This window comes from Arctopsyche grandis, chromosome 6 (assembly GCF_051622035.1).
Source record: "Arctopsyche grandis isolate Sample6627 chromosome 6, ASM5162203v2, whole genome shotgun sequence".
Classification (NCBI taxonomy): domain Eukaryota; kingdom Metazoa; phylum Arthropoda; class Insecta; order Trichoptera; family Hydropsychidae; genus Arctopsyche; species Arctopsyche grandis.
In genome coordinates this window covers 26,793,304-27,081,661 of record NC_135360.1, presented here as the reverse complement: position 1 = coordinate 27,081,661, position 288,358 = coordinate 26,793,304, and the positions used below count along the sequence as shown (strand labels likewise).

The window sequence follows — 288,358 nt, the reverse complement described above, 5'->3', positions numbered from 1 at the left end:
TATTATTTAATTAATCAATTTAATGTCTATTTAAGGCGGTCGGTCGGTGGAGTAGTCCCATCCATCGAACATACAGTGAAGATACATATGAACATGTTTATATATAAAAAGGTCCGTTTATATTATCCAGCACTGCACGTCAATAGCTCGACACAACACTGCACGAAAAAATCTACTTCTTTTCATACTATAATATACAAGTGTTGTGCCCGTTGATTTCAACGGGTGGCTTCGGAAAGGAATTGGTACACGAATTTAAATAATGTTATATGTTATATATAAATATAATTTAAGGTAATTTATGTGAATGATGAATGAATGTGTGTGTCTTCGCGGATGTGTGTATGTGTGTACGCTCCCGCGCAGCGCATCTAACGCTGACGTAACCCGTTTCAAGTCAGGAGCTTAATATCAGGAACACATGTCAGACCACGTCTCCCCACGTCATCCCCACGTCTCTTCGACACGATCGGTCATCACGCCACATCCCTATGCATAACGTATACTCATGGTATTCCAAAAAATTGTTTTCTTTTTTAAATCTCCATACGTGTCGACGGGTTTGCCACATATTTTTTTATATATGTACATATATTATATACAGAACCGTTAGTTTTCGGCACATTCATGCTTTTTTGAACGAATGTAAGGCAAAATAGGCTTACATATACACTACAGGGCGCGACGATACGATATGACGTTTCTGAAAATATTCATGTATACACATGGCAACACTTTTGTTAGTACGTGTGCACTCCCCCCTGTTCGTGGCATAAGAAATCCGGTTCTGCTAGATATGTTACGATGACATGTATTATTGTATAATATGAATAAATCGCGTCAGTTGCTGCTGTTTAGTTAGATCACATACACATTACGAAACATATGAATGTGTCCATATATAATGTCCTGCAGTTGCCAGCTTAAGCTGTGCTGATATAAACGAACCGTAATCCCTTTAAACATGCTGGAGGTACATATATCAGAAATATTATAACTTTAAAAAATTAAAATTAAAAAAATAAATATATATATATATATATATATATATATATATATATATATATATATATATTGAATATTGAATTATATAAAGAAATCTTATTAGCAAACTGCAGCTTCTTAGCATAAATAAAAGCATTTAGAATTTTCTTTATTCGTTAGATACATATATTTCCATGACCCACTTTCATCTTTAAATTGCATCTCCTAGTACCTTTAACACTTCTGAGAATCAGTTTTTCTTCTTATTATTTTTTTCAGCATTCAAATTCACAACTCAATAGACACGTATTCCTACTGTTAATAAAAATTTTCCTTACTTATGTAAATGAATTCTTGGGAACGGAAAACATTATTTATATAAATAATGAGCTGATTTAAATTTTATATTTTTTTTTTCATTAATGATATTTCTCTTCATACAAAAAGGAATTAAACAATTTATACGACATTTCAAGATTTAAAAATAAAAGCATAAGTGATCTGAAAAGAGCTGAGAATGTATCAAAATTTCATTCAAAAATTCTCTAAGGGTTACAATTTTTAAATATTTTAAAATATAATATACGATAATATCTTATATATTCTACTTTTCAAGTTATTTTTATGGCTTTCGATAAAATATCCGATTTGTCAGTCCCTCTCGGCACATTTCGAAAGATCGTCGACAATACAAAAAAAAAACCACCACCAAAGTCAAACAAATACCTCTTGAATGGGAACGATAAATCCAGCTCTGAGGAACATTGCCATATCAGTTTCTATCGTGGGAATTTCCATCCATCCCGTGTCGCTTTTGATTATTTCATCTCCACCCCATAATTCGAACCACGTCTCGTTCTTCGGAAAATATACATTCACGCTAGTCTGCGAGCCGGAAAACTCCGGAGCGATCATCACAGCCTCGCCTACCATAAACTGGTCGGCAGCATTCAAAGCATCCTCGTCCAGAAATTCGTAATACATCCCACGCAGAAGTGGCTCATTGTAGCTCAAAGTAGTGTAATAGTACGGTAATAATCTATACCGAGTCTCTAGGGCTTTCATCATGGCCTTTTTTGCGAAGCCTGAGAATGCGAAAGGGTGTCTTTCGATGAAATTAGAATGCACGTGGAACATCGGCAGTGATATTGATGCCAAGTACCATTTCAAACACATGGCTTCGAAATCTTTTTCAGATGTACTGTTCGAATCGCCACAAACTGGTATACTTTGAATGTACGAGCCGGCCATTGAATTCGCCACGGCTCTTTGGAAAGCATTCTTCATCGAAATCCAGGACGATTCGACGTTTTGAGCGTGAAATCCACCACTACTATTTCCTGGATACAGAGTAGACGATATTATGAAAGCACTTTCTTTGGATGCTGCGGAATTTTTCGCTGCGGTTTGCTCTATGACTTTTGCGTAGTTTGTGCCGTAGAAGTTGTGATTTTTCATGTGGGTGTCGTTAGTATTTGGAACTCGAACGTTCCACGGTATCGATTCGCACAATCTGCTGTACATGTCCTGGAATCATAAATTGAAATATACATAGATCGAGTTTTATAGTAGATTGTTTATTCATGTTATATAAGTAAGCAAGGGTTCTTAAGCGGTATAGTGTGCTTATAATCTATTTCCTCAATAATATTTTGTAAGTTAAATCGATATAATGTTTACTTGAAAACTAACAAGTTAGCTTTATATTTATTTATTTATTTATTTAACATATTAACCACAGTGACATTACAGAGATCTCCAACACGTCGCTGTGGCCGGTCATTCAGTAATAATAACATGATAACAGTAATAATAACTTATAATAATAACAATATTAACACAACATCATTAAAATCATAAAATCATAAAAAAAAAAGAAAAAACATAGATAAAGTAATAACAATCATTAATATTTATAATAGGCAAAATCAACCACTGGCATTCCTTAACAACCACTCAACCAGATTAGTATATTTTATATTGAAGAGGTCAATTTCACCAGAAATCCTGTTAAGCAGATATATCGCCCTAGATATAGGAGCCGTTGACAAAATATTTGTGCGAGCCACAGGAGGAACAAACAAATCACGATTTCTCAAGTCCCTGAATTTACAAGGTGCATTAAACCTAAATTCATTTAGAACCTGAGGATTGTGTATTATCCCATTCAACAGCTTAAAAAAGTGCCTTCCCAGTAACATATTCCGACGAGACTCCAATGAGTTGAAACCTAACGCCCCTAATAGGAATGCACTAGGATATAGCCAAAGATAATAACCATACTGTTTCAAATAAAGATATCTGAGAAACCGTTTTTGGATTCTCTCAATCTTCAATGAATGAGTTATTTGGGTAGGATTCCATATAATAGAAGAAAATTCTAGAATACTACGTACTAAAGATTCATAAAGAATTATAAGCACCAACGTACTCTGGAAAGGTTTGCTAACTCTTAGTAAGAATCCCAGCATTTTTATTGCACGCAAACAAATATTGTCTATGTGTCGTTTAAATTGAAAATTATTCGAGAACAAGACCCCCAAATCACAATATCCATCTACAAACTTAAATTCAACACCACTTAGGCGATATGGATAAATCAAGCGATTTGAAGATCTTGTCACATTGAGATTTTTGAATGCTAAAAAATAATTTATCATCGACAGACCAACTTGACAGCGCATCTAAGTCCAATTGGAGAAGGGCTGCGTCACTATGAGACTTAACTGTCATAAAAAGCTTAAGGTCATCGGCGAATAAAAGATAGTCTGAATACTTAATTATTTTTGAGATGTCATTAATGTAAATTAAAAAGAATAATGTCCCTAAGTTGGACCCCTGAGGTACCCCAGAATATGAAATAAACTCATCTGAGGAATTAGGGTAAAAATATACAAATTGCCTCCGATTTTCAAAGTAATTTTGTATAAGTTGCATCAAGCCATTTGATAACCCAACATTTCTTAACTTCACAAACAAAACATTATGGTCAAAACATATATGTATAAACACTTCGTAAGCTTTGGATATTACTAAGAATATTATATTGATCGTCATATACATATGTATTTCTTATTAGCTGCAACCGGATATTAAAGACAAACAAATCGCCACCGATCAAATTTTGAGATTTTGATACATTTTCTTTAAATTTTTAACAAAAAAACAACTTTAGACATCGCCTATAATTTTTAAACTTAAAGATTAGATTGATTTAAAAATTATTCAGTAGTGTACATACATACATACATATTTGTTTAGCACTATCGAAATCTATCGGCAGAAAACTTTAGCTTGAATACATTTTCTAAATAAATAAAAATGTGTAATGTACAAGTGGCATGACGAAATTTACTAAATTATTAAAGTAGTACTAAATTATTTATAGTGAAAAAAACAAACAAAAATATTATTTTCTAGGTACCTTTATAAACACATATATTAAAATTATAAAAAAAATGGATGATTTTATTCCGAAAAAATGAATGTACATACATATTTATTTATTTCGATACATTCATTTGTATGTAAATATGTATATATGTATACATAAATAAATGTTAATAAACAGTCAAGTTAGTGCTACATATACATAATTATTGTGTTCCTATCTAAACTACAATATATATATATATATATATATATGTACATACATATGTGATTTATTTATGTTTTTTGTTTATGCTTTTGATTTATATAATTGATAGTCCTTATTCATTAAGTAAGACCCTTCAATGTTCCCATCCAATGTCCAATCAGATCCCTCCGTAATTCTTCATTATTTCACATTAATCCGTGTTTTACCAACTATTCCTGTAATTCCTTTTATATATATATATATATATATATATATATATATATATATATATATATATATATATATATATATATATATATATATATATATATATATATATATATATATATATATATATATATATATATATAATATATATTTATATATATATATATATATATATATATATATATATATATATATATAATATATATATATATATATATATATATATATATATATATATATATATATATATATATGTATATATATATATATATATATATATATATATATATATATATATATACACATATATACATCTATTATTTGATAATTTTGCTTAGTAATACATATGTATGTACATACATATGAACATATATCCCATATTTAACATTATTTAATGCTTTGCTTTGTTTTAATTTTATTTTTTACATTGTTGTTATTAATCTTTAGATACTTTTTTGGTGTCAATGTTATGTACGTGTTAATACTGTTTTTTTAATAAATAAATAAATATACACACCATATGTACATATGTATGTACATAAATAGAGTAATTATATTGTAGATACTTTATATACTATACGTACATAAGTATATACAATAGGTAAAGAAAAAAAAAAGTATTGTATTTCAATTTCGCTTTCTTGCGTTGATTTCTCAAAGGGAAAAAAACATTCGTCTTTTAACTTTTGTAGTAGCGAGCTCTGAGTTTTCTCAACTTTTCTAATTGAAACCTTTCACTTTACCGCTCTTGTCGTATTTATTCGATTGAATTAAAACTACTTCGGCACAAAAACATTTTTCCACACCGAGAACAATAGTTATGTATACGTCGATATTCGCAAACCGACTGTTTTGCCGTGAAAATCTCCAGTTTTTTCATTTTCCTCGTTCAGATCACATCCCCACCAGACTCCCGAGAATTATTCTATTTTTGCAAGCTTTAAACAAACGCAAAAAGTCACTGTCTTTTTATTTCGATTGGAATTTTTCGAAACTTTTGATTCGCTAGAAACCACTCCAAAAGGTTTTCAATTATAATATATACATATATGTACTATGTATGTATGTAAAAATCGAAGCTTAAAAATTGATATCCAAAACTATAATTTATACACCTTTTTAAATAATAATATAAATAATTTTATACCTATTTTTATGGCACGTATTATTCTCTAAAAACGAATGTTTTTGGAGTATGTGCTGTGTAACAGGGTTGTTTCGTAGAAAAAACGGGTATAAAAATTTTCCAACAGGAAAAGAGCATTAAGCGAGAAATAATTCCACTTAAAACATACAAAATATATGTACATATGTGTACGTATAATGTTTCACTACCATACGCTTAATGGGATGCTGCTTGGTTAATTTTAATGCTTTTTTAATTAGCTACTTGTTGTTTGTTTGTTTGCTATGACACAGCAGCGAGTTACGTTTTTTAACCGAGGCAAAGCTCTCTTTAGGTGGAAAATTGCTACTCTAAACTTTCTTGCTACTCTTTAAAATATTTCATAAAATTGTACTATAAACGCGTGTATGTAGTATTTAATGATACACATACATATACATACATATAATATTATATTTACCTATTTACAATAATTTTTCGCCAGAGTAGATTCAATTTTTTCGTTAATTAAAATTTGTGTACTTATTACTTATTGACTTATTATTACATACATATGTATGTATACATACAAGCATTTAGAAGTCAACGAAAATTTGTAAATGGATTCAAACTTTACATATGTACATACATATGTTGGTACATTCATACAAAAATATCATATATAAAACAACGAATTATCAATATTATGTGGGTAGATGTAATACCGAATACATATATGTAGATATATGTACATATATATGTAAATAACTGTCGAACCTACATACAATGAATGTTCCAAAATAATATTCCTGGAAACAAGATTAATTTAGTTTTGCTTTGATGGTACATACATAGTTGCAAATTCATGTTTATTTTGAACGTACAGAGTTCTATTTTAATATGTATCTATGTACATATGTACATATGTATGTATGTAATGTACACTGCTATAACATAATATAACGACGGTGTATTTTTTCTCAATATTTTTATTTAATTTTATCTTAGACACAACAATAATTAATTTCAAATAACCGACATATGTTTTATTGATTTATTTTCATGTGGATTTACTCAATGAAAGGTGCCAGTTTTATTCTATTTTTTTACGAATTCATCGTAATGAGAGTCTAATGTGTGTGTGTTTTGGTTTTTTTTTTTAATCTTTGATGATACGATCTTATTTCATATTAAATACTTGAGTATAATCCCAAAAACTATTTGAAGGGCAACCTATAGTCCCAGACAGGGCTATTGTCTATCAAATTGGAACATACCTATTATATACATAAACTGTCACAAGTAAAATCTAATATTGACTGATTGTATTTAATTACTATATTATATATCTAATTTCACAATGAAATTGAAAACAAATGTAACAAGAAATGATACAAAGTTTATATTATCAATTTCATTCACAATGGTAATGTTAAGTCGAAATTAATGGATATTAAATTCCACTCTAAGAGATTGATAGTGTTTGAAATGTTCGCATTATCGAGTTTATTTTAAATTGATGATATCATTTCTTTTGCAGTACACTTCTTTTTACTTATTAACTATTTCTTTTAATATACAAATAAAAATCGACGTTTTTAAATTATAATAATATTACAAGACCTCTCGTATGTATCAAGATCCAAAAAAAATGTACAATTGTACATACAGATATTCAATCAATGTACTTCTGCACAAAAATTATGTTTGACATCGGATATTTTCAATTGCGCTCGATTCGTGGATATACCACATTTTTTGTATGTATTATATTACATACCTTATGACATGATCGGTTCGATCCCAGAAACATATCGTATTTATATTAACGTTAATAAATTTGATACAGAATATTTCAGTATAATGCAGCTTCCGTCTCTTCGTGTTATATAAGACCAAACTGCGACCAAGAAAAGACGTTAAAATATACAAAACCATAACAAATAATAAAAAAAATCCCCTTTGAGCTCTACATCCTAACGGAAAAGTAATAAAAGAAGCTTATTGTAACAGATGGTACTTATATTTCTGCAATATTAGAATTGGAATGATACTGTTTCCATTGCAACAGCTCTTACAAAAATACGCATAGGAGTGTCAATTTCTACTGTTTCTTTATCTCTATACAAATTAATAATAATTTAAATATTGTAATTGTAAAAAAAATCAAAACCGAATTTTGTATGAGGGTCTAACTCAAGGTAACATGAGTTGAACAACGGAACGAAAAAATACGTTACATGTTTAAGTTATTAAATTTCATGGTTCCAATTAAAAAAAAACTGTAGATTCACATGGTATCAAATAAAAACATTTTAATACATAAAATTTGTAAATGAATTTAAATGATGGACTCACATCTCTTATGTACGGCAAATCGACGGTGCAATTACTCTCATTCTTGCGATTTTCCGGCCAATTGTCCTTCAATATGAATGAGTTCGCGTATCCTGTAAATGGCCATGTTCGATTTAAAAACCATTCGATGGTTTCCTGGATCGAATAGTCGGGAAAAACGACTACTTCGCCGCTTAAAACTCCTTGATATGGTTTCTCGGAGAGCGTTGCATTTCCAATCGGCTCCAACAATAGAATTCCAGCGTCCACTGCAGAATTGTATACGCCATTTGTGTCGTTGAATTTCATCTGAAAGCAATATGTGCATTATTGTCATTTCATTAAACTAATATTGTGTGCATTCATTGAAAGTTAAACAATGTTTTACAAAAGTTAAACATTTCATACGAGAATTCCAACGCATATGATTCATAATTCCATACTATTAAAATATGACTCAACTTTTCCAATACGTATTATAAATTTTATCCATTTGCATAGTTTGTAGAAGTTTGATTTATTAACTGAATATTTTATACGAATACGTCCGTAACTAAAGTGGCTTACTTTGTTCTTATCGTTTGAGGATCACTACTAATATATACCCGGCTTTCATTTTTGTTTATTATTATTATATATGTAGGTTTAGTTTAGGTTTGGGTTCAATAATAAACTTTGTTAAACCTGAAATACCATTGTATTTACTACTATACGTGTCGTGTAGTAATAAAAGAAGGTTTCTCTCTTATCGTGATGAAATATTATATATAGGATAAATATTACAATTATATTTTAATTACATAAAAGTAAGTTCATATTAAAATTCAAGCATCATACATACATTGTATGAGGTTTTTCGTGGATTCTTTCAAAACTTTCAATTTGTTATATTAATTTCAAAATTATTTAGACAAGCCAATTAATAATCTTCTCAAGTAAAATTATGAACGCAATATATTCCCATTCAAACAATATACATGTATACATATGTATTTGAAGGCCCATTGATTATACATAATTTATGGATACCAAAGTCACATTATTTCAAACTTTAATAAGACAAATAATGAAATTAGTTATACTGCGATGTAATTATTTGAATAAAAAATCTAAAATACCACATTTAATAGGATTATTAGGGTTGTTAATCTGATAGCAAAGTTTTATAACGGGATCTCTCAATCATAATTAGAACACTCTACTGCGTATTCAATTTATTTTAAATAAATCACAAAAATAAAACTTTGCATTAAATAAAAAAAATATTATAATAAATTATCATAAAAAGCATTTTTTATTTATAACTCGAGAGTGAGAGTTGATTTCATTCCGTTATCTGAAAAGTCATAACCTTGAGGATCCACAAACGAAGCGATTTGTCGCCAGGTTTGTCTGTCGAATCTTTAAATCGGAGTCTACGACATTTGGATTGTAGCTAGCGATTCGTCTACGCCAAAGTGCTAAACATAGATCACTCTTTTCAGAAAAATTTTGTCGAACATTGGATTTTATTACGCTAACTTTTATTTCTTAACTTCAGTTGAAAATGTTGAGAACAATCAATTGGTGAGTTAAAAAAATCCCTTTGTCCGCGGTTGACGGCTATTATATTGTTATATCATTACATACGTACATTATATCATTACGCCTTTATTTCATTAAATACGTTCTTACGCGGCCCAAGCCTCTTAGTAATATATTTAATTACATTAGTTTAAGCCGGGATCATAGTTTTGATTGAAATCCCATTCATTAAAATCTTTTTGATTGAAATCCCACACATTTTATATACATATTTATATTTTATACTGTCGTACATTTATTATTGAAATATTGTTTAAATTGCGTTTTTATTATATAATATTTTTTTTATATTTTAGTACATTAGGTTTTTTTATATACATTTATTTTTCATATATTGTCTTCTTTTTATAAATAAAATATAGAAGAGGCTAGTTTTTAAAAAACATTGTTTTCACTATTTTATTTTATACATTTTAGTTTTAGAGAATTTTATTTTCAAATACAATATTATGTAATTATTATTTACAAATTATTTTAATTTGTTTATTGATTGGGTTAATACGAAGAGTTCTCTTAATTAAGAAATCACCAATTCTCTCCGTCAACTTTGATCTTAAGTATGGAAAAGTACTCAATCTGCCATAGCGAGAGGGGGGCGAAAAGGGAAAACAACGATCAGAACAGTGTGGACGATAGACGTCACCGTGAACGAAGATGCTGTATTTTCAAACCAAATGGGTCGAGTAAGATTTTTTAATCAAAATACAGCTTTTCTCAATACAAATGGGTTCAATATATATTTTTAACTCATTTTATACATCAACATAAAAAGTTTTAGTCCTATAGCATGTTTTTGACTATTTTTGTATTAAAAAATAACGATAAGCATCAACACGCAAATGCACATAGATAAGGCCAACAGGCGACTGCATGACTCAATAGCCACGTGCCAAAAGCGACGAAAACAATAGCTTACGAAAATATAACTGTATTTTTCTCTCGCATTGATTCATCGATCAACGAGAATATTTTTTTATTTGTTTTTTATTTGTAATATAAAAAAATGGGTTACATAGTACATAATATTTTACAGGATATAATCTTTATTTCATAGTTGGACATGTATTCCTTATCAGATAAGAGTAGCTCTTGTGCCTGATAAGGGAGCAGTCAAAAACATGACTTTACCGCCTTTATATCATACTTTGGAACGTAGAAATGTATTTTTTTATGATGTACCCTTTTCTAAATCATACAAAATCTATTAAAATAAATGTCTTGTAGTTCATTCTAAGAATACAAAAAATATAGGGTGTAAAGCTTTGAAAACCACATATGTAGCTATTACAAAAAACGTAAAAAAATGAGGCACTTGCATACCCCACTTCGGTGAGGGAGGGTTAAAAACTTATGATTATTTCATCAACTTATGAATTCTTCCCACTTTCGATCCTCACCATTAATAATATTCATTCGATTATTGAACACGAGTCCAAAATTGTTTTGTGATTGATGCCATCCACTCCCAAACGAACTTCCAAACCCACCCCCGCATAAACCTGCTCCGATGAAATATCCCCATAATGGAAGACCGGGATAAAAAAAAAGGTTCAACGCCTCGTTCAGAGAACGAGACCTCTCGAAAGATTTATCGAACTCAACGCCAGAAGAGCATTCGAGTCACGCGGTCGTCATTATCCGAGCGTTACCCGTTTGACGCACGTCACACCGCATTCCGAATCCAACCCTGGAAAACCCAAAGGGGACGAGGAGCAAAAGGAGACTGGGAACTTCGGTGGGTGCGATGAGAGCCTCTAATGATTTTTCCAGCGGCGTGCGCGATAATAAAGCGAACTGAACAGTGTGTCACCGCGGCCAGACAACGCGAAATGGCTCGGATAATCCATTGTCGCTAATGGAATGCGTACGTGTTGGGACTCTGTGAAGTGTTTGTATATTGCGCACGAGGCGAAACATCCCACATATCCATTACACGTACCCGTCCAATGAAGAAAAATAATCGAAAAAAATTCCCTTCTGCGGAATGCCCGGAAAATCGAGGCATTGGCACACGCTTTCAAGATTGCCGATTTTTTACCAATACATATTATACAAGGTGTGGCAAAAGTCCCAATACTATTAATCATTTTTGATTTTATATTGCTTTTAACTATAAACCCTTTGAATGCTGACCAACGCTTGAGATGATTCGAATAATGGATATCGAATAAAATGATGTGTAACAACTTAGTAATTATTAGAACATTATCTGATTTTATATGCACTGTACGGGCTTGTATCAGGATTGTGTTCGGGATCCAGAATGATGAAATGAAATGCTTGCTCCTCTCTTTTTCTTACATTTATTTGTAATTTAAAAGTACACTTTCCTCTGTTGCTCCATAAGGTGCGTGCCGACGACCGTTGTGTGTATGAGTGGGTCTCGAGTGGCAACTTTCACGTGTCTTTGCTTCCGAACTGTTCAGTGATGTGAACAGTTTGCCTAATGGTGCTTACGGACTAAATCAACGAAGATTTTGGGCCAACTTTTTAACCAGCAGGATAAAACCAGTAGCGTACAAAATATTGAAATAAAAATTAAATTAAAAAATTGAAATTAAATATCAAAATTAAGCTAAAGAGCAAGATTGAGCTAAAATCAGATCATCGTTGATGTTTTGAATTACAACAATGTTTTGAATTACGACGATACGCATTTAAAACCAGAGAAATATTATAATTTCATCTTGTTATTATTTCTTAAAAGTCGTCACGATATGTTACTGTATTTCGACCGTCGATGATCGATAAAAAAAACAATTCATAAAAAAACGCGGTGTCGGATGTCGGTGATTTGTCAAAGGGTTTTTTTTCTTTCGTCGAAATAAAATTAATAATCACACATTATCCGATAAATTTTACCTCTGAAATGATTTAATTACTTGATTTATTTCGACGAGAGAAACAATTGAATAATAAAAAAATCCGTTTGACGTGACCGACAACACCCCGGGTTAGCAAAAATCGTTGGATCACCCATACTAATACATGATATATTCTCAGTAACTGTGCTTTACGGGGAAGTAAAAATAATAATTCTTTGATTTTTTTTCGATCTTAGTGCGTATCTTCGTAAGTCAAAACATCTTAAGTCGAGGATTACCTGTATGTGATTGTTGATGATCTAATTTTAGGTCAATCTCGAAAATTTATTTAAATTGTGCATGTTCTGTTTTAACTTTCAATATTTTATTTTAATTTTAATATAATGATTATAATTTTATTTTGATACTTGAATTTAATTTTAATATAATAATAATAGTTTTAATTTTGATATTAAATTTCAATTTTTAAATTTAATTTTTATTTCAATATTTTGAACGCTACTGGTTTTAAAAGTTGGCCTGTAGGCCGTTCGTTGGCTTGGTGCGTACGCACCATAAGAGGAATGTCTCGGTTGACCACCTCTACGTGTCTGTCTGACTGTGCGTGAGCATTGCACCTTATAGAGCATTACACTGAATGGAGGGGGAAATAGGTCGTAACAGCCATTAATGCAAGTCTGTCAGCCATGAATGCAAAACAAACTTCTAAAAATTTTTAGTCTTGAATCGTCCAAATATTTATTAATATTATATTTATTAAATATTTATTATTATTAATACTAGCTGAACCCGGCATGCGTTGCAATGCCACAATAACGCATTCAATTTCCGTTCCCGTTCCCATATGTCGGAAAAACGCAGGCAGCGAGTACATTTGAAATTATTGCATTGCAACGACATTCATTCCCGTTTTTCCCGTTTCCGTTCCCGTTTTTTTTTTCAACGTAATCTTTCCGGACATGCATACAACAAAATCTTGAATGTGTTATCGTAATCGGTTGAGTTTTTTAGGAGCCTATAATAATTAAATGTATGAAATGGTAGTTTCCTACTTTACCTATCAATAAAAACAATAAAGTTGCTCGCCTGTTTTGTCCGCGACTTAATACGAATTTTTTTCTTCAGTTGGCAAACGTCGCGTTTGTTAACATAATAGAGTGCGAGGTAGGCGTGGCGCGATTATTGTCACACTCGCGGCATGATGCGTTGAAGGCGGGAAGGTAGCTTTACTTTCGCGTCATGCTTTGAAATGCCAAATGCGTTGCAATCCGGCATGCGTTACAATACCACAATAACACATACAATTCCCGTTCCCGTTCTCATTCCCGTTCCCATTTGTCGAAACAACGCAGGCAGCGAACACCTTGGTCGCGACGCGAAAAAAATTGAAATTATAGCGAATGACACTCATTGCCGTTTTTCCCGTTTCCGTTCCCGTTTTTTCCCATTTGTTTTTTCACAGAAATCTTTCCGGACATGCATACAACGAATCCTGAAAGTTTTATCGTAATCGGTTCGGTGGTTTAGGAGCATATTCGAGACACACACAGGCATTCATTTTTATATATGTATATAGATTTCGTATATATTAGCTGAGGGTGAGAAGTTTGACAAGGGTAGTTGGTATAATGCAGAGTGTAAAGAGACTGAAATGGCAATGGGCGGACCACATAGCTAGAAGAACGGACGATATATGGACGAAAGAAGTGCTCGAACGGTACCCGAGAGATTGTAAAAAGAGGCAAAAAGGGCCACTTGGGAGGTGGGTGGATGAAATTATAAAAATGTGTGGGATGAGATGGACGAAAGTAGCCCAAAACATGGATGCACGTTAACCCTTTGAATGCTGACCAAAACCGATCGGCGTTTTGCCAACGAGTCTATGAGCCTGAAATACCCCGATAGGCGTTGTATTTTGAGTATGTAAAAAATAAACAAGAATACTAGCCGCTAAGCCTTTCCAGGTAGCATTGAAATGCATTGAACATGGGTCGTATAATCCGTGGCAACGTTTGTAAAGATTTGTTTACACCGGAATTTCTGAATTTATAAGCATAGCAGAATTTCTCGATGGAAATCCGTAACTGAGTATTTTAGATTTTGGCCTTCCATTTAGATTGTGAGCATTACATTTTAACAACAACGAATAAGATGGGACTAATTTTGCAAAAATACATTCATTAATAGAAATAAAATCTCCCAACATCGTTTACATATGTTTTACAAACTTTTTTTTTTCGGTTTTTACAATGTCGACAAATCGTTTCGTGAGTGAGCTCCTTAAGGATCAGTTGATGAATGGAACCATTCAAAAAAAAAGAACGGAAAAAACACTACGAAACACTACGTGATAAAAGCGTACTCTCGCGTAAAATTAATTATAATTATCAAATACCTACACACCTGCCTTTTTCGAAGATAACGTAAAAAATAATCACAATAAACTCGTATTTCCAAATTAAATTTTTCTTTAAATAAATTTCATTCATAAATGATATCAAAGGACTTTTGCCGCACCTTGAATGAATTTACATATAGCACAGATGAAAATAACCATTTTCTCTGTATTATTTGTAGTACGTACGATCAATTGAGCAATACAAATTACATGTACAATATTTGTTTTGATGAGGCAAATTTTTCCTTTTGTTTTTCCTACAATATTCACCAATTATTTTAGGATAGGTTTCAACAACCATTATTATTAATTTTCTTCTTCATAAAGAAATCTTCATACATATGTATGTAAATAAATATATTATACACTGATATTTATATTTATGACATGTTTTTAAATTTTGTACAGTATTATTTAAAAAATGTATTTTAATTAACTACAATTGAAAATGTGAAAATCTGGTATGGTCAATACTTTCACGATGAAGAATATTTACCTTTCACTATATTTTTTCGAAAGGAATTTGAAACTCATATGAAAATAAATATATCATACTTACCGACAATTGACTGTAAATTGGAATCACCCCATCGTATATAATAATTGCCTAATGCGTGCCCACGTGCTGCGTGTGCATGTTTGACATATGTATGTATACGCGGCATATAATAATAATGTTTAAAATTTAATTAACTTTTTTGAAGAAAAAAATTCGTATTTTTTTAATTTGTTCTGTTTTTTATGTCGGCTGATCAAATAGTGTTACATAAAATATTACACAATTTATGCTTAGGAAATGATTCATTCTACTTAAAAATTCGATACTCGATCGATAAAATAGTAGCAAACTATACGTACGGAATTTTGCTTAAATTTTTTTAGAGAAATCAATACGGGATAATATTTTTGGCACGGCTGTAAAATAAATTACACGACATTTAATGTCAAATTAACATCTCTAAAATAGCTTGCACAACAGAATCGGGGTCCGCACAGCAAATGAAACGTCAAACGGGCTGCCAATAACAAAAATAAAGTTTTAGGTTATGATGCATTTGAAATTTCGCATTGGTTTTTTATGGAAATTATATTATTATTAGGAAAAATACTTAATTGTGACATGCATATGTCACAGTGAAATTATAACAGCAGTGAAAATATATTTTCACTGACATTCCAGAAATTAAATCATAACCAGTTAAAATTTCAGGGTTAGTTTTATTATTTTAAGATTAAATTGTTGGGGTTGGTATTATTTAATGGTTAGGTTTGGTTAGGTTAAGTTAGGGTTGGCCCCATTTATTTAAGACTAGTTGTTTTACCCGGCTTCGCTCAGTATTTGTAATGTAAACAGCTTAAACGTGGCGAATCTAATAGTAAATTTTCTTTTTTTTTTATTAAATTTAATTGAATCGAAAAAAATATAATATTCGTCATAGAAAATAATATAATATTCGTAATTGTCGTCAAAGAAACTTTGTTTTGTTTACGAAGTTCCCAACCAAAGATACTTACATACATACTTAAATACAAAGTCTCTTTCGAAATGTTATATTAGGTTAGGTTGTTAGGGTTGGTAGCACGTTGTAAATTCATTGTTTGATACATTTTAAATTCACTATCGTCACATAGCCCTATATGCAGATGATACAGCTTGTTTCACAAGTAGCAAAAAACCAGACACTATTCTTAAAAATCTTGAATTTGCAATTAAAACAATGACTGAACACTTCACTAAGTGGAAAATTCAAATTAATCAAACCAAAACAGACGCCATATTCTTTAGTGTTAGAAAGCATAAGCCAAGTTCAGATCTGAAAATCCGCTCTGGAGAAAGTCTGAAATGGCAGTCAGTAATAAAATATTTAGGAGTAACGTTTGATAAAAGAATGAGATGGGCACCTCACATTGAGGCAGCGAAATGCAAGGCGATGCGGGGTATATCCTCAATATATCCAATATTTAATCGCCATAGTTCTTTATCAACGCTAAATAAAATAAAATTATATCGCGCGCTCATATTACCATTATTAACCTATGCTTCACCTTTATGGAATAACGCCTTGAATACTAACCTTTCCAAGCTCCAAGTAATACAAAATAAGTCCCTAAAAATAATTTATAATACACCCATATATACTAACCTGAAAAAACTGCATGCCATATATAATATTCCGTTTGTTACAGACATTACTAACAAACTAACCAGTAGATTCTATGACAGAATCACTAATAACCATACTAACACACTTGTGAAGAGTCTCGGTGATTACAACAAAATGTCTATACCCTTCAGGTATAAACACAGATTACCTAAACACAATCTGCTTTAGGTCATCGACTTTAGAGAGTCTTTAATTAATATTATGTATTAGATGTATTATGAACATTTAAAAGGATTGTAATTAGGTTTTTGAGCTCTTTTTCCTATTATGCTTTAGATTAACATTAGAATAATATAATACTGTGATTACTAACCAAATTAAATTAAAATTGTAAAATAGAAAATGATCAGTAGATCAGTAGCTATTAAAATAGATATAATATGTATTGTGAACATAATTTCGTAATAATAAAAAGCATTTAAAAATCAAAAAAAAAAAATTCACTATCAAAATTTATTTTTGTTACTGGCAACTAGTGCTTCCAATCCCGGAAGGTTACTTCAGGGATTGGAAGCACTAGTTGCAAGGTGAAATGTTTTTACTCTTTTTATTTACAGGGCGAACTGTTTTAGAGATGGTCATTTGCATATTATGTCGTGATAAATACCAAATTTGTCTGGAAATAGGGCTATTTTACCAGGCCGATAAAATATGGTACTCAATCAATACGATGTAAGTAAATAACAAAATTTCAAAAATTATTTTAAAAATTGTGAATGTACATGTACATGTAGTTTGTATATATGTATGTACATATGTACTTATTTTTTTTTAACTTTGCGTTTTTCGAATCGACAGAACATGTACATACAATATGGAGTTCAATTCTACGAAAAGGGAAATTTCGGGTGAATTGAATTACACGTCAATACACATTTGTACTTTCTGTAAATATTCGTCAAAATATGTAGGTTACAGTATATAGAGCACTCTTTTATATTGTTGTTCCCAAAAGTAAATATTGAAAGGTTGGTGAATTTATTTGCACATATATATGTACATAAATGAACTCAAATCATATTCGACTCTTACCCGAAGTTTGTGTTCAATTAAACATTTCAGTGCATACTAAATAAACATGTTTGTTTGAATAAGAACTGTACTACTATGAATGATATTATATATATACATACATATGTACATATGTACTATATTATAAATATTTGAGCACGTTTGCGGGAAACAATGTGCCTTTATTGTCTTTATAGTCTCTTGCACTCTGGAAATCCTTTCAGCACAGACTTGTTTTGATGATTCATTTAATTATATTCATAACATTACAGACACACTTCATGCGATTCTGTATAACGGCGCTTATGTACATGTAACATTATATTACATATATAAAAGAATTGTGAAGTTTTCTGTTTAATTAATTTATGCTATCCATCTCAAATTTCAGCTGTCTTTCATTCATCTCATTCTTCAATTCTAGCCTGACGTTTAATTCAAATGCCTGGCCTGACGTTAAATTTTTAATTATATTCACGTCAAAATCACATATCTGACTTTCATCTCATATTTGTATTATACCTATATAACACCAGCTTTTATTTTGAGAATGTGCATTTTCGCCGTGTTATTATTTGTGTAGGTACTTCGACAAGGGAATACCATAGATGCTTTCATTGAAACTTTTGATTACATTACGAGAGTGTTAATACGAGTTTTAATCGAAAGTTCCCGATGGAAATCTCTCCCGTGAAGTCTTATTTATTCAACGGCCTGAAACTCAAATTTTGTTAAGATGGGACACTTACGTGAGGTCTGATTGATGGCAGGAAATGTCTATTTTCATTGTAGAGGAGTTCGGCAGCCGTCGTGATGTTTTCCATCACATTTTCGTCGAAGTTGACGTATCGGAAAAACTCGTCTCCTATACAGTCTGAATCATAAGTCACATTTTCTTGCATAGCTTTGTAGGTGAAATTTTTGAAACTTTCAATGCCTACATTGATGTCCTTTGATGACGTTTCATTCCTGTAAATTTATTATGGTATATAGTATTTGCGATTTATTTCAAGAATAAATGGCTTTGTTAGAATTGTCTGTTTTCAAAGAGTGGGTGTTTCACTCGTGGCAGGCTTTTTAGCTAATGGAATTTCCCACTCGAGTGAAATTGCACGTAGTGAAATCTTTCCACACGTCTCCTTAAATTAATTTGAATCTTCTTTAGAATGCAATTTTTTTTCGGTGTTGTGATACTCAACGCGTTTGTCGTGTGTAAATTTATCGGTAAAAATACTCTAGAGAGCTGTGAAAAATGTATGCTCTGAAAAGGCTATTTGGACGTGTTCATCTTAATATCATAGAGGAAAAGGCAAAGTTCACTTAATGATCCGAAATTCACTCAAAATGAAAGCTCTCATACCTTTTTTGCCACTGTATCACATAAATTTTCAATGTAGCGGAATTAATTGATACAATTCACTCGGCAGTATAATAAAATCAACTGTTCTATTCCGAATATTTTTGTATAACAATTTGAGTAATTTATTATACACAACGAAATCATTGTGATATTTACGAAATTTAATACAGCGCAAATTCAAAAATCTTTTGTTTTAAATTTCAAACAATTAATCATACGATTCAAATATCTTTTTTCAATAATCAATATTTATTTCAAATGTTTTCCTTTATACTGAATATACAGTACTAAGCCACTTGTAATAAATGATATTTACCGAAAATTCTCGGGTATTTGAAGCAGCCACAAACTACATGGCATCTTACTAGGAATTCCTCTATTGTTTAACCATATTGTTTCTTCATTGGATTGCTTATTATTAAAAAAAAAAAACAAAATTGTCCATTTTACGCAAATCAATGTTTTTCGAGAGAAGTGGTTTCTTTGTTTCGTTTTTATCATTACCGCTTCTGTTTCTTTTTTGTGTTTTTTAAGGGCAACAAATTAAATGGCCGGTATTTCAATCAATTTCGGTAAGTATAAAAATCAGTTTTCGGCCAGTATTTTATTTTCAAAATGGTCAGTATTATATGATTAAATCTTAGTATTAATAATGGATAGTAAAAAACAAATTGATAATCTGACGTATATTCGTTGGAACAAATAGCAATGGACTTGTCTATCAAGATCTTACCAACCTTGTATTGATACCAATCAAAAAGGAATACGGACAATTCTTCAAAGCATAACTTACTATTTAGCATTAATACTGACCATTTAATATAAATACTGGTAATTTAATATAAAGACTAACCTTTTATATTTAAATACTGACAAAAATAGACTAAAATACTTACCAGTAAAGTACATAGCCTTTCTAAATGAAGCGCGTTTTCTTAAATATACATAATAATTGCAAAAATATTGGAATCGAGTGAAGCGACAGGGCTCAGATTATTTTAATACATTTTCAAGGGTCGGGATTAGGGTTTCTGACCCGTGTCGACCCGGGACAGACATTCCCGGGAATTCACGGAGTTTGTGTTTTCCCGTATCCCGGGAATTCGGAATTCGGGTATATAACATTTTCACTGCACGAAGGGAAATAATAAATCAAATACACAAAGAATCGTAAAATATTCTCAAAGGTTTGTTGTTTAGCAATAAGTACAGCGCATTCCCCGAACGTGAAAGTTCTATGAGCATAATGGTTCTGTGCGTTTGGCCAAAATCGTTTCTTGTAATTCTATTTTTGGAAAAGGACTTGGCCTTACCGATGAATTATTCCGAAAATTGAAAATTAAAACCGAAGAAAGCAGAAGCGTAAGACTGCTTCTTTTAACACAAATTTTAAATAATTCTGATTTTATACCGAACAAAACATTCTTTAAATGTTGTAATAAAAGCCAATTTATATCCTATGGCGAAATAATTATGAAGCGAGTATACATATATCCTTGTTGTATTGACGATTCCACAATAGTAGAAACTCTTTTAGATTCTGATGAAGATGAAACAATTGTGTGTTTGACGATGAATGAAGAATTAAATAAGGAGTTATCAAAGACAAATATACAAAATAACGTAAATAAAAATAGCCTCGACTTTAAAAAAGAAATTAAAATATACATGCTGACAGAAGAAAATAACGATAATTTAAAAAAAATGTTTATCGTCCCTTTTAACAATAAAACCAACTTCGACCGAAACTGAACTGACTTTTGAATTTCCATTGCCGGAAATTTTTGTACCAAATCTAGAAATACATAAGCTTTTGGATTACCTTTTAAATATTTTAGTATTCTTAAGAAGCTACTTTAAGTAAGTTTACTTTTATAATTACATTTTTTCGAGTTAATAGATATATTATGTATTGTTTATATTTTTATATATTTCGTAAATAAATAAATATTTTTTTACTAATGAAAAAAAAATAAATTGAAAATAAAAGTTTTTTTTACATGTGTCCCGGGATCCCGGGAATCCCGGGAACGATCCCTAGCTCCGTCCCGTGTCCCGGGAATTGAAAAAGTCCGGGAATACAGAAACCCTAGTCGGGATAGAAAAAAATTCAAGCAACTTAAATTATGGGGTCCAAACGTTATTAAAAGGATACAGAGAGATTGGCTTTATAAAAAATCGATCGAAAACGGGATTAATAAAGAAGAGAGAGAACACCGTGTCAAGATCTCTCAAGATATTAAAATAATCTGACCCGCATCCCCTTCACTTGATTCCCATATTTTTGGAATTATTATGCATATTCATGCAGCTCATTTAAAAAATTAAAAAACAAATAAAAATAAACCAGAAACGGAAGCGATAAAATCGACGTGACGAAACCATTTCTCTCGAAACACTGATTTGCGTAAAATGGTCATTTTTTAATACATTTTTTTTAAATAATGGAAAAGAAATGGAGAAAACACACTGGATCGTTATGGCGAAAGCACACTGAATCGTATTGGCGAAAACACGCTGAATCGTTATGGCGAAAGCACACTGAATCGAACGGGCACGTTTTTAGCCTCTTGTGGTGAAAAATCTACTGGGGTTGTTTTTTTTTTCGAAAACTTTCGATAAGTTTCTCTTACGTTTCTTCAAATATGAGATTCACCGCTATCCATCACTGTCAAACCTATGTCAATACAAGGATTTTATGCCTGGATGCCGTAGCATAGATTAAGCGTGCTATGAGTTTTTTTTTTAAACACGTACCACGTGCTTCTTTGTGTGTCTGCGCCCTTAAACGATAGAGAAACTCATAGTAAAATGCGATACAGGTAATGGCCATTTCAAATAGAATACCCGAGTATTTTCGGTTGAAACCATTCTTTACGAGTGGCCTAATACATACATATGTAACTTTGCGTGACCGTTAATTACTTTTTTCACTTAAATGCAAATAAATGTATTTGTTTTTTACTTTTATTTAAAATTATTGCAAATGTCAATGCTGCAGCTTTCATACTTTATTTCTAAACCAGCTACAATAAATTACATAGTAATTAGTGGGAGTAATCAGTATTATGTATATTTAAAGTTTGGAAAATCAATTTTCATTTCCTTTCATGGCTCAAAACTTATTGCAATGTATTTTTAAATGAATCCCAGGAGTTAAACATTTGATATTTAAATTTTAATGAAAATAACTAAGTAGAATTTTGTCATAGCCGTGGATGGTACAATATCTAAATTCATTACATTAGCCATTATATTTGAAAGTGGTGAAAGTCCAATTTTCAATTTCGAAAATACTATTTCTGTTTGATTACTTTGTCACTTCGATATGTCCAGAATCTCGGAAAAGCAGAATAAACGTATTACAGGCCATCAGTATTTTTGAATATTGTAAAATACAAAACATTGTATTAAATGTTTTGCGAGATATTTCTCGAAATTATGTAAGAAAAGTGTACTTTCGCTAATTTTAAATATAACGACTCATATATGAGAAATTATAATCTTGCAAATGTCCGCTTTCTGTACCATAAGCTCACAGCAATGGCAACGTTTTTTTTTTTTGACAATCCATTAATAAATCAAAGTCGATTTTATCCCTATACTAAACATTAGGAACCGCAATATTGCTCTCTTTTGTGCTCATCCGACCACGAATGCGGATTGTTCGTTTAATATTACATTTCTAGTCTTTGTCGTACGATTTATATGTACGATAAAAAAAGTTATACGATTCGTGCACATCTTTACGCGCCACTACTATATGTACATATAAACTGGAATGGAAATCGTTTACGATGGGGAAAATTTTTCCAATCTACACAAAACACTCACCTGCAAAAGTGAACACCCAAAGCCCAATAGGGTGGAATTTGGGGCCTTCCGATGAACTTGGAAAACTGATCCAATACATCCCTGGGTCTTTCTCCGTAGAAGAAATGTATACTCAAACTTTCCCCGGAAAAGCTTCGGACGCTGATCAATTTGGTCTCGGAAACTTGAAACTCCATAGGTCCTACAGTCTCGATATAAATTCCATGGAACGATCCATTTCTGTGACCCATAGCAAAGGGCATAATCGATGTCCTATTTCTTACGTTGTACAACATCTCTGGAGGTCTCGCATTTAAAATAACCTCACCCATTCCGTACAAGTGATCATCACTCAGGTGAAAAGACCACTCCCAAATGTTTTCGGAAGCTATTAAAGGTCCTCTAACCGTCGACAGCAACGGTCTACTTATGTTTTTCACCATGGAAAATACTTCAATATTAAACTCCGGATAGTATATGGTGTAATTGAAAAGTTTTTCTTCAATTTTTCGTCCATCTTTCAAATCCTTTCTTTTGTCCGGATCGTACAGTATGAAATTTGCGTGGGTGGTGGAGATATCGTCGACGAATAGTTTTAAACGTGGAATATTTTTCACATCCGAGTATGGTGTATCCGAAAATCGAGGCTTCATTGTATCGGCCTCATTAGCTTTAATGAAAGAGTATCTCGATAATAATCTGTGGTAGCAGAAAGATTTTTCCAGATCGTAGCAGCAGTTTTTCTCGCATTCCTCGAACGTGATGTTCTCTGAACCGCACTGTAGTCTTGCTTCATTCATATGACCACAAGTTCCTATAGAATAACCGTCTTTGACATACATCTCCTCGGATACTCCATCGAAAAGGTAGAAATATACAAGAGTCGGTACTACGATGGCGATTATAACCAGAGCCAGTCCTACTTTCACCGGTCGATTCAATAGCACTTTATGGTACCATTTTACGCCTGAAAATGTTAAATTCAAAATTAATTTTCATATTGAATCCAATAAAGCAGTGTTTTCCAAGCAAACTAACCTTGGTAATACGTCAATTATTCGGGGTATTTAATTTGAAACGAGCACTCAAAATTAAATTTAAAATTTTGATTATTTTCAAGAAAAATATTCATTGTCAAGTATATTGAAATTCTAATTATTTTTTTGACTTAATTTTATATGTATATACAATATGTATATTTATATGTATATTTCCAATACATGCATATATACAATATGTATGTATATAGGTGTAGGTTTTCAATTTCACTAAGCAATTATAAGTTTTATTAAAAAATTATAATATATGTTATATTATAGAAACAAATTTACTTTTTTATTTAATTATAAAACAGTGAATGAAATAAAAGCTTGAAACTTGTTTGGCGAATTAATTCATCTCACAAAATGAAAAGAATGAAAAGTGCTGCTGTCAAATTTAACAGAGTTATAGTCGAATAAATTGTTCAAAAAATTATTCCGTTTAGTAACAAATATAATAATGATGTTTTAAAAAAAAATGATCTCTTTTTATGATTGAAAAATTTACCTTACCCCAGTTCATAATAAATATAATAGTTAAACAATGTTTCCTTATATATGACTAGTGGCTTGTGTGCACATAATTGTGCACTCGATAAAATATCGGAATTCGGATCAACGTAATTAATAATTTAAAATTTAATAAATTTTGTTTAAAAAAAGTTCTTTTGTTTTGGTCGGCCGAACATATGAACGAAGTGATATGCCGCATCTCTTTCAACAATATACGATTCCAAAGGGAGCAAGAGAGACGGAGCATGTTAACGACATTCAAACGCAGCACACGCGGAGCACGTCGGCACGCATTAGGCTATTATTATATACGATTATTAATAGAAAAAAATCTTCATATTTGTTTCTTAAAAAAACATACATATTGACCAGTTAATTGTACAAAAGGTGAACCGATTATTCCACAAAAAGCGATCTCGCGCAAGTCACTAAAATCTCGATCACGGAACATCTGGCACTCGAGTTCTCGTTAGTACAATATTTCACGTGTTGAACTTTCGATTGATGGAGTTTTTGGGTGCCAGATGTTCCGTGATCGAGATTTTAGTGACTTGCGTGAGATCGCTTTTTGCGGAATAATCACCGAACCGTTCAAAAGATACAACGTTCATACAGATTTTTTTTGTTTTGTTTTAATATACTTACTCTTTCCCAACTTATCGTAATATTCTGGAGACTCCATTATCTCGTTATCCTTTTGATCCGTTTCATCCCTACCGTCGGTGTACTTCATATCTAAAAATAATAATTACACGCACAATAATAAATTTTGTAAGTTTTCAAAAAACGATTCGAACGTGGAAGTGGAAGCACTCCCGACTGAGTAAGCCCTTAAAATAAACGGATTTCCTGAACTTTTCCCCGACATTCCTAATCCTACGGGAAAATCCAGCGTTTCCTGTAATCGATCGGTCCTTTATAACATCCTACGCTGAACAACAATTTAAGTATTCAATCCTCGTTTATTCGAAATAATCCTATTCGATGCGTGTAATGCTTATAGTATTTTATTTAATACTCATAGCTTTATTTTAATAAATTAATTTATTTTATAATATTAATATTAATGTTAAAAGCGTTGCTTTTTGCGTAGAATGAAAATTCCACTTTATTTGTCATCAAATAGAATTTGCCGAATTTCATTCAAATTATCGCTTGCGATTATTAGCCATATCATAATAATTATCTGCAACAATGCTCGGTTATCATTTAATGCAATTCAATTAATTTTCCTACTTCCTTTAGATTTTGAAGAATCGTGATTTCGAAATCATTTATTATATATTTATTAAATTATAATTCATATACCACACAATTCAGTTATAGAGCTATTTAATTAATTTTCAATGCCCTTATATTAACTTATTCATTATACTCTGTATAGCATTTTTTATAGTATTGTTTTATTAAAAAAAAAACGGAAACAAACAGCAATACAATGTTTGCATATAACATTGACACCAAAAACGTTTCAAAAGAGTAATAAAATAAAATAAAAACAAAGAAGCATTGAATATTGGTAAATATGGGATAAATGTTTTATGTTTTATGTAAGAAAAATGGTCAATATTATTTTCATATCTAGAATGAAATAGAAGATCGAATGATATTTTCTAAAAAAAGTGATCAAACAATATAAATTTAAAGCACGAAAAGGGACAACAAAACAGATCAATATGAGGGGGAATAAAAAATTAAAAGTAGAGTAAAATCTATATAAAAATGAATTATAGAAATAGTTGGTAGAACCGGGATTAATTTGAAACAATAGTTATGGAATAATCAAAGGTTTATAAACTGTTAAATTCAACCCTGTTGACCTAATACTTATTTGATTCACTCGTTTTAATACCGTTTTAGCGATTGAAAAATGGGATATTTATAAAGATTTATTCAAAATTGGATGGCCTCTATTAATTCTGAAAATATATTATACACTCTACTATATACAATTGTGATTAAAAAATAATCAAATGAAAAAATATAAAAGATTTTCAAGTCAAATGAAGATTTATAGCCGGGCGTATTTTAATGAAATTTATTTCGACCGGATTGTCGTACGTTTCCAAATATACTACATCTGTATTTAACAAAGTCTTATTAATGACAACAATCACTCACTTTATCCGCTTTTGTACCTCATTGATTAATTAAAATTCACGTTAATATTAGATTTCACTACGCGCACCAATTTTTATAAACTCTTCACACCACTAAATTGAAGTAAAATACATGAATAATGCGTCAAACACAATACTAAGGAAATCGTCGTATTTTATCTTTGAAGATAAAAGATATTAGAAATCTAGGTATTTTATCAATTTGATAGCATAATTGTCATCGAACATTTTTAGACAATATAAAACTCATTCTATACACGACCGCCATACATGTTCATCACTCGATTCTTACAATTGTCTCAAGAAACAGATTCGAAGAAGAAATATCATATCATCATGTTGAAATTCACTATCCATTTTCAATCATTTTCATTGAAATAAAACAAAGATTTAAATTTTTATTTTGTATTTTGAAGTTACTAGAAAGCATTTCACAGAAAATATAATTTTTTATTATAAATCATTTCAATGTTTTAAAATGTTTTGTTACATTTTTATTTTGTCAAAATCCAGCCTTGTTTATTAAATCTTTCGTACAACTTGTGAACTCACCATACATAGTTTAATAAAAACATAATTATTGTGTATATGTGTATGTGTGTTTGTGTGTGTGTGTGTGTGTGTGTGTGTGTGTGTGTGTGTGCGTGCGTGTGTGTGTGTGTGTGTGTGTGTGTGTGTGTGTGTGTGTGTGTGTGTGTGTGTGTGTGTGTGTGTGTGTGTGTGTGTATTAGTGTTGAAATGTGTTTAGCGAAAATAAAATATCATTTAATACTATTAATAATATTGCCTATAATATACATTAGATATGTATATCCAAAAAATAATGATCGATGAATACATTTAAAACTTAATTTGTTACAGGCAGTTACCATCTATTGCTCGCTATCCTACAATACCTTACTTTATCTACTTATAACGTTAAATGGACAGATTTTAATATGTTTTATTTCTCTGATAATTTATTGGATATGTGAAACATAGCAACATCCTTAAATATCTTGCTGTAAATTATCAAAATCAATCAAAACTTTTTTCTTTATTTTTATATACATTTATTACTAAAATAGAACTTTTAAAAAATTTGTTACAAATTTTTTATTCCAAATAGATAAATGTATATAATAAGTACATAGATATGTTTTTCCAACCAACAAAACAGTTTTTAAATGTAACAATTTTATTTATTAACTGCAACTTCATAATATCAACTGCGGAATTGATAATTGCATAATGTGTATGCATATTCATTTTTTTCTGAAAATATCAATAAATTGGTAATAATATATTGCATTTGTGAAAATATTTATATAAATATAAGTAAAAAAAGTCTGACATTTCTATTAAATAACATTGTCATCCAAACCGACACAAATTATTATAGAAACAAAATAAACATATTTTTTTAATAATTCCAAGGGTAATTCTTACATACATATTCAATGAACTAATATATTTTCAATAATTTAAGTCTATTAAGCTATTTTTACTTTGGTATAAATTTAATGGATCATCAATAATACATATGTATTTGTTTAATCAAACATTTCATTAAATAAGGTTCGGGACTTTTATAAGAAACTGATCTAATGCTTATCACATTAGATAACTTTATAGATATCCTTATTTCATATCAATTAAAATTAAATTTAAGTCTTACAATCACTATTAATCATATGTAAATGCTTTCAAAACATGACCACGATTTTAAAACCATCTTAATTTAAAAGGTACCGTATTAATATGTATAATGTATTTATTGCCTTGCATAAAAAAGCCAATAGCTTACGATAGAAAACAACTGTTAAATGTATACTTTTCATTAAAGACTTCTTTTTCATGACATTACCAAATTTTTAAATAGCGTGTGCCGACTAATAAGCTCAAATATATTAAATATTGAAAATACTTTACTTCACTCGTATCTTTATTCACTTTTAGATTTCATAATATTTTAAAAATATTATAAAATTGATTTATGAATTTCCATAATTGAAAAATAAATTATATGCATTATTAATTTCTGCAGATTTCTATCCCTTTACCTTTTCTCAATGTCGACTTTGTGAAATGCAACGACAAGGACATTATGTTTCATCATAATTTATATACTATCATAATAAAACATTCACAAAGACCACATTTAACAATGAAAACATATTTTATAATACAGTATTATTAAATCTATGCCAGGAAAACGTTTCAAATTACACAACACATTAACAAAAAATAAACATGTCTTATTCAGTTATTGATTTAACTATGTATGTATATTTAATTAGACACATCACGTATGACACACTTCTTCAACAATGGATATGTGTAAGCATAAATTTATTTTTCCAAAAAAATATTCTCAATAATACTAGAAGGCCGCACACTAAATATCATTAATTGATTTATTTATAACACATTTATATAACTAGTTATTTTATTATTTCAGATATGCGCTGACAGGTAAACTTTACAATTAAAATATGTTACAATATTTAACAACATAGATTTTTATTTTTTCAATCTTTTTTAATTAAAAATACATAATCCACTGAACGACGACACACAAATCATACTTTATATTTACAATTTAATACTAAAAATTTATATTGAAATTAATAATAACATTAGCGTATGCACACCATAATATAAATGTAAATAAAGCAATGTAAAAATGAGTTTTTGCTTTTTGATGCAATCTGATAATACATATTTTCATTCAATTTATGCCACTTCTGATTATATACATAATTATCTCGAATCGTATAATTGATATCATATGTATCTGGCTAGTAAGAAATGACACTATGCTATTTTTATATCAGATTGCTTGTTCTTTTAAACATAAATATACCATATTATTATACATCCTTGTATAAGATCCTAAATGATAGGCTTTCAAATTTTTATTTCAACATATTAGTTTTAATAATAAAGCACAATAGATCTAATCTTATCTAAATTTGATAAACAAAACACTTCAGAATGTAGTCTGTGACAATTGATTTCGAAATTTTAAGGTTTTCATCGTTATGTGTAGATTTTTCATTTATTATCTATCCAATATATATATTTTTTAATTGCATTTAAGATATCTTTTTTTGTTCAACTATTTTAGATAAGCATCCGACAACTTTCATATCACAGAATTATTTTTAATCGTACATCATTCAAAAATCTTTCATCTTCTGCATATTATAATTCGATACATTGAATAAATAAAGAATTAGATAAATTGTTCTAAACTTTTCAATGAATTGAATTAAATGTCATCCCATCAACAAAGTAATACATAGCATGATTGAGTCTAAGAATGCAATAGTTAAATGTACCTATTTGTATTACATAATAACATACTGAAAATGAAAATGTTGAACGATTTTGAAAGTGTATTGTTGTCCTATTCATATCACATTAATGCCTAAAGAAGTGGACAAAATTACACATTTTCATTCACATAATTTAAATTTATTCTTACATTTCAAATATAATTTTATTGACAACATAACCCGTCAAATATATATTTTGAAGATCTCACTGAATTCATATAATGTATTATTATGGTGTTTCACTAGGCGTTACTTAAATATAAAAGTAAAATTTTCATATGTTTTCCCTATTAAAGCCAGAAGCTTCATCTATGCAATTATGGACAGTGTCGCTAGAATTCTTCCTAATACATATTTCACCGTTATTTAATAATAAAACGTGTACATATATGCCTCATTTTCCATAAACGTAACAGATACAAACACAATATGAACACATTAGAATGTCAAAATTTACAATTTGACTACAGCTTCAAACTATCTAGTAATAACAATTCGAATTTTAAAATAAAAACAACAAAATACAGCGCATTAAGGCATACGAAAACAGGAGTTTTATTTTTTTAATTTTATGTAATATATAAATATATTGCTTTAATTTGTAAAAATAATTCATAAACTCCAATCGGTGATATGTGAAGCTGTAGTATAACGAGCCACGCCAATGGTGACGAGGATGCCTGCTGCTGTCATGATACGATTTGGCAATTGATAAAATCCATTATTGCAGAGGTCTGATGTACAGGAACAATACCAAGCGAATACGTCGTGCGTTCCGGACCTTCGGACACACGCTTTGTTGTCATGTTCTTTGTCGGTTATATATCCACATTCCCGGATAACTCGAAACTTTCCATAAACTGCAATTCATATGAAACAAAACAATTTTATACAATTTCTATATGTCATATATTGAATATTATTTAATAAAAACATTCACTATTAAGAGAAATACATTTATCATTGTGCTATACTTAAATAATACCATTGCAATTTAAATGAATTTATAAATATTTTGATTAAAATTAAAATTTATAACGGTCTTCATTAGTTATCATATACTGAATAAATTAGCAATTGTAATTTACTAACAATTTAACCAATAATATTCAAAAAAGCATAGTAAAACCCATATTTTGAACCCACATTTTATAAAGAAGTCCCAAATTCTCACAACATACTACATATTAAAAATGTATAATTTTATAACAACCTATTTTAACTATTTTTAATAAGATATTAATTCATAAATGAAATAATTTCATATTTTAAATGTTATTACAAAAATTATCACTTGAAAACATAGGTTTTTCAATCCAAATTGACCCTTTTTCGTTTCAAATTGACCCTTTTTCATTTCAAGTTGACGCCTTTTCAATGTCAATTTAAAATGAATTTGAAATGGAAAAGGTTGAATTTGAAATGAAAAAGGGTCAATTTTGAATGAAAAACCTGTATACATAATATTTACAAATGTTACTATAGGAAGTAGAATTCAATAAAAATTCGTTAAATATTTCATTTGAATGAATAATGCTTTTTGAAAATATATAAGACAGTGCAATATAAAAAAAAAATTACTATTGCATGATCCTTTTTAGTTTTGAAACAATTTATTTTATAATTAATATATTATTCAGATATAAAAAGTTTTGATCTACATACACATATGCATTCTAATAAGGTCTTAGAGATTTAAAAGCCTATTGCATAATATTTTCAATATTGGTTTCTAATATTTTGTTACTTTTCTTTGTAGTAATTTTGATTCTTGTTATTATTTACAAATAATACTAATTATATATTTATAATATACCTTTTTGTATCGTCTTCCTACACAGCACTGCAGTATCTTCAGATAAATGATCCAGTGGTTGTTTCAAAGAACAATTTATAGTGGCTAATGAATATGGATCGAATGGATCACCGCACCTCGGATCATAGCCGCTATTGCACTGGTAGCATGTTATTCCTGAAACTGTAAATGAGATTGATTTTAAAGTTATGCACTTGTTATGAAACATGTCAATAATACCAAAGAAGATTTGCTGAAATTGCTTATATTATTTGGACGAATGCATTCACATTGCAGTATATTACATAAGGATGAAAGCAATATTGACCGGCTTTCAACTCGGCAGCATAGTTCTGAAACCAAATAATCCACCTTGTTGGACCAGTGCCAGCTAACAAAAGTAGCATATTATGTATGTATATACCTTGCTATTTCTTTATACTCAAGACTGTTTCTAATTGAAATGTAGTACGAATGCTAATTGTATGATCTGAAAATTAATATTAGTAGCTCACTTTTAAGATGGTTAAAAATAATCACATCTTCTATATCATTATATGCACCAGGTACACATACTTACAGTGAAGCCAGAGAATAGTTTGACATGTGGTTAGAAGATTGAACAAAATATATTTAGACAAGGTGAGTGCTTGAATTGTGTCCACAAAAGTGTAAAAGAGTGTATTGAAAACTCCAAGTATGATCAGTTAACAAAGTAACGAGGTAAGTTGAATGAGTTATGGTCAAAACAAAGATGAAAAAAGTGAGGAAGGAATTAGAATCCATTTGACATCCAGTTTTATATATTAAACTATTAAAAATATTAATTATATAAAAATAACAAAAACATTTGAAAGATCAAAACTTTCTTACTTACAGTTCTGATACCAAAAAAATTGCAAGACTGTCTTAATGTGATACTATTATGTCATCGTTAATAAAGAATGATTATCAGGGGCGGCTCGTGACTTTAAAACAGTTAGGGCACGAGGAAGATAAAGCATCCCCTTAATATTTATTTTTTTCCAAAACAATGCGCCTTCCTGGCCAATTACAAACAATTTTTATTACATAAGTCGCTGAATTACGAGACACTGAAAACTAGAAATTAACGAGACATCTATGAATTTTAACTTGTACATAAATTTTATTGTACATTAATCAGTTACAATAAAAGTTTATGTAAAAATTTATGTATAAGTTTTTAGCCAATTTAATCGAGAAACCGTTTCAACAATGAAATCAGAAAAATTGTCAAATTCTGATAGGAAACAACCGACCGGGAGTCAAAAATATCCTAGTCTGACCAGCAGCTTTACAGATCTACTCAGAATAAATTCTTTTCAATCGAGGTCAACTCACGGGATCGAACCCGGCGCCTCTCGGTGCTAGGTAAAAACCCAACCACCGAGCCATGCTGCTGGCCAAATGATAAAATTGTCCTATTGTGATTGAAAATTTAAGCATATTTTGCAAAATGTAGTTGAAATATCGAAAAATGTTGACAGTGTTGAATATTTTTCGAATCGTATAGAGAATATAGACGATCGGGGCTGGCGTATTCTGCCCCAAAGAAACTTTTATGCAGCCAATTAAGAGCGACCCTCTGTATTTACATATATGGTAATACGGATCTTTTTTCTTTGCTTCGATTGACTGTCTATACTCTACACACGGTACCACTTGCAAGTGCCAGAGTAGCAGGTAAGCTAAAGCTGGTACCCACGGGACCACGGCAAATAAACGATTGCCACGAACTGAATTACGAACCGGTTTTTCTCACCGCATGGTGATCAGAATAAACAAACATTTGTTGACTATTAACCTGAGAAATGTTATAATAATAGAAGTGGCTTTAGGCGTCATATTGTTTGCAAGTGAGGAATGTTCACAGACCTTTTCAAATAATTTTAGCACCAGTCGTATTTGATCCTTGGTGCTTGACGGGCAAGTGCATCGTTAAAAATTGCACAATGCATTCAAAAGCATACAATCAACAACATGGGATACATTTTAATAAGTAAATTGATCATTTAAGTAACATATTATTCAATTAAAATCGTAGTTTGACAGTTTTTAAAAGTGTCAAAAAATGGCGATCGCCCGCATTCTACATAAAATTTCAGGGGTGGCACCAGAGAAACGTAAAAATTATTTTTAAATAAACGTAAGAACATTTCTCTTGGTGGCGCCGAATACTCAATTATATTACTAACCAATTATTTAAGTTTAATTAATATAAAAATCGTTCATTTTATATTATACATATTTTTGTTGAAACTATACATTACACATTTATTTAAGAGTTCTCAAAGACAGACAAATACAAAAAAGTGGATAAAATTAATCCGCCAAACGAGAAAAGAAACGGATTGGCCACCAACGTCCATCACCACCATATACTCAAATTGTAAATAAATCTACATCAAAATAAAACTTTAATTTCTGTAGTGAACGTGTGATGACCCTGATTATATTCCGTGCGTTGTAGCGTAGTTATAGAGACGTACCGCGTATTATTGACACAAGAAAAGCATTAGTAAAGGCACTTCTATTATTATAACATTTCTCTGTTATTAACGAGCCACCAATAATATACAAAATTTATTTTATTTTTTGGCTAGGAGAAATGTATGTATGTGACTATATATTAATCGAAAAATGTACTAATAATAAGTTTTTTTTTAAATATCGAACTACTTCAAGTGCTGAACTGACCCAAATAGACCTAAAATGCAAAACATCACATTCGACTACTATTATGTATTTATGTATCTCGATCTTTATCGCCAATTATTTTACTATTATTTAAGTTTTCTTAAGCTATGTATATTAAAGTATGTCAAGGTTTTTCCCGATATTGTCACGTTGTAATAGTGATATTTATAAGGGAAGAAAAATGTCTTCGACCAAATGAGTACTGGAGAGAGCGAATCGCGTGACATTTCAACTGTGTGTTTTTTTATTTTACTGTACCTACATACATATGTATGTACATTAGTATAGCCAAAATGCCAAACAAAACGATATCATGGTACCTAAAAACAAAAATAGCCAGCGTGGGCAAAAAATCATAATTGTTTGATAAAACTATCGGTCGGAAGCGTCAAGTGGAAATGGCGATTGAATAGCAAAAATACTAAACGCATTTTCAGGTCAACGATCACAACGTTGCATACTAAAGACATAAGCCTATTAAGGGCTTTTCGTTCTAACGGCACAGAAGGAAAAGGGAGGATACAAAGACAAAAGTTCTTTCGACAGAATAATCGTGTGATGTTCATAATATATTAGGTACTATCAACTCTTTTGGGCTCTACTAATTTCGAATTATCCTCCAAGTTAATGAAGATATTTTAAGATTATAAAACCAAAAAACGAGTAACTTAAGCCTAATTAAATTCAGAACTTTATTTAAAAAAATACTATTCTGTATTATAAAAAGATACAACGATATAAATATATAAAAAGATCGACTTCTGTATTATAAAAAGATATACATAAATATATTAGATTTAATTGTTTTAAAATAAAATGCTTTTTTCAGATTTGAGTAGTGTTTCAAGGCAAGAATATTCTCGGAGAACGAGAATGTTCTCCAAAAGATTATTCACCGAGAATTTTCTTTTTTCTTGGTTATAAAACATCTCTAGATAGTTAATTAGCTTTTTAGATGATTCTAGGATATTTTCAGAACCTAATAGGAGTAATAGGACTTTCTAGAATGTCTGAGAGCATTTTAAATGACATTTTTTCATTCTGACGACACTGAGACACTACCACCATGAACGTTTTCCGCGAAATTCTTACAGGAATGCAATGCTTATTAACTCTGGAAGCAATAATTATACATATTTTTATTGCTTTGGTGAATATATTCCAATGAAATCGTTCCAACTTACTGATTTAATCATTCTTTTAAACTAAACACACAAGATCGTAAAAAATATTTTATTCATTTCCTCCCTCATCTTCAACGTTCACATGAATTTATCAATTTACTTTTAAAGTTTTCGACGAAATTTTTTAACACAGATTTTTTGAGTTTGGGTATTTTAATTGTTATTTCACAAAACACATTACATAATATGAAATCGTAAATTTATTAAGTTTAGAAACGATAAAAATTGGTAAATAACCAATGCGAGTTACCATTAACACTATAATGTCAGTTGGTTTTTTTTTTTGCTTCCAGATCTATAAATAAGTTGCTTTGAGTATTTCTCTGATATCGTTAAATCTTTTAATACAAACTACATAATAGGCGTAACATTTCTGTTGTGTTTCGCCAACTGCTCAAAAGTCACATTTGCTTACCCTCTCTCTGTACATATTAATTAGGTTTTTGCATTAGTTAATTAATTTTATTCGTGTCTTCCAACATCTTACCGTTCACATGAATTTATCCATTTTTGAAATGCAACGGAATAGTATAAAAGCCCTCCAGATGCTCTAAAAATAAATATTCTCGAAAATTCTCGGTTTGGAAAATATTCTCGAGAATATTCCCGAGAATATTCTCCAAACGATTATTACCGAGAATTTTACAACACTAGATTTGAGTACGTAATATTACATACATATTTTTATTTTTTCAATTTTATTTTTTTAATTTATACCAGGAACAGGTAACCCCTGGACAGACTCGTATTTGTATCTGTTACGACGTATTTCCCCCACCACTCTTTGTAATGCTCAATGAGGTGAATCGCTCACGAGCATTCAGACAGACACGTAAATGTATGCATTAGTAACACACGTACACACCAAAGGTGCTCTTCATACACCTACATATATGGAGACACGTGAAGGTGGTCACACGATACACACCTCTTGACGAACAGCTCACATCACTGAGCAGAAAGCAGACCATTGAGTTCGTCGGCAGTTCACCTCATTGAGCAAGCAGGAAAGTTATAAACTTACTTAACAATAATACAAGGAAAGAAGAAAGCGTCTTTATTATCTCCACACACTCCCGAACAAACCCAATGCGCCTTCCTGACCAGAAACATTGTACACTTGATACAAGTATTATTATACAAAGTAAATACATATCAATTAACATCCACACAGAGACATTTATGGTCAAATTTGTAAATTTGCAGCATTTAATACAATTCAGTGAAATTCGAGATTGCTGTAACCTTGAGATTTGTGAGAAAATGGGTAAGGTTGCCAATTTTTGGCTCCGTTTCAATGAAAATCCGTTAACTTGGCAAACTCCGATAGGAAACGATCGACCTGGAGTCATAAATCCAAGGTCCGACCAGCAGAAACCAGTGGGATTTGAACCCGTGACCACTTTGTTCAAAGTATTACATATATGCTAAGCACTATTCTATTCTGATGGTTGTATGTACATATGTACATTATATTTTTTTAGGGAAACTAATGAAACGAGATTAAATGAAATATTCATATGTATACATGCATATGCAGAGCCTCTCAGAAAAAAATATGAGGCTCAGGGCGACTGATATTTTTAACCCCCATCCCCTTATTTTATAAAAAAATTCTAAACAAGTCATGGGGAAAATCACTAAAATACAATATGTAATAGACAAACTTCATAATAAGTCTGCAAGAAATATGTACTTCAATGATATGATTTTAGCATATCTGTATTATACGCTATCGAATTAATAACTAATTCGGCCTAATCCTCTTTGGAAATATCTTCAATATTATTATATTATAATATCAGAACATAAGATATTCATAAATTCGAATTATTTCATTACAATGTTCTCTAACTTATGCAGATACGTTCACGACATAATATATAGCACCATTCTAGCTATCAAAATTTTCAATCAAAATTTATTCAAACCCATACTTTCCCCCAAAAGCTCAGTGTGGAAAATTCTCAGGATTTATTATACTCGCTTTATGTATAATACATTCGTATACCGAAGCGAAAATATTGATTGTTTGAGGAAACTACGATAGCCTGGTACCGCTCAATGTATCATACATATGTACATGTATATGTAATGAAAGAGTTGTAAATCTGACATTTGCATACGCGTATACATATATCTCTTTTACATCCCGTTTAATTTACGAGTGTATAAATGTCACTTTCTGTAAAATTTGTTATCAACATCTCGAGCACTTAGGGGACCAAAAAATATACGTGACTCGTCTGAGCCCAGGCCCCATCCCTCACTTAAATTAAAAGATATGTACATATATCACTTTTCGCGGTGAAAAGGTCACGAACTGCTGAAAAATACTCGTATATACCTACATACATATACATATATAATATGTATATAAAAAAACTAGAGCAATGTTTCTCAGCAGTATCTTATCCGACGGTCGCTGCAAAACTGTGACCTCAATTTATCCAACGTATAATCCAGTTATTATTTTAGGTTAGTGGAATTTATATCGAATGTGGCATGCTCACGAGAAATTTATATTTGATACATTTGTAAGTGAGGAATATAGGAATATTTTTGTATAGCATAGATTGCATACTGAAAAGGGTTATTGTATAATATATTATATATGAATCCATTGTGGCAATAAAATTTTAATTCATTTTCTTTATTCAAAACTCTGACAAGTTTATGAATAATAATTTTTCATTTTAGCTTATACAAACGAAACATTTACTTGCTAATTATTAATGTGTTCTAATGTATAAATGTATGTATGTGACCTTGAGTATATGTATATATTTGACTACAGGTCGATTGTTTCCTATCAGAGTTTGCCAATTTATCTAATTCATTGTAGAAACAATTTTTCACAAAATTTGCGACCATATCATATGTACAACTTTGGCCATAGGTGTCGCCTTGGAGAAACTTAGGTAGGTGAAAAATATTTTTAAAAAGCTGTAAGTGGAACATTTTCAGAAAACATTGTAGTCTAATATCTAAATACATACATACATATGTCCAAATACATATGTACAAGTATATATCTACATCTGAATATATTTGTTGACGTGGGCCATCCGCTGTGTGTTTTTGGTACAGCCCTGAATGGTCAGTACTAAAGCCCGGACCCTGAGGGGGCTGTATATTGTTCAAATGTTGTAAATGCATTGTTAAAGGTTTGCCGAACCTTTTTTACAAAGGATTTACAACAATTAATCAATAAACGGCACGCTTCCGGTCCTACCTCTAGTCAGTACATTCGAGTGCGAGGTAGGCGTGGCGCGATTATTGTCATACTCGCGGCGTGATGCGTTGAAGGCGGGATAGCTTTACTTTCGCGTCAGTAAAATCGTAATTACGAATATTATTATTAAGAGGTTTTTTTTCACAGTAATCTTCCCGGTCATGCATACAGCAAATCCTGTAAGTTCTTTCGTAATCGTTTCAGTGGTTTAGAAGCCTATTCGAGACACACACACACACAGACATTCAATTTTATATACATATATATATATATATATATATATAGAAGATGTCTAATATGACGGCAAATAATTTCAGGAACATTTTATTGTGAATTAATGAAAGAATTTCACACACGGGCGGCCAGATTCTAGGGGCGGTCGTCAGCGAACGTAGTGTTTGACTTAATCCACAATAAACCTCGATTGTCTTAAAATTTTACCTGGTGTGAAACATAACATTGTTGAGCCTATTATTGACCTGTTTGACGTTATTCAATTATAGTGCTTAACTAAATATTATTGAGGAACCATTTTAGAATGCGGATACGTACCTACTATAATTATATAATTATATTTTGAGTCTAATATATATAATTATATATTAGACTCAAAAATCATACTTTATAAGAAAATTCCACAAATGAACAATATATTAAATGTCATTCAAAACTTCTTCAACCATTTAATAATTACATATGATATAATCAGTGGTATCATTGGTTTCTGCAAACCTGTTCAAATTCAAAAGTTTCCGAAAACCCTTTGCTTGAAATAAAAAATTCATGTAATTTTTGTTAAAAATTATACAAATGTTCAAACAACTTCGAAAATACTGTTTTATTCGTAGACGAATACATAGCAAGTATGAGGAAAGACCGTCTTTTCCGTTATACATTAACAAAATTAACTGTTAGCCATTCATTGTGAACCGGTCAGCTGCACTCGATATCTTTCCGAGTAAAAAGTCATGAACTTTATTGTCTAGAATTAGAAATACCCAAAAGAAGCCGAAAACTCAATATTTTTCTCAAACTTGCAAACTTTCTGCATCTCTCAGTTTGGCATATTCTTCAATTGAAAACGTACGTAATTTTATTTCGGTTTTACTCGATTGAATTGTTAAACTTTATTTTAATTCAAATATATTAAAATGTATAGATGCAGACTTATATTTAAATTTTAAATAAAATTTAAATATTAATATAATATATGTATGTATGTACCTATATCGGAAACCCGTTGTTTCGAAATTGGGATGACACCACTAGATATAATGATTAATACTGTAATTTTTTGAATATAAATACATAACAAACCAATCTCATTTAAACATAAGCCAGCAGCGTGGCTCGGTGGTTGAGCTTTTGCCTAGCGACGAGAGGTCGAGTTCACTGTAATGCTGCTAGTCATACTTGGATATTTAACGATCATAACTTCCCAAAGCTACCGACCATTAAAACTCCTTCACCAAATATCCCAAATATCCCTAAAAAACCCCACCAACCAACCAATCCCAACATTCAACCAACAACAGACCTAACTTCCATGGCGTCTATGACGAAGATGTTGAAGATCCTCCAGGAGATTCGTGCCAAGGCCAGCGGTTGCACCGACAAACTAGAGCTGGCACTCATGCTTGTTGAATATCTCGATGTCTTTGATTAACGGGAGGCGCCTGAACATTCTAGCTTGGAATGCTCGTGGACTTAAGAATAAGATTGACGAACTAGAGTCGGCGATCGGTGAGTACTGTGTTGACATAGTTTTAATCTCCGAGACCTTCTTAAAACCTCATATCCGTATTAACCTACCTAACTTTAACTGCTATCGCGAAGACCGAGAACAGCATGGAGGGGGAGTTGCCATTTTTATAAAATCCTCAATTAAACATTGTCGCGTAATAACTCCGCCACTAAAAATTTTTGAACTAACCGCCATCGAACTAACAATTAACAACACCCGTCACATAGTAGCATCCGCTTACAATCCTCCCCAAAAACGATTATTGGCATCCGATCTTAACAAAATATTTAACATTGGTAGTTCGGTAGTGGTAGCTGGTGACTTTAATGCCAAACATCCGTTATGGAGTTGCGTAAACACTGACCAACAAGGCACAACTCTTTTTAAATACATTCAACTAACAGATACAATCTTACTTCATCCGGATACATACACACACTATCCCACAAATAACTCACAACCATCCACACTAGATCTTGTCCTCGTCAAGAACTGCCCAAAAATATCAACACCAAATGCCCTTCAAACCCTGTCGTCTGATCATCTCCCGATAATCTTCTCAATCGACGGGAAACCCGAGGAAATCATCAAGCATAGTTGGGATTACGGGAGAGCTAACTGGCGAGAGTTCAAGTCGTACATAAATGACCAAACCATTCTAACTTCTACCACACTCACAAACAAAACCGAAATCGACAGCTCCATAATACACCTAACGGAATCAATAACTCGATCCAAACACCTTCATATACCTAAGACACAATACATTCAACACAAATTAGAGATAACTGACTTTGTTGCAAATCTAATTAAAAGTAAAAATAAACTCCGTAAAATTTGGCAAACATCAAAAAATCCAGCATTGAAAACATTAATTAATAAGCTCACATATCAAATTAAAATTAGAATCAAAGAAATCAAAAATGAAGCTTGGTCTAAAAAATTAGAAAAATTGAGCTCAGTTGATGGCTCTGTATGGAAATTAGCTAAAGCGATTCGCAGGACAAAAAACTCGATTCCTCCATTAGATGATGCAGGAATCTCAGTGACGCGTGATTGCGACAAAGCAGAACTATTATCAAAATCCTTCCAAAAACATCACACACTCACACAACATTACAATCACATACCAACGCATAATAAAGTCAACCGGTCCATTAAAATCATCACAAAAACTCCCACTAACAGTACTAAAAATATAAAATTGGTGCATCCGTGTGGAATCCAAAATATAATACGTAATTTAAAAAATAAAAAGGCACCTGGGCGAGATTCAATAGATAACATCATAATCAAACAACTTCCATTTAAAGCTTTAGTCTCACTATCTAAAATATTCAACGCATGTTTACTCACCGGGTATTTCCCAGAATACTGGAAAACAGCCAACGTAATTCCCATACTTAAGCCCGATAAAAGCTCAAAAAACCCGGCCAATTATCGACCCATTAGCTTACTTTGCACGCTTTCAAAAATTCTGGAAAAAATAATCTACACACGTTTACTTAAAGTCGTAAATAATAAATTAATAAATGAACAATTTGGATTTCGCACTGGACATTCCACGACCCAACAATTAATAAGACTAACTGAACACGTGACGAAGAACTTAAATATGAAGAGAAGTACCGGAATGGTATGTCTCGACATAGAAAAGGCCTTCGACACGGTTTGGCACGATGGACTCATTCATAAGCTCCTTATTAACAAAATACCAAACTACCTAATTCTCATCATCAAATCGTACCTAACTCGTAGAAAGCTAGTGGTTAGCGTAAATAATGAATTATCGTCTCCAAAAATAATCGCAGCTGGCGTTCCGCAGGGGAGCTTGCTTGGCCCACTCTTGTTCTCCATATATATAAATGACATACCTATTCCAAAAAACTGTCACATAGCCCTATATGCAGATGATACAGCTTGCTTCACAAGTAGCAAAAAACCAGACACTATTCTTAAAAATCTTGAATTTGCAATTAAAGCAATGACTGAACACTTCACTAAGTGGAAAATTCAAATTAATCAAACCAAAACAGACGCCATATTCTTTAGTGTTAGAAAGCATAAGCCAAGTTCAGATCTGAAAATCCCCTCTGGAGAAAGTCTGAAATGGCAGTCAGTAATAAAATATTTAGGAGTAACGTTTGATAAAAGAATGAGATGGGCACCTCACATTGAGGCAGCGAAATGCAAGGCGATGCGGGGTATATCCTCAATATATCCAATATTTAATCGCCATAGTTCTTTATCAACGCTAAATAAAATAAAATTATATCGCGCGCTCATATTACCATTATTAACCTATGCTTCACCTGTATGGAATAACGCCTCGAATACTAACCTTTCCAAGCTCCAAGTAATACAAAATAAATCCCTTAAAATAATTTATAATACACCCATATATACTAACCTGAAAAAACTGCATGCCATATATAATATTCCGTTTGTTACAGACATTACTAACAAACTAACCAGTAGATTCTATGACAGAATCACTAATAACCATACTAACACACTTGTGAAGAGTCTCGGTGATTACAACAAAATGTCTATACCCTTCAGGTATAAACACAGATTACCTAAACACAATCTGCTTTAGGTCATCGACTTTAGAGAGTCTTTAATTAATATTATGTATTAGATGTATTATGAACATTTATAAGGATTGTAAATAGGTTTTTGAGCTCTTTTTCCTATTATGCTTTAGATTAACATTAGAATAATATAATACTGTGATTACTAACCAAATTAAATTAAAATTGTAAAATAGAAAATGATCAGTAGATCAGTAGCTATTAAGTAATAGATATAAGATGTATTGTGAATTTTGTAATAATAAAAAGCATTTAAAAATCAAAATACTTGGATATTTGTGACTCCAAGTTGATCGTTTCCTATCAGAGTTTGCCATTTTTTCTGATTTCATTGTTGAAACGGTTCCTCCATTAAATTGGCTAAAAAACCATCCTACCCATTATGTCATCACTATTTGAGTATGATTTATGTACAAAAATTCATAGATCTCTCGGTAATTACGAGTTTTTCAGTGTCTCGTAATTCAGCGACTTATTTATTTATTTTACATAAAGCTTGACAGGAAGACCCTAATGCGCCTTCCTGGACAATTAATTACAAAATATGCAGCATTTTATTATTACATAAATCACTGTATTACCAGAAGCTGAAGAACACGAAATAACAATTAATTAATTAACTAATTACACAATTAATACATTGAGACATCTATGAATTTAGATTTTTGTACATAATTTTTACAAATTATACACACAATAAATACAGAAGATTTGTGACAACAAGAAAGATGATTTTTTGCCAATTTTGAGGAACCGTTTCAACAATGATTAGATTAAATTGGCAAACTCTGATAAGAAACGATCGATTTGGAGTCACAAATACCTCCAAATCTAACCAGCAGTATAGCGGATCGAACCCACTGATCACTTGGTGCTAAACATACACGCTAACATTAAGGCTTATGTAATAAAAATGCTGCATTGTTTGTAATTGGCCAAAAAGGCACATTGGGATTTACCTTTTAGGCCTTCCTGGTATACATATACTATATATGTAAAAATAAATAAATAAATAAGTAAACCGACAATTGTATAAATTTACAATCAATAAGACTAAGCTAAGTCATTTTATATTATATATTTCTTATCTAAACTTAGACCCAATATCAGAACTGCAAAATCGATAGGAACCAATTCGATAAGTAGACCAAGCAAGCAACCCACTCAGATAAAAAGAGAAACGTTCGCTTTCAATAACAATAATAATCTGTCAATATTTTATCTACATCCGATCGTCGACCGCGTTTTAAATCTAAAACCCTTTTCTTACGATCAATACGCACAGGCCGACCCTAAATTTCGCCAAATCATGCAAATCCATCGTCGAAATCTATCAGCTGGAGATGTAATCTCGTCGCTAATTACCCTAGTATTTTTCAATGGGTCGAATCGACACAAATTGAACTTTTGCTCTTTTTACAGCGAGCTTTTGTTCCGCATAGCTTTGGCACGTAAGCTTTGGCGAAGCTCAAATGGCAAGGTCACTACCTCGCCCTAGGATCAATGTACACTTCGCGTGAGTATTTTCGCAAATATGTGTACTAATTTCGTTACGACGACCCTACAGGCAAATGGGGTCAATAATTAAGGACAGGATGTATCGTATCATATATGTATACATGCACATAGTATTATTGAGGTATTCAAATTAGACCGACGTTAGTCTGTAATTTGTTCGGTTGCTTGGTTGTTGAGTATTTTTTTGTAATAGGTTAATGGTTGAACGATGTAAATACGCACTTTGTAAATTAAACTTTTTCATATTCACTGATGGTGATCTCTTGGGGATGTTTCTATGTTATCCATATATTGTATAATATAATAGTTGTTTTACCCGGCTTCGCTCAGTATTTGTAATATAAATAGCTTAAACACGGCGAATCTAATAGTAAATATTCATATAGCCAGCAGCATAGCTCGGTCGTTAAGCTTCTGCTTAGCGTCGAGAGGCGCCTGGTTCGATCCCATGAGCACACCTCGATTGAAAAGAATTTTTCTGATTATATCTGTAGTGCTGATGGTCGGACCTGGATATATGTGACTTCAGGTCGATCGTTTCCTTTCAGAGTTTGCCAATTTTCTCTGATTTCATTGTTGAAACGGTTTCCGGTAAAATTGACTAAATATCGTTCCTACCTACTATGTCACCACTATTTGAGATTGATTAATGTACTATAAAAATTATGTTCAATTCATAGATATCTTGTTAGTTTTTCGGTGTCTCGTAATTCAGCGACTTGTATAATAAAAAATAAAAAATGCAATGTTTGCAATTGGCCAGGAAGGCGCGTTGGCGTTACCTGTAAGGCCTTCCTGGTATATATGTATGTAAAAAATAAATAAATTTGTTTTTTTGTTGAATTTATTTGAATCGAAAAAAAAATATTCAACCAATCGAATCGTCATAGAAACTGACTTGTTTTCGATTTCCAACCAACTATAGTTACAAACTTACAAAGTCTCTTTCGAAATTATATATTATACCAGAATCAGACGGCTCCCGTCCCCATTTCGTCATGGAAATTTTGACTTGTTTTCGAAGTTCCCAACCATTATCCAACCAACAATATTTACTTACAAACAAAGTGTCTTTCGAAATTATATATTAGATTGAGCAAAAATGTTGATGATATATTTTCACCTGAAAGTAAGCTGTTTTTATAGACTTCCCATTTTTTTTTTATTTCAAACCAACAAAATAAATTTATACTAATTTTTATACTATAGTCGAACCGATCTAGCTTGAGACTTGCGTAAAATGTACACGCTATCTCATTCACCCCCCACTCTACCCGCAATGGCCAATTACATTTCGTTTCAGTTTCGCATTTTTCGTGCGTGTAGTGGGCGGTAGACTTTGACTTATTTTTTGTTATTTTGGGTTCGCTTTTTTATTTTAAAATATTCACATTTATAAAATTTTAATATAAAATACGTCAGTTGTTGATATTATTCATTTATTTATGTAATACGTATATATGTACCTATATTATATACTAATGGAAATTTATATTTTTTAGACGATAAAAGTAATTATCAACGTCGCGTCCTGTTATTGACAGCAAAACATACAGTAATATTATTAAAGACCTTGCATTGAATTATATTATAATAATATTATATAGTTAAATAATAAATAATTAAAAAAAATAATAAAGATATTATTTTACGTCCTTACAATGTTACAACACATTGCACGAATGCGACAGCATGCTCGGTCCTCGTGAGTCTCGCGCTGCATTGGATCGGCTATAATTCCATATCCCCAAAGGATAGAAATTTATTTCTGCATATTGGAATACCACTCCTACAAATTGGGAGTCACTTTTGATACAAAGTTTTTTGTTACGTATACTATTTATGTAATCACTAGACACCGGATAGTCACAGTGCTATTCATTGTTCCATTGTTGTAAATCCTTTGTAAAAAAGGTTCGGCAAACCTTTAACAATGCATTTACAACCTTTGAACAATACGCGGCACCTTCTGGGTCCGCTGACTCGTAATCACAACTGCTTTTATTTTTTACATTATCCACACACGTGATGCCGTGTAAAAATTTGACCTACAAATTTTACTTAAATAGATCATACAAAGTTTCCTAAATGCAACTTAATAGTTTGTAAAAAAATATATATTTATATTTGATTCTATGTATTATATATGTACATATGTACATAAATATACTCCGCGCAAAGCGAGGCGCACCACTAACAGCACATATAAATTATGTATGATATATTTAAAAAACAAACATTAAAACAGCTTTTATTACTTTCTACAACTCTTCTTCTGTGAGATACAGTAAAAAAAATGCGCTTTCATCCATAGATAAATTGAAATGAGGGGTGTCCTTGTAAATTTTGGGTGCCTTTTTTCTATACCTGGGGCTATACATCAAAAAATTGTGTACATATGAGATATTAGCGTATTTCTAACATCGTTAATTCTATAATGCTGAAATTTAATAATAATTGCACCTCCCCATCGTTTTTTTAGCATAGAATTTGATAATTAAGATATGAAAAAGTATGTAATTATTATTTGGTTAGCATATTATGCTTTCGAGCGCAGTGGTCACGGTTCAACTCCCACTAGTAGCTGTTGGCCAAACCTTGGTTTTTGTCTCCAGGTCGATCGTTTCTTATCAGAGTTTGCCAATTTTTCTGATTTTCATTGAAACGGTTCCTATAAATTGGCATATCCTTTCCAATTTCTCTTACAAATCTCAAGTTATTCGGCGTCTTGAAGTTCGCCAATTTCTATAATACAAATCTATACAATTTCTCGATAGATGTCTCTGCGGATGATGTTTGTATGAATTCACATTGTATAAAATGTTTGTATTAATTGTATTATTGTATTGTATCTGTATTAGTAAACTCGTCGCTTTGGAGCTATCTATAGAGGCGAGTGAACATGTTCGATTGAAATGAATAAAAAATGTATACGCGTATCTAAGTGTTATGAATATTTAATCAAAAGGACTCAATCGGCTTGTTCAAATTCATAACGGGCATTGTTACGTAGGAAACGATTGTTAATGTTTGGTTACGAAATCACCGATCCTGTACAATTTTTCAGCATAGTACCTCTTGGCATATGTATGTTGAGCAAAACACGCCTTTTTCACGTTTAATAGACCATTTTAACTTCACAATTTATGGAATATATGTATGTATGTATGTACTTAATTATTTAGCTTTGGTTTTATCGATGCTATGGATTTTTAATGCTTTTAAAACTTTAATATATGTATGTTCTAGTTTAATTTAGTGCTTATTTCCAACTATTATCTTATAAAATTTGAAACTACCCTTAACCCAACAATCATATTAAGCAATAGTAACGGCTTTTTCACCCATCAATTAATCTCATATCGTAAATCCCAAATTCCTTGAATTTTATACCCAAATGTTGACAATGCAATAAATTAAAACCAAAAACACTTTAATTTCCCTAATCTTCTATACTATACTGATATTTGATGAGCGTATGATTTTCTTAATGCAAATAATTGAAATACGTATAACTGAGCGTATGATTTTATTAATGCCAATAACAGAGTTGAAAAATAAGGACAAGGATGGCATATACAAATTTCATAAACTTTAAAAGTTCTAAAAGGTAAAATCAGGTACGGATCTCTGAAATAGTTCTAAAATGTACAAAAAGACTTGATTAATACGAAAAAGACTATTATTTGTCGTTATTGGAAAGAATATATTATATAACTACTTTAAAGCAGCCAATAGCTGTTCCAGTTTCCACTTTATATTCATATAACCAAAAGGTTTTAAGTTTAAAATATACCATTTGAAAAGAACAACAGTTGTTTCAAAAACTTAAGTTATGACGCAACAGCAGTATTACATATATAAATTTCGATAATATTTATTAAACAATTATGCGAAAATTGTATTTACTGTCACCATAATAAACTCGCATTACCAAAAGGGCATAACTTTTGATTAGATAATTTAAAGAAAACCGTAAATGTTAATTTTTTTAAATCTTTTTCTTAAAGGTCGATGGGACGTGCACGGCGATTAAATTTATAAACCACAAAAACTTTATTATTTTATTATACACACAGACAAACAGTATTCTAAGCCACATTAGCTACGATTAATTTGGTTCATACTATTATTGCTTAGCTATAAAACGAGCTCGCTATCAAATTTTGGTAGACAAACATGCAAATATTCAAAAATTCGAATACAATATTCCAATTAATTATTAAAAGGATTGTCTTCAATACTAACAAAAAAGCAATTCTGGATCATTAATTGTATTATTATTTTTCGTGATTGTATGTATTTGAAATATATATTATACATACATACATACGTACTTTTAATGTAATAAAATTACTGATTTTCATTTCATTTCAATTTTTACATAAAAGCTTTTTATTTGTCATAAGTTACATACTCGTATATTTGAAATATCGTACATCTTATGTACATAAATTCCAATAGTTACTATTCCGATAATCGTTATCTATTACATATTACTAGTATTATGAATATGTAAGTTAAACTGTACATATTATATTATTAGCTTTTGAAACAATATTCGTTTAAATTTTATCATTCACTTTTTTATGTTGCTGTTACATATTTTTAATAAAAAAAAATTGATTTAACCTTAATAATATATATCGTAAAATAAATAACACTTACAAATTGATATCTACAAATAATACTTGGTGGCGAAATATTCCATGTTTGTTTATTATTTTACAGTATCCAAAATTTTAATTATGTAAGATATTGAACATATATGCCAATGTCACTGTATACTATTTTGTAGTATGTATGTAAATACATAAAATAAAATAAAAACATTTTCAATTTTATGTTTTATATACATATGTATGTAGGTTAGGGCATACCTTGGTACGTTTCGAAGATCAGCATCAGAAGACAGGAGACCAGCACACCTCCGACAATCCCCCGACTTTTCGTCATGTTTATCCTAAATATATTCAATATACAAAAAAGTGAGTTTTTGCGAACCGAGCCGAGCTGGTCGACAAGAGATATGCACACAGTCAAGGCTATTAATCCAATTACGACGGGCGTAACACTGGCGCACTAGGCACTAGCGTACGATTGTCGATATCGAAGTGTAAAGGGGTGGCCAATCACTCGCGTCAAACCGGTCCGGTTGAGGGATCCGGATGTGGATCCGGAAAAGCGTCCTTTTAGGTTAGGTCGTCGGATCAATCAAATTATGTAACCGGGGTGAGGGGGTGGCGGCGGTGCGGCCGTGTTATGTCACCCCAAAGTCCGTCCGTACGTCCGTCTGTCTTTGCCACCGACCGGTTGTATCGACCGGTTGGTTGTTCTCGACCGGTTTGGTTATTCGCGACCGGTGCACATCGCCGTTCGCCGCCACTGGATGACGACGACGTACCGAAGCGTCCTTAGCGCACCCCCTCCCCCGCTTGGAGTTTTCCAACCCTCTACCGAGCTCTAGGGGTGCTACTACGGTAGATAGAGGCGGAAAACCTTTTACGGATTGACTGTTTAAAACAGTACCAAAAATGACGCAAAATACATATATAGCAACACCGTGGCATTTATTTATATAATTTTAGCTCTCTAGTTCATTTATAAAATATATTTGTAACGGGTCTACCTCACGGCATCGAAAGGTCGAAAGATCGAAAAAGCAAATATCGAAAAGCAAAGATCTCAAGTCGAAAGATCAAAAAAAAAAGAGTGCATGGTAAACGGTACTATGTATATATTGTTACGTACGCCGCGGATTAAGCGAATAGAATCCCAGAGACTATGTGACCGTTCAAGGGTTATCTGTTAACGGATTAACTAAGTCCTGGAACTTATTTCCAGGATTATATCTGGACTCTAAGTGCATTTAGGCTAAACAATTACCGTTATTAGTCCTTTCTCATAATCGGTACGGGGAGACCTAATGTCGTGGGAATACATATCCGAATACGTGACTATACAATAGGTAAACAGATTAGACTTCCTGAGAGATCTACCCTTTATAAGGCGGTACGTAGGCGATATCAGGTCATTTTGGACTGAGCACTGCCAGTGCTTGTATCTCCTTAATCATCAATAAATGCTGTGAAACGACTAAGGCCTTTTACTTGGATCCTCCACCCACCCCTACGTAACAATATAATATATATATATATATATATATATATATATATATATATATATATATGTATATCAGTGGCATGCGGTGAAATTATCTCTCTTTTTGTCATACGGCCTTGTTTAATGTGCGCGTGCAGGATACAGGAGGAAAAACCTGTTCCTCTTGTTCCTGATGTATCCTGCTCGCGCAAATTAAATTAGGATATACGACGGGGGGAGAGAGGGTTTTACCGCACGCCACTGATATACATATATATACTAACCGTTTTTTATATGTATGCATGGTAAACGAAGATTTTCGACTTTTTTACGGTCACCCACTTGTAACGTAGAGATTAGATGGCGCTCGTGGACCGATGGTTTACGAGCGCTAATCACCTGATCTCTCGTTCGCGCCATAATGGCCCCACCGTATAAATGAGCCGTATTTAACGGCCAATAAGATCGCTCGACTCATCGACCGATAAGATCACGCATATATCTGTATGCGCTGAGCGTCCGATATGTATAAATATATGGGGCGCTCTCTAACTGAAAGGCATTCCTAGCTGAAAATCCGATGGGTGTGGACCAATAAACCACTCCTACAACCTACTGCGTCTTTCTCTCCGATCCTGGAAGCCCCCTCTTCACGTCCACGTTACACATTCGTAATTAGTTAACAGTCCATAAGTTCTTGCGCATTTTCAACGTGCACGGGATTCGTGATAACTCATTGCTAAACCAAAAAGATTTCGAACCTGTCGAAATTTGTCATCGCTTGACTAATGTATTAGTCAGTCTGTCGCCAATTTTCGTAAACTTCGGACGCATATTAGTACCCATAAAAATGAATATCGATAATCAATACAAACGTGCTGTTTTATACTTTTTATTTTCCTGTGGCGAATCTGCCAAATCTGTAGCGATAAAAATTAATAGTGTACATGGTGAAAATACTATCAGTGTAAGGACTGCCCAGAAATGGTAAAATATTGTAACGTAGTAATATGAGAGAGTATCCACTGTCAAGTGCATTCGTGGGTGAACAATAAAGACCCCGGATTAAGCTAACGGGACTCAATAAGTGCCCGAACAAAGGATACGCTGGAGGTCTCACAGATCTGGACGAGTGCGTGCGTAAACAAGACTCGCCAGGGTAGAGCTTTAAGTGGCTAGACAATAGATACATTAATGGATCGGGGAAGCTGTGCTGGGCAACTTGTCCTTTATAATGAGTTACACACAGTAGATCATATTATTCTGGGGTGGATGGTGGTGAAATCGAGCGACTCTAGTTTTTCATTAATAAATTAACATTTTAGTTAATGCCTAGATGAGTCTCAAAAACATGTAAGGCTACCAAATGTATGGAAAAAATCAATTTTAAATTTTAAAATTCCACAGCCCTGCTTAAAGTAAATACAGATGTACATATGTGATCACCAATACTACATAGGATCTAGGTTTTTTAGTGTTCTTCCTTGCTTATCTTTTTCATCATCAGCCGACACCTCTGTTCGTTTAGTCAACATGACACAGAAGACATAAAATTGACACGGGTTTATCAATTATTTTTTTCAAATATGTTGATATTGAGGTAAATAGTTGACAATATGTGCATTGTTATCATGTTCACTCATTTTTAAATAATTTAACTACTCTTTAAATGCATCATGATTCAACTCAACACACAGGATATGAGTATTTGATAAAAATATGTATTCAGATTTGTCCATTTTATTCATATGCAAATTACATTAGCTAATTTTAAAACAGAGTTATTTTCCAAAATTTTATTGAAAATATTTTTTGTAGATTATGAATGGATAGTTAATTGATTTTACAAAATTCACAAGTAAATTTAAAAAAAAATCAGAATGGAAATGGATGTTGAGTAGAACTGAAGAAAATGTTTGAACGTATCAGTTGAAAGTTTTCCAAATAGTACATATAATGATATGATCTTTTTCTACATATTACGCACGAATCCTAAAAGTTAAAGTATATCATTATTAAATTATGTACATTATTATTGACGTACATATTATAGATCGGCTACTTTTGATACACTGGATATTCACAGATTATGTTCCAGTTCGTATGATCAGATCTAATCAATACATATTGACGTCCAACAATCGATTAAAAGTTCACAGAGTTTACACTCAGTAAATTAAAAGATTATTTATATTTATTTTAGGTTAATTTCTTTAGCTATTAAGCACTTAATCAGATAAAAGTTAAATTAAAGTGAAGCTAAACCACACTAGATAAGATCAAATGGACGATAATAAAAGTAACAGTTACGCAAATACGCAGGTATACTTGAGTTCTTGAAATAAAACGAAAGATAAATAATAGATACACATACCTATTAGTGCAGATTTTATGACTGTATGGAAGTATCAACTTGAGTAAACTAATTCAAGTTTACAATTCATTGAGAATTTCGATGCAATACTTAAATTTTACCTTACATTGTTACCTTGCCTTTAAAAATTCAATATCCTTAGTCTACGATAAGAAAAGTATACATTTATATATTCTTGCTTATATATATGCTATATTTCTATTCCAACTATTACTGTAGAAATATTCTTTAGACACATTTTAAGCTCAATGATCGAATGTTTACAACGTCTGTTACAGGGGTGTACATCAGAGATAGTTAACCTTGATTCTAGCAAACAAAATTTTAGGCATACATATTGATCAGCAACATTCTATAAATGATTTTCCACGGCTGTTAAAATTAGCCTATCACTGCTTTTCAATTAATTAATGACCATGATGGTTTTTGGAAACCCTTAAATTAAAAACATTTCCAAAATGGGTACAATCAATATTGTATTTACGTATGTTCAAACATAGCGAAATATACAACTAATTTACTTTTACGTAAAGGTCTGAGCGGCGTTTTAATGCAATCGATGACCTCTTATGTAATGTTTGGCTTTCCTGAGGTGTCGACTTTTCCGAGAGTTTTCCCCATGCAACGATTATGTTATGATCACATTTCCCATAATGAGGCACGCGTGCCACTCATTGGCACCGCATACACATATAACCATCGATATTCAACCCAGAATAGGGGATGAAAAAGTGGAATGGAAATGAGTTGGATAAGGAAAAGTCTGACACAAACACATACAGCCAAACAATTCAATATTATATATGTGGAAGAGTACATATAGCAGATGTGCGCATGACACGGAAAACACAGTCTAATACGAAAGTACTGCAACGGATAAAGTGAGCATCTGATGATAAAGATTTGAATTTTAAAAAAATATAACACTATGTATTCCAAAAATTATATAAGATTCTAAAATTGTAATCATAATATAGCGGGTTGTTTAATCAAAACTTATAAAGCGACTGCTGTAAAATTTCTTATTAAATTTTCCAGCTTAATTTCCGCTCTTCAAAGAATACTTTATATAAAAGTCGCTTCATGTAATATTTTAGCACATTACTTAGATAATGGGGTTGTGCAGCGCGCGTCATAACTCCTACCCCTGGCTTGTACTCGGATGTGACGTCATAGACAAGCAGGAAACGTGACGTCATTTCCTCCTCTCCCTCGTTGGCGCCCAGCTGAGCTTTTCAATTTATCTCGAGGTTGTCTGTAAATTGGAAAAAATGAAATTTTCTTATTAAAATTGCGGTACAATCTCATGACAGGTAATTTAACTTGTGTTTTACAGTATAATTTTTGATGAAGTTTAACGTGTAAATTTTAATACATTGGATGAAAATTTCATAATACGAAAAAATTATATTAAAAATTCTATATATTTAGAATTATATTTATTTTCAAATCAATGTTTTTCTATCTCCGTCTTACTTTCATGTTCTATATGCATTTTCTTTTATTTTTCCACTTTTTTGTTATTATATTGAGACATCTATATATTATTATTTTAATTTCTTAATATTGAAACCAACAATGCATTACAAAAATATTTATGAAATTGAGACATCTATGTATAAATTGTAAAAGTATTATTTAAATATATTTTTTTTCATAAGATGTCATTATTATAGTTCAAGTCTTCTCTGAAAGAAATACAATTTAAATAATATATTAATTTTTTTTTATTTAAATCAAAAATGATTTTTAAAACATTTGAAATTTTCCAACATGCAATACACCGAACAGAACGATTACAAACATTTCTAAAAAAAATAAATGACATCGTTCCCATAATGATAATGGTACGACCAATTAACCGCATTCAGATCAATCGATCTTCGAACTCGTTAAGGTTTTTCTCAGAATTCAGATAGGACGTTACACGTCGACATAAAAAAAAGACACTACTCTGATCGATGGATATTCCTCCACCGAAACAGAAATAAAAGCCTTGTAAAAAAAATAGCGACACTTGACCTCAGTTCGTTCTAGGAGGAGTCCATGGAGGTTTTGTGATACCGCTGCTTATCTCGTCCGCAATATCTACATCCTGGTACAGATCAACACAACTAAGATTGCTCGAGGCACAACAAATTCAACGTGAAGATCTGAATATTTCATAATAAAAATGTACAGCCGTGTGACAACCCTGAAGAAGTCATTTGCATCCGCCTGAGTCAAATCTTAACACCTTGTTTGCTTATCCCAAATGCTGCATTTCGATGGTACGCTCGAATCGCACCTCACAGTAGCAAATGTCGGTTAGAATGTGAACGAGCACAGGTACCCAGAACACCGAGCTACGACCGGTCTACAGTAACACTCCAATCGACTTTTCCCTCTTGTTGGTCAATAAGAGTGGTTGTCTTGTTGGGTCGTTCGATGGCGTTACGTACCCTTGTTTACGACCCGCGCCGACCTGTTCTTTTTTTTCCTCTTCTTCTTCTCCAATACATATTGAAATGGGCATAAGAAAACCAGTTTCGGGCACTCCGGCTCCAGCGGTCAAAATATTGTTGTCATAACACTAACTAGCCGTGCAGCCAGGCCGCTCCTCGCATTATCCAATATTTATAATAACATTCTGTTAGACACTCTCGAAAAAAACCCACCAATTCCAACGCAGATTTCATGGTTTCGAAAAAAAGTCCGAGAAAAAAACCGCTGACATTCCGATTTCAATCAACGAAGATGGATACGTCATGCAAAATTCATATTATGCAAAGGGTGGTTCAATGTTAAGCCCACTCCTTGTCAAGGTATCTCTATTGTATGAATATCGTTTCGTCAAGACGAAATAGCTCAAGTTCAAGTGTCGTTCGTCTTCGAAGCTGAATATATAAAAATAAGGAAACTTTTTGCTGGTTAACAAGGCCAAGGCTCGGTGGTAGTAGTGCAATTGATCCAAGGCTTCCAAGTCACGAGTGCATCACTCGACTGAATAATCACCGTATTCCAATTTGATTATCGGAAAAGTGATTGAATTGTGGAAAATAAATCCAATTTGTATCGGAAAAGCCAACCACAATCCAAGTGGAATAGAAAATTTCTCAGAAAAACAAAGCTAATTCTTATTGGATCTATGAAAATATGCTTGCATATCTTAGAAAATTAAATTCAACACAGTTTCTCCATTTCACTTTACTTGCTTCATATTCTTACATTGTTGTCATTCAAGCACTTCCGTTAGCCATTCATATACATATACTATTGCTACAACTCTTTCAATCTCTCCTCTCGGGTGTCTATTAATCTATTAATCCATCAATTAATTTATCTAACAAAATATACATAATATCTTTCATATTTGTTTTGTTCATGCTTCTAGAACACCGTAGGTTTATCTTCTGATTCCAAACATACATTTTTCGACGCTTCGTATGTTCAACACCGAGGTTTTTTGCCTTCTTATTCACATATAATAAATTGTAAAATTGCTTCTATTCTTCTACATATAATATGTATGTATATTCCAGTTCAACATTTTTTATAAATATTGTTTTCTGTTTTGATATTATGCTTCTACAATCCAAATGTTTTCATACCACTTTGGTAACGCGAAGTTTTCATCTGCTAGACTGCTACTATATGTACATAATTCACTATATGTACACACCCTAATATGTACATCTGAAGCTACATACATATATTTCCATTGCAAAATATTCAGAGAATAATGTCTGAAAAGGGCAAAAGCTTTATGCTACTGAGGAGATTAGCATATTTATAACTTTGAACATCTATAAACTGAACCAATTTGAAAGGCAAGTTCAACATTCCGCGACTCGAATCCCATTTTATTACAATGCCCCACAACGTCTCCTCCATAAAACCCGAATTAACGCACCATCTACTATATTTCACGTCTCTATCTCGCGGATTATTCCCATCCATACTTCCTTAGAAGTCAGTGATAAAAAAAATATTATATATATATATATATATATATATATATATATATATATATATATATATATATATATATATATATATATATATATATATACATACATATAATATGTAGGGATTGTATAGCGTGCGCGTCTTCTTATTAATTTCTCCCGAGAGCACTTCAACACCTCCTTTGAGTGTTTTTTCGGACGCGTTCGAGAGATATGAACGCGATCAGCAAGCAGTGCAAACCGAAAGGGATCGAATTAAGCTTGTATTTAAAAAAGGCTGAGGTAAAAATAAGAAAAAAGGAAAGAACGGAATAGTCTGGGGCGTTTGGGGCGGCGAAGTATCTCCGTGATCCGAACGTGCGGCGTGCAAAATTATTAATAACCCTGGCCTTTTGTGGGTTGCGAAAGACCCAAATTCGGGGACGGCAAAACAAACACAATTAACCCGATACGCCCCACGGCATGAAAAACCTCAATGACTCGTCTCGTCAACCCTCTAATTCGACCTCGTCGTTTATCTCCGACTAAAGTGTGCTCGTGTGTACCGCAACACACCCACGCACATCTCAGTCATACCAGTTTCTGGACAGAGACAGACCGAGTGAGAGAGATGCCTTCCAACGGACACGAAAAGAGGTGTTCGATTTGGAACTTGCTACGACATGAAGTGCAAATCGAATCAACTACGAGCTACAATGCCTGTATTGCACCTGGCCATGCTAAAAAGAGCTAACGAATTTGAAAAGCTTTCGAGAGCTAAAGGACTCACATTACATATCAAAATAATGGCCACTAAATATAATTCGTAACAAAAAAAGCATGGAGTACCACCAACCAGGAAGGACCTAAAATGGTTTGTATGGAAAAAATATACAAATCCATGATCTATATTTATGTAAAATTGAATGTTTCTTCGACCTGTGAAATTAATAGAAGACTAAGTTGAACATCTTCAATTCGAAACGATAATGAAATAGAGACGGAAGAGGAGAAGAAGACAAAGATTAGGCGTATTTGGAATAAGAAGATCCTATGTTTAAATATTCAGGGATGAATTCACATCAATGAACACGATAAATCAACATTATAATACAACAACTGCTACCGTACTCTTTTCGGGCTACTAAGGAGTTGCAGGGCATCTCAGATGATTGTAGAAGGGCACGTGCCCCACTTTGAGGCCATTCTCAGGATGACAGTTGCCTCCCTATGTCGTCATGTACATATTTATATCGTCAAAATATTTTCTTGATGCCTCGTCTTCTCATTTTCGCCCTTCACTGTATGTTCGGTGGATTGACTTAAACTTAAAATTACTTTTGATTGATTAATTAATTACTATTATACATATGTACATATATTTTTATTATCATTATTATTATATCGATAATTAACGCTGTATGCTCGGCATAACGAGGAAAGACAGGAAGCGGAACACGTGGGTGAGAAGTATGACAAGGGTAGTGGACATAGTGAAGAGTAAAGAGATTGAAATGGCAATGGGCGGGCCATGTGGCTAGAGGAATGGACGAAGGGCGGACAAAAGAAGTGCTTGAATAGTATCCGAGAGAATGCAAAAGGGTAAAAGGAAGACCGCGGGGAAAATGGGTAGACGAAATTAGGAAAATGTGTGGGGTGAGATGGATGAGAGTTGCACAAAACAGAGACGAGTGGAAGCGCGTTGGAGAGGCCTTCATCCAGCAGTGGATGGTGAATGACTGTAGATGATGATGATATTATAATTATTTATTTTATCAATCATTTGTATTATTTATATGGACAATGGGTATTCCACTGTTCCCACTATCATTTGGAATAAAAGTTATTATTATTATTATTATTATTATAAGAAGTATAAAAAGAACGACATTAAATACATGAAGAGGAGCATCTCATCGAAAATACGGTAGGAATGTGTTAGTTCAACAATATTCTTTTCAAGATTTTGAGCAAGTACTTAAGTGGAAACAAAATAAAATGCAGCTGTAAGATTTAGATAAAAAAAGAAGTCGAGTAGACCCGTATCTAGACATTGAAATTCGAAACCTAGAAGCTCGAGTCTATCAACTAATTGTGTGGGTAAGAAGCAAACTTTAACCACAAACCCAAAAAAGAGACTTTTACAATCCATATTCCAAAAAAATGAAACTAACAAGCTCAAGTATGAAATACATATCAATCAGAATAATAATACAATATACGCATGGTAAATGAATTCTTGTTTCTAAAGTAATACTGCAATAACAAACAATACTCAATTTCTTATGATTCTATTGAATGAGATTTGTACTTCATAATTCACACAGCTATTATACCTATAAAAGAAGAGAAGAGTCACGGCATCCTCCATCATCATTCCAATCACCTTCATTGTCCTGCATTCTTCACCCAAGTTCTCGATCGTGTTTGAGCTTGTCCGAATACCTGTAATTTGTAATTTTCAGTAGCAGCATCGGTGTGCGAAAACGTTCCCCGCTGCAATGGTGGTTCTATTATAAACTCCATGGGAGCTTACAGCACATTTTTTCCGGTCATTAGTTACATAGGTGGTATAGTATCGCAGATGGAGACGCTGCGCATTATCATTTCACACTCTGTGCAACTCCTCTCCTATCACCGGCCATAAATAATCCGTCCTAAGATTTTTGGCCACGCTGCACATAACCGAGAAGTCAATCTTCAACCAGAGGAGTGGAACCAGTGTGAAATTGTAACCGATCTCGATTGATATTCCACGCGAGTGTCTTGTGTAGGTATTATGCGTCAGGTATCGAGTGCCCGAGCTCCGATTTAAATTATCGTCTTGGAAATGTTCCAGTGCAGAGCAAGAGTTAAAGTGCACCCAGAGACGCGTGGAACAAAGTGCGATTAGCATGACAAAAAGATACCGCAAGCTGGAGAAGAATTCGTAGGTGCGGAAGATGACGAAACGTCAATTCACAGTGAACAAAAAACTTTTGGAGAATCTATCGATCACAGCGACTTTGCAAAAAAATTTTCTGCCTATAAAAAGTCATTAACATATACGAATACAAATATTACCAATATATTGTTATCACCTATTCTACCAATAAACTTCGCTTACAATATTCATGCATTGTTCATGAATCTCACCACGGCGTATTTCATCACACAATTTGCGTTAGAATGGCCGGTATTTTAATCAATTTCGGTAAGTATGTATATAAATCAGTTTTCGGACAGTATTTTATTACAAAATGATCAGCATTATATTATTGAATGTAAATATAAATAACACATGGACAGTATAAACATCTGACCTACATTCGCCAGAACAAATAGCAATGCCTGTTGGATGCAATTATCTTGTCTTGGAATTTTGTGTTGAAACCAATCAAAAAGTAATACTGGCCATTCGTCAAAATAAAACTTACCATTTAACATTAATACTTATTTATTACATTTATTATTTACTCTGACCACTTATGTTATACTGAACGATGGATACTGGCCATTCAATATAAATACTGACCTTGCATATTTAAATATTGACAAATATACTAATATTAAAATAAACTAAAATACTTGCGTGTTTTCTACCCTTGAAAACAGCTTCAATTTTTTACAATTTTTGCAATGATACAAGTTCAATACGCATTTATTTTTTAAGAATTAATAAAATATGCCCCCGTGAGATAGAAACATTGATTTTGTTCTTTTCTTTGTTTATTTAAACATTTCAGTAAGATTTTAATAATTTAGCCAACAGCATAGCTTGGTAGTTGCATTTATTCTGACCACGGAGAAGTTGCCGGGATCGATCCCTGAGTTAACCTCAATTGAATATAATTTATTCCGAGTTTTTCTGTAGCATTACTGGTCAAATTTAGATATTTGTGACTCCAAGTCGATCGTTTTCTATCGGAATTTGCCAAGCTATCTGCTTCATTGCTAAAATGGTTACTGATAAAATTGGCAAAACCATCCTACCTTCTATTTCTCACCACTATTTGAATATGATTTCAAAAATATTATCGGCTTGTATTTAACTGGTACATATATTTTAGTTTATTTTTGTAAGTATTTAAATATGAAAGATCTGTATTTGCATATATTAAATGGCAAGTATTTAAAGATAAATGGTCAGTATTTAAAAATAAATGGTCAGTTTTAATATTAAATGGTAAGTTTTATTTTTACGAATGCCCAATATTACCTTTTATTTGAATTTCAAAAATTCCAACCTTTATAAAAATTTCATGTAAAGTCTAACCGTGTGTACACATTTCATAAAACAAATAAAAACACCACTCGAGAATATTGGCGAAAAATGTTCGCAACACCTGCAACAAGTGAAGGCTTAAAAAGATAATTTATGTGATGCCCAATTTACATTTAAAGTTTGTTTTATTTTTCGTGACGCCCAATTTTTTTCACACCGATACGTATATAAATATGTCAGGTGTGAACGAACCGCGGACCCGAGAGCTTTTCATTAAATAATATTTGCGGCACTCGTCATCTTCGCACAATGACTTTGCAAAAAAAGTTAAGCTATCGATCCTGATCTATCGCTTCTTGAGCAGTTCCTGTAATATAATAATATAAACATAAATTCACCACGGACTTGCCCAAATCTCCATACAATCAGAAGCTTCGAACTTGACAGCACCTGGCGTGTGCGTTCTGGGCGATCTGATCTAATCGCATGACAGGTATTTCTCAGACTTTCGATAATTGCATACGGCCGAGCGATAATTATGCATCGGAATCCAAACAAATCTTCATCTCGGATTTCGGCGCAAAAACAGGCACTTCCTTTCCGAATGGTCGAGGAGTGAGGAAAACGTGATGATACGTTGTTCTACCTTTCGTATGTATGTAGGTACGTATTATTATTTATTTTTTCCCCGTAAGTGTAATACAAACCGCACTAGAGGGGCCTAAAATTGAAACGTGATCGCATTATGTATCGGCTGTATTATATTATAAGGATAATATAAATCATCATCATTATTAAATCGTAAATTGTTCTTTCGAAGGAGAAAAGTTGCGACTTGAATTTGAATGAACGACTGTCGCCACGCAGAAGAATGCCTCATATTTATATATTATATTATTGATCGAAGCTCGAGAACGAAATGACAGTCATCTTGTATAATTGCTGAGGACAAATTGTGGAATCGACAAACGAGAGACTTTTCACTTTTATACATACGTCATGCTTTGCAGTGAGTGAGCGTATTTTGATTTGATTTTTAAAAGCTTTTTATTGTTCATATACATCTCAAGTTTATTTTAATAGCTTAATACTGATTCAGTGATCATTCTCTATTTTACACTTTTTTTAGTATTCATGATATTATCTCATTTTTATGTTAGTATTTATGGCATAATAGGAAAAAAAATTCAGAAAAATATGTATTTACATTTCATTTAAATGTTCACCAGACATTTACATCTATGATCTAAATTTTAAAGAGTATTTAGCAGTGTCTGGATATTTACATGTATACATAAATACATATGTATGCTTTCGCCTTTTGGCATACATATATTTAATATGTAGACAAAAATATATCCAATGAAAATGTTATTTGTTATGTTAAAGGTTATTTTTCGCGTGCTTCTGGAGAAGGCAGAAGAAAAAGAAAAAGAAGAATTATTTGATTAGACGTCCTTCACTTTCTTAAGTGACATCTTTCATTTTTAAATTTAATCATTTAATTAATATAATTATGTATGTAATTTTGAAAAGGTATATGTATGTTACAGTTGAAGTGTATCTTCAAGGAGTAATATATTTTATCTAGATGGAATATATTCCATCTAACCTGGTACTAACTACCGTTATAGTTGAAGTGTATTTTCACTTGTAATATACATATGTACATATTTTGACTAGTTGGAAAATATTCCGTCTAACCCACGTAAATTGATTCATATAGCGAATTACATTCCAACTGGTCAAAATATTTAACAACAGAAAATACAGTTCAAATATAAGTAATATGGAGAGGTTAGGTTTTCGTGAAAACATCACTCGATTAGCAAATTGAGTTGGAAAGTCACATTTTTGTTTTGAACATATTCTTAGAGTTATCGTAATACAATACTTTACAATTACGTAATACCTAACATATATTAATACATTATTGAATTCTAAAGCATTCTCAAAAACATCTATCAATAATCAACTGTCAAATATAATAATATATTATAACTGGCGCACATCGTTGAAAGTGTAATTGCGCTTGTAGTGATATAATCTTCTAGTTGAATTGCATTCGAATATGACGAATATCATCATTAATATACTTAACATACTTTGATATACTTTGTAATATATATTGTATACTTTGATACTTTGTTGTCATGACAAACATTACTACGTACATATTTTCACTAAAATGACACTTTGATGATTTCTTACCGTTTTCTAAGAGGGATAAAAAGAAGTATAACATATAGAAGAGCCTTATAAAAATATTTGGATTTTAGTTGAATGTTTTTATGAAACTTTGTACGTAAATATGTGCACTATATTACAGTCCAAATGTGCACTTCGTTCGTTCTTAAACCTACTAGTTTGTTCATACACGAACCAATCTGGAAAATCATATTATACACAAAAGGAGAAATTGACTAACGAACTAGTTTGTTCATGTATAAATTTAAGTATTATCGTTTGTCCTATTTTCTTTGTACATGCATATAGGTATATGTATACTTATACTGGGTTGCAATAATTATAATAAAGCTAAAATGGAAATTCTAGCCACGTTGTATGTAGTTTCCATAAGATTTCCCTTTGAAATACTTGGTGTTTTGACATATCAAAGGTTTGAACAGCTCAAAAGTTTCATACGACACCTGGTGAGTCTATTTGAAAAAGGCTTTTGACTGTTAGTACTTAAACTAAAACTTATATTTCGTGTATGAACAAAGTAGTATAAACATATGTGAACACAAATTGTAACATACATATATACATGTACACATTTAAAAACATAATATGCTTATGTTGCAAAGATTTCGTTGCTTTTTAGAAGGGTCAAAACTTATAATTGATTAAATAACAAATACATATAATGTTTTGGAATAAATCATGCATGTGGATTGATCATATTTTAACTGAAAAATTTAGGCTTACAATTACAATATACATACATATGTATGTACATAAGTGGAATGATCCAACAAAAATTTTTGATTGTATCGGGGTTCGAATACCACCAGGCGACAATTAATGGACAAGTACATATTCGACCAATTTAGCTATATTGTGGCTATTATCGTCATTATAGATGGTTGTTGAAGTTTTATCGCTTTGTTTTGTGGATATGAGTTTTGAAATTTGATAACCACAAAGCAAATGCTTAATTTTCACCCACCAGAAAGATGAGATACGGTGCATGATGACTGTAATCGTAAGTCATTGATTTACAAATTGCACACAAAGCTCGCCCAGACAAAACAATAATAACGGACACCCGAGCCTCAGAAATTTCGTCTCAGTACTGAACTTACGACATAAACTATAAATAAAATGGCGTTTTACGACCGCCAAGAAGTCATAAATTTTTTATTGCGAATATTAGTGCGCTTGCAACCCCAGACAACTTTTCGTCACTCGATTTCACTTCGGACGTGAACTTTTAAAAATAACCAAGTCTGTCAAAATGAAAATTCGTATATATTTTTCCATTACTGGACAAGAATCGTTTGGAAAAACAGTCCTTCAAAGTCATACATACATATATGTACATATGTAGATAGACGTAATTCATAAATCTACCCAGAATTTGTATTCGAAATTAGTTTACGAACAATGTTACTCCACTATTGTGTATGAATGTATATATGTACAATTTATAAAATAAAATTTTCTGATAACAGAAATCTTTTGAGGTGAATAAAATATGAAGAAAGTAGTAGTAACCCCTCTACACGTCCATGTTAAAATATAAAAATAGTTCTTTCATATTTTATCGTGTTAGTGAATATATGTTAAAAAGTGAGTGAATATAATATATGTATGTTAAAGCCTCTTTAACCCTTTAAGTGCTGACGTCTTTTCTGTTGAAAGCCCGCCACGCTGAAAATTTCGCCAACATTTCCAACTAGAATTATTTAGAAATCCAATAGAAAGCTGGTATAAAAATTGTAGGTAATCCAAACAAACCCTAGATAACTACCCTAGATAACTACCGCCGAGGATTTCGAGTTTTGTAAAGGTGTATTTAGACTGTCTAATATATCTTACAACAATATAAAATAAACAACAGAAGTCTATTAATTAATGAATGTATTTTTCCAAAACTAGTTCCATCTTCTTCATTGTAGTTAAAATTTAATGCCCACAATCTAAATTCTAAGCCACAATCTAAAATACTCAACAGTTAGGGATTTACATCGTGAAATTCTGCTAGAGTTATTTATTCAGAAATTCCAGTGTAGACTTGTCTTTATAAACGTTGACAAATGAATGATATGGATTACACGACCCATGTTCAATGCATTTTTTTTCAATGCTACCTGGAAAGGCTTAGCGGGTAGTATTCTTGTTTAATTTTTTACATGCTCAAAATACAACGCCTATCGGCGTTTTTCATGCCCATGGACTTGGCAAAACGCCGATCGGCGTTGGTCCCCTTCAAAAGATTAACGCGCATCCATGTTTTGGGCAACTTTCGTCCATCTCATCCCACACATTTTTATAATTTCAGCCACCCACCTCCCCTGCGGCCTTTTTTGCCTCCTTATACATTCTCTCGGGTACCATTCGAGCACTTCTTTCGTCCGTCTATCGTCCGTTCTTCTAGCTAGGTGGCCCGCCCATTGCCATTTCAGTCTCTTTACTCTCTCAACTACCCTTGTCAAACTTCGCACCCACAATTAATACATACACAGTACTTAATAAATATTTGGACGATTCAAGAGTATAAAATTTGTGTAGTTTGTTTTGATAATATACATATGGGTATATAAAATCAGATAATTTTCTAATAATTACTAATTAGTTACACATCATTTCACTTGATATCCATTCATCTCATGCTTTTTTTTCTTTTCAGTGAAAAATCGTTTTAGGAAAAGAGACAGAGCTCATCGTAAATAATCGAACAACAATGTGGAGTGTCTCCATGACCAATTCCAATATCGACAGCAGGAAAGGACCAAAAATAAAAATAATGAAACCAAAGACAAAAAGTGAACACTCGCGCCCGTCTGGATTCCTCACCGGCTCGAATTCAAATGATTCTCCGACTCTTTCACACCAATTGAACAAACTCATCAAACGTGCAGTTGTCTCCCTCTAGCACAGAAAATCCCTGAACATGTTTGGATATTTATACAACATACTTCATAAAACACGGCTTTTACTGGAAAATGATCAACTCAAATACATATATACCACGCGTAAAAATGTAATTTAATATAAAAAAATTGATACTTTGAATCATACTTGTATAAAAACTAAAAAGCTTGCCGCAAAAAGAAGATAAAACTTGCTTATTTTCCCTACAATAACATCGCCAAGCCGAAATTGGACCTGGGCAATTTTCCACCACCACAAAAATCAATGTTTACTTTTATAAGAACGCGGCGCAATAAAATGTTCTGGTTGTAATTTCAAAAATCATTTCATAATCAACAAAAGCAACAAAATTGACACTGAATCGTCAACGTTTATCGCAAAAAAATCCTCGTAATGTACATAAATAATCATTCCGCCGCCGTGCAAAAAATTATTCAAACATACAACACGTGAAAAAACTCGGTTTATTCATTTACAACTCGACATTTACATTCAATTTGTAACCTCTTTTTGTTCCTCGGCGACAAAACAACGCTTCAGTTAATTTGCAGGTGGAGATGATGACACCCTAACCATTAATCATACACGTATAATATCGGGTTTAAGTATTACAAATAATAGCACAAAAAATATAACAAAGAGGTACAAATGTTTAACATGAATAAATTACAAGTTTTATTGATACAATGTTTAAAAAAAATCATCGAGTAAAAGTTACGTGACTACGTGTGGTAAATTTGAAACTTATTCTATCCGATATAACGGAGAATTATTGGGCGCTTTTGTCGACTTATTTTGTGAGTTTAATTAGATGCCGTATTTTTTGAAAAGGAAATTTTAACGCTTGTCATCCACAATGTCAAAAACGAGCTGTGGTAAAACGGATGAATACATTACATTAACATTTCATAACAGTTTAAGATTGAACACGCTGTAATGCCGATAAGCGTAAGGCGAGTGTTGAAAATTTTCGTGTATAATCACCTCACAGAATTTTCAGTTATGTCAAAAATTCTTAAAAAACATTAATAAAAAAACATTTTTCATATTCATACATGCTAATCGAACAAATTTCCCCTTCAAGGAATAAAATTCAGAAAAAAATTTTGAAATTGCCAGATTGATACAAGGAAGAGGAATTTGGACGATGAATGAACAAAACTTTTAAATCAATGTTCTTGAAAATATATCGGAAAGAGTAGTGTGAATGAAAAATGGCTAGATCAATTTCAGGCTCGATGCTTAAATTGTCTGCAAAAGAACATGGAAGGAGTTAAAGATGGATGTAATTTAAGATTCCCAAAAGAGGTAGCGTACGCTAAAATTTAGAGTCAAATTGCCTAACTGTGTATAATACATAATCACAAATGAAACTCCTGGATAAGAAGCAAGACCAGATGATGGATGTACAGTGGAGTGGTATCTACATAAGAGACCGTAGGAGAAAACAAAATAAGTTAAATGAATTTTAGCAAAAAAACTAAGGAAAATATATGAAATAAAATAAATGAATATAAAAATACATATATATGTAAATAAGAAATTAATACGAAGCCGTTTTTTGTGTAATTTTGTATAATGAATTAACTCCTTCGTGGGGTAGTTTGCTCTAATTACGGAAAAATCATAAAAGCTATCCAAATCCATATAGAAAAAGAGTTGCTCTACCGATTCGATATCCGTCTTAATAGTATCTGAAGTTAAATAGAACAGCTACAAAAATGCTATTAAACGATTTACTTTTAATACATCATCAAACGAACTCGGAATGCCTTATAAAATCCAGTTCTCAATTGTTTTATTCCGTGCATTCAATGGAACCAGGAAATGAATGACCGTAATAAATAATTATACGGTTAACAAGAAAGCCATCTTCGTAAATCTATCGCGAAAGACACTAGTCTTCGAAGAGCCAATAAATTCCACAGAATTAAGATTTATACCATTTTGGTTATATGATACTATTGCCAGTGCTTTGTACAATATAACGTGGTAATTGGATACCAATTTAATTAGAACATACTTTTATATTGATATCGATTATGTATCCGTATAGATCACGTTTAATTCCAGTATAAACTCGTTAAAAAGTTTCTAAAATTAAATATAGGTATTTTATGTGATACAAAAACCGGAAGGAATATGTATGTTTCATAATATGATTTGAAACATTTAGTATGAGGTTTGAATATTTGTAGAAGACACTTTAAATGAAAACAAAATTGTAATGCTTAAGAGGGCTGTACACCCGAAACCTTAATTTTGTTACCGTTCCTTTCTTCGATATATATATTGAGTGTATGTATATATTGAGTGAATGCGACAATATATATCAATATATATATATTGAGTGAATGCGACAGTTGCGCTTCGACCAGATAAAACGTATTTTAAATTGACAAAATCGAGGTTTCGTATTCTCCTCCAAAACTGGACCAATTTAAAAAAAAATTTCATCATCGGTATGAGAAAGATACTTTATGTGCATCTATCGGCGTATTTTTTTTTAAATCGACCGTTAAATAACCACGCTGGACTCGTTTCGTGGGTGTAAAATAGAGGCGATTTTATAGATGTTTGGCGGCTCCTAGCTCCTATAAAAAATAATTAATCAAAAAAATAAAACGATAGATGCACCAAAATGTTGGATATCCATAGCATATTAAAAAATAATTTCTCTAGTGCCATAATTGAGGAAGGGAGAAGTATAGTACGTTTGTATGGACAAGGCGCTGCTGTCCAGCTCTCTTAACCCTTTGACTGCTACAACAACGATAAATCGTTGTTTTGAAATCGGCGAAGATTGCTACGACGATCGTTGTTTTCGTCATTAATTGTCGTATTTCAATACTTTCTTTGAGCCACCAGCGCATCAGTGGCACGAAACATTTTTTTTGTATACGTATTTATATTTATTTTACAATCAAGCTTTATAAACATTTATCAATTTTTTAAATAAAAGCTCTTCAATTTCGGGTTCATCATCAAAGTAAATTTCGGGTTCGTTGTCAATGTCATATAAGGAGTTATTACTTGGGAATTGATTATTGTCGATAAATTCATTTTCAGAATCAGTAGAGCTGCTGATTGGTCGAGTTCCTCGGCGAGGAGCTATTATTTCGCTTTCATCACTTTCACTGTCCGATATCATTTTGCAGAGTTAAAATAAATGGCAAAAAACAATAGAAATCCGCTTTCAATTATATAGGTCACGAGACGTCACGAATTCATGCAATCAATCGAATGCAACTGAAATGCATACAAAATGTTTATGATACATGTTGAAAAAATATTTGATTATTAGAAACTTCACATCCTTGTGTGTCTCGCTCACACGTACACAATTAAAACCAAGAAAGAAAGAGAGAAAGACCGCTACCTGTTTCGAATATATCGCATTTTGTTAGGATACATCGATGTCTAAAAATAGATTATTGAAAAAAATAAAGCGTCGGAAAATAATCGTCAAAACTTATTTAGTGTATATATGTAGGTATCTCTTTCGCACGCACGCATGTAAAAGCAAGACAGAAAGAGAGAGCACGAGTCCATAACTGCTTCTAAAAATGTATATAAAGTATTATAAAAATTACAAGCGTTCGGCGAAGTAAGTATGTAAAAAAAAATATTATATTTAATTTTTTTCAAAATAATTACAAATGTTAGCATTTTTCGCTTGGACATTGAAAAACCTCGTAGCAGCCAAAGGGTTAAGTAAGAAGATGTTTATTTCCACTTTTTTATACACAATATTTAATCTTCATAGCTCGTTATTATTACAAAATAGAATTAAAGTATATCACACACTCTTTTTACCCGTATGAACTAATGTTGCACCTGTATATAATAATGCCTCCAACTACTCAAATCTCAAAGTAATACAAAATAAATCTCTAAAAATCATTTATAAAATGCTCATTTATACTTACCTGAAAAGATTGCAGTCCCAAAATAACAAACCGGTAGTCGATACTAACAAACTAATCGAGAGATTCTATGAAAGAATGACTAAAAACCACACTAATAAACTTGTGAAGGCAGTGGAGCGGGCGTGGCCCACTTTTTTTTCCAGACACTGAAAACCCCTCTACTTTTAAATGTAAAATGCATATTTTATTTTTTCATAATATTTATTGCAAAAGTTGTACGATCGCTGCATACGTGCATTTAATTTCTATTTTAACATGTGTATGAGCTACCACTTTTGAGACATGTAGGGAATCATCATTCATCAATCGACTTATGAACGAATTCGACACGCCCGACAATGACCAAATGGAACAAAAAATGTAGAAGAAAATACGACCCTTGTACGTGCCACAACAACCCCTATGCACTAGATGTTTTCCTCGGTCAAAATTACACTGTACTTATCGTGGTCTCCAACACACATCTATACTTCCTTGATTTACAACTGGGTGCAGGCATACTCCATATTGTAGACGCACATACATGCAAACAACTACTATAGACATTTTTTCAAAATTTTAAAGAGCAAGTTACAATAATTATTATAGAACAAAGAAAAATATTTGAGTTTTGTTTTTAAATTTTACGTGGAACTTCAGCATCAATTCGAAACTTTTATTATACGTTTTTCGTACATATGTACATAGCTATCACTTTCCGAAGCAATTTTCGACAAAAAATTTCACCTGCAGCGCTATTTTTCCTTACATTATAAAAATGATAAATTTATTTTTAAAAAAACCCCCCTTTATATTATTTAATTTTTTTATTTTCACAAATCATTTCAAAAAATAATCTTTTGAAAAATCAATATTGACCAATTCGAAAATTTTGAACAGGGGGGAGATACACAACCTCAGCTCTTCGGCACTTTTTTTTTAATACCCTCTTTACTTCATTTACAATTTTATTAAGCACTAAATTACTGTGTGCAGGTGTTCACTGTTCACTACACTTAGGTTAGGGATAGAGGCAATTGCAAATAGACCATTCCATCAGTGTTGAAATTAAGAGAGCAAAAAAGCTTTTAAAAAAATGTTTTTCTAAGAAATCAATAATAGTGCCCCAATCCCTAGCCGGTCTAGTGATTACTAGAGTACGGATAAACAGCGCGCCGCTCATTGTTCAATTTTTGTAAATGCTTTGTAAAAAAGGTTCGGCAAACCTTTAACAATGTATTTACAACATTTGAACAATGAATGGCACGCTGGTTATCGTGAAAAATGACTTCGACCATTTTTCCATATTGACGGAAGAACAAATAAATAGAGCTAAGAACGCTCTGTTTGAATTAACTATTCGTACGAAGAGTCTTCGAGTGGGAAACGAGACGACATCAGGCAGTTTTAATCAATCAATACTTGAATTATCATCATCTTCATCCGACACCGCTGAATCTGAAGACGACTTTGAAAAATATCTCAATGAACAAGATGAAATAAAACGTCCTCGTTTGAGTCCCAATATACATAGCAGACGAAGGAGACTCTATTTCAAAATTTAAAATTGAATTTTACGATGCATTGAAAATGGTGGGAAAAATTGACCGAGCTTATAAATTAAATGTTCGGTTAGCAGCATAGCTCGGTCGTTAAGCTTCTGCTTAGCGTCGAGAGGCGCCGGTTTCGATCCCATGAGCTGACCTCGATTGAAAAGAATATTTCTGAGTATATCTGCAGTGCTGCTGGTCAGACTTGAATATATGTGACTGCAGGTCGATCGTTTCCTATCAGAGTTTGCCAATTTTCCTGATTTCATTGTTGAAACGGTTCCCAATTAAATTGGCTAAAAACCTTCCTACCTACTATTTCACCATTATTTGAGTATGATTAATGTACAATAAAAATTATGTACAATTCATAGATGTCTCGTTAATTTTCGAGTTTTTCAGTGTCTCGTAATTCAACGTCTTGTAATAAAAAAATGCTGCATTGTAATTGTAATTTGTAATTGGCCATGAAGGCGCATTGGGGTTTACTGGTAAGGCCTTCCTGGTATACATATATGTAAAAATAAATAAATAAATAAATATACCCTTCAGGTAAAAACACAAATTAACAAAGTACTATTTATTAAGATCGTATACAGTTAAAAATAAAATGTGCTTTTTTGAGCTTGTTTTCCTATTATGCCTTGCACTAACATTTAAATACGATAATATCATATATATATAAAGACGGTAATCTGTGTGTGTGTGTGTGTGTGTGTGTGTGTGTGTGTGTGTGTGTCCTAACTCTCGCCGAACATAATGAACGAATCGATAAAAATCGATTAATTCATTTTTCGACGAGACGACTTTGTCGCGACTCGAACCGATCACCCCAAATAGCCTGAATATGGGTCTAAATTGAGCTAATGGTCTCGGACATCACGCCAAATCCAATTTTTCATTTCGCCTTTTTTTTTTAAACATTAATTGAAATATTCCTTCTCGCCATAATTTAAAATAAAATTACGTAATTTTAATAATTTCATTTAGCGAGGTTTTGAACCATTTTTTTTTTCTTTTCATATAAAACAATTAAATATATATTTTTAATTGAAATTATTGAAATTAATTTATATTTTAGCGATATTTGAAAAATAAAATTAATTCCAAATCACGGAATCGAACTAAGGCCCCCTCGCCCAGAACAGGTCGCTAGCCATTAGACTACAGCCTCGACAGAAAAAACGCTCTAAAATTACTTCGATTCGATTATAATATTCGATTATCCTATAGAAGTATGGGCAACCAATCATTCGCGTATCTTCGGCTTTCGTCGACAATCTTTTTCGATTTCCGATTTCTTATGATCAACCATCAACCAGTATGGGGAACAAATTTTTTTTTTTCATATTTTTCATAATTTTCATTTTTTTGTGCCTTTGTCTTTCCGAAACCAGTCGATTCCATATCTTTAACTTTATTTTTATTCGAGTTTCAATTTCTTTTCGAAACCACCCGTTGAAATCAACGGGCCCTACACTAGTTATACATATTAACAAGAAAAATAAAGTGTAAAATATACATAGATGTATGTATTTTGAACATAATACGAGAACAATAAAAAGCTTTTAAATAATTTTAAAAATTCTAGTTTTTAGATCCAATTAACTTCAAAATTTCATGGGTCATCACATTATATACATATACATATCTCACTAAATATTAAATTTTCGATTGAACGATCGGAATAAAGTGAAAATTTCAAGCATTATTCAATTGCTCGTGCATTGATCGATCAATATGCGATAGGTTAGTCCCAATTAGGCATGTTTCCACTAAACTAGTGTACACTATGTCAAGTACACTTAGCTATAATAATATTATAACGCGGGTGAATTATATACAATTAATCAGCTCTTAATTTGAATCGTATTCCAATTCTCATTCAAATTACATTACCAATTTAATTGGATTCCCCATAGTCATCCGTTTGATTACTTCTCCACATTTCGGTCAGCGAGCAATTATCTCCCGTAGTACGTTTTCGGGCTTGGGAATTTATACCTACAATGTACCTATATAAATATAGTAGATAGTATCCATCTACGTGTAATCTGTAGACACGCACTCGTCGTAAACATTTCGCGGTTTTCTTGCCATTTTACGAGGAGTCATAAACGCATTGGTACTCTGAGTAATTTTCAATTTTGAACAATGGTTTCGACATGATATGAAACCTCGTTCTTTTCTTCAAACTGTTTAAAATTAATATTTTATTTATTATTATTTCTCTTATAATATTTATAATATTTTATTTATTGTGATACTCTTCCAATTGATTTTCGTTAAATTTTCATAAAATCACGTTATGAGTTGGTACATACTGCATACCATATAATAACGAGGAAGGAAGTCAGTAAAAAAGGTTCGATAGCCATTGAAGAACCAGTTTCACTTGTACAACAACACCCACCACTACCAAGAAACAATGAATAATATTTAAAAATAAAACCAAATACATATTAATAATTTCAGCAAATTTTCAACCCGCTTGCGACCGAGTCAACCCACTTACGCGATAAAAGCTTAAAATTCATCAAAGTCAAAACTGGCCGTAACTGTCAATCAAAAATGAATTTAAACAGAAAGTGATGGTAATCTCACGACGAGTAACGCACCCCGATTGGTCCCAGCAAGGTTAACAAGTTAGAGACCGATTACTCAACCCGTTCCCAGGGCTGTGAAGCCGGAGTCGTGAATTTTGGGTGGAGTCGTCTGAAATTATTGAGTGGTTTCAATTTTTTTATCTTGTGTCAATTCCTATATTTTCCGTGCTCAAGCTAGAAATACTACACTCAAGCCCATCAGTGGCACACACAGAAATTGATTTGGGAAGGGGGATAAAACTATTTTTATTGCAAATTCTATTAAATTATTTGACAGTTTTTTTTTAATATTTAAAGAATAATATCCAACTTTCTTCAATACAAAACTCTTGAATTATTTCCGCAGATATTTTTTTTTTCTAGAAAAGTGTCCAATGTATTTTATTTTGGGGGACCAAATGAATGCATACATGCATGTTTACATCACTGAAGCCTCCAACATATTCGCAAGATACTTCCTTTTCCTGACAAGATTGATTATACGACTTCTGTTTTGATTATTTTGAAATATGTACATATATGTTACACTACCATTCTTATTTTTTATATTCAAATCTTTAGGATTCTACTTGGAATTTCATAAATATATGAAATGCAGCTTTTATTATTATTTTTGTATTTTTCAATATTGAATTGAATTATGATCACCTACAACCATTTACCATCTACTGCTGAATAAATGTATAGATCTAATAATAAAATTACAAATTCGTTTCTTATTGTTAGAATAAGCATAGAAGCAAACGATATGTAAATAAGTGCGCTAAAACATAAAATGTAAATAATGTCTTTTTTGTGTTCATAATCATCATTCACAGCCATTCACCATCCACTGCTGGATGAAGGCCTCTCCAACGTGTATTGAGTAACTCTCAACCATCCCATTCCACCCTTTTTTTAATTTCATCTACCCATTTCCCTCGCGGCCTTCTTTGCAGTAATGTACATTCTCTCAGGTACCATTCGAGCACTTCCTTCACCCATCTTTCGTACGTTTTTCTAACTACGTGACTATATATAGTGAAGATATTGCTATTTCAATATCTTCACTATTTCCACTATATAAACTATCCTTGTCCGTTTCCATTGAATTGAATATGTATCAAGAATATTCGGAAATTACTTCTCTCTCTTATCTCTTATCTCTTATCTGATCTCTTTGCCTTAAGAATAAGGGTGGCATCACCAAATATTAATTTATGTATTGTTTTTTTGTATATTTATTTTTTAAATAAACTATGTAACAACAAAAATACCTATTTGTTTTAAATTCGTTTACGTACTTCTGATAATATACCAGTAAATATAGAATACGTTAAATTTGCGCGCTGTCCGCAATTCACTGGCCAGGAACTGTAGAACTAGCTAGACTGGGACTAGGGACTGTAGAACTAAGAGAATTTACCACGGGAATCTGATAAAAGTTTAAATTTCTGCAAAGAGCCAAGTCGAAGTTGAAGTGGTAGTCAAAATTCAAATCTGAGTCGTAGTTAGAATTAGACCCGGAACGAGGAGTCAAAGTCAGAACTAGCTGACTCCACAGCCCTGTCTGTCACGTTTCGGCACGCAAGCCTCCGGTCTGTCTCCACTGCCAACACAGTGGCACTAGCCCGGCGGCCGCCGTGAATAATCATAATTGCTGCGGCCGAAGCGAAAAAAAAATTAAAAAAAAAATTAAAAAACAAAACACGAAACGTACGAAAAAAAGAGTTAACTGGGAACATCTCCGGGGTGGAGCGAGAGTGGGGCTCAGGGGCCAACTCCAATTAGTGACGGTCAATTTAACAATTAATGTAAACATGTGTGATCATTGCGTAATCGCAAGGTGGAATAACGACGTGGATAATGAGGCGGCCGCGATGTCCGAGTGGGACGCCCCTGGCCTGGCCGCTCGCTACGTGACGCCACTGCAAATTACTAATGCCGCACTTCTCTGCTTATCCCGCATTAAGGGACAAAAACCGACCAAAGCTATGTACATAAAAGTACACAGCAAGTGTAGAACGAGTAACTTTTTTGTATGCAAATTGGAAGTCCTGTATGAATGGAAAACCGTGGGGAAATTAGTAGACAGCGTTTTCCGAAATGGAGGGTTACACCCTTATTATAATATATGTATATACCACACATCAGATAACTTGACAGAAGACAAAACAATACGAGAGTCCTATAAGTCAGCTATGTTTGAATCAATCATGTATGCTACATAAAAGTTCCAAACGAATCGAAATCTAAATAGAGTTTTCATACTCAAACTAACTGAAATTAACTACATGTGATTTTAACTACATGTAGATTTTCATATGTGAGAGGAACATGAAAAATTACATATTTTTAATTTGACTACAAAAATTTCATCCAAACTTCGACCAAATGAAATTCCAACTTCTAATATATTGCTCTTCTTTGACCTATTAGTTATATTCCGGAAACGTATCTGGTTTATCGAAATTCTCCCCAAAAAAATTTTTGCTTTATTCAGATTTGATCACTTCTTAAATGTCTACGCTATAATAATTTAATAATTTTGACCTTTTAAATTATTATTTTCTTGATATTTAATGTGTATAATATTTATAGTGATTTTAAGTAATAAAAAAATTTCGAACAAAACCCGACAACCGGAAGTAGAATTTTTGCCTTGTGTAAGTCTTGTAAGAACTTTTGTCTTGTGTAAATCGAAAATGCTCTCATAACCGGTATATTTGAAAGTGTATGCATGTTTAATTATCGTATTTTGTTTTGTGACCTTCTTATATTCCTCAAACACATTGAGGCAACCTGTCGGGTCACATTGGTTATTGTTACTATTGTTATTTATTCATTTTTACATATGTATTTATTATAGTAATAAAATAGAAAATTAAATAAAATTTTCATGAGACTCAACATGAGTCTATTTGAATTAGATGAATGATTGCTAATTTCTTACTGTTCTCGTTTTATTGTAAGATTGTTGTGACGCATTGGAACAGCCTGTCGGGTCACCTTGGTCCTTAATTTGTTATTGTTATTGTTATTCTTTATTCATTTTTTGTGTATTAATTATAATAATAAAATAAATAAATATACTAAGGAATTAGGAATTTTAATATGTACGTATTATATTCAAAAATTATTCATATATTTTTGCATTGATTTTAGCATATTGACACTTGGACGGCTACCAATAATTTTAATTAGACTTTTGGATTTGTGCATTGAATGAATGTTATATTACACCGTTAATAATGTCAATTTAAATTCACAAATACTTTGTCACTTATCAAATTCTGAAATATGTGTAATAAATTTGGCCATTGAAACAAAAACACCAAAACTAATTAAATTTATTACGATCATTAGTACAAGATTGATTTCATGGCGAATACATAAATATGAACTGAAAACTTTGCACTCGAAAATACTTTGGCATATTCTATCATTCCGTCACATCTTGCAAATCAAATTATTTATTTGATCTGTGTGAACAACCTCATTGCTAAAAACGAGTGCGTTTATTTCTCAGTAGAAATTCTCGTCGATCAAAATATATCAAGAGAAAGACATGAACTTTCTCAGAAAAGAGACTATTAGTATTCGGAAAGGTGTGGCATGGCAACGGTTAAAAAATACGTAATAATCCTTTCATTGAAAATTGAAATATGACCAAAAGGCAATTATTATATCAGTACCTATTGTTATTATTTATTCGATTTTTATGGTTTTAATTTCGGCCAATATTTGGTCCGAATATTGTGCTAAAATTTTTAGACTATTCATTTAAGATTGCTGTCTAATTTAAATCTAAAGTTTCCTTCCCATTTACATATCATTACTCTTAATAAATATGTCATTCTGCAATTTTGTAAGCAAAATTAAAATATATATGTACAAAAGTATATATCGAAGTTAATGCGTTAAAATAATAAAGTTTTTTAACGATATAACCCGTATAAAATATTAAAAATTAATTTAACTTTTTATAGAAAGACGGGATTGTATGCACTACCGGTATCATAAACGAACACATCAACCCACTTGTAATAAATCAGTCCCATAAGGATTCCATTACGAAAATTTCTTAAAAAATATAATAAATATTGTATTTGAGAGTATTAATTGAATCCTTGATTATCTTATGAATAATAAATAATATTTTTATAGCTTTTATAGACACGCTTTCTGTGCGCGTGTGTGCGTCCCGTGTGAGGTAATAACGTGAATGAAAGAATGTTCTCAACATTATGTAAATAAAATTGAATAGGTGTATATATCTCTGTATATAATACATATACGATTATATGAAAATAAATTCAAGCATCAACTATGCGTATCCGCATATAATTTTTTAACCCCGAAACGACCGCGACTCCCCGCAATAAATTGATGCTTCGAGCGAGATCGAGTCCGAATTTATGTTTCATCGCACATTACACGTCTCTCGCTTCGTTCGTTTATTTTTACAACTTGAACGTTCAGATTATTAAATGAACATTTATGTATATATAAAAAAATAAATAAAAAAAATACGTACGTATAGATCGGTGCCTATACATATAAAACGTTCGATCAGATTGATACTCGGTAGGATGGAAACGACGCATAATAAACGGCGATGGGTCGTTTGGCGCGGATGTTGGTTTTGAGAGGTCGTAAATAAAATTTAGAATTTTATAATAAGTGGGTTGCGTGCGGTCGCGGCGATGTGTTAACCGTACCAGATTATAGGATGTTAATGGGTACCATCATCTGGCGAGGATCTCTCACCCCGAGAGCCGGACTCACACAAAACCAGTTCCTTGATAACACATTACGCTCGCATTCCTTTTTAATCTTCGTCTGCTGGGCCCCCAATATCTTACGAAGGGCGAGAGCCTCTCACATCAGTAACAAGCTACTGTCATTCTGGTCCGTTATCCTTTTTTCCTACTCTTTTTTTATCCGCTTGTTCGATGCTCGGCCCGACGGTTATTAGCAACACCTACGTTGACACAGAAGCATTGGATGAAAGATTTATTAGACTTAAATGTGAAATGAGTAGATTCCAACCAGAAGCAGGTTGTCCTCCTCGTGTTTCATTAATGGTGTAATAATTTAATAATTCATTTTATACATTGTACATACATACATATATTTGGAAGTGTCACAAGTCCAATTTTCAGTTCCAAAAACACTATTTCAGTTTTACTTCATTAATAAATTATTATCACTAGTCTTCGGCGCAGGACGGTGCTTTTCCAGGGAAGAGGACAAAATACAAAGCTAGCGAGCAACAAATAAAAGGAATCACAATATAAATGGACAATGGGGTGCAGGGTCGCGCCGGCCTATAGTTATCACTAGAGGTAGGACCGGAAGCGTGCCGTTTATTGTTCAATTGTTGTAAATCCTTTGTAAAAAAAGGTTCGGCAAACCTTTAACAAGGCATTTACAACATTTGAACAATACGCGGCACCCTCTGGGTCCGGGCTTTATATCACTAAAGGGCGGATAGGAGGCGTGCTTTTTATAGGAATCAAGGCGTTTTGGGTCTATTTGGGTCTAGAGTGCAAAACAAATTTTCTTCATAAAATTGAACAAAGCACAGCGAACAATTAACAATGAACGGCACGCTTCCGGTCTTACCTCTAGTTATCACTACTTTTTATTCGATGGTTCGGTGATTATTGGTCACAAAGCGCTCGCCCAAAAGTCAATAAAATCTCTATAACGGAACATCTGGCAGCCGAAATGTCCATCATACTAACGATAATTGTAAATAGGCTTTTGAGCTCTTTTTCATATTATGCTGTACATTAACATTAGAAGAATACAATACTATGATTACTAACAAAATTAAATTAAAATTGTAAAATAGAAAATGATCAGTAGATCAGTAGCTATTAAAATAGATATAAGATGTATTGTGAACATAATTTAGTAATAATAAAAAGCATTTAAAAATCAAAAATATACTAACGATAACTATCACACTAACGAGAACTCGAGTGCCAAATATTCCGTATTCGCGACTTTCATGGCAAAAATTGTCTTTTGGGCGATTGCAATGTGACTTATCCAATTACCTTATTCGATATGTCCAGGATCTCGAAAAAGCAGAATAAACTTATTTTTATTTTTATTTTATTTATTCAATTAATCATGAGCAATCGTCTTACAGATCGCTCCAATGCGACAAGTGTACTATACAGATCAATAAACACAATAAATTATATATTAATACATAATCTAATATATAATTTCGAAAAAGACTTTGAATGTATGTATGTATGTATGTAAGTAAGTTTTGATTCGTAAAATCGTTTATATTAAAAATACCGAGCGAAGCCGGGTAAAACCACTAGTTATCATATATTTTTACATTATATATATGTACATGACCAAACATTGCAAGCATCGTATAACATAATCATTAAGCATTTATACAATACGAATTGTTATACGATAATCATCCACAGAGACATCTATGGAGAGAAAATTTTGCAGCATTTTATATACAAACCGGCGAAACTTGAGACGCTGAATAACTCAAGGTTTGCGAGAGAAATAGGGGAGGGAAAAATTGGCAAACTCTGATAGGAAACGATCGACCTGGAGTTACAAACCAATATCTGGCCAGCAGAAACCAGTGGGACTCGAACCCGTAGCTACACTGTTCATAGCAAGATATCCTAACCAGTCCATGCTACTAATTATGACAAGCCACCAGTATTTTTAAATATTGTAAAACCCGAAACATTATATTTGTTTAAGATATTTTATAACGCCTCATATGTAAATTTAATTGCATTGTAATCCATTAAGATATTTTCGGCTTTTAGACTAATCGTCCTGTCTCATCAATTCGCGATAAATTCTATAATGTGAATTGAAGAGACCATCTTCTTTACACTCAATTCTTGAATTAATCAAAATCCAAGACCAAATTAAATGATTTTTCACCAAATCACATCTCAAAAATATATATAAGAAACATAAGAAGGATCTATGTCAGTGGCGGCTCGTGATAATTCAAAGTGGGGAGGCTGCAGAGATGAATCGGACTGTAGTAGCTCGTTGACCATACCGGTGACCAAATGCAAACAAAAATATCATGAATATGTACTATACTGAGAGGCTGCAGTCCATATGGACGATTCGCCACTGATCTATGTACATACGTACCTTAACAGTGGTGTCACCCCAACTTTGGAACAACGGGTTTCCAATTTTTTTTTTCAATGACATTATTTTGAAAATATATATGTACATACATATTTTTTTCATCCAAGGCACTATTACACGAAAGTTCATTAAATTTTCAAGATTTGTATAATTTTTGACAAAAATTATATGAATTTTTAGATTAAATAACGGGTTTCCGGAAACCCGTGGAAACCATTAGGGTGACACCACTGCGTACCTACATATGTATGTTTATATCTCCATTCGAAAATAAGAACAACAAATAAGAAAAATATATATTTTCCTTAAATTCATTAAAACCACACTTTCTCTTGACGAACGTTGATTGATTTAATGCTCTACATTTTTTAACAGGCGGTGATTATCCTTACAGTATCCTTACATGTAATAAAAAAAACTTACCTTTAAATCCAGTCTTGAAATCGAGGGCATCTCGAATTCCATGTCGTTTAATACATACATACAAAGTGTAATGCAAGTGTTTTCATCAAATTGCTATTATATTTCACATGCATCAGAGATACGAAAAATAAATTCATGCGTAGTAAAATTAATGCACATTGGGATTCTCAAACATGACACGTCATCTCACTTAAACCGCTACATATCATGTGCACATGCGACAGCGAATTTCTTTGTGCAACTTATAATACAAGAGCAGAACTCTCCACTGATGTAAAAACTGATAATAAGGACAACGTCCATAACAGTTCATAACGGCAAATGAGGATCGTATAAACGTCGCATGCTTGAAAATGATACGAGGGAAAATTGCACGACATTAGTACGCTGGTCCTCCTTTGTATTGCAAATGCGAACAACTTTTCCCTCAGCTGCAATCTCAATTCTGATGTTTTAATCTGAATTATTCAACTGTGTTCAGAGTTTTATTTACATACATTAAATTCTCCCCCTAATCGATCCCTTGCATTTCTTCGATGGATTTGTGTATGTTCCGAGCTCGTTGTGAGTTCTCGTACCAGTTTGGGACTATTTTCGTTCACGATCAGCAGGATGTGGTGCGTGTTGTTCTTCTTGAAACACACACATACACACGTCATCAGTATGTAGCCCTTCGTTTGTCTGTCTGTCCGTCCAGTAATCTGCCAGTTAACGCATCAGCGGTCTGCCCGCGGCCTCTCGCCTAATTACCTACCGCGTTTAACTTTACAAACACTGTTGTGGCGTCGGCAATTTACCATAATCAACTGATTTGTAAAAACGATAAGAGCCAGGTAACGAAAGAAGTCCAATCGCGTAATGCTGCAGCTAGGTTCTTTGATAAATTTACTGCAACTGAACAATAAGAAGAGGCTAGTAAAAACTAGAAGCTAATTGATCAGAATGCATTAGTTCTCAAAGGAGGAAGTAACTGAAACTATGAAGATTTTTTTTACATATATACCAGGAAGGCTTTACAGGTAAACCCCAATGCGCCTTCCTGGCCAATTACAAATTACAAAGACTTGTATATATGTATGTGACTTCCAGTCGATCATTTCCTTTCAGAGTTTGCCAATTTATCTGATTTCATTGTTGAAACGGTTCCTCCATCAAATTGGCAAAAATCATAATACCCGATATGACACAAATATCGGAATTTGATTTATATACAATATGTAAAAATTATGTACAAGTCTAAATACATAGATGTCTCTATGGATAAATGCATTAATTAATTAATTGTTAATTTCGTGTTCTTCAGCCTCTCGAAATACAGAGAGTCTAGGAAGGCGCATTGGGTTTACCTGTTAGGCCTTCCTGGTATATATCTATGTATAATAAAATAAAATAAATTTGACTTACATACATAAGCATTATTCTGTTATCTATTTAATTTGACTTAGACTCCGGTTTCATTTTATTATTTTGTGTATTACGTGAAGTGTCAACTATGAGGTCTCCATTTTATTTGTCTTTTGTATGAAATTTATATTTACACAAATTTTGAACCGACTCCCCAACCATGGGTATAATAAAAAGTACGCTCAAGACAAAGATCTCAAAAAAAAAGAAATTAAAATAAAACGAGATTACTCCTTCAATTTGAAATGATTTTTTTTCTTTTCTACAAAATTCCAATAAACTCAAAGATTGTTTAAAATTCATAACAGTTCATTAAATCAATTTGAGCGGAGAGTATAGCATTATAAATATGAAAAGTATGTACTACATATATACAGTAGGTTTGAGCCTTCACTACCCTCAAGATTTTCAGTTTTAACCAATTTTGGGTAATTTATCCCAGTTCTGACAAATACCTCAAAAGTTGAGGTGGCAACGTGCATGGTGATTATTTGAGTGTTTTATGTATTTGCACATCGATTGATTTCATGTATTTATGGTTTTTTAAAGATTAGGCATATACATACATATGAAATATATCTTAGAATTAAGTGTAGGTATTTATGTATTTGCACAATAAAAATTTATGTATACATATACATAAATATTTAGGTATTTAAGAACAAACAGCAAAAGAGATACACAAAGTCCCGACCCTGCCTTTGTTCGTCTAACTGTCAAATGTCATGCTCATAAACGGAGCCTGTACTACATATGTACATACATGGGAAATTGAATTTGGTCTGTCGAAGCATCTTTAAGAAGCACTGCAGTCAAAGTATTAAATGAAAAAGTTTAATACTCGTCAGCTTTACAAACTTTTCAATGAAAACACTGTACAGTTGCGGTTCAAATTGATTTTGTTCAAATAAACCGTAGATAAACCATTTTTGCTGAATTCCACTCATATTATGTAGTTAAATGATTTATTTTTCTCAAAAGGCCTTAAATATGTGCACATTTAAACATGTAAGGGGCCCACTTTTTAGCTCTCCAGAAACTATTTATTATACATATTTGCTCACATCTGATTATAAATGTTTGTTTGGTATTAGGCGATCAATTTTATCACACTAATTTAGCTCTAATATCACACTATCCAAAGATTTATTTTGAATAACTAATTTTTAGTGTCGGTGTTGAAAGTTTCTTATTAGCATGGGTGTGATGTTTGTGCTGACATAGTGGAAGTTCAGTGAGCAAGTGTGAATAATAAAATTATTATACTCGAGAGCTTTGATGCGTTGTTGATTGCCATAATCAACTTGGATATCGTTAACTTCTCAACTTACCATTTACTGTTTCATTAGACTGCGTGAATAGGATTTGTATTAGCATTCTTCGAGAGTCCAGTTTTTCCTCGTTTTATTAATTCAACACTATCAGACTTAATTCGAAGTTGTTTTAAATGTTTATATTTATTGCTTTCACACGTTGAAATTACAATATTTGTCGCGAAAATTTTTAAATTTTCCCATTGAATACTAATGAGCTGAAGACGAGTCGAGACTCGGCCGTTAATTACGCGAAGTGCCCGAGGTGTAATCAATTGATATAAGTTGAGTCTTATGATATTTGTGTTTTGATCATACTTCAAAGTGAAATAAAAACATTGACGAGTCTTCAATGTCTCAGATGAAAAGGTGCCGACAGCGATATAGTCAGTATTCGCAAATTTACCGAACTAACAAACCAGAAAAAATAAAATTAATTACTATGACATAAAAATGTACATACTTAGTGTGAATGAGTCAACACATCGCAAGCTTTTCATTTATCTTTAAAATTAAATATACAGAAATCTTCATATACGTATGTACATATGTACATATTTAGTACCTACTGTGTTTTGCTTATTACTTCACCGGCTAATTAAATCCGCTTAAAGATATATGTACATTCTTGCTTATCTCCCTTTTCTTATCGTTGTTTATATTGAATTGTTATATAAATATTAACATACAGTTTTAAAACTCAACCAAAACTCAACTTTAAGAGGTAGACCCAAGTGGGTATACATACATATATGTATGTAAGAAGTAGAACTACAAACTTAACTACGGTACTTATTAGGATATAACTAAGATAAGTTAATCACAGCAGTATACTTTTTAAACTAATATATGTACATATAACAACATGGGACTACATTTGGGAAGTTAAATTACTCACATTTTATTCAGCTTTAGCCTGAACAGTCTGCCAACTTCCAAAGTAAAATTATATTTGAGCATACATATGTACATATGTATGTACCTTACGCAGGGCCGTCTCTAGCGTGGAGCCAATTAGGTTTCATCTAAAGATGCATTATGGGGCGCCTAATTTTTTATCTGTAATATTCAAGAACATCTATGAACAAATTGAACGGGCTGATTGATGATGTTATTAATTGAAGTAGATTTTATAAAGGAATCCGAAATAGTAAGGTAAATTTTACAGATTTTGCTACAGTGAAAACTAGAAATGAATTTCAGAAAAAATACTAGTATTTTGAATTTAAAAATTATTTGACATACATTATCTTGACGAATTCGTCGCATGCTACTATTATATTGTAGTTCTTCTGTTGTTTGATTATTGTATTTAAATTTTATTTGCATTCTATACTTGTATGTTTTTCGTTTTTTATGTGTTCATTTAATTATATTATTTTAACTATATTATTTTTATGTAGAGATCATATCAGAGTTTTTAACTCTTTCAAATCAAATTTATTAAAATAAAAAAATATCGTCATAAAATGCTGATTTGTTTATTTCATAAATACATTTTATAAGTTGTAAGATTTCCACGTTAGAAACCCACTCAAACGAGCTGGCAAAAGCTCTTATAAAGTCTAGTGCAAAAGACACTAGACTAAAGCGCCGCAGAGTGCTCGAGTAATGGATAAAAAGTTGGCAATTAATGAATTGCCAAATCTTCAGATAAATAAATTGTTATAAAATCTGCTTATGACCGACGGGTCGATTGCAAAAAAAAAAAAATGTGATAAGTAAAGGTTGACAAGTCGCGGATGCTTTTGCAAATAACAATAGACCGCTACATTAGTGTTCAAAGCAAGATATTAACAATAGTGAAAAATCAAAAATCCTCATTGTTGACGGATTTGAACCTCTCATTAAGTCCAACGCACTGAAAGACTATGAGGAAGATAACGACTTTATCTACCTAAGTGCTTTGCGCTCTCTGGCGAAAACGGCAATGGCCAGTCTGATAAAAATATGGCCGCTCTATTATGAGAAGAACGAATGTCCGTCTGGAACGATCTCTGGTGTTCCCCATTGCAATGTATGGAGTTGAGACATAGACCCTGAAAAAGAGAGAAAGGGACAATCTAGAATCTAGAATGTCCCTAGAATCTAGATGCAATTGAAATGTAATGTTGGAGATGGATGCTGCTCATCCCATGGACCGCAAGATGCACGAAGATCTCCATCCTCAAAGAGCTGGCAGTTTCAGAAAGACTCCACAACATGTAGGAAAAGGATTCTTTCATACTTTGGCCATATGGCCAGGAAGAATGTGGAGTCTGGTAGTCACCGGAACGCTGGAGGAAACGCGAGCGAGAGGACGGTCTCCCGAGAGTTCTTCAGACTAAATCAAAGAACTGGCGGGATGTCCATTTGTGCTGCCTTCAACTTGGCACAGAACCGGGAGGATTAGAGCGAAAACACATAGAGATGAACGGAACGGCACGCATTGCCGTTATCAATCACTGTCAAGCATATATCAATACACGGACAAAATATCACCGAAAACACTCCAGGGGGTGATTTTGGGATGGTGTGCCTTAAATATGTGCTAGGCGTATCACATTTTTTTTCGCATGTTTTAAAGTATCTAAGAAAAACCATCTGTGTGATTTCGCCCTTTGAGACGGATCGTCCGTCAAATTCTAGACATGAATGACCACGACGCTCGGCATTGAGCAAACGAGGAAGAAGAAGAACAATAGTGAAACATTTTTTGTTTGAAAAGAATCCATCCACCGCTGAATACTAGTGATAAGGTAATTGTTCCGACTTTTGTAATGACGTGTGGCAAACAGTCTTATTAACTGATTGTCGATTGGCATTATTGACGAGTTGGCATTAGTGTCGGCCCAAGCGGAAATACGCGACGGTCGACAGAGTTCGAGCAGACGGCGTACGGACAACTTGTGTTCCGTACGCTCCGCTGAACCACCACGTGCAAATTTTACATTTCAATAAACTACATCAAACCATTATCGAAGTCTTTTCCATGATGGTCACTTCGAACCGGACACCAGTAACCTAGGCCACAACACCAAACGGACAAACCAATAGGAAAAAACGTGGTCGAGAAAAAATGGATGTCAATTAAGAAATCGGTATCGTTCCTTTGTTACTATCCATACCTTTCCAATACTAATAACATGTTTGCTTCTATTTCAGCAATATATTGATTGATGTACAGAGGTACATGACCGCGTGATTGACGCAGAAAATATATAAATAAAAACATAACCTACAAAGACGCATGGGACACAGAGGTAATCCAAAATTATCGGAACGATCACATAAACATCGTAAAGGATATTCAAGTAAGTGAATGTATTCAATCTCAGGCAATCTGTTCAAAAGGCAATCATGTGGGTAGGTCAGTTTTAAAATATGTTTTAAAGTATAACAATTAATTAACGCGATTGTATAAAATAATATCGCGCTACGAAGGAATGTTTCATCGGTCGCATCGAATTTCGTATTAAAAGTGTAAAATCAGATGTAGTGTAAAATTAGCAAAGCACGTGGAGAATTATACTTGTAGCCCCAAAGTGGATTAAATCAAGTACATACCGGTATATTCATATCGGTAGATCTTTGTTTCTTAATGTGTGTAGAAACACCCTCCCCCCCCCCCCTTCCACGATAAATGTGGAATTATACTTGTAGCCCCAAAGTGGCTTAAACCAAGTACATACCGGTATATTCATAGCGGTAGATCTTTGTTTCTTAATGTGTGTAGAAACACCCTCCCCCCCCCCCCCTTCCACGATAAATGTGGAATTATACTTGTAGCCCCAAAGTGGCTTAAACCAAGTACATACCGGTATATTCATATCGGTAGATCTTTGTTTCTTAATGTGTGTAGAAACACCCTCCCCCCCCCCCCCTTCCACGATAAATGTGGAATTACACTTGTAGCCCCAAAGTGGATTAAATCAAGTACATACCGGCATATTCATACATCGGTAGATCTCTTTGTTTCATAATGTGTGATGAAACAGTGGTGATTTAAAATAAATCACAAGACTTGTAGCCCCAAAGTGGTTTAAATCAAGCACCCACCAATTTAGGGTTGTAATTTCTTCCAAAATATGTTGGATAGATTCTGGTGATAATAGTTAAAGTAGAATATTAAGATTCACGGTTAATCATTGAATATTATTACCTTATCTCTACGAATAGTTCAATTGACAGCTATAGTAGAGAACAACTGTATTTATGAGACGAAATAGTGCAACTTTCTGAAACAAATGTCAAGTGCTGAAAACGAGGAAATAGAAGCTTCGACTTCCAAGTCGCATAAAGGTCGAAATCCAACTAGGGACGTAGAACCTATTAGAGACAGGTCAAGCTCTAGAATACATCAGACTCGAAGTCAGACTCAATCGATAGAAATATTAGCGAAGGAAAATAAAGTAGAAGTTATAATGACGTCAATAGAATTAAGGTATTCAGGCGCGGTACAAAGACTAAAAGGAAAAATAGATAAATCCTCCGAATTAGATGAAGGACAGTATCAAACCATTAAAGAAGCATACGATTATGTCCGAAAACTCCATTACGAATATTTAGATAACCTTACAGACATACCGAAAGCGGCCAAAATAGACGAAGAGTACGATGCAATTACAATAACAGTTAAAAATCTTAAAGCAGCATTAGATTGCCAATCCTTTCAAGATAGTAAACTAAAGGTAGAGCAAGCAACAATTAAATTTGCTAGAGATAAGTTACCGACGTTAACCATTCCCACATTTCAGGGAGATCCATCTGAATGGCAATCGTTTCAACAAGCTTTTAAGAATATAATAGGAAACAAAACGGAATATTCGAATGTCACGAAATTGCAATATTTGCATCAATCCTTAATCGGTCCCGCTTTGGCAGCTGTATCAGGTTTAGATATTAGCTCAGACAATTACGAAATAGCTTGGAGTATTTTAGACAAGCAATATAATTTACCAAGACTTAATCTCAAAACTAGGATTAATTCACTTTGTGACTTAAAATTAATCACAAGAGAATCACATATCGAATTGAGAAATCTATTGAATCAGGTAACAGTGTGTATTAAAAACATTGAATCGTTGGGTTACGCGAGAGAAATTTTAGATCCATGGGTAACATGTTTAGTTCTAAGGAAATTACCTTTTAATATAGTAAGAGACTGGGAAATATCGCTGGTTAGCAGAGAAATGCCACCATATGAAAGTTTAGAGACATTCTTGCAGAATAGATGTAATGTATTACAATCTACTGCATCTGTAACTACGGTGAAGGAATTCCCTCATAGTCGTCAAAGAATCATGAGAACTCATGTCGCGAACAAAAACCCATCAAGTAAGGTAAACGCATGCGCATTCTGTCGAAATAATCATTTCATAGGCAAATGTGATAAATTCAAAGCAAAATCCAGTATGGAAAGAAATGAATTCGTTAAATCTAATAACATGTGTTTTAAATGTTTAAATTCATCGCATAAGATAACAAATTGCAAGTCTAACTATAATTGCTTAAGGTGCAAACAAAACCATCATACTTTGTTGCATCAGGACGATACATTTAGTTCCAATAATACGGGAAGGAAGTCAATTAATGCTCATTCTACTCATTTCTCTCAAAGGGAGATAATTTTACCCACGGTACAAGTAGACATTATAACGTCCAATGGAACGGTCGTTAAGGGTCGCACATTATTAGATTCCGGCTCACAAGTCAACTATGTTACCACATCTTTCGCTAAGAAGAATAACTTCAAATTAGAGAAAATCTCTCAAAAAATTGTAGGTATCGCTAATCAAGAAAGTAGCATTCGTCACATCACCAAGGTGACCATAAGGTCTTCAACCACTAATTACTCAACCAAAGTGTTGTGTTTGGTATTACCAGAAATTACTGGCGAAATTCCAACTGTGAAACTGGATCAACAGTTAATTTCAATACCAGCGGGAATCAAGTTATCAGATCCCCTTTGGAATAAACCGACGCCAATCGATTTATTGCTCGGCGCCGAGATTTGCGTTCATGCTATGAAAGCAGGAACCATCCAGTTAGGAAAAGGTATGCCTATCTTAAAGGATACCGAATTCGGATGGACAATAGTTGGTCCATATCCCGAAGTAAATAATGCTCCAGGGAAAAGCCACATAGGCTTAAGTCAATTAGACAGTCACATTCAAAACTTTTGGATGATCGACCAGGTTCCTATGGTAAAACATCAATCTCTTGAGGAGAAAAGATGTGAGGAACATTTCCAAGCACACACATCACGAGATAAAAACGGTAGATTTTGTGTAGCTTTACCATATAAAAATTCCCCGGTAGTATTAGGAAGTTCATTGCACATTGCGGAGAAAAGACACAAAACTTTGGAAAGACGTTTTTTAGCCAATAATAATTTAAAAATGGAATACAATAAAGTTTTAGAAGAGTACATAAATTTAGGACATATGTCAGAGTGTGAACCTCCGGAGGCACATGAGGTTCATTGTTATTTACCTCATCACGTCGTGGTTAAGGAGTCTAGCCTTACCACTAAATATCGTGTAGTTTTTGATGCGTCCGCAAAGACAACGTCGAATATCTCACTAAATAATATTTTGATGGTGGGACCTAGTGTCCAATCAGATTGGTTAAATTTATTTTTATTAAAACTTATTGAACTCATTCCTCAGACAATCTTCAAAAAATGGAAGGATTGTCAATTATCCAATACAGTCATGAAACTTTATAAAATTCCTAGATTGATAATACTAAATAATGCCATTAATATACAGGCACACGGATTTTGTGACGCATCCGAGAAAGCTTATGGTGCTTGTATTTATGTAAAATGTACTGATCAATTGGGAAATTCCAAATGTCATCTTGTGTGTTCTCGTTCGAGAGTCGCTCCGCTCAGTTTTGTAACTATTCCGCGTTTAGAGCTGTGCTCCGCTATGTTATTATCAAAGTTAATGAAGTCAACAATAGACCAATTAACAATTCATATTAATGAAAAATATTATTGGACGGATTCAACCGTCGCATTGCATTGGATTAGAGGAGAGTCATGTAAATGGACCACCTTCGTTGCCAATCGAGTGGCCGAAATCCAATCAATATCTCAACCCATTGAGTGGTACCATGTCTCCTCTACAGACAATCCAGCAGATTTAATTTCTCGAGGGACTCAACCATCAGAATTAAATCATAATTCGTTATGGTGGGACGGCCCTAGTTGGTTGAAATTAGACGAATCACGATGGCCTCGAAGACCTCCTGAGATCACAATAGATCTTCCAGAGAGAAGGGTAGTCACTAACGCTACCCTTGTGAGGGAAAATAATTGGATAGATAAACATTCTCATCTTCCAAGACTCCTTCGAGTTTTATCATATGTTCGTCGGCCACTAAGGAATAAACAATTAAACGTTAAAGAAAATAACGAACCGTCCGCTTTAGAATTAAAAGATGCTTTAAATAATTTGATAAGGTTATCGCAAATGGAATCATTTCCATTGGAATATCGTTTGCTGAGCAAGGGACATCCAATTCCCAGTAGCAGTAAATTAGCTAAATTGTCCCCTCTATTCCACGAGAATTTAATTTGTGTTGGAAGTAGACTTCCTCTGGGAACAACTCTATCAACGTCACCCATTATCTTGTCAAATAAGCATAAACTTACACACATGATTGTCCGAGATGCGCACTTGAAATATATTCACTTGGGTACTCAAGCCTTACTGTCGTTATTGCGGCAGACCTATTGGCCATTGGCCGGACATAATACGGTCAAAGGAGTGGTGCGTTCATGTGTCATTTGTTTCAGAAATAAACCACTGTCACACAATAGATTAATGGGATTACTCCCGCTTGAACGTACCACTGCGAATTTTCCTTTCAGTCATGTGGGGATAGATTTCGCAGGACCTTTTCCTGTGAAGAGTGGTTGCAATAAGAATTCTAAGATAATTAAGGGTTACGTTTGTGTCTTTGTGTGTTTTTCCAGTAAGGCAGTTCACTTGGAACTTGTCGGAGACTTAACGAGTTCAAATTTCTTAAATTGTTTAAGAAGATTCGTAGCCAGACGTGGCAGGCCCAATACGATATATTCCGACAATGCTACTAATTTTGTCGGTGCAAGTCGTGAACTCGTTAATTTAGTAAAATTAATTTACGAACGTCCTCATGAGGAGAAGCTACTACGGTATGTAGCCTCCGAAGGGATTCGTTGGAAGTTTAACCCGCCAAGGGCGCCTCACATGGGAGGGCTGTGGGAAGCAGCGGTTAAATCCATGAAGATTCATTTAAACAAGGTGTTAAAGGCCACCACCTTAAATTTCGAATCATTTTGTACGGTATTGACTCAAATAGAAGCTTGCATGAATTCCCGTCCTCTTAGTCCCTTGTCTTCGGATCCACTAGACCTTTTACCCCTCACACCTGGACATTTCTTAATTGGCAGATCCTTACTCGCTCTTCCAATGGAGGTTAAATATAACACTAATGTCCATGCCAATCTGCTTCAGATACAATTGACCACAGCAGCATTTTGGAAACGTTGGTCGGCGGAATATTTACATTCTTTGCAGTTACGACACAAATGGAAGAAGGACTCGAGCAACAATCTGAGTGTGGGTCAAATGGTCCTGTTAAAGGAGGAACACATGCTGCCAACCCGATGGGTCTTGGGTCGAGTCACTAAATTGTATCCCGGACCAGATGGCAGAGTTCGAGTCGTCGACGTCTTTACTGCCAGCGGAGAGTTTCGTCGGTCCAGTCATCTAGTGGCGCCATTGCCGATTCTACCACAAGGACCACTTGACAGGAAGGAAGATCAGCAAGAGGGAGGAGAAACAGCAGCTTCAATTCCGTCAACTTCGGTAGCTTAGTTTAACCCGAAGACACTACCCCCAACTCATATTACTTATTAGATGTAATCATGAGTTTAAATCAGTCAATGTTAATAGTAGTACTCCGTAATTCACTTTAATTGTGTTGTGTGTATAATTTAAGCTATTTTCATTTTAACATTCGGCAGTATATATCTCCGAATTTAATCTAATCATTTTGTCTTTATAATATAAGACTTGTCTCATGTCATCACTCGGAAGGATTATATCCGAGTTTAAAATAAACTGTTCAAATTTGACAGTTAAAATTAGATTCATGATTTGTTAATGTTAGTCTCCAAGCCACACTTAATGGAGCATCTTAAATTATTTCATGTCTACTTAATTATAACCTGCCGGGAGTCATCCGCAGGTCTTATGTTTCTTGTTATGAAAACATAAGTTAACTCTTACTGTTTATAGTATTTATGTGAATCATAGAATAAGTAAATATTATAATACTGAACATTTCGATGTAACGTAGAGACATCTATAATCATAGTTCGCCTTCATTTCCTGCTTGTAGGAATGAATGAATGACTTTCCAATTTACTTTTAATTTAGCAATGTTTGTGCTACTTGTTGATGAAATCAAGTTAACTTAGGAGCATTACACTCACTAATCAAGTTTAGTTGATCGGTAATAGCTGATCTGTCTTGACAACTGTAACAGTGTCAACATTGTATTGTCTAAGTTAACATCAAGATGAGGAATGCTTAAGTTTTAAACCATATACAGTCCACTCTCTCTTCTTTAAAGTAAACTTATCTTGTAATGCTTATTCACAGCTTCAAAGGAGATTTCAAAAATTTTAATGTAAAGAGAAACAACATTCACCAGAGGTATACCTATAAGTTGAAATATTACTGAACCAATAAATTGATTTTATCCTCACACTGGATGAGGCAAAGGTTTCATTATTCACCCTCTATTTAATTATTTTAAGAGCTATGATTTATTGTAAACGACTCGTCAGTAATGCTGTAACTCTGTAGAATAACTGTATTGTTCAACAGTTTTCCTATGTGGGACTATGTTCCGACTTTTGTAATGACGTGTGGCAAACAGTCTTATTAACTGATTGTCGATTGGCATTATTGACGAGTTGGCATTAGTGTCGGCCCAAGCGGAAATACGCGACGGTCGACAGAGTTCGAGCAGACGGCGTACGGACAACTTGTGTTCCGTACGCTCCGCTGAACCACCACGTGCAAATTTTACATTTCAATAAACTACATCAAACCATTATCGAAGTCTTTTCCAGTAATGAAAAAAATAAAAAGGGCAATCAAAAGTTTAAAAATAGATATGCATGTTTGTCTTATGGGACGCTTAAAAACAAATAAACGTCAGGGAGAAATACGAGTAAGTATTTTCAAACGTGTCTAATACGATATTTTTTCACCATCGTAATGGCAGTTATATTGATGACCAAAATGGCAAAGTATGAAAACGATTGGATAAGATCCAATTTTTTTCCTTAATAATGATCGTAAGTGAAGGTAAGAAATGGTTAGTAATTAGTAAAAAACTACATAAGGACTACACATACTCTGGAGATGGCCCTGTATGTATGTATGTTAGTGTATAGCTCCAATTGGCTTCCCATTCATGGAAGCGAACTGAAACACTTTTGATTCTAATTGACGACCCATATCCAACCGCCAACAACTGTCGAATATATTTTGGGACTAAATTTCGGATGTCAAATTTGAAGCTGTCAATTAAAAATCATTCCATCGGAGCTTTCAAATTACATGAGTTCAGTTTTGACTTGGGCCAATCAAAGACCGGCAACCGAACAATCTGGCGTCAGACTTTGACCTTGCTTGCTCAACTTATTTTGAATGAATTATAGAGACCTGTTGCATACAAAGACGACGGACCACATTTGGGAAGTCAGAGTGGAACCGGTGGCGTGGCGTCTTCCCAACCGGGGTCCCGCGGAAGCTCCATGCTTTTCGAATCCTCGGAGAAAGCACTGCGTTTATAAATTTGGAGGATGCCCTCGGATGGTCGGCGAGATAAACACGGCAGTCCTCGCGCGCAGCATCACGCCCGGTCCTCGACACAAGTTGCGGTCTGCTCGGCGGATGCGGGTGGTTCGCCCCCGCGGCAGAAACTTATTTAGCGGGCTAGTTAGGTATCGGCCGGCAGCCAGTTGCGCTAACGAGCGCGCAAACGGGACGGCAACACTAGGGCTCAAACCGACATTTTTACACACCGAACCGTCAACAATCAACAAGTCCGCGCGACCGTTTCCTTATCAAGGTGAAGGTCGGTCAGGCGGGCCGGTCCGCGGATGCGACCACGAAACCTTTTTAATTTCGATTTAAAAGCTCCCATTTATCACGCGCAAACGTGTGTAATGTCGTTTTTTTTTCTCTCCTCTCCCCGCTCGTATATTTTTGTTGATTGTGTATGGAAATGCGCCTTAACAAGTGTACGGACGTTCGACGCCAGGCGTACGCTATGGTCGTGTTGTCGTCTCTGTCTGGCGCATGCGGTGGCGTATAGCTCTGTCTCGTTTCGGCACACGCGGCCGGGTCGTCGGTCTCTGTCTGGCGACGCACGGCGCAGGTCCAGTGCGGCCCTGCCCACTCAAGGTTCGCTGACTGGCGATCTTTTGTTAACAGTGTTGCCGTCTTATGAATTTTCCTCGCGAGTTGGGATTTTTTTCAAGTCGACTTTTTCGAATGAAAAAAATACATTTCATTCAAATAAAGCGATATTGATAAAAATTTACATTTTTACACACGGACACCACCAATTTTTTTATTAGCACGAATACTGATGCATTTTTTTTAAATTTAAATGTGATATTAAAAACACATTTCCATGCGTTTTAAACAATATAGTTGTTCGATAATAAATATGTAGTAGCAAACAGAATCACTTTAGAACGTTCAAAAGGTTGACGGTAATCTTAAAGTTCGAATTTTTAACTCTAACGTTACCCCGATTTATTATTTTCACTGTTCTACATAAAGAATAATATTATAATAAAAAAAACACGCTAATTTGAATTTGTATAGATGTATATAAAACAAGTAACTGCACATAAAATCAAATATTTATCAAAAAAGAGTACAATAAATATGAAAATAAACAATTTTGATTTTTATTCATCTTTTAAAGCTACTTTCATTTTTGTTTTATTAAAAAAAAAAAGTATAAAAAAATCATAATTTCAGATGGAAATTGATACAAATTTAGTTCAATTGGTTTCCTATATTAGAAATTATGTGAAATTGTGTAGAAGTATCTTTAAATTAATAACTTTTTAATAAATTCAACAAATATATATTTTTTTGCCTCCTTTTACCATTGTCAATCACCATCAGTTGATCAATAAAATCAGTGAGTCAGGCAGTCACCATAAAAAAAATATTCATAATATATGTACATTAAATTATAACATTATATCATTTTAAAATAAATTAAATATGTAATAAAAATACTTATATGTAGACACAGTGGCGGATCCAGGAAATTTGCAGGGTGGGGGCCATTACTAATTTTTAATACACACATTTTTTTTTCAAAACTAAGACGTATATTCAGTTATATTGTTAATTTATTGTCACATAAGCTTATGAGTTTGAATTGTGTTTTTAAACGCCAAATGCGAATTTTAATTATTATGTATATGTAATAATATTATGTAGTCCTCTAGTGTGGTGGCCATTGACCTTGTGACACCACCGTGGATCCTCCATTTGATTTCTTTCTTTATTTACAGCCTATTATCTAGTTTAAAAATTACATACAAAAAAAAAGTTTGTAAAGAAAATATCATTGCTCATTGACAAGCACAAAACTGTTAGTTGTGGCGCTGGAGTGGAATTCTTATTATGTTTTGTCCAGTTGTGTCACCCCAATTTTGGAACAACGGTTTTCCAAATTTTTTTTGAAAAAGTATATACCTACATACGGGTTTACATCACAGCATCGAAAGGTCGAAAGATCGAAAAAGCAAATATCGGAAAACAAAGATCAAAAATCGAAAGATCTTAAGTCGAAAGAGCAAAAAGAATGTATGCATGGTAAACGGTATATAATATATATCAGTGGCAAGCGGTGAAATTATTTATCTTTTTGTTGTACAGCCTAGCTTAATGTGCGCAGGCAGGATACTGAAGGAAAAGCCTGTTCCTCTTGTATCCTGCTCGCGTAAATTAAGTGAGGCTGTACGAAGGGGGTAGAGAGAGTTTTATCGCACGCCACAAATATATATATATATATATATATATATATATATATATATATATATATATATATATATATATATATATACTACCCGCTTTTCATATGTATTCATGGTAAACGAACATTTTCGATTTTTCGACCTTTCGATGGGGTGACGGTCACCGCTATTATTTACATACATACATATATATACATTTTTTCGTCCAAAGCACTATTACATGAAAGTTCATTAAATTTTCAACATTTGTATGATTTTTAACAAAAGTTATATGAATTTTTAGATTAAATAATGGGTTTCTGGAAACCTATGGAAACCATTAGGGTGACACTACTGTTTTGTTAGGCCAAAGAGAGGTCTGGAGGGTCCATCACAAATTATTTTTTGTTCTAATAGTTTTTGTCGTGGATTTGGTCCGACATATTGTAGTTTTTCGTTGTAATTCGTAATTACTCAGTAGTAAATATTGAAAATTGCATATTGGGACATGTGAAAAGGCAAAGGAGAGGTAGTAGTAGTCGGAAATGAGGGAAATTGAAAAAGTGTTCGGTGGTCGAGGCGCGGTCATGGCCGTGTGTGCGCCGCGTTCGGGTCCGCTGTTGTGGTGTGGTATCCCTCGATCGTCGAGTTGAGCGCGGAGCGGGGTAAAGTGGAGTGGAGTGAAGAGTGTTGAGCGCGTGTCGGAGTGTGGAGTGCGGAGTGCGGAGCGCGGAGTGTCGAGACGCAGGGAGTGTCGGCCGCAGTTGCCGTGGCTCCTCCGCGGCGTGAGTGTCGTCCCGTCGACCGCGCGCTAACTCGCCGTCACCCGGCTTTTGTTTATTTCGGATCGTCAGGTGCGTTCGACGCCAACCATTCCATACCATCCCACCAAACCGAACCACAACAACCCATCGCTCCCATTCCGCGATCACCTTCGAGGACGACTGCTTTCCCCGCCGACCGTCAGATCCTGCGACAAAGTTTCGCCGGTAGACCAGCCGTCAATCACAATCTTACAAACTGTTTTCAAACCAGTGTGTGTGGGTGTGCGTGTGTGTGCATGTGTGCGAGCTCGACCGCGCCACAAATTTTAATTGTCAAATCGTGACGTTTTCGAATATTCAAATTTCGAACGAACAAGTGCATCCGTTTTTCGCAGCGGCCGAAACAAAAGAACAGCTGTCAAATTTTAAACCACTATTAGTAGTATTTTTCCATTGGCGGAATTTCGCGCCATTCATGGCGAGCTAGCTTCCGATTGGTCGAGCGTATTATTTAATAGATTCAAATTTGTATTTGTTATTATTTATTAACTTGCATTCGTTTGTTTCGCCGCTTCTAAAATGGCGAACTCCTCCGGCACGTAAAATATGTACATTTGATATTTTCTAAAGAACCGGTTGATTCAAATTTGAAATAAATCGAATGTGTTTTTGTATTGGAAGAATAATCAACATAAATATATTTAGTATCGTTTGACGCCATTCTGAATCAGGGATGCCACACTGAAAAGTTACGATAAACAATCTCAATAACACATTTGAAGTATTCAAAATTCTCAACTAATTACATATATGTCAACAATTGTAAAATGAAAACAATCGAATTGTCGTACTATGTGTATAATCTAAATAAAAAATCAAATCATTGTATCTATGGGCGAATGGATTTATCTCTTTTTGTTCCGCTTGCAGATTAGCAGTGCGTCTAATGTAAATATGTATTCAAGTTTTGTATGAGAATGGTAACTAGTGGCTCGGATTGTTCCTACGTGCCCGAAAAGTGTTTTTGACGAACCGGTTTGTAATTTTATTGGGAGTGTAACGTAGCCGGGTTGTAATGTAATCAAATCGTTTTGTTCGTTGATAGATAGGCGCTGAGGAGCGCGCGACTAAAAATTATGATGATTCGCCTTTGCCGAAGACTATTTGTGAAGTATGACGTCATCCGGCCGCTAATGTGACAGCGGCCGGGTGTGCGAATGGCGACAACGACTGCCATTACGAGCGATCACAATAAGTCGACGATTGCAGCGAAACGATGTTGCTCTTCGTCAGTGGAATCAATCGGCGGTCTGCGGATCTGTTTTTCGACCGACGGACGCAGCAGCCTCCGCTTTTATCTGCAGGTCCAGTCGTCGCATTGTTTTATCTGCGACCCGTCTGACCGGTGGTGACAATCTGTTCTGTGGTGGCGACCTTCAAAACTCTTCCCAAATTTCGCTCACGCGATTTTCCACCAACATATCGATGGACGAGACCTTCAGTTCGCATCGAAACTCATGATAAGAATCGCTGACGCTGGGATTTTCATCGAAAATCATATCAAAATTAAAACTGTACTTTACGCATTCTAGGAAGGTCGTCGGGACACTATCGCCAACCGATTCAGGTAAAATCGAACACCACTTTAGTGTGGGAAAAAAACGAAGGGCTTATCTTGGATGTGGTGTGCTTAGATAGGACTGTGACCGCATCTAATTCGACCGCTGAGATTACAGATGTGTGTTTACATCCATTAACAACAGTTACATTCAGAAAGGAGGCAGGGATTGTATCAAATAATAGTATCCAAAGTATGTAGCCTTTTAGTTTACAGTCGTGAGTAGAATGTAATCTTTATCAAAAACAAACAGTTGACCTTTGTTGGTGTCATATGAATGTTTGCTCATGGCCCATGGGTATGAAATTTTAAACTATTGATTTCTTAAATCTTTTTATATTTGTATTATATTATATATTTTCGGTTTCAATTATTAAGTCAGATGTAGAAATTGGGGTTTTTTTATCATGTTATTGTTTAAAAATTGACGATCGCTTGAGTGTAATATTTTTTCTGTGGCCCTCACATGGCAAGATAACGGAGCGTCACAGTAATCGGTAAAATATTTTCGAAATGCCAAAAACGCATTTTCGTATGACAAAAATCTCGTAAAGCCGCAGGGATTATTGTTATTCGAAAGCGAACCACGAAACCACCATAATTCTTTTAGAAAACGGACCCGTGCTCGGGTCCTTCTCGGAAGGGCACGACACTACACTTCGTTTCGTTTCATTTCATTTCGAAATCGTGAACCTCTTTAAAATCACTCATTTTCTATTTCACAACGGAAAAACCGATTTTATTTTGATTTTTTTTTCTAATGCTTCTAAGCAGTAGTGGGGAGGGGGGAGGAAAATTTTAATAACGAACGTAACAGTCAGGCGTATCTTATCAGTTCAATATGTGTATATCGTGCAAATTGGGTAAACATAGCTCGTTTGGCAACTAATTTCGATCACGATCCGAGTTCGATTCCTTCCCCAGCAAGCCTCCGGTCATTATAATCATTCTCCATAGAAATTAGGCGTATTTCTCGCTCGAGTACCCAAATTACGTGAACGCGTCAAAAGGAGTATCCGTGTGCTTTTTTTTATTCTCTGATGTTTTTAATTTTATTTTATCGTGACGATACGGCCCCGCGCTTAAGGACCACTGCCCTGACACAAAGGCAATGAAAGAAACATTTTTTTTCGTTTGGGATGGAAAAAAAGCAAGCAGGCATGGCCGCGCATTCCTTGCCCGTCCAGACAACGGATGCTAGCAAGCGAGCACACACCACCAGAAACAGACGCGTTTATGTATATCCTTCACACACACACTGCCACAAGGACAAAAACGCAGATAGACTACTAAAATATTGTCAATTTGAAAATATTCCGTTAAAAAATCCAGTTTGGTCGAAAGCGCTCTTAAATTCGCATAAAAATAACCAATCAACTAGTCGGATCGAACGTTTTGCAATAGTAAATGCGCACGGGTAATTACCATTTCTCGGAATCACTCAACGCTTGTCATTTTTCAACATGATTTACAATGTTTATTTAAATAACTGTGGTTTTACCTAAAAAAAAACGGTTGCAGGATTACAAATCGGACCTTTTATTGTTTTTTTTTTTTACCTACGGCAGTAATTGCCGTAGTTGTGTGGTATCCCTTTTTAGATTTCGTAACGATGCACTTTCAATGCCTACCTGCATCGTGTTTCGTACTAAAAATTCAAAGATAGAAATCTAATATATGCAGTAATGTTTTGACGGGACTAAGCTCTAGTTACATGTCCAAAAAACCCAGCCGCAAAAAAATTGCATTCGGCAAGGTGTATCGTTTCACTTCGGTATTATGTGTATTCTATTGCACACGCGTGGAGGTTTGCGCATGAACTAGTTCTATGCAATTTGCTCTCCTTTTGTTCCCAAAGTTTGTTTTGAAAGCGTCGAGAGAAGTTCGCGAAGTTTAGCGAGTGTTCCAACTTCGTGACTCCTCACTATATTCGCGCAACTTTGGGTTTGTGTGCGAGCTCATTTCACGTGCAAATGACACGTGTGTTTATGTAAGCTAGTTAATAAGTAAGTGCAATATACATACACGCGTACATGGACGGCTGGGTCGGTAGGGATCGTCTAATTATACGAAATATTCATTGAAGCTATCAAAACCACGTCGGTCTTAATTAACCGCTAAATGTATATTTGGTTTCAATTATGAACACGCTTTCAGTTTCGGATGTCTCGTTTTAGCGTTTGGACGGAAGTTTTAATAGCTTACACGTGAAATGGATGGACCACGTGTTGAGATGTGCTTTTCAGATATGTATGTTATATTTTATATGAGGACATGTTTCTCGGGTGTAAATTATTTCAATGCTTACTGTGGATTTTTTTCGTTTCGATTCAAATAGTCGTGCATCTGAGATTTTGTAATGCCCTCCAAATTAGATTTAGTCTTTTTCGATTCATTCTGTTCGGTTGGCAGGTAACGTTACACCGGTGGTCAACTGCCTCTGATGATAATACAAAATGATTTACCCGATTCGTTGCAGATCAGATTTCGTCTAAACTCGACACTTGTCACATGTATACAAGTACGTATAGCTCGCAGCTAGCTGACTACTAACTTCTCGCCTCATTGTAGAATTCGAGATGTCACGCCGTTTGACCGTATGTCCGTCACGAACTGTTCCTTTTGTATTTGATTTTTATTTTTGGTGTTGTCATATTCAATCTGATGTCACATTTGATATCTTCGAAAGCCCTGTCTACCAATCAGTTTTATGTTGGTTCAATAGACTATGAAGGGAATAAACTTTCAGTGCTAGCCACATACTATCCCCTTTTTCGAACTTCATTGTGAAGGGTAAGTGCGTATACACACTTCCCGGATTCCGTTTGTCATGTCTGAAACACACTGTTTTATCGTTGTGTCAGTTTCGCCTACTTGGCTAATTGACTCCAATTTGAATTACTCGTCCACTTCCATGCGAACGTAAACTTCAAAAATTGATCCATCACACGCTCATTTTACGCTAATGTAATGGAACTGATGACGTCATCTCGTTGCACTGATGTCATTGAGTAGCTGATAAGTATTGTGACGTCGCAATATTTTCGAATGATAAGTGTTTTAATACAAAACTAAAAAATTGTCGCGTGCGTGTAATTCGCCCGACCCATTAGTTTCGACGGATGTCCTGCGTAAAGACCAAAAAAAAGAGAAAAAAACCAAATTGATAACAACATTTTGCGGGAGCTGTTGACGCGCCAAGTCACCGTGATAATTATCAAAATTGCTATTGATTGATGTGGTTTTCCCTTAACCCTCCGTCGGCGGGTACACCGTGCTTGAGAAAATCGTTATAAGGCGGTCGTTGACACGCATTCAACAATCTGACTTGCGAATTGCGTTTAGTTAACCTGGTAGTCACACTCGAGTAAGAATGACCCCAGTAATAAAATAAAATTAAAAAAAAATCCGTGGAAAAAAAAGAACGATTCGTTGGGCCGTTTGACAGGTTATGATCGATTCTGCTTCAGTGTGTATACACAGTCTCTCATGAAACAAGTTTAAATCTGTCCATAATTGGCGAGTGGTTTATTATGTATTTTACATTTTAGTTTGGCGCGCGATATCGACAGATCCCGCTCTCGCCTATTACATAGCGTTTAGCTGCGAACTAGTTGATTAGTTTCTTTAATAGATACATAATGTATGACCGGTCCTTCCCTAAATTGATTAAATTGATTCACTTTTCAACAAATTTCTAATTATTTAGTTGAACGTGATAAAATCTTTCCCGTTATTATGTAGAAAGTAATCATTTCGTTTGTGTTTTTGCGAAGCTAGGATTTCGAGACGTGGCGTGCAGTTGGTCTAAAATTAAATCGGGAAATCGATGCATCAATGGGATTGTTTTTAAATATGTAGTGTCATGCTCTTTCGATAAGAAAATATTACAGCAGGGTTTAAAATAAAGAAAGTTAAAATTCTCTGAAGTTTATTGCGGTCGTCAAAGGTCATGGTTTTTCGAACTATGTACATATATGCTCTTTCTGTGTTTATTGTGGTCAGTTTAATGGTTGGATTTATAGCTAGTGCATACATTTATGGCTTACACTTAAAATTCCATATGTTCTATATGTATAAAATTTAAGGACTTGAAATACAACATACTTAAAATAATTATATTAGTTAATATTTTCCGTTAGTTTGTGATATATGTATTCAAGATCTAGTGTCGAAGGTTGGCACTAAACACATATCTAATATATAATTTGGAAAGAGACTTTGTATATATGTATGTATGTATCCTTCGTTTGTAGAAATTCGTGAATTATTCGTCTTGGAACAAATAATCCGATTCAAACGATTCGAAGTTCCCGGGGGCGTAGGCGCCGAGGGCGAAACCCTAGGGATCCCCCCTCTAGGGGCGCAGACGCCGGGGGTGTATATATATATTTTTTTATAAGAGACTTATTATATATGTTTGTTTGTTCGTGACAGTCAATTTAATAAAAAAAACCAAACGAGTATTCAAATAAATTTAATAAATTGTTATCTATTAGATTAGTCATGTTTAAGCGTTTTATATTACAAATACCGAATGAAGCCGGGTAATACAGCTAGTGTATAATAACATAATCGAATCGGTTTCTACAAGTGGTTAAGGTATGCGCGAAGAATTTTGTCGTAAGTGAAAACATAGATGTGAATTTACGGCGTCCAGGGTCGTGTCCTCCGCGTATCCACCCTCTCCTACCGCTTTCGCTCAGATGTTTGCTAGAGTATCCCGCATCTAATCGAAGTGTTTTGATTTGCAGCTGGTTTAAGAGAAGTGAACAAGTGCGAGAAGCGCGGCCGGCCGACAGTGCATATAACAGTGATAGGTGTCTGTAGCCGTAGCGGTTGTAGCGATGGTGGTTGTTGAGGGCGGGTTGCGGCGTAGGCGGTAGGGCCTAGAGCCGCCCGCCCCGACGCCATGCGAGGGCCGCTGGGCGCTGCGCCAGAGCCGCTGTGGCCGCTGCGCTAGGACCTGCGCTAGGAGCTAGGGCTCTCGACATGCCCGGACCCGCGGTTGCCTCGTGATCCCGCGGGAAGATGCCGCACGCGCACTCCGGCGCCCCCACTGAGGCGGCCGGCGACGACCTCGGATCCACTGACGAGGTCAAGGTGTTCAAAGACGAGGGCGACGTCGAAGACGAGAAGCGCAGTTCAGAACTCCTCGAGGAGAAGTCCAGCCTCATCGATCTCACCGAAAGCGAGGTGAGTCCCATCACCCATCCAACAACACTAACACTAACCACAAAATTGAGACGGTCTCAAAAAAGTCTCACTTTTTATTTTAGTATTTACATACTCCCAGTGAGGTCTACCTCACGGCACCGAAGGTCAAAAGATCGAAAAAGCAAATATCGGAAGGCAAAGATCGAAAATCGAAAGATCAAAAAAAAGGGTGCATGGTAAACGGTACTATGTATATATAATATAATATCACTGGCATCCGGTGAAATTATCTCCGTTTTTGTCATACAGCCTTGTTTAATGTGCGCGCGCAGGATACGGGAGGAAAAGCCTTTTCGTCTTGTATCCTGCTCGCGCAAATTACATAAGTGAGGATGTACGACGGGGGGAGAGAGAGTTTTACCGCACGCCACTGATATATATATATATATATATTAACCGTTTTTCGGGTCTACCTCACGGCACCGAAAGTCAAAAGATCGAAAAAGCAAATATCGGAAGGCAAAGATCAAAAATTGAAAGATCTTAAGTCGAAAGATCAAAAATAATGTATGCATGGTAAACGGTTCTATGTAAATATAATATATATATATATATATATATATATATATATATATATATATATATATATATATATATATATATATATATATATATATATATCAGTGGCATGCGGTGAAATTATCTCTCTTTTTGTCATACAGCCTTGTTTAATGTGCGCGCGCAGAATACGGGAGGAAAAGCCTGTTTATTTTGATCTTTCGACTTAAGATCTTTCTATTTTCGATATTTGCGTTTTCAGTAATTTCACATTCCGGCTCGTCACGGAGACCGATTTTTTATCTATCTATCTTCTATATACATACTATATATTAAAAAAATGAATGTCTGTGTGTCTCGAATAGGCTGCTAAACCACTGAAGTTCTTATGAAATATTAAAAAAAAAACATCATAATAACAACAAGTAAGAATATTTGTTAATTAGCATTTGATTTTTTTTATTAATATTTCAACTACCAATATTAGGAAATATATTTTTTAAGTAACGAAAAAAGTGGGAGGGGTGGGGGATGGTAAAAATTTGTTCACACCACTGGCTGCCAGATTTCTTCAGGTCAAACCGAGACCTCCCACCCGAAAAAATAAACAATATTATACCACTAGTTTTACATAGGAAAGTAAAATCAACAAATTTTAACAATAATTTATTGATTGGAATAAAAACAGTCAAAAATAAAAGAAAATATAGTCATAGGAATAAAAACAATTTGTATATTTTTCATTAGATTTGACCTCCTGCATGACTACCTTATTTTTTAGTACATAATCAACAGTTATAGTACATCCATAGAAAGTCTATTTCTTTCATCAGTCCGTTGAATCTTCATTAACGAGAATATTCTCTCTAAAAACATAAAAAAACCAAAATAGAGAAAATAACCAAACATAGAGAGAATATTTGGTATGGAGAAAATATACTCGTATATGCATTCATTATATTGTTCGGGAAATTCCATTTTTATTTGCGAAACTACAACTAACCATTTTCTGCAGTTATTTTTCCACTCCAATTTGGAGATTGTAATTTTCTTATTAATATATCTTTAATGCAACAAATTGATTGAACAAATATGTGTCATTTTTTATAATATTTTTCGTATTTAAATAAACACGAAAAATATTATAACAAATGACACATGATTGTTCAATCAATTTGTTGCATTGAAATATATTAAAAAGAGAATTACAATCTCCAAATCGGAGTGGGAAAAAATTCAATATCTGACATTGATTTCAATTCGATAATGGTTTTTTCATGCTTGTCTGAAGAAAAAATAACCCTTTAAGATTATTTTATTATTAAAATTGACAGAAATTGTGCATTAATTCAAATTGATTTGAAATTTAGCCAAGAAGTTGACGTTTTGTAAAATTTACTTTTTGAAATCATTTGATTCGTGGGTGGTTGAATTTATAGATATATGGTTTAAATCATAGTTGACATATTTTCATTGACGTGTACATTTGCAAGTACATATTTTCGGTCCTTAAAAATTAGACCACTTCGCACTAGCGAGTGTTATCACTGATAACTTATCAGGGTTAGATTTTTGCATTTTGTTAAGGTTACATTAGTAATTCTTTGTTTTTCTAGTTCGATATGTGTATACCTATGTATGTAAGAACATGTTTGATTTAATTCTTAGTAATTTCTAAACGTGAAAATACTGAATACTAAATGTAAAAAATTAATTTAAAAGTTTGTACGGAAATATTTTAGTAGGTGTGTGTGTAAAATTATCCAAAAATATAGAGTAATTTTAGTTGATTACTATGAATTTTATTTTTTGAAATCAATTTCTTTTGATGTGAATGTACCTATGCTGCGTGTTTTTTTTTACACATAATGCATGTAAATTGGTACTAATTTAGTTAAAAATCAAAATGTATAATAAATTAGTATTTTAAGACTGTGACCAATTATTGTTGCTGCTTTATCCATATCTTGCGGCGTTAAAAATAACTAGCGCAATCTGACTTTTTATCTAGAATGATTGCATTAACAACAATAATATACTGAAGCGATAAATGGATATTTTGTTTTTGTTTTTCTTGAAGTTTTGGAAATTCGAATCGATTTTTCCAAGATTTTCTTCTTCGAAGATTCAAACAACACTTCATATGAACGTTCCCCCGAACGCTGATGATTATTTGAAATTCGATCGATCCAAACATTGCGACTGGCCGGCATCTGTCTGCTGATGTATCGGAGACAGGCTGGACCAGTTGCTCACTGGCTATGATGATCAAAGGGTGCTTTTTGTTGGAAGTCACCGAACATCAAAAAATCTCTGTCGGATCAAAACGGTTTCGTTTTTTTGAAGTTATCAACACGTTTTGACGGCGCTGTTTGTTTCCTACGATTTTTTTTTCACTTTTTTGCAAGCTGTCTCAATTTATTGCAGTTTATTTATCACTTAATTGCCAATTGTCGATATTTCACTTTTTGCTCCCTATTTCACGGATCTCATACCGATTTTATGGATCGGTTGAGTTTTCGATGCGCGATTTTGCTTTTACTTTTTTACGTTTCTCACAGACTCCTTTTCGGAAATAACTGTTTGTTTTTTTTTTACCTATATTTATTATAGTCGGTGCAGTGTTTGGGGAATACGGTGCAATTTTGAAAAGATGCTGTGTAGTTTTGTTATGACACGTTTTGCTATTGGAGTTGGCCCACTCTATTGTGCTCTCCTCAGGTGCAATTCGACACCGGTCTCTACTAATCCTACCTGATTCGTCTCTATTCTGTCAATCACGTCACACACTTTGTACGATAAATTTAATAGAATGAACTTTTTTCTTTTGAATTTGCTCATATCAATTTTTATTATGTAGTAAAACGGATGCTGAATTGCATGTGTTCAGTTATCGCTGTTATTTTCTATATATTTTATTATAAATCGGTGTAGAATTTTTTTCCCATATTTCTCAAATTTAAAATATTCGTAAGTAGTCATCTTTCAATTTATTAGATGCTCAAGCGAAACAAAAAAAAAATGGCACAGACGCTGCTTCAAAACCACCCATGGTTTTCTGAGAAACGTTTTATGCCTCCCCAGTGGGAAGCCGTAAATCCCAAGTTTCCCTTAAAATAAACACAATTCATACTGTGCGAATGACATAAACTATCCATTTGAATTTTGATGATATATCATTTTGATATATTTAAATTCGTAAAATATTTTATTTACATAGTTTCTACACACATACTTACATGGAAAATTAAGTTGCTCTACATCTTCACCTCGGTTTATTGCAGTCAGGCTCACCACAGTATACATAGCCCGGGGACTAATATCAAACTTACGGATGTGCATTCTACCGTGAAGTCAATTATAATAAACTTTCGTAATAGTTGTGGCACAGGTGTTGCAGGACGTTTAAGGTGTAGAAGAACGTTTTGTATATAAACGAATGTTCGACAGATTCTCACATATTGGAAACGATCACAATTTTTGTACATTTTATTGCATACTTGTTTTCTTTTTAATGTCTATTCACCTTAATGCGTACTAGATTTGGAGGTTTAGTGGTTTACCCTGAGTACTATCTGCCACATAGTGAAATGTCTCTGGAACGATGTTCGATATGAAGCATACCAAGACAGATTAGATTACCTATATTTTGATTTTATCACTACTTTGAGTAGTTTTTACTATAAAAGTGACGGTTTTTCAATTTCATAATTGTTTCACTTTTTTATTGTTTTGTTTTGCTTTGACAGTATGTGGTGCTCTTCTTTATTGTTTCAATCTCTAATGAAGTGGTCTCGTAACTGTTTTTGGGTACCACCCCTTGAATATATTTGTTTACAAGAATACTGTCATTAGATTTGAAGTGTTTGAAAATTCAAAGTTCATTTATGTAAATTCATAATCAAGGCTGTAGAGTTGGGAGTCGGAGTCGTTAAAAATTCGAGTGACTCCGACACTGATTTCGCGTGACTCCGACACTGATTTCGCGTTTAAATCACATTTTGTTTTTTACTAAATAATATTAATAAAAAAAAGATATGAATATCGAATTACCAACTAAAGTCTGACCGAACTAGGCGGCACTGAACTGCAACGACGCAGCGCGGCCGAATATTGTTTGTATGAAATTGTATGCCTTTTGTACCAACTCTGGTGTGCTGCGCTGCGTCGTTGCAGCACAGTGTCGCCTAGTGCGGTCAAGGCTTAAGAGTGACTCACCAATATACTCAATGTATGCAGATCTGAGACGCAATGTTTCTATCTTTGTATTTTTCTCATAGGTCAAATTGATGAAAGGTACATGTTATTTGTTTCATTTACTTCTTTATAAAATAATAAGAAGAGGTTAGTAAAAAAGATAAATATCGAAATATTTATCTTTTTTACTAACCTCTTCAGTTTTATTACAAGTTATTGATTACTTTATATATGCGGCACCCTGTATTAATACTCCCAGAGATATTCAAAATAGATATTAGCCCAATTTGAATAAATATATTTTTTTAATTAAAATGAAGTTGGATTGTGAGATATTGTTGTCCAAATTGTTATTTTTTTAATAGCTCTGTTCTTTTGAATATATGTATTGAATTTAATCTATTGAATATATGTATGAAAACTGCAGCTATTGAATATATGTATGTACATATTAAATACTGTTGTCACTGTAAATGTCAGAAATCATCGTATGAGTCATATTCAAGTTTATTTTAGGTTCTTGGTCCGTAAATTTGCCTTTCTATTGGGGAGTACCTCAACTTTTTATAAGACGATTTATAGCCCCGATACGGGCATTGTTTTTTTTTGACAACACGGTCTCTATAAAACTGTGAACGCTCTCAAGCTTGGGACTAGAGATCGCGCTCTCGGCGGCCGAGGTGTCGAGCGTTATTGATAGGCGAAAATCTGGTCGGCCATCAAGTTACATAACGAGGTCTGGTCGACCGGTTTGCACCGCTCCGCGTCTGGGTAACGAGAGGGCGTGCTCGTGAGCAGCACCCCGCGTCGCCCGTCCCGCTCTGCCGCCCGCCGCAGCAACCTGGCCGGCTCTCGCTCGCGCGCGTCTCTGCGTCGCTCACGCACCCCCAACACAGTTTCTCACGCCGCGTCTAGACGCCTTGCCGTATCTCCGACGTCACGCGTTTCGTCCATCCTCGTGTAAAACGGAGCACCTCGTATAAAACTGAGCTGAAGGCATTCTTCGAGCGTTTCTTCCATCTACCACCGTTGACCTTGAAGTACCTGTATGCGAAGCGACGTACACATTTCCATTCAGAATTCAAATTGCGTGCGGTCGCCGCAGCGTCTCTTGCTCGTCAAACTGTGGGACATTGATTATGTTTCATAGTCGCCTTCAGCCTTTGGAGCCCTTTAAGTTCATGATATTTTTCAAGGAATCCAAATAATTAATTACGGCTTAATTATAAAATTTTATGTTTATTTTTATTCTTTGAATATATTGGTAGACCCACGACGAGAAGTATTAAATACGAAAAAAATATTTGTAAAATGTCATTTCTTAAATCCCATCTATTTATAGCACATACAAAGTTTGTAAGGCACATACAGTTAAAAATATACATACATACATACATATATACACGACTGGCCTAAGGATACCCCTAGACTTGTTAAGCTTGTAACTAAAGCGCGGCGCGTGGATGCGCTGGCTCGAAATAAATGGGTTTCTTTTGTCAATTTCTATTGTTAACCTTTTTTGCTCTCTAGAGAGCAAAACAAGGGTTAACAATAGAAATTGACAAAAGGATCCTGTTTCGGCGCATTCGTCCGCCGAAGACTGCTTATAACTAGAGGTAAGACCGGAAGCGTGCTTTTTCCAGGAATCAGGTCTTTTTGGGTATATTTACAAAGCTAGAGTGCAAAAAAAAAGGTTCTTCATAAAATTGGACAAACACAGCGAACAATTAACTATGAACGGCACGCTTCCGGTCCGACCTCTACAGTTATAACGCCCCCTTTTTCTGAGTAATAAACTTATAATAGGTTTAAGTTAAAGAAATAATAAATAATAAAATTTAATTAATGATTTTTAATTAAAATTGAGATGTTTTATATTAAATTTGAATATATTATATGCATACTATCCAAATAAAATGACCATAAACATCTGGATTGCGTTTAATATTTTCATTTAGTTATTTTGTTTTTAGTCAAGTTTTAGCAATATTTTACTGATTGTAGGCAACCAACCAATTTACAATTGCAAGCAACCATTTGTTCCGACGACAGTTTATTGTTTGATGTGTTTTATTCGTGAGTCGTTGATATTTGACAGCCAACTTCCTGCCTCGTTCGTAAATTATAATATTTTATAGTCAGTATTGTTACTTTATGTAAAAATATGAAGATTAATATAAAATGTTTTATAATGCCAAATTTAACTAAACAGTTTTTCAATTTTATAATTAAAAAAAATAGCAAAAAAGGAAGGCGCTCTGGACTTGGGCCTATTATCCTGCATTTATCATATAATTTTCAAAATATATGATAAATGCAGGACAAAACAAACAACGAAATATATGGTTGAGAGGTATGATTTTAGTAGCGGGCACAGTAAGACGAGTGAATATTGTAAAATGGCAATGGCTATTGAATATGAGAAGTGGTCGAATAGTACATAAGAAGATGTAAAAAGTTATAAGGAAGACCCCGAGAGAAAATATGTGGTACTAGAATGGTTAGTATTGATCAATACAGATAAATGAAAGCGTGTCGATCTTAATTCAGTAGTGGAGGCTGATATTTATGCTACTGCCTGAATGATTCTGTCCTTTCTGATAATGTAAAAATGAGGTTTCAGACAGTTGTGTAGTTAAATACTGAGAACAGTAGTCATATTGTAGTCCAATTCGTTGTTTGTAGTAAGTATAGATCAATACCAATTGTATTATTATCATCGACAGAACGTAGTTTTTTGAGTGGTCTGATAATGCTTTTAGTGTGATTTACACCTGCGCCGCACCCTTGTCTGAACTGCACAGCTGGGCTAGCGTCCAATTGCATTCGTTGGTAAGATTTTGTGGCCCATCAATGTATGATTGATGACCGCTATAATTGCCTTAATCACAGCCCCGAAAAAAGAAACGAAAACACCTACCGATATCCACACCTACAGGTTTCTTTCGAGTAGTTTCAGGTTTAGTTCGTTTATACAAATACTTACTCACGTATTTGTATGTATAGTTGAAGAATATTTAGAATAGAAAAAAATATTGGGTACCAAATTTTTCTATATATAATTTTTTATATTTCGTTGCTTCCTCGATGTATGTATGTATATACGCACCGGCGTGCCGTAGAAATCTTCCTGTTTTTATCGCACAGCTTTACTTTAGTGTGCGCAAGCAAGACATATTGAGACTCAATAACACCATACTGAGTCCTCTTGTATCCTGCTCGCGCACACTTAAGTAAAGCCGAGAGATTTTCACCGCACGCCACTGATACATACTTAGTATTGAGAAAAAGAAACTGCACCCTCTGTACCTTTTCATCAATAAATAGCCATCATTTTAATGATAAATAAATGTCCATTCTAAAATTACGTTTTATATCATTGTCTCAACGATAGTGATGTATGTACATTTAGGTATAACCTGCAAAGTAAATAAATGAGACAGTAAATTATTGTTGAAATGAAATAAAATGTCATATCAACAGAACATTAGGCTATAAATTACATACATCATTAACTATAATATTTCATTTTAAAAATACGTACATTCAATTTGTGGTCAAAACACATTCGATTTCAAATTTCTTGCGGTCGAGGCCCAAAATACTGTACAAATGTACACGTCTGGGTCAATATTATGGCATGTATGGACCTGAACTTCATACTTCACGCACGATAGAAGCGAAACTTTCTATTATGAATGATATATAGACATTGGGGGGAGGCATCTTATATTGGGCAAGTGTTTTTTTTTACAAGCTTTTTATAAGCTTCACTCTAATAGTTCAGTGACATTCCTCCCCGTCAAAAAATTGGGATCTGATTTTGAACTACTTCCACTCTTCAAGTCGCTTTGATATTTTACCGACATACGGGGATTGGCTAACATTGAAGTAAGTTAATGTCTCCGACATGAATTTAGACGAGTTTAATCATTAACCAACTCATTAAAAATTACTTCGTAATCTTGTGTCAGATTGAAGCGATGGCAGCTAGTTATCCGTCTTTCTACCACAACTTCACAATTCACATTTACTTTTTTCACTCATTTATTAATTTTACGAGTGTGAAAGGGGAGAATTCTCTGAATGCCAAACACACGTACATATTAGAAATAAACGGCCCATTTTCGTAACCGTCTTTGGGCGCTAAAAAGTTTGCACTTCAAAATTTTTCGCAGGGTAAAAAACGTAAAAAGTAGTGTGTTTATTCGCGTGTGTCGGTTTCTGTCGCAAAAAATGGAATTAAACTTTTTTGAAACATTTTTATGAAGCAACTAGTGTTGTGCCTGTTTGGGAAAGGAATTGATTCATGAACCACACCCGAGGCTATTGTCGTTAGTGGTTTCAGCATGAACAGCCCTTGCGGTCAATTCGCATCGTTCCCCATTCCATCTCCGCACGCTCGCCTGGCCGTCCACGTACAAATGTATGTGTGTTTCATTCCATCCAATCTGCGATATACTTATCAACTTCTGACAATTGTGATATATATTTTGAAATCCGGATTCCTTCTTCAGTTCCGGATCTGGAATCCTATTTCTGTTCCGATTCTCAATTCCTTTTCAGTTCCCGATTCCCGATCCCTCTTTCGGTTCCGATTCCGATTAATTAATACTATTCGTCTTGTAACTTTATTTTAAATCGTGTATCAATTTGTTTCCGAAACCACAACGCTAGCTATCAATAATGTCTCCAATCGCCCGTTCAAATTATGACACAGCTTTGTGATGACTAGTCACCGGAGCCTGAGGGGGCCGTGTATTGTTCAAAGGTTGTATATGCATTGTTAAAGGTTTGCCGAACAATGGATAGCACTGTGACTATCCTACCTCTAGTGATGACTAGCGAATGTCACACATGCTAACACGGAGACATTAGGCGCTCATACAGGCGTGCGGTGTGTCTCTTTATGTCTGTTCTCTAGTCGAACGCACCTTGACATGTATTCGTGCGCACCTCGTGTCTCCGTGCGCGTCTTGTGCCAAAATTTAGACGGGGCTTAATGTCTTCCCAACATGTCTACATATTCGATTTAGACATGTTGGGAAGCGACACGCTATCGCTGATCGCATTATGTGCGATTCGCGAGACCCCCCCGCAGCCTGATTACACATGTGCGTTTTATTATGCACTCGGATGCACCGCGCGTCGACGGACAAATAACTCACTCGATGCAAGTGAACGACAACGACATCGACATGGAGACCGATTTTTGTCAAAAAATGTTTGCACAAACACACGCGAGCTGCGAGCGTAATGAGGTTGGCCCGCCCGCGGCCTCGGGCAATGTTTGTATTCGGCCCGGTCATCCGCGCACTCGGCCGTGTCCAATTATAATATTCGCTCCTAACTTATTTACATACGTAGGTTTTTTTTTCGATAGGTGTTAACGATTCCAGTGTCGTTTTTTTTTGTTTTTGTTTTATTATATATTTTTTTATCCGTCTTTGTTTTATTTAATTTTGATCCGACTCGTTTTCCTCCGACCGAGTGCTAAGGAATGTCAATACGTACGATTCCTTTTGATTATGCATGTTGAATCGAAGGTGTGCGGAATTGAATTTTTGTTTTGTTTGCGGTGTAGTAATTGATCGTGTAATTCGGACTAATTGGTTCCGCCGATTTGGGAGAAGAAGCAGAACGTTGTAAATCGGTCGATGTTTATGGGCGAAGATCGATGCTGTGCATAATCATAATTGATGTAACCTGTTGTACGGAATGAATACTGTTTTATTAGTTTTTTCACACGTTTCATTTTGGAATTTACATATGTATACGTGAGGTCCTAAACCCACATGATACCGAAAATGATATTTGAATTGGCATATTATGGGGTCATCATGTTCTGGGATGACATGTAGCCAGGGCCGACAACAGGGGGGGGGGGGGAGCTGGGGTAGGGCCTGAATTACTCATGGGGCCCTGTGTCGGGACGATCGACTGGCCGATATTGATATTTTATATTATTCTACATAAAAATAAATATATGTATTTAATTTTATTATTTTTAAATCCACGCATTTTTATTGTCCATTTAAAATCGTACCTGTTATATCATGCATACATACATGCAACCAATTTACATATAGGCATTTTACTAGTAGTTCTGATAGATTTGTTCCATATTAAAAACATATATAAAGTAAATATATGTATAAGATCTATTTTTTTAGTTTGTTATAGGGCTCGGGATTCCTCTCGGGTGGCCCTGCATGAAGCTTAAGCTATAAATATAATAATTATGTATGGGTACGAAACTTCAGCATTGTACGCCGGAATTCTGCATCAAGTCCAATGCACTTAGAGAAGTATACTCGGTATAGTGATGAAAGATAGGAAGTGGAATACATACATGGGTGGGAGGTATGACAAAGGTAGTTAAATATATGAAAAAGAGAGTGATGAGTAAAGGGCGGATAGGAAGCGTGCTTTTTCCAGGAATCAGGGCGTTTTGGGTCTATTTACAAAGCTAGAGTGAACAATTAACAATGAACGGCACGCTTCCGGTCCTACCTCTAGTAATGAGTAGAGGTAGGATAGTCACAGTGCTAGCCATTGTTCGGCAAACCTTTAACAATGCATTTACAACCTTTGAACAATACACGGCCCCCTCAGGCTCCGGTGACTAGTAATGAGATTGAAATGATAATAGGCATAGCTAGAATGATATACGAAATATACGTAATACGTAAAACGTTACAAGAAATTCCACAAGGGAGATGGATGGATGAAATTAGAAAAAAATCATGATATGAGATGGATGAGCTTGCTGGAAATAAAGACGAATGTTGTGAGACTGCTATCCAGTAGTGGATGGTGAAAAGCTGTAAATGAAAATAAAATATGGTTTTTATTCTGAAACGTCATATCTCATATTGAATGCAACATTTTTTAAATTTTGGAACATTTTACATAGATCAAACTCGTTGTCGGTGGAATTTACATCAATGAAAAACTTGGGTTTTAATATTTGTTGCCTCTTTGCAGCTTCATTGTATGATTCATACCAAAACATCAAGATCCAGGGTACATACCTAAGTAATTCATGTTCAACATGTTGAAGGGCTTTTCTTAAATATGTGACACGTGTATCAGTATGTTTTCTCTCTGGATATTCTCTTTTTGCATATTTAAGCTTCTTACTTTTGTTACGTTTTAAAAATGATCTTAAAAAAATACATTTTTAGGTTGGTTCAAAGGTTTCTTTCTTAATAAATAAATTGAAAATTGGTCCAGCATATTTGACGCTATCTTGTTACAAGGTCATTTGTGGTTATTGAAGCCTTTTAGGTACCTAATAATTTACTCACCGCTGATGGCGTTTAAATAGTAGCTGTATCAGCGACTTCTCGTTTTATTCAATTAATGTCTCATTTTCAATTAGATTATTATAGTACGGTATTCCGTGTCGAAATCAAGTCTTCAATTAAGCTTAACTTATGGAACATCTTGTTACTCTGGAATGTGAATGCTGCTACTATTTTCATAGATGAAATGTTCGATTCAGTTTATTCTGGTGGTTACAATTTTTTTTTATTTCATTTGTATGAAAATACTTTCTATGGGTCAATTTGCTTTGAACGTTTTGAACGTGTTTATGTGCCTCCGTGCTTAGCAGAACAGGTACGATTGATTGTAAATTTTCTTTTTTTTCTTCCCCATTTCTTGGTATTACAGTAAAAGGAAACACATATAGGATTTAGAAATCGGACAATAGTTATTGTTTGGGTATAAGGTTAAGGGGGCTGAAAATGTGCGGTGGGCCGTTTGTGTACCTGAGCGACAAGTATGTATTTCGGGTACTTCTATATAGAAAAAAAAACATTATTCCAATTTATTCCAACACCTGCCGCCTTGTCGAGTCCTATACATAGAGTGACACGATAAATTTTGTCATATTTTAGCCGTTATGTTTAGTTTAGATGTAAGCGACACCTTTGTTCGATAAAAGCATCATTCGTGTAATTTACTGATAGAGTATTTATCACCAGTTATGTCTTAGCATTATTCGCATGTCGAAAAAAAGTCTATAAAATTCGCCAGTTTGATGAACTCTGCTAGTGATAAACTTCACAACTGTGTGTGCGAATTACAAAACTTGTATGTATGTATTTTCGAGGCTCTTCACATACACCTAGTTATTTTCCTAATCTAATGTTATAAATAGATATGTTTGGGTTTTTATATGTTATAGATCTATTTTTATATCCCAAAAAAGGTCAAAAACTATTGCCATATTAAATTAGCCACCTTTGAAGTGTGGCAGCACTATGTCGGTATCAAAATATACAGCTAGTATTCTATACTTCCAGAGCAAAGATTATAAAACTCACTACACAATCTCAGGAATCACGCAACTGGGATCGATTTGGTTATTAAAATATTGACAAGTTATTCGAAAAATTAGAAGAAAAAACACTTGTAAACTGATAAAAAGATTATTTAGTTTAGACTAGTAAATTGAGAGTGTTTATCATCAATTCAATCCTTTCGTCATTTTAACTTTGAATACTTAAGGATTGGTCATTTATTTTAAGTTTAAGCTTGGACCATTGTGGCATTACATGGGTCCTTAATGCGCCACAATGGTCGAAAAAATACAGAGATGAGACAAATAAAAATAGATACATAGATATGTACCAGTGGCGTGCGGTGAACTTCTCTCTCTTTTTGTCGTACAGCCTTACAAGCGTACAACGGGAACAGGAACGTGCAGCCTTTTTGTCGTACAGCGTACAAGGGGAACGGGCTGTTCCCCTTGTATCCTGCTCACGCACATTAAGTAAGGCTGTACGAAAAAAAGAGAGAATATCACCGCACGCCATTGATATTTACATACATACACAGACAAACAATAAATTTATACATAATCATAAAAAATAAAATAGCAGATAAAGTAAAAATATCAAATAATAAAATAAAAATTAGGGAATTTCTTGCACCTATAGCCAGCACCAATGGACGAGACAAGATCAAAATTCCACTCATACATCACATTCAATTATACAAATAATGAGCGCAGGCTATCGGACAAATAGTTTAAAAATATATTGCTGTTATGGATTTGATCCAAACGCTACCTTATGAGGGGGCTTATTTTAGGTTTTATTTTAAAATATGAACTTTCATTGTAGAACACCTGGTACTATCATTCCATTACTCATCTCGTTTATGCTTCTCACTTTGCGTGTTGCAACATCGGTTTTTACGAACAACGGCCGTCCTGTCCGCATCTTTAATCGGCGGATTTTTTTTTTAATGAAAGTTGGTACATCCTATAGTGGTAAATCCACTCGTTTTCCCCCGCGGGGTGCTGTATACAATCTCCTCCGCATAAAATGGAAGTGGGTGATGTGTAGTGCATGTAGATAGTACATACATAGGTATGCTGGGGTGGATGTAGAGAACATTATCTCATCCAGGGCGGGCGGCGACCAATACAAGAGACTTGCGCGCCTTTGGCCGCCATTTTGCGATTCGCCAGTTTCCTCCCCACCCCTCTTCGGAGCCGGCGCCGGGTCCAACCCTCACCCTCTTTCGTCCTCCTGCCACCTTCCTTTCCCTCAGCATCCTGGTCCCTCCACGTCCAGGGGTACTCCATGCGTTTTCTTGTGTGGCTCGAAAAAAGTTTTTTTAGGTAAGACAATCTTCTTGTGTATGTTTTATCGTGATGAATGGTTGATAACAGGTTTGAGTTGCGGAGCTCGTTGAACTTGGAGCAGCTGTCCTTTTGTTTTACATTCGGGCCAACTACTCTATTGTAATAAATTATTGAAAATAAGTGCTTTTGTTAGCAGTTAGGGTATGAATATAAGTGCGGTGTTCCGTGGATATATCGCGTTAATTTTTTTGCGTCATGATTTTTCGTTCCTAAAATTTTGTATATGTATATTTAGTTTTGCGGTTGCTTCTTTGCACATTTGAGCAGTGAAGTGCAAAATTTATACTAAATAAGTATACATTCGTGTTTGTATACGAAATCAGGTAGCAGTAATCAAATCGCTGAATTTTGCGATTATGTATATTTTGACAGGTCCGAGCACGTTGCATTTGCATCCGCCGGATTGTATTGTATGGTGTGTCGCTTGCATAAATTAATATTTATGACAGTTAGAAATATTCATAAAATAAGTTTAGTTTTCGTTTCAGTGCGTTTACAGCGTAAATTAATATTCCGGTGTACATATATACGGTGTAAAAAATAAAAATAAAATAAAATATGTCATGAATTTTTTAAGTTTTAACTGTTTTAACGGCGACGCTTATCGGTTGTTTTGTAAAGTTTGACAACTTCCGCTTGACCTCTGACGTTTCGAGTTGAATAAAAATCTTTATATTTTTTTTATGAATAAAATTCTTCTCAAAATAAAATCTTACTCTAGTTTCAGTGAGCAAAACACAAATTTAGTTTAAAAAAGGTATTGAATACAACTATTTTTTCAACTTAAAAGTTAACACTTTTATCGTGCGCGGCTTTCCATACAATGTTTTTTTATTGATGAAATTTTTTTAAAACATTAAAAAGAAACGTCTGGTATGTTCCTGTCGAATCAATATTTATACAATAAATAATTTAAGAAGTATAGTACATTCAATCCTTATACGCAGGATACGATTCAAATGTTCTTTTTGTGGAATGCTTTTGTAGGATTTTACATACATACATAAATGTGTACGTATTGTTATGCATTGATTATATTTCAAAGCTCAGTTCGTTAAACTTTAAGTGGTTTGGCGCTATTGAACTAACAGTTTAGCGTGCAGTATTGTTTAAAACTAGTGTAATAAATTTGTTTTATTTTTTTCTCTCCGTAGTAGTATAGTAGTCTTCATGAGATTATAAACGAATTCGTTATAAATTTACACGTATACACCACTTTTATTGGCCCATTGTAAATTTAATTTATATGGAAACGATCTAGATTAAATCTCCATTTGTTTGATGGAGCTACAGCGCGTTCGTCGTGTAATTTAAAAGAAAAACAATAAATTTGATTGGTTCCCAGTTGTTACGAAAATTATTTACATACACACAACGAGTGCTTGTTAGCAACAAGTTAATACGTAATTTATAATGTTACATATTCTAGTCATTAATGCCAATTTCGTTCGCTTGCAATTTGAATCATTATATAATAAACAAATACTAGGAGGATGAGATGTATAAACAAATTAAAAAAAAAGAAGGATTTTCCGTCGGATTTGCTATTCGTGACCTAATTGCTCGTTTTCTTCATACAAATCGGTCGTAATATATTTTTACATACCTCCTTTACGCTTTTAATGCCTGATGGACTTTGCAAATGTTGATTTTGCAGCTTTAATTGAACATTCCTGCCTTCACCATCCTCCCTTAACTCGGATGGGGCTGTGGGAGGGTTTTCTCCCCTCCCCGGGTCCCAACCGAACCTGTCGGCGTTGTTTATCCCTTCATCTCAGATCTGGAATTATGTATGCAGCCCGCCGCTCCCCATAGGCAAACATATCTGTATATGTATGTATGTATATACACGTAAATATATACAGAGTTAGATGGTTGAGACTATTTTCATTTAAGGGACATTACTATCTATCTATGTATCTATTCTCCATCACCACTTTTAATAACACTTTTTCATTACGCAAGAGGATTTCAAACTAGGTTTCGTCAGTTATTTATGAATTTAATTACCTTTGTGATTTTTTTTGATGATTTGTATGATGTATGATTCGTCTATCTTATGTATCACCTCTTTCTCTTTGTACACAGAACCCTACACCTGTCTTCAATCCGTTTCGATATTTTCAGGTGAGTACTTTGTAATTATTTTAGTAGTGTGCATGTATTGTATTAGTTGTGTTTTATTCTTCCCATTAGGTCAATTTTAGAGTGAAGGCTTTAAGTAATTTTGACAGCCTCACTCCAGGACGACACGTTTCAATTGAATCAGTTCTGTGGAATTTGAATCATTAGTGCAAAATCTGTTTACCAGTTGAAATACTAGGTTCTGCGATTTGTGTTGTGGGTTAATTTTCATACTATCTTCATTTTATTCCGCTAAATTAAATACATTTTCTGGATTTTGGCTTTTCTTTAGAATGCAATAGAATGAAATGAAATCAATACTGCGTGCGGTTTGAAACGATGCGACGCGACGAGGTACTCCAATAATCTCAAGTGACGAACTGTCAAAAATATCGACAATTTATGTCATATAGCGTTACGATAATATGATCAGGAAGTGAATACTTGTGATTACATGTACATTGAGAGTTATGAGTTATAACTCATATCGTGAATCATAACTCAGTGGGAAGCTGAAGCAAAAAAAGAAAGACGTGACGTTCCATACTATTCAGTGTGTTTTAGCCCTTATAATCGTCGTAATTACGTTGTATGTCACTCATAACTGATGACTAGAGTACGGATAGCCAAGGTGCCGCTTATTGTTCAATTGTTGTAAATGCTAAACCCTTATAATCGTCGTAATTACGTTTTATGTCACTCATAACTTCTGACTAGAGTACGGATAGCCAAGGTGCCGCTTATTGTTCAATTGTTGTAAATGCTTTGTAAAAAAGGTTCGGCAAACCTTTAACAATGCATTTACAACATTTGAACAATAATCGGCACCTTGGTTATCCGGGCTCTACTTATGAGTAACATACAGCGTCACTACGGCGATTATAAGGGCTAAAACACACCGAGTAGTATGGGACGTCACGTCCTTCTTTTTTTTGCTTCAGCTTCCCGCTGTGACCGTAAACAATGAGTGTTCCCCAAACTGGATTCGGGTGTACTTGCACGTGCATATGCAGAGTGCATATGTTTGGGAGGTCGTGTGTATGTCTTTGCATATCCATATGCATCCGAAAAGTTTCTCCTACATTTATTCAAATATGGGATTCATCGTTATCGATCACTGTCAAGCAAGGATACAAGGATAAAATATCGCCGAAAACACTTTAGGGGGTGATTTTTGGGACTGTCTACTATGTATACGGGCTAGAGGTGCTGCGATTTTTCGCAGCACTTTTTTTGTTTAAAATTATCTAAAAAAACCCATTCACTATGTTTTCACCCTAAATGTATGCCGAGTTCAGACTATGCTTTTTAAATGAATTATTCAGAAACAATTGTGTTTTCGCCCTAAGTCACACTCAGCCATTTAGTCAAAATTACCACATTTTTAATGTATTGTGTATGAAATATTACTTCATCTCAAACAAACCCATTTCAATTTGCAATATTTTTTTTTGTAACATGTAATAGGAGTGACAATTTTTTTCTATCCAATTCATATTACAATCTAATCTTGCAGCGGGCTCTCGGGAGTTATTTATTTATTTTTTAATATTGTAATCGACACAGATGTGTTAGATTTGATCCGGTATCTCAGCCGTAAAGATCACCTTCAAGCCGTGTCATTTGAATGGTAAATTTGTATTTACATAATCGAATCGTCGAATGTACGCGCCCACGTCTTAATATTTATTACTGTCGTGAAATTTCGCGTCAATATGTAGTTTCACGGTGTCATAACAATTCATTTTGATTTTTTTTTTGTATTTATATTTTATCATTCCGTCTGTGGATCTTCCGTCGACGAATCTTCTGGGCGGGGGGAGCTAAGAGTTAGTTACCCACATCTCTGAGTGGATTCTAGTGCGATCCATCACGGTGGCTAACCATCCGCAAAATGATCATATTATAGCGCGACATTGTCAATCTATTTGTATGGCCGACGTCTAATTGTGTGCTTCATTGTGGGTACTGGTTCCGCTGGGTCCCTCTCTCTCTCTCGAACCTGAGACTGCTTCCGTCTCGAGACGCACGTACGCTGATTAATAGCCCGACCACCGTCGTGCTTCTCTTCTGCGTTCGTTACTTGAATATCGTCTTCGATCCAAGTTTTATCATCTGCCTAGTTGCCTCACAGACATACGTAATGAAGCATTCGCGCAACATGACAATGTGACGATTCCAGACAAAAGACAACTCGAGCGTCGCGAGTGACGGAAGGGACCGAAGTCCATTTCAGCCAATAGTTTCTAATACATATGTAGCTCAATATTAGGTATTTAATATTGTAATCTTTGAAGTTCACTACTGTCTTTTCAATTTTTGGTGTATTATAAAACTTTCCCCTACTCGAAGGCAAAAAAAAACTGCAAAATTTATGTATATAAAATTGAATGTCTGTTTGGATGTTTGTCTGTCTGTCTGTCTGTCTCGTATAGGCTCCTAAATCACTCAACCGATTACGATGGAACTTTCAGGATTTGTTGTATGCATGTCCGGGAAGCTTTCTATGAAAAAAAAACGGGAAAAAACCTCTTAATAATAATATTCGTAATTACCATTTTACCGGCGCGAAAGTTTGAAGCGCCATTGTGATCAAGGAAATGTGTTCGTTGTAGTCATTGTAGTCAAGGAAATGTGTTCGTTGGTAACCAGTTGGTTTATGACGACACGAAGTTGAAGAGACGTTGTTGAGTTCCAACCATCACTTTCATCATCAACCAAACTAAATTAACAGAAAATTTTCAACTTGTTCAAACAGATTGTATAGACAAGTCAGCGATTATAGCGGTTCTAAAATGAATGACTAATGCCATCTTCGTCTTATAGATTACTAGTAGTTTTATTACTGGTATTTGTAATAAGAACAACTTAAACATGGCTAATCTAATAGTTCTAATAACATTCATTAGTAATCTAATAACATTCATTAGTAATCTAATAACATTCATTAGTAATCTAATAACATTCATTAGTAATCTAATAACTAGAGGTATGATAGTCACAGTGCTATCCATTGTTCGGCAAACCTTTAACAATGCATTTACAACCTTTGAACAATACACGGCCCCCTCAGGCTCCGGTGACTACTAATAACATTAATTAGTAATCTAATAACATTAATTAGTAATCTAATAACATTCATTAGTAATCTAATAACATTCATTAGTAATCTAATAACATTCATTAGTAATCTAATAACATTCATTAGTAATCTAATAACATTCATTTGATTTTATGTAAAATTTATTTGACTCAAAAACAAATATATTCAACGATATCAATATCGTCGCCATAGACTTTGTTTTGTTTTCGATGCTTCCAACCAAACCTTACATACATAGTTACAAAGTCTCTTTCGAAATTATCTATTAGATGCTATTAAACTATCCACCGGTCGATCAATTTAAATCATTTTCTTTCGTATTATTGACAAATTAGAATCAACCAACCAGCAGTGTGGACTAGTGGTTAGCATATATGCTTTCGAACATAGTGGTTTCGGGTTCGAGTCCCACAGGTTGCTACTAGCCAGATCTTGGTTTGTGACTCCAGGTCGATAGTTTCCTATCAGAGTTTGCCAATTTATATGATTTTCATTGAAATGTTTCCAATAAATTGACAACATTTAACCATTTATTGCAATTTTAGAGTTTTCGGCATCTCGGATTTTGCCTGATTCCTATAAAAATGCTGCAAATTTGTCCATAAAAAGTTTTTCACCATCTTAAAATTTGACAATTTATGTAAAAAAATGATGCTTTGCGTCTGATGTCTCTATGATGCTTTGTGAAAAATATTCTAAAAATTGTAGATCGATGTTTGTAATTGGTTAGGAAGGCGCATTGAGGTTTACTTTCGGTAAATTTTAAGGGTAATATAAAATTACTTTTTGTAAATTTTAAAGGGTTTTTGTTGGTCTTATTTAAATAAAAATAAAAGTTTCATCAAATTGTATAAAAGCTCACATTCAATTGTATGTTTTGTTTGGAAATACATATAAATCAGAGCTGACTCAAGTTCAGACATAATGTTTTGGGAAAAATTTAAAGTTTGAAACGTATAATTTATCCATTGCTCGGCCTAATACTTATTTGTACTCAAAGAAATTGAGGTCTTATCTCAGAAAGTATCAAGATTATGTACATAAATAAGTTGTATTTAGTAATAAAATATCTACCTAGTCGGAAATATTCCTCCTTCAGTAGAAACTTTTAGCAATTTCTATTAAAAAACAATGACACTGTCAGTCAAAAAGCTCATGATAACATAAGTAATTGCATTACGCAGACCTTTTCATGCACTTAAAGACCCAAGATTTTTTCTTGGGTCCATGGAGTCCAGATTAAGAACCCACGATCTAATCCGTACTCGGAAGTCACACTTGGTGAGACGTAGCGGATTACGCGGTAACTCACGTACTAATTCGGAAGTAGCTATCCGATTACCTGCGATTTGTGTGGGGGAGGACTTGATTGTAAAACCCATGGGAATTTCACCACTCTCGTCACGAGAAGGTCAATATATGTATTTGTGCAAGAATTTAATAGTGAGCAAGGATGCATGGAAGAGTATTGCAACGCGTTGGCGTTTTAGTTATTAAAAGATAACGTACCATTTTTTTTTGGTAATTTATTATAGCGACACCTCAAACATGGTTCGATAAGTTCTGTTTGCTATGCTTGCTGAACGTCATAGCATTTTTCCGCTTAGAAGTTGCCTGATTTATTAGCCAGGTAGATTGGTATGTGTTCAGGTAGATATGTATATACACGTGATGAAGTTTTCTCTCTGGAACTGCATTATTTTTTTTTGTTGTTGTTTGTTACTTTTAGTATCCGGTCGGAATGAATCCCTATCGTAAATAACGTCTCAACGCCAGGTTCGTCACGCTAATTAACCGAACCAGCTCGTGTTTTATTGGTTGGGCATACCTCACAATTGTTCGCTTGTTCGCGAAAGCTTCGAATTTTCCTGTTTTTAGTCGACAGAATTCAAACTTGGGGTGTTTCAATGCTAACTTAATTTCACGCTTCTATTAATCACGTAGCCGGTAAACTGTTATCCGGCCTAACGAATTAGGCACACACTCTCTACGCAGTCAAAAGTTTCTTGAACTGTTTTTCAATATTATGTATGTACATACTCGCATATTGCAATAGTTGGAATATGTAGCTTTTCAGATCATGTCATAGTGGCTTGACGGGTTACCCCAATACGCCACTGTGGCTAGATATAATAGCGGCTTGTCAGATATTGTCTTTCTTCGTCACACAGACTTTCTGTGTGCGTGGAGTGTTTAGGAGGAGGATATAGATAAAGCATCTGACCAGCCGCCACTGATAGTGAGTATATAAAGGAAGTAATGACTAATTTCTCATTAGTAAAGCCCGGATAACCAAGGTGCCGTTCATTGTTCAAATGTTGTAAATGCATTGTTAAAGGTTTGCCGAACCTTTCATTTACCGAACCTAAAGGTGTGTCAACCATTTTTTTGCTCCTGCTTTCTCGGACAATAGAGGGGTTGTTATTTTATGGCAGCAACTCGACCGCCGATCTCTAGTAATGAGTTGTTTCAAAACTACATACATATGTATGACGCAATTCCATGAAAATATTAACATGTCTATTTAATTTTCATATTTTTGACTTATTTTAATCAGATTTCTATTACTTTATCTGGGTGAAAAATGCTAGTTTTATACGATTATTTTTTATTTATAATATAATTTTTATTAAATCTCTTCATTCACTACATCATTACGAGTAAAATAGATATGTAGATTTATTTTTCAACTTACCGTTTAAAAATAAGTAACTTTTTACGGTTTATTTTATGTTCCAATTGCATTATATAGTCTGGAATGAAAAAAGGGGGAGAAATTCTCGGGACCCGAATATTTAAAATGCCACGATTTCGGAGAAAATCGGAGCAACAGAAAAAAATTAATAAAAATTAAAAACCAACCACAAATAACGAATGTACATTCGCTAGGTATCCCACATTTGAAATGATGTAGACATTTTTTTTAATCAAAAGATTAACTCGAAAACATGTAGAAAACTTTTTTGGAAGGATTTTTATATACAATATATTTTTGCTTTTTGACTGAATGAAAGAAATGTAAAAACACGTCATTATTTAAAATAGGTATTTTACGTATAATATTCAGAAATAATTAAGTGATTGGTTTTGTTTGGAATTGTCTTTGGGAAAGCTGGAAATTTACAGTTGGCATAAAAGTGAACTATTTGTACGTATTAATAAACCAAAGATTAATTATTTTGTTTGCTTCTAATAATCAAAGAGAGTAAATATGTATATACATATGAAAGAGTTCACAGGTGAGTTTCCCATTTAAAAAATTCCATTCGAAATCTTTTGGAAGTTGTTCGCAAATGAATGAAAAGTTATTCTACACCCTATTTTGTCCAAAAAAAAACAACACAATTTTTTGCGTGAAGCCTCGTGCGATAATTATGTTCGGATAGTGGCCCGGTGTTATTGTGTCCGTAAATGTTTTGTAATTGAACGAGAACGCGGCATATCTCACCGTGACCGTCACCGTGAAAATACACATAACAACCTGAACTGTTTGTAATGAAAACTCGACGTCGGTGTCCAATTGTCAATAAGTCGACTCCAAATGTCTTCGTGACCGAGAATGAAATTTTTTCCTTCATTTTTGTATGGTAGATATCGGACATATCATCTTGGGCAACCCAATTTCCCTTTTTTATATTAACTTTTGACGCGTTTAAATTAAAATTTCTAATCCTTTCTTCGTTGCGTTTTTCCCTGTGAATTAAATTCGCTTTTGACAATATTCTCTCGATTCTCCTATCGCTCTTTTGGGATGCAACCGTGCATGACCGTTCACGTAATTCGAATTAATTCGCCCACGCTTTTTTCTCTGCGTTCGTTCATAATGAGTCGGATATTTCTTATTCGATTCGTCCATTTACTACGTACCGGATCGATCCGAACTAGAAATGATCGAATTCACACGTTCCGAGCTTCAATCCGGCTCTGGATCAAAACAAATTATATTTTTGAAAGTGCAACGACTACGGTATTACGTTTCGGTATTGATTATAAACGTGAGAAGTGATTTTATTATTATAATATTGAAATTGTTTTGTTTTGCGATAAAATTATAAATTTGCAATCGTGCCGTCAGACGTAAAATGTATTATGGCATATATAATATAAACATTTAAATCGATAATGCATGCGTGAAATCATTGTGGTACATATTCATTGGCGTGAAAATCAAAACGAGCAAAATGGTCCTTTTCAAAGAGTCTATCCGTCTATTGTTGAAACAATTTGTATACATGGCGGATTTTACACTATTCTCTTCACAATGAGCGAACGCATGTTTTGAAAACTATATCCAATTTGATTTTTCATGCATTCAAATGCCGAAAGGGTCCTTTTTTGGGTACAATTGAAATGAAGACGTCAAAAGCACGAGAGCGGTTCAACATTTCAATTATATTTTTTGCAATAAAAAACCGATGATTTCATTACGGCTTATAAATGTGGGAATATCCCTGGTATATCATCGATAGTAATATTTTTTTCGTGTTTGAGATAAGCTTTGTATAAGTTGAGGGATTTATTTTACCTGTCTATAAGGCCAATTTCTCCGTAAGTTGAGAAAAGCTGATTTTGAGTGCTTTCAATTAGCTTTTTTTTCAGTCATCTTTAATAAATCACCCTGAATGGACAGGTTGCCAGGCAACCATCCATACATTTTTTTCTTGTCCATTGTTGACCATTTCACGGAATCCCATAGATTTTTCCCCCTCCTATCTCAGTGCCATAACATTTGTATGCAGGTTCCTTTGTGTCGAATCTAGCTTCTTTTATTCCCCCAAAACATTCGTCTCTCTCTCTCTCTTCTAGGATATGCGATTCTTGGAAGATAACATTATGTACATATACTTAATTTTCAAATATATCAATATGTTTGAATTTATTTTATTTTTGTTTGTATTTTTTGAATTCATATGTACCTATGTATGTAGAGTTTTTATGTCGCCAACGCAGCCGTGTTGAAGATCCCTAATAATCCCTTATCTCGTTCCGTAGATAAGGGATAAGGATGGATATTGATACCCAAAAACGATTTTTGACATGTGAAGTGTGATTGAGTATCCTCATACATACACAGTGGAACGATTGTGTTTATCGTACCCATTCAAAGATCCATCTTATCGGACATGCATATTTATTTGGCGCGAATCGAAATAAAATAAATTCGTCTATTATATATATTTACGTTTACAGTTCATTGGGTTTTATTAATAACTCAAGTCAATTTAGAAAGCAGATGTACGCAATATATACGTAAAAAAATTATTTAAACATTTTTTATATACATATCATTTTTATTTATTATTTTCTTAGGAATGCTATGTCTACCTATAATTTTCAGTTTGCTGATACACCAAATGTCTTCTATTGTTTACCTTTCGTACGCACAGTATAAATAGGAACTCTTCAATCCAGTAGTCTCAATAGAATTATTTGTTCTCGTACTCGTCTACAACTTGATTCGAAACACGTGTATACACAGATGCACATTGTGTATATGTATTTTAATTTTTAATTTTTTTTATTGTGTGTTTGTGTATGCATAAGGATTAATTTAGACAATTTGAAAAATATATCCGCGTGATATATAGTAATATTAAATTTTTTATCGAATATTATATTATTCTATTTTGAACCACTCTGTTTTGGAGCTTTTTTTTTTGTTGGGATTGCTTTGCTTGCTTGGTATCCATTTACGTGTGGTACACGGTGTTTAGAGGTGAATATTTGCGTTCAACAAATATTTGTATTGGACTAAATTCCTACATTCGACTGACCGTATCTTCCAATCGTCTCTAAATATTTTGTTAACAAAAAATGGCCCGAAATTTATGTACGCTGTATAAAAACGTTTCCTATATACACTATACACACATGCGTACATAACATTTGTAAATTTGTTGGAAGAGGAGTGAAAGAACGGACACCTACCTCCCATTCGTAAATATTATGCTCGATCTCGTCCGCGTGCACTTTTCAATTATGAAAGTCGATCTTTGTTGAACTTCCCGGTCGATTAATGTGTTTGAAATTTTAAAAGAAGTCGGTTTACCCACGCGGTCGAGGCATTTCCGTTCTGTACAATCTATTTCTGGAGACTATGGTTCATAACTGAAAGCGGCCAGAAAAAATATACATTTTATTCCCTCGGGCCAGTCAGTCGTTTCCATCTTGCACAAATTAAAATCAATGAATGTCATATTTTTTATGCATGATAATTTATTTTTATTAACATGATGCTGACTCATCATATTTACTACATAATAAGAAAGGATATAACCACTAACTTCAATTTGAACAGCGAATGATATGTCGCATCAGAATTATAGACCTAGATCGAATTCATATAAGTAATTTCATTAATCTTTCGTATGTACATAGGTATGTACTATATAAAAGCAAACTTATAAAATTTCTCTCTAACAGGATTTATGATAAATTTATTAAGATAAAAAGGTTCACGAAGTTTATTAAATGAATTAGTTAGTTCCATTGAAAAAATTTGGTTCATACATGAAGATTTTGTTGGTAAAACGTGTTTACATGTATTATTTATTTAAAAGCGATGAGGACAAAAGAGTTTTAAATGTATTGGTTTTGTGTTGGTTGATGCTAAGCGTATACATTTTACCACGCTAAGATGCTACAAAAATTTCAATGCACTCAAAGAAGTATGAAACGCTGTATGCTTGCCATAAAGAGGAAATACGTGGGTGAGAAGTATGAAAGGTGGACAAAAGAAGTGCTAGAATGGTACCCGAGAGGTCACAGGGAACATGGGTGGACAAAATTAAGAAAATGTTTCGGTTGAGACGGAGTGTTGGAGAAGCCTTCATCCATCAGTGGAAGGTGAATAGCTGTCGATGATGATGATTACATCTTAGGTCTATTCTAATAGCTACTGGTCCAGTGACCATTATCTATTTTACACAGTATTTATTACTAGGTACTTATTGTCTTATTTCCATATTATCATACGCAGCATAATAGGAAAAAGGCTCTGAAACATTTATGCATATATGTATATGCGTATGTGTATTATTTTTTATCTAATTGGCGAACTAAAACAAATTGTGTTACAAACTTTGTTTATACCTGAAAGGTATAGAAATTTTGTTGTAATCACCGCGACTCTTCACAAATGTTTTAGTAAGGCTATTTAATAGTGATTCTGCCATAGAATTTCCTGGTTAGTTTGTTAGTAATATCTACGACTAAAGGGATGTGAATTTGATCAAAAATAAAAAGGCTTATCTTGTCCTTTTACAGAACACGCCCACGAAATAACCTATCGGGCACTTAGGTACTTAAGTACGTACATGTTTACAAACCGGCTTATGCTCGTGTTATTTAAAAACAATATTTTGACATCCCCAGGAGTGGCAAAAAGTTCTCAACGGTCGTTTTCGCGAACTTTCCAACCGCGAATCGTAAATTACCGAGCTTCGTTTCGACTTGTCGACGCTTCGTTATTCGCAATGGACCCGCGGACGAGCGATGAATGCTGGCGTTAACGCGCCAACGAAAGTCGTTACCGGCCAACGTGCGATGATGTGACCGCGAAATTAACGGCGGGCGCGTGCGGCGTTATTGCAACGCTGAAAACACGCCAAAATTGCGAAAACACGAATAACACACACTCCACTCCTCGCTTTTCATTCGTACTTTTACGATCGTGACCTTAACGTGTGCGCTGGCATTATATTATACACTAGGGCTGTGGAGTCGTGGCTTTTTGCCCGGAGTCGCTAAAAAGTTGAACGACTCCGACTCCAAACTTCGCATTTATTTATTTAATTAATAATTTATGTGCATATTCAATCACCAACAATCGCATGGCTCAAATGTGATTCACCAATGCCCAATGCATGCAAATCTGAGACTATATTTGTCTTCACATTTAAGAATTTTACTAACAAATATTAAATTCCTAATAATAAAATTGATGATCCCGACAAGTTGTAGTTGAAAATGACGGCAATTTATGGACTATTCTTAACAGTTAATATAAACTATTGGTGTGCCCTTTGATTTCAACGCTAAATAAAATATATTACAACTGTAAATACACGCTCTTTTGTAATAATAAAACAAATATTCGAAAATTAGACTATTCCAATTGCGACTGCATTCATGTATGTATGTACCTGAAAATGTTCTTATATATTGTATAGGATTTTTTTTAATCGGAGTATATTTTAACGATTCCTCAACCCTGTTATACTCACATAATGTGTAATGATAATTTTGAACCGCACACCATTCAAGTTCATGATTTATCCCCACCATATGCTAGTTCTGAATTACTGCTACTTATCATTGAACGGTCGATATGTGTTCATGTGTGTGTGTGTTCATTTGTTAGCGGCAATATATATGTAAGTTATATGTAGCTTTTATACAACATTGAAATTTAAATATAAAGCAACGCGTTAATGTATGCGAATTTATACACTTATGTATATTGTTTCCGAAAATAAACCTATTAGTTAAATTCAAAATTCTATCTAGCAAACCACGTTTACCGAGTGATTAATTTCATAATAACCATAATTTCATAAATGACCACGCTTTCAATAACAGATTTTCAAATTTAATGTGAATCTGGTATTTAAATATGCGCTGTTTTTTTTTTGATAGATTGTATTATTTCATTTTTTAATTGGAGCAATTGAAGCGTTATAGTTGAAAGTGGCATAATTCCACTTTTCGTCATTTTGAGAAATATTTCGCAAAACATTAAATACAACGTTTTTTTGTGTTTAACAATATTTGATAATACTGGTGACCTGAAATACGTTTATTCTGCTTTTCCGAAATTCTGGACATATTGAAATAAAATAAGTGATAACAATTTGTGAACCAAATCAAACAGGAATACTGTTTTATGAGTTAAAAATTGCCACTTTCAAATATAACGGCTCAATTGTTGAAGGGATTTACATAATTTAGATAGATATACATATGTATATACGTAGATTTAGGTAGATAGCTGAATATTTCGGCAGTAAAAATTCCGATTATCAATTTTAGGTTTATGTATTGTAATTAATTTCGATAAGGTAATTAATTCAAACGAAGTTCTAGCAAATAAAAAAAGTATTCCGTAAAACTGTTCTGTTGCATATACATATGTACAATTGGATATTAATTAACGTACTCGAGTGAAATATATTTTTTTGTTTGTATATATATATATATATATATATATATATATATATATATATATATATATATATATATATATATATATATATATATATATATATATATATATATATATATATATATATATATATATATATATATATATATATCTCGGTGGTTGCGTTAATACTAACCACCTTGATTGAAAATAATTTTTTCGGAAGTATTTCTGTAGTGATGCTATTCAGACTTGAATATTTGAGACTCCAAATCAATTGTTTCCTATCAGAGTTTGCCAATTTATCTGATTTCATTGTTGAAATATGATTTCCTCATCAAATTGGCAAAACTATCCTACCCTTCAGTCACCACTATAATGAACAAATTTATTTATGTGATGGCATCATGGGAAAATATTAATTTAAAAAAATGTAAACACATAATCAGGTTTCATCAAAATTGTTGATTTTTTTGCGTTTTTTTGTTACGAATCTTATGACCTGTAGATTAATGTATTTAGAAGTGGATTTTGGAAAGGGTTCAATATTAAAAAAAAAATCAGTATGTATTAGGTGATAATCTTCTGTGAAAAACATAGAATAGGCTTGTAAAAACAAGAAACTACTTATGATAGTTTTTCGATCTCGCAAACCAGATCGCTCCGGTTCAATCGACATGCAATATTCTGAGTGAAAACTTCCCCAACTTCCAAACGGTGTAGGATTTTGCACATTGCCCGTAACACGACCGTATTAATTTTTAAACAAAGTATGCGTTTCGTCTGTTGATCCTACATACACCACACATCACGAAGCCACGATTCTCGTTTTCGAATTCATACTTCTTCTCCGGACAATAATCGAAAGTGCTTAATGTGCATGTTTGTATATGTTTAAAATCGAGTGCTGCGGCTATATGTATGAATGTCGTCATTAAACCTTTTACATGCGAACATGTGTTGAAAATAATTATCGGGTTATTAGCGTTCTGTGGATGCAAGGTGAGGAAGACCGGTGATTACCGCATTCCTGGGCACCTGTCATTCTTGTGCGCTTTCTTCCCCAAATCATCGTTTATAATTATCAATTCTCACGTGTGCGCCAACCCTACAATCCCTTTAAATTCAACACCACGAAAGTCCACCGATTCTCAATTTTTTTTCCAAATACAACATAACTTCTTTACGAACTGTATAGTGAATTGCTTTGGTGTGACGTCTGCTTCGAAAGTAAGACGGTGTTATAGGCGCGTCAACCCCCTTATTTTACTCTTTCCTCTCCCTTTAACCCTTCCTCCCATCTTGAAAATTACCTCACAAAACTTCTCTTACTGTTTCTTTCTTTGTGTGCATGTGGTAAATATTTTGCAAAGTTTTACTTCAAACGGCCAATTTTGTATATGCTATGGACTGCCTGTAAAACCCGAGACCAAAACGTCATTCGGGGATTATTATTAGCGAGAGATGATCTCGGATTTAAAGATGACGGTTTTTCGAATTTCGAGTAGTTCTACGTCTGGTGAAAATCGTACTGCAATCACTTCAACCGTTCTCGATTTGTAAGTCATCATGACCGCACGCAGTCGTGTGTTTGTAAGTAATTATAGCAAGATCCTTGGTATTTCATTGTCGTATGCAATAAAATGTTTATTAGGAAGTTAATCGGTGTTTATATGTGTAATGGCGCTTGAATTCAGCTCAGTGTTTTCTAAGTATGCTTTGGAATTCGTCAATGTTTATTCGATATATAAAGTAAATTTGCCGTCTAGATAATAATCTTGTAACGTAGATTTGCATATTTGAATGTTAAATGTGTGCGAGCGCTGTTGATTTCAATCAAGTCCTATCTGAAAACATTTGGAATTAATTGTTTTGATTATTGTTCTATGTAAAATCTTTTTTTGTTATCGTTTGTATTTTTATTGTTCTAGAACCTATGTAATTCAATTTAGTCAGTGAATATAGAAAAAGATGCCTTCGCAAAAAAACTTCAACTTATATATTTGTGTATATTATTTCTAATTGTTGTTTGCTATTACGAATTTTTTTAAATATGAACAAACAGCATTACACTGTACATAATATAATATTGATACCAAAAAAGTTTCTAAAAATAAATTACAACAATGAAATAAAATAAAAACAAAGAAGAAAAGCATCGAATAGTGAAGGTATGGGATATGTATGTATGTGATATTAAGAATAATGACCAAATAATATATGTAAATTTAAAGCAAGAAAATGATCAATATGAGTGGAAATATTTTTAAGAGAAGTACAAGATTCTATAATTAGATCTAAGGAATTACATGAATAGTTGGTAGAACTGGGATTAATGTGAAATGATTTGATTGGACATTGAAATAGGATTTTGCTTAATAAATAAAGACTATTAATTGTGTAAAGATGCAGTGGTCGAAATTTGATTCGCGTGATTTGGATCCGTTTTGCAAAATTAAGTCAATTTCAGTCCAAGAATGCAACGGTATATAGTTTGGAGAAGGCTTTAATGAAGCTCTTATTCGTTGAACCGACCTGATTTTTGAAAAGATCAAATACTCAAATTTACTTTACATAAAATCCAGTCTGAATTGTATTATGCGTGATTAACTGCATACACGTTTTTAATACACAATTGAGCCGTTATAATTGAAAGTGGCATAAGTCCACTTTCTCTATTTCGAGAGACAGTTTAACATAATTTAAAAATACTGGTGGCCTGTCTGAGTCATTAAACTTTTATACTCATCGTAAGGTTTAACCAAGACTAATCATATTTAATAACATACATATATATGTATGTCCATAGATCCAAAAGACCACTGACTATTTCAGTCTTAACCCTTAAACTTTCAGATAGGCAATTAAATGTGTCAGTTTCAAAACCTGTTACGTCGATAAACTTCAGTGCGATGCGTAAATACCCAAAATATATACATACAGTGGTGTAGTCGGGCCAGGTCGCCGCCCTGGTGCTTATTTTTGAGCCAGGTCGCCGCCCTGGTACTTTGATATAAAAATTGTTTTTCGAGTACTATTAAAAAATATTTTTGCTTATATTTCATATAAAATTTTGTATACCAAATATTGTGAGCAGACTCTCGTTTTAACATTTTGTGACTACAACCGTATCCTCACTCAAATGCCCATTTGAGTGCAGAAACATTTTTAAAAACAGCCCAACAACAAACCATTGAAAATATTATAGATACTTTGGATGATGCCGAAATCGAATCATCTAACAAATTTTTCAGAACTGTATATTATTTTATTGCAAAAAATAATAAGTCTTAATTAAACGATTTTGATTGACTTTTCAAGTTAATTAGCATTTAATTTTTTTTATAAATATTTGTACTTCCAATATTAGGATACATATTTTTTAGTAACGAAAAAACGGGGGGGGGGGTCGTAAAAATTAAACACCATCCTGGTACTTTTTTTTATTACTATTAGTATTTAGTACTACACCACTGCATACATATATATGTACATACTACATTAAACGCGTTTGAGAATCGCGGGTCTCTCCGCGAGATGAACGCTGAAAACGGCTATAAAGGTATACACACATAAAAAAAAGCCTAAATGGGAACATAAAAAGGTAAGGCTGGTCGGGGCAGGTATTGTTATTAGGGCCTCGTTATATGGTGAATGGTCCAGCGTATGGTGGACCAGGTAACTCTCTCGGAGAGTTCACCTTGCGCACGCGCGTTTAACACACGGATTTATCATCACGCCACATTTGCTGTCAGCTTCCTCCCGGCAATTGTAAAAGTGCACTGCGTTGGCGGGCAATTCGTTAAAATCCTCTTCCTTATGTATAAGATCGAACGAAGAAAGGTGCGGCTGTCGTGTCGTATTCGGTATATTTTCTTATATGAAGGGTTACATGCAAAAGTTTTAAATTTGATGACGTCATTGGGAAAATGTGATGTTTTTATTTTGATTTTTTTCCGCAGTCGCTTTGTGCTGTTTGCTTCTTATAACTAAACTAGTAAACAGGAGCACGCATTCGTGCACTTGATAAAAAATTGAGTATTGACGTCTGTACGAACAATCATTGTGATATTAGTTTACGGACTGCGCATGCGTGTAACGTCTGTACGAACAATCATCAGTGTGAAGTTAGGCGAAATAACCGGTTTTTGTTTCTATGCAAAATTACACGATTTTGTGAATTTCGAATATTTTTTGGAATTAATGTGGCTTTATTTTTATAAAATGATTTAGTATTGGTTCAGTTAAAAATGCGCTGCAAATGTAATTTTTTTTATTAAATTTGCTTATGAAAAAACTGCGTGAAGATACTACTATTATTTTAAATTAGTCTATTACTTTTTGTATAGTACATATAATATTTAATAATAAATTTTCAATTGTGACTTTATTTGTATGATTTTTTTTAATGTAAACACTAAATTTTATTAAATAATTAAAGCCGGTGATTTATTTGTATCATGTTCGCAAGCCAACGCTTATATAATACCCAGTTTGACTAGTAATTAATAAATTAAAGCTTATAATAAAAATTAAAGGAATTCGAGTTTAGTACTTTATAATATCAAATAGCATTTTACAAATGAATCGCTGGCTTAAAAGTTTATCCTGTGTTGGTTCTCAAGTACATACATACATACATATACTTATACGATATATAAAATAAATAGATTTGTAAAATAATAAGCCTAATAATTTACGTGCATAATTTCACCTTTAAATATGCGGAAGGGGATTTTAACCATATCATACATCATATGTTAATTATTATTAATATATGATGTACTTATTTTATTTTTAAAAATAAATCTTATGAGATAAATACTATTTAAGTATATATATATATATATATATATATATATATATATATATATATATATATATATATATATATATATATATATATATATATATATATATTCTAGATTGTAATAATTTGAATGGTCAATATTTTTTTATTTTAATAGTATACGCTAAATCTGAAGATTTCGGTAATTCATTTTGACTTTTTATTTTAAGTTTGTCTTTATGTCTTATTTTTACTTTTAAATTTATATTGAAAAAAAAATAAAGCATGTTGTAATCTTTCGACGCCTTCAGTGTTGTTGCCCTTAGGCGGTGATTAGTTCGTCTACCTTCGAGGGTAGATCTTATTAGGCGATTACGGGAATATCCTTAGGGAGGCTTTTGCCACTGCTTTTTCTTTTTCTTCCCACGTCAATCCCACACATCTATGACATGTAAATTCTACAAAATTAAACAATGTTGATTTTTGTCTCTGCGATAAACGTAACGGTTCAACCGACAATATTTATGCATTATTATGCGGTTTTCACAATGCGATCGTTAAGTTTTGTGGTTTTTGGATGCATCGCCTTGGTAATTTATCCTTTTTATGTAATATCCGTTGCTTTTTAAAAATTATGCAAATTATTATATTTGCGTAGTCAACATTTTATCTTCTCTATCGGTTTATTTTATGTGGTTTTTACGTATCAGCTTCGTTTGCATATACATACATATAAAGGGTATTGTTGAAATTCCGCAAGCACTCGTCGAGGGAAAATTTACGCTAAAATGTTTTCCGCAATTATCCACTCATTTTGCTCTCACCCTAGCGAATATTTTACTCTACATACGTATAATAATGATGTGACGTTGTTTCTAAACTTTGCATTCTCGGAAAACCGCTTTTCGATTTATATATTTATTTGTATAATCTGTAACTTTCCTATTCTGAACACTCACCAACTTGTATATATACGTTCGGTTTTATTCATTTGAATACAGTGAAACCTCGATATTACATAGGGGGTGTCTGTTTAAACCGAAAGTACGCTATGTAATCATCGGCCATCACGCGTTAAATCTTCTGCACGAGTGATCATATTCTAATTATGTGAGGCTAAGCCCACACGATAGGCTCAATATATCAATAAGATTACCTCATATGTTTTTAACAATTTTCAAATTTTTAATGTTTTTTTTAAGTTACATTCTCAATACTGCGAAAGTATTTTGTTATAAATTTTTTTAAGTATCATAAAGACATTTTTCATCTCGTCTCCTTGTATCTCGATAGTACGGCGGGAAGTGTCCAATTAAATTTATGAAGGATACGTTTTATAAGCAGACGCTTTTTGCCATTTTTTTTCTTCCCTTTTCTCTTTTAGTCCCCTCGTCGTTTATATATTATAAATGAGCTTTATCTGGTGGGATTTATCTTATTGAAACAGTGAAATGATCTTCAGAGATTCTGCGCGTTTCAATTGCCATATAAGCGCAGGCGTGCATTGAAATTTAAATTGCATGCAAATTGCATTCCCCGAGCTTGGCTTTCCGCTTTAGTGGTGATGCTAGTGCCAACACCACTTTTTCACCAACACATCACCATTGCATTCTCTCCACTCGACCACTATTATCTCTTCACTAATGCAACTGCAATTACATCACGCCGTCATCTCTTCGCTCGCTATGCAAAACCCATTCAAATGCGACAATTTTTCTCGAGATGCGATTTAATTCCGAAACGGTTAGTTTGTATCGCATAGAAGGAAATGGTCGATTGATAGAAATCTCTCTGCGGGTACGCCAAACCCCCTGTTTATCATATGAAATATGGGATTATATCTTGAAAGATGTTTTCGACCTTCCGAGAAGTTCTAGTAGGGTTCAGCCAGTGACTAAGTGGTTAAATAATGCACTGACACACCCCGTATTGGTTTCTCAAACTGATTCATTTAAAGCTCGGGCCACACAGAAGCAACACTCCTGTTGCTAGAGACTAAAGTTGCGACAAGAATTGCAAATTTCTGTCTCAGAAATATAATAAAATCGAAACATGATATATTATTGATGTTCAATGTATACATTTAGCTGATAAGTCACCGGGTGATTTATCTGTGTATGCTTTCTACGAAAAAGTTCATAGCAAGTGATGCTACCAGGGCCGCCGAGAGGAATCCCAGACTCTGGAAAAATAATTCCATACCCTATGATAAACCAAAAAAATATCTTATAGTTAATATAAATTTTTAAAATATCGTTACAAATTTGTTTTTTGAGAAACTTAGTCGAATGTAAAATTATTTCTAAAAAAAATCAAAATATCTAGCGTCATAATTATGTTCATCCATTATTTAATATTTTAAGTTCTCGAATGTAATTTTTTATGAAATTATCAAGCCCCGACAGTTGGCAGACGATACGACAAAAGATATATAACGAATCTATTACCTAGCTATTTTAATAATTACATAGTTAGGAATAGAGATATGCATAATCATAAAACTAGAAATAAGAATAAATTAATTATAGGTAGAGTTAACAAAGCCACAACTGCAAGAGGTGTTTTCCACAGAGGTGTTCAAATCTATAATCCCCTTCCTGAAAACATTAAGAGGTCCTAATAACATTGGTGCCCTCTAGAAGGCTGTTAATGGACACCTTTGTGAAAGATATAATTATACATATAAGTTAAAATGCAATGTTCGATATATTATGTTATAGTTTGTTATTTTGTTTAGTTTATTATTTGCCATTAAATAAATAAATAAATTGGTCAAAAAATCGAGCGATTTTTTGTTCAATAAATTGAAAAACGAATTGCTTCGTTACTGGGCTACATTACGACGTCTCTTTTAAAAACTATTTTTTGAAATTTTAGCTGCAGATTAATTTATAAAATGACCATGTGATCAAGATATTGCAACACCAATTTTTTTTTAATTCTGACTTATTCGCCATTGTGTTAGAAATGAATTTAATGGCTGCAAAATTTAGACATATTCAATTTGTAGCGAATATTTATCGTATGCACCGACTAGATTTAATCTTTAATATATTTTATACGTTGCGTTCGAAAGCTGAAACAAAAAATAAATAATAATGCGATAATTCATATGTGGGCATAAATAATACGTGTAATTTAACGACGGTGGCCAATTACTTATCGCACTTTTCTTGCTGTGCACTAAAAGAATCCGGTTTTCGCTTGAAAATTCGATTAAAATCACGTGTGAATGTTTAGATATGTGTAGCGTTAATAATTTGACATTTAGAAAAATGTTTGTGTGACTTGGGAATCTTTGAACTTTTATCGCATAACAGGTAGGGACCGGTTTTTTTTACCACCCATTGCCCGCTGACAGGGCTGATTTTTTTCATACAAAAATCTCGCTTGCAAATCTTGCACGATTTAGAACGAAAATCGCATATTTTGACCCGGGACAGTTCTCATGCGTTCGCTTGTGACGTACATTGTTGGAATTATCCGCGTAATTTGTAAGTGGATTTACGATTTCAATTAGTTGGATTTATTTTTTCGTTACGAAAACGGTCTTATTGTTTGTGTAAAATTTTCGTTTTGTTCGATTTTATTTATCATTTCCCAAGAGAGGTCACACATGCCAGTTTCCTGCGTTTGCGCATACACACTGCAATTCTTTCGCTGATTACGAGGCTACTGACCATATTGCGGAAATGTGACTTAATAGGTCAAAACAATACACAAATTTTAATTTTAGCACATTTATTATCGCACCAAATGAATCCCATGTTAAAATTGCGCGACATGAAAATCTATTGTGCCATGCTAATTTTTAGAACATTTTTTTTGTATGGGCAATTGCAACTGTATTCGTATTCATCCTTTGTACACGTGTGTATAATAAAACTATCAAATTTTTCATAAATGTGTGATATTTCCTTTGGTTCTTTTCTATTATCTATTTCTACTACTACTAGAGTGCCATTTCTTATGTTTATGTTCGATTCATTCGTCTAGTACAGGGGTTGCAACTTTTCAAATCATCGGAATTTCTACAAAAACCATAAATGGTAAACATAAATCTTTAAAATGTTCGAAATGTAGAATCTGCCCCGGCTTGGTCCTCCTAGTACTTTTCTACCTCCTTGTACCTAGTACTATTTCTATTTGAACCTCATAGAAAATGAGACTTAAAAATGTTCTCTATAGTTGTTCTGGTTTATAAATCAATAATTAATATGAAACTATGCTGCTTAGCTATCCATTTACTCCTCTCTCAATTTCTCATTTTTCAGCACACTTCTGTTAAAGCTTTTTCTTTTTCATCTTTCCAATTTAAATTCGCTATTCACGGAATTTACTGCTAGTAAATATTTACAGTCTCGTTTGATTGATTACTTGTACTAAACACTACGGGGGCTATAACTTTCTACTTAGTAGTGGCCGTAAGGTGCATGCAATCTGCCAATAATTTTGCATCCCAACTAAGATGAGAAGCTCAACGCTCATTCATAGTATGAAAAGTTTAAATCGTCACAATTAAGCTCACTGAAAATTTATACTAGAAACAAGTATGTCAAGCACACGCTATTCCAGCATCCTGTAGGTATTTCTTCTACCATGAGATTCTCTGGGTAAACTTTGTCGTACGTTTATTAGTTAGTACATATGTGGATCTCAACAAACACAGGAAAACTGCTGTGTGCCCGTTGAGTTAACATTTCAGAGCAGAAGTTATACGGTTTTATTACATCCAAATGTCATCTTCACAGTTGGTATGTTTAAACATCGCCTCGTTAACACGATAGAACGCCCAACTTTCCTGTGATTTTTCGGCCGTTTCTAAAAAACCACAATCCTTTTTTGTTTGACCGCTATCTAATGTTTGCCACGTCTCTCCTCTTATCGCACAGTGTAAAATATCATAATTGCCCGACCAGAAGCAGTTTGTCGGCTCATTTGATGTTTTTAGATAAATTCAGACAAATAATATCAACGAGGCGTGTAACAGGATAAAGATTTTCCCCGGCAAAACAAACCGATTGATACGCAGTATTAACTTGTTGCTCTGATTGATATTTGATTAGGGCACGTTCGACTTATTTCTCCTTCTTCTATTTTCTGTGTAGTTTTTTTTCTTCTTTTCGTTCAACTGCTCCCTATTGATGTTTGATTAGGGATTTGCTGACCACTTCCCCTTGCACTTTTGCCCTATTGCCCAGTTCTCGGTGCTCGCGCCCTCGCTATTTGATTAGGAATAGTTCCCGTCTTGTTTTCGGCCCTTCGTTGACCGCTGATCACACCACTTCTCCCTTCTATCCGCGAATTGAGGGTGCTCTCGACATTTCCTCCAATCTCTGCTCATCAATTACGTCCACTCTTGTACCCTCTATCTGACCCTGCGTTATTTATCTTTTCCTTATACGTGGTATTTGGAAGCAAACAGTACAGTGGGCTCAAGTGATTCTTTCTATACATGTATGTACGTATGTATGTACATCATGTACATTTAAATATATTCGTATTTAGAACCGGTATTGAATTTTAACCTGATCGAATCTTGAAATTAACTTTTTTTGTGTGGTACTTGGAGTTTACATAAATTAGTATGTATCAGCATAGAATATGTAACCACATAGATTGGATTTTTATCTGTCGTTTAGAACCTATCAGCGTATACAACTCTCCATACTCTTAAAAAACTAAGAAACGGATGACTGTATTGTTTATGTATGTACTTTCATGATATTTTTTCAATCATTTTCTATAAATCTCGATCCCTATTGATCGAAAAGATTTGTTTTGAATCTTTAATATACGCTTTTCCTGTTGATTAGAACGTCTTAGTTAACTTACATACATATATATGTCTTAGAAAACAGCCGTGAAATGCAATATATCTCTATGGCTGATTTTACACCGAGTTTTATTTTGAATACAAAGTACAGGTATCTGTCACGTTAGTTTAAGATTTTAAGATATTTTTCGATATTATAATCTAAGATTAGAGATTAATATCCCAAATTTAATTTTTAGATGCAAAAATATTGTTTTTGGATTGTATCTATCTCCCTATTATGTGATTTACGAAAATATAATGCAATGCAAAATCTGGAAATCTACAATAGTAAGGTACTTGCTCCACTTTATAAAGTTAAGATATTAGCTACATTATTGTTTTGATTTAAATGAAATGTAAATAAATGCAATATTAGATACATCTAGCTACGATGTGCTAATTATTTTGATTTATTACTGATTGAAATTCCGCATTCTGTTAGATGGACTGTTCGGATTGTACGTACATTGGTACGGGAGATAATGCGATGTTGTGGAAGATAGTCGTGATTGAGAACGTGTCTTGATTCGATATTGTCGAATCACCGTGGGCCGTTTCACTACAAACCCCTTGCTTACTTTTATTTCAAGGCCACTTGTTGCTTTTGATGTGAACAAATCTGAAGAAAATTTTTGTCTCTTTTCAGGAAAAATCCGGTGAACCCTACAGCAGTAAGTTAACGACGAGGGCAGATCACAGCCCTGTGTTTGGTGAGTATTTATTTAATATCATATTTTTTCACGCCTTTTTATTTTGTTTGTAAATGTCGGGAATCGTTCCGAGGGATAGTGGGGGAAAATGAATAAAATATGACCAGATACTAAAATAATAAAAACAACAATACTCATAAACGTACATAAATAAAGTTGCCTAACAAAAATGTTCTTTTGATACTCTTTTTTTTATCAGTATTTTATGAGTCTCTTGTCAAAATTGAGTCAGGCTTTTGTTCCTTCAATCATAAAGTCTGACAAAAAATGAGGTTTAAGTATTTTTCTACCTGCTTCGCTAGATTAGCGTGGAGCCAGTCAAATGTGGAAAGGTTGTCACTTCGCTTCTTCAATATATTTATTTTTAATAAATAATATTTTCTAAAATCAATATCTTTTGTATCAATAATTTTATATATCATACATATGTACTTAGAAAAATTGCTCGTTTTGTTATCAAAATTCTTATTTATATACATAGTTAGAGCAACACAATGTAGAACATGAAATTTTTCAATAATGAAAAGAAATGTGACATTGTCATACATGCAAACTTTTTGATGTTTGTTTCATATTTGTATGTGGTTTCTTTTGTCAGGTTAAATCGTGAAAAGTTTTCAAAACCCGATACACGCACAAGCAACATTGTCAACATTTGTTTTCCATGTTGAAGTTTGTTTCAACATTACAATATTAGCGTAGAACTACCAATCTAGCATTGGATTTCTTGCAGAAGTGAAAATACCAGAGTTTCTGTTTTTCAAAGATTACTTTATTTTATTGCCTTGTACACTTTGAAATCGAATATTACTTTTTTCATATTATACACGTTTAACATAACTTTGAAATAATACTATTGACCAACTTTAAGTCATCAAAGCAACAAAGTATTACTTAAAAAACGCAATTCTCGCTCTATTGAATGATATGAGTATTGTTCATAAACGGATTTATATCGAATACATTAAGTTTTACGTCTAGATGTAGTTCTACGTCAAAACATCAATAACATGTTTTTTCCCCTGATAAATTAAGTAGGTATACCAGGTGTCCGAATATTTCGGTAGTCTTCATTCCCGCTACTGTAAGTTAATAATATTTCGGCACTGGAAAAGGTCGCGGCAACCCTGATTCATCTTTATTGTTTAGTGTAGGTAGGGTCTTCACAGAAAAAAAAAATAAAGTAAATATTTATGGAAACGTCTCTGGGTGTGCAGCAGCGAGTGTGGAAGATACCACCATCTCAGATGTTGGTGTGTTTGTGGTTCTTCGGGTACGTGTGTAGCATTGTGGTCATTAACACACCTCCACTATTCCTCGGGTCACGTCACAACCACAAAAGTTACAACTGCACCCTCCTCCTTCACTTCACCGCAATTGGATATTTTTTTACCTCCAATTTACATTGAAATTAAATTACGATCGATCGTCATAAAACATTGAAATCTGTCCTTATTATCTACGGACGTGTGGTTTATAGTTTTTTTTTTCTATTTGGTTTAACTTTGGTCCACTGAATTATGTTTTCCAAATGTCAATGATGTCATATATTCTTATTGGAATTTTTGATTTTTGGCTTTTGTATGCAAATCGCAACCCGGTTGACTTCCTCGATTAAATAATTGGTTTTCGTTAACGATAATGATATTTATTATGAGTTTGAAATTTGAATAAGCTATTAGATTTTTTTATTTCATTTTAGACTATTTTTAAGATGAATCATAATAAAAGTATAGTGTGTAATCTTAGCTTTATCTCAATCTAGGCGTGACAAACCACCCATCATTATTAATAATATATACGATAAAAAAAAGAAATCGTAGAAAATTATAGTATTTATCCGTTCGTCAGTTTAGTGTTTTGTTCCTGGTCAAGCCATCGCCACCTATCCGCCTCGTCGACCCTCGTTAGCCAATTTGATCATATTCTACCTGAGTCTGTCCGTCTGTCTCGAATTTCGTCTGAGCCATTATCAAACACGAGGAAACCCATTATCTTCGATGTCGTTTTTTTTTCTCCCCTCCCATCTCATTCCACACTATTTCAACGCTATGCTAATTTTACGAAACCCATTCACGATTCATATAACAAATAATCGTTAAATTTCTTTCACGATCATCATGGTATTCAATTTGAGGAATGGTTTAGCGATGTCGAATGATACGCTTTCGTTGTCCTCATTATCAAAATGCGATTTCGCAAAATATGTTTAGTATGATGTCACCTTTTTATGATTCTGTTTGAATAGCCTCAATGCGCAAACATTGATATGATCTTCAAACACGTTGACGATTGCCGAAATAAAATCATTCAAGTATTAAATTCCTATGGCCTTCGAGCGGTTTAATATGTTGTACATACTTCATTGACGCGTGCATTATTAGAATTTCCTTTGATTAATTGTTGACGTGTCACAGACTTTGTTTGTAATTTAGGCATTTGTCTTAAAATATCATTTAATCAATGAAGTCACATGTTAACTCTTTTTGTTCTGACGTCTTTTCTGTTGAAAGCCCGCCACGCTAACATTTCCAACTAGAATTATTTAGAAATCCAATAGAAAAGCAGATACAAAAAAATGTAGCTAATCCAAACAAACCCTAGATAGCTATTGCAGAGGATTTCGAGTTTTGTAAAGGTTTGTTTAGACTCTCTAGTATATCTTGCAACAATACAAAATAAACAAAATAAGTCTATTAATGAATGCATTTTTCCATGACCAGTTCCATCTTCTTCATTGTTTTTTTTTATTATTAAATAGCAAATTAGTAACCTTAAGATAATATAATATAATTCCAAACATAGCATTTTATTATACTTACATATATAATTACGTCATTGTTGTTATAATGTAATTGCTCACAATTTATATTGCAAGCCACAATATAAAATACTCAGCAGTTAGGGGTTTCCATCGGGTAATTCTGGTATGGTTATTAATTCAGAAATTCCGGTGTAAACGAGTCTTTATAAACGTTGACAGATTAATGACAATTTTTCAACGCTACATTTAAAGGCGTAGCAGGTAGTATTCTTGTTTACTTTGTACAAGCTCAATATACAACGCCTATATTGCTGACCCTTGGACTAGTCAGCAAAACGCCGATTGGCGTTCAAAGGGTTAATTGTTTTGCTTTTTGAGAATTTTCGTCACAGTTTTCGGAGACAAATTAAAACACTTGACAATTGATTTTGTCCGTTTTTTTACCGCAAATTAACCACATTGTTGATATACATATGTATGTGTGTGAAATCGTTACTCGGTCACTATAATCACTTGCGGAACAAATCATTACTTAAAACATTGACTATTGGCCATAATACGAATTTTTTATAATAATTCGAAATTGATGTCTTAATTTTTTTACATAATACGAAATTGATGACTTAAACTTGTCCATAGGGTATTTAAGTCTTAAAAATACTTTTCAAAGTTCACAAATAGCTGCAAAGTTGACCTTACACGAAAACTTCGTTCATTGAGCTCATCTTGGATACGTCATTTTTTGTTGTCTCGGTTCCCGAATGCCGAATTGTTCACTGGGTGCTTCCATTCATCACTTCCCTCCCACTTTCCCTCCCGTTCCCCTCTTAATCTGCGCTAATAAAGCGGGCACGCTTCTCGTTGCGTGTTTTTGCCACTTGTGCGCCGTGTCAACATAATTCGTTCGAGTCACGCGAGACCGCGATCCTTACACTTACCCAATATTTTATTTCGAAGCTATCATAATTCGCGTTTTTACACCGGGATTTACGACGACGCCGAAAGGGTTAGTTCCTGGCTGGTCGGCGAGCACACGAACACTCTCCTTACCTGCAAATTGCTTTACGATGATTGCGCAAATTGCATATCGACGAGCTTTCTGAAGATTTATACGCTTTAATCGGTCGTACTCGGTATTTATATATTATGTATGCACGGTATGAACTTGAAATCGCTAATTAAAAATTGCACGTAGGCGCGTTTAATGCATTGTGCTTACTATCGGCTCATTTCGACTCAAATGTTGCATTGCTCGGTAATTGCTAGATTGGCTCAAGTCGGTTTTGTGGTCAATGATCCAAATCAACTAATCGTCCGCCAAACCGTATTTGGTTATGAAACATTAATCGCATTATGATTTAGATGAGGAAAATATTATAAATCAGGTATAAATACAGCGAATAATATGATTTGTTATTATTTAGTGAACTGTGAACGTTTACGTTTATTGGTGGATTGAAGTGAGATTTATTATTAATAAGAATGAGCTTTTTTTTTTACTTTCACGGTAGATTTGAGACAATTATTGACGTTCATTGGATAATTGGGTAATATTTACATAATTGGGACAACTGTTTAACTTAACCGCAATATTTTAAAGTACGTGTTTTTTTAATAATGTGTATGAAATCGATAAGTTCCGTTTAATCTTTACGGGCGCTCATTGGGAGAAACTTATAAAAATCTAAAATAAAAACAATATAATTTAGGGTTTTAACCTTGATTTAATATGTCGTAATTTGGGAATTAAAATCTAAATAAGATTATTTTATGATAAAATATTGCCTTATATTATTTAGAATCATCGTTATCGTCTACAACTATTCACGATTCACTGCTGGAAGAAGAAAGACTCTTCAACACGCTTCCATTTCTCTTCCATTTGTTTTGAGCAACTCTCATCCATGTCATCCTACACATTTTTCTCATTTCATCCACCCATCAATATTGTGGCCTTTCTTGCACCCTTTTGCATTTACCATAATAGTCGTTTCGATTCGACATACATATGTACGTCACAGATTCCGCTTGGCAGAGAATTTACCACCATCTATTGAAAATTTATTTAATTAATTAATTTTTCTATTGGTGTTTTATATTGTTAACATGTGGTAATTTTTTACCTTTTTTTCGTATTAACAATTATATCTAAATATTAAATTAAATATATTTGAAAGGTATTAGAAAAAAAATCGACCGCGTGGGGATCGAACTCGTAACCGACGACACATTTCTTTTAATTTTTTTTAATTTAATAACATAATATGCCAACACCCATGCGATTTTTAGTATTTAGAATAATAGTCGAAAAAAATTTAAAACATCAAATAATTCCAAATAAATGGCCTATTTTTTTTGTTCCAACTTTATTTGGTTTATTTTTTTATCTCAAATTGTTTGTATTACATGTTTTCGTTTGTGCTAGTTTGACATGTACGGCAAATATGTCACATGATCAAGGTCGATACCCCCGGAATTGGTCCTCGACACGTATAAATCGACCTCAAAACTTGCTCATTTGTTTGAACGAAATTTTTATCGGAAGCTTTGCACGCACACGCTTTGTTCTGGCTTGGAGTTGCTTTTGCACACAGAAGGCTAATTTTAAACTGTAAAATTGTTTATGCTAAACTATTCTAGGTCGATCGTTATTATTACACTTGCATGCAGTCAGACCGAAAGGACCGGAGGAGCGAAAAAGAGCAATAAATATTCGCATTAGGAACATTTTCAGAAGCGCTGCCGTAATCGGTCCGGTCCGGTCGAACCGGGAGGCTTTCGTGTTCGACTCCTATTAGTTATAACAAGCCTCTTATTTTTTTTTTACATACAGGCTTGGCTTGTGCAAATCAGTAGTGAACGAACCGACGATTCCCCACACACAGGCGCATCATCTCATCATCAAACCGTATGAATTGATTACACACATGCGTACTCGTCGAGTCGTTATTATCTCGCCGTTCCACGTTGATTTTTCCCGCGAAATTTCGCTTCGTAAACGGCCGTGGAAAATGCGTAATGCCAATCAATTATGAGGCCTTTTTCCTCGCCGTTGGAGGTTTTAATGAAGCCAACTGTTTTTGCGGGCGTTATTTTAACAAGCGATTTGTTGCCGTAAACGTGTGCGATTATAATGGACACAGTGTAATCTTTTGTAATACACTTATATGTACATATTATATACTGAAGATTCATAATTTTGATAAATGTATGTAAATGCTATAAATCGGAATATGATAACCGACGACAAGTACGTAATGCAGTTATCATAAATATGTCATATTAGCCAGCAGTATGGCTCGGCTATGGCGTTTATGTTTAGCACTGAGAGGTTACCTGATTAGATCTCGTACTAATCTTTAATTGTGCTTAGACTTAGATATTTAGTATTTGCTGGTCAGATTTAGATATTTGTGACTCCAAATCGATCGTTTGCCAATTTGTCTGATTTCATTGTTGAAACGGTTCCTCGAATCAAATTGCCAAAACCATCCTACCCTCTATGTCAGAAATATCTGAATTTGATTTATGTACAATATGTAAAAATTATGTACAAGTCTAAATCCATATACGTCTCTATGGATTAATTAATTGTTAATTTCGTGTTCTTCAGCCTCCCGAAATGCAGCGATTTATGTAATAAAAAATGCTGCAATGTTTGTAATTGTCTAGGAAGGCGCATGAGGATCTACCTGTTAGGCCTTCCTGGTATATATCTATGTAAAAATAAAGTCAAATGTACATTGTGGCAAATTGGGAAGTATTAATATACCAAATGGATTTTTGCAATCCAATGTACTAAGTTGGTTCATATGTGACTCCTACCTTTCTTTGAAGCTATGCAGTTATTTATTTCGCTGAACTTTAAACATGAACGTTTCCCGCCAAATATCGTAGATCTGCATATGGGTGTATTCAAATTCGATATCTTGAATATGGATATATAAAAAATCATTGCTCTTTGCTTCGTTTCATTGTACCCTGCAGAAGGCGTTGAAAAATTACCGACGTAATAATCATTCCAATACTCTTCTCTGAAAATATTAGTCACGATAAAACACCTTGAAATCGAGTGTGCACTAAATTAAAATGATTATATGGAAACTTTTTTACACGTGTTCAATTATTACCATCGATCGACGTCACGTTTCGTTAAAATTAATCATTTTCAATTTGCACGGTATTTAAAAATGAATAGCTCATTGCTTATTGTCAAATTATACAACATGTGAACTATAACGAATGACCTCTTAGTACCTATTTTTTTGTGTTTATTAAAAGTGTTCTCAATTTTCAATTCGTTTTGTTCTTGATCGTTTCAGGTAAATTAGAAACGCCTCCTCACAGTGGATTCAACATGGGGTATTTAATGCCATATCCATACCCAAATGGTGCTGCTGGACATCCGTTACCCGTCTCAATGGTGAGTAATTTAAATATGCAATGTTACTATTATATAGAAAGTATTTCCTAAATTAAATAAATCATAATTACGAAAATCTTATGTTACGTGAGGTCAGTACATGAAAAACTAAATATTGAAACTTTGAATTTGTGCTTAATAATGATAGCATAAATAATTTTGAAATAATATACACTTTTAGTCTCTTTCGATTTTAGTAATTTTCATAGTATACTTTTCTCGTGTGAAATTAGCTCGTGTGGACCTGTCTGGTTACTGAGGTCAGCCTGACTTTTATAACTTGCGCAATTAGAAGAATAAAATTACATGTATGTATGTATATAATTGGAATAACGACAAGGGAAGTGTAGATAAGAGGTATGTTTGATTAAAGCGATAGTTTTAATAAGTGAAATTACGGTGGACTTTATACGGATAAAGCAATTGTTCAAAATGTACGTAACAGATAGAAGAAAGCACGTTTTGCTGAACATATCCTATTCTATACTATAAAACGAGCTAATCTTGTATACTATATGTATGTATTTATATACATATTTGTCGAGAACTTTTCACTTCTTCAATTTCTGATCTAGAATTTCAAATTGAGTGGATCTCATTTATATTATCTTTATAAATGATAATTGCATATTTTGCATCACGCTCGCGCACATGTAAGAGTTTGCTTTTTCCCGATATCGAATACATTAATAAACATATGTATGTGTATTGTTTTGATTGTTAGTTGCGAAATATGTATCGGCATTCTCCCGAGATTAGCGGCTGAATTTTCATTTTCTGGGTTTTTGATTTATATTTTATTCATCTCGAATCATTAATCACGATGTCGAAATTTATCATACTTTTGCACGCTCAAACGACGTACAGTTTTTCTCGGGATTTTTTGCTATAAAATTTCCTTCGGCATAAAAAATAGGCGCAGTTGGAAATTCGACAAGCGAAAAGGACGAGTTTCTTACCGTGAACGAAATAGGGGAGGGAAGCTGGGGAATGGGAGGGTTCTTCTCTCATACCGATTCTGAATTCGGGGTTCGCGTCGGGGGTGAGATCGCATAGTGGGTTGGCTGAGCTACAGAAATTCATTATGTATGCTCCGATAAATTCTCGGTCGAATTACATAACCTTTTCGAATTTTTATCGCAGTTTTCCAAAATTTTACTATTTAAATTTCACATTTATATTTTTTCCTCTTTGTAAGCACTAGTAATGTTCTAGTCGTTCTCTGAATGTCGATTTTTCCCTTATTTGTTGGTCGGCATACACTTGAGGGCTGCGGGCTACAAGTGGCTCTGAGGTTCAAGTGAATCACTTTAATAAGGCGTTTCGAGTGTTTCAAGAATGTCGTAAATCCCCCGCTAACCTCCCCCTCATCTGGAAAAAATGAAGAGAGAGAGAGGTTTTTACGACGATTTCGAGCATTTGAATTTCGGCCGCAAATCTACCCTTAGCAAGTGTACAAGTTTCATATTTTTAGACCGTTCCGTCTTTCAATCGGTCGAGATTTTACTCGAAAATATTAAATATTCGTCCACTTTTCGACAATATTTGGGAGGCTGCGAGACAGGAGCCGGTAGTGGTTTCGTCTCGCGCCATTTTGTCGGAATCCACTGAAGCATTGTGGGACCTCGTTAGCTGCTCGTTAGCAGCCGGGGGACTTGGTTTGGCACGCAGAGTGTGGCACAATTCAACCACCATCATCTCTCGACATGATTTCTGCTCCTAGAGATTCCAAAATTCAAATGGCACACTGGAAACCCAACAGAGTTTATCTCTAATCAAAATAAATCACGAGATAAGGAAAAGTGTTTTTGATCGAAAGTGCATCGATAACGCAGTTTCAATCGAGATAATTCAACTAATCCATTAATGTCCATCCATTAATGTCTGTCAAAGCATTGTATCACATTAAAGTATTTATATAACTTATTTTATACTTCGATCTATTGTATGTAAAAACAAAATGTTCTTCAATTCAATCTAATAAAAACTAAATTCAGTAGTACTACATAGACTAAATTATTTTTTGCGTGCACATCAATGAATTCGTGTATAATTAGACAGAGGAAGCATTAGTTGTTGGCCACTTGGATTGATATAATTCTTAAATGCCGATATCAATCAGTGAGGAATAAGAACACCATCGAAGTCATAAAGACTGTTAGTAATGTCAATTTTTAACATTAAAATCTAAGCAGCCAATAACGTATAGAATTAAAGCTTTATAGATTTCTCATCCGGTCTAACTTATCAATGGTCATTAATACTCACGAACAGGCCCGACCCGAGGGTGTATGGCACCCCTAGGCAGATTGGTTTCAGCGCCTCCCCTTAGATTTTTAAATAATAAATTTCATGAAAAATATATTAGATTTAGATTAAATAGATTTTTATTCAAAATAGGCACGTTTTATGTATAAACAGGAATAAAATAAAAATTCGTTAATGAAGACATTTAGTTATATTCAACAATGAATTTCATTTGACATTTCTTCATTCGAATATGATTGGTTCAGATATTTAATATCCATCCCTGTAAGTAAATCCATCCCTGATATATAAATGTACATATGTTTCAGCGGTATTTTATATCATACATATGTATATAAAATACAATTCCAAATTGTACCGACGACAGTGTATTGTTTTACAAGTTTTATTCGTGAATCGTTGATATTTGACAGTCAACTTCCCGCTTCCTTTCCTCTTAAATTATAAAGGTTTACAATCAGTATTGTTACTTCGTGTATAAAATTGAGTTGAATATAAATTTTTTTGTAAGTTGATTTTTTGAGTTGATTATAAGTTGATTTTTTTGAGTTGAAAGAAAGCCAAATTATAATTTTTTCAATTTAATGAAAAAATAAAAATTGGGTCGCCTTGCATCTCCCCTGGGCACGTGCCTAATCTGCTACACCTTTGAGCCGACCTGTACAAGAGTACACTAATATTTGACTTGTGTCAAAAACATTCTACTACCAAATAATTCTAAAACATTGTTGACATTTAACAGCAGGCTTCCGGAAAATATCTCGGAAATTTATTGAGTTATAGCACTCTCTGTATGACGCAGTGCAGTTATTCAATTCTCAAATTCAATATTCTACTGGTCGAAAAGCTTTTACATATTTTGCGACATATGTAGGTGTACTCAAAATATGTATTTTATCTAGAATATCTTTCCCTATAAGAATCGCGTATTTTTCTCCCCACTGCAGACAGTCGTCAAATGATGTATAGGTATGAAGCAGGCCGGTATTGGTCTATCAATTAGCAGATACATTATTCATAAACATTCACAAGTTGGTTTCATAGTTTTAATCATTATTCAGCTTGACTAGTTTGGCTAAAATATTGAAGGGGGTGCTTTCGTCTCGCGCGAATCGTTCGAATCTCAAACGACGCAGCGGTAAAGTAAACGTGACTGAATTGTGTGTAAGATTTTTTTTAAAATATTTCCGATGATTAATTATAGCTAGTATATGCCAATGAACTTCCACTCGTTCTGAACTCTTGCATAGCAATTGTTCGCACGCGAAAAAAACCGCGCACTTCAAAACAAGAGCGTTTCGAAAAGACGTTGCGCTTGCAACCGTACAGCTTGAACTTTGAAAAAAGAAAGCAATTATATCAATTAAACTTGACGCTTAATTGTGAGGAATGTCTGCCTCGGAATTCATACATAAATTATCGAATACGTCGGCAGTATTGCGCAATAATACATATGTACATAACTCGCATGTTGTCTATTCGAGATGCGTTTATCTGTGTTATTCTTTCATTTGAATTAAAAATAGCTTGATAGCTGCTATATAGCGTTTTTTATACTCGTTATCAGACTCCTATCCAGTTCATATTGCAAATACTTTTTTCAATTTGCTTCTACATACATACTATCATTGTTTTTATTTTTATTAATAATTACATACTTGATTTTGAGCATAAGTAATTCGACATATTTGCAATGTGAAGTGCAGTATTTTTTTGTTGCATTTAGAAGGCAGCAGAATGGAAAATTTTGTTTTATAGGATATATTTTTACAAGGCTTTTATATGTTTTACTTCGCTAATGGTTCAGGCAATATTCCTACATTCTTCCGATCGGTTCGAAAATTTGCCATTTTGCGCGGTTTAGTCACCGATAGAAATTTAAATCGCTTCCGATAGTTCGGCGGTGAAAAATAATCGTAATAAACAGGTTTAAGAATGCAAAAATTTTGGAGACCTTGCCGTTTAGTGGTCAGTAGCGTTATATGTTTGACTTTCCGCCACCCACTCGTTTTGTCAGATTTTAATTGTTTTAACGCCTATAACTTTTCACATTATATCTTATAAACTTTGCATTATAGGCTCTCATTATCTCTCATATATAGTTTTACTTTACTCATAGGCTATATAATTAATGTTAAAATGTTTATATTATAATTCTGATATATGTATGTATGTATGTACATATGTACGGACATATTACGGCCAAGTTTTAAACGTTTCATTCTAACAGCTCGTAGTGATTTCGTCTTTATGGCTTTATTTTATATATTTATACTGCGATATTTTACGAACCTTTAATCATACTAGATTTGTCTTCTTATTCGCATATAAGTACATATTTTTTTTGAAAATATGTACTTATATGCAAAGTAAATCATCGAATATTACCGCGTCATATATTTAAGCCTTAAAAATGATTCTTTTATATTCACCCGGTGGTAGTAATCCGTTATTTTCTTCTTTGCTATGTTTATATTCTGAATAAAGTATCCCTAAATTGTGCGAGCGGGATGCAAAAGTACATTTTCCAATGCGATCGAAATAGACGGGGAATTTCGAAGGGGAAAACTCCGCCATTTTCATACGGCCTGTTTTATATTGTGAGCCTCTTTGCATCTTGGGTACAGTCAAGCAAACCTAAAGAGGATTTTATCTGAATTGAAATTTAATTTAGATTTAATCGCATTATTTCAATCAAATTATGCGTATAACACGACGACCACAATTCGATTAGAAATGTTTTATATTCATATATTTTTTAAACAGTATTGAGTTTTTGTTAATTACGATGGAAAGTCTGATTTCATACTCTGAAATGTAATTTGTCTGATTTTTGAAATTATATAATACATCGTTCGCTACCGAACTTCAAGATTGTCCCCATCTCTGTAGAGTGTGCTCCAACGAACCGAGAGCAACTCCAGCACTGGTTGAGAGAGCGCTCCCCATTTCCCAGCCGAAATTTTACTATTGTAAATCTGCAAATGTCCTCCTCACCCCATCGCCAAATCTCGTGTACGTACCATACGTACCCACGTATAACACAATGCCTACCCATACCCATACACAGGTACAATTCTATGTATATGGCTACGCACCCCCGCACTTTACATTTCACTTCCTAAATTAAACTGTGTATTTCCCTCTCTCCACCTCTTATCGCATTGAAATAAAAATTCGGTCGGCTATTATTGCAAGGGGAGGTTTTTCAAGTCTACGCTTTTCATTACGAATACATATGTATATTGTTTTATTACTGCCGCGTAGTAGGTAGCTACAGAGTTGCTGAGTTCATACATGCATATGTTACAGTGAAAGCATATTTTACAAGTGAAAATATATTTTTAGTAGTAAAAATATATTTTCATCAATTCATGCAGTGAAAATGTATCAAACAATGAATTTACGACGTTTAACTGTATAAATTTAACCCTAACAACCCAATCTTAAATTAATAGGGCCAACTCTTACTTAACCTAACCTATCCTAACCCTTAAATAATACCAACCCTAATAATCTAATCTTAAATGAATAAAAAACCAACCCTGAAAATGTAACTGGTTATGATTTCACTGAAACGTCAGTGAAAATATATTTTCACTTGAAATATAATTTCACTGTGACACATACATCGAATGTTTCAAAATTCACATTTCTTTTTAAAAATCGTAAAATTTATACTTGTTCTTCGATGCTTTCTTGTGTTATCATAGCTGAAAAGATTTGATTGATCAAAATGGTAATTAAATACTCGAGATGATCACTTCTTCTGTAAGAACTTTTGACTTCTTAAAATGTTGATATGTTTTTCATACAAAATTGACATTGACAAGATTATGCGGATATTAATATTGCAATTAACCAACTAGCGAAACATCTGGTTTGACTTATCCTAATGTTTACAACGGTTCGGTGACAATTTCGCATATGGCGATCTAGCACACGTTACGCAAATCTCGAACACGGAAAAACTGATACTCGAAAATTCCACTCACCGAGATTATCACGCTAACGAGAATTTGAGTTCCAGATATGACGTATTCGCGATTTTCTTGGCAACAATTATTATGTGTGAAATAGTCTGTTTTCCGTTTTCATCATTACATAACAAAGTAGCAAATTACATACATACATACATATATTCTTTTTTTCCGTAGGTGTATGTACGTACATGAACACATAAAACTGCTCATAAATTAACTGAAACGAGTTGAAATTCATTGAAACACTTTCAAAAATAAAAATTAACAAAACTAATTAAAAAAAATTGTTTGCCCTGTGATGAAAATCGTAAACAGAAGGCGGGTATCGATTCGTCTAAATGTGATTTGACTGTTACAAATTAAATACAGTTTTGACGATTTTCGTCAATTTAAAATCACGGCTATTCGTCCCGATGCATGGTGCCTAATGATCATTGATTATGAGATCTGAGGGCTTCTCTATACAAAAAAAAACACGTACATATTTTATATGCTAATCAGAACCATGAAAATTCCAAAAATTTACATGACATTCGAATAAAATTGATTTGAATTTTTAAATACACACTAAAATGCGTTTTTTTTACAACGCAAACCTTTCGAAGCCTTTTTTTAAATTTTATCTATGAACACGATCCGAACACGACTGTTTTAACGCAATTTAACGCGTTATTTTCCATTTAGTCACACGCCTCCAATGCTCACGCAAATGATTCAAAATTTGTATTTATTCTTATTCGGAAACATTTTAATCTTCAGTATTTTATTGTTTGTATGTATGTATGTATGTACTTACTTACGGGTGTTACGCATCAGATTTCACAATAAAACGATAAGCGCATCTCGTTTTATATGCCGTTATCATTGACGAAAAAAAATGTTGTTTAAACACACATATTATTATTTTATATGCACGCAACGTTCGTGTACGTTACTAATTACGGAGATTACAGGGAAAGATTTAAGCGGAAAAAATTGAAAACTCTGCCGTAACACGAAAGAGCTTACTTGCGTTATCACACATGCGGATTTATGTCTTGACTACATGCTTATGTTTAAGTATGTTTGTGTGTTTTTTGAGTCGAAAGAAAAATTGTGATTGGACGTGATTACCGTTTAATGAACCGTGACATATGCCTCGGCATTTTGTCATGACAGTGCACCTTGATGGGGTGGTCGAGACCCACACAACCTGATGGGTCGCCATAACCCCTGGTAAACCCTCGTTAATATAAAAATCAATTACTCGGTCTCGGATGGTTGCCCGCCCGTGCCCGAACGTCGTTTAAGGGTTACGAATGTACTAGGAACAGTCAAGTCAAATGGGAAGTATAATACAATTTTTTTCATGCAATATAATGTAAAAAAAAATCGCTTGTTTTATTTACACAGGCTTTGCAGTAGCAAATTCAAAATCTTGATTAATATTAGTCAAAAAGATTTATTATCAATTTCAAAAAATGATTATTTTTGGTCAGAACATCTTGGCTGACCGACGCAAACAGCGTAGAAATGAAATATTGATCTAATAGTTGAGAGGTTGTCGATTTAAATGTAAAAAAAAAAATTTGAAATACAGATACGACTTACATTATTAGTAATATAATACCATGGTCTGAATGACTGTGAAATATAGATTTGAAGTCTTCTTTCACAGTTAAATTCAATTTCATATATAATATAATCAGGATTCAATCTGATTATATTTCAAGATGCTTTCATACAAGAATTTATACTATCAATCATTTTACATTTTCCTTTCCCGAAAACCTTTCCCGGGATAACCTAACTGCGATTTCAAATGTTTTGACTACATATGTATGTTCGTCTTTTGTCTTGTAGCCAGTGGCGTAGGTACCTCATAGCAGTCATGCTAAGTATGATGGTCAAATTTTATATTTATTTATTGAAAAATCAACAGAAAACATATGTAGAAATGCATAAGAAAATAAATAATAAATGTAACAAAATAAAATAACATCTGAGCCCAATTGTAGATTTTTATAAATTACATGTAATGGTACATAGAGACGAACAAATGAAAAAGGAAAGAATTAAAACTAAAACATGACTAAATAGAACAGTACATAACTAAACATAAAGCGATATAATATTGGATAAAGATTATATAATTATACACTCAATATTATTAATCACAGCCCAACTTTAAAAAAATATCGAAAGTAATAAAAAATGACTCGTTCACTTTATACAAAATATTATTTTCTTCATTACTGGTCAGCACACAGCTATAAAACCGTGATACAAAAATAGGAATGAATTTTATTTAAAAACAAAAATTTTTCGCCGGCGGCAAAAAAATATTTTAAACACGTCAAAAAAGGGCAATTATTTATTTTCTAAATTCTATAGTACATAAGTACCCGCTCACAAAAAGGTCTAGAATTATTGTTTATTTTCTTTTAAATTTATTATATTTACAGTTCCATGTAAATATGTATTAATACATAATTAAAATCTCATTTTATTAAAAATCTAAATTTTATAAAATTTCAAAAATGATTTATGTTACTATCATTAAATTTAAACATCCACTGAACATATTGAAACTTTCAATACAAACAAAGCCTTGTTCTTTCTATAGAAATCTCTCTAGTCTGTTGCTTTTGATCGTCTTCCATTATTTTTTTTATTTACATTTAACCAACTCAATGTAAGTATTCAAAGTTTTTCTAGATTATTTCTATACATGTTATCACCATTTAACGTTTTAATTTTATGGGTTTAAATACTTCGAGTAAAGCTTTAGTGGGTAGTTTGCAACCCCATTTGTAAGGGCTGTACAGGAAACGGTTCGCGTAGCCCGCGTATTATTTACCCCTCGTCGGTTGTATGAATTATTCGTAATAAATCTCCGCATCACGTTTCTGTTCGATGTAATTAGTGTATCGTTTGAATTAAATGGGCAAATTGGGCGCGTGTGGTCTACCACGCGGCTCACCATTCATAAATGTGTGGAAACTTACAATTTAGAAATATGTATATACAGTAAATTTTGTACTGCCAAGTGAAATACATATACATATCCGTATTTACTAAATGTATACAAACATAAACCTAGTATAGTGGTTTTCACGCGTGTAGTCTTATCTTTTTTGTGGATTTCTTTATCTTGGAGCAAAGTCGTATGATAAGATAGCGAGATGACAATGCCGTTATAATCGGGTTTAGTCTAATTCCTTATACGAATTGTATTGTTTTTACATATGTATGTTTGAACAAATTGTACGGGTATATGGTTTAATGGTCAACCCACGTGTTAGAACGGTTTTCATTCTTGAGGCATTTATTCTAATTAATTTAATTTTCAATATTAAAAATTGATGTTTGATAAATTGTGAGAAGCACACAGCCTAGCTCACTGGTTAGACCATGTTTACCAGTATAGAGGTCGAGGGTTCAAATACCGGTCGGAATCGGGTAATTATTCAATTTATATACTCTGCTGGCAAGATCTGGATGATTATTAAATCCAGATCAATCGTCTTCGGTTAGAGTTCGCCATTTTATCTAACTTAATTGTTGTGACAGGTTCAATACAATTAGCAACCTTCCCCCCCCCCCACCCCCCGATTCTCGCAAATCCGAATTTGTTGATTGCTAAATATACCTAAGTACATTGAAGAATGTGTTTAGTATTCATGTATAAGCTTGCCCATAGGTGTAGCATTAGGGCAACCTGTCATAGCATCAACGATAAAAATGAAATATGTATATGTGATAAATTGAGTCTATTGAACTAATCATTGATTGATGAAATCGTTCTTAGTCTCTGGCTGGACCTGCGAAACTAACAATCCTGTGTTTTCAATAAAAGTCGAAAATCATATGGCAAATTTGCACTTGCCGCACTATAGTGGATAACGAGTAACCAGGACTTTTATTTTATTTTTCCAAAAATACTGAATGCAGTCTTCATATTTTATGTATTCCTCATCAAAACCTCTATGATTTGAAGTGTCATTATATTATTATGGAATTATGTTCACAATACTTCGTATATCTATTTTAATAGCTACTGATTTTACAATTTTAATTTAATTTGGTTAGTTATCATAGTATTATATTATTCTAATGTTAATGTACAGCATAATAGGAAAAAGAGCTCAAAAACATATTTACAATTCTTATAAATGCTCTTAATACATCTAATACATAATATTAATTAAAGACTCTCTAAAGTCGATGACCTAAAACAGATTGTGTTTAGGTAATCTGTGTTTTAGCACAGTATGGAAAGTGTACAATGGACCAATCAGATTTGAAAACATCCAGCTCAATTGTTCAAGTCTACAATAAGATCTTCCAAACTATCCCCACTATGACTCAAATTCGTGTTGTTTGCTCTTTCTTTTATACACGTACTGGCGTACTAGTATATAATAAGATGCGAGTTTTCCCAAATGCTTACACACTTTGCGCAACTTCACCCTTTTCTCCTAGCCAAACGTATCGAAGCCTAATACCACCATTACCGCATATTAAAATTAACATAATTCTGCCATTGTGGCCCTCTGGTCTCTAAAGTGGTTTATAAACATAATTTCAATCCCTCCCTTCTCCAACCCTGCGTGCGGTATTAAGAAAAACATAATCCACTTATGCATGCTCCGACATACGTACACGTCGATCGTGAACAAATGTTTTATTTCATACGTGTATAGTTTGGAGGGGGGGTTGAAGAGGGGTTGCAAAACACACCCCGGGTCATAAATATTAATACCGCATAATGATTTTCATGCGAGTCGCTGCTGTGTCAATAGAAAATATTATGTTTGTTATGTTAATGCACCGTGTTTACCTTTAGCATTTTAGTGTACATCTTTTCACCTGTTGCATTCCACGAGGGTTTTTTTCCGTTTGCCACACTTCCGTCAATTTTACATTATTTGTGTGAATCGTGCGATTAATGCCCCGCATCTAACCCGTTTTGAATTTTTTGGTATAATTTGTGGCCTGAGATAGGATTTGCTAATTGGAGCTCACCCCTTGTGCGTTCGTTCGGTGGGATTAGACTCGTTATTTCCTACTTAGTTATAACTGGTTGTCTATATGCTTGTATTTTTTTATGTACTACCCTTGGGATTGTGGGTTCGTCGCTTATAGTAGGCTATTAGTTATTAATGAGATATTGTGGGAAAGTATGGCGTGTGCCAGCAGAAAGACGCACTTACATGCAATTGTCCTATAATTGAACCCTTTTTTCCTTCGTTGCTGTACTATTTTATATATTATGTTTATAAAAACTGATATATCTGAGTAGTAGGATCTTTGCTTATACTCGGTCAATCAAATTTTGTAAGCTGGTTCGAGACTCAAAAGTGCTCAAGTCGTGACATTTAAGTCCTCAAAAATTGATTTTTATCGACATTGTAAAATCTTAATTGAAAACTTTAATAAATGAAGACCCAATTGACGCAAATAAATAGGATAAGAAATAAGAAGAGGCTGATAATGAATTCGTTGTTCAGAAACTCTAGAAAATTAACAATTGATCCATTTTTAAGAAAATACATAATTGTAGAACGTGAACCGAAAGAAGAATTCAATTGATAGAAACAGCATGTTATTATATACAAAAGCTATTTAATAAGTTATAACATCCACTGCACGACCTATTAAAGTTTGACAATTGTTCAGATCGAATATAATAATATAAGTAAGGTAAATTATAATTTGTGACAGCGGATGGTGATTAGGGAAATATATTTTTGGGACATGATTGTTATTGCTAACTTCGTAACAAACCTTATTTTGCTCTATTGAATTCAGCACTGTTGGAACGTGTATCGTGAATTTTCATTGCCCTAATCAACATCCGATCTCAAGTTCATTCTTGCTTGTTTGTTCAATGCTGAGCGTCGTGGTCATTGATGTCATCTGAAATTTGATGGACTATCCACTCCTCCTGGTTCTGTTTCAAGGGACGACCTCGTCAGTTTTTTTTATTTAGTCTGACCATCTTATGGGAGACCGTCCTCTCGCTCGCGTTTCCTCCAGCGTTCCGGTGACTACCAGACTATAAATTCTTCCTTTCAATATGGTCAAAGTAGGTAAGAACTCTTTTCCTATCATACATGCTGTGGACAGTTTCTCCCAAACTACCAGCTCTCTGAGGATGGAGATATTCGTGCGCTTTGCGGTGCATGGGATGCGTCTCCAACACCACATTTCGAATGCATCTCAAGTTATAACTAAAAGCCGGATAACCAAGGTGCCGTCATGAAAAAAACGGACCCATAGGGTGCTGCGTATTGTTCATTGCATTGTTAAAGGTTCGCCGAACTTTTTTTTTTTTTGGACTCTAGCTTTGTAAATAGAGCTAAACCGCCCCAATCCCTGGAAAAAGCACGGTGTCTATCCGGTGTTTAGTTATAACTAAGAAAAGGCGGTCAGGATGTTTTTGCCCAAATAAAAAAGGGTTCCCTATTGTCAATTTCTATTGTCAACTTTTTTTGCTTTAGCTTTGTAGGAAAATAGAAATTGGAAATATTTAACCATTTTTCTTGGGAAATGGAAACTACACCGCCGAACACTAGTTATAACAGTGTAATTCGGTCAGATGTTGTCAAATCTACATATGTACATACACACGTGTACTCAATTAGTCTTATTCTGCCTCTTGGTTTTGCGAACTTAAGTATGGCTCGATGCTGCTGTAAGTACACCATACACCAACCCAAGGGATCGAGTTTATCCGCAGCAATTGACGAGTTCCAACACTTGTTCAGTGTGCTACCGGATGCTTTTCGTCAGTCCCGTCATCTGCGACAGGTTTAATTGAACGCACCGCACTCCAACGTCTCAATGGAGAGGTGAAGGTATTATTACGTCAGAGGATAAAGTGTGTATGGAGGGGTGGGGGGAGGGGTTGGGGTGGGTGCTGCGCTCCCCAGTCCCCACCAGCGGACAATGGCGCGCTAGGGTGGCCCCGTTAAGCCTTGTTATTAACGCTAGGCCGACCTTTCGAGTCTTCGTACTGCTGGCTGTCGCCCCATTATGTACTACTGCGAAATGCGCCCTGCGAATTTACATCGTTCCGTTCGAGTGGCGGACTGCTGCAGCCACCCTAGACCTCCTCCCACCCCACTTGCAATTTGTAATGCCATTTTGCGGCGTGTACCGCGCGCGCGTATGTGTGCGCAACGTTGCACTTCGGTACCTACAATACATACTTACATATGTACCTAACTCCAGAAAGAGAGTTTGCTAGAAAGTGGTAGGTTTTTCAATTCTAAAATCGTGTTAGTCTCAACAATTCATGGGTAGTTTATTTAACTTGGGCAACTCGATAGAATTTTGGTGGAGTGTTGGACGCGCAGCGTACTAGAGGGTGGTTTTGATATTAATAAGTCAAAAGTTGTTGAGTGATACTTGGGTTTTATACATATATATATTAGATAGATTTATTACCAAATAGTACATAGTACATATGTAGATGAGAAATTCAACATTTACGAGAGACAACTACCGATTTTGGCATAATATTGACAAAAAACTTAGAATTGGGTTCTTAACCCAGTGAATGCTCGAATGGTACCCAAGATAATGTATATTTTTATTATTTATTTTTTTATTTTTTTTTATTTTTTCATTTAATTTACACCAAGAAGGCCTAACAGGTAAACCCAATGCACCTTCCTGGCCAAAGACAATTATATAAACATATATGTATACCATCCATATATACACAAATTCTTACACGTATACACAAATACAGATACATACATTCATAAATATAAAAATACACATATATACATATACATACATACACACCTACATATATATATATACATACACACATACATATACATATATACATATACATACACACATATATATACATATATACATATACATACATATATACATATACATATACATATATATATATATATATATATATATATATATATATATATATATATATATATATATATATATATATATATATATATATATATATATATATATATATATATATATATATATATATATGGGTGCAAGAAAGGCTACAAGGGAGATAGGTGGCATTTTATAAAAGATAGATAGACTTTTTATAAAATAATGCTCAATATAACATTTTTTATTTAACAAATATATTTATTTAACCCATCGAGTGCTGACTTCTTTTCTGGCGAAAACCCGCCACGCTGAAAATTTCGCTAACATTTCCAACTAGAATTATTTAGAAATCCAATAGAAAGTAGGTATAAAAATTGTAGCTAATCCACATAAACCCTAAATCACTACCCTAGATAACTACCGCCGAGCATTTCGATTTTGTGTTTCTCTCTCTCTCTCTCTCTCTCTCTCGAATCTAATATATCTTGCAGCAATATAAAATAAACAAAATATGTCTAGCAATGAATGTATTTTTCCGTCTTCTTCATTGTTGCTAAAATATAATGCTTACAATCTAAATGCCAAGCCACAATCTAAAATTTTTCCATCGGAATTAAGATTCCCATCGGGAATTGGTTATAAATTCAGAAATTCCGGTATAAACTAGTCTTTATAAACGTTGAGAAATGAATGACACGGATTACACGACCCACGTCCAATGCATTTTTTTTCAATGCTACCTGAAAAGGCTTAGCGGGTAGTATTCTTGTTTATTTTGTACATGCTCAAAATACAACGTCTATCGGCGTTTTTCAGGCCTATGGACTTGTTGGCAAAACGCCGATCGGCGTTGGTCAGCATTAAAGGTCAGAGTTAAAGAACAGCGACGAACACAAGTTGGATCATCGGAAATATTGTATTGTGTTGTTTAGAAAAAACCTATCTGTTGGCGGAAAGGTGCTGCTTTCTTAGAACTCGTTAGGAAAATAGTTTGTTTAAACCTTAACACCAGTCTTCCTTCCAACTACAATATTTTAGTCCGGACAGTAATAAAGTTTTATTACTAATAAAACTTAAAATAGTAGGCAAAGCTTGTCTCGTTGCTTAATCTTGTAATTTACTTATTTATTATAAATAGTTTTTGAGATGAAGCATACATATATGTATGTATGTATGTACATAGATACATGTATGTATCTTGGCAGCAGTTATTGGGAGTTTCCAGAATTTGCATAGACTGCTTACTTGCTCTTTCAATTTGTCTTACATGTTTTATACTAATTTTGATTGAATTTGAGTTCTTAAGAAATGATATCACGAATTTGTCCCGAGTAAATGTGATAATCTGATGATAACGAATGATCCAGTTTATATACAGTTGTGTAAGGGCTCAAACAGACAGCGGTCGACGATATGTATGAACGAAGTATCAATGGATGAAATTTTATGATCATGAGAATATTCGACCATGTTTTAATCGGTTTGTCTTCTGCTTCTGATTACATAAGTTCTGGAATTGTTGCGTAAGGATAGGTTCAGAGATTCAAATGATAGGTCAAAGTCGGTTCACAGTATTTATTCTACGGTCTACCGGGAACCGCCGCTCGTTTGAGAGTGTTGAGTCCACCGTTTGTCCTTGCTTTTAAGGGCAAGTAGACAAGTGTACGGAAACGCACTAGTGCGAATAGCTCGGGGACTCCCTACGAACATTATTTTCTACAAACGTTATTTATTCTCTATAAATTTGGAATTCTCTATTTTAAATTGGTCCGGAATTCCTTCGTTACAATATGTACATCCATATCTCCTTCAAAACCGTTATTCCGAAATTTCTTCTTGTTTACAATTAATTCTACACATGTAAAACTTCTTGGGTTCTATGTCTATGATCGATAAATCAAAAGCTATGATGCATCTTAAAACCTTTCTCCACTAGTAAAAGCTCCAAGCACTCACATAGCCAACCCTTTCACCGCGCAGAAAAGTTCCGGACATAAGAAGAAGTGCACCATTTCCACATACACAATAAGTTTAATTGTGCATGAAAACTCGATATCGTCAAACGCATAGACACTATCAATATCTGGATAGGTACATTCTGCAACACCGAATGAATGGGGATATATTCACGTGGAAATTAATAAAGTGTAACATGTCGGGGTTAAGTGGACCGTAGCGCGGCTGCAAGGGGCACGTTATTATTGTTGCTCAGCGAGTGGCAGCCAGACGTTCGGATTTACCTTGGATACACACAATAAAGGCATTATTATATCTATATTGTACACACCTATATACCCCGATATTGTACAACGCACGTACGAGAGCGCGTGTCTGTATTGTGAGTATGTATGTACCTGCATATGTATATCTGATATAAGGGAGGAGGTACCTTTCGTGTACCTGTTGCTCAACTTGACGAGGGTACGTGTGCTCCCCGCTCGGAACACTTTTGTACTTGCTTTCTAACTATTTCGTTAAGTGGGTTTTCTTACGAGGTATTCTTCCGCTTTTATGTATGTATGTACATATATATGCACATGAGTTGCTCCCTTGCTTTGGATGCTTTATTAATGTTTTGTAATTAGAATGTTTCCAAGTGCTTGGAGTTGTGCAGTGTGTTTGTTGTTCACATTTTTAAAAGCTTTTATTTATTGAAGACGCTTTTCTTGATTCTGAAATATTTTCTTTTTGTTGTGGCAGTGGAGGATAAGTGGGGTGGGTTAAAGGGGGGTAAGTGGGGTGGGTTAAATTTGAATCTCTATTGATTCTACCTGTTTGAACTATTTTTAGACAAATTGTTTAAAATTAAATCTCATGCCATTAATGAGATTAATACAAATTAGTGTTTTCTTATTTTTTTTTTACCATCTTTCTAATTGTTAAAGCCCATCTGTCACATTTTTGCTGTATTTTATGTTTGGTATTGAAGTTTTTTTGTATTTGACTCCTTATTAAACGAAAATCTTTGCCTCATCTTCTCATCGTCACGTAGGTCAAGAAATCTTAGATAGTGGCGTTTTTTTCTTAAACATTTTTCCTATGGAATTGGTTCGCAACAATTTGAGATTTTACGAATTTGTAGGTTATTCACTCCCTTGTATTTCGAAAAAAATCTTCTCCAAAAAGTCTCCTTTTGTGCGATAGATGCGTTCCATGGGACACCGCGAAAAAAATAATTGGCTTAAGTAGAAAAATTAGGGATGCGTCCTGGTCATTTCAGTTTGGAAAGGAGTGGATATTGCTCAAAAACGCATAATTTCTCCTTGGTTTAGAACGCATTGTACTGGTCGCGGCCCGAGTTTGCACAAAACAAGGCCGGTTGGGCTTACCTTCCACCTTCCTCAACACCGACACATGTCAACGTCGTCTTGCGACAAAACGCGGGAAACATCGGATTTCGCACAAAGCGTATGTAAACTACCAAAACAAGGGTACAACGTTATGGTAGTATCGTACGAAATTCCCTTTTTTTTTTTGAAAATTTGCATAAAAAGAGACCTGAGTACATATATATGTATTTTCTCTATATAAAAAATCTATTGTTCATTCCCTCACTCCGCAAAGAAAATTTGACTGAAAATTCACCTTCAGAAGAAAATGTGTAGCAGCATTCCATAGAAGAAATTTGTAAAAATAATTTCTACACTTAGGAAGAATATAGCACTAACAATACAATTAAATAAACTGAGTGAAAACATAATGCTGAGTTTATACATAGCGAGCGATCGGAAAACCCACAAGAATTATATATTTATGTCAAAATTAGAGTAAAGCGACACGACGCGACGCGACTAAGGTATTCAAATAATCCCAAGTGACGAAATTTCGTCGTAATCTGTTGCTTCACTCTACACCCAATTTCATCATATGCAAAGTTAAAAAACAAAAAATTATCCTAAAATGTAAACACGCCTCAAGACACGACAATTGTAATTTAGCCCGACGTACATACAACTGAAGACAATTATCCCGTATATACCATCCGAGGAATTTTTAATTTGAACCAGACGCCAATTTGACTTGCAGAACTAAGTGACCCATTTGGCTAGTTAACATACGCAGACCATCCCCGTTTATAATTAGCCCGTTTAAACACTTCAATTCTTAGCTCTCAATTTATCAAACTAATAATTGGGAGGGGGGCTAATGTGACATTTCGGCAATATAATATGCCGTGAATAATGCTCATATTTACCTTATTTGTCGATAATGTTTTTCAGGGCATATACATTTACTGAGGGGTGAGTTTTCCATGTCTACATGTCTATTATTATTGCATTAAGGGGACCTCTCGTTATAGATGTATGGGGAATTGATGCGATACCCATTCCACGAACCCCATTGATCAACGGTGCGCACTGCTAGAAGTGTATGGGAAAGACACGGGGGGGTCCTGGATCACACGTGCCATCTCCTGCGGGTCGCCTACCCTCTATAACCAGTACTTGCAATCTTCTGGTTTTTATCTGGGAAGGGCTGTTTTTATTATTTTCTTCATAAATTGTCGAGCAATCTCTCCTCCGGAAGCTTAACACTCGAGACTGTCTTTAACCTGGAGATCATCTGCTGGCGGCTTATCTTCGTCTCGTCTGCGTTCATCCCCCGCAGCCCTCTTAAATATTTAATTTTCGTTTCTCGGCGCCCCTTTTTACCTGTCTGCTTTCGAATGGAAGATTCTCAACTCTTTCAATGTTTATTTAGTTGCAATTTAAACCCCCCCGAAAGGAAACATTCATATATTCGAGGCATGCTCCACCATCGATTACTACTAAAGTGGTATTTGTCTTTTTTTATTTATTTACTTAGATTTTTGTAAAAGACAAGCTGTCTGCGTGTTTGCATTATTAATTCAGGATTCGCGACAAATTTGTCCCCGCGCTGCAACTGGTGAATAATACAAAACCTATTCGCACACTGGCTTTCACCTCATAGTGGTTTGAAGCAGTACATTTTAGTGTTTCTGAATATTTGATGCATATAGAGCGACGTTCTTATTATTCATTGATGGATTACTATTCACTATCGAGTAGTAGTTCTAACGTTGCCAATCCATAAGTCGTCTACCTTCTGGTTTGTACTTAAATTTGCATTTTGCTTGCCGTACCGGGGATTTCAATTACTGCGCTCTGGCAATCGGGTGATGTTCTGGGTTTCGATCAAAATTAATGTGAACTATTTCCAAATAAGTGTGATTGAATTTATAGGTTGTACAGTATATAGTTTTGATTACAACTTGTACTCAAAATTATCTTTGCATTTGCAAATTAACTGCAGAGAGGGTCAAGTTGTCGCAAATACGATGTAATTTGTATACAAATAGAACTTCTATGTACCGTTTAGGCTTTTACTCACTTGTGAACTAGACGTATATTTATACTTAATTATTTCAGCTTGTATTAATTGGATCATGGTGGTCGTATGTTTCAAAATCTTCATATCCTTCAATACATTTTAATATGTATTTTGCAGCTTTAAATCTTCCTATTGTTTTTAGATCATTGATTACTCTCCCACGAGCTTAGAATTTATATACTCCTGCTAATCTGTGTGTATTTTGTTTTATTTCTTGTAAGAATTTTCCTAGCTATTTTTTTTATTTTTCTCCGCTCCAGCTTTGTACTGTGATCCAAAGCCCTGGTTTTAACCGTGAATTATTTGAAAGTCGTTTGTGATTGCTCGATGCTCTTCAGCTAGACGTAAATATTGGTTTGTGGTGCCGACATTATCTCAAATGTCCTTAAGCGTATTGTAATGAAGTCCATTAAAATTCTGAGCATGTACATACATATGGTACGCGTATGAGACGTATAGTGTTGTAAGGTCTCTGTTTGAATTTCAATTCGTTTTTCAATTATCGAATTTTTTCCTGTCAATTTTTGCGAGTGACAGTTAAAAAAATCACATTTGTCTCGTTGTATTATTATAAGCCTTTCTCATCGGAGATACGAACATAGCAGTTTCCTAGAAACGTTCTTTTGAATGCTATCACTAAAATTTTATAACAAATGCACAATGCGTCTTTGGACGTCCGGTCCCAAAAACATATATCACAAACATAATGCACCTGAAATGCAGTTTTTGTCAACCGTCGTCAATTGTTATCAGAATTTATGTCTCGCATAGAGACACTAAAAATATATTTTTTGTCGTAAACATACTACATATTGTAATATAAATTTGCTATAAAACCCCCTCGCAATACAATAGTCGTTCAATTTCGTATTCAGAAAACATCGTTCGTATAATGAAGTTATAAAAATATGAATAAAACATAGATTAGTGTTAATACATATGTATATATTTTTAAATTATTGAATTGTGATTTTTATTAATATTTTTTTCTCTTTATTTGTTCCAGGTGAGTACGGATGTTATGCGATTCCTTACTCAAGGAAAAGAGGTAATTATATTCATTTTTAATACATTTAATTATTCCTCGAATCGTTTATTTATTAATAAATCGAAATTTGACCAGACTTTTAACGCACCGTCAGAGATTTAATAATAATAAATGCATTTGTCATCTGTCATCGGTATTGTCATCGCTTTTTATCATCCATTGTTTTCAACCCTTATATGTAAGCATATAGTTGGAAGACCCTCCCCTGTGATTTGCTCCGTATTATTTACTACGCAAGGGCCATTAGGGATGATAGAACTCAACATTTATACGCTATTTAATATATGACCGGTTATTTTTTCATATCGAATTTTTTTTCTTTAAATTCCACGCAAGGATATTTTAGACACGCTGGTTATAAACGAGATAATTTTTTTCAATAAACATAAATTGTCCGGTTTTATGGTATCGAAATTACGCAGGTGATAATGTTTAAAGGTTGAGAGTTTTTAAATTATCGAATTTTTATGTTTATGTGCTTTTAATTTTATTATGGTAGTATTTCGCCGATAAACATTAAAGTTTAATTTAACAACTGCTTACATACTATATATTGTATGAATTTTAATTACCTCACTTATTTTATACGTTATTTCCTTTTCGGAGATGTGCCGTTACAGTGTCACTTATTCTGCATCTCAAACCGTGTTAAATATAAAAGAGTGATTTTGTGTCGTTATCTAATCCTTGTCTCCTTTTGGTTTGTACCGGGATGTCTTAAGGGTTCGCTTTATATTATATTTAAAAGCTAAATAAGCTCAAAGAAAAAAAATCGTCACTTTTCTGGCGCCTCGTGGATTATTTATTACCTGCAATCCTATTTTCTCTTGAGGCTTATCTTAATACAATTTCTTCCTGGCTTTTTTTCCTTCGACTTTCTTTTAGAATATTAGATATATTTTTAAATATTCAGATACGTCTCAATGCTTTAATATTATATTGATATATATATTTTGGTTCCAACAATTTACGAAATTTAAAACGTGGGACGATGCATTTATTTGCGCAAGGCCGGCTAGGAATGAATGGTGCATCCCCCTTTTTTTAATCATCGATGACACAGTTGGATCACGCTAATAATCCGGTCGACAATCACGAGGGACACACAAAGATAGGCGGGGGGATATGAAGGCTGTTTATTCAATATCTTATAAACGTGTGTATGTGCATCTGTCATCGGTATATATTCGTGTGACAGACAACACTGTCATCGGCGGTGTATGTCCATTCAAATGCTAATTTTGTACAAATAGGCGCTCCAAGGGGGCATCTCCTGTTGACACGCACTGGGAAATGATCAACTGCATGTGTGCAACATGCATTATCCTTGCAGTTATGCACTGATGTCAGAATACGATCTGGTGACATATTGAATACACATGCTTTGCGGATGAGGTTATATAGTAGGAATAAGGTCTCACTTTCAGCGATAGTGACTGACTGCCACTAAATATTATATGTGTATTGGGATTTTTCAGGCTGCTTTAAAAGCTTTTGTTTTCAGGTTAATATGCTATAACATTAACCTGAATGAAAAGGTGACTGTAGTGCAAAAATTATTTATGCAGTGCAACATTTGTCGCCGGTCACCATAACCAAAAGTGAAACTAGACCTTTATCGAGCTTCGCTTGGAAGTATTTATTTAAAATAGTTTGATACAAGTTTAAATGGGATAAATACATATTGTAGTTGTAATATTGGTTTACATACTAGTTACTTAATCGACATAGATCGAGATCATTGTAGGGTTACTCTTCTAAACGTCTAGATGTGTACATTTGTATATGATTTTAGATATGCATATAGATATAATAGATCAATATACACATAGTTTTTGGATGAGATCTTACGAATAAACGATTTTTAGCTTATTTTGTTCATTATTCGTACGCGTTTAAAGCACGTCAGTTTAAGATACTATTTCAAGACAGAAAATAAAGTAGCGGTAAATTATATAGCTAATAAATATTTCAGCTTTCTTAAGAAGATATTTTAAATCTATTAAATGAAGTCTAAGGAAATCCTTCATCCAATAGTTTTCAATGTACCTATTCAAAAATAAGAAGGAGAATTTATAATAAATTTAAGGCTTAATTTTTGATAAAATACAATTTTTTATATACATCAATTGCAGAAATATATATTTTTAGATATTAAAACAATTTTTCTCACATACCCATCACCCCCTTATTATAGTTTCGGACAAATGGGAGTGAAAGTGCGCAACCCCCTAGTTTGGCGAGCTTTTAGCGGCATATCCTCTCAAAGAGATGTTATCTGGATTAATTTCAGTTTTTATTATAATTCTAGCTTTAGTCATCGCCTCTACAACATGGAGCACATGGGGGAATTCTATCACAAACATCGCAAACGTATATTTAAAAATATACTATTACATTTTCATTTCGGAAATCCAAAATTCAACGAATATAAACCGGCCATATTTAGATTGGCGATTTTCATTTGTATATTCCAAGTATTGTGAGCAAACTGACAGATGAATAGACGCACTTGTCAATGAAAGGGGATGTACATGCACACTGTTGTGAACGGATTATCCGGTAAACGAACATGCAGGTGAACGGACTAATCTTCCACGCTCGGTCGTGCTTCAGTAATACGGCACAGTTAACGTTTCGATTCGAGGAAATCATCGGATCGATCCACTTAAAATAAAAATATCAAAAAACGTACATAATATATGTGTTATATGCGGCACTTAACCCTGTTATGGGCGAGCTTTTGTACAGTGAATATGGGATATATTTAGTGTGGAAAAAAAAACCCATTGAAATATAGCTGTTGCGATCACGATGCAGATAGTTCACGTGGCCGTACGCTGGGGTGCCTCCCACCCCGTGTTAACCGGTTTATGAAACCTCATTACGTGTCCTATACCATACATATATACCCCGACCATAATAAATAACTTAAAAAATGGCGCGTAATTATTGTACTAAATTAACATGTCCGCGTGACAGCGGATAAAGTATAGCTTTTTTTTTATCCAGTTCTGAATGTATTTTCAGTTTAGATAAAGCTCACTCGTTTTATGGCTTTATTATGTAATGGACGGTTGCGGGTTAAATCGAAACTTTTTTATTTTGTAATTTTGTATGTAACCCAAGTGCCCGCCCAAGTAATAGTTTTTAAATTAGATTTCTGAAAATTTAAATTAGATTTCTGTAAAGCTTCATATAAACATGCTGCAGAAAGTATGTATACAACATTTATCAACACTAAAATATAATACCTTATCCCGTAATTTTAACACAGCCATACATACAAGAAAAATACCACGTAGAACTTATGTTATATTGTATCGCAATATTTAAATTAATTTGAATTTTCTGTTTAAAATACCGATAATTCTATTCAAAGATTCTCGGGTTTGAATCGCAATTTCGTAAAGCTTTCCACAACTTTTTCAGACCACGCTTTCAAAATTTAACTTAATTGTTTTGTTATCTAAAATCAGACTCAATATCAAAATGATAAATATACACTCGGATATCTTTGTATGCGACAAATGCATAGGGATGTGTTCCAATGTGCTAGTCATTTGAAAAGGAAGGGAATGTCGCTCTGGAACGCCCAATCTCGCCAGGTTTAGGGCGCGAACACACAGCGAGGGATGCGGTATCTTGTACGTGGGATATTTTTTTTAGATAGTTTTAAACATACAAAAAAAACACGTGTATACGGCGGAAAATAAAAATTATCGATCACTATCAAGCCCCGTCCGAAGGGTCGAATTGCTATATATCACCGTCAAGTTAGTATAAACAATTCTATAGAATTTCAACGAGACCGCTCCAATGAATAGACGATCCCATGTATATACTGCACGATACCGCGTATACGACGCCGTATACGCGTGTTTTTTTTGTATGTTTAAAACTATCTAAAAAAAATATCCCACGTACAAGATACCGCATCCCTCGCTGTGTGTTCGCGCCCTTACACAAAACAAGGCCGGTTGGGCTTAACTTACATCTTCCTCAACACCTATACAGAGATATGACAACGTCGCCTTGCGACACAACGCAGAAAATTTTGCAAGTAGCGTATGTAAACAACGGTGCAACGATTTTTTTTGAGAATTTGCATTGAATATAAACCGCATAACTTCAACACCGTATAAAAATGTCCGCATACAAAGAGACCTGAGTGTAGCCCAAACAAAACTTACTCTATTTATAGCTTTCATATGTAAACTTTTTCTGAAATTAAAATTACATTAATAATTGCGTACTCAATGTCGCTCCTGTGTGTATCTGGCTTAAATTAATCCGACTTTAATAAACGGTATGTAAAATGTTGAGACATACAGGAAAAATACTGCTAAGTTTTACACATTTCTTGGAAATACATACATTATATATGCAACATACAAACTGACTTTCAATTTTATGTCGTTTTAAAAATTAATAATTATTTCTAGCAAAATAAAAACAGCTCACGTTTATCGGTACAAAATTATACGAGAAATAATAATTTTAAACACTATTGCGATAATTACTATAAGAGTGCCAAACGGTACAACGTATTCTAATAATTAAAAAAAACCCTTTCATTAAATTACCCATAATAATAATATACAGTCAAGATCGCGATCGTAATAATATGCACAATGTCGTGCGAAACTATGATGCAAGCAGTGACCGTATGTCGCACTTTTTTCGCATATAATATAATCCGAGTATGTAATTTTTTTTCTATACTTAACATACTTAACCCTTTCGCGTCGTGTCGATTTCACATAGCAATCAACGCAGCGCCAACTAAAACTCCCCACTGGCCCGCCACTTAAAAAATCCATTTAAAAATCCCCATAAAACCATTCAGGTCGTAATGGGACCATGTTATTTGGGCAGTGGAACAATTTAACCTCCCTACCCCGTTTCATTGTGGCACATAATTATATCGCTTTTAACACGTTTTTTTTTCGGTTCTGGCCAACCCTCATATTCATAATCCATATTTTTCAATATTCGAGGGGTCGAATCTATACCCCCCTCGGTATAATATGAGCGTTCAACATAAACGCGGTACATTGAATTTTTTCGAATTATAAATTGCCTTAATTTGCTGTAAGTAATACGATCAGTTTCGTATGTGCGGTCGGAATAAAATTGAGTCGTTTTATTTTGGTGCGGGATTAGTTCACTTTCCTTTTGGTTTTCCATTTATAATGACCTACCATCCCACTCATTGGAAACGGTACGCAAAAGCAACTGTCAGTACTTGTGCGCATCTTTTCGTTGAGTGGGGGTGGGCCTTTATGAATAGATGTTCTCTGTGTCAATAGAATGATCTCTGTGTCACATAGAATGATGATCTCTGTGTCAATAAATGTAGCTATGACTCACAATTTCTCATAAGTTATGAAAAAGTATTTAATATTCATTATAATACATATGTATATGAATGTAGATCATAATAAAAAGCTTGTTAAAAGGATCCAATCCATTTACATTTGTAGGTAATATATGTAAGTACATATGTATGTACAATGTATTACTTGTATCTACCATTATTAAATATTGTATTTTTTTAACCCTTTCCCGTTAAACTACAAAAAATATTAATAAAATTACAGTAGTCAGAAAACTACTCATGTGGATTGGATCTTTTTTGCAGAATTAAATCCATATTTCTTATATTTTCTGGGCAAATATTGTAAGTATATTTTTATTTGAAGAAAAAAAAACATGAAACAGTTCAATGATTTTTCTATTAATTTTTAACGTGAATTTTTTATGAACTACAAAAGCATTTTTTAATTTAATAATAATTTGAATAATTTAATGCTAATATAAGGTCAAAATTCATTTTTTTCATGCTCGAGTAGATTTATTCCTCTTTCAAGAGAAAAATTCTTATTGGGAAATAATTTTTTTTATTTTGATTTCAAATGCTATTCTATAATAATTTATTATAACAATACACATTCACTAAATGTTGGAATTATTCTACTTTAATGCATAATACTGTTGAAATATTGTATCATACGTAAAAATATATACGTATGATTACTTATGGGTAGACCATATTTGCCTTATAAATTATTTAACATGAAAATATTGTTCAAGCAATGGCTTTCTGGGAAAATTGACGTATGTCACTTATAAATGAAACGTTTCAATTTTGCAAACATACTAACATATACATACATACATACATACATATGTACATAAACGTGTGTTTGGAATGCATCTTGCGACTGAAGTTCCAGTCGGACACGGTATCGATTTACATACTTGGGCGAAACGAACCTATATTTTTACTGTTTTATTTCCGCTACCCCTCGTGTAAAATTAATTCCCCGCCTCCTTGTAGGGCTATCATCCCCCTGGGCTAGGGTGCGCGTCACCAGCAGGTTTCCTTTGAAGTTTGCCGCGCTCCAGAAGGGACCTTGTTTTACCTATCAACCCCCACGTTTTGTCCTGCCACCGAATCCCCCACCAACCCCCTTTCCACAACCCGCCCCCTCATTTAACCCACACATTTAATATATTTACCATATCGTCGTATTCGCTTGCCTTCGCAATTTGTGCTTTTGAATAGAAAAATATGCCGTATTTTTATGCAATGACTTATCTGTAGTACAAACAGATAGCTTCGTTGTGAAAGTGCATAGTTGCATTTTACGACTCACGTAAATAAGCTAGTCTTGGTCTCGTCCCATAACCTTCTACTAGCTTTAATCAGATATGTTATACAATCAAGTGTTTGATGTTTAAAACCTTTTTTTTTGTTTTAAATCTTAAGTCTATTTTAATAGCTAATGTTGCAATTTAGTGTTTAAGGCATAATAGGAAACAAAAGCTGAAAAACACACACAATGAAGATTTGACTGCTACCTTTTCGGTCAATAGTTACTGATTTTATTTCACAGTTCTATGCATGCCTATATTTCTTGTTGCTTGTATGTACATATGTATGTTGAATTAAATACATATGAGCTGTTATATTTGAAAGTGGCAACAGTTCAACTTTCAGTTCCACAAACACTATTTCTATTTGAATTAAATCACAAATTGTTATCGCTTATTTTAATTCAATACATCCAGAATCTCGGAAAAGCAGAATAAACGTATTACAGACCACTATTATTTTTAAATATTGTTAAATGCAAAACATATTGGATGTGTTGCGAAATATCTCTCGAAATGAAGAAAAGTGGACTTATGCCACTTTTAAATATAACGGCTCATATAATACATAATTTACATATATACGTATATGAGAAGGGTATGCGAGAAAATTGATATACTTGATGATGTGGTGGGTTCATTTCAGACAAATCTTAACGATCTTTGGGTAAATTTAGCATAATTGTAGCAGCTACTTAATTGGACGACTGTTCTATATTTGAAGTGTTGTAATTAACTGAAATCAACATATATAAAAATGCAAAATGCGTTCTCGACAACTTCATTTTTTTCTAATTAATCGCCTGAATAAAGATCAAGTTGCCACAAACTATTTAAAAGTCTCAAAATCTGACCTGAAAATGTAGCAAATACATAATACGAGCTTTTGTTGTCACTTCATAATTCTGATTTTGGCACAATAATAGAAAATTGACGATGAATTTTATAATAATACTAATATTACATTTAGCTATTCGTTTTGATTGAGTTATTATCGCTGTTTACAATTTAAATTTACGACAAAACAAAACTAGCAACCCTATCGCTTGACGATCGCTGCTTTTTGCCAGTAAGCTCTCATTGTTTGGTAAATTTTGTAAAGCGATGGCACCGCTTGACTCCTTTAGTACCACCGACACACTAATAAAATCGTCTCGTCATTTTGTTTGCACAAAACCAATAGGTTCCGTCAGTGCAAGGCAAGTTTCAACACCACGGATACTATTCATAGCATTTTCCTTTATCATAACACTTTTTAAATTTAAAATTAGATCGCAAGTTTCACAATCGGCAAATTCGAATTCGGTAGCGTTGGACCTTAAGGTGTGCATTCACGTAGAGATTTGCCTCTGGTCTCTTAGCTACGAAATTTGTTGTAGTAATGGAAGCCATTGAAAGTTGCCGATTAATTACCGACTATGAAATTTGTTTAATCGAGACATTACGAGAGATAAATCTCTAAATTTTGTAATCGAACGTTTTTATTTTTATTGGAATATTGGAAGTTCTTATCATTATTATTACAAAACCGATTGAATTTTATTGTAAACAAAAGCCTTAGAAACAGCTACGACAAATGAAAGCTCTTTCGTAACCCAAGGTTTATCTACAGACTTCTTTGCCTACTTATCTCTCCATGAGCCATATTTGTGAATTTCATATTTAAAATTTTTTTGTCGAGTCCGATTTTGGATTTATATTTATAATTTTAAATACATATATATATACTTAAGAAAGGCAATGTAATTTTCCTATGATACCATTTCCTATGATGCCATTTCCTATGACATCTATGGTATTATATTTGTACATGTATGAATTTATAGGTTATAAATTTTGAAATCTTATTCAAATAGTGGTGAAAAATAGTTTTCAGTTCAATGTTTTTTTCCAATTTGAAGAGGAACCGTTTATTAAATAATGAATCCGGATAAATTGGCACACTCTGATAGAAACGATCGACTTGGAGTCACAAATATCAAAGTGACCAGTAGCACTACAGAAATACTCGGAATTATTTTTTTTCAATCGGTGGTTAGTATTACCGCAACCGAACTAAACAAATTGAACAACCCAAACTAAAACTAAATTTCGTCGCAAGATTTTTGTTGCACATGCTTGTCTCAGAAGCCCTCAAAATTCATCTAAAAAGCATAGTCTGAACTCGGCATACATTTAGGGCAAAAGCACACGAGTGGTACGTGTTTTTTTTCTCAGATAGCACACGATTGTTGAATTCAGCGAAAAGTGCACACAGTGACAAGTGAACTTATAGATTACTGAACACAGCCCGCAAAAAAGTTTGAAACTGTATGTTATATAAATAAAATGAATCAAAAACATTCATGTACACTTAGCCTTATATGTCAATGGATAATAGTTGCTTGTCTCTGAGAGACCGCTACGACAGTCGAATTGTTGGAGACTCGTCCGCAGACAAATCTCAACGTGAATGGGAACATTTAGCGTCCACTTTCACCTCAGGTGTGTTGGGAAAACATTGAAAAAGCTCAGAAAACGTTTTTAGTCGTTGATTACGTGTTTACCCTCATAAATGCCCACCCATTTTTGTGCACGCACGCACGCATATGAACACGAGTCGAGAACGTATACGTGTTTTCGTTTCGACACCGTATTTTGAAACGGTTGGAATTATATTATGTACTTAACGGAAAATTCTATCTGGGGATTTTCACGGCGAAGGCGATGCGATGGGACGATAAGCGGAATCGTTCAAATCCTCGGGAATTAAATTGTTCCACTTTTACGCGTGTAATTTAATTATGAGTAGCGGCTTTTCGAATGATTCATATTATTAAGTGAATGCTAACGATGGGGATTTTTTTCCTGGCTACTATAGAGTGTGCTATATTATGTATATGCGCTTATTTTTACAAGCCTCATATCAGGTTGCTTTCGATTTTTACATAGTTATTTTGAATATTTTTTATATCAATTTCAACGATTATTGAAGTGGACGTTTCGAAATCAAAAAGATATTAAAGCCTTTTAATTTTAAATATTTATTTTATTATTATTCGTTATTATTGGCGGCTAAGATATTCTGACAAATACGAATCTTGTATTATATAGTTAAATAAATGCTAATTTTGTACTTTTTTATTGTTCTGCTACATTGAGCAACAATGAAAATTGCCTGAACAAAGATTAATCCATCTTTACTAAATTTGACACATTGAATTCGTATATGTTATATATTGTCATAAATTATCATATTCTATATTACTGATTTTTCTAAGATTATAAGATGTAAGAGTTGAAAAAAATGTGCAATTTTATAGATTTTTGGCTTTTACTGTCTTTAACTTAAAATCTAGTACATATTGCCGTGCCGAATGTGAATATCCAATGTAAGATGTTTTTCTAATGATTTTTTTTAAATACTTATAATTAATAATCCAGCGAATTTTAGGAGTAAAATATATACTTTTTTTACACATCTTTTCTCGCAATATTATGAGTTTATTTCGCAAATTTTTCACTTAACCACGTATTGGATTGGTTTTTTTTTTATCTAAACGTTCTAATTCAAACGTAGTAAAATATAAATCTGGCTCAATGAATGCATTGTGTATAAAAAAATATATTTTTTACTTTTAAAATTCGCTATTTTAAAAAATGTGTTTATATTGAGGTGATATATAAGACTAACCTTTAATTAAATTTTTTATTTGTACACAAATTTAATTAATATAAAATGTACGCAATTTGTCGTAACGGATTTTTCAATATCAGAACTTTCCAGAATTTGATCTAAATATGAGAAAAAGAAAAAAATCGTGTCAGAAGTAATGTGTTTCAGATATATGTACATTGGATATTGGAGTCACTCTTAGTTAGTTATCCAATATTCGTATATTGTTTTTAAAGATTGATCCATGCACAAAATCTACTGAATGTTTCTAATAAAAGAAACTAATCTCTTACAAAAACAAACATTTGAATTAGCGATAAACCGAACTATGCATCGTCTGTATTCGTAGATTAAAAAATTGATAAGTGAGCGATATTTAAAAACGAAAATTCATCATTCAGACTAGGCGCAGATAAAGTGCACGCATTTCGCGCGCTATGATAAATAGTGCACGCCATAGTAGCGCATACAAAAATTGCACGCAAAGCAAATCAAAAGCACACCTTACCGATTATAACACGGTGCATACAAGAAGCGAAGGGATATTGTGGTTTGCGTGTTTTTGACCACCTTATTTTCCTTCCCGTTGTTGACTTGTAAGTGTTTACTGTCCTGTCTTTGTTTGCCGATTCAGCAACCTTTCTTACCTTCAAAGTTTGCTTTACGTGTAAGCGTAGGAGCGTGAAGTTTGATTCAATATTTACGCTCGCCGTTCATTCTTCGGATCGCCAATGTGCCATACTAATTAGCTTCGAATACACACAATAGGAATGTCTACGTGCATGTTGTATTTATATTTTATTGTATTTTTCTGCTTGAGTTGTTGATTTTAAATTTAAATCGTTAGCGGAAGGGCTCCTCCGACCTGAACTTATTGATTCAATATCATCACGCTCGTCAACCCCATCACGTACACTCTCCCTGTCGCGTGTCGCTCTATCTCTATTGTTAACTGGCGGATATTCATAAAAAAAGCGTTAATACATGACAATTTTACCGAATGACTTTATTTCGTCTCGGTTGTCTCTGTCTCTCTCTGTCTTTCGTTCCTTTTCCTTTTGTCCGTTTTCGGACGAACGCTCTCGAACAATCGCTACGTATAGTTCTCATTAATTTCGAACGAATTTCCTTGTAATTGTTGCCCGTTTAACAGTTTAAAACTTAATTATGCACCTGTTGCCTTTGTCTCGTTTCACAGTGTCATTATTACGATGCTTTCTTAAACTGTTCTATTAAAAAACGTTTAATTTTGGATAGGATCGTTTCCAAATGTAGACTGAATTATTGAACAGCGCGATGTTTATTCAGCAGCATTTTCCACCAAGAAGTATTCATTTAGGCTTTTGTTATTATTAATTCGAAATTAATCTTTTGATTGTATTGAAAGCTACGCAAATAAAAATCAATGCCTATTTTTTTTAAATAACGTATCACTTTATAAACCTCGGTTGGCTTTTATCAGAATTTATAATTTTCTCACTTTGTCTTTAATTAACAAAGGCTTTTGTCGCGAAATAAGGGTTAATAAACTTTCAGCACTAACCAAGGACTGACTTTTAATTAAACCAATTTTAAGTTAATTTAGTATCGTGATTAGTATTATGTACTTAAGTTTGTTTTTATCATACATTTTACTGAAAAAGGTTTATGAACTTGCTTTTGATCCTATTAATAATCAATAACCTAGAAATTTATTGCAGAACTACATACATATGTATGTATGTATATACTGCAATCCATTTGTATATAATTTACATGAATTGAACCGATCGTGAAAAAAAATCAAATGGTAAATCGGATTTGATACCATCATTATTAATCATCGTGAAGGATTTTTAAACGTTTTTTTTATATTTTAAAGGTGTGTAAATATCTTAAAGATCTATGAATGATCACGATATTTTTCATATATTACAGATATCACACACTGTATATTGTATACAAAACATTTTTGTATACAATATACAAATTTCTGTTTAAGCAGACAAAAATTTGAGTCTCAAGATATTGCAAGTTGGTAAAACGAAGCGCTTATTTATACTTTAAATAATCAATATTTGGATAGAAATTTAAAGATTTGCCTGTTCTAAAATAATCACTAACTTATTTATCGTCATGCATATATGTATGTAATACTAATAATTTAAAAAATGAAACTACTAAAATCCGACTTTAAAAAAAATTAAATCGTTTGAAATATGAATATGAAACTTGGGCCAAATTTTAACACGCCTCTAAAGCATCCCTCACACTCTTATAATCCTAGAAAGCTTTTCGTATGCACACAGAAGGGGATCATCTAAACCACAATAAATATTTATATTTTCGTTACAATGTGTAAAGAAGATATCCCCCATCCTTATGTATACGTACATATATACACACCTATACGGTATATATGAAAAATGCGCATAATACATTGTATGTAATGCACTCCCGCTAATAATTATGATCCGGCTCACACACTCCTCCAGTCAAATAGTCAACATGCAATAAAGGGCCCCCTACCTGCCATCGAATCGCGGGGACCCTACGGGACAATGGGCCCCGGCCTTAACATATCAAACCAAAACTATCGCAATATTTGCCGGCCTATTGAGCACACGGTTGAGTCGAGTTCAGTTGGGTTGGGTTGGGGTGAACCCCATCTATCCCATTTGTAAGCACCCAGTAATTGATACACTCCTAGTACGTGTGTGCGGAGACGAACCTTTCAAATCAGGGGGAGGGAGAGGGTCCTCTGAAATTCATACTTGTACTGTTTGTATTATGATTTTTTTTCCTATTCATTAGTCATGTCCAAATCTCGTATGCACTCGACGCTGCACCTCGTAAATTTTAATTGAAACGTGTTTACTTTTATCGGTCGGTTTATATGATGGGGAGTGTAGCGTGTATTGGCAACACGCGTAACACGTTCGTCGTTTATGCGATTATCGAATGTAATGAGGTTCTTACGTTCGCTTCGCGATTGAATTCCCAGACGGTTTATGTTGCTTTCGTTTATTGTTTCTGTATGTAGTTGAAGTGATCCGTTGCATCGTTTTGAATTATTAGACTTGTGTATTTGTCAAACCTTTTTTTTATTAAGTTAATAAATATATTGGTTGTAAGGAAAAACTTTCTCAGCTCAAATGATTACAAAAGCAATCAATCTTTCAGCACACGTCTCGGCTAACAAACTTTGGTGCAATTATCCGATAAGTCGATTATTGTCGTTGTTTTTTAGTGTTTTGTAGTTGATTAGAAGAATAATCACATTTTAATATGTTGATCGTAAACAACGAAGTTTTATCATGTAGATTTTCGTTACCTTTTATGAGTTTAAAAAAGGAAAATGATTTGATGTTGCAGATCTATGCATACGATTAAAGGTCCATTTATGTTTATACTACAAATGTTTGAGCACTTAATGATCATTATCATAATCTAATTTACCATCCACTGCTGGATGAAGAACATCTCCAACACGCTTCTCTTGTTTTGCGCAACTCTCGTCCATCTTCCACCAATTTTTTTAATTCGTCTACCTATCTTTCCTGCGGTCTTCTTTTTGTATTCTCTCGGGTACCATTCTAGCACTTCTTTTGTCCACCTTTCGTTTATTATTCTAGCCACGTGGCCTGCCGATTGCCATTTCAGTATCTTCACTCTATCCCCTATATCTACCATACCCACTGACTTTGTCTTTCCTCGTTATGCCAAGCATACAGCGTTCCATACCACTTTATTCGAGTACATTGGACTTTTTGTTCAATGTCCAAGTTTCACATCTTTTATCACTGGCAAAACATATTGATCGAAGGTCTTTTTCTTCAGGCAAAGTGGCATTTTTGATTTAAAAACGGCATTCGTTTGTCCAAATGCACTCCATCCTAAGTTCATAAATATTACATACATAAATGAACGAATTTCAAAAGTCAAACTTATGAATCATGTTACATTCATAGTTTCGGCATATCTGTTTCTTCGCCATTTTTATTTGATGGTGCATATGTAAGCTTCGCTTACAATAAATTCTGATTACGATCTACATATAATTCTAGATAATATCTAAAATATAAAAAAAACTTGCCATCATTATTTCTGCCTCAACTCTATACGAACTTGTTTATCCATAAATGTATTATACGTTTAAATTTAAAGTTTATTAGTCCCGGATGAAATTCTCTTTTCATCTCGCTTTTCATCTGCTTAGGTAAAGTTCCGACAATCCAGTCGCTTCTTTTTCTTTCCCCTATAAATTCTCATCAAAATTCATGTCTGCGATACAATTTCGTCTACTTCACCGTCATACACCGTGTAAACACTGACGTATCATTTAAATTGACGTGTTTGGGTTTGAAACGGCATTTAGACAGCGCGTTGAAATCTCCATGCCAGTAATGTTCAACTCGGCTCGCTAGATGAATACGTACAATTTATTCATAGTCACGCTCCCCTAATTAGTTCGCCAACGACACGTGATCGCCAAGGGCCACCACTCTTGAACCGAAGTTGTACCATTGATTTACACCGACAATAAAATATGGTCCTATTGTCTGCGAAACGTACGATGGTTGTATAAATTTTTTCGATAACCTCATGATTAATTGGCGAAAAATATATCGGAACGCCTAATTGTGATGTCTTACTTGTGCGTAATCGTAATGTTTACTTTTGGAAGCATTTCTCAAAATATAGTATTATATTTTTGCTGTCACTATCGTTATTCATATGTATGCAAGATATGAATGTCGAAGGTTAATGATGCAATAATATTGACGAATGTAATTATGTATATTAAATTGGTGTTGGATATGTGATGCGCAATAATGTAACGATTTGATATAAATTTGAGTAAATGGATAAATGTGAGCTTTCGTAGTGAATTTTCTTTCTTTCCTTTTTTAATAAATTCAATATGTGAGGGCATCATTTGTCCAGTTTTACTTCCTTCCGTTTTCTCCGCCTCGTTTCCTGGGGCCTGAAGGCCATTCTTCTGCTTCCGTTCTTGGATGACGGGCTCCTGTCCTTCCGGTTCTCCTTCTCATCCTCTTTATTCAAGTATAGAATTTTCCGGAGAGGGGAAGAAAATGGATTTGATATTATATAATGAAGTCCTTTAGGCATTTCAATTATATATTAATATTATATAACAGTACGTTGCTCAATTCAAATTTGTATAACGATGTACGACTTCCCAAAGTCTTTTGTGTTTGTATAAAATTATTTTTGTCTCACGTGGCGACTTTTCGTTTTTAGCGGCTTTTGACGCGTGAGTGCTTACCGAACGACCAATGGGTATGTTTTCTTTTTGAAATATTTTTCTTCTTTTCAAAGTGTACCACCACCATCCCCCGTGTAATTTCACGCCGTTTTTCACTCCCCCGTTCCAACTTTTCCGCCCTTTCTCTGTACCTACCTCCTCCCACGTATCCTTCTCATTTGTAGAATGGCGCCATTGTGCGCCAGCCTTTTGTGTGCTTGGCGCCCGCTTCACAATGATGTTTTAATCAATCAAAGCTCCGATGTTAACGATTGCTCGAAATATGTTTGTATGTATGTACGTTTCATCACATGGCTTTAGATTTTTTAACATCTGAAAATAAGTTTCCGTTCTCCTTCTTGCACGTGCGTCATCTTCAATTGCGTATGTTACCGAGTGATGTGTATAATTTTTGCATCCTATTAATGCCAGGTTCGAATCAGAGAATGTGAACTGAGATTTACTTTAAAAACACCCATAATTCCGATATCTAATAACATAAACCTTGTAAAAATCACTGGTTCCAAAATATACATATTTAAGATTTCATATTTGGCAAATCTAGAACAAAAAATCAAAGCTTGTGGATAACTTTCATTCATCCCCATTCAACTCACAACAAATAACTCTTGGGTACTGAAACTAACATTTTTAAATAATTAAAATATGCAGCCTTAATCAATGTCGTGGAATTGAACATAATCCTTGAAAATTTTCCACATTTTTTTTTCACAAAACATCTAATAACTAATAACCCGAAAATCTCTAAAAATCTTTTATTTACAGTATTAACATTAACTTCAATATTTTTTTTTTTGGATATTCGAAAACAAGTAGAATTTAACCCAGCCCAGTCCAGTCTTTCTAATAATTAAAATATTCATATTTGATCTTTGTTCTCAAAAGTTTTGTAACCCCACGAATTTAAATGATTAATGCAGTTTTTACTGTTCAAAAATTAAAAATTCTAATATGACGTACATACATACATGTTTGTTTGCATATGTATATCTAATGTATGTATTCTACATATATTTCAGCTTCAATTTTATATACTAGGTATTTTGAATTTTATCAGTTTTTATCACTCGTAATAAATTTTGCGCAATGATTTCATTAGAAATCATTACATATATTAGAAATGTCATTCCTTTTGTATATAAGAACATATGTATGTATTTCACCGATTTCATTAGCAATCATTAGGTTGGACATGTGACTGAATAATTAACATACGATGGACTAGTGAGATATTCGACTTATAATGAATAGAAGAAAGCAAATTATATATATGTAGATCACCAGTACGTTGGAAAAAACTACTATGGAAAAAAGTCTTTGGAAACAGATAGGTACATACATATGGTGCATAGATGGTTAAACATATGAAAGCGTACTAGAGGCTTAATTGTATTAAAAATTTATTTTAAAATATCCATCCCAAAGCGTTGAGACACAAATAATGGAAAACCCACACTTCCCCACCATACACTTTAATATGTACATATGTATGTACTATGATAGTACAAACGTCGCAGCTATAATGGTATTTATTACGCCAAGTACAGCTAGCTAGCATATATATGTACATGCATAGGTGTATATCCAATTTGTACGTATGTACCTACATACATAGATCAAATGTATCTAATTGCATTTCCTACGACAGCAGCTTCGCACCCATTTCCACACACCCACACACATATCTCGCTTCAGACCGCGTTCTGAATGAAAACGTGGAAACTCTTCCAATAGACGATATTAAAAATATCCATCACCGGGTCCATCCGCACACAAAGCACAATGGCCGCGTGTAAGAGAGTATTTGTACGTTGTATCCGCGCCGGTCGGTCGTGCAGCGTTTATTTCGCATATAAATACACATCGAGCAGTGTGCTATAGTAGTCGCAAGTATATTTTGCGTCATGTGGCGGCGACTTCAAAGGTTTTCCGCCTCCATTTTCCCTTCCCATCTCTTTGCCTCCTCCTGCCTATCTTTCGCCACCCACCACCCCATATTCGCTTCCCTTGCATTTCATTCTGTGCTCTAGGCACTGCTTCCACACGATCCGTTCTCGTTTGTCCACGTCTACGTACGTGTTTTGTTGCTCGTCCTCTGTTTTCCTATGCAAAATGTATCGCGTCGGTTCAACCTTTTTACGCGACTGCGAAAATGCTCAAACTACTTTTCGAGTGTCTACATGTGGAATACAATTATTAGTTGTATTTTACATTTAATTCAACCTGTATAGACTGTATCCGACATTAGTTTACTTCTTAAAATTCAATAGTTGTACTAGACATCCAAATTAAAAAAGCGGAATTTCAATAAAGAGTTCAGTATATTTCAGTATATTTCAATCAATTATATGGAAGTTAAAAGAGTCATAATCACTAGGCAACAAAAAAAAATTACTAGAGCGGAGACTAATCAATCTTTAATAAGTTTGACCCAGAGCGAACCAACAAAATTCATTATCATATTCGAATTCTGTGGGTCTTACTTAGTAAAGATTGATTAGTCTTCGCTCTGGTAACTCAAAAACGTGATTTTTGTTAATTTATTAGAAAAATCATACTTTTTTGGTCTCTTGTTTTAAACACTAATGCAGTGGTCTATTGTTGCAAAAGCATCCGTGACTAGCCGCCCTTTAGTCATGATAATCATACCTAGCAGTACCTACAGCCCTGGTTAGACCTCGATTGAAAATAATCATATATTGTATGAAAGTATTTCTGTGCTCCTGCTGGGAAGTTATGTGAGATATAAGATAATTTATGGTAGATACATACATATATGTGACTCAAAGTTGAACGTTTGTCTTATTTGTCACCACAATCTGATAGTGAATTATAATTGTATGTATTCATTTTTTATTTTTTAAAGAATAATTTATATTTTACCATGATGCCATTACGGGTTTTATCCCTAAGCGACACCTATGGAATTAAACTAGTACATATATTAATTTATGTGTAGATTATAATTTTGAAATCGTAATCAAATAGCGGTGATAAATAGTATGTAGGATGCCATGTACCTAGATGAGGAATCGTTTCAATTAAATCAGAAAATTTGGCAAACTCTGATAGGAAACGATCGAATTGGAATCACAAATATTCAAGTCCATGCCAGCAGCACTACAGAAATACTCGGAATAAATTATCTTCAATCGAGGTCAACCGATGACTCGAACTAGGGAACCTCTGTGTGGTTAGCATTAACGCAACCACTAATATAATACGAATGGTACATACATAAATACAAATTTTTCCATAAGTGTCGAATTGGGGCGCTATTGTAAAAATGAAATAAAATTCTCCAAGAAAAATATTTAAATTCTTTGAGAAGCTTAACATTTATTTTCTCAATACAATGAGCTTTTTATATGTAAATATATTAGTCATATGAAAGGTTAAATCAATGAATTATTAAAGAATGTGTCAGTATATATGTACTATTACTCAAATTTTATATTATGTATTGAATATTATATGTTACAAACAGTAGCTTTGATAAATCTTAAATATCGGTGGTTAAAATTTGTTTATATATTGTATGTATATTCATTTGTACATATATAGTGTTAAAGGTCAAGAAGGCGTATTTTAAAATTCGATTGGGCAGATTTTAAATGTAATATACATTATGAAGAGTTAGTGGGAGTCATGATAAGACATGAAATTTTTCAGAATTGATGATTTTTCTGGTGTTCCTGCAAACCTGCCGATTGTTATTTTTAGCAATGGGGTTATGTCAATCGCGAGTGATAATTACGTGTAGTCACCACTCATTCTACAAATTGATATGAAGTACAGATAAATCAATCAGTATCTATCTATAGCTATTATTAATTTGCTATTTTTGTTCATTGTATTGTATGTAGTGTTTAAAAGATACAATTCTGACAACTTAAGTCTCGACGGAAATTATCGTTGCAATAAGCGAAGGAAACGTTTCGGGCGAGATCGACCGTAGGTACATCATCAATCATTGTGGCGGCAATGGAAGAAATCTGATGATTGGACAATCAATCAGCTTGACGGGATTGTTCTTTAATGCGTCGCTAACCCCAGAGATGAAATTATCAGATACGAAAGTCGTTGGAAAACGCGGCAAAACATAATTTATCGCGTCGCTTTTGATATACGCGATTGCGAAATTCGATTCGCCGTTTTTGATAACGCGCACACACAATAATTGCACTTGGACTAATGTTTTTCACAATCGATTTGAATGATCGGACAATTATTGGCCATATAATGGACACTTAAGTTTTGTAATTTGGCGGATTTATCGATCGCTTGACATTTGGAAAACTGTCAAGCGATCGCGCGGATCCGTCATTGACAAAGAGTGAATTTGCATAAAATTGCACTGTTGTGAATTGGCCTTAGGCGAGCGATAAAGACTTCATAACTATAATTTCGTCGATGACGTACTCGCATACTTAAGACGTTGAAGATGAAAAAAAAATGGTGCTAAACGTTTTGAAAATTATTATAATGTATTTTCACCGTTAAATCGATGAAAATTTTATTGACGCAACAGAAGTGTGTAAATGCCGTTTATTCTACGATCATTCGTCCGATGGAACTGGAAATAGTATTAGTTTGCTCTCCAAATTAAATATTAGCTTGCTTAGATGTATGTACAAACATATGTGCATAAGTAGCAAACGAGTATGTTTCAAACAATGCGGCCTTCCATCTTACTGAATATATTACTTTCATCTCTAGATTGCAGATTATTAGAAATAAGATTAAATTCTTAGAATAACAAGTGGGAGTTAACTGTAAGAATCGTAGTAGTCTTATAAAATAAATTGCTAGGCATGTTCATGTTTACAATTCATCTTCAATTGCGCTGTAGATTACTAATGCCGTAGCGTATGTAATAAGATTTGGATGATTTATTAATAGACTCATCATTTTGATAAGAGTATAAAGCTATTTGTAAACAATTTATATCGTCTTTTTTTAGTAATATTCATTACATTGTTATTAAAAAAAATCTACACACATACGTATGCGTAATATGTATGCAGATTATATATTATAATCATCTAGTTTTTTTTATTATAGTATTCTTACTACATAACTTTCGTCTTTAGAACATACATATAAGGAATCCTTTTCAATCTGGCAGTTGATTTAGAAGCTTTAATTATACCTGTCAATTAAAAGTTCGATTGTATCAAATATTTATTTATTTATTTATAAATACTTGGAAGAGGAGGCATAGCTGATAGATCCAAGGGGTTTGTTAATTATTATTTAGGTTAGCTACGTCCATAGAAGTATGGTTAAGAAATATAATTTTAATACATTGATGGGCTTTAAATATTTTCATCGTAAACCAGCAACATCGCTCAGTAGGTAGCGTGTAATGCTTCCAACTGACTGGTCATGGGTTCATAGGTTGCTTGACATATCTTGTATATATGTGACTCCAGGTCGATCGTTTCCTGTTAGAGTTTACCAATTTATCTGATTTCATTTAAACTGTTTCACCAAACTGCCGAAAACCTTTCTTGTTTCTCGCAAATTCGAGTTTAAATCATTTCGAATTTGTTGATGTTATAAATATGCTACCCACTCTGTAAACGTATGTATTTCTCGATATATTAGTAGTATCGAATTATTCTCTATGATACTGTATAAACCTAATTATCGATGTTTTTAATATACTTACAATACTTATGTACAATGTTAGACCATAGATGTAATAAAAATGGTTGCATACTTGTATAAAGAAAATAATAATATGGTTTCAGTATACATACTTTTATTAATTTAAAATTTATTATCAATTTCAAGATATGTATTAAAATTGACAATATATGAGCCGTTATAATTGAAACTTACATACGTAAGTCCACTTTTCTTAATTCGAGAAATATCTCGCAAAACATTAAATATATTGCTTTGCGTTTAACAATATTTAAAAATACTGATGGCCGTTTATTCTGCTTTTCCAAGATTCTGGACATATCAAATTAAACAAATTAATAACAATTTGTGAATTAAATCAAACAGAAATAGTGTTTTACAATTCGATATAATTTCAAATATAATATCTCATATGTCAATTTTAATACATTTCAACTTGAAATTGATACATTTTTCCTTATATTCAAACTATGTCCTATAAATTATTATAATAACAAGAATCAAACTATGTCCTATACATTTGTATAATAACGTAAAAGTGCTTACAAAATGTTTTGATCTTTCAAGATCAAAGGATTGTGTCAAATTTCTCCATAGTTGCAATGGATTCTGGTTAATTGGGATACATCGGGGGTGGATAGTTATATTAGTTGTACAAAATACGACGGTTCCAATTAACACGAAGCACTTTGTAATATTTTTTCTCGAATATTTCGGCTGAAAGTATCATAAAGAAATTCGCCAACATTAAAGATTTGTCAATCGTCCAATTAATTCGAATCATCAGTCTCATATCCCGCGCTCAAGACTTCTTCTGAGAACGCATCCAATTAAAGTCCATCCAAAGCTCGAAAGCTTAACGCGTGCGAAATCGGAAAGCTCACGTGCAGTACAGTTAGTTATGCGTGCACAACAAGAACACAAAAGTTGCAAAGGAGAACACCACAAAAGTTGCATCTCCCACACGAGAGACCGCGAAGAACAAGAGGAGGAGAGCGAACTCTCTCAGCCCGCGTGGAATATCTCACATAATGTTTAAATTTATAATTTATTGTCCGGCCCAAGTAATTTAATGAAGATTTATTATCTCCCGCCGCCTGCCCTGGCCGGCTCTCGCTCGCCCCGACTTCGCATACTTCAAAAGCGAGATTCGCGGTCCAAAACCGAATTTAAACACACTACCTATTCCGGACTCGACACGCTTTGAATAATCCTGAACGCTTCCTTTTTCCGACAAAGGAATTTTCACACACGTACAAAATAAACCGCATACAGATTTGTTCAATTTCAATAATAATCTATATATTAAAAAATAATACGAAAACCCTGCTTTCGATTCACAAAAAGAATATGTAAATTTATTCATAGAGTGTTATAAAAAAGGCCGTGGAAATTGAACGACCGTATAATAAATTGGCGAAAAAAATATATACACATACATACATATACAGGCAATTATTAACGACTAGTGAATTCTTTCGGATGAATGATTTCACTGCGTTTAGAGAATACGGCTATCTATGGAATAATCTTGTTTTTTTTTTTAACCAACCAGTCGGTGATACAAGTCGTAGAAAACTAGTGTATGAATGTATGTGTGTGTGCGTAGAATTTACGGCATTTTGTCGATTTATCTTATTATTTTTAGTTATTCATTTGTATTGAAAGATGTTTTGAAGATTCGTGCGCGACGAGCATTGAATGCTTGATTAATTGTTGTGAATCATTTGTTGCGTGGTGAATAAGTGTAGATAGGATTCTTATCAAGTTTGTCGTAATTTGTGTGCGTTAAAAAATCATGTTGCGCACTCGTCCGATAAACGGAATAATTTAAAATTAATTCACTTCAAACAGGAAATGATTAAAAAAATGTCGAGGAATATTCATTATGTATTTATTTGTTGGCCCTTTGATGGTTTATTTATGAATTGTGTGCCCATTTTTTCCCACATACGTTCTCCATATACAATTTTCCTCCTATAATATACGAAGACTACAGTATGTAATGGCTCCACACACGACACTAATAAACGTATAAATAATATATTGTAACTATAATCTAGTTAAGTGATGGGCAACCTTCGATGCGCGCGCTCGATTTTGTTGCATTTTTTAGGTGGTTCGACGATCTTTTGCAATCGTTTTTAATTTTAATTATTTATTAAGTTCATGCTGGGTGCTTTTTTTTATTCTGTTATTATTTGCTATGATTCTTTAAAGGGAACGGATGTTCTCAACATTTTATTAGCGTTTGTAATTTTATTAGTAGGCTTATTTTATCGCACTTTTCTTTGCGGTATCTCACATATTAGATTGATGCGATTAATTAACGGACTTTTGTCCGTAATACATAAAATCTCTTTAATTGGATTGGCTTTAGACAAATACATAGTTTCACTTGAGCGGCAACTACTCTTCTTTTTAATGATGCGAGTTACTGTCAAAAGCTTATTAAAATTTTGAGCTTTTGATAACTTTTCTATTTTTAAAAAGATGTTTTCTTGTACATTTATGTATTCGGGTCTACTTATTTATTTATTTAATTTAATTTACATACATATATCAGAAATAGTCTTACAGGTAAACCCCAATGCGCCTTCCTGGCCAATTACAAACATTGCAGCATTTTTTATTGCATAAATCGCTGTATTTCGAGATTCTAAAAAACTCGATATTAACGAAACATCTATGGATTTAAACTTGTACATAAATCATATTCAAGTAGTAGTGACGATGACAGGAAAAATGCACTCAAGATAGTTGCACTATTGAGACATCCAAACTTTCAAAGATGTTTAAGGAGAACTGACGCAATAGAATTCCATAAAAAAGCGACAAAGGGTATTTGGATGTTATCCGAGGGTGCTAACCTTTTTTTTGTGGAATTCTATTGCGTAAGTTCTTTTTGAGCGCCTTTGAAAATTATGACTTCTAGAAACTGCGCTACTATTCAGTGCAATTTAGTGCATCTTTCCGGGAACCAGTAGTGACATAGTGATATTTCTGATATATGAAATTCAAATAAAATTAGCATATTTTGATGTGCTAAGCGGATTTGACCTGATTTGCATTTCTTTTCGTATAGGTGTTGCAGTGTCGTGATGTACTTTTTGTATACACTCAAGAAGTTTACACTTTTCAAAAATAATCACGAACATTTTGAAAATCCAAAACGAATTAATATGCTTACAAAAATACATCATATGTTTTATCATCGGTAAAAAATTCTATCTATATTTAGGTTTGTTAAATTTATTTTTACTATACCTTCGTTCATGATTATTATTACAAGTGAAAATACCACTTTGTGCGATCTGGTTAAGCGTCTGACGCACACTAAATTTTGACACTTTCTATGACTCATTTCATTTACATTGGCATAAGGTCTTGATTTATATTGGTCGATGAGATTCGCAATAAACATTTAGCACACATGAACTTGTAAAAACGCAATTTATATTAATCAGAAGATCTTAGCCGACCGATAGGAATTTCAATTTTTTCTGCTTTGTTAATTGAAGTGAGATACATTTGTGACTATTGTCACGCTGAATAAGTGTTTCTACATACACATAATACATAGGTTGGAAAGCTATATGTTCAGCATAACGAGGAAAGGCAAAGTCTAGAGTGAAGAGATTTAAATGACAATGGGCGAAATAAGTTCTCGAATGGTACCCAAGATAATGTATAGAGGTGCAAGAAAGGCTACAATGGAGATAGGTGGATGAAATAAGAACAGGGGATAATTTAAATGCGCAATTTATAAAATAATGCTCAATATATATTTTTTTATTTAACTGAAGTATATTTATTTAACCATATGGGTGCTGGCGTCTTTTCTAGTGAAAACCCGCCACGCTTAAAATTTCGCCAACATTTCGAACCGCTAAATCGTACCTTTAAGAAAATGACATGGAACTGAGTTCCTCAAAATTACAGATGAATGAAGTGTTATGTTGAATGGCTGAAATATATGCGATGTTTGCATAAGACTACACACACATAATTTTATTAAATCCTTATGCTACCGTTTTCCTACCTATGCCCATACTACTGTTCTCGATATTTTAAAAATCATATCCCTTAAAAATCTTTCTGTCAGGCGATGCTACATTATTTTTTAAGCTCCTAAATGGTTTCCTTGATTGTTCCGATTTACCGAGTAAGATTGGTTTAAGGATCCCAGTTAGGTATTCTAGACACGTTGCACTCTTTTCACTTAATCCTTTCAAAACCAATTCCCTAAAATATTTCTATCTACAGCATGTGTATCGTATGCTTGATGGGGAGCTGAATGACGTTGATCTATTCGGTATTTCCTTACATCAATTCAGGACTGCCACCAGTAGAGTCTTGACTGATTGATCCATTTCTATTATGTATTCTTAATCCAATTATATTATATCACTTTATGTTTAATTAGTCAATTTTAGTTTTTATTCTTTTCTTTTTCATTTTTTTTTTTCTATATGTACTAGATATATTCAGTATTTTGTAAAAATCTATAATTGGGCTCAGATGTTAATTTGTTATATTTATTCTTTATTTTTTACTAACCTCTTTTTACTTTCACTTACGATCACTATTCAAGAAAAATTTTGGCTGTTATCCGATCGTTTTCACACTTTGCCATTTTGCTCGGTTTGGTCATCAATACAAGTGGAAGAGTCATCCGCCCCGTACGACGGTGAAAAAATATCGTATTAGACACGTTTGAAAATACTTACTCGTAATTCTTCCTGACGTATTTTTTAGCTTCTTACTTTTCGCCGCCATCCGGCCATGTCAGATTTTAATTGTTTAAACGCCTATAACTTTTTCTTTTTTCACTATATTTTATATGAATTTCTACATGTGACGCATGTTGATTTTCCAATAAATAAATAAACAATCCAATTACAAAAAGCTCCCACGAAAATCGGAAATATAAAACCCCGCTCAATCATAATCAACATCGCACTCGTCAAGGCGCGAAAATCACGCCGGCGACCTACAAACGCACAACTCGTTTCAATTCAACTCGGAAAATTACAAACCGCATCACAACACGTGCATAACATGCAGGCAGTGCATACACACATGCATACGGACGGACGCGCACAGTAGGCTTAGTGGCCGACGATAATAATTAATCGCGGTTTGTCAGAGTGTCCGACAGTTGCCGACCGCTGGAGCCTCACCTCCTCACCCCCCCTCCTCTGTCGTCCTCCTCCTCCTCCCCCTCCCTCCCCTTCACCCCTCCAACCCCCCCCTTGGGCGCCCCGCACTTTGTTTATCCCGTAACGAGGCACGACGTCTGCTCGGGGCTCGTGCTATGGGCTTCTCGCTCGCGCACCGCCTGTTGGCCACGCGCGCGACAAAGACGCCGCTCGCCTTTGATCTTTCGCCGCTCGTTTTTAGAGTCGCCGTATAATCTATTTATGCCTGTGTTGTTACACGCTGTTTGTATTGCGCACGCACGCACTCGCACTCGCTCGCACACCGCGGATATTAATCCCGACGAATGCGAAATTTCGACGGGTTTTACGCAACGCGTCTACGACGTCTAATTGCGCAACCCCCCCCCCCCCCAACACATCTAAATCGAATTGGAAAATTTCAGTTTTTTTTTTGCATTTTTCCGAGCGATTGGTCTAATGTTTGTGTGCGGTACTGGTCCCTATACTTCGTTGAACATTTTTTTTAATTTCCCCCTGTTCTTGATTGGACGCCGTTTTCTTATCCAAAATGCCACTTAGCCTGAAGAAAAACCCTTCGATCAACATGTTTTGCCAATGTTGACGTATGCATTTGAAAATTGGACGTTGAACGCCAGGATGTTACACAAAAGCCAATTTGTTCAAAGAAGTATGAAACGCTGATTTATTTATTTAATAGACTTGGGGGAGGCGGCAAAGCCGATAGACCCAAGGAGTTTGATTTATACATATATGTAAATTAAATGAGGAAAAAAAAATGTGTGTGTCTCGAATAGGCTCCTAAACCACTAAACCGATTACGATGGAACTTTCAGGATTTGTTGTATGCATATCCGGGAAGATTAATGTGAAAAAAAAACGGGAACGGAAACGGGAAAAAAGGGAACGAGTGTCATTGCAACGCTATAATTTCGAATGTTTTCGTGTCGCGACCAACATGTACGCTGCCTGCGTTTTTCCGACCAATGGGAACGGGATTGGGAATTGCATGCAAACCAAAGGGAATTGCATGCGTTATTGTGGCATTGCAACGCATGCCGGGTTCAGCTAGTATTAAAATAAAAATAATAGAGAAAAAAATGTAAACAAGAAACAGATATAAGAAATTGGGAAAGAAGAATTACAGAAATCCTTTAAGTTTAAGAAATGCATCAAAGCTTTTTCTTAAAAATATTAAGTATGCTCGGCAGAATGCGGAAAGATAGGAGACGGAATACGTGGGTGAAAAGTAGAGGCTTGAAGCGGATAATCTTTTGAATATCTCGAAAATTAATGTAAAATCAAATGTTTTTTCGATAATTGTAATTTCGCTCTCTAGTTATAGAGATACAATTAATCCAGATAAGTATTAAAATGTCTGAAAATTAAGAGACGTTGTTTTTAAAGAGAAATTTGATTTGATTTGTATTCAATAATTATTTCTATATATTGAAAAAAAATTAGATTTTTTTCTCGATATTGAATAAACTTTGCTATATTATCTACATTTCATTATACATACATATGTATAACTGGGAATTTTAACATCTGTGCTTCGGTGTGTTGTTTTTGTTGGGTGCAAGTAAGAATAGCCTTTTTGTATCGAATAACCTTTCTTTGATATTTATTATTGAATTAATTTTCCATGTAATCCTATCAATTCCAACAAACAACCCATATATAAATATCTATTAAGAGGCATAGATTTTATGAAGGACTTGGATCCATATACATATTAGCATATTATAATAATAATGAATGGAAATATTAACGGGCAGGAAGAATACCATAATACATTTTATTTATTCAATAGTCGGATATTAATTAGCAATGGATGGGATTTGACTTCTGTTAGTTGTGGTTTTCCATGAAATTGCGTGCATAATATATTACGCTTTGGTTAGATAAAATACAGATTTAAAGTTCAAAATCTACCATGACACATCCCGTACACAGTTTGAGGCCAAAGTGCGCTCGCACCCAATTATCAGCTCCCGACTGTACATACCGGAAGAAATTCACCCACATTTTGAATGTGTTACTATCGTGCCTCATGCCAAAACTTTCTGACTCATTCTCGGAATTTTTTAATGATTTATGTATTTAAGTTTTTTTTGAATTTGTTTCATTCAAAGGAAAACAATTAGATGTTGTGTCAATACAAAAAATGTTTTCGGTTATATGAGCTACTTCTGTATGCATGTACTACTAGGGTGTTGGTAACAAAATATACACATACCGGATTTTAAATAATTGCTTGTGAAATGCCAGCTAATATTTTATTCATGAAATTTTAATTTATCTAAACTAAATAAAACCTCACCACAAGTTGACGCGTATACTGTGTAGGTGACATCACACTTAATACAAAATTCTATGTGGTATCATTCCACTCTTTCATATCTAATTATTTGTGTACTTGTTTTACGATAAGAATGATGCCTAATTCGTCAAAGACCCTTGGGATGATAGTTTTTTCCTCATAAATTTTGATGTTTATCTCCATTTCCACGTTTTGTTAAACCGCAAAACCAATGCCTGCTAATTTTTGTTAGTCTACTAACGTTTTTCAATACTAACTTAATCTAAAAATTTCAACCACCTTCTTTCAAAATATTATAGCGTGGGCGTGTAGAAGGGTTTCCGAGATCGGAGTGAAAGACGTACAGGAGTGGTAGAGGTAGTTTTTTTGTTTTTGATCCGTTGGCCTGCCAGCTCCGAATGAAGCACGGACCAAAATCGCCTAATATTTATACCCCAGCGTGTACACTCAACACAGATATCATTGGTCGATGGGTCGCGAGATCTCATTGGCTGTTGTATACAGCTTATTTATACATCAAGACCTTTTTGGCGCGAACCAATTACCAATTCCCCATTCTCCTCGTTACATCGATATATATATATTTTATAATTTAGATGCGCCGCAGGATATTTTTTTGTTAATCAATCTAATACTAGTTTGATTATCAGCTGCACGGACATATTTTTGTATGTATATTTAATTTCTAAACATATTTATTGTGTCTTACCGAACTTAATGGAACTTAACGGGTCTCCAAGGATTCCAAAGAAACCCGGTTAAGAAGCTTTATGCTAAGTTTGCCGTGGTATTCTTATCTTAACAAGAGTAGGTATACATAGATAGTTGAAAGTAGAATTCTTTGTAGCGGATTATAAATGGACAATGTCGTTTGTTGTGGCGACAACGGTTTTTTTATAAGGTAAACGATGCAGGATACGATTCCAATACGTGCGTGGTGTGCACTCCAATAAAAATGCATCTGGTTTAACCGTTATGCACTTTTCAGGCCATGGGTCGACCTTCGTAGTCGTCGCTGTACTCCGTTTTGCATAAGATCCATATCGCCCCGTTCCTTATTTGTTGTTCGTTTTTAATTGTTTCGGGCGCATCCTCCGACACCTGTTGGCCCTCCTCTCATTATGGCTCGTTAGTGCAATTAGCCCAGGAACAAAAAGTCGACAAGTCCACTTAGAAGTTAAGGGTTAGACAACTAAGTATATAACCTCCCCGTTATTACTTATTAAACACGGTGGCTGAGTGGCAGCTGACCCTCGCAAACGGAATGCATGATGACCTGTACATGTGACATTTTGTCGTTCATATTTCACGTGTGACTATGATGCATTTTTTGCACGTGACATATGCATGTAAAGTGTAATCAGAAATTCCAACGAATGTACTGAACATAGGGAATTATGTATATTAATGAACCCTTAAGTGGTCCTGAATAGATTGAGTTTTTAATGAGCAGCATAATTTAGGTGCATGTACCTAAATTATGTATAGCCTTATTCAGTACTAGAGCTTAATACGTTGTTCATACATAATAAGATCCAACTTTAATCATCTTTCATGACCTTAAAAGTTTTGTGCTTAAAAGTGCTTTTGGTAGCAATAATCATTAAATTTTGAGCTAGAATATATTGCAAAGATCCAATGCTTACTTCAGTTTGCAAATTTGAGATATTTCTGATATAGATTCTGCATCAATTATCCACCATCTAATTTAATTAATCTAATTTAACATAATCTAATTTATTTAGTTATTATTTTGTTTCTTTTCTTTTCTGTTATATTTTTGACCATTGTAGCACATTAGGAATTCCTGTAATGCTACAATGGTCCAAACTTTAAATAAATAAATGAATCATCAACATTGTACTATTCTCAGTCAGCTGTATGACGGTTTATTCCATACTCTTTCATTCTTCTTAGACTGTCTTTCATACTTCTAACAAAGATCAACAATCACTTCCTTAAATATGTACATTGAAATGACTTCCACACTTTACTTGCTTCAACAACCCAACGTAAATTTGTACATGTATTTCTTTCAATAATTTTCCGTCCAGTTTCTAGAAATAATCACTTGCTCTATCTAATCAATTTGCTACTATCGTCACATTTCTCACCCATGTGTTTTGCTTTCTGATCTTGTTTATCTAAATTCCACACATTCATATAAAGCCTTGGCGTCGAAGTTTCACACTCGTTCGTCAAAACGATTTTCAAACTGCAATATCTACATGCACTTTTTGGTCACACATACGAGGTGCAACTACGTATATTGTCGTTGGCAATAAGGTCATTATGGTCAAGTAGGAAACCAGTATTGGCGTTCGATTCCTCGAATCTGACATCCGAACAGGAAATGGCTCGCGTGCTCGCGCTCGTATATGCGTGAGTTTTACCGCATCCGGTTGACATCTGTCTGATTGGGAGCTAGAAGAACGCCTACTCTGATCGATTGATCCAGAGCCGCGTTTTTCGATGTATTTTTAAAAGCAAATCAATAATAGTCACGTCGAATGCTAATTTAGACAGCCGTCGCTCGCATCGGAGGAAGTTTCGGTTATTCACACTTGAAATTCTGGCGAATTGGGCATGTGTCCGCCATACGGATAGATTAACTATCGCCACCTCGAATCCGCTATTATGCGTGTGTGAAATAATAGAAATTTTACGAAAAAATAAACCAACATTATAAGACAGACAAATTTTCATGGCTCAATATCGTGAATGCTTTATAATTTAATACATTTATTTTTTGTATATTTATTTATTTCATATAAAATGATGATGATCATTCGTCTTTACAGATCGCTCCAAAGCGACGAGTGCACTTATACAGATACAATACAGTCAATCAATATACATAAGCACTTTATACAATGCGAATTCATACAAACATCTGTGAATAAAATTTGCATCATTTTATAATCAAATTGGCGAATCTCAAGACGCTGAATAACTTGATATTAGCAAGAGAGATAAGAAAGGAGATGCCATTTTTTTTACAGGAACCGTTTCAATGAAAATCAGATAAATTGACAAACTCTGATAAGAATCGATCGACCTGGAGTCACAAATCAAAGTCTGGCCAGCAGCGGAACTCTAGTGGGACTCGTGACCACTGCTCGAAAGCATACTATGCTAACCACTAATTCACGCCGCTGGTTAATACTAGATTAATCTTGACGACTTCGTTATACTTAATCTAACTATCAAATCATTCACTTAATCTAATCCTCAAATTCTTTCAACTTTGATCTACTCCTCTAAACGTTAGATGAAGGTAACAGTCAAACTTAAGAATCGTCAAGTCTATGACCATTAGCTCTGTTCTGCATACATTGTGTGTTTAACAGATTTTACTAAAATTGACGAATTTGTCAATTTGTAATGTTAGGTTGAAAACACACTGAGTGGATATGGGACGTCACGTGTCCTTGGCTTCCCGCTGTGCACGTGCAGAATGCATATGTTTGAAAGGCCGCACGTGTATGCATATCCATATGCAACCGAAAAGTTTATGCTACATTTATCAAGAATAAAATGACACCTAAAACACTCCAGCGGGTGAGTTTTGGGACTGTGTACCATGAATATGGTACTCCAGGGGTGCTGCGTTTTTTCACATATTTAAAAGTATTGAAAAAAAAACGTGTACCACGTATCATCACTCGTGTGTTTTCGTCCTTAGTCATAGCATCGCTCGCTAGAAAAACATTCATAGCGAGCAACTTATTAGTCAATAAATTGTACCGTGAAAGGCCAGCTTAATGAAGTTGGGTCACACAATTTGCACGTCGAGTTCGATATCAGTATAATTGTCAGTATAACGAGGACAGAATACTAAAACATTCTATTGTTCTGGATGCACTCTCAATAAATAGCATTCGACGTATTTATATTTTAAGGTAATTTATTTTGTACGAGGAAAATCGAATAATTTAAGCGTGAAGACGTCGCCGCCCGTAGCGTACCACTCGAATTTTCCACCAATTTGTCGAGAAGAGGCTCTTGTCTGCGCCTCGCCAGGATATCCATTTCAATATCCTCGATTTTAATTTTCCTCTATCCACCTGCTTCCTTCCTGTTTCTTCTGCAAGCGCGTATCGGGGATCCACTCCCATTTATATTCATTTCACTCCCCCTACCCGGTTTCTGCTCCGAGCTTGTATACGCTGTGAACCAACCAAAAATTTAATTGGATAGTGAAAAATAGCTAAAAATACATAATGTTCCTTTAAATACCACGATTTCAATTGCTGTTTACATGCAATTTTCAAGTGCGTCTTTGTACATAGAAGTACATACATATGTATATACATTTTCTACAAAGAGATTGTGCACTTGCTCTTTAATAGTGTTTAATAATGTTTTACTTCTTATCGGGGATCGAAGCCCAACTTTTTCAATATATACCACGTTTGTTTTTTTTTGTCCAAACGACTATTTTATGCGATCGGAACATATAGATAAAAGCATACGCGATACCGCTAAGTTATCTGTCGTAACACACTTTTTCCACTATGTTTTATTGCTGATTATTTTTATTACATATCGAGTACGTTAACGTATGTAAGTTGTATCAAAAAATGGCTAAATAAAACAGTATAATCGGTGACGTCACATGGGGACAAATTAAAGACAGATATTTTTGAAAAACTAAATTTAAAAAAAAATCTATACGGCGCATTTTTTCATTAACTGTATTTAAAGCATTAAAAAGCATTTTTCAATGAAATTATAAATAATGTATAGCTTTTTATAGTATTTTTTAAGGGTTACTTAAGAATTTCTACATACACGATAAATGGCAAACAAAACTCTCGTTAGTTTCTAGACTGTTCGAGCTATATTCAGGGATCGATACTGAATATAAATTAGTTAAGATTTTATGGTCAAATTCTCAAACTATTTGAAGAAAACAACCATTAAATATTGGACTATTTTTCTCACTCTTTAACTACGTAATGCATCGATATAATCAAACCTTCAAATTGATTCACCTTTTCATCAATTTATTTCTTTAAACCAGCAGCATAGATCAGTGGTTAGCGTGTAATGATTTCAACTGAATTGTCACGGGTTCAGTCCCTGGCCTAGACAGCTGGCCAGACTTCGGATATGTGACTCCAGGGCGATCGTTTCCTTTCAGAGTTTGCAAATTTATCTGATTTCATTGAAACAACAAATTGGAAAATTTTAAATTTTGAAAATTTCGGTTCCAACAAATTGGCAACCCTGTTCTATTAAATTCGAATTTTAAGCATTTTTAATTTGCTGATTTATTAAATGCTGCAAGAATGCATTTTTTTTGTCAAACTTAGCCATATATGTCTATGATGATCTATACATTATTTACCTGTTTAACAGTTAGACCTTCCTGATATGTATAAAATATAAATAAAAAAGTATTCCAAATTAAACCTACCAAGTAACAAGTAATATTGTGGAAATTTTTAAGTTTTCCTTAAAAAAAAATCAAATTATTTCTCCGAAAACTTCCAAAGGGCGCATGCAAATTTATATATTGGTGCCCAGGTTTCCCGAGTAGCCAGAAAGCCTTTAATCAAATATGTGCCACGGCTGGTGAACCTGATGAAATATGCATCAAAGGATCCGCGGAGAGCTACCGTCGGACCCTCGGATTATTCCGGCAATATTAGATTCTGAATATCTTCCCAGTATATATACACATACATTATAATACCATGTACGGGATCAGACCCTAACATTAGCACCGATACGGGTCAATCGCGAAACAATATACCCTTGTCTTGTATAAAAATTATTTAGAAATTTTATTCCCGACGCGATACAGTTTGAGAGGCTGTGCCAGCCGATACTGTACCGGGTGTACGCCATACCCTTCCCGAATTGAGCCTTAATTTGAATTTTCTCTCGTGTCTCCCCCATCCCTTTCTCGCAGAGTCCGGGACCGTTTTCCCCCTTTTCCCCCACCCCATCCCCCACGTTTTATTCATTTAATCGTCTATCGAAAGCTCGCTATTTTCGCCCTTTGAATAAAAATGTTAATATAAATAATCGGAATTCGTCGCAATTTCTTTGCGCTTCTATTATATTTATTATTTTGAATTAAACAATATCCAATTGAAACGAATGTTGTACGTGTGAATGCCTCTCGTACTGTGTTCAATCTTATTTATACTTACATATGTACATCGAACGCAGTTTACACGCTCTTTTTATATACGATTTTCTACACACACATGCTATGAAATAAAAGAGCTTTTCTTTTATTCACAAACCTCTATACAATTCATCTTGGCTCCATTTTTCAAACGCACGCTTAAGAATTAATTATCTTACCGTTGTGGAAATTTCTAAAAAAATATATATGTATGTACGTATACTATATACAAATAGAATTAATGTGTTACTGGCAATGTATATAATCCAGGCATTTTATAAAGTGACATGAAAATCTATGGAATTTAAGCACATTTCCGGGCGAATCTGTGAAATTTGATTCACTGTTGAGTAAAGTGAATAGGGACAGGTGTATAATTCAATAGTTTCCGATTACTATTCAGAGGGGATAAAAGTAATCGAAAGAAGGGATTTAACGGTGTTAATTTTGTATGAAAATATTCAACTTATTCTATAGTGAAGGAATTAATATAAGTGGCTATATTGAATTCGTATAAGAGAATTGTAAATAATTCTCTCTGGTTATTTGCCTTCAGAAGATAAACATTTGTTCAATCAATCAATTCTTTATGGAAGCAATCAATCAATTTTCCAAACATTTGAGATAAGTTTGGAAGATTCTGATAGAAGACGGCTGTTCTGGGTTTTATAAAATAAATTCTATATCTTACTACATATAATATTTAAACACAAAATAACGCCATTTTTACATGATTTAACCTGGCGACTTTTGAGATGGGCGAGAATTTTTGTTAAATTAATTTTGCACATACGAATATTTCCGATGATAATTATAATTTAATTTAACCACCTACTTCTCCCCTAAATGTTTTAATCGATAGAAGCTACTATTTTGGGCATGCTTGGGTATAATTCCCTTGAACTTCGGAGAAACTTCTCATTAATTCGTTTCGTTCTCCTGCTCTTACGTGGTAATACGTCATGCCCGTTGTTGCTGGAGCAGTTGGGGCTTTATGTCCCTATTCACTATGTGCGTGGTAGACATCATCATTTGCTGGCTGTACCTCCTGCCCGCACAGTCCTTTTTCGAATGGCTCCTATTCCAAGAGCTATCCGACTTCTTAATGAAATCGTTGCTGCCGAGACTGAATGTGATATTTTCCACCTTAGTGAGCGTAAATTGTCGGAAATTACTCTAACCCATTTATCTGGTAGTCTGCGCTCATCATTGTTTTCATGATTGATTGTGATTTATGAGTGAAATTTTGATTAACTCTCTTCCATTTGGGCCTTACAGGGATGTTTTGTATTTGTAGTTGTTTCTTACATATTTATTGAAACTGGCTGTAGGTGCAAGGCATTCCTTATGCTATATTTTATTTGATATTTTTACTTTATCTGTTATTATAAATGCTATTTTTTATGTATGTAGATGTATTTATGTTTATGTTTAATTGTTATTTTGTTTTTTTTCTTTTTTGTGTTATATTTTTTGACCATTGTGGCGCTTTAGGAATTCCTGTTATGCCACAATGGTCTGTTTAAAATAAATAAATAAATATACATATGTTGGATAGATATCAGAGGTAGCCATTCACACGACGTGCCGTTCTTCCGTGTGTGATTTCGCCCTTACTTTGATGAAGTTTTTATTCTTTCAAAGCTAGTTTTTAACAAATGCTTTAGTTAAGCTGTTTTTTTTTGGAAGAATTTCGCAAGTTGCCTTATAAGTATGTACTTGACCGATTAGTGTATTAATTTTTTGCAAAAAATATATATATGTATGTAGGTAACTTTATAAAAATACGCATTTATAATCGTCGTTTATGCAGAAGTATGTACATAAGCGTACTTACAACGTGTTCTCGAGTATCTTTTGAAGCATAGCTACGTTCGTTTTTAATCAAGTGAGCGTGGTCGATGCGTATTTTTTCACGATATAATCCGAGTGGAAGCTCCCCGGCTTCAGGTTCGGCTTCAGCTCGAGCGACTCGGAAGGAGAGTGATTGGATGCTGAAAGATAGATGGATAGATAGATATCTACGTGTATGCACAGACGTGGGGGTATGGGAGGTGGAAGAAAGACGCGAAGGAGGTGTGCTGGTGTGTGTGTGTGTATGTTGAGTAAATATAAACTCGGAGGCGGTGATCCGTAACCTTTTTCGTTGTGGAAAGGATTATTTATCCGAAGTAATTTCGTGCGAGAAAAAGGGTTTCCGTGTTTGCAGACGGGAGGGTTTTCTAAATTTTCCCTTATTTTTGTGTGCTTCCCTCTCTTCCTTTTTTCAAATCAGTTTTATTATTTTCGATATTTGCATGCATGTCCGGGAAAATTTTACGAATCGTCTCGCTCGACTTGTTTGATAAATTTGGTCCCCCGGTGATTTTTTTGCCGTGGATTAAATTATAGAATGCGACCCTTCTTTATTGAATCATTGGAAATAATGTAATCTTATAAACTTGGGGAATAGTTTTCTATACTTTTTAGGAATATTGAAAATACGTTGGTATGTACAAATAGTTATAATATTTTTTCGTTAATATTATATAGGTAGTTGAAATTGAAAAAAAATAGCTTCCATAATTCACAATTCGTCTATGGTCCAAACTCTTTGCGAAATCCTGTCTTGCACTATTTTAAGAATCTTCAACTTTCCTTTTTAACTTGTGTCTATTGAACTTCTGGGTCACCCCACTTATATATTTTACTTTTCCTTAACTTTATCTAAAGCATGTCATATAAAAGGAAACAACAGTAGGAATATACTGGAATTAAAATGCTCAAAATTTTACTTATGTGGGTTGGATGGCGTTTTTTTGTATAAACATGTCTATTGAGTTTTAGACGTGAGGAAATTATTCTATACTTACATATGCAAGTATGCAACTCAATTTCATTGCATTCAAGTTAATTTGGTCTATTTAATTGCATTCAAGTTAATTTGATCTATTTCATTGCAATTGAGAAGAAAAAAATAGGCTTAAATCTCGGATCGGAATCAAAAAGTTTAATATTTATTCGAATTTTCTTTCACCCATGGTAAAGCTTAAATCATTTTTCTTGACTGACTTGACTTGAGTTTTTACTTCTATTAAGATCAAGACGATTATAAAATCCAGATTTTTTTAATAAAAAAGAAACAGAAAATTTCCCATGATGCCATTACAGGTTGCCTCTAAGCGACACATACATATATTAACTTGCACATTTTTACATTATAATTTTGAAATCATATTCTAATAGTGGGGACATATTGAATATAATGGTTCCGCTAATTTGATGAGGAACCGTATCAACAATGAAATCAGTTTAATTGGCAAAAATCTGATAGGAAACGATCTAGTTGGAGTCGCAAATATCCAAGTCTGACCAGCAGCACTGCGGAAATACTGTGAATAAATTCTCTTCAATCAAAGTCAACCCAAGGCTTGAACCCGAGAACCTCTCGGTTGTTAGAATTAACGCAACCACCGAGCTATACTGCTGATTAATATGTACATACATATGTACATATATATATAAATTTTTTGATAGATCTATCACCTTCTATCAGAATTTGACGTTTTTATCTGACAATTGTTGAGACGGTTCCATACGAAACTTTTTTCCACTTTTAATACGTTCAACCCCAGAAGATCAACGAGAAATCAACTTTTCCTAGACAATTTGTCGAATAGTACTAATGTTTGACTTAGTGAAGTTCTCTACGCTCTGAATTGATTATGCAATCAAAAAGTTATTTCAACATATGAGATTGTAAATGTTTATGTGCTAAATTCTCCACTCTTTATGTATGAAAAAAAAAAATTATAAAGTTTTCATTTTTTTTTGCATTTTTATTAAGCATCGGGAAAATGTTGGACGTGTGTTCACCTCGTGGGGAAAGCGCGGTTACGGCGTCCAAATTAAGGAAAATCGCGGGAGGCCGGCTTGGGGATGTGGGCATGGGGAGGGTACGTATAGGGGCGGCGGAAACGAAGGGTAGGGGGTGGCACGGGGGTGGGCAGCCGCTGGTCTCCATGGCGACCGGCGCTGACTCCTCCCCGCGGCCCGCGAATGGCGGCCGCCGACTGCCGACTCGAGACACCCGCTCTTATTGTTATCGCTGGACCAGGAGTCGACAACCATCAACACTTGAAAACTGCAATGTAATCCCCCCCCTCTTATTACTTCTTGCAATCCAGATCTCCACCCCCTCCAATAAGTAGGTGGCAGGATAAGTCCTTTCGTTTATTGCTTACGCGAAGAATTGAGAACGTGGCCTTTTGTCGTTTTTCAGCCGCACTAATTAGGTACGGGTTTTGGTGACCCAATTGCCTGTCAGTTTTTAAAAGTGAAAAATAGGCATGTTTGTTATCAAACATTGACACGTGCGTATAAAACGCCTTCTTGAAATCGAGCAGCTTGTTGACACGTACGTGTACTACATCGTACTGTGTATTTACTTATCAGCCTCTACCGAATTTGATGACCTTTTTCTTATTATAAAATTAGGGGTTTGTATACACTCGAAATTTCTTATAAAGCGCTTTTGTTTATAGACCATGAGTCTATTTTTGAGTATTTCTATAGTTCTGGCAAATTTTGCTTAGACTTAAGATTTGATTTAACTAAGTAATGACTAGTCACCGGAGACTGAGGGGGCCGTGTATTGTTCAAAGGTTGTAAATGCATTGTTAAAGGTTTGCCGAACAATGGATAGCACTGTGACTATCCTACCTCTAGTTATGACTAAGGGTCAGGTTGCTCGATGGCTAAAAAAATGGTTCGCTTTTGTCAATTTCTATTGTTAACCATTTTTTTTGCTCTCCATTTTACCTTATGGATAATGGAGAGGTATATTGTTATTTTATAAACTTGACCGCCGCTCTTTAGTAATGACAAGATCTGATCGTATTATTTTTGGGGGTCTGCTCTAGAATATATGTAGTCGATACTCTAGAGTTTGCTAGCAGGTTAAAAACCTGAGATCGATTGCTTGAAAGTAATTATTTATCTAGTTACTAGTTAGGCAGTTCGATCACGATTAATTATGTCTAGTGCTACATAAATAATTACTTTTGATCGAACTTTTGTGGACTATATGTAGATGGTAGTCCATAAAATTTCCCATTTAGTTTTTTTGCGATACCTCAACAGCTGTTAACACCTTGAAAACCTTGAAAATACATGCTATATATAGTAACTTTCTATAATAGATCTTACCAATTGGGATAAAACTTTATGAATATTTGGTGAATCAGTCGCGATGAAATATAAAGTTCAATCTGAAATGCGAGTTATATGTACTAAATATGAAATGGGGATTGTTACATAAAATGTTTTGATTGATTTGTCGTCAGTCTAACTTGCAATCAAAGCATGATGCATTTATTTTTTATGATTTCTATCTGCGTATGGATTCAATGATAATCCTTTTCCATGCTTCAATACCATATTCGTCAACACATCCGTGTAGCTATTTATTACATTTTGTTGTAAATTACACCCAAGGCGACCGGTGAGGCATCATTACAGTCACGACGCAATGATTTAAACTTTGTAGCTTTGACAAACGTGGATATTTTTTTTGTTTGCTTCAAATATTGTCCCGTTGGGAATTACAACGCAGATTCGCACGCGTGTTCAAAAATCGAATTAAACGCTATTTTCGACTTGGGACTTTCTATAACGAGCGGGAAGAGAAGTTCACCGAAGCGAAAGGGTGACGATAAATTGAGTGGGTGGCGAGATGGGGTGGCGACCGGACGGTTTTTAAGACGTACGTATGACCGCGCAAATTTCCACTGGACCGTGTCATCTTATTTTTCCTCTTCACCGCTCGATTATCGGCGGTTCCGCGCGCCTGGTTAAGTATATGCAAGGCCGGCGAAAGGGTGTGTTTGGCCGGGGGCAAGGGACGGGGTGGAGGCTGGGAGGGCAGGGGCGGCTTGCGGAGGGTGAGGGGCGGGCTCCCAACCCGGGTTATTTGAGACTTAAAGGATGGATTAAGGATTTTTATTTCATTTTCCTCCGCCGGGACCCGGCGGGGTTCTTCTCCCCACCTTCCGCCACCCCCCGATCCACCCCTCGTCCTCCCCCCGGGATCAGAGGGGTTTCGCAAGGATTTACATTTGCGTCGTGTCCTTTATCGATTGTTCCCATGCTCTGATATTTTCTTTGTTTTACGCAACAATACACACGTGTATTATACTTATGTATTATGGGGAAGCCTTGTATGTAATATTGTTCTGTAAGATTCTAGAATTTCTGCCTAATTGGCAGATTTCCTGGAATATATGTGTATTTTTGGGTTGAATTATCTCGCAAACCCTATTTTGAACGTATCCTTAATTAATCTCTCTGTGTGTGTGTATTTTATGTAATTTATGTTCGTAAATGCGTAAGGAAAATTTTGGTGTTGTTGTTTAGCGACACGTGGAATTGAGCGTTTAATGTTTGCTACGTTTCTTTATACAGTTTTATTTCGAGTTAATGAGTTTTCTTACACTTGAGAGGTTTGCTGTTGACACCTGGCCTAATTGACTTCCACTTTACCTTTGTGATCTTTTGACTCGCTCGCACCCCGCCCAGAGGGACGCTCCCGTCTTCTCTTTCTATTTGAATGTTACGCAAGTTTTAATATACATATAATATTTTCCCCATTACAATTCGTTTAAGTATATATTTCTAGTCGGCTTTCTGTTTTTGCGTTACGATCTCTTAAATCAAAATTAAACTTAATTATTAATCATATGCTTAAAACGTAAAAGCAAACTAACGAATGAAAAATATGTATGTAATAAGAAAGTCAAAAATTAAAGGGTTAAATTGGCAATGGAAGTTTGGGTGGAGGCTTGTATGTACCGCATAAATAAAAACTGTGGAACGAAGTAGGTGTTATGTAAGATTTTTGCAGGAAAGGAAGAGAATCAACAATGAATTGTAAAATCTGGAAAATATTGTTATAATCTCTCTTTTATTCCTCTCCGAATTAGATCTACATAATTCTCAAGTTATTAATCGAGTATTAAACTTCTCGTGCTTCTTTTACATTTTTTAAATGTTGAATGCCTTGCATATTCATCTACCACACTATTAATTGCTTAATAACAATCACAGTTTTATCGCAGCCATTCTTTAGCTAATGCTTCAAGAAAAATTAACCAGTCTTCTCCACTCTCTTCCGTTCCTCATTTACTTCCTTTGTCTATCTTCCATCCGTTCATCTATTCTTATTTCATCCTTGACATCGACGTGCCGATCTTTTTTAATAACTCATGATAGATTTTCCTTCCTTTTGATGGCTGTTCAATTATTTGCATAATCCGGGAATATTCTTATTGGACTTTTAGAAACCTTATATAGAATTAATAAAATTTACTCGATAATCCTATGTAGATTAGCCAGTCCACAAATCGTCGAAATCAGATTATGCATATAGATTCATATTAGAGTAGGTGTGGTTAAATTGTAGCAAATACCTTTGCGTACTTACGTACATATTTAGAAGCAGACATCTCTACATACTACATTGTTTCAAGTTACAATATAATGGTTGGTTTATGTATGTGCATTCCAATGTCTTCCTAACTTTATGTGTGGGATTTTATTATTCAGTATTGACTTTTATTTCCAAAAAGGTTCCATACTTATTCAAATAATTCCGCAATTCCTAAAGAGGATTCCTCAGATGGTCAGCTCAAACCAGCGGTTGTTAACTTTTTATTTTCGAAGGTCCTGCTTCCCAAATACACCCATCATCAGTGTGGAGCAGGTTTTAAAGGTTTCAACGACGGGAAACGTTCCAGGTCTTAATTGCGACTAATCTTTGCACGAGTGCTAATCATTCACGTTTTCATCGCGTCTCTCACTCACCCACACCCCTTACGCTCCCTGCAACTTAATGATGGCATTTATCCATCTTTCGTCGCCGGAGAAAATGTAAAATGTTTCTTGGAAACTTTCTTCCAGTGGCACTTGTGGCTACGTGACCTTTTATTCCACATAGTTTTCGGTTGAGGTAACTGTGAAGCGAGGTTGATTCTTATTAAAACTTGGTGGAGATCATTAACCAGTGGAGTAGTTTTGGGGTCTTCCAGTCGTGATTATATTCCATTTAATTTAAACACCTTGGCTATCCAATTAAGCTGTTCAAATCATCTGAAATCTACTGGACATATGTACATTGCATATTTAGAATAAGTTAATGCTAGCTAATTTTACTATTCATTGTTGATCAAACGGGAAGATGTACACATATACGAAAATTAATTAGTATTATTTTAAGGATTGTAAATCATATCTAAGATATGTACATATGGGTGTGTATTTTGGTTTTGGCCCGGCCCGAGGGTATATGGCGCCCCTAGGCAGATTGGTTTAGCGCCCCCTCCCCCCCTTAAATTTTAAACAATAAATTTCATGAAAGTTCTTGAAATTTTATGTTGAAGAAAAATATATTAAGACAAAAACAAAATTAAATAATTTTTTTTATTCAAAATAAGCACGTTTTATGTATAAAAAGAATAAAACAATAAAATACGGATAACTATGAATAACTCCGGCAATGGAGACATTGATTTATATTCAATAATGAATTAATAGTAACATTTCTTTTTTCGAATATGTTTGGTTAAGATATTTAATTTCGTGCAGCAAATCCATCCCAGATATATATGTATATATACATATATGTATATGCTACAGCGATATTTTATATTAAATACAACTTCAAATTACCATTTGTACCAACGCCATTTTACTGTTTTACATGTTTTATTCTTGCATCATTGATATTTGACAGTCAACTTCCTGCGTTCCTCGTAAATTAAATTATATTTTACATACAATCAGTATTGTTACTTCGAGTAGAAAAGTTTTATAAGTTTAAAGCCAATTTTTTTTCTATTTAATGATCAAAAAAATAAAAATGGGGGCGCCTCGCAGCGCCCCTTGTATATGGCGCCCTAGGCATTTGCCTAGTCTGCTGCACCTATAAGCCGGCCCTGGTTTTGTCTAAATAGAACTTTTAGAAGTTAAGTAACTAAATATAAGTTAATATGCAATGGATGATAAACAAGCATGATAATAAAATGTACACACATTATACATAATATAAGGTAAATATTGACACTGTAGTTCATTGTTTATTAATATTTAATCCTTTTTTGTTGCAGACATCGAAGATGGGTTTGACGGCTGCCGGTGGTTTGCCATTGTTCTGTCACAATGGCGACTTGGGGCAGCCACCTCCCGCTCACATGGGCATCCCACCTTACCAGTTGGACAAAGCAGCGATAGGTATTTATCACGTGCATATTTATTATATTCAAACGTTAAATGACATAATTCTGTCGGCTATGAATGTCGGCTCAGTTTTGAATATTTCAACGATGGCGCTCACATAGCCACCGTGCATATTATAAATTGTTGGCAGAGTGTTCCGCAATTCCGGTACATTCATCTTGTGCCAGGCGCGCCGGCTCATGTACACGGAAAATACTTATAAATTACTGGGCAATTAGTGGAGACCTCCTACTACATTTACTTACGACTTCTGCTCGTCCATAAAACACCGTCTTCGTTATTGTAATTTCAGCTGTTGTGCTTGTTTGTTCGCACATTGCCTTTTTGATGTGTGTATATTTTTGTTTTATCATTAGCCGAGGCGAAAGCTCGATCGATGGGTGAAGTGAAAATTTCGAGATTTAAATTTAGATAGAAGTTCAAACAATTCCATAGATAAAGTAGCACTTCTAAATACTCGTTTCACCCAATAGTCTTGTCCTTTCAGCAGATTTATTAGAAAAGTGCCCTCTCCAAAATCATTATGAAGTAAAGATGCTCAAAATCGACAGATCTATCCATTGAAATTTAGAAATACAGATTGTCAACCATTTATTTTTTACAAGGCTTTTCTATATTTCACTTCGCTCATTGGTCTGACAATATATCCTACATTCTTCCGATCGGTTTGAAACTCTGCCATTTTTCGCGGTTTGTTACACATTATTAAGCCCAGTCTAAAGATCAGTGAAGTCGACCAATAAAGAAATACAGTAACAATAGTTTTAAAATCTGTCTTCTGACAATATTAGTTGATCTTATCTAACCATAATTGTTTGGGGTGGTTCAATTAAAAATCGACATCAATTTTCTTCTTCGTGCTGTCTGTATTTAAGAAACCGGAGGGAATCGTATCTAGCTGAAGAATTTATTAAATATCCATAGGTTTTTGAGCTCTTTTTCCTACTATGCTGTACATTAACATTAGAATAATATAATACTATTATTACTAAGAAAATTAAATTAAAATTGTAAAATAGAAAATGATCAGTAGATCAGTAGCTATTAAAAAAGATGTATTGTGAACATAATTTAGTAATAATAAAAAGCATTTACAGATCAAATTAAATATGCCACTCTATAAAAAAAAATAAAAATCGACATCAATTTTTTTCTTCTCCCTTTCTCTATTGAAGAAATCGGAGGGAATCGTATATAGCAGACGAATTTATTAAATACGCCACTTTATAAAAGAAAGGCAACAAATTAAATGGTCAGTATTTTAATCAATTTCGGTAAGTGTATATATCAGTTTTCGGCCAGTACGTTAAACTAAATGGTCAGTATCATATTATTAAAATATCAGTATAAATAACAAATGGATGGTATAAAAATCTGACGTACATTCGTCGGAACAAATAGCTATGCCTGTTGGATTGAATTTTTTATCAAGATCGTATCAACTTTGTGGTTATACCAACCAAAAAGTAATACTTGCCATTCGTCAAAATAAAACTTACCATTTAACATTAATATTGATCATTTATGTTTAAATACTGACCATTCAATATAAATACTTACCTTTTATTATGTATACTGAACGACGGATACTGACCATTAAGTATAAATACTGACTTTTTATATTTAAATACTGACTTTTTATATTTAAATACTGACAAAAATTGACACTTACCAGTAAAATACAAGCGTAAAAGAAATGGCATATGCTTTTTAATGGAGTCTAAAATCTCAATTTCTTATATATAAAATCAAAATTATAAAGGAAGTTACACATCTTCCATTTGTAGTGATCTCTTTTTACATAATTACAAAATTTCAACAAATTTTCACTATACATACTTTGGGTAGTTTCGAGTAGAAAATCGATGTCCTATTACCATGGGCTATTCTGAGATTAGAGCTTGATTTTATTTGTTTTTGAACGCTTTTTACTGTTCGTAATACATCTTAGGTATATTCTAGAAGTTACCAATCAAGTGATCGTCATCTATTTTACACATTTTTATTTTATTTGTTGTGGTCATAGCGACTGATTGGGGATCCTGCTATGACTTAATATGATAATAATAATAATAAAAATGTGCCTTATTTTAATGTTAGCGTATATGCACAGCATTATAGGAAAACATCTCGAAAACCTATTTACAATTATTATTAATGTGGGATCTGGTTATTAGGAGACATAGACGGTAGAGTAAAATGAGACTCGTTGAGTGGTTTTATATATTGTTTATTTGGCGGATCGCCACAACGATCTAAACGTCATGTATAATACAAGACGACAACTTAACCATTCTTCAACTCATGCGTGCCAACCTAATCATTCATACATGCATTCTTCTAGGCTACAAAATTTAAACCCACACTAATGTTCAAAATACATACATTCTATATGTACATATATTATTAACTAAAGACTTTGAAATCTAAAGCAAATTGTGTATATATAATCTGCGTTTATATAAGAGCTCCAGATTTTTTTTTGACTATGGAATTAAGAGTGACCTGTACCTGGGGAATTCTTTTGATAGATGAGTCGTAATATTTGAAAGTGGCAATTTTCAGTTCAAAACACACTTTGATTTAATTCACGAATTGTTATCACTTATTTTAATTCGATATGTCCAGAATCTCGGAAAAGCAGAATAAACGTATTACAGGCCACCAGTATTTTTTTTTAATATTAAACGCAAAACATTACATTTAATGTTTTGCGAGATACTTCTCGAAATGAAGAAAAGTGGAATTATGCCACTTTCAATTATAACGGCTCATATGTCAAAAGATGAAGAGACAGCATTCGAAACCATGTATGTATATTTAAAAACATATATAGGCGAAGCCATATGTTTATTGTTCGATTCATGATTGAACATTCAATACATGCATTTGAAGTATGTGTTATAATCCTACAAATCATTTCGGCTGCTCTAGTGTTGATTGCGCTTTGATGTTTCCGATTTCTGGAAGCTTAGCGCAATAAACGACAGTGTCGTCGAGGGTTACCAGGAAACGGTCAGAACATTTGCTGCTATCTTCGTCTCACACCCTGAATTCGCAAACGGGAAACCCATAAAACTGATTTCGCGCATGGACGACCCAGAGTTGCGAATCTTCTCTCCCTCCTCGTCGATACGCACCCGGCGATCAAAACTTGTGTCAAAGGGTATTTTGTTTACTATTCAAGGTTGAATTCAGTTAGATTTTAAGTCAATGTTTTCTCAATGGTGTTTTTGTTAGTAAAATAAATATTCAATCCCGCTCCAAGGACTGAATTCCAGTCGAATTGCTGTATTATTGAGGTCGCGTGTGCGGTTTCTTTTATGATATTTTAAAATCAATTCCGGTCAGTTAGGACATTGTATGTACTCAGTAGGTACTCTATATTATTTAAAAGCTTTATGTTGAGGACTCAGTGAAGTGACAAAGTTTTATCTAGTTAAACGACGTGCAAAGTGAGTTCACATAGGCGATGCGACATGACAAACTTTAAATTTTACCGATATTACCCCAATGGCGGCTTGTCGCTTCCTGTTTTCAGTTAATTCTGTTAAAAATTTGCCACCGCTTGTATATTTCAGTAAAGTAGGCAGATTTGAAATCAATACATACTTTCTCAAGGCCCACTAAGCACAAATATGATACGATATGATCAATTTTTTGTCCAAAAGTTTCGAGCAATACCTATACACGGGTATAACAAAGTACGAGTGCAAAGCTGATAACTTCTTAATTTGTCTTAATTGAGATACTAATGCAGTTTTATATTATAATATTTTAGAGCACGTTGACAACTTCAATATAACGTCCCACTTTTTTGGCTATACAGTTTAAAATATAATATATTATATGATGCTTAGTACTTCTGTAAAAAAAAATTAGTATAGGTGTCGCCTTGGGGCAACCTATTATAGAAATTAATGTATAATAAATAGTACTAAATATAAATTTTACTTTAATTTCAAATATTGTATCAAGTTCCTTGAAATGTCAACGAGCAAAATACTTGTAAATGCTTTTATTCAAGCCGCTTTATTTACCAACTAATAGCTTTGATCAACCACACACAAATCTTAATAAAAAGTGAATTTTTGAAATCCACGAAGTGAAAAGATCACTCACTCGAGCTAATTTCGTCTCTGAAAATATTTTTTTTACATACATATGTATGTATATATACCAGGAAGGCCTAACAGGTGCCTTCCTGGCCAATTACAAACATCGATATACAATGTTAGAATAATTTTAACAGAGCATCATATATGGAGACATATATAGATAAATATTAATATACTTTACATTTGTGCAGCATTTGTTAAAAATATAACTCGCCAAATTTCGAAATGCTGAAAAACTTGAAATTGTGCGAAACATTTATGGACTAATTTGCAGCATTTTATACGAATCAGCGAAATTCGAAATTCGAAATGGGTAAATGAAAAAATGGGTTGCCAATTAATTAATTGAATTAAAATGAGAAATGGCTTGCCAATTTGTTGGAAGCGTTTTAATGAAAATCAGATAAATCGACAAACTCTGATAGAAAACGATTGACCTGGAAGTCACAAACCAAAGTCTGGCCAGCAGTAACTAGTGGGACTCGAACCCGTGACCACTATGTTCGAAAGCATTATATGGTAACCACCAGTCCATGCTGCTGGTTTGAGACGTAAACTCGAACTCGAAAAACGAACTATCCAATATATAGCATTGAAGAGAATTACAAAAACTAAATATAATTAAATAATACGTCAGCGCATGCGCATTGTTGGTGAACGTTTGTTCGGACCAACAATCGTTAAATAAATTTTGCTCTATAATGACGCAATATATTATTTTTTTATGTATTTGTATGTATGTTTTTATCATAATTTTGCAGCACATTTTGATTCGACTTAATTTAATTTCAGGTTTAACTAGGCCGGCAATGTATCCATTTGCTGGCGGAGCTTACCCTTACCCCATGCTGGGGCCAGAGATGTCGCAAGTAGCAGCATCATGGTAAACACCCAAATTCATTCTACATATACCCAAAAAAAGACCATTCAGGTTGACACTTCACAGCAGTATGCCTCTGGAATGGAGCTGCGATGATAATTCGAGCGAGTCGTTTGAATATCTTCGAAGGCCCATTCCAATCGCTCTAGAAGAGGGTTGGTGCGATGCGAGCGTGTTTCGCTGCCACTAATTAGAATGGGCTCACATTCGCATCGCACGTCCGAGAACCTAGTCTCAGGTCGTGTGCGATGCGAATGTGAAACTCTGCCCATCAATTAGTGGCAGCAATTAGAAAAATTGAAGGAATGTCACCGCAGTGTAATTGGTCCCCAACGTACAGTCGGCGCAAAAGAATGCTATGCAAAGTAATGTGTTTTATCCCGTTTCAGGCACACGCCCAGTATGTATCCGATCTCATCAGCGGCGAGTGGGTTTAGAAGTCCCTATCCCACTTCGTTGCCCATCACCAGTTCTAGTCTCACCAGGTATGTACCCATTTTATTTAATTTTAAATATAGTGTCATAACGGATTGCCTCAAATCACAAATATCCAAATCTGACCAGCAGCACCGCAGATACACTTCAAATCATACAACGTATGATTATTTTCAGTCGAGGTCTAATCAGGGGACCTCTATGTCGCTAGTGGCACGTGCTCACCACTAAGCTATACTGCTGACTTTTGTATAAAGTACCTAAATGACAACGAGCGGGTCATTTAACTAGAAAATTAGACACAAAAGTGCTCGGATGGTAATGGAAGATGTGTGGATGAAATATAAAAAAACAATGTGGGGTGAGTTACTCACAGCAGAGACGAATTGAAGCGTGTTGTAGGCATTCGTATTACAGTGGGTGGTAAATAGCTGTTAATGATATGTATATTCTACTTCATTTAGAATTTTGTTTGAAGGCTCATAAGCATTTTGAAGTGTTAATTTTTATAGGGACGGTACATTCATACAAGTTGTACGCCACACTGTAATACCTATACAATATGGAACGCTTTGCGGTTGTTTTGACAAGTTTGACAACTTCTGCTTAGCACATCAGAATATGCAAGTGTTTCGAGGAGTACATAATCGACTTGTCGAATAAGCTGGGCTCAGATTACCCAAAGGAGATCCACTCCCTAAGTAATTAACTCCCTTACTGTGGAGATCCACTCCCTTACTGTGCTAAAAAAAAATCCGCTTACCACTGTGCTGGACGCCTAGTGTCCAGTTAAAAATGTGTGTTTTAAGTTAACATAATGCAAAATCGGCGAGGTTAAATATTTTAATTAGCAATAAAAATCATTTTATCATATATTAAACATTGAATAATATATGCACTTATCTGCAAGAAATGAAAAAAAAACGACTGAAGCAGAGCCATCATTCCAAGGCGGATGTCATTCTCACACTGACCGTTGAGCGCAGCGTACTGAATTCCCCCTCTCTCGTATCTGTGAGGCACGTGTACAAGGGGCTTCCCGCGAAAATAATTATTTCTGTTGATATTGATCAATGCTTTTATTTAATAATGACATAATTCGAATCATAGAGGTTTTGATGAGAAACACATTAAATATGAAGATCGTGCATTCAGTATATTGGGAGATAAAATTCCTGGTCACTGGCTATTCATCACAGTGCGGCAAGTATCAATAGAAGGAATATTGGCATTTGCATTAAGTGATGAAAAGTTTGTACCAATACATTTGCTGGAATGATTCAAATCTTGTTAATGACTGGTTATATACATAGATCCAACAATAAACAAAAATCAAAGGAAAAAGTTCGAAGTACATACATCTTGCTTTATTAAAGTGGACGCCATATTTGGTGACCTACATATGTATGTATGTAGTCCCTACAATTCTCAAGCAATATTTAACAAGCATCAGAAAAAATTGGCATCTTCTTTCCTACAATTTTAATCTTTCAAAAAGAACTACGACATAAATTTATTTTAGTAGCTGTCTTTTATTTAGTGTTTGTTTTTTTAGATGAGAATATTTATTTATTTTCAATATGTCAAATTAGAAGCATAAAACATGGGATGGGCCAATTATCTACTGGGTTGGCCATTGTTTAAGTCATTCTTCGCTGTTATATATGTAACGAATAAAATGTTTTATTGGCATTTGTAATACAAAGATGACGAGCCAGATTGTTTTGTCACGTACGTATTATGTATGTATGCTGATTGAGCACACACGTTGACACATTCCCATGCTCAGAACACACGCTAAAGTCTATAGTAGCACCATCAAACATTACTTAGCACTCTTGTACATATATTATATTATTTATTACATGGGTATGTTTATAGTTTACGATGTTGCCCTCCGAGAACAGTTTGAATTTATTAATTAACGGATTCATCATACTAATCGTAAACTTTTTACGGCGTTCACTTTTCATCTCGGGTCGTTAACGCTTATCGACTTTATTTGGTTATCGAATGCCGACTAAGTTAACGCATAAACACTCGATTCGAATCGTGTTTGCGTTTGAAGTTATTATGAAGATGTGTTTATTTAAGATTGGGACAATGTTGCTGTTGGGATTTTATCGTTTATCTTACTTTTTAGCGCTGTCGGATCATTATCGCCGCTCGTGTAGTCAAAGCACTCGGGCTATTTTTAATCCTCCTCTGAAGGATGTATTTTTATAATTATTGTTTTCGTAGACTTTTCGTCGTCGTCGTTTTCATTCTTCTCCCGATTTTCTCATGCTTTTTGAGCACATCAATGCGCAGCTAATTCAAAAGGGTAAGAACGCTCGTCAGGGAAGGCCTTTTGTCCTCGCGTTCACTTTACCACCGTGGTCTCTCTCTCGCTCCTCATCCTCCTCGTCTTCCTCATCTCGCCCCTCGCCATGTGGTTATTGTGGATTGCCCTTATATAGTTCATTAAGGCTTCTCTCGCTTCTTTGTTTTGGGTTCGGTCTCATTACCAGTGTTTTTTTTTTCTCTCCCTTGCCATGCTAAGTGGACCCTCCATATTGAAAGAAAATATTGAAAAGGATATTTCTTTATTTTCGCAGACAGGTTCCTCAGAGTAAGCTTTATTTATTTTATTATTTTTTGCCGTGTCGCATAATGTAGGAGGCTCAGAGCTTATCAGACGAATTCATAATTCATCATGTTTTAATTAATTATACGTGTTTTTTGTGGGGTCGTGACAACCCTATTCAATAATGGTCCCAAATCTAAAACAATGTTTCCCGTCCTTAAATTTTTTAAGCCTTTATAATATTTCCTTTTATGTACATACAATATCTTAGTTTGAACATTCTTTATATGTACATATGTATATGTTCACATTTTGTGACTTACATATAAGTAATGACGTATGGATGTGAAACTTGGACATTGAACGCCAAGATGCTACACAAAGTCCAATGCACTCAAAGAAGTGTGGAACGCTCTACGCTCGGGATAATGAGAAAAAACAGGAAGCGGAACACGTGGGTGAAAAGTATGACAAGGGTAATGGAAGTAGTGGATAGAGTAGAGAGATTGAAATGGCAATGGGCGGGTCACGTGGCTAAAAGAATGGACGAAATATGGACAAAATAAGTGCTAGAATGGTACCCGAGAGAATGTAAAAGGGTAAAAGAAAATTAGGAAATGTGTGGAGTGAGATGGATGAGAGTTGCGCAAAACAGAGACGACTGGAAGCGTGTTGGAGAGGCCTTCATCCATGGTTGTGGATGGCTGTAGATGATGATGATGATATAGAGTAAACTTTGCAGAGTTACTCATCGCAGTTCAATAGCTGTTTAATATCAAATGAAATTAGATATGCATCGTTGAAATTAGATATGCATCGAATGAAATTAGATATGAATTTATGTTTGATGTTTACATGTTTGAATAGAGATACATATGTACAGACACATACAGTATTACAATATTTTTTCAAAAAATTGACACCAAGAAAGTTTCTACATACTTTTTTATACATTATATATTAACTCAGACCACAGGTATTCAGACTACAGGTTGCCCAAGGTGAGATCTATGATCAAAATTTTGTACATAAGTACCGAATACCATCATTATACATAATGATTATATACTAAATATGAGTTGAATACGCTGTGCGACAACCCCTGCCACTCAACTCTTCCACTGCGGAAGCCGCTATAGCAGCTCCGTCATATGTACTCTTCCTAATTCATTGAGCAAAACTAAAGAGTTGATTGCAGTGCACCTCAATATTGCTGCTGCTTCACTCAATTCAACCAGCGAAGTTGACTGTTTCGACATGTCATCGTCATCGCCCAGTCTTGCAAATATTCCATCGATGACATGGGCCAAACTGCAATATACAGCCTTTCTTGCAAAAGTATTGAGATTATTGATGCAAATTAACAATTGCCAACACACATAAGATTTAATTCAATCTACTGAATAAACTTTTCACTACCACTTATTTTTAATACGATAATATAAAATTATTTAAAAATGAAAATCTGATTGCTTCAAGCCATTGGAAGAATGTGATGCTGAGATGTCAGTGTGAGGATCGTTTGGTAAATAGGACTCATTCAAAGTCATCTTGATATATCGATATAGTTATAACTTTTGAAACATGTGTCGAATTGAACTTAACTATCAGTTATTGAATTAGGAATTGTAAGTGGGATTATGCTCTAGTTGTCATCAAATTTTGAAATCATATTCAAATAGCGGTGACCTAGTAAATAGGATGGTTTTGCCAATTTGATTAATAACCGTTTCAACGATGAAATATACTGCTGGCTTATTATCATCGATTAACTTAGCAGCAGGCAAATATACATACACAATTCGTATTGGTCGACGAGCTTTATTATGAACTTTTAACATATGCGAACTTACATACATACATATGTAGTACCTATTGGTCTTAACATCTTAGCTGCTTAATAGGAATTGCGTACTTTTCGTCCTATTACAATTTTTTGTAAATGCATGTGGCATGTTATATTTGATAGTTGTACCTCCTGCCCGCACAGTGCTTTATCGAATGGCTCCTATTCCAAGAGCTATCCGACGTATCAATGAAATCGTTGCTGCTGAGCCTGAATATGATATTTTCCACCTCAGTGAGCTTGAGATTATTTATTTAGTATCGGAGATTATTTAAACTTATTTGTCCGGTAGCCTGCGCTCATCATTATTTTCATAATTGAATGTGATGTATGAGTGGAATTTAGATCTTCTCTCTTCCATTTGGACCTCGCAGGGATGTTTCGTATTTGCGGCTGGTTCTTATATATAGACATTCCCTACTTTGTAGTTTATTATTTGATTTTTTTATGATTATGTTTGAATGTATTTTTGTCTGTATCTCTTTGTATTTTTTCGACCATTGCGGCGCCTTACGGACTCCTGTAATGCCACAATGGTCTAAACTTACACTTAAATAAATAGATTTATTTTTGATTTCAGCGAATTGTACCGGTTTTCTCCGGGTCTAATAGCCGCTGGTGCCCACCCGTTGTCGCCGCACCCTCTCCACCCCCTGGCAGCCCACCCCCACCCCCATTCTCACCATGGTCCGCCACACCCTCTGGCGCATCCTCACGGCTCATCCAAAGGCTCGGATCTTCCTTCTTCGGACCTGCTCAACCATAGGTACTCGAGGTATGTAAAACGAATTTTTTAAAAATCTTGAAATAGCATGTAAATTTTAGAGTGCACCCACCTGTATTCCACACGTGTACATGTGTGCATAGGGGGTGGGTGGGGTGGTCGGGTTGGATGTTAACCGTGAAACAGTCGCCTTTGTGAATGGGACGCGAAACTTGTTAACGGTCGTTACCCCATTTGGTTGGTCGTCGCGGCTCCTCCTACTCTCCCGGTCGCCCCCATCTCGGTTCGGGAGGCTGCGCCCCCGCGGGGCCCCACACGTGCGAACATCAAAGGCGACCCACCGACGGCAATCATTTGAGCAAATTTCCTCTGAAATTCGCTTTGCGACTACTCGTACGCCCCCGCTGTGCACACCACGTTCATAAACGGCCACCGTTTATTTTTTAATCATTATCGCGTAACCCGCTTCTCGCCTCTCTTTTACCGGCCATTCAATATTTACTCAATTTACCCACCTACCCGTAGCTGCCGCGATTTAAAATTTATTTCCAATCTAAAAACACAAATTGATACCAAAAACGGCACGGAATTGGACTATTTTAGAGGAAATTTTCACATAATCATAACTTTATACACATGTCATTTATGGAATTAGCTGAAATGAGCTATTTTTTACTAGCCTCTTCTTAGCTCGCTTTCGATTTTTTCGTCTGACGAAATTTGGGTTCTTTTCCACACTCTTCCGATCGTTTTCAAACTTTGCCATTTTGCTCGTTTTCAAACTGAGCCATTTTGCTCGGTTTGATCATCAGTATGTAGAAATCAAATCCTCCATTACGATGGTGAAAAATAATCGTAATAGACACGTTTGAAATTACTCCATTATTTAAAAAATAAATATGTATGTTGTATGTTATACAATACACAATTCAACTTCAAGCAATCATATACAAAAACTTTTGATGTCAAACTTTTTTTGCTCTCTTGCTTTGTAGGACAATAGTGAACCATTTTTTTGCGGTGAAAGCAACTTGGCCGCCGATCTCTGGTGATTTTACATTTTAAATTTTACTAGCCACATATTATATCTACAACTTATAGAGAAGTCTTTACACCACACTTTATCTATTGTTTCTTTTAACGATTTAAGAGAGGATACATTCCTTTTATTTATTCTATACTAGTGTTTTTACCCGGCTTCGCTCGGTTTTTTTTTGTATTTGTAATATATACCGCTTAAACATGGCCAATCTAATAGTAAACATTTTATTAAATTTATTTGAATAGTTTTATTTTATTTAAATTTATTTGTTCGATTACATCATGGATTTACGAACCAACGATAGTTACATAAATACATATATAGTTACTTAAAAAGTCTCTTTCGAAATTATATATTAGATTTTATGCACATCCACGAGTTTTAATTGGGCTTAAATTGGAACTATTCCCGGGGGTAGTGTCTTGACACCCATTTCTTGGTGTAAAAAAGGGTTTATTTTACATGCGCAAAACTATCTAAAAAAAAAACAAGTGCCGCGTGCCTTTTAGTGTGTCTACGCCCTTATATATTTTGTATACAAAAGTGCAGATACTGAATCGTACGGCATGTCATGTATAGGTAGACTCTAGTTGTGAATAGGCGTGTCTTCATGTCTTTATTAATTCGCACGATCTTATTATTTCGACAAGTCTCACTCACCTACATTTATTAAAATATGGGAATCACCGTCAAACATATATCAATACAAGGATAAAACCACCGAAAACACTCCGGTGGGAGGGGGGGGGGGGGGTTTGGTCTTTTTCGTAACCAATAGTTTGATTGATTACATTATAGTAAGATCAGGTCTTACTCCGATGAAGGTTCCGACCTACGTTAATGTTGTTTCAAACATTAAAATTTCTAACAGGTCTTCTTAGTAAAATTCTTCTCATATCGAAACGTTTTATTTGTGATTTACGATTAAATTTTGACGTTAATCTTATACCCCATACACACATATATTATCATCTTTTAAGTGTATAATACAACATTAAGTGTCAAAGCTCTCATACGAATAGACCAATCAAACTCACGAAATATTTACATTGGACATGTAAATTACCACCAACGTTTCATTCTCAATAGCCAGACTATTAAAAATATAAACGTGCTAAGAACTTTTCATCGTATAATTGACGGCTTTATGACTTAGCCACACTTGTCTCGACACAACCCATACAACCATCAACGCCATTACAAACCGGTGAAGTTCCCAACCGCCGACGACGATAGATCTCCAAGACGTTTACAGCGCCATTTTGACCATTTTATTTTTTCGTAAATACATAAACCGAATTCGCCACCGAAAAATTGCTATGTACCGTATTAAATTTGAACCGTTTGTGTTTCGGCACTGTTTTAAAATATTTTGATGGTGTGTAGGGGGGGGCACGCGGACCGGCACGTGGCACACATCGTGTTTCATGGCGTATATATTTCTTTACAAACAAATGTGCTGACAAGAACAAATATTTTTCATCTGGCTTTTAAAACGTGTATATAACCCCCGTCGCGTAGATCGGGCTTCATTGAAAAGTTTTCAAGATAGAAAATACGATTTCGGTCCTAAAAGTTGGGGTACTCTCATTCCGTTATATATACATATCAGAAGTATTTATGTTCAATTTACAGAATGGGTGGTGGCTTGATGTGGGGAGGAAATTCGATAATTTCTCGAATGCATTGTTTGGACAGTGGAGGAAGCTGGCTATTTGTATAAAAAGCTTCCCAGCAAAGCTCCAAATGGTATTCTGAGAAGCTCAGCAGTCGTGTTGCGGGACTTTATATTTAGATTTCAGTAAGTCGTAAATAAAAATGTTGTGACCGACGTTTTGAAGACAACGAAGTCTGGCGCCTGCGCCTCCTCATACGCGACTGAATTTACAACTCTACACGTCGTAATGTTCCGAAAGTTGGGGTCCAATTGTCAAATTTTAACAGGTTTGCTCGTTTTGGGTGGATTTACTGGGAGAAAATTAGCCGGGACCAATTTAATACACCAAAAACGTGCATTTTTTACATTCTCGAACGCAATTTGCCTCATTTTAGCATTCTGTATATATATATTTATCACACATTTATGACTTTTTGCAATATTCTGCTTTAGTATTGCATATTTTGTTTTACAGCATTTTATAAAATTTCTAAATAATTCATATGTATTTGTGGGGTAAGAATTCTGAAGATAAGAATGTCTGTAAAGATTGATTAAAACTTCTCGTTGTTTTTTCTTTTAGTGGGTACCTTAATATGTATGCATATCATGGTACCCAGCCAGCAGTATGGTTTAGCACCGAGAGGTTACCGGGTTCGATCCCGTGCTACTCTTTTTAATACTGCTGGACAGACTTGAATATTTGTGACTCCAAGTTGATCGTTTCTTATCAGAGTTTGCCAATTTATCTGATTTCATTGTTGAAACGGTTCCTCCATCAAATTGGCAAAAATCATCCTACCCGCTGTCACAAATATCTGATTTTGATTTATGTACAATATGTAAAAATTTATGTACAAGTCTAAATCCATAGATGTTTCTATGGATTAATTAATTGTTAATTTCGTGCACTTCAGCCTCTCGAAATACAGCGATTTATGTAATAAAAATGCTGCAATGTTTGTAATTCATTGTCTAGGAAGGCGCATTGGGGTCTACCTGTTATATATCTATGTAAAATAAAATATTACTTGCAGTTTCAACAACTTTGTTATTGGAATTCTATCTACAAAGTTTGTTGAAATTAAGGAAGTTGTGCATTTTATTACTACACGGTAATTGTCTGGGAATTTTATAGAATGTCTGTATTACTGGTATAAAATTGTGTGTTGTGTCAACGATGTCTATAATTGATACCCTTCGTTGGAACACATGCTTCCTTTACATGCCTCATCTCTTAATCATGTGTGTTCCTAAATATTTCCTATTCTATTTTGGACTAGTCTACATTTCTAAACAATACCGCTAATGCCATTAGTTTCGACTGTAAATAAACTTTTCCGTTGTATGAAAATCGAAATATTGATGTTTCATTTATTTGTTTTCAGGGGTTTAGATAAGTCTTCGTCAGGTTCGCACGACAAGAGTGGAGACGGCAGTACAGGGGGTCCCGGCAGTGCTCCGGGTACACCCGGAACTCCGGCGCCCGGTTCAGGTGGACCTCATTCTAATGATAAAACCAAGAAACCACATATCAAGAAGCCGCTGAACGCCTTCATGTTATACATGAAGGAAATGCGTGCGAAAGTAGTAGCCGAGTGCACGCTGAAGGAGAGCGCAGCAATCAATCAAATTTTAGGCAGACGGGTGAGTTTTACACGCATTTTATCAATGTTCTTAAATATGGCTCTTTATTTTCATTTTAATCGAAGATATGAATTTAGATATCACGCTAGCGATATAAATTCAGTGTGGCAATAAATGGTCCTATTCTTCAATTTTTTTTCTTCAAGTTTAGGTATTCAGACTATTTCCAGATTTTTCCTTTGTTTTAATTTTTTTATTATGATTTTAGTATAATATAAAGTGTTCTTTTTTTATTTTAAATGTTTTCCATTATAAAAGGTACTAGTACGGAATTAACTAGATTTAAGTTAATTATCAGATAAAAGATTCTCACGTCCAAAATTGATTAATGCTATAAATGTATCCTTGTCGATTCATCATTCAAAGACTAAATTATCTTTTTTTATAATCATCTGTAAAAAAAAAAAAATTATAAGCATGATACAATCCCAATTTTTCGATGCATTTTATGTACTTGAGTGATTTGAAGTTTGGTATGTTCAAAATTTCAATGTGACTATTGCGATTTTGTGAAAAGGGAATTTTTTATCAATGTTTTGAACCAGAATAAAAATCATGCGTTTTGAGGCAATTATTTTAAGGTGTGTGAAAAATTTTATTGATCAAAATCAAAATTATTTACCACTCGCTCTACACAGTGGCACTCTCTAAGTCGGGATGAACAGGCTAAATACTACGAGAAGGCTCGCCAAGAGAGGCAGATTCACATGCAATTGTATCCAGGGTGGAGCGCCAGAGACAACTATGGTTATGGTTCCAAAAAGAAAAAACGGAAAAAGGAACGCAGTCCGGCCGACCTAGGAGGTATAGGCTAGCTGCACGTCACAGAACAAACGAACAAATAACAAATCCGATTAACTAACCCATTGTTTCCTACTCCTCAACGTTTTTAACCCGTTCATGTAATTTATTTTGGGATTCATCACCTATAATCGTGCGATGGATAAATGAAGGCCTGAAAGCCTTGCAAAATTAAAAAAAAAGTACCTTTGAGGAATATCACAATTCTAAAATACTATACAAATATGTTCCATCGTACGATAATCAAACTGGGTATATCTATTCTACACTTATATAACAAATTCCTAATCCTTTTTGGATCCCAAATCATTCAATCATATTTAATTTAAGTATTTCCACCAAAAAAAGTGTGTATTGTCTCTATCTCTGTTGTTTTGTGCTAGTTTGTATCTCAAAAATGGGAATCTCACTTGATCCACCGCTGAGATGGTTGCGGCTTATATCTTTTGTAACTTGTGTATATTTTTGGGACTCGTTCTACAAATGGAATCAAAATTGGACTGGAGTGACTTAATATCACTGCACCGACACATTGTGCTAGAAAAGCAGCTGTTAAACTTAAGATATTCACAGAACAGTTTTGGGGCTGTTTGTTTTTTAACACTCGTTATTTTATCTCAAATTGCATTTGAACCATCTATTTACTGCAAAATCTTTTCACTTTTAAAAGTCTTTTATATAATAGAGTGGTGGTTATTTGCATCTTTGCCTGTAAGAATACAAACGAAAGTTGCTTCACTTTTACGCTTGTTTTTTTTTTAAATTTGTCGAAAGTTTCTTGTAGAAAAAATAACTCGTTACAAGCTTTTCAAACCGAGAGAGATAGCATTTTTGAGTGTTTGTATTTTTGCAGACAATGTGCCGCGTAACTGTTATACTTTTTGTTATTGTGTGACGTGTCAGTGGATCGTGATGGTTTCCCTTTAGTTCCTCACATTTCCTACCTGTAAGATAAGATTATACAATCGGTTTTCAAGATGCGTACTGAAATTCTTTAGATTGTACAACCATTGCGTCGTGATCCGCAGAATAGGTTCAAAATTTTTACAAAAAAAAAAATACCCTGTTATCATTAGGATATTGATAAATAACAATTGGCCAATCTATATCGTGACAAGTTTAAGTTTCCCATGTATAGACACGTTTGTACAAAATAAGGCTGTTTTTCTAGCACCACATATATTTATATATTCCGGTACGTTCTTCGAATGGATATAATTGGGTCGTCTCGTCTGCCTTCGAGTTTTGTGAATACCTGTCGTGTATATATATTGTATTTGACAATTGCCACTACTTAATGTACACGAGTAAATCGAATCAACTGGAAAAGAAAATTATGCCTTGTATCCGAAATGAGATAAAAATTGATGATGTAATTTTAGTAATGTCACTGATGACTATTGATACATTTATGATTTATCAGTTTTGTCTGATAATGCGAATATAATTTGAGTAGATTTAGTTTTCAACGACAGGTATTCTTATCTGTTTGTTTTCATATAATACGCCGCTTACAGTGGCATGCGCTGGGTCGTGAGGAACAAGCCAAGTATTACGAGCTAGCGCGCAGGGAAAGGCAGCTGCACATGCAACTTTACCCAGATTGGTCTTCTAGGGCTAACACTCAAAGGGGCAAGAAGAGGAAGCGAAAACAGGAGACAACCGATGGAGGTACTGCCCCACCAATTTCCCGCAGCTCTTTATGCCGTACCTTTTCACCACTTTTACATCCCGTCCCGTCCACCTCCTCGGTCCAACTCCCACAATCCATTGAGCGCCTCTCATCAAAAATGTAGTTTTTCTTAGCATTTCGCTTCTGCATCTGAAGTAGACTATTCTTATCTTTGACGATGTATATCACACTAAGGATTTATATTGTATAGCACATCTTGAAAGAAAGCATATCGAAAAGTCTGATGATGGCCCCCTTAACATATGAAGCATTCTTATTTTTTTCCGAACACGCATGATTTTATCAGGATAATTATGTATTATGATGATGAATTTCATTTGCGTTGCTCATGGTTACGTTTGCATACATAATTGGTTGACCGAATTTAGATTGATACTTTGGGGGTGTTGTTTATTTATTTATTTTTTATTTTTCAATATATTATTATTTCAATATTTGTGTATACTTTTCTTTTGTTTTTGAAGATGACAAAACTAATCATATCCATTGACGATTTTTTCAGTCAGCGAAAGTCACGAAAAATTAATATTTTAATATTCATATTTTGCAAATGTTATTGAGAAGCTCTATCTATGTTCCTGAATATCCACACAAATAAAATTATGTACATCTTCCTCATTCCATCTGCCATTACTCCCTTCGGAATCGATAATTTAAACAGTTTTGTACGATTCTGATTTCCACCACATACATTCCTTTGATCGTTTTATGAAAATATTAGTTTCGTTGAAAATCCAGTGTGGAAATTAGTAGCTGAAGTAAATTATTTGCATCTTTATTACAATATATGAAAGTCTTGTCTGAACAGTATATTTACAACGGAGTTAAAGATATATAGTGGGTTACATGGATTTTGTAGTTCTTATTTCTATTTCTTTTTTGCTTTTTTTTATAATTATTTAATTTTATATTGTGTTCCTTGGTTGTGATTGAATAACATTGGTTCCCCATCGAAAGGTTGTCCCGGTTTTTCATTTCCTTTTGCGAGTCCGTCTACTATTATTTGCTTTTTATGGAATTTTGCCCTTTTTCCTACAAACATACATATTTTGTAATTGATTTGTATTGAAATTCAGTTGAATACGATGGTCTTAAATAAACATAATCAAAACAAAAACAAAAAAAAAATAACATAAAATAAAACACCCAAAGCTGTTGACATTACAATGACATAACTTTTTACTAAGACGATAAAAACAGAAGATTCTGTAGAGAACTGGGCATCAAATATCAATCAAATACAAAATTTTGATTCGAGTGAGTTCAAAAGAATGGTTTGATATTGTGTAACCAGAGATTTATAAAATATTTTGATATAAAAGCAATACGAAAGTGTATCAAAAACATAATTTAATTATTTTTATGCATGTTATGCATATTAATATGATTTTTGATCCCTGTGAATATATATCGTAATTTGAACAAATGCACAGGTCCCGAGTTTGTGTCTATTTTAACGTATAGTTGAAATTAGAACTATGATATAATATAATATAATATAAGGTATTGAATGAGTATTGTTTCATTTGTTTTCGTTCTGATGTAAAAAAAAAAAATACATACACGGCATTTGTATTTTATTTTCATGTATATTTTTATACACCGTTACACATAATATTATATCATTTGATTTTGTACACATGCGTATAGAAGAACTGTGCATGAGACGGCTTTATACCTAACAGGTCGTACATCAGTAGTTCTACAGGATAGTATTGAAAGTGCTTTGGATTGTAAATGATGAAAGAGTTTCATGTAAAAAGAAATGTACAAACATAGAAATATACCTGCGGTAGCGATATATTACATATATAATTCAAGAAGACGGATTTTAGAGTAATTTTTTAATAATATAAATATATATTTATATATATAATATATATAATATGATTTTTGCTTCTCTTATTTTGACAATTATTTTGAGCTGGCCACTATCAGATTGTTAAAATAAATCCTAACGAACCTATTCTGCTATGTGCTTAAAATATGAAATTTTATATTGATTCTATTCAGATTTATTTTAATTTCAATGAGATGAATATTTTTTACGTTTAAATTATAAAGGAGTTGTTAACATTTTTGCAACATGCAATTTATATTTATTTTTGTAGTTGTAGTTCTTGAAAATCGATTGTCTTTATCTCTGCCTTTATTCGTTCATTTTTTTTTAAATCAGAATGCTTTAAAAATAATATTAATTCTAGTCATATTTCTATTCGTTAGCAAAAAGGTCTGTTATATATTCAAAATATATATTTTTAAGACATTCTGATTTAAATATGCATATATTTGCCATTTAAATTTTAGTTTTATGTGTATATGTTGCTTGAAAACACAAGGAATTTTTATTGATTCAATTAAATATAATATAAAATATATAAATATTGTTTTTATATGATAATATCCAAACAGTTTGAAATAATTATAGACTTGTGTAATTTTCAAGCACTTGTATAGTTACATATTTTGTATTTTGCATGCTTAGTATGGGCTCAGTGTCTTTGCATGTATTTATAATTGTTTTATATTAATAACATATTATATTATATCTATAATTATGAATTTTCTTGCATACGATGAATGATTTTACAAACTAGATAATATTATGGGTGGATTGTTAGTGTAGATCCCTTTTTTTCTATATACTCTTTATATGAATGTATTTCGTAGATTTAAAATATCATTTTTCCAAACATTCAGATTGCAATTAGTTAGAATTTTCAATTAAAAAATACTATTTTTACTCCCAAACTAAATTCTATATACATATATATATATATATTTGTATATATATTTTTCATTCACAAGTCAAAATATTTTATCAGAATTAACTCATGCAGAAAAGTTTTATTTATGTAAAATTATTTACTTATCAATTCAATTTTAATGAAAAAAGTATTAGAAAATTTTCTGCATATTGAATTAATTATATTAAAATATGAAAAAATTTTTGTATCTTTTCTTACCCTCCCTATTTTGGGGATGTTGTGTTTTCAGGAAATAATCTAAAGAAATGCCGTGCCAGGTACGGTCTAGAACAGCAAAGCCAATGGTGTAAACCTTGCAGGTAAATAATCGCTATCTTATTTATTTTCATTATTTTGTGTTGTAGATTTTATTTATATTTAAAAATCACATTCATTTAACGTGTTTGAAGGAAATTATTTAAATAATCCAATTTTTTAATAATAAATTTGATGGCCAAATTATACGTCTAATATAATTTTCTATACATCTAATGAATGTGATTGTGGTTATTTTATTATTTTATCTCAACGATATAATTGCTTTCAATATTTTTAAATTGACAATTATTGTTTAAACAAGTTCACCGAGCTCGGTTAAAAAAAAATTATAACATTTGTTCAAATTATGTCATTGAGATAATATTTTTGTTTAGTGATATAATTTTTTGATGTCTATGTATTGTTTATATGTGGAAAGACTAAATTATTTTTTTTATATTTATATGTAATTGACATTTACATATTTTTAATTATTTGTTATTTTCTTTTGAACACCAAACTTCGGCAATTTTAATTTTTTGTTGTTGATTATGTTTGTTTTTTCTGTTTCTTTGGTTTTATATATTTCTATTTTTTCTTATTTTTTTTTTTTTGTTAAAACTATTATCATATTCACCGATTTTAAGCAGCATTTTAATACATACTTGCATTTTAAATCACATTGGTTTAAAAAATTACCACTCTTTCATTACAAAAATTTTATTTTTATTAATTTTCACATGTTTATTCTCATTCATGGTAACATTTTGAATCATCTTTGACATTCATATTTTTTGTATTATTATTAGATTTTATGTTACTATGTACAAGCCCATTTCTTATACATTGTCCTTTGTTTAAAATTTTATCTCAAACGGTTTTAGTTATTTTATTTCAATCTGATTTATTTTAAAGTATTCATTATTTAATTGCATTAATATGACAACTAATACGTACATAGATTGGACCAATCTAATTGATTAATCGAGTTTTGTCAAAAATAATACCTCATTATGTTACCATGATTGTTTGATTCTTATTGACATTAGTTATCATTTATATATTTAAACTAAAAATATTCAGAAAATGTGTCTTTTCACTATGAACATTATATGGAAGTTGAAATTTATATAACCAATAGTCATTTTGTATATTTTCCCTTTTTGGTCCTACTTGTCAATAATACGATAATAGAAGACACGACTATCAAAAGATTTTTGTTTGGAATTTCTACATTTATAGATTTTTTTAGGATATATAGTTGCAAATAACGAATAGTATAATTTAGAGATATTTTTTCTGAAAATTTAGAATAGATATTGCATATATAAATAGTGTGGTTGCTTTTTTTATGGTAATATGTGTCAAAAAAAAAAAAAGGTTGTCTAATATCTTTTGAGAGAACAGCAATCATAGGCATATAAAATCAATGATAATTTTAATTGTGAATCGAATAGACACATTTTCTGAAAATTTCACTTTTTTTTTTTGATATGTAAAATATATACAAAAACACAAAAGTGCAATTATTTTGCCAACTCATTTTATTTACAAAAGTTTATTGATTTGTTCGTTTTATTTTATGTTTATTTCCCACATACTACATATTTTTGAGCTTAGCATTTTTTTACATGCGACATTCTCTACTCTTATTTTACTTGGTATTTGTATTAAAATGATTTTTCAATCCTATGATTGCTGCCTCTCCTGGATCTGGTGGTGATGTTGTGGAATCTACCAAATGCTCCTACCATTGCAATTTACGGATTTGTAACAATTACCAAACATTTCTTCTTAACACATACACACACACGCGTTTACGTGCTTGCCTTTTAATTTTAAAACAATTTATTTTTATACATTTACCCAAATGATATTGTAATGATGAAATTGGACCTGACTTTTCTTTGATCGTCCGTGACGGCTTTGAAATAAATGTTTTGATGATGTTATTGTATTGACCGTTTTTATTTTGTCTCTTGTTTCTTTTTGTTTAATTTAAAATTAAATCAAATTTAAATAAAATGAAAAATACATTAACATTGAAAACGATTGGGGTAATGGCCGTTTGCAGTCCAGAGTCGAGTAATGTGATGTTGGCTGCGAGTGTAGGGGCGGGAACGGGGCCACTTGGATTGCTGCGGCCACCGGGTGCCCCGCCAACACTGCTTGGCTCTCCGCAGGAGCCTACTTACGTGGATCTTTAGTGGCGGCCTGATCGGGCCATGCCCGCTGATATATTTTTGGTCAGTTGCACGCCACCAACGACGACTTTCATGAATTGTATCTTTGACTAAATATTAAATTTGTGCCAATTTTCAAATTCTCTGACCCTTCATCTGAACTCTATTTTGCTGCAAATATTCAATAAACTGAATTTAAAAGTTGGTACAAAGTCTAGATTATTTTGTGTGAGTGTGTGCAACTATTTTTTTGTCGTTGAATGTTTGTCATGATTTTTTTCTTTTTGGTAGTTTGTTTTTCGCTTTACAAGATGTTTAATCGACTGACTAAAGATATCCTTTGAATTGTTTTTTTTTTCAGTTGTTTTTTATATATATATATAACTAATTAACATTGTACTTGCTTTGATTTGATGTTTAAGCCATTTTATATTTTAATACGTTCCTTAATTTTTTTTACAATTTGCTAATCTATTGTATGTAGTAAGTTTTTCATGGACACGATCCATTGTTTTGGCTGTTTCTTATTCTTTATATTCAATAATTATAATTTTGCTGCTAAACGCTTTGTTACAAAGCTTCATAAGCTTCAAATAATTCAATTTTCTTTTTGCATGTGTTGAGAAGCATATTTTTATTATTTTTTACACATTATAATTATAATTTATTAATTTTTTTATATTTTTTTAAAATTATATTGACTCAAGATTGTTTATTGTACAATTTTATCCGAGTTTATAATCATTTTTTTACTACGGTATTAAAATATTTTTTGTTCATTAATGATTTCAATATATTTTGAATATTATATGGAATACAAATTTGCTAACTTTTAAAGCTTGAATTTTGCATGTTTGTTTTTATGTTCTTTGACAAAAATAAATGTTAAAATTATATTTATTTTATGTACAAAAATACCTTAAGTTTTTTTCCAATTGTTTATATTATACATATTTTTTCATTTGTAATTTTGTTAAATATTACAGTGAAATTTTTCATAATTGGAACTTCAACGAAATGTGAAAAATTAAGATTAAATTAACTAAAACAAATAATCCACAGCATTTGTTTTGAAAACTTAAGATAAAATTATATAATTTTATTAATTTACTAAAAAAAATACAATAAAAATATTAAATTTATAATTATTTAATTATTATACGTATTTTTTCATGTGTCATTTTGTTTAATATTACAATTAAATTTTTCAAACTTGGAACTTTAACGAAATGTGAAAACTTAACAGCTTAAGATTTTATTCCTGAAAAGTTTGTAAGAAATTGGCATGTAAATTAAAAATTTGAATCTTGAAAAGTTCACGTCTTGCTTATAATTCAATTTCTGAAAAATTTCATTGTATATATAAATATATAATAGAACTGAAGAAATATACTATTGAAATAGATGCATTAGTGTGTGTTATGTTAAATGTTTTAATTTCAGTAGCGAATTTTAGCATATTTTTATATATAATATATATTCAACACTGTTATATTATTTTTTTGATAATGTTATTTGTTAGTATATATTTGATTTGATATTTTATTGTATTATTGACAAGTGGGTTTCTATGCGTTCATACATATACATATATTTTCGTTATAAACGAGTATCACGGTTTAATTGTGCGCCTTTTTATAATTTTAGACGCAAGAAAAAATGCATCAGATACATGGAAGCACTAGCGGCGGCATGCGGAGGCTGTCCCCCACCCTCTGAAGGAGATGACGTTGATAATGACGGCGACATGGATGGAGACGACGGCGATGCGGGCAGCGACTCGGATTCCTCGTCGGTGAGAGACCGCGACGGCTCTCTCAGCAGTCCGGCTCTATCAGCATTGAGTTCACTGACGAGTCCTAGTGCACTGCTGCCGAGTCCGGCGAGCTTAGCAAGTCCTGCAGCTCGAGCTCTACCATCTCCTCTGCCTCCTTTAGACATGATGAACGATCAGATACAACTGAAACCTCCCACGCCCGGTCAGCCCAGTTCAGCCCCTCACGCACCCACACCCCGCCTACCAGTCGGAACGAACCCTCGTGATGCGAACAATCCCCTAAGTGTAAATAGACTGACGAGCAGATCCTGCGGTCTCAGCAGTTTGAACCTATCGCATTTGGCCGCGCTGCGATCGAACTCGGCGACCAATCTGTCATCTCCGCTGCTACCGTTCTCCCCCGACTTTAGCAAAGCCGTGCCGTCCACTTCGAATAGTCCTCTGTTGAGTGATTACACGAGGAATGCTATGGGTGGCTTCGGACAGCATCTGCTAAACGACGTGCCGAGATCGGGAAACGGCGGCACATCGAACGGTGTGGGCAGCAGTGGGGGCAGCAACGGAAAATCGAAATCAACATCTAGTTCAACTTCCACAAACAATCCCAACAATTCCAATAAGGTCATATCTGTCTCATAGTCATAGCTAAAAAGTCAATACGTTTTCTGTGATATTAAAGTTATTTTTGTTTCATACATGTATTACCAGTTGTATAATCGTTACCAATCGACATATTGTGTAAGTTTGCTCATAAAGTTGCATTTATATAAGTATAAGATTTTTTTTCGTACAGTAAGTTTGTTTTCGGTGTATATTTTTGATTGTTTGTAAAAACATGAACGTTGAGTTTTACAAATGGACGAACTATTATACATTTATAACCTTCGGCGTAACTAAGACAGCAGTTAATATTTTGTAGCCATACTAAAATACCTCATTTTATTTTTATCCACTGAACATAGTTGCTTAAATTTATTATTATTAATAATAATAATACGGTCATTCAAGTTCAATTTGTTTTGTCAACAGACGAGGGGATTGATCACAGAAAATATATTGACTTTTTTGGCAGGGCTAGTAATTGTCTCTGGGAGTATTAATTATCTTAAACAATTATGGCCTTATCGTTTTAAGTGTGTATAAAAAATGTGTATAATAAGAATTAAAAAATAAAACGAACTCTGTAGGAACAAATTGTATGTATAAAACGAAAATTAAGATTGAACTTGTAATGGTGACTATTTAGACAGTTTATGAAGTGTGTCATATAGCGTAAAATTATATACATATGTATATATAGTAATATGAATATTTATATGTGCATTTGCGTGGAATTAATTCACGTATGCATATGTAAATTATTGTAAACTGTGAATAATTTTTATACTAGTATCTAAATCTGTTGATTAGTAGTTATAAATATTTCTTTTTTTTTTGCTTTCTGTTTTGATACTCATCCTTTTCGTCGATGGATTATGTAGTTCATGTTAAAATCATAGTTTTGAATGTCAACCTGTTGCGTTTTAGGCGAAATAGGCGCGGCTGATATATACGGAAAGTAAATTATTAAATATAAATTTAATTTGCAATTTGACGGATTGAAATCTAGTGATGCAGATCAATTAACATTTTAATCACGTTAAGATGAAATTGGAAAATCAAAATAATGCTAACGTTTCTTTGATTATATTATTATAAGTTGATTTAATGTTATCGCATTGCAGTGTTTCGTAGAATCTACGTTTTTTTTCTTGAAATGTCTCGGAAAGTAATTATACCGTTGGTTTGAAAAGTTCATTGATGAATGAAATATGTAGTATTGTATTATTTTCTTTGGCATCCAAACAGTTTAAACATTCCATTGACGGGATTATAATATGAAATTGAACTAATTTAAATATTGAAATGTTATCGCATTGTTCGACATCACAATTTTGCAATTGAATGTACTTATACGATGTATTTTATATATTGATTATGATTTTTCTTTGAACAATAAAGAACAAAGATACTTGTAATGTATAATTTTATTTATAATTTAATTGTAAACTTACACGTTCTTAGATTCTGCGGAAACACTGTACCCTCGTCATGTAATAATAATTATTTCTATTTATTTTTTAATAACAAAATGTTCCTCTGTGCCAAGTATATTTAAGTTTACAATTAATTAAATAATTGTTGCAATCATTTAGGGATATTAAGTAAATTTGACATAAGTTCGATATGTGCTGTAAAAAGAGATTTTTCTATTTAATTTTTATGATATTTTATGACAGGAGAGGCTTGACGGTCGCTGAAAGCCTATGTTTTGTGAGACTGATCTCATGAAATGTTTTTAAATTATTAAAACACACACACACACATACACACATCACATACATACGATTACGCCCGCCATCCATGTATTTGTACATATTTATTACTTTTATTTAATTATTATGACATTATATAGTGACACTATAATAAAAGTTTTGTGGTGTAAATAAGTATTATACTTTTCTCATTAGTTCTTAACCGCAAACAGCTAAAAAGTTAACATTGAACGTACATACATATATGTATGTATTCATAAGAAAAGTTTTATTAGGTTGGAGAAATCGATTTTATTGGCTTTTGATTATTAATGACTAATTGATAAAAAATATTAATTCTGCAACGATAACATTTATTGTAAATTTTTGAAATATTTTGTATTCTTTTAATAATGAAATTTAAAAAACCCTTGAAAATATTCTCTTTTGGAAATTGAGCAACATTTTAATAATTTTGATTCTATGTATGTATATGAACAAACTATCCAATTCAATTGTTAACTTTTTAAATGACAATTAATTTCCTTTTAGGAAAGTTTCTTCTGTGATAGTTAGTTGTTTATGTTTTAATTGCATTTGTATTTTACAATGATTTAAATGCCATTTTATGCATGTTGAGAATTTTTTTATATGGGAAATATGAAAAATAACGTGTTAACGAAATATTTTTGCCAATTTTTGTAATTTTGTTATTTGTATACATTTGTTGAAATGTTTTTGATATTTTTTTTCGAAATTGTACATACATATACACAGACACACACACACACACACACACACACACACACACACACACACACAACACACATATTTTACACACACATGTTAAGAATATAATTTTTTTTAATTACCATATGAGACTTGTTTTCTTTTTTATGTTTCATAAGTTTTTTTTGTATAAAGAATTATCAATGAAAAATTTTTGTCATAATTTTTTATTGTATTTGTACTGTACATACGGTGTGTATGTGTGTTTTTCACATAATGATGATGAATGGTTGTGTTAATATCAACAATAAATTGTAATTATAAAAAAATGATAAATACTTGACAAAATCGTGAATGAATATATAAATAAACAATACAGTTTTGTCTACATAAAATTGTATAGAAAAAATGAATGTACCTACTTAAAACAATTAAAAAAATATATTATATCAATAAATATTCTATTATTTATTTCACCTCACTACACATGAATGTGCTTACCAATATTTTTAAAAATAATGCTATTTAGAATACAACCTGATCTTTATCTAATACATATGCACGTACATCATTCGTATATGACACGAGAATCAAACCACAAATAATAATGACGTGACGTAACCTAACCTAACCTAACCTAACCTAACCTAACCTCAACTATATTTTATTTTTTTGTTTACATTTTAATTTACATTACATTGACTGATTCCTGGGGATTATTAGACCAGACATAATAATCAAACCGACGAGACCTAATTTGACAATAACGACGAGACCTAACCTAACCTAATTTAAACTATATCATTTTATTTTTGTTTATATTAACTAATTCCTAAGGATTAGGAGTGACTTAAGAATCGAATCATAAATAATAACAACAAGACATTTACGGTCAATAATAATAGAAAAAATAGCCTTGTAAAAAAAAGTTTTTTAAAAACAAACCTCTTTTTTCGTTTTGTATATAATATTAACATATATAAATTATTATTTTGAATAAAAATACCAATAATTTTATTTTACTACCGCCATCTATGTATAAAACTAAATACTACATAGACGTCACCTAGATTTCAAATTTGCAAACTTCAAACGCGTCTTAAACGATATTTTATCTCTATCGTAATGGCGGAGGATCCATTTACTTATATTGATGACCAAAATGAGCAATATGGCAAAGTATGAAAGCGATCGGATAAGAGGCAATTTTTTTCCTGAATTGTAATCGTAAGTGAAACGTAAAGGAGGTTTGTAATAAAAATTGTATCTTTATTCTCGGCTGATTTATCAGTATGTTATTTATTTCTGTGGATTTCATCATCGTCATCTACTCCTGGATGGAGGCCTCTCCAGCACTCTTCCATTCGTCTCTGTTTTGCGCAACTCTGATCCATCTCACTCCACACATTTTCCTAATTTCATCTATTCATCTTCCCTGCGGTCTTCTTTTTACCCTTTTGCATTCTCTCGGGTACCATTCTATATATTTAAAGATAAAAGTGTATGCTCACGTTTTCCAACTATACAGGAATTAAAAGATGGCATTCAGGTAGAAAATCGAACGAATCTCAAAGACTGTGTATACTAAAGAAAATAATACGACAATGTTCGACAACATACTGAGCTCATCTGAATGCTATTATCTTTAAAAAAATCCTACGTGAATTCCTATTCCTAATGCTATACTATATATGTATGTAGTTTGTTTTTATTTAATTAATAAATATTTATCTTTTAATTAAAGTATTCATTTTCGTCTGTTTGCCTCCCTTCCACATTTTATGTAATGAATTTTCAGAATAATTATACTTATATTGAAATCAGACGTACATATATTTTTATTGTACCAATGGTTGTGCGCCTCTGTCAAAAGTTATTCGGGTCACTCAAATACTAACATTTCCTGAGGAAAGCCTTCACAACATAATTTGATTAGCCATTCGATTGACTTTACGTTTCCGGTGTTGACCTATTGAGTAGTGTTCCTTTATTGGGTACTTATTACATATAGTTTTAACTTATTATTCTGCCTAATATTGAAAGTGATTCATTCCATTGATAATGCAAAACATTGCTATCAAAATCTAAAGATGATATTACACATGTAAATACAAACATGAATTTAATACTTGCTAACTTAAGTGAATATAAACACAAATATTTACGGATAACTTAAACGACCGGTGATTTGTCAAGCTTAATATTAGAGCTGCTATATTTTTGGTATTAAAATGCTATTTGCACTACGTCGTGTCTTCATCATGTTGTGCTTCAGCCTTATTTCAGCCGAGGACGGTCATAAAATGTCATTCCTGTAAGTGTCGTTGAATTGTATAGCTTAATATGAATCAAACTATCAATTATTTTATGTATTTTAGAGCAAATTCATCGTATCAGGAAATAGAATTGAAAAATACCGAGAGTAGTCTATCTCTTCGGGATATATTGCCAATAAAGACGAAATACTACGACAAAAATCGAGCACCCAAGCTGTTGGGTCAACCTACAATTGTTTATTTTCACGTCACTGTATTATCCATTGATTCAATCAATGAGGAATCCATGGTTAATATTAACCACACATTTGTCAGTTATCTTTCAAAATTTGATATTCAGAATTTTTGTACGATTTTGCAGACTTATGTAGCGGACATATTTCTGGCACAGTCTTGGAGGGATCCGCGTCTAAGGCTACCGGAGAATATGTACGAGGAGTATAGAATATTGGATGTGGATTGGTTGAACAATATCTGGAGACCTGATTGTTTTTTTAAGAATGCTAAAAAAGTGACGTTTCACGAGATGAGCATTCCGAATCATTATTTGTGGTTGTACCATGACAAAACTCTGCTGTATATGTCAAAGTGAAAAATTTACATTTTTATTACCTAAATACAATATATGTATGTAGGGCCGCCTAGAGGAATCTCGGGCCCTGGAAAAATAATTCCATAGCCTATGAAAAACCAAGAAAAAAATCTAAGATATATTTTTAATATGTGAAAATTCTATCAGAACTATTAGAAAAATACCTATATGTGTAATGCTATGTTTTTAAATAATCGAATAAGAAAGTATGATATAAAATGATATGACACAAAGAATACGCGGATCGAAAATAATAATCATTTACCATTGAATAAGCATATGTATTTTTATGTAGAATAATATAAAATATCAATAACATGGGGCCTTCAAGTAGTCTGGGCCCTGGAACTTTAGCTCCAGCTTCCCCCCCCCCCCTCTCGGTGGCCCTGAATCTACATATATATGTGTATATATATATATATATATATATATATATATATATATATATATATATATATAAATACAAAAAATTCTGTATAATATATATGTGGTTAAATTTTATTTTACAGATTAACTTTAGTACTTTCTTGTGCTATGAAATTTGAATCATATCCTCATGATACTCAAATATGCTCCATGATGATTGAAAGTTGTAAGTAAACTCAAACTAAAATTTATTTTTATCTGTTTAATAAAACTGAATTCAATTTTTAAGTAGTTTTTTCAAATTTAAATGTGAATAGATTTTATTATAGGTAATTTAAGCTTTCCAAATCTGTTACGAATTTTACTTTGGTGCAAACTGTTTACTTAGTTCGATTATTGTCAATTTCTATTACCAGAATTACTTAATGTTGCCTGGATACTATCTAATATATAATTTCGAAAGAGAATTTGTATGTTTGTTTGGTTCGTAGAAAAAAACAAATGAATATTCAAATAAATTTAATAAAATGTTTAATATTAAATTGGTTTATATTACAAATACCGAGCAATGCCGGGTAAAAACACTAGTATACTATAAATACAAATGTTTTTAAACAACTGCATACATATGTACATATATTACATATAACTCATCATCAGGTCGAAAATCTTTTCAATAAAGTAATTAAATACATATGTACATGTAAAATCTTTGCCGATACATTTATAAAATTTGAAAGCTTGGAGATGTGCATTTAATTTATTTATAATAAAAAAATATTTACATAGGATGATTTGGGCTAAGTACTGAGAATGGATTTGATCCACTTTTGCTTTAAATAGTTTACATTTCAGCGTTTGTTTGGTTACGAAACGACGGATCTAGTTTTCATACGATTTCTATGGCTTCATGCGTCACAAATCGAAGTGTTAATTTACATTTGGGTTATATAGAACACGATCAGGAGTGTGAAGCCATTCTAAACAACTTATTTTTAATCTAGTGTCTCACACGGTACACGATCTACGATTCATATGGAATATGACTGACCCTCTGGTGGTGAACCCTGAGATTGAATTGCCGCAGTTGGATATTTCTAATAATTACACAACTGATTGTACTATAGAATATTCCACAGGTATGCCAATCAGTACTGAACATGTTGTTTATTGAATCGTTGATTATTTGAATGTTTTTGTAAATTTTTAGGAAATTTCACATGTTTAGCTGTCGTTTTCAATCTTCGCCGTAGATTGGGCTATCATCTCTTTCATACGTACATACCGTCAGCTCTTATAGTCGTCATGTCGTGGATATCCTTTTGGATCAAACCTGAAGCAATTCCAGCACGGGTCACTCTTGGAGTCACGTCACTTCTTACTTTAGGTACATATTTGTAAGAACCATATACATATCATTACATTGAACTTTTATTGTTTATATTTTTGATTTTTTTTTTATTTGTAGCTACTCAAAATACACAATCTCAACAATCATTACCTCCAGTATCTTATGTGAAGGCTATAGATGTGTGGATGTCTTCTTGTTCTGTATTTGTATTTCTTTCTTTGTTTGAGTTTGCCGTTGTGAATAATTATATGGGACCTGTGGCTACTAAAGCCATGAAAGGATACTCTGATGAAGATATAAGATCTGATTTGGATGGATATAAGGTATTTTAAAGCATTTTAATTACGTTTTTATGTGTATTGCAATGTGTATCTATATGTACTTATTTCAGGGAGTGTTTCCTGAAGACGATATACGCGCTAGTGTTGCCGTACCTCAGTATGATACATTCTGTCATGGCAGGGAAACTGCACTTTTTATAGATCGATTTTCCCGATTCTTCTTTCCATTCTCCTTCTTCATATTGAACATCGTATATTGGACTACTTTTTTGTGAATTTATTGTTGTTTTTATTTAGTTTGAAGTAAGTAAGGAATACACCATGTTGTTAATATAATATTTTTCACGTTGTTACAAAGGGTAATAATAATAATATACAATATTTTGTTGAGTTTTTATGTTTATTTATTACTTTAGGATTATGAAAGTAGGTAAAAGAAAGTTGGAGGTTGTATTTTTGGGAAGTTTTATTGAGATCTTTATTTGCATACTATTGAAATATCACCGATAAACAAATCCAAATAATTTTAGTAGCTTACTGACTAAGCATTTCTTTTGTAAAAATAATTTTAACTAAAACATTACAAAATAAAAAAATATGTATAAAAAAAATCACTTGATATCCAAGTCCAAACGACCAGACCAGCCACGCGTCAATTTTATTAAATACAATTAAATTAAATATCGACTTCAAAAACACATTACTTATAATAAAGAACAGTTAAATAAGACAAAGACTGTTTTACAAATCGAAAATTCACAATACGCGATTTGTATTTTCAAAAAAATAATTAAAAATGTAAATGTGAAGTTTGTGTGTTTGTCTGAAGAGTCATATTTACAACACTGATTTTTGCTTATTTAATAACATTATTTATGTTTAAGTTTGAGTGAATGTGTATGTGTGTGTGTTCATGTATTATAATAATTAAATAACTTAAAATTACATTTCCTTTCTCATCGATATATGTATACTCAGACTCGTACAATACAAATTCAATACATTGGCTCAGTTAAATATGAGATAACTGTAGAGTAAATGTATATTTCATTAAGTTGTGTGTCTAAGTTTTCATTTATTACATCGTACACGTAATATAATTATTTTATTTGCCAATTATATAAATGTCTAACACGTAATTGTATGTATGCATGTACATATGTATATACACGTGTGTGCTCCTATTGATAAGGACTAAAAGTGATGGGTGACGTATTTTTTTTTTTTACTTTTTTTTCATTTTTCTTTTTTGATAAGGTAAGGTTATACTGATATAATCCAAAATGCTCTGCAATAAATTAGAAAGTAATTTTTGATAAAAAAATATGTTGGACGACAAATAGATTATTTTAATTATAATAAAAAAAATCAGTCATTTCACCTAGCTCTTCAAAACGTGAAACAATGACAATGATAATACGCTTAAATTATTTAAAAACACATACAAAACACACGAATATGATAGAGATATGGTATGAATTTTCAAAAATGTTAAATCACTGAGTAGGCAAATTTAAATCTATACATGAAAGAAATTAGAAATCTGTACCATCAAATGTCTTCATCGTTCATGTTGTCCAATAATAATATTAGATTTAAATCACACACACACACACAAACACATACATAAACAAACACAAACACGTATTCCCACGACAGTCGATCATACAAATACTCAAATATTTTAAAACAAACATGAAGATACACTCAAAGTTCTCACACAACAGTGGAATTGAATTCAAAGCTCCTAGCCGATCATGCAAATTTAAAATACTACTCGTCATTTTCGATGAGATGATATGTAGATGAACTATGGACCACTTCGTGCAAACATAAACCAAACGTTATAATTTGAATGCGTGACCAATTTTAGAAAATAGATGAACATTTTCAAGTAATTACATTTATAAGGGATTTCTCGAATGGTTTCTTATGATTTTTAAAAGAAAAGCTGATGCTTTGGTGGGTAGCATCAATATGTCACGTTCTTAGAAAATGGTGATATGTCCATAAGATCCTATTAATCAGGATAGCGTTTCAAAGATAACAATATATTAGGGGAACTGAATATAGAAATGGTAAATCTTCATAGTTATATATGTATATATGATATCGCTATTCTGTGTGTCTGTGTATTTGCGATAACGCTCGCCGTACTATAATAGTCGTTTCGATTCGACATACATATGTACGTCACAGCTAAAACACTGCCAACAAAATGTACGAATTTAATAACAAAAGAAAAAAACTTCTACATATATATGTATATACTGTTTGCTACCAATTTTTCCTCTAGGAAAATAAGTCTCTGAACATTTAGCGCCAAATATTAAAATTTTATTTAATTAATCAATTAATTAATTTTTCTATTGGTGTTTTATATTGTTTATATGTACATAAGTAGGTAGGTAGGTAGTTTTTATCATTTTTTTTCATATTAAATAATTAAATATAAATAGATTTAAAAGGTATTTGAAAAAAATTCGACCATCACCAGGATATCCAACACAGGACTGACACATTTCTTTTATTTATTTTTTATTTAATAACTTAATATGCCAAAACCCATGCGATAATATTTCATCGGGTACAACACTAGTCATTATATAATACTCCAGTTAACTATTTTTCAATTTATTGCAAGTGCCTTTGGCTTTTATTTTCTAATAATATTTCGCTTGTTGATATTTTAATAGATGGTTTTGGAAAATCATTGATGCGTGAACTTATTATCTTTTGTACATTGCATTGTCAAAAAAAATATTTGAAAATTAGCCAATGTGTTCCGATAATAATTCAATTCAGAAAAGTTGTGGACTTATCACCATGTTCTTTAAAGAACAATGGCCCTTAGGGACGCGTTGTTATGTACATACATATATGCATTTGGTTTAAATTTGCACTAATGAATGATGACGATGAATGTGTACACAAAAAAGAGCTAGGTTTTGTAAGTGATGTACATATATAAGTTAACTAAATATTCGATCACCTATCACCCAATATAAAAAACTACACACGTAATCTATTAAATATAAATAATTACAATTAAGCGACTGGTCAATGAAGTTGAGATTCATTTTAGCACAGTTTTATCTACTAATAGTCAAAGAATATAAAAAAAAAAACAAAAAATAAAATAAAAATAAAAATGGACAGTAATCGTCGGGGTACATACACTGAAATTTGTGCAGTAAATCGTCACAACTACGCCACAGATCACAAGATGAGAGACGCACTCAAATGTGTATCACACTAAAATGGGGGGGTGAGTTTCAGATCAGAGCTGTGCTCATTACGAGCAGCCACACCTTTCGACGATCATGCCTGGTATGTCGCCAGCGATGATGTTGAACTCGTGATCGAAGTGCAGCAGCTGGATGGAGCTGACCTTCCTCGGCGTGCAGCACGGGCCTGGATAGCCTGGCGGCGAAGCCAGGTGGACCACGTGGGTGTTGGGGAACTTCTGCATGAAAGCGTAAGGACAGTCGCCCATGCAGAAGTTGGCCTCGTACTTCTTCGGGGCTATGATCCAGTCCCAGCCGAAGTCCTCGAAATCCACGGTCAGAGGATAACGGCAGCAGCGCGTCTCCTCCGAGTCCTCGGTGCAGGTCAGGCCTAAGGTGCGTTTCGTCCGCTTCCTATGCTCGTCGTCTATATACACCTCCAAATAGGGCATCTGAAATTGACACATAACGAGATTTATTATTTTATACTAGTCAAAATACCCGGCGTTGCTTGGGTGGATGAAAGTCGAAAAACAGAACTCTTTTCAGATTTCAAGCCCCGTAAATAACCACTATAAACGAAACTATGATATTAATAATTCCAATGACGTCACAAAGAAAATGTGCAAGACATTGAAGTCAACGATAAAATAAATTAATATTTGTAAATAAAATAGCAACTCTGGCGTTATTATTCAAAAATAAATCGTTGTAATTCTACGTTTATATATGTATGTATGTACACTAGTGTTGTGTCTGTTGAAATTTCAACGGGTGGTTTCGGAAACAAATTGATACATGATTTAAAATAAAGTTACAATACGTGTAGTAATAATTAATCGGAATCGGAACTGAAACAGGAGCCCGTATCCGGAACTGAACTAGGAATTCAGATCCGGAACTGAAAATGGAATCCGGAACCGGAACTGAAAAAGGAATCGAAATTGATATATACTAGTTGTTTTACCCGGCTTCGCTCAGTATTTGTAATATAAACAGCGTAAGTATGGCAAATCTATTAGTAAATATTCATTTGTTTTTTTATTAAATTTATTTGAATCGAAAAAATATAATATTCAACCAATTGAATTGTCGTCATTGAAATTTTGTTTTGTTTACGAAGTTTCCAACCAAAGAAACTTACATACAAAGTCTCTTTCGAAATTATATGTATATTAGATTAGGCATCTATTATTATTTATTTAACACGCATATTTCGCTCAATGATAAATTTTGCGCATAAATTACATATGTCGGCATTACAATAGCGGATGCTTGAAATGCACCCATTGGTCCGAATTGATCGTTTTGTTCACGTCTTTGGGTCACTTCAAGCTGATTGGTTCTCACCTCGTTCGCGTGTATTTATTTTATTAAATATCTATAGGCACAAAATATACTCCTGGTATTCTAAAATTTATTTTTTGAAATCTCCATACTTGTCCAGGGTCCGGTACATATCCACATACCTACATCGCGTCCGTTTATATATATATATATATATATATATATATATATATATATATATATATATATATATATACATATGTATATGCAGTGGCGGACTGGCCATACAAGCGAACATGCCCGATGGCATGTGGGCCCCACTATCTGTTAGAAAATATGGGCCCTCAGTAAAATTAAATAACTTTTTAACTATTTCACGTGTGTACAAATTTATAGGATATTGCACTTTGGGACCTAAAGTTTGGGTATTTCAACAAAACAAATTTCTTACGATATACACAAATAACTAATATCTGCTTTAACAGCCCAAGGATCGGTTAACTTTTTTTTATTAGGCTCGAAATGTAAGTTTCAACATTTGCGTGGGCCCTTTTGCTGGGCCCATTTCTAACCTCAATATTATGTATATACCAATACCTATGTAACAACTACCTACTGAAATAAAAATGGGAATAAACAAATTTCCGTGAATAATATAAACTGAATTGCCTAAAACAATTTTGATAGGACGATTCATCATCAACCAGCGATTTAAATTTACTTCATACTTTCAAAATAACATTTGATTATACTTTTGAAAATTTTATTTTTTTTACCATTGATTTTTAGCGTGATGGAAATAAGAAAATTTTGTTATATCCCCGGGGGGGATAATTTTTTTTGGAGGCCCTGGGTGGGCCCCCTTTGACTCCTGGCATGCACTAATTTCAGTCCCAGTCCGCCACTGCTGTATATGTATACTAGCTGAACCCGGCATGCGTTGCAATGCGACAATAACGCGTGCAATTCCCGTTCCCGTTCCACAGAAATTTAATTTTATATATAGTTATAGATATATTTGTTGAAGTGGGCCATCCGCTGTGTATTTGTGGTACAGCCCTGAATGGCCAATACGTTCAAGTGCGAGGTAGGCGCGGCGCGATTATTGTCACACTCGTGGCGTGATACGTTGAAGGCGGGAGGATAACTTTACTTTCGCGTCAGTAAAATCTTAATTACGAATATTATTATTAAGAGGTTTTTTCCCGTTTTTTTCACAGTCATCTTCCCGGACATGCATACAAGAAATCCTAAAAGTTGCATCGTAATCGGTTCAGTGGCCTATTCGAGACACATGGACAGATTCAATTTTATATATATACATACATATGTAGATGTAGATAATTTTGTATGTGGTGTTCAAAAGCCAACAGTGATTTTGTAAATGAAATCGAACATAGGACTTGTATTTAATTATTGTAATTACCATATCGATGGGATCTTGCGTGACGGACAAGGGGTGTTTTTTTTTGGTAGACGCCCTCACCGCCAGCCCCAACCCAGACCTGGGCAGAGCCATCCAATCGGCAAGGGAATCTGTGACGTCGATCCGCAACCAGGCCCCATCTCGGCGCTGCGCCCCCGTGAGCCCCGCAGTCGCAGTAGAACTGGGTGCCCAGTTCCACCCAGCACCAGGAGGATGCCATACTCGCGTCACCGCAACGGAAACCGCTGACACGGCATCATCATCATCAGCATCTCGAGAACAGTTTCCCGCCTTTCCTTCCGACACGTGCACGTGCAGCGTCGCCTCTCTGATCCTACTCTGCATCGTCTTCTCGGAAAAGCGGTAGTTGAACACTCGATTTCCCTTCCATGTCTGACGACTGCGACTGACTGACAACTCTAATAATAATAAAAAAAAAAAAACGACTTCAGAAGATCATCGACAGACATATAACACATACATACATACAACATCCCCTCGACACTGCACTACACTGAGTAAAATATTGTATAAGTGCACGACCTATGATTTATGGTGGCATGAGTCAAGAGGATGTTCTTCCTTCTCCGGTTTCCTAACTTATACATAGCTAGTGATATATTTATAATATAATAGTATGTTACACTCAATCGCTGCGAGATATTCAAATGCCGTTCTTTAATATTTATATTATAGTAAGCATCATAGTGCAATCGTTACTCTACAAAGCTGCCACTTTGTATGAGGCCCAATTGAAATATAATTGTTTACTATAATTATTTTGTGCTTATGTACTTCACTTTATTATTGCAAAACTGCCATTTTACAATATAAGATCAGTACATATTGATTGCGTGTGTGTGTGTGTTTGTGTGGAGTGATTTAAACACATTGTTTGTTAGTAATAAATAATAATTAATTTAATAACACATTTTTATGAAATTTTGACCAAAAATACTCACTCAATCAATTGTTTATTTGAAATTTGAAAATAAAAATATATTAAAGTTTACCAAACGCTTCATATTTATAAGCATAATTAACCCTCTGTGTTCTTGCTTTATTTAATTGAGCTTTTATTCACTTTATAATAGTATAAAAAACAAATTCTGCTTTGAATTGATACATTGCAGTTGCTTCATTCGTTGATTCCTTGTGTGAATCTGAAAAAAAAACGACAAATATGTTTTAATTTATAGAATTAATGACAAAAACTAAAACTTTCAGAAGTCAAACAACTAGGTTTTGATAAAAAAAAACATTAGAAGTCCATATATGTGAGAAGAATTAATAATTTATAATGAATTTGAAGAATTTCTAATATATAATTGTAAATAGGTTTTTGAGCTCTTTTTCGTATTATGCTGTACACTAATATTTGAATTATATAATACGATGATTACTATCAAAAATAAGATAAAATTGTAAAAAAGAAAATGATCAGTAGATCTTTAGATATTAAAACATATATAATATTCATTGTGAACATAATTTAGTAATAATAAAAATCAAATATGGTATATATTATATAGTAAAATATATAAGTTTTTTTTGTGATAATTTCAATAAGGATTTTTTAGATTTGAATTAAATTAGATAGAATGATAAGTTAAAATAAAAAATTTGAACTAAAAGTACCAATGTGGATGAAAAATCAGATGTTATATTATTCAAATTCATTGGGATTTATGAACTCACTGCGAATTTCAGTCCTTCACATATGTATAGGTACATACGATTACATATAATTTTCACGTGAAAATTTTCCTTCGAATTGAATATTATATACGTAAGTGGTCAAATGCAACCGACCCAACCGACGAGATCACTATGACTGACGATACTCATTCACGTGGCGGTGCATCCCCTCTTCTATCTGTGTGCATCTGTATAATTTACACAACACATACCTACTTTCAATTTCGATCATGATTATGCACCATCATATACATATGTACATACAACAAATTGTGATTTCGCATAAGCATGATATCTCAAATACTTCAACTGTACATTCATTCCGTGTAAATTTTTAACCACGGTTTTTGTATTAAACTATGTAAGTCGTTCGTGAATTCTTACTTAAATTTGATGAAAATTTTTTGTTTTTTGAGATGTTTTTTTCAATTTTTGCAACTTTAAATGTTCATAGATGAAACTTAGTAGTTATTTGCAATTTAATATTTATATTACAATATTAACGAAATATTGTTTCAGTTTGTCTTAAATCTCAAAGCACCTACACGCGTCCTACATTAAAGTTTTGATAAAAACCAGTATTTTTGGATTGTATTAAATATTTTACACAATATGACAAATCTCAAGAACAGATTATTTCTTTCTATCGATACTTTTAGATTACATAAGTATATGTTAATTCTCCCACAATATAAATATGGGCATAGTGATGTGCATATAAGCTTCTTTCCACTCTTAGAATGCCATTAATATAATAGTATAAAATATTAATATTAAGTAAAAGTATAAAAACAGTGTAGAGAAGTGAAATCTCATTTATTTTGGTTGCAATATTTAAACCAGCAGCGTGGACTAGTGGTTAGCGTATTATGCTTTCGAATGGAGTGGTCACGGTTCGATTCCCACTAGTAGTTGCTGGCCAGACTTTGGTTTATAACTCCAGGTCGATCGTTTCCTATCAGAGATTGCCAATTTTTCTGATTTTAATTGAAATGGTTTCTGTAAAATTGGCATCTCCTTTCCATTCTCTCTTACAAATCTCAAGCTATTCGGCGTCTTGAGGTTCGCCGATTTGTACAATAAAATACTGCAAAAATTGCTTCATAGATGTCACTGTGGATGATGTTTAATGCATAAATGCTTGTATTGATTGTATTGTATCTGTATCAATGGCGGTTCGTAAGAATTCATAGGGAGGGGGGGGGGGGGGGTGGCTGCAGAGATTCATCGATCTGTAGTACGGGTGATCAAATACAGACAAAAAAAGCATGCATTTGTACTATACTGGGAGGACTGCAGCCCCGCAGCCCATATAGACAAGCCGCCACTGATTAGTACACTCGTCGCTTTGGAGCGATCTGTTCGATTTAAATACAATATCCGATTTAAGTACAATCGTTCCGGTTCGTTCATGCAAATACTAGTTTGTTTATACATTACTTATTGGTTTCAGTTTAAGTGTTAACAAGCAGAAGCTATCTTCAAATATATATATGTATTCACCAGCTGTCGCATGAAACTTTTAGATGTCAAAGCTTTTGAGCTATCAAAGCCTTTGGGATGTGAAAATAACTAATTTTTAAAGGGAAATTCTATGGAAATTAAATAAAAACATTGCTATAATTCTCGTTCCCACAAATTTTTAAAATATTGCAATCCAGGGTTAGCATATTGGCTGGAACAATCGATTGAGAATACTTAAACTTATGCCTGATAGTTTTTGCACGAACAAATTATGTAGTTCGTTTGTCAAATTGCTATTTTGTATACACTGTAACTGGCCAGATTGGTTTGTGTATGAGCAAACTAATATGTTCATGAACGAATGAAATGTACACTTGGACTGTAACATACATATATGTACATATGTACATACAATGTTTACACAGCAAAAATTACATATTTTAGTTTTAATTGAATAACTTTTATCCTTTATGTGTCCTTATTACATTTGAGAGATTTTTGAGACAGAAATTTTAACCTTAAGATTTTTTCTTCCATAAAAAATAAATATTTTTCTTATAGGTTTTTTGATTCAGTACGCATAATAATATTATCACTCGTAAAATTACTCACAAACGACACAAACCAATGCCGAAAAGAAAGGCTGTTTGGAAACAATCAATCGTCAAGAATGACGTTATAATTAAAATCTGACAAAACGAGTGGGTGGCGGAAAGTCAAACATATAAGGCTACTGGCCACTAGCGTAGCTGAAATGTCATTGAAATTGCATTCTTAAACGTATTTATTACGATTATTCTTCACCATCGAGCTATCGGAAGATATTCAAATTTCTATCGGTGACCAAACCGCGCAAAATGGCAAAGTTTCAAAGCGATCGGAAGAATGTAGGTAATAGTGTCAGACCCAGGGCCGCTCTAAGGGTAGTTGGCGCCCGGGTACAAATCCAAAATTTGCACCCCCCCCCCCCCCAATAAATAAAAAATAATAATAAAAAAAATCAAACATTGTTGTTCACCTCGCTTATCATCAGAATATTTATTCCGAACATTTCACCTGATTATACAAAATTCAAGTTCTTTCGTAGATATGTATATTTATCTTATGTCTTAAAGTACTGATGTAACTCAATAAATACTTAAATTATTGACAATTTAATTTTACTTTCGATCTAATTGTTATCTGATATTGAACGTGTATACGTATGTGTCAATTTGCATTACATTTCTGCCATCGCTACTTTTTTCCCACACTTTTACACACGAAACGTAGACTTTGGCGACGTTGCAAATTTATTTAAATTTTTGTATAACGGAAGCTGTCGATATATATTTTTTTATATAATTTTTATTTTCGTGGAACTTGGCACCCTTTGGGGCTCTGGCGCCCGGGTGTTCTGCACCCTCAAATCATCCCTTAGAGCGGCCGTGGTCAGACCAAAAGGCAAATTGAAGCTAATTAAGGCCTGGTAATATTAAAATATATACCCTATACCGAAACTTCCCATCCAGCTAATGCGTTTTAGATATTATATCATCTGGATATGGTTCGAATGCGCTATTCTGTTTTTGGCAGCAACGTCATCGCCAAACTGCACTGACGCTACTCCGACTCCTCATAAGGACAAGAGAAACTCCAGATCAGGCGTGACCGACCTTGATTTCATTCACTAAAGGTCTCCTCGCTAAAATCCAGCCGTTAGAACAAACGCAGCACTATTTTTAATCGATGCGGACATCATTGAAAAATTCGGCCGTAGTACAAGAGCGAGAATTGCAACGGTTGTTGGAACTTCCGGTCGATTGAAAAAAATTCACCCAAGTAATACGACTCCATAAGTGCACACACACACACACACACACACACACATTCGAATGTGTACAAACACAAGAGATTATTATTTGTTTCTGTAATTGTCCAATTGTGGTCAATCATGCGGGTGGCCTCCCAAAATTGTGCGAGGGGAAAACATTCATTGATGTAGTGCGGAATGCCCTCTTGCTATTTCGTAAAACAGATATTCGACTTATTTATAACGTGACCTTATTTATTATGTTACATTCAATTGTTATTATTGAATTTCAATTGTGCAATTGTGCCGGGTCGGGCTCGGTCGGGTCGTTGATACTCTCCTCATTCAGAATCCTTCCACTTCCCTGTGCCATCTCTGAACAATGAACTCTTGAGATGGCAGCAGTTTCTTTCATGCCATTTTTTTATTCAACGGACCAATTATCTTGTTGAGTGCTTCCTGGCGAAAAATTACAAAGGGTGTCATTGCTTTATGGCATAAATTACAACCATTTAAGAGGTTATAATGCAACAAACCTATGTACATATGTATGTATATATTTCATTTTGAAAATATCAAAGTGAGAAAATTTCTCAACAGTATCACAATTTGCAATGTAATTACTGCTAATTTCATAAACAAAACAAATAAAATGTATGTCTAATTAATACTTGATAATGACTAGTATTGATTATGATAATATGTTTTAATTAGCAATACATTCTTGGGAGAAATTAATTAAAGAGCAAATGCTCAATCTTTAAATTCAAGGCTGTGCTGTGCTATTAATACTATGTTTAAATTATTTTTAAGGCAAATTAAATTAAATTTGTCAAACATATCACTTAGCATGATAAACATCGCAAATTTTTACAATGTCATGACTCTTGACTGATAAACGAGCTTAGGACATTTATTACATTATGTATATTATCACTCTTAATAAAATAAATTGCATGGTCGACAAAAAAAGCTGTCCACATATATGTAAGCATTACATACTATATATACATATTTTTTTTTTTAATTAGGCAAAAATATATGTATGCATAATTTTATACATTTTTAAAATTTCACATTTTTGAAATAACAATCAAGCATCTTCATTTTAGAATTATTGGTATGGAAAATTTCAAAATGTTATTAAATACATATATTAACTTCATCTAACGATACATATAATATTGATTTGGAAGATAAAATTGAGAAATTTTAAGCCTGACATAAAAAATTGGAAAACATTTCAAATCTATTGTTATATTTGCATATATCATTGATATTTAGAATTATTTATCACTTACTTTCATAGATACATACATACATATATGATATATGTAGATATATTATAAATATATTATATATATAAATATATTATAGATATATTATAAATATATTAAGCTTTCAATGTTAAAAAAAAACAGTATGTATCGGAAAATATCAATTAAAAAAAAGTCAATTTTAATGCAATGTTTTTTTAACGAAGATATACTTATACAACATATTTTGGGCAGGTTTCAAATATGTAAATATACATACAAATACATATGTATTTTACAGTCCAAGGGTTCACAATATTAGTCAGGCCTGTCTAACTGTCATCGCGACAGCTACATTTGTTTCTGTTCCAGTTTAAGTGCTTACTCCGGTTCATTCATGAACGTACTAATTTGTTCATACACGAACTATTTGTTTTAGTTTAATTGCTAATAGTCAAAATCTATCTTCAAATAGATTCACCAGGTGTCCCAAGATACTTTTAACTGTCAAAACTTTTGAGCTATCAAAACATTTGGGATGTCAAAACGCCAATTTAAAAGGGAAACTCTATGGAAACCACATCTGCTATAATTCACGTTTCCGCTAATATTAAATATATTACAACCCAGACAGTGCCGGTCTTACACCCGATGGCGCCCTCGGGCAATTTTTTCTAAACACCCTTAGAAAGAACTTTCGCCTTTGGCTCTCTAATCTAAAATTTTAAATGGCTTTTGGCGCTTTAATTTTAAATTTTAAAGCGCCTTTGGTGCATCGTTCAGCGCACTAACTTATTTGGCGCCCTCAGGCGCTACCCGACCTAGCCCCCCCCCCCTAAAACCGGCACTGAATCCAGGGTAAGCATAAAATGAGGAATGTGATTAATAGTTTTTAAATATACTTTATATATTTAAACATAAACTTATGCTTAATAGTTTTTTTTGCATGAATAAAACCAGTTCGTTTGTCAATTTGCTATTTTGTGGCCAGATTGGTTCGTGTATGACAAACTACATATGTATGTAGTATGTTCATAAACGAACGAAATATATGTACACTTGGACCGTTACATACATATACGTAAAAAATGAGCAGTAGATAAAACATCATTAAATACATATTTTGAGATGAGAAAGTGATTGCATTATATAAGAATAAATGTATAACATTTATTACATATACCTGCTCAGTTATTCTTAAGCTTTTATACGAACAGTCAACGCTTAAAAAGTAAAAGACAGATTTTATTACAAATACAATTCTTGAAATCCATTTTGTATAGGGAAAGGATAGTAATTCATAAAGCTTTTCATTTGGAAAAATCCTACGCTCCACCGTTAAATTGCCATTCTCACATTGATTAACAATCATACGAGAAAAGAAAACAAAGAGTATCACAAATTGAGACTTGGTCGAATAATTTCGCATGGTGAATTATTAGAGCGGTCGCTCGTATAGGATTTGATGATGCGAAATTCTAGGTTTCGCAAGAGCGGTCGCCAGGAGGTGACTCGACCTGGTCCTCATCAGGACATCGAACCCTGGCCGCCCGGTCAACGGTGGCGCAGTGGGCCAACAACTGACCTCCAACACCTCCCCTGTACCGCACTTAATCATCATCATCATCATCATCGGTCGTCGCAATACCCAACAGTGTCACACTGTGTCAGGGGCGCGCAATCTTTCGACCGTATGTATGTATGTACCTATACACATAAATATGTATGCATATATGTACATATGTTGGTGCAAATGACGATGAAAAATGGATTAATTGAGGATGCGAGTTGGAGAAAACGAAGTTTGAATCGATAATGAACCACCTTGTCAGCTCGCGACGTATTGCACACGATAAAACCAATTATAAAAACATGTCGCTCTTCGTTTTTTGAATAGTAAATTTTGACAATCTTAACCCTATATCGTCTGACGTATCTACATACATACATACATACATCTAATATATAATTTCGAAAGAGACTTTGTATGTAAGTTTTGGTTGGTAGAATTCGTGACATTATCGAACAATACAAATTTTCCATGACGACGATATCGATACGATTCCATTTTCGATTTCGATTCCTTTTTCAGTTCTGGATCCGGAATCCTTTTTCAGTTCCGATTCCCACTAATTATTACTTTAGGTATTGTAACTTTATTTTAAATCACGTATCAATTTGTTTCCGAAACTAACCGTTGAAATATCAATGGGCACAACACGATCCCGTTCTAATCGTAATACTGCTGGTCAGACTTGAATATTTGTTTGCCAATTTATCTGATTTCATTGTTGAAACGGTTCCTCCATCAAATTGGCAAAAATCATCCTACCCGCTGTCACAAATATCTGAATTTGATTAATGTACAATATGTAAAAATGTATGTATAAGTCTATTATTAATTAATTGTTAATTTCATGTTCTTCGGCCTCACGAAATACACCGATTTATGTAATAAAAATGCTACAATGTTTTTAATTAATTGCCTAGGAAGGCGCATTGGGGTCTACCTGTTAGGTCTTCCTGGTATATATCTATGTAAAATAAAATATTACTTGCAGTTTCAACAAATTTGTTATTGGAATTCTATCTGCAAAGTTTTGTAGAAATTAAGGAAGTTGTGCATTTTACAACTACACGGTAATAGTCTGGGAATTTTATTGAATGCCTGTATCACTGGTATAAAATTGTGTGTTGTGTCAACGATGTCTATAATTGATACCCTTCGTTGGAACACATGCTTCCTTTACATGCCTCATCTCTTAATCATGTGTGTTCCTAAATATTTCCTATTCTATTTTGGACTAGTCTACATTTCTAAACATTACCGCTAATGCCATTAGTTTCGAATGTAAAAATACTATATATGTACCTACATATGTATGTATCTGTACCATTTGTAGAATTTTGAATTATAAATTGACTCATTGATTTTTGATTTTTAAATGTCTTAAAAGACTTTAATTAAAATCCACATTTTTAAGGATAATTCGACGAGATTCCAAGACGTTAAAACAATTTAACTGCAATCTACATACATACATACATACGTATATAAGTAGTGGGTATAATAAGTATTGAAACGGTCCGCTAATGACTTTTGATACATGAAATTACATAGTATGAAAGTTTGGCAGGCAGGTGCAGCTCGAGCCTTGAAGCAAATTGCAGAGTTGCAGTTTCGACGCCTGATTTTCTTGATCGTCCCCCAGGAGACCATTGTCCTGGATTAGCCTTGAGTCTACTGGATGTTCCCAGGCTACGTATTAACGACCGCTGCTCCCAATAACCCACACCAACAAACAAATGCACGCTAAGGACGATCTACAAGTTCATTGCGAACCAGCTACTTCACTTAACGACACTACGTCAACAAACTCATGTTCCAATTTAGAACGACTTAGGTAAGATATAACCTATGCACGTATCCTTCGATGGGATTTACAAGGACCAACGCTTATTATTCAGATGACCCACAACTATTTTAGCATATGTACATATGTCTACATACATACATGATTTTCGTTAGTTTCATTAGTGGGATATATGTAGTTATCACTACTTTTAATTCGATGGTTCGGTGATAACACTGTTCGACAAATGACGATTTTTTTTTGGTTCAGAGACAAGATATGACTTTTCTTATAGATCTTTGTCCAGTGAACACGAATCTGGTAATAAAAAATGTTGATTGGCTCGAGATTCGGAGATATATGTGTTTTTTAAATCGCGCGATTTTTCTATATCTTGGTGTTGTTCGGTCGATGTCTCAAAATCTGTCAATTTTCTGTTCAAAATGAATATTGGAATATATAGTCGGGTATTTTATCTTCTATTTGTATTACTTTTCAACTTTCAAATCTCTCTAAGTAGTCGTCCAGTTCAAATCAAAAGTCAAAAGTACGTATTTTCACTTGGGATTTTTTCCCAGTGTTAATACTATTTTATATTGAGTTTTTTCTATTGAAACATGTTTATTAGGATAGTGTTCTGACTACAATATTTTTGTTTTCGTTTAAAAGGATTAATTGGAAGTGTGCTGAATTTTAAATCGGTAAAATTTCGAGCAAAAAGCTCGTACTAGTATTTACTCGTATTTACACGAATCTGAATTGAATTAATAGGGATAATATATTAAATTATCTTTATGAGAATTAAATAAAATTCCACTGAGAAAAATCATATTTCGACTATTCTTGTGGATTAATAACAAAAATTCGTTTATTTTATCGAGGTAAGCCAGTTATCAATCAACCTCTCGCATAGCTATAATAATCAGGTCGTTGAATAGAGCAAGGTTGACGCTTTCTAAGCATAGTAAATATTTGTAATGGAGCATAAACTCAAAGCTATGCGAAAAATGTATGAAATTTCGTTTATTGCGATCCGTAAATTATCGTAATAAACGAAAATATTGTTAATTCAAGTATATGGCAATAGTGGAAACAATTATATAAATAAATCTTTGTAAATCAGCAGCTGTGGCATTTTCATTTCAGTAAAAAATCTCACACTAGGTCATTTGTATTAGCAAATTTATGCATTTTATGTCATATTTCGCCAAAGCCAAAGGGGTGTATTTTCTTCTCTAAAAAAGTTAATTTACCTAATATATAGGTAAAAATATGTAAGATTTTACTGGTCACTTATTGATTTTCGATGGATACATGTACTATGTCCAAGAGACTATGGGGCAAGAAAAAATCAAAACATTATTGAAAACATTTTTTTGCCATTTTTTATCGAAAAAGGGTGGATACATATTTATGCACGGTGTCATACCCCTAGATCTGTGAAGAATTACCTGGAAACAATGAACATTGAAATTTTACCGTAGCCAGCTAATTCACTAGATGTAAACCGAATTAAAAATTGTTGGGGGCTTTAAAATCAATTGTTTATAGCAGTCCTAATACTAATTTAAATGAATTGAAAAAATATATAAACAATTTATGGATAAATAAAATGATAGATGCCTGTATTGAAGATTACGGCTGTTATATGCCAAAAGGGTGGAGGTTACTAAATATCATGATTTTTCTGTAAATTATATTTCTAATAAATACTTGAATTATTTTTCTACCATAAATATGTAATTTCATTTCATATTTATGGTAGAAAGTATGGACAAGTATTATTAATTGTTTGTTCTTTCTTCTATGTAGGTATGCTTGCCGTGGGTTGCAACGTTGTAAAGTCGTTTTCATTGGATTTAATAAATACTTTTCGGTTTGACCCCAAAAGTTTCATATGACACCTGGTGATGGATATTTGAAGATGGCTTTTGACTATTAGCACTTAAGCTAAAACCAATAGTTCGTGTATGGACAAACTAGTGTGCTTAAGAACGAACCAGAGTGGACACTTGGACTGTAAAATATGTACATATATATTTTAAATCAGCCTATATAATTAATTGTCTAGGAAGGCGCATTGGGGCTTTCCTGGTGTATATATGTATGTATCTATGTAAAAAATAAAAATGTCTTCGTGAAAAAAAATATTACATGAAAATTGACTTTGACCCTTACAATAAAGATAATCAGATAAAATAAATAATCGAATTGCATCTAAAAGGATGCAGAAGGAAATTTTAAAGAAAGAAAAGTGGATAAGATTAATTAAGAATAAAAAATGTAGAATATAATGGACGTTGAAGTGGAAGCGGATTTTCTGGTGAAACGCTTTTAGTTTGATTATCACGTTCCAAATTAATGATATCGAATATATCTTAGGAAGTCAATTATTTGTTTAATATCTTCAGTGACAAGTTTTTCTGTCTGCCGTGACCTCAATTCTTCGTAATTAGATATTGGTCCATGTATACACGTGCTTTTACAACAAAGAAAGTTTCAAACGGTTGTTTTCGCTAATTTGATTTTGTTTCGCTGACGCAAAAAACAAATGGAAAAAAGTACAATTGCACTAAAATGCATTTTATCTTTATAAGCATACCTGATTGGGTGGATTCAATTGCGACTTATTTTATTGTGTCGTCGAGAACAATAATAAACAATAGCGAATGTATTGACCTATCGTCAGACATAATAAAATTCAGATAATTTCCATTTACTGTCACTCACTTTTTCGCTACACGTTGCAGTTTTATAATATTATTCAAACGAATTGCACATCTACGTATTATATTGACACACGACAGCCAAATTATAATGGGACATATGTATGTATTCACTGTTGCGGCAAGTTAAGGGTTTGACCGAAAGTATTTACCGTTTATGTTTATATACGCTGTCATTTGAAAATTAATTATTGGCGCGTTCAAAATTGAATCTGATGATAATTTAATCCACTTTAAATATAATAATGATGCCGGATTTATGTATTTAATTAATATATACTCATTAGCCGAGGTGTGATATGAACAACTGCATTGGATCAAATCCGCAACGTGTTCGTTATCTGTCAAATGAACGTTGTCATTTCAGAATATTTTAATAAGCTTTTCATTCGTTATTCTTTTTCGACCTGACGACAAGGACGTCGTTATCATCGGCCTATGCCAGGAGGTCATGTCGTTTCGAAAAAAAAATTGTGAGAAGTTACTCAACGCATTTGAGATGCCCTTGTCTATCTGTAACATGTACATATAATATGTTATATATGTATATGCCGATTGCATCGTTTGGCCCTATGCCTATGGTAGAAATGATAGCCATTAATAGTCCATATATTTGTATAGGGATTAATGAGTATTCAATTCAAATTAATAATTTCGGATGCAATTTTAATATTATATTATAAATATATCCATATTGTAATAAAAGGAACATATCACATTCTTAGAGAAAAATGATACTTACATATACATATGCATAATATGTATGTTTGTATGTCTATAAGACTGAATAAATACGAGTATTATTTTAAGGATTGAAATTAACTGGGAAGACTATAAAGATAATAAATTCGTCATAATTGTATTGCAATTAACTGTCTTTCGATTCCTTCGTGCTTACTACTAGCTTTTTGCCTTTAGTAGTTTTGAAAAGGATACGTGATTTGAAACTAAATTTAAAATTAATAACTTTTCTAAATTATTGTCAAAGAATGTAGCGATATTTTTAAAATTTACTAGTGGTTTTAATGGAAAATGAAAACAAGAACAAAATTGCAATTACATATGAACTTATATATAACTAACTCATTCAACCAAATTTTTAGCTTATGTAAGACATTTATGTTTACTTTAAGAACGCAATACAAAAGGTATGTATATGTATACTTAGTTTGAGAAGGTTTTTATTGTTTTTATTACAATATACTATAGTTTATGTAAAATTGTTTCTATGGTTATGATATTTATAAACTTTTAATTCAAAAATGATGTAATTAGTAAGGTATTATATGCATACTAATGAAATTGTAATTTAAATTGCTTTAGATCGTCGACTTTAGTTAATATCATGTATAAAATGTATTTCGAGCATTTATAAGAATTGTAAATAGGTTTTTGAATTTTTTTTTATTATGCTGTACATTAACATTAAAATAAGATAATATTATAATTAGTAACAAAAAAATTGTAAGATATAAAATGATCAGTAGATCAGTAGCTATTAAAATGGATATAAGATGTATTGTGAAAATAATTAAGTAACAATAGAACGCATTTAAAAATCTAAATCAAGCAAGTGCATATAGCTGATATGCAAAAAAAAAATAGACAAAGAGTATTTCGTCATCAAATTTGGAATCGACAATGAATTTCTCCTTGTAGAATGATTTACAAGTCAAATCTGAATGTCAATTTATTAGTTCCACGAAAAAGTTTTAAAATAATCAAGAGGAAATCATCTAATTCCATGAGGCGAAATTTTAACGAGTCTATTAAATGTTTACAGTGAATTTCAATTAAAATTTTATTATGTCATATTGTAGTTTAAATTTGCTCCAATTTTCATACAAATGATAAAGTTTTAATTGAAATAAACTTTTTTATGACATACCATAAAGAAAATTTAATTTTATAAAATATGAAAAATGATCATAACACCATGAATTAGGTCATGCTATTTTAATTCCGTAGAGATTTGTTTTAGCAAAAAGATATTACAAATATCAAAGCACATTTATTTATATTCTTAAACTGGCATTTAAATCCTTTTTACATTTTTCATATCCATAGCCTGTCAATCGATTATCTTTCAACCACCAAATAAATAAAATATATTGATTTATGTAACCTTCAATAGACATGGCTTCTATTTTGAAATTCGAGTAAGTCAACAGTTTGCATACAATATACTGTACGCAGTTTTGAAATGATATAAATTACAACGTCTAAGTATAATGGGCTGTATATATTGTATAGAAAACACAAGTAAATCATCAATCAATAAATTAACTAAAAATTATATACAAGTAGTGAGAGCGTGTGGCAAAAAGCTTTTCATTGGCGGGCGCGCTCCGGAAAATGACGGAAAAGCGGAAGTTGCATGCGGTAGAATGTGGTTGTTGTGTGCAACTTAGTATGCAACATGCACTGCCAAATAACCAAGTATGCGTTTTGCATAAATGTCACACGAACACACAAATCTATCGCCACTCACAATCGCTTCCTCGGAGAGCCTCGTCGTTGGAAACACAATGAAATCGGCAGCACGTGAGATCCTGTTCGCTAACGACGCCACTGCACCTCCCAAACAGTTTATTTCCATACCCAAAATCACACCCGTCAAGTCCAAAAGGTCGTAAGCACAATATAAGGGTGAAAAATATATAAACATATTTTTCTATATTAGATTTTCTTTAAGGAATCACTTTTATTCACATTAAATCGAACCTTTTTAAGAACAAAATTAATTCCACTTTTACTTAGTAGATTATGTTTAAAAATAAAAATTTCCAGGCGTTAATTTATATATGTACTAGCTGAACCCGGCATGCGTTTCAATGCCACAATAACGCATAAGATTCCCGTTCCCGTTCCCGTTCTTGTTCCCGTTCCCATTTGTTGGAAAAACGCAGGCAGCGAACACATTTGAAATTATTGCGTTGCAATGACACTAATTCCCATTTTTCCCGTTTGCGTTACCATTTTTGGACGATTTTTTCTCACAGTAATCTTCCCGGACATGCATACAACAAATCCCGAAAGTTTCATCGTAATCGGTTCAGTGGTTTAGGAGCCTATACGAGACACACAGACAGACATTAAATATTATATATGTACATACTAGCTGAACCTTGTATGCGTTGCAACGCCACAATAACGCATGCGATTCCCGTTCCCGTTCCCATTTTCGTTCCCGTTCCCTTTCCCATTCTCGTTCCCGTTCCCATTTGTCGGAAAAACGCAGTCGGCGAACACGTTGGTCGCGATGCGAAAACATTTGAAATTATAGCGTTGCAATGACACCCATTCACGGTTTTCCCGTTTCCGTTCCCGTTTTTTTTTCACAGTAATCTTCATGGACATGCATACAACAAATCCTGAAAGTTCCATCGTAATCGCTTCAGTGGCTTAGGAGCCTATACGAGACACACACACACACACAGACATTCATTTTTATACATATATAGATATAGATATATAGATAGACTAGTTGATCCCGGCATGCGTTGCAATGTCACAATAACGCGTGCAATTCCCGTTCCCATTCTCGTTCCCGTTCCCGTTCCACAGACATATGGAACGGGAACGGGATACGTTACGGATACATTTGCTGGCGTGGGCCACCCGCTGTGTGTTTGTGGTACAGCCCTGAATGGTCAGTACATTCGAGTATGAGGTAAGCGTGGCGCGATTATTGTCAAACTGATGCGTTGAAGGCGGGATAGCTTTACTTTCGCGCCAGTAAAATCGTAATTACGAATATTATTATTAAGAGGTTTTTTGCCCGTTTTTATTTCACAGTAAGCTTCCCGGACATGCATGCAACAACAACTGAAAGTTCCATCGCAGTCGGTTGAATGGTTTAGGAGTCTATACGAGACATACAGACAGACAGACAAACATTCCATTTTTTATATATATACATATGCAGGCCCGGGCCGAAGGTATATGGCACCCCTAGTTTCAAATTTTAAATTTCATGAAAGTTCTTTTAATTTTATGTTCAAGATATTAAGAAAAAATCATAAAATTAAAATTACAATTTTTAATCAAAATAAGCACGTTTTATGTATAAAAAGGACTAAAATAAAAATTCGGCAACGAAGACTTTAATTTAAATTTAGTATTTTTTGTAAGACATTAATTTGAAGAATTTTATACACTAACATTTATTATTTCGAATATGATTGGTTATAAACATATTACATATGTACATACATACAGATAGTTAGAAAAAAATAAACATATTGCATACATACATACTGAATAATTTACTTTTATTTTTTATAGTGAATAGAATTTGGTCAAGCAAATGAGTTTATTTGGATAAATATTTTGATTATTCCTGCAATTCATTTTGTTAAAATAGATATATTAGTTTTAATCCATAGAGAACATTCTAATAACTTAATTTTATTTATATACGTATATTTTACTTCTACATATTACTATCCAGTCATATGTAAATTAAAAGTATTTTTTTTTTAATTTTCAAAATAGGCCACAGTGACATGTTTTTAAATAAAAAATATATACATATATAATGGTTGATTCAATTGCATTAAATACTTATTTTGTTATACTAGTAATAATGCAAAAATTATATAAAATTGCCACGTATTTATGTTTGTTTGTGGTGTGATTTAGCATCATAACGAAAGTGTAAATTGGATAAATATGCTTTCGGTGCGTTTTTCTGCCTTCTATTATATTTATAATGTACATTTAATATATATATGTAAACAACTTGTGTTTTCCTTAACCCCATCTAAATGACTCAAAACAAACATGAACGGCACGTGCTCTCAACACCGTCGATATTTATTCCGATCTCATTATTCTCAGATAGTTTGAGAAGTGTTGGAAATTTTCCAAATGCAAATTTCGACGATGCTGAAGCCGATTAACGCATTAGCATTGATCAAGGCGAGATTTGTTCAAAACTAATTTCGTTACATTTGAAATCGTCATCACTTCCGATTGATGACATATCCGTAATTACATCATTAAATTTTCATATTCAATATTCAGAAAAAGCCAAGCGTGGGGTTGTAATAAATATGAGGAGAAAATAAATTGGAAAAATTACATTATTAAAAAAGTACATAATATATATAAATGTATATTTTCTGTGAAATCCAGAATTTTCAATTTAGGGCTACCAAATTCACTATACTATGTATTTCGTAGTACATACCTAAATTTATTTATTTGAGCATAAATAAATTTATGATGGGTTCAGTGGCCGGTATCAAAGGGCTCGCATACAAAATCACCCTGGCAACGCCGTGCAAGTGTGTTTTATGCTATGCATTTCCATATTTTTCTAAATAGTACCACATATGTAATTTGGTACACTTTCTCACGGTACCCTAACTTATCGCATACGGGTTTGGGAAGGGGTTGGAGCCATTTAAATGTTTTTTTCCAAACTTTCACTCCCCCGAGTAGCGCTGGGCAAATTCTATAAATACCCGGCAATGCACAATAGTTATATAATAAAATAATAAATATAGAAACACACTGTTTTGTTTTATATATTTGTATACATATATGCTTAAGAAACTATGCTTTCGAATTATTTATTTAGCAATACAGTAATTTAACTATCAAACATTTTATAAAATAAGTGATTATTATGTGATTTCAAGATCAATATGTGATAATTTATGCGTATTTTTTTATAAGAAATTTTAAATTTAGAAAGCATATGACGGGCTGAAAACCAGACTGGAACAAGTGACATTTTTAAAAAAAAGCTGGTTTTAGTGCTAAAATAATAGCATTTCATATATTCCTTATTGTGCCAAAGAGACCTAAGTGAATTATCGATAATCACGCCATCTATAAGCGAATGCGTCAAGTGACGTAATATGAAGCTAACAAATGTATAAACCATACTGATACAAGTGTCGAAAAGGGCGGTAGATAGTCGACGGGGTGACATTAGCAATGGATTTTAATATTTTGTGAGTGATTGTGACGATTCTGTTGCAGGTATGTGTGAACTGTATACTTATCTTCGTTTTGGCATCATTTTTTGTAATAAAATAATGTAAAATTGGTTCAAAATATAAATATAATCATAAACATGACATAACTTCTCATTCATACAATTATGTATGAAGTTTGTTTGCAATACTTCAAACTGTCAAAAATATCGCAAAAGTGTTTTTTTTAGCTCAATTTTTTTTAAATGAATATTTATATTAAATGAATATTATATTAAATGAATATTATGTTAAATAAATATTATATGAATTTAATTATGCGCAAAAATTTATGAATTACCTTTTTGGGGATTTTATTCGAGATATCACTTATACCAGTATGACTCTAATGATTTTGTGATTTTTTTTATATAAAATATGGGCACCAGATGACCGTAATTTGTCTGTTCCTGCAACAGATGTGTCGTTCAGTTTGACCAATTTCATATACAAACATATAATAATAATAATATTTTTGTTCATATACAAACATATTACGTTTGTATATTTTGAAGATCCATACCAACATTTTTAAAATTGAAATAAATTTAATAATAAATCGGTGAATTTGTTTATTAATATTGAAGCATAATAATTTTATTTGATGCATTTAAGAGTTCCAAAATTTTGTGTTTTGTCACTTAATTTAGAGCAGTCTAATTCTTCAATGCGCGGTACATTCAGTAATTTCACTCTGCTTATGTTTCCGTAGGCTTGCCCGGTAGCAAAGAGTTTTGATCCTAAATATATTTTTGTGGACATCCTCATTCCTGAGGATCGCGACCTCCATTGGTCTTCCAATGAGGAGTGTGGACACTCCAGAACATCTCTTTCCAACATTCTCCGCGCTAAGTAGAGGTTATGATTTGGTCAAAACATTTTAATAGTTAGTCCACGAATTTCACCAATATATTACTAATATATATAATCTATTAATGAATTGAAAACGTATGTATGTGAGAAAGCATATATGGTAATGTAACGTAACGATTAAGAGATAGCGCCGATGGCCTAATCTCGCGTTGACGTCAACGTATAGAAGAGTCCGGCGTTACGGCCAATAGGAACGCGCGACTCGTCGACCAATAAGATCTCGCGAATATCTGTATGCGCTGAGCGCCCAATATGTTTAAATATTGGGCGCTCTCGAACTGCGATTCATTCGAAGCCTGGCTACCACCAGAAGAGCATCATTAAAGATCTGAAACCTACCTGATTGTTTTCTTATACCTTGACTTTACTTCCCTTACCTTTGAATACTCTTCAGTAATATTAAGTTTATATGAGATGAGAGTAAAAAAACTTTTTAGTAAATAAAATTTTAACTGTTTAGCCTGTGAGTTGTGAAGGGGCGGTAGAAAGATGTGTTTGGATAGCTAGCTATCATGGCTTAAACCTGACACAAGATTCCAATGTAATGTTTAAGAAGTTTGTTAATGATTAAACTGTAGGAGAAGAATAATGTTACCTAGATCCCTATGTCGGTATGATATCAAAGCGATCTGAAGAGTGGAAGTGGTTCAAAATCAGATCACAATTTTTTGACGGTCGGGAATGTTACTGAACTAACAGAGTGAACCTAGTAAAAAGCTTAAATAGCGTTATAATAAAATAGAGAAAGATAGCTGCTCTCAAATATATTTATTTTATGTGAATAATAATAATGATGAAAGATAGTGTGACATGTTGATCTCACACATGCCATTAATTGCATAATTTTACACACCGATTTTATTGTAATATTTTAAAAACAGATTTCACACACAAACAACAAAGAATTGTAAATATTTATAATGGGAAAAAGCGCAAACTCAAAGACAGATCATTAAAATTGAAATTTTAATCTGGGGATCGATGAGTGCGAGAACGGAGCAAGGCGACGCGTGCTGACAGATTTCGCACGAGACGACGATTTTTTCCTCGCAAACGAGTGGGCGAGAGTGGCACTTTTTATTGCCAAATTAAGGTCGGGGTTTCATTATCGATACGACACGTGTACTTGGGCCAGACATCCCTCAACGAGCGAAACCTCACCAGATTAACTGCACTTGTCCTTTGATTAGATTCAATTCGAATTATACATGCCGCGCGGCGAATTGAACCGTTGAACTTTTCTGATTCGATTTGAACTTACTACATAAATACGATACGTATACTTTGATTTTACGTGTCGTGTCAACTTTGCGATTTGTTTGGCGTCCGTTACACTTTTGGGTAACGCGAAACGGTTTAGATCAGTCGTTAATGATCCATTTATCGTCATCTGGGCCACGGCGGCTGGTGGCTTCATTGTCAAATTGGGGGCAAGATCTCGTTGTCAACCGTCATGGATATTGATGATGCTGTCTGGGAAGTCTTTTACGTAACAGTACCTGGGTTCAAAATTGGCGCCAGACTGTTACGTAACGTAATCTGGTTAACCATTCTGATTTTGTACGGTCGATTTCCGCGTTCTTGGATTTTTTCCGGATAAATTTTGTTAAAAACAGTCAATTGATGTCGCAGTTGGATTTTTATTTTCGGGTATGTGTCTAGTGTCAAATGAAACCAACCTTGAACCATCGATTCAGTAAATTTTGCATTGTTGCACAGCCGATTTAGGTGGCGCCGTGACGACTTGCATAATTTAAATGGTGAATTCGCAGTCAGTACATCACGTCTGGCGAATTGCAGTCGTATATAAGTATATAAGTTGGTCATTTGGTAAATGTGTCTGCTTTAAATTTAAGCCTTACTATTATGCTAGTTAAATTGATAAGGCAATTTATATTTCAAGTAATTAAACTGCTTAATACCGATCAAATTTGATATTGCTAGGTAATGCTATTTAAAATTGAGATAAACCGTTTTTTGAACTATTTTATAACCTATGAGTAAAAATATACACATATGAGAGCCTATAATGCAAATTTTATAAGATATAATGTGAAAAACATAAAGTTATAGGCGTTTAAACAATTAAAATCTGACAAAACGAGTGGGGGCGGAAAGTCAAACATATAAGGCTACTGGCCACTGGCAGAGTTGAGCTGTCGTCGTCTCCAAAATTTTTGGATTCTTTAAAGTGTTTATTTAAATTTTTATCGGTGACCAAACTGCGCAAAATGGCAAAGTTTCAAACCGATTGGAAGAATGTAGGAAACAGTGTCAGACCAATAAGCGAAGTGAAACTAAGAATAGCCTAAAAACGAAAATAGTAGGGAATCGATACATTCCTAACTAAAGTGTCGATATAAAAAACAAACTGCATAAAATGCATTTGATGTGCGGTAAATATGTATGATAATGATGAAAAAATCTAATTATGTTACAGTCCAATTAATCACTCCAGTTCGTTCATAAACATAGTAGTTTGTTCATAAACTAACTATTGGTCTTATGTAGTGTGCTAACAGTCAAGAGCTATATTAAGTTAGCTGTCAAAGATTTTGAGCTGTCAAAACCTTTGAGATATCAAAACTCCAAGTATTTAAAACGGAAATTCTATAGAAACCAAATTAAAACGTTGCTGTAATTCCAGTTTCCACTAATTTTTCAAATATTTTAACCCAGGGTAAGCATACATATGTACATACAGAATGGGACAAACGATTGAGAATACTTAAACTAATAAATAGTTTGTGCATGAATAAACTATGTATTCTTTTGTGTACACTATAATTGCCCAGGTTGTGTATGACAAACTAGTACGTTCATGAACGAATGAAATTTACACTTGGACTGTAACATATAAGTTAAAACTGAGCTGTAGGTAAAACGTAGAAAGTGTAGAAAGTGATTGCATTATATAAGAATAAATTTATTTGAAAATATTTTTCATGATAAAACAATCGAATAAATTAAGGTTTCGATATTTATTTTGAATGTGTATTATTACTGAATTTAATTGAATTATATTTAACAGTTGATAATACAAATATATACATAAACTAAATATAACCCTCTATATGTACTAGCTACATAAATCTGGAAATGTCAGATTTACCAAAACTGCTTATTTATAAGAATGTAAACGTTGCATCAGATTGTTATTAATTAATCCTAAATAAACTTGTATTTCACTTATTATGAAGTAATAATAGTATAGAAAGTTCTGGATTTTCCTTGAACTTTCTTATGTTTGATATATGTAAATTCTTATTTTGCGTTGCTTTGAGCACGAAAGAGCTTTTTCTAGATCTTCATTCATGTTCTACATTTTCAAAACGAGCTGTTTTTATTTACCTACATATACATATGTATATGTATGTATGTATATAACTCCACAAGTCTTCAGGATACAGACGATTTATTTACCAGATTCTAATTTTGCTTTAAACTCACGTCTCAATTTACAAGTCACCATCTTATCAGGCGAGTCTGGTTTTTTCCTTCATTGCAACTCGTTTAGATTTCGTTTAGTATGTAGACTGCGCATACGAAAGCATTTCGATCGTAACTGTCTATATTTAGAAAATTTAATTTAAATTTGCACCTGTGTTGGCCAAAGTCTCGTTACCGTCCATGACGACTTTGATTTTTGAATATCGCACAATCGAAACCAGCAACCATTATGAATGAGATTTGGATGTCTTTAAATAAAAAAAAAATGGCTCTATTTCAAGTTATATGTATGTACGTATCAGAAAATTAACCAAATAGTGAATGCTCATATAAGTAATTGGCAACACTTTACACGTTTATTTTTTGCTTCTACATGTTTTCAAAATATTTTAATAGAATAATATAATAATAAACAAAAGAAGTCTAAAGAATTTATTTTTCCAAAACTTGTTTCATCTTCTTCGTTGTTGTTAAAATGTAATGCTCACATTCTAAATGCCAAGCCACAATCTAAAATACTCAGCAGTTAGAAATTTCCATCGGGAAATTCTGCTATGATTATAAATTCAGAAATTCCGGTGTAAACCAGTTAATATCCATGGTATTGATTTTCCGATACGGCCGAGGTCCTCATTTCGTCCCCAACATTATTTTAGATGGACGTAATCTTGAAACCGTTAGGGAAGTCAAGTATCTGGGACACCTGCTGACGGAGGATCTCTCTGATGACCGTGACATCAAAAGACAAAGAAGAGCTATTTGTGTATGGGCTAAAATGCTGGCAAGATGGTTTAACCACTGCAATGTAGAAGTTGAGAGACAATTATTTATGTCCTTTTGTACTAGCCTTTATACTGGAAAATTATGGACCAGATACAAGCGGGAGACGATGAGGAAGATAAAAGTACAATATAACAATTGCTACCATGCTTTCCTCAGGCTAGGGGTTGCAGCGCGTTGCAAATTTTGAGGCCATTCTCATGATGAGTGCTGCCTCTCTACGTCTTCGTATATTTTTGTCTTCTAATTGTCTTCTTGCTGCTGCATCTTCTCATTTGCATTCTTCGCTATATGTTCGATGGATGGAGCTACTCCACCGACCGCCTTAAATGGACATTGAATTGATTGATTTTTCTTATTATTATTATTATTATCGTTTATTATTATTATTTTTCAATAATGTTATTATCTATATATTATTTATATGGGCGTTGGGGATTGCACTATTCTCCCTATCGCCTGGAATAAAAAGATATTATTATTATTATTTATAAACATTGACACCATGTTCAAAGCAAAAATAGTCAAAAACATGCTATAGGACTAAAACTTTTTTATGTTGATGTAAAAAATGATTAATAAGATATATATTCAACCCATTTGTATTCAGAAAAGCTGTATTTTGACTAAAAAATACTGGGGTCTTACTCGACCCCGGTTCGGGACACTCGTTCGATCTCGACGCTCCGTCTTTCAAATGTTAATGAATGTATTTTTCCAAAACTAGTTCCATCTTCTTCATTGCTTTTGTAATGCTCACAATCTAAATGCCAAGCCACAATCTAAAACAATCAGCAGTTAGGGATTTCCATCGGGAAATTCTGCTATGGTTATAAAGTCAGAGATTCCGGTGTAAGCAAGACTTTATAAACATTGATACGGATTACACGACCTTTTTGTTCAATGCTATGTGGAAAGGCTCATCGGGTAGTATTCTTGTTTACTTTGTACATGCTCAAAATACAAAGCCTATCGGCGTTTTTCAGGCCCATGCACTTGTTAACTCAATTTACAATCACTCTTTCAATGATTTGAATTTGAATTAAAGGAAACTTTCATTAAAAATTAGATTCAAACCAGTTGAAGTACTGCAATATTGTATACATTAGCACGTACACAGTCGTAGGAACTTTTTTGGTGGTTGAGAGATAAGACAACCCCATATAATAATACAATATAATACCATCAGTTTGGAGTCCATTCAACGTGCGCCCCCACCTCGATTCATACATTTGGACCGAGTGCAAAGCCACAGCAGCACTTCAACGCTAACAATGATGATGTTTTTGTACAACAAATAATGTTGATTGGTAAACGTGGGTGGGTTTCAGTGCATCAGCGTGTGTTTTTGTATGCGGGTTGTACCACCCGCTGCGTGCGGGACTCCATTGTCATCATCAGCGTCAATTGACTACCAACGCATAATGCAATCCCCATGCGGGTGGACTCCCACCCCATCATCATCATCATCATCAACATCATCGCCAGACTATAAACATGTTGTTCGTGTGAAATCGGTCGATAGCACTCGTATTTTGCATCGCGTATTTTCAATTTTAGCACTTTGTTGAGCTGGTCAGGATCGGTCGACCTCCCGCAATCTCCGTTGAGATATGGACCGGTCGTCGTCTGCCACGAAGATGTGCATATATTGGGTGAAATTTTGCATTATCTGCATTCGAATAATATACCACGTTGTATGTATATACATTTTTTTTTATATTATTATTTATTGTCTTTGACCCATTTATGATACGTGGTGTAGATTCGTGGTTGGCAACAGTCGGGTCGGTTTAATTTGTAGTAATAAATTGGGTATCATATATACTGTAGATGTTCATATGCACAATGGTGAAAATTAAGCTCGTTTGTGTGGTGTTTATTGGATTTATTAGTTTTTGATTATGTTGGTTAGTTCTGTAATATAATAAAAAGGACTTGGTTATGAAGAGTTATGGTCGCAAAGTTTATTGTTAGTGAAGTAACTGAATCTTGTGATGTTTCTATTTGATACTTCTATCATATTAATTGAAAAAGTACATTTATTATCAATTATAAGCATTTGACATTGGAAAAATTTCACAATAAAGTTTGATTGATTAAATTTTACTAACAAGTCATTTCAATTAAATCATATTTTGATTTGTATCTTATAAAGTTGATATACAATTGGCCAATTAATACCAAAATCAACTCAATAAAATAATAAAAGATGCAAAAATTATAAAAAGAGTAACTTTTTTAGAAAATTTTGCTTTCAATTGTCTAATTTGAAAACTGTAAATTTACATAATAGGCAAACGAACAAGTATTCTTATGTACTTTTAAATAGCGGATATTTCACATTCTCAAGTAAGTATTTCACAAATCAACTTATAGTTTTTATAATAGGAATTTGAGTTTTAAAATATTCATATGATACAACCTCTTCAAAATTTATATTTTAATTATGTGCATATGTATAGGAATATACAAAACAATTATAAAGAAATTGAGAAAACTTGTACATGTGTATATTTTAATATATTGTATTCTATGTATGCATACTAATATTTTCACTTGAAGTTTGCAATACTTTTTTTTCTTACTACATATTTTACTTTAAAGTTTAACATTAAAACATAATCTTGTCACATACAATTAAATTTTATCAATAAGACGATAATTTCTCTAATATAATTCTACATACATACAACCAAATGAGAAAGTTTTATCATTCACAAAAAAATGCCTCTAATGAATTACCTGCTTATCAATTAAACAGCGTATGAAAACGTCGATTATTCCGAAATTAAATCAGCAGTCGTTTTAATTACACAATTAATATAACAATATACGAGTAGATTATGCCACGAAATGCAATTATTCAAGATTTATACGTGCTCAAGTGCATTATTAAAATATTATTCATCATTATTTCGCTGTCGATTGGATATATACACATTTTTATCAATCTCCTTTGTGTCACGTCAATTATTTTTATTCTATTTTTAGTGGTCTTTTGTTCTCAATTATATCGGTATCACCTTATTATTATATAGAGTTCAAGTCGAACGACTTTTAAACTTAATTTCAACGGACCAAATTAGTATAGATTCACGGCATTGTGCGAATGAACACGTCAAATCTTATCGAAAGCCATATTTTATTATAAATAAATGTATGTATGTATAAGCGACATCTTAATAAGATATTAAATGAGTTCATTCGTAGCAATTGTTGTATTTATAGGTATAGTCACTGAATTGTGTGCTTTCAAATGCATAATTTACCATACAAATCTGAGCCTACTCCCTACTACATAAGTGCAACGGAAAGAATTTGAATTCGTTTAAAAACCGTTATTTGACTGAAAGTTTGTTTGAATTATGTACGTTTTTACCTGGTTTATGGTAATTTTTCCTCACTTGAAATGTTAACCGTGTAGATGCGAGTGCCTCTGAAGTGGGGTAGTGCACTTTGTCGGTGGATTCTGTGGAGTTAGCCACAAATCTGTTCCGGACTCGGATCCTATCAACTTTTCGTCACAAATTTTCGCGCTTTCCACTTTCGCTGAAGGTGGAAAACCTCGTGGCATTACGAGGACAAGTGGTTTGTCGGGAAAAACGTGTAAAGATAAAGTGGTTCGGCGCGCACTATCGCACTAAGCGTGTCCGCAACACTGGCACTAGTATTCGAAAATCAAAATTCAGATTGTTCATATGCGCTTCTCAACATTTTCCGTCGACGTGACCCCGCCCCAGCCGATGAACTTATTAACGCATACATATCCGAATGTGTCCGTATATGCACACGCATACAATGTATTAATTAATTAATGTGGTAATTATGGGGGTTTGCGCTGAGTTTGCGGTGCGAATCGACACGTCCGATTCGTGTTTGGTGTCTTTCAGCATCTTCTTTCATGACGCGTCTCATTTTGATGGCGCCGCAGAAATGCAAATGTACAATGTAGATAATCTATGTACATATGTATGTACATATCACATTGGAAACTAGGTGAAGAGCTTCGGGTTATTTATCTTAATGTTGGCGCCGTTTGATTAAATATTTGCGACGTGTAACTAAAGTTAAGATACACACTTGCAACTTGCACTCGAATGCAGACAATTGGAGCTTAGCAGGAGCACGGAGCATGGAGTAGAAGAGCGAGAAGATTTGGCCCGGAGCAGGAGCGGAGCGGAGCACGTAAAACTTTGTTGTGCTCCACGCTCCGAATATATTTTTATTTTAAACCTGGTAAACGGGTTACATCCCAAATGTGAATCGCTACCAGGATAACCACCGCTACGAAAATTTGGTCTCCTATCGTACGAAAATTCAGCACACAGGAAATTACCGTACAGAAAACTGACCAAATATTGCTCAGAAAATGCTTTTTTTTTACGAGATTTGGGCAGTTCTAAGCAATATTTGGGCAGTTTTCTGTAGGGAAATTTTTCTGTGCGACGAATTTTCATGAAACATGATTTTTACCGGCCTCTTATTGTTGAAACTTTTTTACTCGGAGCATGGAGCGGAGCATGGATTGGAGCTGGAGCAAAATATTGATGCCGGAGCGGAGCAGTTGCAAAAATAGCCTCGCTCCATTTCACTGCTCGAATGTATAAAAATCTACTCCAGATTGCAAAGTTTAATTTTTTATTTGGGCATTTGGTTCTCAAACCATTAGTTCCAACCCCAAGCGAAGTCGCAAAGGGTTTCCTATGAGGTTGCCAAGAGAATCAAATAAAAAAAAATTTACTATGGTATAATTTTCATTTTTTACTAGGCTTTTCTATGTTTCACTTTGCAAACGATTGAGCTGAAACTACTACAGTTTCAACCGATTTTTATAGTTCGATGGTGAAAAATAATCGTAATAGACATGTTTAAAAATGCAAAAATTTTGGACATCTTGACGTTAGTGGTCAGTAACCTTATATGTATGTTTGAATTTCCGCCATCCACTCGTCTTGTCAGATTTCAATTGTTTAAACGCCTATAACTTTATCTTTTTCACACTATATCTTATGAAATTTGCATTATAGCCTGTTATATATGTATATACATATATATATATATATATATATATATATATATATATATATATATATATATACATATATATATATATTTATACTTCACATATAGATTATATAATTATACATGTTTAGTTGTTTAAATATATTGTTTATACATTAAAAATGCATTGGGCTCAAAGAGTCACTTGAATTTAATAAAAAGCGGTCGCCACATCAAAAAGGTTGGAACCTGTGCTTGTTTTAAATATTCATCAGTTAAAAAATATATTATGAATTGTAAGCTAGTTTTTGAGCTTTTTTATTATGCTTTGAGAACATATGTATGTACATTAAAATAATATGCTATAAATACTTGAAATAATGTGTAAAATACATTAAAAACTTTATCAATAGCATCATCATCATAAGCGCACCGGTGAGCGCTCCTTCGTCTTTAAGGCGAAATTAATTTCGGTTTCTTCACAGCCACATCTAAAAATATCCTGTGATACAATGAAATTGAAAAATATATATATAAGTGATATATTCAACAAGTAGTGTCAAGGGTTGGCACTAAACACATAATCGAATCGGCTTCTACAAACGCGTGGTGATTAAGTGGTTAAAATAGACATACGATGTAGAAGATGTGTATTCTTATTGATTCTTCAATAAATTAGTAATCTTGTGCAAAACAAAAGTTTGAATAAACATTAGTACTAAAGTTTAAAGATATTCATAAAAAAAAATTCAAATTAAAATTTTTTCTTCATATAATAATAATGTATGAAAAAAATGTAACATTATTTAATGTATCACAAAGTTCACGCTGTTCAAATTATAACAGAAAAATATTATAATAAACTTAATATAAAACTGATTATCTTTATGTAAAATTGATTATCAGTACTTCGTTTGCTAAATCATTGAAATTAAATGGTAAGCCTGTGAAGTAGCCTTCAGAGTACAAAAGGGTCAAAAGTCAAGGCGATTGTTCTAAGATCAATTTCCAACGATTATCACGTCTCAGCGAGAGCAATCAGCTGAAGAAAGCAGTGCAATGTCATTTCATGGTACTGATAATGGTTTTGGCTACTGATAATGGTTGGTATGATATAAAAGTCGAATATGCTGCACAGTTTAAGATTCGATGGAAAATTTGGTGCAATTAAAATTTTATAACAAAAGACGCAGAGGAATATCATCATATAATTAATAATAATAAATAAATTAAACAAATTTAAATATGAACACAGTATACTGCTTTGCGGTATACAAAATTTAATTTAAATTTAAGCGGTATTTAAAATGTGTAGAATTCGATCAAAAATGCCTCCGTACATCGATAAATAAATGTTTCAAAAATCAAACGTGTAAATTGTTTTGGAAACAAGCTTATCTTCCATTTCTTAAAATAGAAATCGTATTATTTTGAACGTCTACGACACGACTAAAGTGCAGCCGTCGTAGATCCGAGTCGTATCTCCTGAAAAACGCCTCGGACCGGTTAATCGGTCGAATGGGTTGCTCTGGAGCAACTATGAAACTACTAAGTATGTACGCCGGAGTTTCAGGGTGAATAAACCCATATTTATAAAGCATTATTATAGTTTTGTAATATCAGTCACGCTCGCAGATCGCGCTATAAACAAAACCATTATCAGTACCATGATATGACATTGCACTGCTTTCTTCAGCTGATTGCTCTCGCTGAGACGTGATAATCGTTGGAAATTGATCTTAGAACAATCGCCTTGACTTTTGACCCTTTTGTACTCTGAAGGCTACTTCACAGGCTTACCATTTAATTTCAATGATTTAGCAAACGAAGTACTGATAATCAATTTTATATAAAGATAATCAGTTTTATATAAAGTTTATTATAATATTTTTCTGTTATAATTTGAACAGCGTGAACTTTACTTTAAACAGGTGCTATTTAAATTTTGAATGTGGAAAATTGGAAGTTGAAAACCTCTTATACGAATCAGTAAGATTTTCCCTTGATAAATCAGGTTCTTTGGATATCGGTTAAGAGGGCTGGACAGCAGCGCCTTGTCCATACAAACGTACTATACTTCTCCCTTCCTCAATTATGGCACTAGAGAAATTATTTTTTAATATGCTATGGATATCTACCATTGGGGTGCATCTATTGTTTTATTTTTTTGATTAATTATTTTTTATAGGAGCTAGGAGCCGCCAAACATTTATAAAATCGCCTCTTTTTTATACCCACGAAACGAGTCCAGCGCGCTTATTTAACGGTCGATTTAAAAAAAAATACGCCGATAGATGCACAGAAAGTATCTTTCTCATACCGATGATGAAATTTTTTTAAAAATTGGTCTAGTTTTGGAGGAGAAAATAGGAGAATACGAAACCTCGATTTTGTCAATTTAAAATACGTTTTATCTGGTCGAAGCGCAACTGTCGCATTCACTCAATATATATATTGATATTTACTATCGCATTCACTCAATATATACATACACTCAATATATATATCGAAGAAAGGAACGGTAACAAAATTAAGGTTTCGGGTGTACAGCCCGTGTAAGTCCTTCTGCTTCTATGATACAATTCCGGAATTTGGTATTCTATGACTTTCCACTTCTATAATATGTAAAACCGGATTATCGGTGTTTACCCAATGAATTTTTTTATTTAATTTAATTATTGTAATATTCATAAATCGAAAATATATTATTTTTTCGGGGAGAAATGAAAACTGTTTTATCGGCTGTTGAAAACTGTACATATCGCTTTTTATCATTTTTATTATGCTTTCTTGACCTTATTTCAACAGTTATGGTTTTAAAAGTTTTACACAGAGGTAGGTTTTTAATAGATAATATTGAAATACCAAATGAACACCGCTTTAGACTAAAAGTGGATTTACGAGAGTGAAATGATATTACATATATTTTCCTCCAATTTTCAGTTCCAAAGACACTATTTAGGCCATTGTGGCGCTTTAGGTTCTTCCTGTAAAGCCACAATGGTCCAAAACTACTATGAATAAATAATATGCGAATCTCAGAACTATTTCTGTTTGACTTGATTCATAAATTGTTATCACTTGTTTCAAATCGATATGTCCAGATTCTTGGAAAAGCAAAATAAACGTATTACAGGCTACCAGTATTTTTAGCTATTGTTAAATGGAAAACATTATTTTAAATGTTTTGCGAGATATTTCTCGAAATGAAGAAAAGTGGACATATGTACATACATATACCACTTTCAATTATAACGGCTCAAATAATGAAAGCATGGTTACTTGGTAACCGAGCCAGTTGACAGTTCATCTGAAATGGGTTACTTATTTCCAGACTTTTATATGAATAAATGACCAATTGCCGATTTTAATTGATGCACACCGCAAAAGGATGGTGATTAAAAGTCTTTGTGAAATTGCCGCAGGAGCGCATTGTAAACTTTGATGTCGACAGAGTTATCTTTTCACTAATTTGGAGAGAGATGTTTGATTAGAGCAATTTGTTCCGCGGACGCTTTGTATATGTACATTTCGGTGTTGAACTCTACATCGTGTAAGTACTTTAATTAATTACGTAATTAAACAATTCATTTCAATGGACGCGACTTGACCCAAAAGTCAACGACGCAAAAGCATATTTTAATTTAAAATAATTTAAAAAATTGCTTTTACGGAAATACAATATCCAACACCAGCTACACCTAAACCGGTTAACCGGTGAAAGTGCTGTTTTAAGCCGTTGAAATTCGATCGGTTAACCGGTTAATTAATATTAAAAATATGTATATATAGTTCAATTGAATACAGCTATACTGAAAAATACAGGTACAAGAAAAAAATTCAGGAACTATGAATGTATTGGCATATTTTTATTCCGAAAAAGAAACATATGTAATTGGCATCGATATTCAACTTTACTATAACCATGCAATCCATTAACTGTTTTACAAGTGAACATATGTTTTTGGTTACAAAAATAAGAAGCATGATGAAAAATCAAAAATTGAATTTATCCA

General features: G+C 33.5%; 5 protein-coding genes and 1 long non-coding RNA gene across 9 annotated transcripts; 3 read left to right on the top strand and 3 right to left on the bottom strand.

Annotated features, from left to right (window-relative positions):
- Positions 1-22,180: 22,180 nt before the first annotated feature.
- Positions 22,181-27,181, bottom strand: LOC143913369 (lysosomal alpha-glucosidase-like). Its single transcript, XM_077433103.1, has 4 exons — positions 27,062-27,181; positions 25,586-25,675; positions 23,409-24,354; positions 22,181-22,600 (listed from the first exon to the last, which is right to left on the bottom strand). The coding sequence occupies exons 2-4, from the start codon at positions 25,671-25,673 to the stop codon at positions 22,579-22,581; spliced, it is 1,056 nt and encodes a 351-aa protein (XP_077289229.1). The 5' UTR covers positions 25,674-25,675; positions 27,062-27,181; the 3' UTR covers positions 22,181-22,578.
- Positions 27,182-30,157: 2,976 nt separating this feature from the next.
- On the bottom strand, positions 30,158-50,238 carry LOC143913625 (UPAR/Ly6 domain-containing protein crok-like). The gene is made up of 3 exons (XM_077433521.1): positions 50,049-50,238; positions 32,197-32,358; positions 30,158-31,240 (listed from the first exon to the last, which is right to left on the bottom strand). Exons 1-3 carry the CDS (start codon positions 50,122-50,124, stop codon positions 30,993-30,995), a joined length of 486 nt encoding a protein of 161 aa, XP_077289647.1. The 5' UTR covers positions 50,125-50,238; the 3' UTR covers positions 30,158-30,992.
- A 36,453-nt stretch (positions 50,239-86,691) lies between these two features.
- Positions 86,692-96,441, top strand: LOC143913630 (uncharacterized). Its single transcript, XR_013260756.1, has 2 exons — positions 86,692-87,962; positions 95,339-96,441. It is a non-coding gene; the product is annotated as an uncharacterized LOC143913630 (long non-coding RNA).
- Positions 96,442-98,879: 2,438 nt separating this feature from the next.
- On the top strand, positions 98,880-243,284 carry pan (transcription factor pangolin). Of its 4 annotated transcripts, XM_077433523.1 has the most exons (15): positions 98,907-99,114; positions 105,397-105,838; positions 122,304-122,342; positions 145,838-145,901; positions 152,988-153,088; positions 173,564-173,605; positions 189,165-189,203; positions 217,627-217,750; positions 222,667-222,757; positions 223,144-223,239; positions 228,182-228,376; positions 232,413-232,671; positions 233,310-233,475; positions 238,163-238,232; positions 242,001-243,278. In XM_077433523.1, exons 2-15 carry the CDS (start codon positions 105,674-105,676, stop codon positions 242,767-242,769), a joined length of 2,220 nt encoding a protein of 739 aa, XP_077289649.1. In that variant the 5' UTR covers positions 98,907-99,114; positions 105,397-105,673; the 3' UTR covers positions 242,770-243,278. The 4 variants fall into 4 exon arrangements, with proteins under 4 accessions (XP_077289650.1, XP_077289649.1, XP_077289651.1 ...); XM_077433524.1 differs by lacking the exon at positions 189,165-189,203 and having other exon boundaries at positions 98,880-99,114; XM_077433525.1 differs by lacking the exons at positions 122,304-122,342; positions 189,165-189,203 and having other exon boundaries at positions 98,912-99,114.
- Positions 243,285-247,095: 3,811 nt separating this feature from the next.
- Positions 247,096-250,411, top strand: LOC143913629 (glycine receptor subunit alpha-2-like). Its single transcript, XM_077433527.1, has 8 exons — positions 247,096-247,467; positions 247,532-247,718; positions 247,791-248,017; positions 248,531-248,613; positions 249,392-249,526; positions 249,598-249,774; positions 249,856-250,061; positions 250,130-250,411. Exons 1-8 carry the CDS (start codon positions 247,385-247,387, stop codon positions 250,292-250,294), a joined length of 1,263 nt encoding a protein of 420 aa, XP_077289653.1. The 5' UTR covers positions 247,096-247,384; the 3' UTR covers positions 250,295-250,411.
- Positions 250,412-252,563: 2,152 nt separating this feature from the next.
- Positions 252,564-283,001, bottom strand: LOC143913626 (growth/differentiation factor 8-like). The gene is made up of 4 exons (XM_077433522.1): positions 282,721-283,001; positions 256,973-257,122; positions 255,960-256,378; positions 252,564-253,698 (listed from the first exon to the last, which is right to left on the bottom strand). The coding sequence occupies exons 3-4, from the start codon at positions 256,302-256,304 to the stop codon at positions 253,315-253,317; spliced, it is 729 nt and encodes a 242-aa protein (XP_077289648.1). The 5' UTR covers positions 256,305-256,378; positions 256,973-257,122; positions 282,721-283,001; the 3' UTR covers positions 252,564-253,314.
- Between the last annotated feature and the right edge of the window lie 5,357 nt (positions 283,002-288,358).

What these genes read in the sequence shown, in the direction of transcription:
- LOC143913369 (XM_077433103.1), bottom strand. Translation starts at nt 25,673, where the DNA reads ATGAAGTACACCGACGGTAGGGATGAAACGGATCAAAAGGATAACGAG. An exon ending in TTACGATAAGTTGGGAAAGA is followed by an intron (nt 24,355 to 25,585) that starts GTAAGTATATTA and finishes TAACATTTTCAG; the next exon opens with GCGTAAAATGGTACCATAAA. An exon ending in TTGGGTGTTCACTTTTGCAG is followed by an intron (nt 22,601 to 23,408) that starts GTGAGTGTTTTG and finishes AATTTATTGTAG; the next exon opens with CTGGTTTAGAAATAAAGTAT.
- pan (XM_077433523.1), top strand. Translation starts at nt 105,674, where the DNA reads ATGCCGCACGCGCACTCCGGCGCCCCCACTGAGGCGGCCGGCGACGAC. An exon ending in ACCAGTTCTAGTCTCACCAG is followed by an intron (nt 223,240 to 228,181) that starts GTATGTACCCAT and finishes TTTTGATTTCAG; the next exon opens with CGAATTGTACCGGTTTTCTC. An exon ending in CAATGGTGTAAACCTTGCAG is followed by an intron (nt 238,233 to 242,000) that starts GTAAATAATCGC and finishes TTATAATTTTAG; the next exon opens with ACGCAAGAAAAAATGCATCA.
- LOC143913625 (XM_077433521.1), bottom strand. Translation starts at nt 50,124, where the DNA reads ATGACGAAAAGTCGGGGGATTGTCGGAGGTGTGCTGGTCTCCTGTCTT. An exon ending in GATCTTCGAAACGTACCAAG is followed by an intron (nt 32,359 to 50,048) that starts GTATGCCCTAAC and finishes TCTCATTTACAG; the next exon opens with TTTCAGGAATAACATGCTAC. An exon ending in TAGGAAGACGATACAAAAAG is followed by an intron (nt 31,241 to 32,196) that starts GTATATTATAAA and finishes TATGAATTGCAG; the next exon opens with TTTATGGAAAGTTTCGAGTT.
- LOC143913629 (XM_077433527.1), top strand. Translation starts at nt 247,385, where the DNA reads ATGCTATTTGCACTACGTCGTGTCTTCATCATGTTGTGCTTCAGCCTT. An exon ending in CAATCAATGAGGAATCCATG is followed by an intron (nt 247,719 to 247,790) that starts GTTAATATTAAC and finishes ACGATTTTGCAG; the next exon opens with ACTTATGTAGCGGACATATT. An exon ending in TACTATAGAATATTCCACAG is followed by an intron (nt 249,527 to 249,597) that starts GTATGCCAATCA and finishes GTAAATTTTTAG; the next exon opens with GAAATTTCACATGTTTAGCT.
- LOC143913626 (XM_077433522.1), bottom strand. Translation starts at nt 256,304, where the DNA reads ATGCAGAGTAGGATCAGAGAGGCGACGCTGCACGTGCACGTGTCGGAA. An exon ending in CGCAAGATCCCATCGATATG is followed by an intron (nt 253,699 to 255,959) that starts GTAATTACAATA and finishes TGTCAATTTCAG; the next exon opens with ATGCCCTATTTGGAGGTGTA.